The sequence below is a fragment of the Danio rerio genome, chromosome 13 (genome assembly GCF_049306965.1).
Source record: "Danio rerio strain Tuebingen ecotype United States chromosome 13, GRCz12tu, whole genome shotgun sequence".
Taxonomy (NCBI): Eukaryota; Metazoa; Chordata; class Actinopteri; order Cypriniformes; family Danionidae; genus Danio; species Danio rerio.
Genome location: NC_133188.1, coordinates 44,300,647 through 44,589,004, shown reverse-complemented (window position 1 = coordinate 44,589,004; position 288,358 = coordinate 44,300,647). Strand labels below are relative to the sequence as shown.

Genomic DNA, 288,358 nt, shown 5'->3' with positions numbered 1-288,358 from the left:
CTAATGGTAAAAATGTATTCATTTTATTTTTTATAATCACACTTCATAAGAGCTGGCGACGCAGTGGGTAGCACGTTCGCCTCACAGCAAGTAGATCGCTGGTTCGATCCTCGGCTCAGTTGGCGTTTCTGTGTGGAGTTTGCATGTTCTCACGGTGTTCGCGTGGGTTTCCTCCGGGTGCTCCGGTTTCCCCCACAGTCTAAAGACATGCGGTACAGGTGAATTGGGTAGACTAAATTGTCCATAGTGTATGAGTGTGTGTGTGAATATTTCCCAGAGATGGGTTGTGGCTGGAAGGGCATCCGCTGCGTAAAAACTTGCTGGATAAGTTAGCGGTTCATTCCGCTGTGGCGACCCCAGATTAATAAAGGGACTAAGCCGACAAGAAAATGAATGAATGAATACTTACTGTATGCTCACTTTTTTCTTTTCTTTAAATAAATGAACAAACAGAACACAACAAGTATGTCCCACACAGGTGAGTGGGTTTAACAAACCACCTGTAGAAAAGACCTCTCATCTCTCTGACTTATGCACCAGGTTGCACATTTGCACTATAGACATTTTCTTAACCACTCCATGTCTCTTGAAAACATTGTGCATTTCAATTGTGCTTCGTTCAGGTGAGTGGGCTCAACAAGCCACCTGTAGACACACTCTTCCCTCTAATGCACCTGACTTTTTTTTTAAACTCCATCTTACATTATTCAATAATGAAAACAATGTTTATTACAAATGTAAATGTACCACATTCATGTAGCGCTGATTCAGTAAATAACTCACACGCACAATATTAAACCTTAAATACCTCTCTTGCACAATATTCACTTTTAAAACCTCACAATATGCACAACATTGTTCAGTTTCATGTAAAAGTACTTGTATAGCCTGACTTGTGTGTAAGTTAAGCATCTTATAGTATATGTTAGTTATGATTAATTTATGTGGCACCGTGACCGTGTTCTGCGAGACACAACATTTTGGTCATCTGTATGTCCACACGTAATGACAGTAAAACTCGACTTGACATGACTTGATCATTTTACATAATAGCAAATGTATGTAAAAACAAAGCAGTTTCAAATAACTTTTGCAAAAATACAGTGTCAAAATGTTCTCGTAGTTGTGTCCCCCCAAAAAAATGTCTTGAACTTCATCATATAAAAGAAAGGGTTGATCAAACTAAATATTATTACACTAAATTATGACAATGGTAATGCTGGTGAATGGGTAAAACCTATTTATTATTATTATAAGGATAAAGACAAATTATAAAGAATTTAAGAGAAATATATAATTTATAGTAATATAAAATCTATAATATTCACATGTTATACAAAACGTCTAGATGTGTAATTAATACCTATATAAAAGGCTTTTTTTTGGTGATGGCAGCCTAAAGACGCCTCTTCATGGAGAATGAAGTCACATGAATTGCTCAAATGTGAGTTTTTCACATACTCAACAGTGTAAAAATCTTGATAGTTCTGTGGGTCTCGTCTATCAAATCTGATCTATATTTTGCATTTTATATTGGATTAAAGTCAGGTGATTGGCTGGCCCATTCTACAGCTTGATTTTCTTTCTCTGTAACCATTTGAGAGTTTAATTGTGTTTTGGATCATTGTCTTGCTAAAATGTCCATCCTGGTTTCACCTTCATCATCCTGCTAATGTAGATGTTGGACTCAAGCAGCGAATATTCATTTACAATGAGGAAGGGTAGAGGTTCAGCCGCTGTCCGGGCTTTCACTGCCTTTCTACACATCGCTTTCATTTTGTGTTCAGCACTTTTTTCCATTTCATTTTATTACTCATAACTTAATTTGTAAACTAATTAATTGTTTTCTTTGCATATATGGATTTCTTTCCCATTACCTTTAGAAATGTTTTCCGAGAAAATTGGTATATTGTGTGTGCGTGTGTGTGTGCGTGTGTGCGTGTGTGCGTGTGTGTGTGTGTGTGTGTGTGTGTGTGTGTGTGTGTGTGTGTGTGTGTGTGTGTGTGTGTGTGTGTGTGTGTGTGTACTGTATGTATGTATGTATGTATGTATATATATATATATATGTATATATCTATATATATCTATATATATATATATATATATATATATATATATATATATATATATATTCATTCATTTATTTTCTTGTCGGCTTAGGCCCTTTAATAATCCGGGGTCGCCACAGCGGAATGAACCGCCAGCTTATCCAGCAAGTTTTTACGCAGTGGATGCCCTTCCAGCAGCAACCCATCTCTGGGAAAGAATATATACAGTATATTGTGTATATATAGCACACTTACACACTAAAGAAAAATGACTTTTTTCACATTTCTGAGGTTATAATATTGTTCCAACATACATTTAAAATAATTAAGCTCATGGTGGCAATTTTACAGTACTTAAACATTATTTTTCTGATGCAAAATGTGCCCATTTTAAAACCCAATCCAATTCGTCACACCATTTCTGTTAATTTCTTCTGCTCAGCATCACGCTCTAAGTGAAAGTCTAAATACAGCGTATGTCAGATAAATGCCTCACTGCGTTACCACATTTGTAAATGCGTTCCAGAGTGCGGTTCTGGGAAAGGTCCACATCACACTGGTATGCTCGAAATTATCCTGGTAATTGGTGTGTGAAAATGAGAGGGGAGAAAAACGAGTGAGGGCAGGTCACACTCTGATTTCCAGAAATGCTGATTCCAAGCCCAGAGTGAAAACATTGACTTAGCAGTTTTCATAATGTCAGTTTACACACACACACACATGCACGCACACCGCATGGGGCCGAGGTAACAAATTTTAAGTGCATCAACTCAATTGTAAATCACGTAAAACACAATGGCAGAGCGCTGGCATTCACCATCATTTCAGAAAGCTGCTTTGTGGCTTTTTTGGATAACTAACAACTAAGTGTTCAGTAAAAAAAATTACTGCCCTGGTATTCAGACCCAAACAATTAGTGTTGAACTGGGGCATCTGTAGTGGTCTGGATAAATCCCAAGCAAGACGGCAGGAGAAATATTTGCTCCTCTTGGAAAAGTTAAGGAGTGTGTAAACATGTTTACGTGTGACACCTGTAAACAAATGATGCATATTTTAGTTTTTAATATCATAAATACTACACTGTAAAACCCAAAAAGTTAGGGTAACTCAAACCATTAAAGAAAAACTGTTGCTATAAACCATTTATGTTAATAAAACTAATCTATATGAGTACTGTGAACTTCACAGATTTTCGCAGATTTTAGCCCATCATTGAGTCTATGTATTAAATTGTGTAAATTTGTGTACATTTAAATTTCAGTTTTTAAATTCATTTCATAAATATTATTGTCATATAATAATAGTAATAGTAAAAATGTTCATATGATTAATTTACAGTACAGTTTGCAATGTAATATTTTCGGTCTTTCAGAAGATATATTATCAGATGAGACACTTGCTTTGTTTGGCAAATAAGTGGATCTAATTGGATTTGCATTGTAAAGGTTGAAAATATAAAGAATGTATATATAGCATGCATTTAGAAAATAGAGACTGACTTCATGGAATAAAAAAAAAAATACAACTAATGTTAAATTGATGTTTTTTCACCCAGCATTGGGCTTTAGTTTATTATTATTATTATTATTATTATTATTATTAATAATTTTTTTTTTTTTTTTTTTGAAGTGGTTAAAATAAAGTGGTTAACCCATGCATCTTACAATTAATATAGCTGGGGAAAAACATATTGTATGAATAAATAAATAAATAAATAAATATATATTAGGGGTGTAACGGTTCACAAAAATCACGGTTCAGTTCGATGCAATACAGTGGTGTCACAGTTCGGTACTTTTTCGATACAGCAAAAAAAGAAAAAAGCTTGAGGATTTTTCTGATTTAAATTTTAATATATTAAAACTAACATCATAAAAGTATGATCCTTTTTTTTATTTATTTATTTTTACTTCAAACAGTGATGGAGCTATACTTCCGTGGTTTCTGCTTAGCAGCAAATAAAACAAATCCTTCTTTATACTCAAAACCAAAAAGCTGCTTATATAAAAAAAAAATGTAATATTGCAGCAGTTAAATAAATAAAAACAAAAGAACAATTTAGTTTTTATATGGAACTCAGTTTCAATCAATTAGGTATTTTTTTATTTTTAGAAAGATGAGTGTCCACCTTTTCCTCAGACAGCACAGATCTGCTTGATTTGATCACCTGCCATTTTAGTGGATCTGAAAGCAGGAATTATCTGACTGAAATGGGCTTATGAAGGAATAATGTAACAGGGCTCTATTACATTTAACATTTTCTTAAAACCCTATTAAAAATCCCACTATAATAATAAAAAAATTGTAAAATGTAAATAATAATACAAAAGAAAATCACTAATAAAAGTTCTCAAATAAAATCTGCTCGTAGAAAATATAGACTTACAACATTATCAATATGGCTACAATATGCTTTGTTTACCAAAATAGTGAATCTAATTGGATTTGCATTGTAAACATTAAAAAAAAGTTCAAAATGTATTATTATTTAATATTATTATTTTTAGTTATGATAATCCTAAAATCATTCCACATAAATCTGCAGATTTTTTTCAAAATTCTCTGCAGAAATAGCAAAAAATGTCCACAGATTCTGTCTGGCTCTAGTAATGCGGTATTTAATTAACTCATTACCTTCAACACTGAGTTTAAAACTCTTTTCAATTGAGTAGAAGGAACTTTCAGTAAATTTTGAGTTAACCACACTCATTTCCTTTGATAAAGTTGACTGTTGGGTTTTACAGTGTATGAATAACTCTATCAATAATTTGCATGCTCAATATTGTGCAGTGGCTCTCTAAATAGGCAGTACCAGCTGTTTAATGTGAAAAGTTGTCCTCAGATCGTCTACAATCTCAATAGAGCAGCATTATTATTCATAACCCCCCTTTAAAAAAAAGAGCTATACGGTTCTCATATATATGGTTTCCATTAAAATATCCAAGATGCTTGTGGTGCACGAGCAAGAAGCTGAAAACCACTTAGCAGAGCAAAACAAATCCAGCATTTCTACCCAGACAGTTACTGGCAGCTGAGGGACCATCAGTGGCATATTAGTAATTACTCTCTGAAAGAATGGAGGACGTCGGGTGACCACACATCACAATTCTGTTCGCTCAGCTGCTGGACGATTACAGGAGCAAACCAACACTTTCACACCTCTCAACTGATTATTCTGTGCATTTCAGGGTGTATGAATAAACTTTATGATGATAGCCCCCAAAATTGCCTAAACCGCTCTTTGATTTATAGCAGAGCCTATATTACATTTAAATGTTTGGGGTCAGTAAGATTTTAGTTGTTGAGAGAAATCCACAGGTATTCTGCAAGGCTGCATTGTCATAAGTGTTATAAACGTTTTCTATTCTAAATAAATGCTGATCTTTTGAAATTTCTGTTTATTCCAAAAAACATTTTAAAGAAGACCTGTTATGCCCCTGTTTACAAGATAAGAGAAGTTTCAGCTCAAAATACCTCACAAATACAGTGCAGCCGCAAAGTGTTCATAGCGCTTTATTTTTTCCACATTTTTTTATGTTACAGCCTTATTCCAAAATGGATTAAATTTATTTATTGCCTTAAAATTATACACACAATACGACATAATCACAATGTAAAAAAAAAAAATATATATATATATATATATATATATATATATATATATATATATATATATATATATATATATATATATATATATATAATTGTTGCAAATTTATAAAAATAAAAAAAAAACTGAAAAATCACATGTACATGTATTCACAGTCTTTGCTCAATTACCTTTGGCAGCAATTACAGCCTTAAGTCTTTTTAAATATGATGCCACAAGCTTGGCACACCTGTCTTTAGGGACTTTTTGCCCATTCCTCTTTGCAGTACCTCTCAAGCTCTATCAGGTTGGATGGGAAGCGACAATGTTATAGCCATTTTCAGATCTCCCCAGAGATGCTTAATAGTATTTAGGTCTGGGCTCTGGCTGGGCCATTTAAGGACATTCACCAAGTTGTTGTGAAGCCACTCAATGAATATATCAGCAGTGTGCTTTGGGTCATTGTCCTGCTGGAAGATGAACCGTCGCCACAGTCTGAGGTCAAGAGCTCTCTGAAGCAGGTTTTCATTCAGGATGTCTCTGTACATTGCTGCATACATCTTTCCCATCCATCCTAGTCTTCCAGTTCCTGCTGGTGTAAAACTAGTACTGGTATTAGCCTGGTGATGAGCGCTGCCTGGTTTTCTCCAAACGTAATGCCTGGCATTCACTCCAAAGAGTACAATTTTACTCTCATCAGACCAGAGAGTTTTGTTTCTCATGGTCTGAGAGTGCTTCAGATGTCTTGTAGCAAATTCTAGGCGGGGAGTGGCTTGCGCCTAGCCACTCTACCATACAGGCCTGATTGGTGGATTGCTGCACAGATGGTTGTCCCTCTGTAAGATTCGCCTCTCTCCACAGAAGAATGCTGGAGTTCAGACCGAGTGACCATCGGGTTATTGATCACCTTCCTGACTAAGGCCCTTCTTCCTCGATTCCTCAGCTTAGATGGCCGGCCAGCTCCAGGATGAATACTGGTGGTTCCAAACATCTTCCACTTACTGATGATGTACGTTATGTGATAATATTTTAGGACAGAAAGGTCTGACTTTGCTTAGACAAAAGTCTTGTCACTTAACAGAAATAATGTTCAGTATAGAATATAAAGTCATGGTGCAGTGGAAACAGAATTAATATTGTGTATGACTCCCATGAGCTTGGAGGACTGCATCCATACATCTCTGCAATGGCTCACATACCTTATTAACAAAGTTATCTGGAATGGCAAAGAAAGCGTTCTTGCAGGACTCCCAGAGTTCATCAAGATTCTTTGAATTTATCTTTTTTCCTCCTTCTTCATCTTACCCCAGACATGTTCAATAATGTTCATGTCCGGTAACCCAATAATGGAGCACCTTGACCTTTGCTTTCATGAGCTATGATGTAGGTGCTAAAGCATGAGGAGCACTATCCTACTGAAGAATTTGCCCTCTCCTGTAGTTTTTAATGTAGTGGGCAGCACAAATATCTTGATACCTCAGGCTGTTGACGTTGTCATCCACTCTGCAGATGTCTTGCACGCCCCGATACTGAATGTAACCCTAAACTATGATTTTTCCTGAACTGATTTTTGTGAGAATCATGGGGTCATGGGGGTTCCAATAGGTCTTCTGCAGTATTTGTGATGATTAGGATGCAGTTCAACAGATGATTCATATAGGAAAAATCTACCTTCAGCCACTTTTCCAAATGATCAACTAGAAAGAAAGTTATTATTTGTTGCTCTTACAACTGGGATCGACGACAATACTTTTGTCAGGTAGTGTACAGCACAATCAGTCATGTCTGATGTTACAACGAAGAGCAAAAATCACAACCAGTCTTTCTGGCCACTGCTTCTACTTGTTTTGATGATATTTAATATACTTTATAGGATATGGGAATCTGTTAAGTCAAATATTGAGAATGAGATTACTCATGAATTTAATATTTCAACCTCTGCTTAGGACTGTTGGAAAAACATTTGAAATAAAGCTAATAATGTTGTAAAAAAAATTCCATTTCTTGCACAGACTAATCATTTAGCTTCATAAGACTTCAATGTATCATCAAGGCCCATTGGCACTCGTTGAAACTAGTAATGTCTGTATACGTTTTTAGACTCAAAAAACAATCGCTGTTGAGCTGGATCTCATGTATCAGTGAACAATCAAAAATCTTCATGTTCTACTAAAACAAAACCGTGAATTGGATCTTAGAGGGTGAGTTTTTGAAGTATGCCTCTAAGATGTTTCTCCAAAAGACCTTATTTTGAGCCTTTTAGCCGTATTTAACTCAGTGATTTTTCTCTAAAGCATCTCCTCCACGCTTATCACATTCTTCCCCTTAACGTTGCTCTATTCTGGACATGTACAGCGCGATCAGTCGTGTCTGATGCTCCAGGGAAGAGCACAAAAAACACAACCAAATCTGTCTGGCAAGTGTTTCCATATGGACACTGAGAGGGGCGCATTCCTGTGGAAATGAAGGCAGTTCCTTTCATCACAAAGACATGATCGATTCATGATAAGGATGCCAGGAGCACTACAAAGTGAGGGAAGAGAGAAAGAGAGAGAGATAAAGAAACAGAGGAAGGGAGGGATGAGGAAAGATTAAAAAAAGCGGGCTTGAAGTATGTAGACAGAGGGACAGTGAGAGGGAATAAGTGGAGGACTGAGGAGACACTTGAGGGAAGGATGCAGAGAGCGAGAGAACAGGAAGAGAGAAATTGGCAGCGTAAAAGAGAGGGCACACAGATGTGAATTAAAACATTATGCAGCAAGTTTCCCTCTAATCAGGAGATGCCATCAAGCCCTGAGGTCACTTCCTTTGAGGCCAGCTCTCTCTGTCCAGTGATCATCACTTTATCGGGCAGGAATGCAAATTGCAGTACAGATCTACAATGGCACTGCTGTGGTATGGTAATCACGGACAGCAGCGTGTCATGTGCGTTCCTCGCCATCAAGAGCGCTTTTGACCTCGACTACAAACACCACAGCCTCGCAGATGGAAACGGGTCCAGTCACGGCTGAATAAACTTTATTCACTGGAAGGCTTGGTTTTTGTTCTAAGAAAATAAACAAATTCTACATTTAAAATTTGTATTTTATGCAGGAACAAAATGTAAATGGACAGTTAAAGTCAGAAATATTAGCCCCCCTAAATTATTAGCCCCCCTGTTTATTTTTTCCCCAATTTCTGTTTAACGGAGAGAAGATTTTTTTTCAACGCATTTCTAAACATAATAATGACAGTAAATAATATTTGACTAGATATTTTTTAAGACACATCTATACAGCTTAAAGTGACTTTTAAAGCCTTAACTAGGTTAACTAGGCAGGAGAGGGTAATTAGGCAAGTTATTGTATAATAATGGTTTTTAGACTATTGAAGATATATAGCTTAAAGGGGCTTATAGTTTTAACCTTAAAATTATTTTTTAAAAATTAAAAACTGCTTTTATTCTAGCTAAAATAAAACATAAGGCTTTCTCCAAAGACAAATATTATCAGACTTACTGTGAAAATTTCCTTATTAAATAAAAATATATATATTAAATTAAAGCTAATAATTCTGACTTCAATGTGTTTTTGGTCAATCAATCAGTTTTTGCTCATCATTAGACTTGTTGCATATTTTTGTTTAATTTTCTGCTGTAGTAAATAAAGAACAGCATTTTATTAGAGTGATGGCAGTGTTTTTCAGTAGTGTTCAAAGGTTTGGACATTTTTTTTTTTTTTTGAGTTTTTTAAAGAAATGTATATTTTTATTCAGTGATGCACTGATCAATTATGGCAATAATAATGTTACAAAGATTTCAATTTCAAACAAATGCATTTTGGAACATAATTGCACATAATATTTGTTTATTTTTTTAATTCAGCAATACACCGATACAAAATACTCAGGGAGGCTGTGGTGTTGACATGATGCTCAATTTGTACTAATGGACCCAATGTGTGCCAAGAAAACATCCCCCACACCATTACACCACCAGTCTGAACCGTTGATATAAGGCAGCATGGATCCATGCTTTCATGTTGTTGATGCCAAATTCTAACCCAACCATCTGAATGTTACAGCTGAAATCGAGACTTTTCAGACCAAGCAATGTTTTTCCAATCTTCTATTGTCCAATTTCCTATTGCCTCAGTTTCCTGTTCTTAGCTGACGGGAGTGGCAAGCGGTGTGGTCTTCTGCTGCTGTAGCCCATCTGCCTCAATGTTTGACAGGTTGTGCGTTCAGAGATGCTCTTCTGCAGACCTCAGTTGTAGCAAGTGGATATTTGAGTTACTGTTGCCTTTCTATCAGCTTAAAGCCTGGCCATTCTCCTCTGAAATCTGGCATCAACAAGGCATTTGCACCCACAGAATTGCAGCTCACTGGATATTTTCTCTTTTTCTGACCATTCTCTGTAAACTCTAGAGATAGTTGTGCGTGAAAATCCCTGTAGATCAGCTTTTTCTGAAATGGTCAGACCAGCATGTCTGGCACCAACAACCATGCCACGTTCAAACAGCAGCAGATTGTATTGACCATGTTTGCATGCCTAAATGCAATGAGTTGCTGCCATGTGATTAGCTGGTTAGAAATTTGTTTACGAGTAGTTGCACAGGTGTTCCTAATAAAGTGGCCGGTGAGTGTATATTATCAATACACTGATCAAATAAAAATCAAGGATGTATTTTGATTTCAAATAATTACTGTTACTTAGAACTTTATTATTTATCCAGACATCCTGAATATAATCCATTTGGAAAATAAAATGTTAATGGAATATCATTACTGTGAAATATAATCACCTTTTGTCTTCAATAGTTTCATAATTTTAGATGGTGTGAAAAGTTACCACCACATAAAAAGTCCAGGTAATCATGTTATGCCATACAAACTGCACATGATAGTTTTCCGTTTTAAAATACTGTCTAAATAAATTAAGATGATATTACAAGAGACTGCTACATAAAACAGCTTAAGATTTTGTGCTTATAATTATGCAAAGTTAAATGAATATCACCTTCATTTAAAAGTGCCGCAGGGATTTTATGTAAACATTAAACATTCATTTGACTTGATATCTTCATGCTGGTCTTGTTCCTGACTAAATTGCAGTCAGAAGGTACATGTCATGTTTTAATTTTCTTTTTTATTAAACATGATGAGCTATCAGTATGCTAATGTGCATAGTCAGGAAACTTCCTTGAATATTTCATGATCGTATTCTCTGTCAAGTCTCAGTTTAACTCTTCTCTTAACACTTTTTATATTGCACTCATTGAAATACTTATCAGGATAACCCTGGAGTGTTACTGGGGGTTATTGGAAGACTTTTAAACTTTGAATAAATAATAATAAAAACATTGCAATCCATGTCAAATAAGTTACCATATATTCTGCTTCACGCAATAAAAAGTATAAAATAAAGGTTTTATTATTATTTTACTTCATACATAATAATGATTAATCTTTCATTACCAAAATAAGTACAGCAATATTTACTAACCAGTTATTTAAGAATAGTTTGTAGTTTTTAAGATTAGAATATGTATCTTGTATTAGAAAGTATATTGTTAATAAACTATTCAAGTGGACTTTTAAATATCTTTTTTTTTTCATGCATGGTAGTAATAGTTACTGCTAAATGCTTTACTAACAAAAATTCTATCTAAAATCCCCTACATTTGACAATTAAAGTCTCAGTTATAGAAAAAGCAAATGAATAATCATGATTCAAATGTCAAGATAGAAAACTAAAGTTGTGTCAAATGAAATACATATTTCCTCCTTAATGTACAGTTTAAACATGGCTGAATAACAGGAGAGTCAAAATGCAACATAATATTTGATAATATCAATATAATATTTTAACAATTTCTTAAAACATGTACATTTTATTAAGCAATTCATAACACTGTATTTATAAACTGCTTGCTAATGTCTGAGTTAATGCTTAACAAATGATGAACTAACTATTTATTGTGCAGTAATTCTAAAGTGTTCATGTTATTTCAGTGCATCCGGAAAGAATTCAGTTGCTTCAATTTGTCCAATTTTTTTTTTTTGTACACCCTTATTCCAAAATAGATTAAATTCATTTATTTCTTCAAAATTCTTCACACAATACCCCATAATAACAATGTGAACAAAGATTTTTTGAAATTCTTGCAAATTTCATTTAAAAAACCCTTTAAAAAAATCACATGTGCATAAGTATTCACACCCTTTGCTCAATACTTTGTTGATGCACCTTTGGCAGCAATTACAGCCTCAAGTCTTTTTGAATATGATGCCACTAGCTTGGCACACCTGTCTTTGGGAATTTTTGCCCATTTCTCTTTTTTGCAGTATATCTCAAATTTTATCAGGTTGAATAGGAAGCGACGGTGTACAGCCATTTTCAGATATCTCCAGAGATGTTCAATAAAATTTAGGTCTGGGCTCTGGCTGGGCCAGTTGTTGTGAAGCCACTCCCATGATATTTTGTGCTTTGGGTCATTGTCGATGTGGTCATTGTCATATTTTGCATTCATCTTTCCCTCTATCCTGACTAGCCTTCTGCTGAAAAACATCCCCTCAGCATGATGATGCCACCACCATGCTTCACTGTAGGGATGGTATTAGCCTGGTGATGAGCGGTGCTTGGTTTTCTTCAAACGTAATGCCTGGCATTCACTCCAAAGAGTTCAATTTTAGTCTCGTCAGACCAGATAGTTTTGTTTCTTATGGTCTGAGAGTTCTTCAGATGCCTTTTGGCAAAATCCAGGCAGGGAGTGGCTTCCATCTGACCACTCTACCATACAGGCCTGATTAGTGGATTGCTGCAGAGATGGTTGTCCTTCTGTAAGGTTCTACTCTCTCCACAGAAGAACGCTGGAGCTCAGACCGAGTGACCATCAGGTTATTGATCACCTCCCTGACTAAGGCCCTTCTCCCCCGATCACTCAGCTTAGATGGCCGGCCAGCTCCAGGAAGATTTCTGGTGGTTTCAAATATCTTCCACTTACAGATGATGGAGGCCACTGTGCTCATCGGAATTTTCAGAGTAGCAGAAATTTTTCTGTAACCTTCCACAGCCTTGTGCTTCAAGACAATCCTGTCTCAGAGGTCAATAGACAATTCCTTTGTCTTCATGCTTGTTTTGTGCTTTGACATGCTCTGTCAACCCTGGGACCTTATATAGACAGACGTATGCCTTTTCAAATCATGTCCAATCAACTAAATTTACCACAGCTGAACCCCAATTAAGCTGCTGGAACCTCTCAAGAATGATCAGTGGAAACAGAATGTACCTGTGCTTAATTTAGAGCTTCACGTCAAAGGCTGAGAATACTTATGTTGTTTTTTTCACATTATCATTATGGGGTATTGTGTGTAGAATTTTGAGGAAAATTTTATCCATTTTGGACTAAGGCAGTAACATAAAAAATGTGGAAAAAGTGAAGCGCTATGAATACTTTTAGGATGCACTGTAACTTCTGGCTTATTGTCTCATGATATTAACAGTTATTTAATAGTTATAAAGTGTGATTTTATTCTACATTCTTATTCCTATCCAGCCGTCACCTTACCAACTATTAATAAGCAGCTAAGTTGTAGTTTGTTAAGCTAATAATTTTTGTTAATCGTTTGTTAATTGCATGAATTGTGACTTCTATACAGAGATTTCAATATAGACACACAAATTGTAATAAAATATAATATATAATCTATTTATTAATTATAATGGTAACACTTTACAATAACAGTACATGAATAATGATGTATTAATATGTAAACTAAACATTACTTTATTATGAATTAATGATGAGTTAAGGTATGCACTAATTATGAATTAACTTTAACTACAACATGATTCACATGAGTTCATGTGTGAATAACGACTACCTTAATTACTTGTTAGTTCATGATTGTTTGTTAATTAATGTATTAATTACCACATTAGTTTATGCTTAATTTAACCATGATGAACTCATGATATGTTAATGTATAATTACGTTGTGACTTTACTTGGAGTGGCACATCATCATTAACCCATTCTTAACTACTCATGAATCCTTATGCACGTCCAACTAGTGAGTTTACACTGAATTACAATAGAAAAGTGTTCTGTCAACATCAACATGAAGAGGAGTTCATAAGTAGTTAAGGATGAGTTAATAGTCATGTGCCCCTCCAAGTAAAGTCATGACATAACTATACATTAACAGCTCATGAGTTCATGTTGGTTACATTTAGCCTAAACTTAAATGTTAATTAATACATTAATTAACAACATGTACTAACAAGTAATTAAGGTAGTCGTTATTTACACATGAACTCATGTGACTCATGTTGTACTTAAAGTTAATTCATGATTAGTGCATACCTTAACTCATCCTTAATTCATAATAAAGTAATGTTTAGTTTACATATTAATACATCATTATTCATGTACTGTTATTGTAAAGTGTTACCATTATAATATATAATAAATATAATCATTTCAAACCAAACAATATGAAAATAGTTCAGTGTTAATAAGCGACTTATAATACTTATTTATAAACTGCTCACTATTGTCTGTTAATGTTAATGCTTAAGAAATGATAAGCCAACCATTTGGTGTGAAGCTATTAAAAATTGTTACCATGTTTATCTAGCGTTAAACAAAAAAAAAAAAAAAAAAAACTTTTGTGCAATGGAAGTTCTGTGGATGTTTAAGTTTCTATATAGAAACATAAATTGCAATAAAGGCCCCTTATTTATCTAAATGAGTGAGATTTAGTCGATATGACATTATGAAGGGAAAAAGATGATGGATTTGGAATCAATACCACGGCCAAATTGGGTCCAAACGGCTGTAGTCTTCTCTGATTTGTGTGTTTGTCGTTCTGTAAATGTATGGGCCACACTTAACGTGTCACGAGAGATATACAATTCAGCCACCCAGGATGACAGAACACACACAGGCAACAAAACCTCAACACGGAGGGACACACACAGACCTCCGCCTCAACCCCGCAGAGCATTAGACATTTACCCCTAACATCAACTCATACTGTAAGATGCAGCCAGACACCAGCTGCTGCTCCTGGATCTCTGAGAAATTTCTCAAAGGATGTTCAGCCACATTTCTGCATTATTTACTGGGACTCATCTTGAGGCCAGTTCTGGGAATAAACATCCAACTGTACTTTCTGGGAAATCATATTTCTGCGTCTTCTCACACAGATTCCTCAGCGTTTGCCTTCAGGACATGCACATCTTTTCCATGGGCATTTATGACCATCTGATCCATATTTATCAAATATGACTGAAGTAAAATGCATCAGGCTCAGATTATGCCAGATGTTAAGGTGTGCTTTTGGCAATCTGATTACAAGTGGTTGACTCTAAATACAGGTGCAAACAGGGTCTGTAACATTTTGAGCATTCCACTTTTAAGCACAGAGATGCAATTGATTGGATTGCTTTCATAGAGTAAACACGGAGAGTTTGGAACCAATTGTTACAGAAATTTTAAGAAATGTCATTTTGAGCGCTGTTGAGAGTGTCTTAAACACTAATGATTGGCCATTGTGTTCACATGCTCATCATAAAGGATTGACTGTGAAGGCCATCAGTTCACCAAGTGAAAGCACAGATACAGGGACACTGGAGCGTTTCAAAGTCACATTGATCAGCTGGTCTGTCTATAAGCTAACATATGAGATACTTGCTAACGAAACGACTGATATACGCAGCTTTGAAACGCTTCATGTCTGCTGTGTTTCCATTTGTTGAACCAATGACCTTTATGGCCAATCACAGTCATTTCTGTTGAGAACATGAACACAATGGCCAATCAGCAGTCTTTAAGAACACTAAGCAGTGCTCAAATGTTAGTGGGAAATGAATGTTTTAAAAATTTCTCAATACTTTGATAACACTAAATTGAACAGCCTCAAAAGACCAGTGGCTGGTTGCACCAGCAGTGGCTAAGTTAAAATGTAGTCTAGTTTTGACTTAAAGGGACACCAATTCTGATTTATACTTCTGCATCAAGCGCATGCTGACACACACCTCCCTAGAAATTTAACTACACGTCGCAACGACGCATAGCGCAAGCCCTGTGATTGGTCAGTTTGGTAGCACTGATGAGTGTGGGGGGAGACGAGAGCCACACGAGCCCGATGCAGTGAATGTTTACAAGTGCGGAGTGCTGTGAATGAGCTCCGGATGGAAGCTGTTGTTTTATGTTTACCTTATGATTACAGTTGTTACACATGAGCTGATTCCAGCCTCAACATGAGTGAGTTTGAGCCACTTGTACATTAAGGTAGCGTTCAGAAAAAAAAACACCAGCGAAGAAACTTGACACAGAGGAACATTAACGCCTATAGCCAGCTAGTGTTTCTATAGTGTTATTGCAGAGCAACAGAACCAGTGCACAGATGTATAAATGCACGGCTACGCACACTGCATGCGCCGTGGGTCACGCCGATTACTTGATGCAGAAGTATAAACTAGGTTTTACATGCTACTAAATATTTTTGTGTTGCGTCACTGAACTAAGTTTAAACGTAACGCTACGTTCCAACTCAATATTTATGGCAGCCTCCTCCCATGTATAATGGTAGAAAAGATACGACAGCAAGATTAGTTTAGTTTACACTGAAGAGTTTACTCACAGCCTCAATTTCCTCCCAAATCTTGCATTTTTTTGGTTATTGAAAGACGTTCAATTTTCTTTCAAGGATTGTAAAGTTTATTGTATCCCTCAATTAAAATGAGAATTTTTTTCACGACTGAGTTTTTCTTCTTTTTCTTTCCTCTTTCATGAGTAGAATATAAAAAATGAAAGTTTTGATATCTGCATTGCGAGCCGTAAATGCACGCAAAGTTGTACGCATTGTATGTTAGTAGTATCTGGCTGTAATTAAATGTGCTATAAAAATTTTATTTTTCAATTTTCATAGGATAGTTATATATAGATGCATTAGTTGCAGAATTTTAAACCAGTTTAACAATTAAAATGCTTTTTTTTTTGGATATTACGTCTTTTGATGCAACTACTACACATGACTTTATGAAGAGCTTATGACCTACTAACTACAGTTTGCCTTAAGAACATGTGGTGCAACAAAAGTGGGAACAAATTTAGTTCCCAACTAGCTAGTAGTTACTAAGCCCCTAGTTCAACCCTGTTCCTGGAGAGTCACCTTCCTTCAGATTTCAGTTGCTACCCATGTCAAACACACCTGAAATTAATTAGGACCTGAACACCACATTATAATTACAGGCAGGTGTGTTTGATATGAGCTGCAACTGAAATCTGCTAGAAGGTGGCCCTCCAATAACAGGGTTGGCCACCCCTGCCCTAGACGATCTTAATCCTGCGTTTTTTACGATTCTGTCAATCATATTTTCAAGCTCAGGAGAGAAGCAATGGTGGTCGCACAAGTCTTCATATCGTATTACATACGTTGTTTAGCAACGTGGACACCTCCAAATGGTGTTGAAAGAGTAGCACGCTGTATTTATGAGATATAATTCACCCTAAAAATGTCATTTCTGTCTTCACGTAATAATGTATTTGCGACCGCAAAATCACACGTGACGTGAGCTGACCGTCAGCTGTTACCACAGAGAGGGAGGGTGGGTGTGCGCGCGCCACTGAATGAAGTCTACTTTAGTGAACAGAACCTGCATAGCCTAATAAAGTTGTAACAGGTAATAACAGGTAATAAAGTTGTAAATTGCATTTAGTTTGTGGCACAGAGTGATCGTTTGGGAGCCGCGCGGAAGTGAACCGCTCTTAGCTGTGAAAATGAAGCCGAAAGCGCAAAAAAAAAAAAATTTGCGATTCTCATTTTAGCCAGAATCGTGCAGCTTTACTACCCTGGTATTCCAGCCTGATCTCACGAGGAAATGTAACTACTTTACGTTTTGTCCATTTAGTGTTGTATGAGTTCGTATAGTGTTCGTATGAGTTCAGTCATACGAAAATGTGAAATTTTGAAAAGGAGGCGTGACACCAAACCCCACCCCTAAAGCCAACCATTGGGGGGATAAGCAAATCGTACTAAATTGTACAAATAACATTGTATGATTTCATATAAATTAGCCATTAAATCAAAAGATTACGAATTTTTGTAGGATAGTGTTAGGTATTCTTCACCTACTTATGAATGCTGATCTGTGATTGGTCAGGTTGGTAGTGTTGATGCGTGTTGGAGGGGCTGAGAGCTGTTGGAGTGGAGTGAGGCCGGTGGTGTAAGTGTTCAATAAATCTCTAGTCTCGTGAAGGTGTTGCTTCTGGATACTTCTGTGTATACTTTATGATCAAAGCTGTTGAACGTTCGCCAGTTCTTACATCTTTCTTCCCTAAATGACTGTGACTTGGATTTGCTAGCTTGATTTGACTGCATATCTCAGACACAATGCACTCAATGGAGGTAGCGATGTCACTGTGGGTGAGGTGGGGTGGGGTTAGGTGTACGTAATAAAAGCATTGCATGCAGCTCAGCTTGCAACTGCACACGATCTGCATCCAGACCCCTCTCTAGTGTACGGCAATCACTTGATTCAGAGTAAATGATTATAAATCAGGCTTCAGAGTTCAATGTCATTACAGCCTGTTACTTTGATTTAGATTAATTGGTGGAATGGAGGGAAAATCTACAATTTTTGTCTAAAGACTGCATGTTCATTTGATTAAAATGTACCCTTTTAACTACAGTATGACTAAAAGTTGACAAAAGTACAATAATTTTGTAATATTTAAATTTGCGAAGACTTAAATAATAGAAAAGTGACAGACTAATATGCATTTTTTTCTGAAAATAAAGACTAAATCAAAAATATCTGTCAAAATTGACTGCTATTGGATGAACGCATAATCACTTGTTGGAATTTGCAGCAAAACGTGTTGTGTACACAAAACGCGTACATTTTTCTGTAGGTTTTCAGAATTTTAGTCTCTAAATATTACACTTTAGTACTATTTAGGTACTTATATGTACTTTTGAATCATCAATATGGATCATTAAGGTACAAATGTGTATCTTTTAAAAAAGTACCACCTTAGTGATCACAGTACCATTTATTATTTGAGAGTGTACAGATTTTACTATAATAACAAATTACAGTTATATTACAGGTCACTGGTTCAAAGTTTACTCTATTGATTTATTCATTTGAAAAGAATGTTTTATTCGTTTTTTTTTAATTGATTTTATTGATTTATTTTTTTAAGAAAAGCACATTTCTAGACCTTATTTCAAAACAGAATGTGGTCAGAGGAGATGCATTTGTAGACATTAATATCAGATGGTTATGGTCTCTACTGCGCATTTGTGATGGTTATGCATTTTAACAGAAGGTGGAAAAACTTAGACTCCTAGGAACCTGTGGCACCTCAAGTGTCTGATCCTTCTTGACAGCGTCTGTTAGTCAGGTATTTCTAAAGCAGGTGTGAATGAGTACAATTTTTTTTCAGCTTGATGAGATGGCATTGGCCTTTCAGCAGATAAACACAGTTGTTTTAACCTCTGGCTTCACCTGCGGATGAGTGAAAGAAATCCAATCGTCTCCTGCTAGAGATCAAAGCCTGCTTTTGTCTGTCATGCTCTCTGCTGCTCAGGCTTGTCAAACAAAAGGCTGCTAATTTTGTGGATGAAGCTGAGCGTTATGATTTGATGAAGAGATTACATCTGATGACTGATGAGAGGGTGAAATGCTGCTAATTAAACTTCATCAGTTGACACAATGATTGCTTAACAAATCCAACCATGTCAGGTGAACAATTCAAACTATCGTTAAATTATGGGGAAAATGTGTTTTTACACTTTCTAAAGAACAGAGAGTGGTGTTGTATGTGGTTTGTCTAACAGTGATATTTCAGGAGGGTTTTGGGGAAGTGATTCAAAAATGTTTTAATAGTTTTTTTGTTAAAATTGTTTACATTTTTAGTCATTTTGTCGTGTTTTGTCTTTGAAACGTATTAAACTAATCTAACTGAACCAAGAAATATTTCTTTGGGAACTAGCTTAGGTTTTATTAATATTTGGTTGATTGGTTTTAATTGGTTGGTTGGTTGGTTGGTTGGTTGGTTGGTTGGTTTTAAGGTTGGTTGGTTGGTTTTATTTGGTTAGTTGCTTGGTGTTGGTTGGTTGGTTGATTTTAATTGGTTGGTTGGTTGGTTGGTTGGTTGGTTGGTTGGTTGGTTGGTTGGTTGGTTGGTTGGTTTGTTTGTTTGTTTGTTTGTTTGTTTTTGCTTAGTTGGTTGGTTTGTTTGTTTGTTTTAATTGGTTTGTGGTTGGTTATGATGTGTTGGTTAATTTTAAAGTAGTTGGTTGGTTGGTTTATTTGGTTTGTTTGGTTGGTTGGTTTGTTTGGTTGGTCAGTTTTAATTGTTTGATTGGTTTTTAATTGTTTGGTTAGTTTTTATTGGTTGGTTGGTTTGTTTTAAATGGTTGGTTGGTTGGTTGGTGGTTGTTTTTAATTGATTGGTTAGTTGATTTTAATTAATTTGTTGGTTGATTGGTTTGCTTTATTTGGTTGGTGATTGGTTGTAATTTGTTACTTAATTGGTTTTAAATTGGTTGGTTTGTTTTAATTGGAATGGTTTGTTTTAAATGGTTAGTTGGTTGGTTTTAATTAATTTGTTTGCTGGTTGATTTCAATCTATTGATTGATTGGTTTGTTTTATTTGGTTGGTGGTTGGTTGTAATTTGTTGGTTGGTTTTAGTTGGTTGGTTGGTTTTAAATGGTTGGTTAATTTTAAATTGTTGGTTGGTTAGTTGGTTGGTTGGTTTTAATTGGTTGGTGGTTGGTTGTAATTTGTTGGTTGGTTGGTTGGTTTTAAACTGGTTGGTTGGTTGGTTTAACAGAACTGGTTGGGTTTATTTCGTTGGTTGGTTGGTTGGTTAATTTTAATTTGTTGGTTGGTCAGTTGGTTTGTTGGTTTTAATTGTTTGGTGGTTGGTTTTAAACTGGTCGGTTGGTTTTAATTAACTGGTTTGTTTTATTTGGTTGGTTTGTCTTAAATGGTTGGTAGTTGGTTGTAATTTTTTGTTTGGTTGTTTTTAATTGGTTGGTTGGTTGATTTTAATTTGTTGGTTGGTTGATTGCTTTAATTGGTTGGTGGTTGGCTGTAATTTGTTGGTTGGTTGGTTTTAAATTGGTTGGTCGGTTTTATTTAGTTGGTTGGTTTTATATGGTTGGTTTGTTTTAAAAGGTTGGTTGGTTGGTTGGTTGGTTGGTTGGTTGTTTTTAATTGGTTGGTTTGTTGATTGGTTTTATTTGCTTCGTTGGTTGGTTGGTTGGTTTCTTTTTAACTGGTTGGTTTTTAATTGATTGGTTGGTTGGTTGGTTTTAACTGGTTGGTTGGTTGGTTGGTTGGTAGGTTGGTTAGTTGGTTTTAATTGGTTGGTTTGTTTAAATAGGTAGGTAGTAGGTTTTAATTGATGGGTTGGTTAGTTTTATTTATTTGTTTTTAATTAGTTGGTTAACTATGATTATCTGATGGTTACATTATTCTGTTGCCTCTGTCAATTAAAATGTATTTGTTTGTGCAGTTTTTACGGTACCATTTGATATGATTCGATTACGATTTGTTTTAAAGCAGCATGTGTTATCAGTAATAATGTTATAATCAAAAAGTTTATATAGTTATAAAGTTCTAAATATTAGTTATAGAGTTCTAAATGTGTTGTGTAGCTTTTAAGGCAGTGCAAAACAGATCTAATTGTCCTTACTGGTTATAGTCAAATGTTTAAATTGATAATTAAATGTTTTGTTTTGTTTTCCATTTGCCTCTCAGATAAATGCCATATGATTGCTTTAAAAATGTGCAAACAATTCCACAAAAAGCTGCATTTAAGCTGTATAATTTTTTCATTATCATTCACATCTATGAAATATGGAATTTGAAAACATGTATTCCATAATCATTCATATTATGTTGCTTATTCAGTAAAGTATAGATTGAATGTGAAATTTTCACATATTTTCATAACGGTTAAAATGATGCATATTTAAAGAGCTATTTTACTACATTTATTTTCACCATTTGTCTCTTTGTGCATTTATGTAAGATTTTGTCAGAGTAGACAAAGGGAATGAGTAGTATTCTTTTTCTAGATGTGATTACCATGATGCACATAAACGCACATACATAAACTAGCTCTGTTCTATAACCTAGTAAACTGGCCCACTAAATATCATAGTATATCATTTCAATATATGCATGCTCGTCAAAAGGTTCACAGCAGTATTATATTGCCTAAATGGTATAGTTAACCTAGAAAAGTTTATCTGTTGACAGTAGCAATTGAGTTCAGTGTTATTTTTTACTTCAGTAAATCTATGGCTACCCAACATTGTTCAAAATGTCTTCCGTTTAGCTTAACAGATACATATTGAGTCATTTTTGGATAAACTATCTTTTAAAGAAATTATTTTCAGCAAAATTAACGAGCAACATTGCAGTTAGAGCAGTAAAACTTTGAACTTCATGATGCTCAATAGAAAGAAAGAAAGAAATGTCCCAGCTGGATTATGATCAGGTTGGTCTACAGCTGATTTTGTTTCAGTAAACTTGTGATATACTGTATTGTTTATTAATGTTTTTCATTAGCCTTTCAAATCATATTACTAAATATAGTACAGTGTACTTAAAATATATAAATGTAGTGGTATGAAACAACTAAGATGAATAAAAAGTTTCTCATTTTAAATTCCTGCTCAATTATATTTTTTTTTTCACAGGAAGAAAGGGAGAGACAAAACGTTTAATATTGAATGCTGGCACAACTATCCTTGTAGTGTTGCAAAATTTAGCTTACTATGTTTAAGTACAATCATGATATTTTAAAATATAAAGTCATTTTGTCTACGTCATGAACCTACATCACTTAAACCCAACTGAAAACAGAATTATGTCAACGGTTATGGTGTTTCCTGTCATACATTGTGTATATTCCTATCACTACAGCATTTATCTTCATTATTTCCCTCAAACACTGTAAGGCAGGCCGGTGGTGTCGACAGCAGGGCAGCTCACCAGGTTTTGGAACAGAGCCGCTGTGTGAAATTGCGCTGAAGTTTGTGGGATTTTTAAAGCAGGGATGGGCTCTTAAAGCGCTAAATGTTGCCCTGGTCTCAGCCAAGACAAAACAAATGTGAAAGCAGGCTAATTCAGAACAGGCCCGGCTGCAGCGGACCCCAGGAGTTCTTCATTTGTTCTGTTTAGTCTGGCAGCCACTCCAGACGCAGAATATTGTTTTATGATTTTGGTAAACAATGGGCTGACTGTTGCAGGGGATAAAGAGGCCAACACAAGCGTAGGCCATGCACCAGACTCACCTGAGGACAGCAGGTGGGTCAACGGGTCTGTTAGAGCGATGAGAATCAAGGCTGTTTGTGTGTGTGTGTGTGTGTGTGTGCGTGTGTGTGTGCGTGTGTGTGTGTGTGTGTGTGCGTGTGCGTGTGTTTGTGTGTGTTTGTGTGTGTATTTATAGTGCTCAGCATGTACGAGTACACCCCACCAAATCAATGTTTTTAATTCATATTTTTAATAGGAAGCTATACAATACTATATTTGTGCATATACATTAGATTAGTAAGTACTGAAGCCAAATCCGGAGCTTATGTAGCAAAATAACTTGCGATAACTGTTCAAAAATTAGTACACCCAAATGTATATGTTATAGAAAAATATTACATACAAAATTAAATTGAGAAACAATCAAGAGAAGCAAAAAAATATAGATTTTGTTGACATTATTAGGTTGTAATTTATTTTTTGCAATATTTTGCTTAAAATGAAATTTAATTGTATTGTTATCTTTTAATTTCTAAATATTTTTGGTGACTAAAAGATTATTTTAATAAATATATTGGCTTAATAAATATGTTTTGTTTAAATGCGCCAAAATACATTGCCTATATTCCCTGAGAAATGGATATGGGGTGTACTTAATTATGCTGAGCATTGTATATAAACTATATATAAAACAATATATTTATTTATTAGTTTTTATATTTCAGATGTATTATTGAGTAATATACCATAAAATAAATTATTTTTTTATTTTTTAGTAGATGTATTATGACAGACTTGCTAATCAAGTGCTTCTAATTGGATGTGCATTCTAAACCTTAAATAAATTAAACATATGTTACTTTTATTTAATGTGGTAAGTTTTTAGTTAATATACTGTAAAAATCATTCCAAATAAATCCACAGATTTTGCACAAAGTTCTTACAGAGATAGCAAAAAATGACAGCAGATGTCTGCCTGGATATGTGCAATATTTGTATGTATTGTTGTGATCTGTATGTTTTGGTAAACAACACAGCACCTTTGTTTACCCTTTCTCACAACACTTCTCAAAATTATCACTTGTTCAGTCAGTAGGAGGAGATTAGGATTGATTGATCACATGAGCATTTACACTACAAAAGTAAATGTCATAGCACTTTAAGAAATTATATGCATACTCAAATTTTTCCAAAAGGTTCACACCAATATTATGCTGCTGTTTTTTCTTTGTCAATATTAGCCATTGGATTCAAAAGTGTTTTTGCAATATGATGTTTTTTTTATTTATTTAATTTATTTATTTTTTTAATCTGGTGAACAGAAAACAAGACATTTTGAAGAATGTTGGACACCATCAGCCATTTAAATCCATATAAAACAGAACAAAAATACTATTGTCAACGGCTGCTGCCTTCCAAGATCCATCAAAATGTCTTATTTTTGTGTTCAACAGAAGAAAGAAACTCAAACAGGTTTTGAACAAGTGGAGTGTAAGTAAATGATGGAGGAATGTTTTTTTTTGGGGTAAACTATCCCTTTAAAATCATACAATAAAGTCTTGTAGGCCTATAGCTTAAAAAATGTGTTGAAATTTTATTCATTTTAGTAAGTTATAAGTGTCACGGTGCCTCAGTGGTTAAAACTGTCACCTCACAGCAAGAAGGTGGATCATGTCCTGGCTGGGTCAATTGATATTTCTGTGTGGCATTGGCATGTTTTCACTGTGTTCACATGGATGTCCCCTGGGTGCTCCGGTTTTCCCCACAGTCCAAAGACATGCGCCATATTGGACAAACTAAATTAGCCGTAGTGTATGTGTGTGTGTGTGTGAATGTGAATGTGTAAAGGGGTTTCCCAGTACTGGGTTGCGGCTGGAAGGGCATCCGCTGCGTAAAACATGTGCCGCAATAGTTATTGGTTCATTCTAATGTGGCAACCCCTTATAAATGAGGGACTGACCTGAAAGAAAGTAAATAAATGAATAATATGTTATAGTAATATATGTTACTGTGACTGATTGATCATATTATTTTTTTTACAGTGTTCAAAGAAAAAGTCTTGTTTTGTTTTATAGTACATGGCAGGAAAGATGAGTAAGTGTGTGTGTGTGTCTATGTGTCTATCAGTCAGGGACACCGGCATGGATCAAACCATCAGTCGCTGTCGTCTCTGCAAGAGCTCTGCTGTCTGTCTGTCTGCCTGCTGGAGCCCACATGAAGCTCTCGAATCTCAGACGCCCTTCCAGACTCACATTCCACACAGCCAGGAGGGATGATTGGTAATAAGATTGACTTAAAACAACCAGCACACACCATCAGGACAGAAAACATCCCAAATGACATATCATTGATCACACTATTGTTTGCAGAGGGCTTACTTGTGGAAGCTTATATGCTTCATTGAATGCTTGATTCTGATTGGCTGAGAAACTTTCTAAGTGGCCATTCATACAGAATGGTTCTTTGAGTGTAAAAACGTGAGACACAGTCCTCATGAATCATTTCTTAAAAGCACAGAATAGGGCTGAGGTATCCAGAGCCTGTTAACAAACTCACAATGCTTTCCCCAGCTCCAAGTCCTTCTGATTGGTCTACTGCTTTGGAACTGACATTGATGAAATTCTTTAGTAAATGGAAAAATAGTTCATACGATGCCACATTGTGGGCCCTATCATACATCCGGCGCAATGTGGCACAAGGCGCGACGCAATTGTTGTTTCCTAGTTTCAGCTTGGCACCAGAGTGGTTTTGCATTTTTGTGCCACGCTGTTTAAATAGCAAATGCATTTGCGCTCATATGTGCGCCCTTAGGGGTTCTGATCTAAAAAAGGAGGTGTGTTGAGGCGCATTGCTATTTTGAGAAACTTTATTAGTCTATTCTATATAGCGTGTTAGTTGTGTGCCTCGCTTACACACTATATATATATATATATATATATATATATATATATATATATATATATATATATATATATATATATATATATATATAAATATAAAGGATTAAAATATAACAAAACATTATTTTCTAGCCTACATAAATATAAAAACCATACTTTCATGCCTTCTTCATCTCGGGAGGCTTTTTCAGTTTATTCATGACAATTTGCTTTTGTATAATGTTGTTATTATTTGCGGTATTATTTTTGTTTTATTAAAAACATGCTTAGATTTGCCCACCTTTCAGGTTTTAGACCACATAGGGCACAGCATGTGTATTAGGATATAACTCAGTTTTTTGCCCACACTTCGTTATTATTGTTCATTTATTCATTTGCTGGAAATTGGAACTGAATTTAGAAATCATTTTGAAACAAATCTTTGCACTTAACAAACGCAATTAATTATTTATAGGCTAATTGATGTCAGTGCATACGAGGTTTCCCTATCCATGAGAGCGAAAGTGAAAGTTAAAAATTTATCTCTCATTTTCGTGCTGCAGATGCTCTGTTTAACTGTTTTCTTGCTAGTGAAGTGCTCAGTTTTTCCACACACTTACTTTACTTTATGTTAACAGCAAATGCACTATGACACGACGCAACTGACTCTTAAAGGGAATGGGACTCTGATTGGTTTATTCTCAAAACACACTTATAACTCATTAAGAAAATAAGCTCAACCCTTTTAGACCATGCGCCACGGTGCAAAGCAGATTTTTCCGTCCTGATATTAGCAAAAGTGGATTCTGACATGCCCCTAATGCGTTTGCGCACTGCGATTTGCACTTTGCACATGAATCGTCAAAATAGAGCGCCGTGTCTCTTTTGGTTTTAATTTTCAGTACGATGTTAGCCAACATTATTATGTTAAATACTGTACTACTGCATCGATTGTAACTGGAGAAAACCAGACACTTAACCACCGCAGTGAAATGATCTCTGGGTCTCTCCCTGAATGAGTTTGAACTTTTCTCAAAGGTAATGGCCACAGTTCCATTAACACTACACTGAAAGATTCCACAGAATAAAACAGTCAAAAATCAAATCAAAACATTAGGCTTTGAATGAAATGTGCGAGAAGATAGTCACACAGACACAGCAGCTGTTTGATGACAAAAATCTGGCAAATGTCTTGAAATGCATCTTACACCGTAGAAAGGTAGTTGCTGTAGCACTCTCAGGGCCTACTCACACTATGCTATCCGTTCCGTGTCGAGGCCCGTCTCCTGGATCGTTTGAGAAGTGTGAGTGCGCTGAATCGGGCTCAGGCACTGGCCCTGGCCCGGTCGGAAGGGGAGTTGCCTGAGCACGGTTCACTTTGGCAAAACGCGCCAAAGCCCGAAACTGAAAGCGAGACGTGACTTTTAAGGGACAGTTTCACATAGATTTATTAATCATTCTTACTGTTCAGTGAACGCAAACTGCCGTAGTTTATTAAAGACGCAAAAATCTTACTGCACAACAGCTGAGAACCTTTAGCAAACCTCCTAATTCCTGCTGCACGAGGGCTTTATGATTGTTTATGAGCGTCAAAAGTGGCTGATCTGTTCAGCTAAATATCTGAATATGTCACCGCATCCCTTAGGACTAAAGAGATATAACTAGAGAAATATCCGCTGTGCTGAGCGAGAGCGCTTACTGAACTCGATGACGTAAGCGTGCCCAGGCCCGATTGTGATGTGAGTGCGGGCTGTCAGGGGAGACGGGAGGGGAGGCAACTGTACATAGTGTGAGTACGCCCTCAGAAATAAAGGTACAAAAGTTGTCAAAAGGTACATTTTTGTACCTTAAGGGTCCATAATGGTACCTCAAAGGTACTTTTTTAGGTACATTTAGGTACTAATATGCACCTTTAAGGTACCACTGTGGACCATTTGGGTACAAATATATATCTTTTAAAAAGTGATTGCCCCAGTGGCAGCTCCTGTACCTTTATTTCTGAGAGTGTACAGTACTACAGCAACAATCTTCCTACTGTATCAATGAGCAATTATTAAAATTTTACTTAGGATAAACTCATTTTAATCAAAGACTTTTGAATTTAAAACAACATATTGGTTGAACTGCAACTTTAAATGAATGAACTCAATTACGGCTCAGTGAAATGATTTCCTCAGACAACACATCTTTCCCAGGTCGATCAAGAGAATACCTGAGGCTGTGAGCTGTTTACTCTTCACTCAGAACAATAGCATTTTAATTGTTTGTTTTGATTAGCTAGCTCACAGAGCTGTGGAATGAAGAAGGTTTAATTAGCGATGCCAGTTTTCTCTTTGCGCAACCATTTCCTCAAAGCGTCATCGAGAGCACGGTGCACGATGAATGGAGCACATTGTTTAAGAGCAGATCTACAGGGTGTAAGGAATGACACCCGTTCTGAAACTGTTTAGATAAGCGTGGTAAAACACACTCGTGCCAGGTGAGAAGCGCCTTTTGAAGCCTGCAATGAACGCTGGGAACAAGGCTGGCTTCTTCTGTTCAACATTGTTTGTGTGGCACCTGTGCCAAAGAAATCAAGAGATGTGAGATGTTTGTTGCCACATTATCTCTAAAATCATCATCATCATCTTTGTAATTTCGCTATATTGAAATGACAAAAACAACCCACCCATGTTTTAGAGGTGATGCAATTCTGTTTTGCACTCCTACGCTTGTGCAAAATGCTCGCTGCACAGATGAATGAGATAATTGTCGTCGAATATGATGTTCCTGGCAGTCAGCGCTCTGCTTCAGCTCACTGTTTGAGTGTATTTGAGAGCGGTTCCTCCTCCTTATGCCATAAACATACACGTACACACACACACACATGCCTGTGGTCAGCAGAGGTTTGTGGTCTGCCCAATAACGAGCGGTTCAGCGTAAACACGCTTTCTAGACTGGCCCAAACCCCACAACCCTCTGCTGCTGAAATATTACTCACAAAGCTGTCACCGTCACTGTGTGTGTGTGTGTGTGTGTGTGTGTGTGTGTGTGTGTGTGTGTGTGTGTGTGTGTGTGTGTGTGTGTGTGTGTGTGTGTGTGTGTGTGTGTGTGTGTGTGTGTGTGTGCGTGTGTGTGCGTGTGTGTGTTCATACAGAGTAGTAGACGTGCTAATGGACACATGAAAATATTTAAAACTCAACACTGAGCAAAACCAGATTTCTCAGAAAGGCAGTTTTGTTTGTCAATCTTTTAAAGAAATGTCTTGAGTCAGCATGTTGCTGCACGTCTGATTTATTTGTTTGTTGTTGAACCTAAAGAAGTGTGTGTGAGGTCATCAGAAAACTCATTTAGTACAAAACGCCTACTGTACTTGGATCTTTTAAACATTTAGTGTTGTGTAACTTGTGTTTTTATTTACACATAAATATTATATAAGTGTGAAAATATATAATTATTATTATTATTATTATTATATCATTGCATAATGAATCGTTACATGTATTAATATATTGTTGCAATTACAGTTGAAGTGAAGTTTGTTTATAAACTAATTTCGAGAGGAGCACGCGCTTATGATTGATAGCACCTGGTCCACATTAGCTAACGCTGATTCACCAATCAGACGACTCCTTAACCATTATAAATAACCAGAGTATCTTACCTCAACCATCTTCGTCTTGAAGAATCCCCCCTTCCACCCCTACTCCTCCCATTTCCTAGTCAGGGCGGCATGAAGGCCTAGGGGTTAGCACCACAGTTGCACAGCAAGAATGCCACCGGCTCGGACTCTACCTGGCCAGGTCGGCGTTTCTGTGTGGAGTTCACATGTTGTTCTCGTGTTTGCGTGGGTTTTCACTGGGCTCTCCGGTTTCCTCCCACAGACCGAAAACATGTAACATAAGTAAATTGACAAATCTAAATTGACAGCATAGACACTTCTATTTCCAACAATATCAGCAGGGGAGTACTCGAGACCTACCTGAACTCGGACTTCCCTCTCGCCCTGCAACGGGGGGAGCCCCGGGCTCGAGGATCTCACGAGTTCAGGGCTCTCTCCCGGGACAGCATGCCAAACAAGCTTTATAATCAATCATCAGCTAAGGGCGAACTCTTGAAATAGATATTGAATTCAAATAAAAATAAAATATGCATTGTGTTATTTCCATTTAATTTTAAGAATTTGTTTTCATGTAATACACATTGCCTATACATATAAAAATGTTAATTAAAATTAGATTTAAAGGTCCATCATGCACATATATTCTGGCAGTGTTTAAGAATTCATAGTTTTTGGGAAACTGTATACTCCACTATCCATTATATTATTGATCTTCATATTCCTAGATTATTCTATGTACAGTACTTAATCTGATATTTCTATTAAACTTGAAAAGAAGTATAGATATCTATTTAAGATATTATTGGCAAAGAGTAAAAAAGCTATAACCCGGAAATGGTAAAAGGAAGACTCACCAACTAAAGACGAATGGTTCAAAATAACAGCAGAAGTTGAGGAAATGGAAAAAATGATTCTTGTAATATGATTACAAAAAGAGATCTTTGAAAAGAAATGTCTTTCTCCACAATGACAGTACAATTATCTATAATTTACATTAAATATTATGCATCATTGAGAGAATATGTTTGCCAACATTTTATTTATTTCTATTCAATGTATTTATTTTCTTGATGAGGTTAATTTAATATTTGGTAACACTTTATTTTAATGGTCCATTTGAGTATTATTAGACTGTCAGCTTAATATCTGCTGATCCTGCTCCTTTAACAGGCATTTAACTGACCATAAGAAACTTTGCAAGTACATGTCAACTTACACTAACCCTAACCTCAACCTAACTACTTATAATCTGATGAGAATTAGTTGGCATGTTGATGCAATGTAACTTAAATTCAACAAATGGACCATCAAAATATTTTTTAATTTGTATGTATATATGTATACATGTGTGGAATGGTTGTATTTGTGTATATATGTATGTGTTATTTTAAATTTTTTATTATTTTTATTTTGTTTGTTTGTTTTGTTCCCACTGGTTTTACGACCCTAAAAAAAACTAAGTACAAAAAAAAAAGATTTTAAATATCACCAAATTAGCAGTTTTCTGTGATTCTTGTATTTTTTTCATTTATTTATTATTTTGAATCGCATTATGGGACCTCGATCTTTTCTCTTAACAACTTTTGAGGTTGAAAACTTTTTAAAAAGTGACATTTGTTGACATTTTTTTTAAAAAATTTGAAGTGATATATAATCCTTATTGGTCAAACATCAAAAGTCAACAGAGGAGAAATCAAGGTCCTTTAATGCAATTCATAAACAAAAATAAAGGAAAAACATTCAGGAAACACAAAATGTGGAAACTGTTTATTAACGCCTATGCCTACAGTATACATACACTCACCAGCCACATTATTAGATGCACCTTACAAGTACCGGGTTGGACCCTTTTTTGCCTGGAAATATTCCTCAGAGATTTTGCTCTATATTGACATGATAACATCACGCAGTTGCTGAAGATTTGTCAGCTGCTCATCTATGATGTGAATCTCCAGTTCCACCACATCCACCACAAGATGCTCTATTGGATTGAGATCTGCTGACTGGAGGCCGTTTGAGTACAGTGAACTCATTGCCATGTTCAAAAAACCAGTCTGAGATGATTCACGCTTGATATCCTGCTGGAAGTAGCCATCAGAAGATGGGTGGTCTGGTCACGATGCTCAGTTGGTACTGATGAGCCCAAGGTGTGCAAAAATTTTGAATTGCAGCAGGTCATCTTGACCATGTCTACATGCGTAACTGATCACTGGCTGATCAGAAATTTGCCTTAACGAGCAGTTGGCGAGTGTACATAATAACATAATAAAGTGGCCAGAGAGTGTTGATTGACAGACAGACTGTAATAAATGCAGGGTTCCACACAATTCATTCAGGTTGTTCCAACACAAATCAATTACTTTGATTGTATAAATGGATGGAGGGACGGATGAATGGATGAACCACATGATGCTAAATTAAGAGCACATTTTTATTGTTCACTGTCCCTTTAAAAGGAGCGCGTCCAAATAGTAAAACTATATGGCACACAAACACCACACAAAGCTGTAGACACATGCACACAGAGCTGGCGAGCTGATCTGCAGTGTAACTGAACGCTCTTCTGCGGTTTTGTTTGGACTTGTTTCTGAGTAATTTGCTCATTTGGCTGAGATTGGAGGTGAGTAACTTTGACAGTTACTCAGAAGAACAGCTCAGAAAACCAAAACTACACACTGAGAGATGACACGATTTGTGCGTGTATGTGTGTGTGTGTGTGAGAGAGAGAAAGAGAGAGAGAGAGTGTGTGTGTGTGTGTGTGTGTGTGTTTCCTCCTCAAGGCTCCACGCGCACAGTTAAAATAGTCAGTTTTGGTGAGCTCTCGAATCTGTGACGCCTGACATCATTAAACTGATCTGGCTGTCTGTAATTTTCAGCCACAGTGTCTGTCAGTAGAGAGAGAGAGACAGACAGCAGGGTCAAGGGACAGAGAGAAAGGTTACATTTCGCGTAAAGAGCATGAAGGAGTGGAAAACTCACTCTTTTATGATCCTGTTAATGAAGAGCCTTGTTCTGACATTCACCAGCCGCTCCAGAGATGTGGACAGCACTGATCCTGTGATTCCAGTCATGAAAAGCGGGCCTAAAATCACACACTTAACCCTTTGATGCTCAGCATGAGTTTATAGTGACTGGCTGAGGGTTTTGTGTGTGTGTGTGTGTCTGTGTGTGTCTGTGTGTCTGTCTGTCTGTCTGTCTGTGTGAGTGTTTGTTTTTGCCATACCTTTGCAAGAAATTAATTCCATTGTTCAATATTCTCCAGAAACTTGTTTTTGATTATTGCATTCTTTGCTTTTTATATCTCTTTTCTAACATTTTAAACGGGACCTATTATGCCCTTTTTAACAAGATGTAATATAAGTCTCCGATGTCCCTAGAGTGTATATGAAGTTTCAGCTCAAAATAGCACACAAATAATTTTTCATAACTCATCGAAACAGGCAGCATGGTGGCGCTCACAGTAAGGTCGCTTGTTCAGGCTTCAGCTGGGTCAGTTGGCATTTCTGTGTGGAGTTTGCATGTTCTTCTCATGTTGGCATGGGTTTTATCCGAGTGCTCTGGTTTCCCCCACAGTCCAAAGAAATGTGCTACACGTGAATTGGGTAGGCTAAATTGTCTGTAGTATATGTGTGTGTGAATGAATGTGTATGGGTGTTTCCCAGTGATGAGTTGTAGCTGGAAGGGCCTCCGCTGCGTGAAACATATGCTGGATAAGTTGGCGGTTCATTTCGCTGCGGTGACACCAGATTAATAAAGGGACTGAGCCAATAAGAAATTAATGAATAAATTAATTTTACTAAAACTTTTAAACTCAAAATACAAAAAAGTCAACAAAAGTCAATTTTTTAATATATGAACACATGGGCTTCAGAGTAAATCGATTGTTATTCAAGGGAAGAAATACTGTTTACAATAGAATCCTAATTCTTTATTTTTGTTGTGTAGCTGAATCTCTGCTGTGGAGTGGATTTCTTTTAGTGCACATGCACTGGACTTATTTCACACAATGTACTTCTTGTGCTCAAATAAATCATTCATACTGTACTTTTCTGCTTATTATTTTAAAATTAAAGAGCTGGTGGTATGTGAAAAGACTAAAACAGTTGTGTTAGAAACCAAATGTGTGGTCTTCAGACTGCTTCTCCACAAACAATGCGAGGGAGAAAATCACAAGACATTGTCTCAGAAAAATAATTCCAGAAATTTCCTTTTGCATGATATTGGCATCAAATTTAAAACATCACTCAGGAGATGTTGACCTATTACTTTTCTGTGTTGCTCCAGGGGCCCGTTTTAGAAAGGAGGTTGTGAAGTGAAAACTCAGAGTATTTTAACCCTGAAATGAGAGAAACTCTAGGTTTTCTGTTTCAAAATGGCAGGCTTGTTAAACTCGAGAAAGCAGGGTAAGTCAAACCTGTTTCTAAAGAGAGGTAACTTTAACTCAGAGTCAGCTACTGTGGTAAATTACTCTGTTAACCTAACCTGGTCAGGAGCAGGTTTTATTCTCTAAACTCGGAGTTCTGTCGGTCTCCTCCCCTTTTTTTTTAAAGACGAAGCGGTATTTCTCGCCTTAGCCTTACGTTTCCACCCACCTATTTTAATAAGCATTATAGAGATGCGCATAAAAATTATTGATGGAAACGTCATGATTCACATAACTTTTGAAAATATGCATTGAAAAGATGCACATAAACTACGATGGAAGCACTTTTACTGAACAAATTACAGTATGTACATTAAAAAAAGGTTGGTTATAAGAGACCATATGATGATGAAAATGTGTGAATGGACAAACCAGCAGGCTGAGCACACTGTACACGTCTTAAATGGTGATTTGGTCATTCTAAAACGCTTCAACCGTTTCAGTATTAATGTTATTATATTATTAGTGACCTATAGAGCGTCTGGAGCGTGTAGGGCATCTGTTTACCGCGTGTCATGGCTTCAAACACCCCTATGCATTCATTGTGTGCCAGCAATGTCTTCTGAGGCGCAAGAACATTTGTTAAATAAAGAAAAGATTGACACAGCTTCTTCTACCACAGTAAATTCTGTTTTTACTGTTGATATTTGGCGCCTGTTTAATCAGGAAGTGACATTTTTGTTCTCTTTGACTCGTTGGGTGGAAACAATGCTTTATTCGCCCATCATTTATGCGTTATTCCAGTTTTGCACATACATTTAATTAGTATATTTGGATGGAAACAGCTATTGCCTACATTTCAGTCACACAAAGAACAAAGTCAGGTACGAGAATGGCTTGTCCATTTTTAATGAATAATTAGCTTAAATTCACTGACCTTCAACAGGGACATGTACTGTAACTAGATTAATTGGATTATTATTATTTCTGAAAACTATTGTTTAGTTCTGCTTAAATTCGAAATGTCATATCAGCCTCTGTCACTTGACCAAAAAAAGGCAGACACACAAGTGCACTTCTAAATCTATTAAAACTGATTAACATGTATAAAAGTGGAAAAATATGTAATAATTTGATAAACGTCACACATAATATTACTTATTTTGTTATACTTAAATATTTAAATGCTTTAAATGTAAAATTACACATTACCTTGAGCAACTGTTTTCCCACACTAACTATCTCTGTTTCACTGATGCTTTGGTGTTGCTTTTTTAAATATATGGTCATATTTGCTATAACTTTGCATGAGCACATCAAGTTCAGCAGGAGAAAGAAATGCTGATCTCTTTTTTAAGATGTTGCCATAGTCACTCGTAATGTCTGCGCTCCATTGATTATGCCTTTTTAGGGGTGTTGTGTGCGCGCTTTACTCTGAGTTGGTCTACTTGTAGTTGATTGACCTTGACCTGATCAGCTGTTCTGAAACCGAAAACTCTGAATTTTAAAATTCTGATTTTAAATTTCAAGTTTAAACTCTGTGTTGGTTGAACCTCCTTACTGAAGCAGGCCCCAGGAATGATTTCACATATTTGTTCATGAAATAATAAAATGTTTAGTGCGGTGCAATTTCTTTTTACATTACTTAAGCATCCATAACTTTTTTTCCATTTTGAGCATTAGAAACTGTAGATGATGGATAATAAAGCCGAGAGTGACTTCTTTCCAAAGACACATAAACTGTGAATGTAGACCAAATTATTCAGCAACTGTAAATGTTTTAGTTTGGGAGGGTCATTTTTGAGAAATTGCATTTGACGGTGAGGGAAAGACGGACACCGATATAGGGTGCTTTCACACGTACCTTATTTATTTTGATTAAATCGCAGTAGAGTTTGTTTTCCCTTTTGGTACGGTTCGTTTGGTGAGGTGAGAATGCAGCAATCGTACTCGAGTGCGTACCAAAAGTGGACCAAATAAGCGTACCGAGACCTGCTTGAAGAGGTGGTCTTGGTACTCTTTTAAACGAATCCTGGAGCGGTTCGTTTGTGGTGAGAATATGATTCATACTAAAACAGGTCCAACCATTAAATGTACTGTGCATTTTGTACTAATTCAGCTGCCGTAGGCCAATGCGCTGTGCATTATGGGATATGGAGGAAAAATATTTGTTGACAGCGCTTTACCAACAAAGAGAGAGAGGGGGGGGGATATTACCTGATGGATCGTTAGTAATATTTCCGCAAGATGACCATGTCGCAGTTTAGCTAGATTAATTCACGCATCCACCTGAAGTGACATGCGATGCATTGAAACACTGTTTCCCAGCCGCGGCCGCGCTTCATTCTCGAAATGTATAGTTTGTCTAAAGCAGGGATACAATCAGTCAGCGCAGTCGTCCATCCATAGTAAAAATGACATTTTGTTTTGTTTACTTTCGGGAGTTCACTGGCCTTTTCCCGCACGTGAATTCTGACCAATCAATAAGCAGTTTAGGAAATATGTTCAACAACATCTGGCCAATGAGAGATGTGGATTTTGTCAGATGACTGCATTTTGGTTCGTTTCAACTGGCCCGGACCAAAGCCAGCAGTGTGGTGTGAAAAATGACCCAAAGACGGCAGAAAATGCAACAATGTATCATTTATTACCCTTGGTCCGCACCAAATGAAGAGAACTACAGATGTGAAAGCACCCTTAGTCTCAGAAAAATTTTACAGAAATCTCATTTTGCATGCTATCGTCATCAAATTTAAAAATATAAACTCATAAGACACTTGGCTTTCAAGTCCTATTTTTCTAGGACATTAACGTTTTCCTGTGTTTGTATATGCAAAACAAATATTGAACACAATATTTTTTTTTCATAACTTCATGATGTATAACTTTTTATATTTTTCAACATGTAACTTCCTTTTACCACAGTAAAGCTCAAAGTGCCTTCTTTCCAGTGATACCCAGTTTGTGTTTGTAGCTTACTGGAGTCAGATACTGTTACTATTTAAAGTTAGCAAGGTGTAAATTCCCAAAATTGAGTGCTGGCTAAAACTGCAGAGTTGAATTTTCAACGTCAAAAGTCAACAGCAGTTATCCAGATCCCATAATGTATTTCATAGCCATAAATAAACAGAAAACACCTGTGAACCACGACGTGAAAAGGCAATCAAAGCTCAATTTTTGCAGCCATTGTATACTATTGATATCTGGAAGACAGTCCATAATCTGAAGCTGATTATAACAAACCTATAGTGTAGTCAAAGCTGGCGTTAATGAATCCAGAAGTTTGCCAATACTGCTCTATATGTGTATGCGTGCCAAACAGGCTACATAATAAAGTAATTAAAGGGTCAGATATCTCTATGATTAACCTGCAATTGGGGCCTGACTGCAGGACTAATTAGAAGTTAGCCAGACACACCAAAGGTTGTCGCAGCTGATCCTCTTGTACTTCCTCGGGATTCTCCTCGTTTGATATCCTCCTGTCGGCTTTGTACTTCCCTGCTGTTTGGGCCCATTGAGGCTTTCATGTGGTCAGGTGTTTTTCTGCAGACAGGGATAAAGAGACCCAGAGGATTACGGCTCTTTAGCAGAGCTCTGAGCTTGTTTGTTTGCTATGATAGCTTCCGCTAGGGGTCTCGCAAAACTGCATCAGAAATGAGATTTCTTTTTTTTTTATGTCAGGAATAATGCTTTCAGTTGTTTTTGTTTCCATAGATTACCTTAGATAATTCACTGCTCATCAGTTTATCCACATGCATGGATCAAAATGTTCAGTTTTAACAGTATGTTCACACAAACATATATTGTTTGGGCCGTTCCTTTACACAACTGCTTATTGGGGCCACCAAATTTTAACATCGGCTTTCATTTGAACACAGACCCACAGTTTTCTCTGTATATACACACAAATAAGTGTGATTTTGTGAAAATGGTGACTCATGTGATTGTGTATTATGCTTTCAGGTGTTGTGTTGTTCAAATCAAGAATGGTGGACTTAAAGCTCGGACTATAAGGCCAACTATTAGTATGTACAGTGATTTTAATCAATGTTTTGTGTATTGTTTTAAAAATTGTTGTCTGGATATTAAAACCTTTCCATTTGTAACTACACCATTAAACACATTTCACAATGTAAACATACTCTAAGGTCCTTGAATGAATTTCTTATTGTAAAAAGATTGAGAAAATCTAAATGAAAAATGATTTGACAAATATTCAATTATATTGAAAGTTTACCGTATGCAGGAGGTATGCATCAGTTACAACAAGACCTCAATTTTAAAATCATTGTAGCCCTTTTTTGTGAGTTTTCATATTTCAAAGTAGCAAATAGATATTTTAATGGCATTGAAACTTATGCAATTGCCATGGAAGCCTATAAAGAAAATGTACAGTGATTGCTCCGAGCATTTCCACTTGAAAGCTCCAAGTGCTCTTTCTGTTTAGTATTTTGTTTTTATAAACTAGAATAGAAGTGAAAATGCTCTGAAATGTATATTATTGTGATGGAAAGTTCACAGAATGTGTCAATTTTTCCCTTTTTAAACCGAGCTCTGTGCATTGAACTACTTCACATTTTTCACATTTACATTTATTCATTTAAGAAACTTTTTTTTTGTCCAAAGCAACTCCACTACACACAAAATATAGAATTTTTTTGCTATGTCAGGGTTTCTGAATGATGCTTTACCTGCTGAAAAAAGCAAACAGTGTATGTCATTAGACTGTGTATATATACAGTTGAAGTCTGAATTAATAACCCTCCTGAATTATTAGCCCCCCCTGTATATTTTTCCCCAATTTCTTTTTAACAGAGAGCAGATTTATTCAACACATTTCTAAACATAATAGTTTTAATAACTAATTTCTAATAACTGATTTATTTTTATCTTTGCCATGATGAAAGTAAATCATATTTGACTAGATATTTTTCAAGACACTTCTATACAGCTGAAAGTGACAATTAAAGGCTTAATTAGGACATTTCCTTGCTCTGTTAAACATAATTTGGGAAATATTAAAAAAACAAAAAAAAAAGGGGGGGGGGTATAATTTTGACTTTAACTTATCTATACATACACAGTAGGGCTGCACAAAATATCATTTTAGCATTGATAACGCAATGTGATCATTCGCAATAGTCACATCATGAGTATGCATTATTAAGTCTGGGTTATAATTTTTCATTTCGCAAGTGTTTTTTGAGGCCTTTGACTGTGTGGGGGTTTTAAAAACATTCAGGCCTAAGAAATTGTACCGTCAGAAACTTTTTTAATTTAAGAAATTATTAGTTTTATTCAATTGTTTATAAAACGAAGACTATGCAGTCTTGTTTTAAATTTTATTATTTTATACCTGTCAAACCTGCCAATTTTCCCAGGAGTCTTCCGTATTTCAGACCCAACTCCAAACACCCTCCCGTTTTGTTATTTGACTCTTGTAATTTCTCCCCTAGGTTGCCAACTTTGGTATAGTATCTGATCACAGCGGCCACCCGGAACCTTCTTCATAGTACAGTTACTAACACCACAGTACAGTTATTAACCTGCCCGCCTCGCAACAGTCCGCCCCACCACCAGTCTCCTGGAGTTTCAGAGACAAATGCTGGTAGGTATGGATTATTCAATTACTGTATACCTGAATACATAGGAATACAATTTGACTAATGGGAAAACAATAAGGGCTCTATTTTGACGGTCCATGCGCAAAGTGCAAAGCCCAGGGTGCAAACGCATTCAGGGCGAGTCAGAATCCACTTTTGCTAAAATAAGGAAGGAAGAATCCGCTTTGTGCCGTGGCGCATTGTCTTAAAGGGTTGAGCTTATTTTCTTAAGTTATAGGTGTGTTTTGAGAATAAACCAATCAGAGTCTCATCTCCCATTCCCTTTAAGAGTCAGTTGCATCGCACCATAGCGCATTTGCTATTTACATGACGTAAAGTAAGTGTAAGTGGAAAAACTGAGCACTTCACTAGCCAGAAAACAGTTAAACAGAGCATCTGCAGCGCGAAAATGAGAAATAAATTATTAACTTTCACTTTCGCTCTTGTGGATAGGGAAACCTTGTATGCACAGACATCAATTAGCCTATAAATAATTAATTTAGTTTGTTAAGCGCAAATATTTGTTTCAAGACTATTTCTAAATTCAGTTCTAATTTCCAAAAAACTAATAAATAAACAAAAATAACAAAGTGTGGTTAAAAAACTGTTATATTCTAATACACATGCTGTGCCCCATATGGTCTAAAACCTGACAGGTGGGCAACTCTAAGCTTGTTTTTAATAAAACAAATATAAATATGCATAAAATAAATAATACTGCTAATAATAATAACATTATACAAAAGCAAATTGTTATAAATTAACTAAAAAAGCCTCCTGAGATGAAGGCATGAAGGCAGTAGTTTTTATCTTTATGCAGGCTAGAAAATAATGTTTTGTAATATTTTAATCCTTTATATTTATAATCTATATATATATATATATTCTTATTATATCCTATATATATATCCTTAATATTTAAATTCTTTTTCATATGTAAAGATATTTGCGTATTGCTCTACATCTTGTGTGTATTAAGCAGTGTGTAAGCGAGACGCACAACTAACGTGCTCTGCGCTGGACAATAGACCGGCTTTGTTCTGGTCTAAATAGCAATGCGCCAGCAATACACCTTAACACGCCTCCCTTTTTAGACCAGAACACCTATGGGCACACATAGAAGCGCAAATGTATTTACTATTTAAACAGCGTAGCGCAAAACATCAAAACGACTTTTGCGCCAAGCTGAAACTAGCAATCAACAATTGCATTCCGCCACATTGCGCCAGGTGTACGATAGGGCCTTAAAACTCTGTTCATTTAATTTGTATCTTTTTCATTATTAAACTTTTATGTGCTTTTCTTTTTTCTTATTTACGTTTCTAATATTTTACGTATACGCACTCCCTTACAGAATCATCCCAATCAATCTAGAATTATACATTCTTTCCAAATAGAGATATTGGAATCATCTAGTGAAATTGTATTCCTATCGCAATATATATCGCAGAATAAAAAATATCGCAATGCTCAATTTTTCCAATATCGTGCAGCCCTAATATATAGAGTATATATAAACATCCTAAAGTGGTTTCTTTAGGTTGCAGTTGTGGCATTATGAATCGTAAAAATCCATTTATTGTTGTTATAGTCATTTCACTTATATATATATATATATATTTGAACCACACAAATATTTTTACAATATGTTCGAAATAAAAATCGAGTACTGATAACCATCTAAATCATATGGCTTGCACATTTACAATATTGATGTGTTTGAATCATGAAATGCTACGTTTACAGGATCCATATGCTCAGTGTTAAGTGCAATTTTTGACTACGTATTTACAATACAGTAATTTACTGCAAGAAGAATAAGAAGTTCCTTATAAAGGGAAACAAAAGCATTCTGCCTTTTGTGATGACCCGGGGAAAAAAGTCTTAAATAGCAGAGTGTACAACAAGAAACATCCGTACGGTGCAGTTTCTCTGCATCCGTCCGGGAAATACGATCAGTCCTTTCAATGGCGCATCCTTCCGTGGAATCAGTTTTCCTTTGCTGCATGTGTGTCTGCATGCGTGTTGTGTCTGTATGTGTGTGTGTTGAGCACAAAGCGAGTCTGCAGGGTCAGCGCGGTTGGCAGGTGTGGAGGTTTCGGCTTTCCGCTCCGGGTTTTTCTCTCTGGCCTCTGCAGGTCAGGCCGGAGCCGCAGTCGCAGCGCTGGAAGATCTCCAGACCGTGAGCTCCTTTCCTCCGGTGGCGCGTGCAAACTTGTCCCTCTGTCAGCACCGGCTTACAGATCCGTGACCAGAAGTGTCGAGCGCAGCAGAGCCCTTCCAGACAGTCTGAAGACCTCAGACACGTCTCACCCTCGCCTCCTGACAGAAAACAGACAGAGCAAACGTCAGATCTGCATTCAGAGACGTGCTGGAGAAGAGCAGCTTGAGAAGATCAGAAGATACTGTATGAGACCAGATGTGAAAGAGACTAGATGAGAAGAGACCAGAGTAAGAAAGATGAGAAAATTACGTCTAAAAAAGAGATAAGATATGATATAATATGATGTGAAAAATGTCTTTGTGAGGTGCATATAGAGAGAAGAAACAAAAAAGAAAATGAAGAAACAGTGAGACATGATGAAAAACATGAGGAAAAATAACAAGAACAGATAAATGAGAAGTTACAACTAGAGGAGATGAGATAATAAATTGAGAAGAAATTAGGACGGAACAAGAAACACATGGCAAAAGACAAAAGGAAGAAACAGTTGAGACATGTCGAGAAACAAGAGAAAAACAACAACAACAACAACAACAAGCAGATGAGAAGAAAGAACTAGAAGATATTAGACCAGATTTGGTGAGTTGTAAAGAAAAGAAAAGACACAAAGAAATGAAACAGTAAGGAAAAAATAATATGAGACAATAAGGAGGGAAGGAACTTAGAGGAAAAAATGAAGCAAGAGGAGAAATGAGAAAAGACGAGATGATTTGAGAAGAAAACAGAAAAAGAGATGAGAAACAATGTAAGGAGAAATAAGAATAGAAGAGAAAAGATGATAAAAAAAGAGAAGACAAGAATATAGAAGTAGATGTTTCACAAGAAGTCAAGAAATCAGGCGGTGAGACAAAAGGAGAAAAAATGAGACATGACAAGAATCATTAGATTAAATAACAAAACAGATGAGAAAAATGTCAACAAGGAAAGAAACTAAATAAGCTGGGAGAAAATATATGTGAGGAGGAGGAGACGAAGAAGTGAGACAATAAGGACAAAATAATATGAGACAATAAGGAGAAAAAGTGAGACATGACTAGAAATTAGATAAAATAATAAGAACGACAGATGAAAACTAGAAGAGACAGAAATTTGAGTAGAAATTATAAGAGGAAAGGAGCTTAGAGGAAAAAATGAGGAAGCAAGAGGAGAAATGAGAAGAAAAAACACGAGATGATTTGAGAAGAAAAAAATATGAGAAGAAATGAGATGCAAATTGAGGAGAAATGATAATAGAACAGACAAGATGAAAAGAAAAGAGACAAGAATATAGAACTATAGATGTTTCACAAAAAGTGGATAAATGAGAAAAGAAATGAGGTGAGACAAAAAGGAGAAACAGTGAGACATGAGAAGAATCATTAGATTAAAGAGCAAATCAGATGAGACGACGTGATAAAAAGGTAAGAAACTAAATGAGATATGACAAAATATAGGAGGAGATATGAAATGAGACAAAAAGAGAAATAATTGAGACAAGATGAATTGAAAACAGGAGAAAAGACAAGAAACTAAATATAAAAAAGTTGAGAAGAAATAAAAGACAAGAAACGAGTGAAGAAATGTGAAGAGATCGGAAGAGGAGCAAATATGAGACAATACAAGAAACAAGACAAGAAGAAAGAAGATCAGAAACTAGAAAAGAAGAGACAAGATGAGAAGAAATGAAAGACAACACAAGAAGAAAAGACAGAAGAGAAGAGACAAGATATGAAATGAAGAATCAGATCATGTGAAAAAACAAGATGAGACAAGGAGAATCGAGAAAAGAAATGTGAAGAAACAAAACCAAAGTAAAAAGAGAAGAACAGAGACAAAAGGTGAAGAAAGAAGTTTAGACAAGAGGAGATACGCAAGGAGAAACATGACAGAAATAACTTAAAAGAGACAAGATGAGGAGAGAAAGGTGTAATCAAGAAGAGAATAGACAGATTTGAGACCTTTCTGTGTCTGCTGTGGTTTTGACAGGACTGTGGTTCTCCTGGGATGTGTGAAGTTCTGCCCACGTGTTACAGCCACACCAGACACATCTGTGTTGCCACCCGGTGGACTGGCGTCAGCAGACCCGACAGCAGCTGCATCAGCAAGCTGACACACACCTGAGAAAGAAACACGATAGGAGAAATGAACCTTCATGCATGCTGTTGAATAAACTAGTTCCAAGACACAAAAAAAGATCCTGCGTTTGTACCGTTGATGCATCGGTTTCCAGCGCAGCACATTCCGTCACGAGCGCAGCGCTTCCTCCGCTTGCGGCACGACAGACAAACTCCACGCGAGCCGTTACAAAACTCACCGATGCTGCACTCCGAGTCAGCGGAGCAGTGCGGAGACTGTGGAAAAGCAAATCACACACACTTAATTTAACCCTTCAACAGGCATCATAACCACCTGGTTAACCCCTTTTTTAATAGAATGCACCCTAAAGTGATAGTTCACCCAAAAATTACAGTTCTGTCATCGCTTACTCACACTTTTACTTGCATCAAAACTTTGAGTTTCTTTCTTCTGCTGAGCACAAAAGAAGATATTTTGAAAAATGTTGTAATCGTTGACTTCCATAGTAGGCCTATTTGTTTTATAGATGTCAATAGTTACAGGTCTCCATTTTTCAAACAATCTTCTTTTGTGTTCAACAGAAGACAGAGACTCGTAAAGGTTTGGAACCACTTGAGGGAAAGTAAATAGTGAGTAAATATTCAACTATACCTTAAAATCCTTTAATGCGCTCATTTATAGCACTTAAAGTAGGCTGAAAAAATAAGATTAGATTTGCTAAAAAAAGAAAAAGAGTAAGTGGTTGCAAACAATTTATACGGGCTGATTTTAAACAAATTAAGTTGACCATTATTAAATTTAATTTGTTTTAATTCAGCTCATATACATTTTTTGTTACCACTTACTTTTAAAAATAGGTAAATCCATGAAAATTTAGAAAGAGTTAAGAACGATCTCTAAATAAGTCCTCTTTTAAATCCCCGTGGTTTTTTCATCATCCTGAGAGTGCACGTACCGGCGGAGCGTCGCTGTCTACGGTGCCGGTGACCCGCGGGCTCGCGCTCACCGCGTCACTCGGGCTGGATGCAGCGGGCAGATGCCTGATGGAGTTCCGTAACACAGATCCAACTTGAGCATCCACTGTGATTCCTCCCCAAACCGCGAGATACACAGTCAAAACGGCGAGCAGTGACAGCATGTTCCTCATGATCTCCTCTGCCAGTGTGTCACGCGTATTGTCCAAACTCCACAGCACTTCATGCGTTTCCAAGAGTTTTATACACGCGGGACTGTTTGTATATTCCCGCCCCTTTTAAATGACTGTCAAACACGCTCCCCAGAACACCACCTCCCCTCCCCTCCTCTCCCCTCCCCTCCCCTCCCCTCCTCGCCTGCGCAGACCTGCTGCTGGAGACACTTTCGTCTGCGCATACAAGAAAATTACTCCAGATCATACCTGGGCATTTTATCTTGAAGTAATTGGTTTATAAAAATCTAATACAAGTGACAATGCCCAGGTCTGATAGTCAACATAAGTCTACATTATTTTGCTGTTAGTCCGCATAAATGTCATAAATAACCTATAATACAATTGATTATGAATGTATATTCAATAGTGAATTTATTGAGTCTTCTACATTTTATTGTCTCATTGTAAAGTTTCATCTACTGTATAAATATATAATTTATCAAAATATAATATAATAATAATAAAAACAAATTGTTATTATTATATGATTATGATTATGATTATTATTACTATTATTATTATTATTATTATTGGTATTATCATCAGCAGCATCATTATTATTATTATTATTATTATGGTTGTTGTTATTGTTATTATTATGATTATTGTAATGATTATTATTAATAATAATAATAATAATAATAATAGTAGTAGTAGTAGTAGTAATAGTAGTAATAATAATAATTGTTGTTGTTGTTGTTATTATTGTTATTATTATTATTATTACTAATATAATTATTATTATTACTATTTTGACAGAATTGAGTTAACCGGTCTGTAAAAGCACCAAGTTTCTAAATGGCACCTTTTGGAAAATGAGTTACCCTTCCTTGCTCCTGATGCTTTGCAAACCAGGCTCATGAATATTAACCAACCACGCCGAATACAGTTGCGAAACCTCATGAATATTGCCAAGCCACGCCCATCTCGTAATTGGGATTGTTGAATTTCTGCTGCGTCTTTCGCAATAGCTGTGCGTAATTACCGTCGCGCCCCCTCAGAAACAGACTGACAACTTAAAGTGCTCAAAGTGGAATTTAAAGGATATCATTATACACGACTGTACCTGTCCGCAGACCTCCGTAAACTGGGTCTAGAGCTTAAACCTGATCGTTTTTCTGTCAGCACATAAAAATAATATGCACGTTAATGCATCACGTGTTTATCTAAATTACTGCAATAAAAAACACGCCTTCCTCTTCAATTAAATGAAATGCATCTTCTCCTATGGTAAAACAGCAGGGTTTATTAGCCCATTATAATATGAAGCTTGCATTTCAACACATTGTCTAAGTTCATACACTGTAAAACCCAATAAGTTAGGGTAACTCAAACCATTTCAAGAAACCCATTGCAACAAACCATTTGAGTTCGAAAACCAATTCTAATGAGTACCGTGAACTTAATCCGTTTGAGTAAACCGAGCAATTAGAGCACTGTACAACCCAGTGAATAAAGAGAACTTAAATCAACTGGGTACTGTAAAACCCAATAAGTTAAGGCAACTCAAACCGTTTGAGGAAACCGATTGCTACAAACCATTTGAGTTAAAAAAAAAAAAATAATAATCAATATGAGTGGTGTGAACTTACTCAATTTAAGTTGAAGTAAGGAGGTATTTAATTAACTCATTACCTTCAACACTGAGTTCAAAACTCTTTTTAAATGTGTAGAATTAACTTTCTGTAAATTTTGAGTTAACTACACTCATTTACTTTGATAAAGTTGACTGTTGGGTTTTACAGTGTATGACAATACTTGCTAATATTTGTCTGATTATTTATCTAAATTGGCCTTTTAAAGATTCTTTACAAGACTACTGCTTCTTTAAAAGTCATATAGTATCATTTCTGTTAGAAAAAAACTTTTTGTTTGTTTGTTTGTTTGTTTGTTTGCATTACTACAAAACACATTTTTGGAACTACCAGTTACTATGAGTAACTATTATATGAGTGAATTGTAGACTATTTTTGTCATTCATACACTGTAAAGAATTAATTAGTGTTAGGATTGGGAAAACATGAAGGGATTAAGTTAATTTATTAGTTTTACCATTTTAAGGATTGAACAGAAACAACTTGTGTTGTGTTGTGTTGTGTTGTGTTGTTTCAGTTCATTTTAAATAAGGAAGTGGGAACAAACATCATTTTTGAGTGTATTCTATACTAAATGTTTTGTAGAAAGCTCACATTAATGCTTTTCTGATCGTTTTACGTCCTTTAATTCAGCATTATTTATTTATTATTATTATTTTTATTTTCAACATTGTTTTTTTCAGTAGGCTACTGAGCAGTTTGTTATTAGATATAGATGATGATTAGAGATTACAGATATGTTGAACTTATTCAAAGCAATTAATTGGCTTTATTATTTTTTTTTTTTTAAGTGAGTACATTTAGCAGAAATATTAAAATCATGTTGTCAGCTTCCTAGTTACAACGGCTTCACTTTATTTTTTAAGTCATCTTGTTGCTTTTAAGGCAATGTGTTTACATACTTTTTGATATTGTGAGATGGTCTGAAGTTATTTTCGAGGTCTTCAGATGACTGCTGTTTGTTTTAATCTCAAATTAAACAGTGGACTGCTGCCCTCTACAGATCACCGGGCTTCATTGAAAAGTTTAAAATATTTAAACATGACGTTTCCTTATTTCAGCAGCTTGACGTTTAGTAGAGGCAATCCACATACTTCTTTGCCAAACATAAATCATATTTTTTTCATATGAATGATTAACAGACAGTTAATTTGTGTCACCACCTAGGAGGGAAAAAATAACAGACTGACAGGGTCATAACTGCAGCCATTTACCGCTGTGGCTGCAGTACACCCAGCTGCCACCAGGTAATGGCGAATCAACAATACATCAGAGACGCACCTGCGTTTTTAAACTACTGACAGATTGCAAGGGTGAAACTTCATACAGGAATATGGGCTCAAACTATTTAATTCCGCCAAAATATATAAAAATATCAATAGGACAAGAACACATAATTTGAAGGGCCTTGCATTTATTTAACCCTTGCAGACCTTGTACAAGTCTTGTAGATGTTTTTTTTTTTTTTTTGGCTGAAAATATTAGAGAAAATATTAGAGAAAAAACTTAAAAATAATGCTCTTTTTAAATTGATGAGTAAATAACTAATGTTCTCCACTGCTGCAGACATTATAAGTGCTCAGAGGAGTCTGGGCTCACCTTTCGGAGCATTCTGATCAGTTACTGTTCTTGAAGAAAATATATTAATCTAGTGGGAATGCAAGATTTTGCATGATTAAAAATAAACCAGGACTGAGCATAAAATACATCAAATAAGTTGGCCAAGTTGCAATAAGTGTCTTTAGTTTACCGAAAACTAGAAAGCAATAAATTGCTATTTTGACTGTTTTCTAACATACAGTTGAAGTCAGAATTATTAGCTCCCCTGTTTATTTTTTTCCCCAATTTCATTTTACCAGAGAGCAGATTTTTTCCAACACATTTCTAAACATAATAATTTTAATAACTCATCTCTAATAACTGATTTATTTTATCTTTGTCATGATGACAGTAAATAAAATTTTACTAGATATTTTCCAAGACTCTTCTATACAGCTTAAACTTAACTAGGTTATTTAGACAGGTTAGGGTAATTAGACAAGTTATTGTATAATGATGGTATCTGGAAGGATGGTATCTGTAGCCTATCGAACAAAGTATAGCTCAAGGGGGCTAATAACTTTGACCTTAAAATGTTTTTTTTTTTTAATTGAGATGCTGCTGCTCTGACTAATTTAGAGATGAACCCTTTCAGTCACAAACATATCTCTGCATTTTTCAGTTTGTTGGACAGCTGTGTGCTTGTTTTACAAAGCTGCAATAAACATGTGCTTCTATTGAAAGAAATGCATCTTATAACTTTTTGGTGCATTTTTTACCCTTCATTTACAAAATCTTTGATATATTCGATATCTCATGGTTGGTTTTCTTGTGATCAAATTTCTTATTACACAGCCATGTACTATGAGTCATTGACAGTTGGTAAATACACTGCAAAAATTATTTCCCTTTTTATTGTTTTTGTCTTGATTCTAGTCCAAATATGTAAAAATTCTTAAAGAATAAACATTTTGTAGACAGATTATCAGTCAAAATGATGTGGGCTTTTCATTAAAAACCTAAATAATCTGCAAATTTGAGTAAGTAAAAGAATATTGGTTTTAAATAAGATTATTTGACTTATCTCTCTATCAGATTAATTTGTTTGCTTTAGAGAAAAAAAAAATCACCTAATTCAGAATTATTTCTGAAAACTGAATTTCTTTTCTAGATATTTAGTAATATGCTAGATATGCAAATATGTCTAGAAAATGCTTCTTGATTTAATTTGATTTTGATTTAGATAGAGTTTTTTAGATATTTGAACTAGAAAATACAAAAAACTAAATGTAAGTAAAGCATTTCTTGCAGTGGTAAAATTTAAATCTATTTTAAAAATAGATCTGTGACTTTATTTCTGCTATTCATGACTGGTGGAATCTTGACTGAATGATAATAAGAAGAATGCTATTAGCTACTTCTAGCCATGTTTATTTTTGTCAACATTAATTACAGCTGAGATTAATGTTTTGTGTCTAAATGTGTGTCAAGTAGTCTTTTAAAAGGTGGGATCAATAGGCAGTGGTTTCTGCAGAATATCTAGAATTGTCTTAAAGGTCCAGTGAAATTAAAATAACATTATTTAGATATTAGTAGCAGTATGTTAGACTTCAAGGATATCTATACGCTAGTGTGGTACAAAACAATGACCATATTCACATTTAGAAAATGTAAAACCGATACAAAGATGTAAAACTTGCAGTTTGTCACTTTCGCCTAAATTAATCTTTTTTTTTTTACATCACCTCATACTTCAGTTTCTCATCAAATCTTCTGACCAATCAAATGCTCCCTAGTGTCTGACATGCACTGTGAAAAGTAAAGATGCTTCAAGTACCCTGTTGAGTACTCAAGGAACTTCAAAATGTATTTTAAGTGCCTCAAAAGCTCTCACAAAGGGGTTCCTTGAGGAACCACCACTGACAGTCTTTGCAGTACTTGCAGGACCCTTTTGCAGTAACTGGGATCCTAAAAGCACTTTTTGTCAATACTGAGGTTCTGGAGTTACTGTTTCCTTACACTAAGACCTCGAAGCATTTTGAAAGTTATTGGAGGAACTCAAATTTAAAAAAAGAGTTACTGTAAGATCTGTAAACTTATATAATGGTTCCTGGTAGATCTCTCTTCTAAAAGCTAGCACTTATAGGAACCAAGAGATTTTTTTGTCATAATTAAATAGGACAATTGTGGAGACCAGAAAATGAGATGGATGTTCATTTACTTAATATTTTCTTATTTATTTATGCCCCACCCCCTTCAGGACACTTCTCATTGGCTGTTCATTTGTTGAGCTCAACCACTCTCACTGGCAGAGCTGTAAGGAAACAAAACTCTATTGGCTCTTTTTAAAGGGAAGGAGCTTCTCTATACCCCTCTCTTCATGTTTCAGTTGAGATTACGTCAAACATTGAATATAAATGCACATTTCAACGCACTTCTTGGGTCCTTAAAACATATTTTTTGATGTAAGCAACACAGCTACAGCAAATAAAATTGATAGTGTGTGTTTTAAATTTAAAGTGTGCGAATAATCAAGGATTGACGATAGTTTGTCATATTGTTTGCACCAAGGGGGTCCAAAATAAAATTCTGCTTAGGGCCCCCTGAAGGCTTGGGCCGGCCCTGACTCACTGTAAATTATATTTAGAACTATTGCTGTAAACAAACAGGTGCCTGGCCAAAGTGATATTTTACATATAAATGTGCAGTTTACCACATAGCATTCTCACAGTATGGAAAGTATTAATTACTATACTGTTACTATGCTAATAATTATGTGAACATCCACATTCTGTCATTCTAAAATTACATTTTGTGATCCAACAGGAATAATGTTTTTGAAAATGACACAGTATTATGGTGACATTTGAATATGTATTTGATATAGGCTTAATATTGACATTGCTGTTTTATATTTTTAACATACAGGGCCATTGGAAAACCACACAGCTACAATGAAGATGGGAATCCTTGAAACAGAACGCAACAGCAGCAGCAGCATGAACTTTAGGAGCCCTGTCAACTGTGCTGAATGACCATTAAAAATGTGATTTCATAAGTTCAGATTATCTTTTGTAGAATGAAAGTATTCAGGTGACAACCATAAACAATGGTTAAAGTAACCTCACAAAAATACTCACATTTCATGCTGTTTTTTTATTTTTATTTTTTTATTTTTGCATATATTTGGGATATATATGAAGTACACTTCAGCTCTATGTATTGACCTTATTCCTCACGTAAGAGCAGGCGCAGCCATTTGAGTCTTTTTGGCTTGAGATTTCCGCTCTCATTCACTTCCATTGATTTTTAGACGTTAAAACAGCTTGTTATGATGCTTAATGTTGCAAACTGATATTTTCTTATTATATTATTCTGCTTTGTCTGTAGAGTCATAAACACACTAGTTTGTAGAGCAAGTAGTTTGTCTGTTTTCTGCTGTTTATTATTCCTAGTCATTTCTCCCATAGGGCACTTTCATGTACTATAATTGCATCTGTGACTTTAAGACGGAAAACAGGTGGCATGATGGGAAGTTTTGTAATGTTACGGAGTTCATACACACAAGAGAAGTAAAGAGTGGTGGTAAAATGTAATGTTATGTGCGATCTATAAATAAATATTTGATGATAAGACACACATACATAAGAGGCACTAAATCGAATGGTCTAAAACAAATCGCAAAGACGAGGGCACTTCCACCTTAAAGAATGAGGTCAATTTTAGGAGAAATAAACATGCTAGAATTTATACGGTACACTTTGTTGAAATGTGTAATGTATTTGTTATTCTAAAGTACTTTTACAACAGTGTCTCTTTAATAAAAAAGATAAATAAATGTGGCAGTGTTTAGTGTATTATGATTTTGTATATTCTATTATTCATTTTCTTTCGGGACAACGAGGAATAAACAATTCAGTAAAGTTGCTTTAGCAATGTTTACCAAAATACAATTTACCAATATACATTTTTGAATTAGGTGAAATCAAAAAAGCTTGCTACACACAATCTAAAATATTCAATTGGGCCAATAACATGATTGGGCAGACTTGATGGTTTTTTTAATTGGCTCAACATATTATTTCTCATTGAGCTAATGTTGACAGGCTGTTGCCACAATTGAATTTAGATGTGACCAGTCACTAGAAAATTTAGTTTGGGGAGTAAATTATATTTAAATTTATTTAAATCAATATTATATTTATTCATTTTTACAGCGTATAAATAATCAGATTTTTTATTTATAACATATTTTAACATCATGTAAATATTATACAATCAAAACATTTCTTAAATTATTTAAATATTTGTTTTATTTATTGTATGTTTTTGATTATTATGATTATTATTATTATGGCTTATATTACAGTTTTATTATAGTTTTCATAGTGCAATTTGTGGTGGATTGTTTTGAAAATCAGGTTAAAAGGGTAATAATAATTCCAGAATTGTTACTTTTATTTATAAATTATAACTTGATAAAAATCAACATAATAGAGGAAAAAGAAAAGAATTGCAGCCTCTTTTATATGTATTAAATAACAAATTTATTAATTGATTCATTTATTATGATGGTTGCTTCCACGAATCCTGCGACTTCCACATCTTCAGGTGATTCTGATGTACATCTGCTGTCCAGAATCAGCTGGTTTGTCTTAGTCGGGCATCTCCGCTGAGACCAGTCCACTATGGGTGACCCTACCGGTATCTGTGAAGTACCAGTGGCGAAGCTCTCAGCATCACTGATGCACACAAGCCCTCACAGCACGTCAAGCTGCAAACCACGTGAGGGACCCTAACCTAACCTACCCTACCCTAACAGACACCGCAAATCAGTAAACGCATCGAAACTCTCAGAAGAGTCCAGCGACCGACCAGCAACACGAGAACAACCGCGCAGAAAACCTCGACAACCACGCAGAAGACCACCTGAAACATCCTGAAGACCACCGAGCAAACCAAGAGCTTCAAGTCAACAACACCAAGAATCAATAAAAACAACCAATTGATGAAACAAAACATGCAAAAGGAAACTTACTGTGAACTTGCTCTACAACTATGTACACTATATACATACGCAGGCCTGCAGTGTGGTTCGGGACACTGTGAAGACTCAGCGTCTGGCCCTCTTTCTGCTGGGCTTCCTAGGCAGTGGCTCTCCACTGATGTCCACATGGACTCGAGGAGCCATGCTGTTCGGTCTGGATCCACATCTGTGTTCTGTAATGAGGATTCGTCCATCAGCCTGTACCGTCTCCTCCATTACAGGACACCTGAGTGCCTCCCACAGCCGCTGCTTGATCTCCAGGCCCAGCTGAAGGCTGTAGGGACGACTCTTGATCATGGGCTCCACCACAGAGCGGTAGATGTCCTGGTAGGCCTGAACGCTGTAGCCATGGATAGAGAGTGGCTCCTCCTGCTGTCCCACGTCCACTGAAGGCACCGAGGATGCTGGACGGATGTGGGGAAGGACAGCCGCGTTCTCCAGGTGACGCTCCTCCAGACCTGGGGAAGAGACACAGCTGTAAGTATGATCCAACCTGATCACAGCTGCAGGATCCTGAACAGACGGGACACCCTCCAGCAGGAAGTCCTTCAGGTGTGCTGGAAGACTCCTGGTTCGTCTGAGGCGCCGCTGCTCCATGAATATCAACTTTCCAAATCGGACAATCTGATGAAACTTGTCAAACTGGAGAGTTCAAAGAGCTCAAGTGATCAGATTCAGAGAGATGTGTTGATTTCAGTGTAAACTCAGGTTGCCGTGGTGACAGAATATTGGAGTCTTTTAAATGTAAACAACACTTGATCAGCAGAAAGTCAATCAGAGCAGTAGAGGAGTTCTTCTCTATTGCTTCTCTATTACACATTTTGTCATTTTTACACTAAAATAAGTAAATATAGTGTGAACTAAACTAAATGTGTAATACAGAAACATTAACACTTTTAGTTAAATTTGATTAAAATCAGTTGGGGTAAGCAGATATCCTGATAATTATTAATTATTATTATTTTATCATAACTAGGTCTAGATCCCAAAATAATAATAAAAACGAAAACATACATACAATTTTGTCTTTCTTTCTTTCTTTCTTTCTTTCTTTCTTTTCATAATTAATTTTTATCAAATTTTGTTGCAATCAAACTTTATTTAACCAAATTTCAAATACGTTTTTTTTATCTGATCATATTTTTGCATTAATTATTTCATTATTAGATTATATAAAACAAAATTACACTGTAAATAAAATAATTGTGGACACTGACAATTAAATATTGACTCAACAAATGACTTCAAAATAATAAGACCCAAACGAAAAAAAAAAATCCACTATTAATTTTAGCTGATGGTCTGAAGTAAAAATGAAAAATATTCTTTCACCAAACAAAACTGCTTTGGCAATTTATTAAACAGAAGTGAAACAGTATTTATGTTTGGCGAACAAACCTTGCAGCAAAAGCGCGTGTACGCATGCGCGTGAGAGTCGTTTGTTGGATCAGGTTTAAATTCCAGCGCAGCAATGGCAGAGCTCCTCCGACACATCATATTCAGGGGATTTTCCTTCATCAAAGTTATGGTAAGTAGTGAATTCTGTATTTATTGAATCGTTATTAAGTTTAGCCAAATGCAAGTCTCAGTAATTCTTGACATAAAACGAAAAGCATGGGTATTACGTTAGCCTGCCGCTCCATCATAATGTTGTACATTAGCACGTTAACGTTAATTACATACATTGCTCTGACTAATGTTACCTGTTGTCAGTTCTACCGTAGCCTTATTTATTTTCTATAAAACAAAATATTATGTAAAACACAAGTCTGCCTTATTGATTTCAACTGGAAAATATTAAACGTTGATTTGGAGTTGTTCTTAAAGGGATAGTTCACCCCCCAAATAAATTGTACTATTTACTCAGGCACATGTGGTTTCAAACTTTTGTAACTTTCTTTCTTCTGTTGAACACTAAGGAATATGTTTTGAAGAAAGCTGAAACCTGTAACCATTTATTTCCATAGTAGGAAAAACAAATACTATGGAAGTCAATGGTTACAGGTTTTCAGCTTTCTTTAAAATATATTATTTACAGAAGATAGAAAGAAAAACAGGTTTGGAATAAGTGAAGGGAGAATAAATTATGACAGAAGTTTCAATTTTGTGTGAAAGAAAACCTGTTTTTTGTCTTCTGCTGTTATTTACTCTCTGTAATTGGTAATTGGTATAATTGTAATTTGGCCTGGCCAAAGTGATATTTTAAATATAAATGTGCAGTTTACCACATAGCATTCTCACAGTATGAAAAGTATTAATTACTATACTGTTACTATGCTAATAATTATGTGAACATCCACTTTCTGTCATTCTAAAATTACATTTTGTGATCCAACAGGATTAGTGTTTTTGAAAATGACACAGTATTATGGTGACATTTGAATATGTATTTGATATAGGCTTAATATTGACATTGCTGTTTTATATTTTTAACATACAGGGCCATTGGAAAACCACACAGCCACAATGAAGATGGGAATCCTTGAAACAGAACGCAGCAGCAGCATGAACTTTAAGAGCCCTGTCAACTGTGCTGAATGTCTGCTGTCCTGGAAGAGGAGATGGTGCTCGACAATAGGAGACTTTATCAATGCATCTTTTATGCTTTTGGATTATAGTATCTACTCAACCTGGAATACAATGACTAAATAGGTTTACATGGTAAATATTTGAAACAGATGCAGCTTTATGTGCTTGAAGTTTCTTTTGATGATTTCTTTTTTCACTTTTCTTAAAACATTTGTGAGTTTTTTTCTGTTCTGGAATCATCTGTGTCAACTAGGTAAAGTAACCCATTGTTTAGATTTGATGGTGTTTTTGACATTTTAATATTCATTCATAAATTTTCCTTCAGCTTAGTCTCGTGTTTATCAGGGGGCGCCACAGCGGAATGAACCGTTCATTTTTATATGCAAATATATTAAATGTTTAATGTTAATGAATGGGTTTAACCATTAAAAATATGATTTCATAAGTTCAGATTATCTTTTGTAGAATGAAAGTATTTAGGTGACAACACTAAACAATGGTTAAAGTAACCTCACAAAAATACTCACATTTTATGCTGTTTTTTTTTTTTTTTTTGCATTTTTGCATATATTTGGGATATATATGAAGTACACTTCAGCTCTATGTATTGACCTTATTCCTCACGTAAGAGCAGGCGCAGCCATTTGAGTCTTTTTGGCTTGAGATTTCCGCTCTCATTCACTTCCATTGATTTTTAGACGTTAAAACAGCTTGTTATGATGCTTAATGTTGCAAACTGATATTTTCTTATTATATTATTCTGCTTTGTCTGTAGAGTCATAAACACACTAGTTTGTAGAGCAAGTAGTTTGTCTGTTTGCTGCTGTTTATTATTGTTAGTCATTTCTCCCATAGGGCTCTGAATCAGATGGTCTAAAACAAATCGCAAAGACGAGGGCACTTCCACCTTAAAGAATGAGGTCAATATTAGGAGAAATAAACATGCTAGAATTTACACGGTACACTTTGTTGAAATGTGTAACGTATTTGTTATTCTAAAGTACTTTTACAACAGTGTCTCTTTAATAAAAAAAGATAAATAAATGTGGCAGTGTTTAGTGTATTATGATTTTGTATATTCTATTATTCATTTTCTTTCAGGACAACGAGGAATAAACAATTCAGTAAAGTTGCTTTAGCATTGTTTACCAAAATACAATTTACCAATATACATTTTTGAATTAGGTGAAACCAAAAAAGCTTGCTACACACAATCTAAAATATTCAATTGGGCCAATAACATGATTGGGCAGACTTGATGGTTTTTTTAATTGGCTCAACATATTATTTCTCATTGAGCCAATGTTGACAGGCTGTTGCCACAATTGAATTTAGATGTGACCAGTCACTAGAAAATTTAGTTTGGGGAGTAAATTATATTTAAATTTATTTAAATCAATGTTATATTTATTCATTTTTACAGCGTATAAATAATTAGAATTTATATTTATAACATAATTGTAAATATTAATCAATCAAAAAATGTAATAAATTATTTAAATATTTGTTTTATTAATTGTATGTTTTTATTATTATGACTATTATTATTATGGCTTATATTACAGTTTTATTATAGTTTTCATAGTGCAATTTGTGGTGGATTGTTTTGAAAATCAGGTTAAAAGGGTAATAATAATTCCAGAATTGTTACTTTTATTTATAAATTATAACTTGATAAAAATCAACATAATAGAGGAAAAAAGAAAAGAATTGCAGCCTCTTTTATATGTATTAAATAACAAATTTATTAATTGATTCATTTATTATGATGGTTGCTTCCACGAATCCTGCGACTTCCACATCTTCAGGTGATTCTGATGTACATCTGCTGTCCAGAATCAGCTGGTTTGTCTTAGTCGGGCATCTCCGCTGAGACCAGTCCACTATGGGTGACCCTACCGGTATCTGTGAAGTACCAGTGGCGAAGCTCTCAGCATCACTGATGCACACAAGCCCTCACAGCACGTCAAGCTGCAAACCACGTGAGGGACCCTAACCTAACCTACCCTAACCCAACAGACACCGCAAATCACTAAACACATCGAAACTCTTAGAAGAGTCCAGCGACCGACCAGCAACACGAGAACAACCGCTCAGAAAACCTCGACAACCACGCAGAAGACCACCTGAAACATCCTGAAGACCACCGAGCAAACCAAGAGCTTCAAGTCAACAACACCAAGAATCAATAAAAACAACCAATTGATGAAACAAAACATGCAAAAGGAAACTTACTGTGAACTTGCTCTACAACTATGTACACTATATACATACGCAGGCCTGCAGTGTGGTTCGGGACACTGTGAAGACTCAGCGTCTGGCCCTCTTTCTGCTGGGCTTTTCAGGCAGTGGCTCTCCACTGATGTCCACATGGACTCGAGGAGCCATGCTGTTCGGTCTGGATCCACATCTGTGTTCTGTAATGAGGATTCGTCCATCAGCCTGTACCGTCTCCTCCATTACAGGACACCTGAGTGCCTCCCACAGCCGCTGCTTGATCTCCAGGCCCAGCTGAAGGCTGTAGGGACGACTCTTGATCATGGGCTCGACCACAGAGCGGTAGATGTCCTGGTAGGCCTGAACGCTGTAGCCATGGATAGAGAGTGGCTCCTCCTGCTGTCCCACGTCCACTGAAGGCACTGAGGATGCTGGACGGATGTGGGGAAGGACAGCCGCGTTCTCCAGGTGACGCTCCTCCAGACCTGGGGAAGAGACACAGCTGTAAGTATGATCCAACCTGATCACAGCTGCAGGATCCTGAACAGACGGGACACCCTCCAGCAGGAAGTCCTTCAGGTGTGCTGGAAGACTCCTGGTTCGTCTGAGGCGCCGCTGCTCCATGAATATCAACTTTCCAAATCGGACAATCTGATGAAACTTGTCAAACTGGAGAGTTCAAAGAGCTCAAGTGATCAGATTCAGAGAGATGTGTTGATTTCAGTGTAAACTCAGGTTGCCGTGGTGACAGAATATTGGAGTCTTTTAAATGTAAACAACACTTGATCAGCAGAAAGTCAATCAGAGCAGTAGAGGAGTTCTTCTCTATTGAGTCTCTATTACACATTTTGTCATTTTTACACTAAAATAAGTAAATATAGTGTGAACTAAACTAAATGTGTAAAACAGAAACATTAACACTTTCAGTTAAATTTGATTAAAATCAGTTGGGGTGAGCAGATATCCTGATAATTATTAATATTATTATTTTATCATAACTAGGTCTAGATCCCAAAATAATAATAAAAACGAAAACATACATAAAATTTTGTCTTTCTTTCTTTCTTTCTTTCTTTCTTTTCATAATTAATTTTTATCAAATTTTGTTGCAATCAAACTTTATTTAACCAAATTTCAAATACGTTTTTTTTATCTGATCATATTTTTGCATTAATTATTTCATTATTAGATTATATAAAACAAAATTACACTGTAAATAAAATAATTGTGGACACTGACAATTAAATATTGACTCAACAAATGACTTCAAAATAATAAGACCCAAACGAAAAAAAAAATCCACATTATTTATTTTAGCTGATGGTCTGAAGTAAAAATGAAAAATATTCTTTCACCAAACAAAACTGCTTTGGCAATTTATCAAACAGAAGTGAAATAGTATTTGTGTTTGGCGAACAAACCTTGCAGCAAAAGCGCGTGTACGCATGCGCGTGAGAGTCGTTTGTTGGATCAGGTTTAAATTCCATCGCAGCAATGGCAGAGCTCCTCCGACACATCATATTCAGGGGATTTTCCTTCATCAAAGTTATGGTGAGTAGTGAATTCTGTATTTATTGAATCGTTATTAAGTTTAGCCAAATGCAAGTCTCAGTAATTCTTGACATAAAACGAAAAGCATGGGTATTACGTTAGCCTGCCGCTCCATCATAATGTTGTACATTAGCACGTTAACGTTAATTACATACATTGCTCTGACTAATGTTACCGGTTGTCAGTTTTACCGTAGCCTTATTTATTTTCTATAAAACAAAATATTATGTAAAACACAAGTCTGCCTTGATTTCAACTGGAAAATATTAAACGTTGATTTGGAGTTGTTCTTAAAGGGATAGTTCACCCCCCAAATAAATTGTACTATTTACTCAGGCACATGTGGTTTCAAACTTTTGTAAGTTTCTTTGTTCTGTTGAACACTAAATGCCATATTTTGAAGAAAGCTGAAACCTGTAACCATTTATTTCCATAGTAGGAAAAACAAATACTATGGAAGTCAATGGTTACAGGTTTTCAGCTTTCTTTAAAATATATTATTTACAAAGATAGAAAGAAAAACAGGTTTGGAATAAGTGAAAGGAGAATAAATTATGACAGAAGTTTCAGTTTTGTGTGAAAGAAAACCTGTTTTTTGTCTTCTGCTGTTATTTACTCTCTGTAATTGGTAATTGGTATAATTGTAATTTGGCCTGGCCAAAGTGATATTTTAAATATAAATGTGCGGTTTACCACATAGCATTCTCACAGTATGGAAAGTATTAATTACTATACTGTTACTATGCTAATAATTATGTGAACATCCACATTCTGTCATTCTAAAATTACATTTTGTGATCCAACAGGATTAGTGTTTTTGAAAATGACACAGTATTATGGTGACATTTGAATATGTATTTGATATAGGCTTAATATTGACATTGCTGTTTTATATTTTTAACATACAGGGCCATTGGAAAACCACACAGCCACAATGAAGATGGGAATCCTTGAAACTGAACGCAACAGTAGCAGCATGAACTTTAGGAGCCCTGTCAACTGTGCTGAATGTCTGCTGTCCTGGAAGAGGAGATGGTGCTCGACAATAGGAGACTTTATCAATGCATCTTTTGTGCTTTTGGATTATAGTATCTACTCAACCTGGAATACAATGACTAAATAGGTTTACATGGTAAATATTTGAAACAGATGCAGCTTTATGTGCTTGAAGATTTCTTTTTTCACTTTTCTTGAAACATTTGTGAGTTTTTTTCTGTTCTGGAATCATCTGTCAACTAGGTAAAGTAACCCATTGTTTAGATTTGATGGTGTTTTTGACATTTTAATATTCATTTATTAATTTTCCTTCAGCTTAGTCTCGTGTTTATCAGGGGGCGCCACAGCGGAATGAACCGTTCATTTTTATATGCAAATATATTAAATGTTTAATGTTAATGAATGGGTTTAACCATTAAAAATGTGATTTCATAAGTTCAGATTATCTTTTGTAGAATGAAAGTATTCAGGTGACAACACTAAACAATGGTTAAAGTAACCTCACAAAAATACTCACATTTTATGCTGTTTTTGTTTTTTTTTATTTACATTTTTGCATATATTTGGGATATATATGAAGTACACTTCAGCTCTATGTATTGACCTTATTCCTCACGTAAGAGCAGGCGCAGCCATTTGAGTCTTTTTGGCTTGAGATTTCCGCTCTCATTCACTTCCATTGATTTTTAGACGTTAAAACAGCTTGTTATGATGCTTAATGTTGCAAACTGATATTTTCTTATTATATTATTCTGCTTTGTCTGTAGAGTCATAAACACACTAGTTTGTAGAGCAAGTAGTTTGTCTGTTTTCTGCTGTTTATTATTGCTAGTCATTTCTCCCATAGGGCTCTGAATCAGATGTTCTAAAACAAATCGCAAAGACGAGGGCACTTCCACCTTAAAGAATGAGGTCAATATTAGGAGAAATAAACATGCTAGAATTTATACGGTACACTTTGTTGAAATGTGTAATGTATTTGTTATTCTAAAGTACTTTTACAACAGTGTCTCTTTAATAAAAAAGATAAATAAATGTGGCAGTGTTTAGTGTATTATGATTTTGTATATTCTATTATTCATTTTCTTTCAGGACAACGAGGAATAAACAATTCAGTAAAGTTGCTTTAGCAATGTTTACCAAAATACAATTTACCAATATACATTTTTAAATTAGGTGAAACCAAAAAAGCTTGCTACACACTATCTAAAATATTCAATTGGGCCAATAACATGATTGGGCAGACTTGATGGTTTTTTTAATTGGCTCAACATATTATTTCTCATTGAGCCAATGTTGACAGGCTGTTGCCACAATTGAATTTAGATGTGACCAGTCACTAGAAAGTTTAGTTTGGGGAGTAAATTATATTTAAATTTATTTAAATCAATATTATCTTTATTCATTTTTTACAGCGTATAAATAATAAACATTTACATTTATAACATAATTGTAAATATTATTCAATCAAAACATTTATAAAATTATTTAAATATTTGTTTTATTAATCGTATGTTTTTTATTATTATGACTATTATTATTATGGCTTATTTTACAGTTTTATTATAGTTTTCATAGTGCAATTTGTGGTGGATTGTTTTGAAAATCAGGTTAAAAGGGTAATAATAATTTCAAAATTGTTACTTTTATTTATAAATTATAACTTGATAAAAATCAACATAATAGAGGAAAAAGAAAAGAATTGCAGCCTCTTTTATATGTATTAAATAACAAATTTATTAATTGATTCATTTATTATGATGGTTGCTTCCACGAATCATGCGACTTCCACATCTTCAGGTGATTCTGATGTACATCTGCTGTCCAGAATCAGCTGGTTTGTCTTAGTCGGGCATCTCCGCTGAGACCAGTCCACTATGGGTGACCCTACCGGTATCTGTGAAGTACCAGTGGCGAAGCTCTCAGCATCACTGATGCACACAAGCCCTCACAGCACGTCAAGCTGCAAACCACGTGAGGGACCCTAACCTAACCTACCCTACCCTAACAGACACCGCAAATCAGTAAACGCATCGAAACTCTCAGAAGAGTCCAGCGACCGACCAGCAACACGAGAACAACCGCTCAGAAAACCTCGACAACCGCGCAGACCACCTGAAACATCCTGAAGACCACCGAGCAAACCAAGAGCTTCAAGTCAACAACACCAAGAATCAATAAAAACAACCAATTGATGAAACAAAACATGCAAAAGGAAACTTACTGTGAACTTGCTCTACAACTATGTACACTATATACATACGCAGGCCTGCAGTGTGGTTCGGGACACTGTGAAGACTCAGCGTCTGGCCCTCTTTCTGCTGGGCTTCCTAGGCAGTGGCTCTCCACTGATGTCCACATGGACTCGAGGAGCCATGCTGTTCGGTCTGGATCCACATCTGTGTTCTGTAATGAGGATTCGTCCATCAGCCTGTACCGTCTCCTCCATTACAGGACACCTGAGTGCCTCCCACAGCCGCTGCTTGATCTCCAGGCCCAGCTGAAGGCTGTAGGGACGACTCTTGATCATGGGCTCGACCACAGAGCGGTAGATGTCCTGGTAGGCCTGAACGCTGTAGCCATGGATAGAGAGTGGCTCCTCCTGCTGTCCCACGTCCACTGAAGGCACTGAGGATGCTGGACGGATGTGGGGAAGGACAGCCGCGTTCTCCAGGTGACGCTCCTCCAGACCTGGGGAAGAGACACAGCTGTAAGTATGATCCAACCTGATCACAGCTGCAGGATCCTGAACAGACGGGACACCCTCCAGCAGGAAGTCCTTCAGGTGTGCTGGAAGACTCCTGGTTCGTCTGAGGCGCCGCTGCTCCATGAATATCAACTTTCCAAATCGGACAATCTGATGAAACTTGTCAAACTGGAGAGTTCAAAGAGCTCAAGTGATCAGATTCAGAGAGATGTGTTGATTTCAGTGTAAACTCAGGTTGCCGTGGTGACAGAATATTGGAGTCTTTTAAATGTAAACAACACTTGATCAGCAGAAAGTCAATCAGAGCAGTAGAGGAGTTCTTCTCTATTGAGTCTCTATTACACATTTTGTCATTTTTACACTAAAATAAGTAAATATAGTGTGAACTAAACTAAATGTGTAAAACAGAAACATTAACACTTTCAGTTAAATTTGATTAAAATCAGTTGGGGTGAGCAGATATCCTGATAATTATTAATATTATTATTTTATCATAACTATTTCTAGATCCCAAAATAATAATAAAAACGAAAACATACATACAATTTTGTCTTTCTTTCTTTCTTTCTTTCTTTTCATAATTAATTTTTATCAAATTTTGTTGCAATCAAACTTTATTTAACCAAATTTCAAATACGTTTTTTTTATCTGATCATATTTTTGCATTAATTATTTCATTATTAGATTATATAAAACAAAATTACACTGTAAATAAAATAATTGTGGACACTGACAATTAAATATTGACTCAACAAATGACTTCAAAATAATAAGACCCAAACGAAAAAAAAAATCCACATTATTTATTTTAGCTGATGGTCTGAAGTAAAAATGAAAAATATTCTTTCACCAAACAAAACTGCTTTGGCAATTTATCAAACAGAAGTGAAATAGTATTTGTGTTTGGCGAACAAACCTTGCAGCAAAAGCGCGTGTACGCATGCGCGTGAGAGTCGTTTGTTGGATCAGGTTTAAATTCCATCGCAGCAATGGCAGAGCTCCTCCGACACATCATATTCAGGGGATTTTCCTTCATCAAAGTTATGGTGAGTAGTGAATTCTGTATTTATTGAATCGTTATTAAGTTTAGCCAAATGCAAGTGTAACGGAGTAAATAAGTGTAAATTAAATAATGCCTAAATGGGGACAGCGCCCTCTAGAGTGTGCGTGATGTAATAAGTGCGTGGAGTAGGGACCGCCCACAGCAGAGTTAACGAAGCATTGCTGTGGGTAAGTTGCACATTTCTCCCGGGTGGAAAATGACCATTAATAAGTGTTTAAAACACATAAATATTAGCTTTAATGTGACTTAATGTTTCAATGAATATGTTGGGACACTGTTGAGTTGTGTTTGGCGTCGAGTGTGCTGCTCAATTTTGAGTTTATAACGTGTTTATATAACGAGGCCTGATTGAAATCAATTTGTCTTGTGTTTCATATAGAGGTGGTCATTTTCTTTGATCCAGCAACTATTTACACGCGCTGTCTGTCTCCATTGTACAGGTATGTGTTAAATGTTATAAATTAATTGTTTGTAATTATTTTTCTTCTTACTCAAAACGAGTTACTAAAAGTCTCCACTAGATGGGGAAGTTTCATTACTTTTGGAGTTGAATTGTATTGCTCTGTTACACTCAGTGATTGTACATTAAGAATTGTGATTCATTAATTTGTCATGTAAAATTCAAAGTGTGTTATGTTTTTCATATTCTGACTGTTAAAATTTACACTATACGATCACAAAGTTAAAAATAATTCATTGGCATATAAAAAATATATATAAAACTGTTTTAAATAAAACAGAGCAGAGTTAACGAAGCATTGCTGTGGAGGTGGTCATTTTCTTTGATCCAGCAACTATTTACACGCGCTGTCTGTCTCCATTGTACAGTGTACAGTAAGAAGACAGCCCAAGCAAGACCGTCACATTGGTGCCGTGAAGTTGTGATGCCGCTGTGTTGCTATGGGGTGTCTTCAAGCAAGCTGATCACTGCTTCTAAAGGACTGGAAGCATCTGACATCAGTTGAGCAGTTCGTCATCTACATACAGTGCTTTGCGAATAAAGGATCTCATAGACTTTTCACACATTTCACACTACAGGACTTTCTCACACTGCTTTTTGAAATCAAGTTTATTTATGGACAATTGGTGAATCACATTGATCAAAATGAGTAACATCAATAGATACTTAGCTGATAAACATACTTCTGTTCCGGTGGGTAGAGGCAGAGGGGTTTTAGGCCTCCCAATTCCATTTCCAATGGAAAGCCCCAGTGCTGATAATAATAATAATAATAGACCTGGTTATACTAATGGGGTGCACTCCACACAAGAGCGCAATGCAGCTGACATGCAGTTTAATGCCAGTCATAGATTTGCAGAGGCTAGCACCTCAACACCTCATGCTGGACCTGATATGCTAGGGCAGATGACTTCAATTGTTAATCAGATTGGCCAACAATTGGCAGACAATATCATGTCTCATCTTAGCCCCTATAGTTTGGACACTGTCACACCTATTAGACATAAATCTGATGATAACAAATTAGATAGCCCTTCAGGCTTGTTAAATGTGTCGCAAAACCAAGTGATTCAACACAGAAAAGTCAAGGAGCCGCCTTCCTTCAGAGGGGATAGTTCTGACACAATTGTGATTGAGGAATGGGAAGATCTCATGAGAACATTTGTTAAAAAGAGCAATATGAGTGCCAACGAACATGTGGAGGAAATCCTTACACACCTTCGTGGTAAAGCAAAAGATGTAGTCAAATTCTGGATCAGAAATTGTGATACTGCCACCACTGTTTGCCCAAATTCTGTCTACGGCCTTCTGCGCAAGCATTTCAGTTCTACTCATTACTCACCTGTCCCTCTTGCTGACTTTTACACTACTTTGCCTGAGGAAGGAGAAAACCCTTATGACTACTGGCTGAGACTTAACAAAGCTGCTGATGTCGCCTCTGAATGCCTGCGAGAACAAGGTAAAACACTTGACAAGCCTAGTGTGGAAATAGTTCACATGTTTATCAGACACTGCCCGAGTAAGGACTTGGCCTTAACCTTCAGATCCAAACCAATTGATAAATGGTCAGCTCATGAAGTTCAGGCTGTGCTTAATGACTATCAATCTGATTTATCATTCAAAGCCACCAGCACAGTGTACCGCAGACAAAGTGAGAAAGTTTCAGTTAACAAAATTGACATTAATACAGTTCCAACGCCTGCTCTTTCTGTTTGTGAGCAACAACAGAAAAGCGCAGATGCCTCTGCTCTAGAAAAAGTCATCGACATGCTTGAAAAAGTCCTGCTGACCAATACTAACAGAAATCGGCCTCGTCCTAAACCACAGCCTTACAGCAGACTTCCTAGGATTGAAGGTTTCGATGCTTTGCCATGTGCTATCTGCAATGATGCTGCTCACTCTGCTTTAACACATTGTCGTGAGCATCGGCTATGTTTTCAGTGTCAGTCTCCTGATCATTCCAGACGGTTCTGTCCCAGGTGGGGACAATCACCTCAGCCCAACCAGGAAAACTAATGGGTCTGTGCGCAAGGGAGGTTAGTACAGACCACAATGATAATCCTCCCATATTTGCTACACAAGATTACCAGTCTATTTTTGAGCAAAGTAAATCTAGTGTCTCACCTGAAAAAACGGCTGTTTTTCAAGGTATACAGCGAGTCCCTAGAAATGATTCTTTATTTTACACCACTGTTTCTGTTGAAAATGGACCATCTTTCGTTGCATTACTCGACAGTGGTTCTATGGCTTGCACTCTTAGTGAGGCAGCTGAAGCTAAGTTGTTGGTGAGTACTCCCACACTGTCAAAGCATTCTGCTGATGATGTTGTAATTATTGGATGTGGCGGTCATCGAGTGGCACCAACGGCGATGTATGATCTGTCCATGTGTGTTTATGGATGTAAAATGATAATACTGTGCTGGTTGTTCCAGGCCAAACAGATGAGATGATATTGGGCAGTAACGCCATCAAAAGCCTGCTCACTATCCTGAAAAATACAGATGAGTACTGGAGATTAATCTCACTGCCAAGCGGTAATGCAGAAAGCGAGAGTCTGGAGTTCATTTCTTTGCTTTCCAATACCCAGAGATGGAGAGGCAGTCACATACCTGACAAAGTGGGTACTGTTAAGCTCAAACATTGTGTGACACTTCAACCTCATTGTGAACATCTTGTGTGGGGCAAGCTTCCTGCTGGTTCTACAACATCTGTGGGGAGCACGGTGCTTGTGGAACCTACACAATCCAGATGTAGCCCTAAGCGGATCATGGTTGGTCGAGTCATTACACCTTTATGGGGTGATGGCTGGATACCTGTGAAAATTATCAACCCCACAGACAGTGTGTTAACACTGCGTAGAAATGCAAAGATTGCAGATGTTTCACCATGCACTGCTGTTGAGGATCTTCCAGAGAGTGACCCTATTAGCTCCCATGTCCAACATTTAAATAGTGACATTGTTTCCCAGGAATCTGAGGATGAGATGGCAAAGATCTTAAATGAAATGGGATTGAGTGACTTGGATCTGATGTCTTGTGAAGTTTCTGCTTCATGGAAAATTAAATTACTCCATCTCATCAAGAAATATGACTCCATATTCTCAAGGAATAAAATGGACTGTGGTGAAGCCAAAGACTTTGTACATCGGATTCGTCTAGTAGATGAGAAGCCCTTTCGTCTCCCCTATCGTCGTGTTCCTCCAAGCCATTATGAGAAACTGAGAGTAGCGCTGGATGAAATGGAAGAAAAGGGCATAATCAGAAAATCTAACAGTGAGTATGCTTCCCCCCTTGTCCTGGTGTGGAAGAAAAATGGAGATCTGAGGATCTGTACTGATTTTCGATGGCTAAATGCCAGAACTGTAAAAGATGCTCATCCTCTTCCACACCAGTCAGATGCTTTGGCTGCTCTTGGAGGGAATGCTTTCTTCTCAACTATGGATCTCACCTCAGGGTTCTATAATGTTCCGTTACATGAGGATGATAGAAAATATACTGCTTTCTCGTCACCATTTGGGCTGCATGAATATAACAGGATGCCGCAGGGCCTCTGCAATAGTCCAGCAACGTTCATGCGCATGATGATGTCAGTCTTTGGTGACAAGAACTTCACAAGTCTATTATGCTACCTTGACGATCTCATGGTCTTTGCTCCCAATGAGCAAGTTGCACTTGAAAGGCTAGAGATGGTGTTTTCAAGACTCAAGGCTCACAATCTCAAGCTTTCTCCAAGTAAATGTCATTTCTTGAGAAAATCTGTTAAGTTTCTTGGCCATGTCATTTGTGCAGATGGTGTCCAAACAGACCCTGGGAAAATAAAGGCCATCACAGATGTTAAAGCAGTTGATTTGATGGGTGCTGATGGTGTCACTCCATGTCATAAGAAAATCAGATCTTTCTTAGGTATGGTATTATATTACCAACATTTTATAGAGCGATGTTCTGCTAAAGCCAAACCTTTGTTTGATCTGATTTCAAAAACAGACACAAAAGGCTGTAGAGGCAGGAGGAAGAAACTTAACTTGAAAAATGTTATCAAGCTTACACCTACAGACTGGACTGACAAATGCCAGAATGCATTTGAGACATTGAAGGAGGACCTTCTTACAAGCGTAACGTTAGCACACCCTGACTTTAACCGTGAATTCATTCTAGCAATAGATGCCTCATTTGACGGTTTAGGTGCTGTTCTCTCACAAATTCCTGAGGGTAGCACTAGGGCCAGACCTGTGGCATTTGCTAGCAAGACATTGTCACGTTCTCAGATCAATTACCCAGCTCACAGACTAGAATTTCTTGCGCTTAAATGGGCGATATGTGACAAGTTCCATTATTGGTTGAAGGGCCGCCATTTTACAGCTTGGACGGATAATAATCCCCTCACCTACATACTTACCAAGCCAAGACTCGATGCCTGCGAGCAACGCTGGGTTGCTAAATTAGCCTCGTTCAGCTTTGACCTGAAATATGTGCCTGGCACAAAGAACATTGTTGCTGACGCGTTGAGCAGGGAGCCTTTTGTTCAGTCAAGTGTGACTCACCGTCTTGTAACGGAACCTTACCACTCTCTGCTAAATCAAGTGAATGGTGTTGTGGACCAAGTTGTGCAGGATTCTTTTCGACTTACCACTAATTATCAAGTGTTCAGTCCTGCTGATGTTCCTCCTGATGGGACTGGAGTTAGCAGCGACGACCAGATGATGGCAGGTACTTTGAGCTCACAAGATGTCACTGCAGTATTGGATGCTCATTGTTCTGGTGGTGTTGGAGAGATGATGGGCTTGGAATCCATTCCAGACATAATCAATGTAGATCAGACTACTGCACTCAATGCAAGCACTTTGTCAGCTGCACAAGAACATGATAATGTAGTGAGGAGAGCAATCTTTTATGTTCAGCGACATAAGCGTCCTAACAAACATGAACGTGCTAGTGAGTCTCGTCCTGTCTTAAGGCTGCTTAAGAACTGGAATAAACTTACCATCAGGGACGGCATGCTTTTCAGAGTCAAGAGAGACAATCACATGAACAAAAAGCTATATCAATTTATTGTCCCAGATTCCCTGAAAGGACAGGTTCTTCATGGTCTGCATGATGCGGCTGGCCATCAAGGTCGCTCCAGGACAGTTTCGTTGGCCAGACAAAGATTTTTCTGGACAGGAATGGAACGCGACATAGTGAATCATGTTAAGACCTGTATGCGATGTATCGTGGGAAAGACCCCTGAACCAAAAGATCGTGCCCCTCTTGAGAACATACACACCACGGAGCCATTAGAGCTCATCTGCATTGATTTCTGGACAGCAGAGCAGAGTGATAACAAGAGTGTGGATGTTTTGGTGGCAACGGACCATTTCACTAAATTAGCCTACGCTTTCCCTTGCAAGAACCAGTCTGCTAAGCAGGTTGCTTATCATTTGTGGAAGGGAATTTTCTGTGTGTATGGATTCCCTAAGCGTGTGCATTCAGATCAGGGTCCTAATTTTGAGAGCAAACTGATTAAGGAGCTACTAGAAATGGCAGGTGTCAAGAAATCACACACCACTCCTTACCACCCAATGGGGAACGGAATCACTGAACGCTTCAACAGGACATTAGGAAACATGATAAGAGCTTTACCTCCCCAGTCAAAAGCCAAGTGGCCACAGTCTCTTCAGATGCTAACATTCTGTTATAATTGCACTGTTCACGAGACCACAGGCTTTGCGCCTTTCTATTTGATGTTTGGGAGAGTCCCACGTCTTCCCATCGATGTGATGTTCCAACATGTTCTCCGAAATGACACTGTTGTTAAGTATTCTGATTTCGTATCTAGACTTAAATGTGACCTTAGTGAGGCTGCAAAAATTGCACAAAAGCACACTTCTACTGAGCAAGCTCGGCATGCAAGGATTTACAATCGGAAAGTGAAGGGATCGCCCTTGATTGTTGGTGACAGAGTCCTTTTGGCGAATCGTGGTGAGCGTGGCAAACGGAAAGTTGCAGACAAGTGGGAGTCCAATCTCTACGAAGTGATGTCAGTAAGGTCACCAATCAATGTATATCGGATAAGAGACACTGAAACAAACAGAGAAAAGACTGTCCACCGAAATCTTTTGCTCCCTGTTAACTTTCTGTACAATGATGATGAGTCAGATTTACCATCTCAGTCTCCCTCAGTTGAATCAACCTCAGACTTACCTGATGATCCTGACAGTATTTCAAGGACCGCTCACTGGATTGTGCAGTCTGATCAGCATAGCTGCCCTGACATTGACTCTGACTCAATAATTTTGTCTGAACCTCAGTGTTCTTTAGTCGTTCAGCATTCTGATTCAAAGGCAGATTCTGATACCTGTGATAGCTCAGTATCCGCTCAACAGGACTGTGAAATGATAAGTAACATTCCACATTTGTTGGATGAAGTACTAGTTCCAGATGTAGACTTAGACCAGAGTCCCTCACAGCACTCTTTGACTAGGCCAATTTCACCTCTTTCAAAAGTAGTCAATAACCCTGTTCCGGATACAGTTAGCCCTGTAATTTGCACTCAACCAGAACACATTCAAACAGACATGATTAGAACGAGGGCTGGTAGGACCGTTAAACCTCCACAAAGATTGATCTGTGAGATGAACAATCAGTTTGTACTTGATTCATCACCATCTGTGATTTCTCTTCTTGATGTAGTGAAAAATCTCTTTCGTGGGTAAATGAGTTGGTTTCATTTTGAGCTGGAATTTTCTCTTTAGTATAGTCTGAATTTAATTCAATCCTTGAATTGCGTATCTAAAGGGAGGTGTTTAAGGCATCTCTTTAGTCTGTGTTTAGTCTGGATTTTGGTACCGGTCCATTCTTGCATACCTCTAATGGAGGAATTTTGTAATTGATATTTACGATAAAAAGTGTCAAGGATATTCCCGTTTTTTTGTTTATTTTTTTCTAGTTCTTGTGTTGTTAAGCTTTATTACTGTACAGGCACTGCCCCAGTTTAGCATAATTTAAGGGGGGTGTATGTAACGGAGTAAATAAGTGTGTTAAATAATGCCTAAATGGGGACAGCGCCCTCTAGAGTGTGCGTGATGTAATAAGTGCGTGGAGTAGGGACCGCCCACAGCAGAGTTAACGAAGCATTGCTGTGGGTAAGTTGCACATTTCTCCCGGGTGGAAAATGACCATTAATAAGTGTTTAAAACACATAAATATTAGCTTTAATGTGACTTAATGTTTCAATGAATATGTTGGGACACTGTTGAGTTGTGTTTGGCGTCGAGTGTGCTGCTCAATTTTGAGTTTATAACGTGTTTATATAACGAGGCCTGATTGAAATCAATTTGTCTTGTGTTTCATATAGAGGTGGTCATTTTCTTTGATCCAGCAACTATTTACACGCGCTGTCTGTCTCCATTGTACAGGTATGTGTTAAATGTTATAAATTAATTGTTTGTAATTATTTTTCTTCTTACTCAAAACGAGTTACTAAAAGTCTCCACTAGATGGGGAAGTTTCATTACTTTTGGAGTTGAATTGTATTGCTCTGTTACACTCAGTGATTGTACATTAAGAATTGTGATTCATTAATTTGTCATGTAAAATTCAAAGTGTGTTATGTTTTTCATATTCTGACTGTTAAAATTTACACTATACGATCACAAAGTTAAAAATAATTCATTGGCATATAAAAAATATATATAAAACTGTTTTAAATAAAACAGAGCAGAGTTAACGAAGCATTGCTGTGGAGGTGGTCATTTTCTTTGATCCAGCAACTATTTACACGCGCTGTCTGTCTCCATTGTACAGTGTACAGTAAGAAGACAGCCCAAGCAAGACCGTCACACAAGTCTCAGTAATTCTTGACATAAAACGAAAAGCATGGGTATTACGTTAGCCTGCCGCTCCATCATAATGTTGTACATTAGCACGTTAACGTTAATTACATACATTGCTCTGACTAATGTTACCGGTTGTCAGTTTTACCGTAGCCTTATTTATTTTCTATAAAACAAAATATTATGTAAAACACAAGTCTGCCTTGATTTCAACTGGAAAATATTAAACGTTGATTTGGAGTTGTTCTTAAAGGGATAGTTCACCCCCCAAATAAATTGTACTATTTACTCAGGCACATGTGGTTTCAAACTTTTGTAAGTTTCTTTGTTCTGTTGAACACTAAATGCCATATTTTGAAGAAAGCTGAAACCTGTAACCATTTATTTCCATAGTAGGAAAAACAAATACTATGGAAGTCAATGGTTACAGGTTTTCAGCTTTCTTTAAAATATATTATTTACAGAAGATAGAAAGAAAAACAGGTTTGGAATAAGTGAAAGGAGAATAAATTATGACAGAAGTTTCAGTTTTGTGTGAAAGAAAACCTGTTTTTTGTCTTCTGCTGTTATTTACTCTCTGTAATTGGTAATTGGTATAATTGTAATTTGGCCTGGCCAAAGTGATATTTTAAATATAAATGTGCAGTTTACCACATAGCATTCTCACAGTATGGAAAGTATTAATTACTATACTGTTACTATGCTAATAATTATGTGAACATCCACATTCTGTCATTCTAAAATTACATTTTGTGATCCAACAGGATTAGTGTTTTTGAAAATGACACAGTATTATGGTGACATTTGAATATGTATTTGATATAGGCTTAATATTGACATTGCTGTTTTATATTTTTAACATACAGGGCCATTGGAAAACCACACAGCCACAATGAAGATGGGAATCCTTGAAACAGAACGCAGCAGCAGCAGCATGAACTTTAAGAGCCCTGTCAACTGTGCTGAATGTCTGCTGTCCTGGAAGAGGAGATGGTGCTCGACAATAGGAGACTTTATCAATGCATCTTTTGTGCTTTTGGATTATAGTATCTACTCAACCTGGAATACAATGACTAAATAGGTTTACATGGTAAATATTTGAAACAGATGCAGCTTTATGTGCTTGAAGATTTCTTTTTTCACTTTTCTTGAAACATTTGTGAGTTTTTTTCTGTTCTGGAATCATCTGTCAACTAGGTAAAGTAACCCATTGTTTAGATTTGATGGTGTTTTTGACATTTTAATATTCATTTATTAATTTTCCTTCAGCTTAGTCTCGTGTTTATCAGGGGGCGCCACAGCGGAATGAACCGTTCATTTTTATATGCAAATATATTAAATGTTTAATGTTAATGAATGGGTTTAACCATTAAAAATGTGATTTCATAAGTTCAGATTATCTTTTGTAGAATGAAAGTATTCAGGTGACAACACTAAACAATGGTTAAAGTAACCTCACAAAAATACTCACATTTTATGCTGTTTTTGTTTTTTTTTATTTACATTTTTGCATATATTTGGGATATATATGAAGTACACTTCAGCTCTATGTATTGACCTTATTCCTCACGTAAGAGCAGGCGCAGCCATTTGAGTCTTTTTGGCTTGAGATTTCCGCTCTCATTCACTTCCATTGATTTTTAGACGTTAAAACAGCTTGTTATGATGCTTAATGTTGCAAACTGATATTTTCTTATTATATTATTCTGCTTTGTCTGTAGAGTCATGAACACACTAGTTTGTAGAGCAAGTAGTTTGTCTGTTTTCTGCTGTTTATTATTGTTAGTCATTTCTCCCATAGGGCTCTGAATCAGATGTTCTAAAACAAATCGCAAAGACGAGGGCACTTCCACCTTAAAGAATGAGGTCAATATTAGGAGAAATAAACATGCTAGAATTTATACGGTACACTTTGTTGAAATGTGTAATGTATTTGTTATTCTAAAGTACTTTTACAACAGTGTCTCTTTAATAAAAAAGATAAATAAATGTGGCAGTGTTTAGTGTATTATGATTTTGTATATTCTATTATTCATTTTCTTTCAGGACAACGAGGAATAAACAATTCAGTAAAGTTGCTTTAGCAATGTTTACCAAAATACAATTTACCAATATACATTTTTGAATTAGGTGAAACCAAAAAAGCTTGCTACACACAATCTAAAATATTCAATTGGGCCAATAACATGATTGGGCAGACTTGATGGTTTTTTTAATTGGCTCAACATATTATTTCTCATTGAGCTAATGTTGACAGGCTGTTGCCACAATTGAATTTAGATGTGACCAGTCACTAGAAAGTTTAGTTTGGGGAGTAAATTATATTTAAATTTATTTAAATCAATATTATCTTTATTCATTTTTTACAGCGTATAAATAATAAACATTTACATTTATAACATAATTGTAAATATTATTCAATCAAAACATTTATAAAATTATTTAAATATTTGTTTTATTAATCGTATGTTTTTTATTATTATGACTATTATTATTATGGCTTATTTTACAGTTTTATTATAGTTTTCATAGTGCAATTTGTGGTGGATTGTTTTGAAAATCAGGTTAAAAGGGTAATAATAATTTCAAAATTGTTACTTTTATTTATAAATTATAACTTGATAAAAATCAACATAATAGAGGAAAAAGAAAAGAATTGCAGCCTCTTTTATATGTATTAAATAACAAATTTATTAATTGATTCATTTATTATGATGGTTGCTTCCACGAATCATGCGACTTCCACATCTTCAGGTGATTCTGATGTACATCTGCTGTCCAGAATCAGCTGGTTTGTCTTAGTCGGGCATCTCCGCTGAGACCAGTCCACTATGGGTGACCCTACCGGTATCTGTGAAGTACCAGTGGCGAAGCTCTCAGCATCACTGATGCACACAAGCCCTCACAGCACGTCAAGCTGCAAACCACGTGAGGGACCCTAACCTAACCTACCCTACCCTAACAGACACCGCAAATCAGTAAACGCATCGAAACTCTCAGAAGAGTCCAGCGACCGACCAGCAACACGAGAACAACCGCTCAGAAAACCTCGACAACCGCGCAGACCACCTGAAACATCCTGAAGACCACCGAGCAAACCAAGAGCTTCAAGTCAACAACACCAAGAATCAATAAAAACAACCAATTGATGAAACAAAACATGCAAAAGGAAACTTACTGTGAACTTGCTCTACAACTATGTACACTATATACATACGCAGGCCTGCAGTGTGGTTCGGGACACTGTGAAGACTCAGCGTCTGGCCCTCTTTCTGCTGGGCTTCCTAGGCAGTGGCTCTCCACTGATGTCCACATGGACTCGAGGAGCCATGCTGTTCGGTCTGGATCCACATCTGTGTTCTGTAATGAGGATTCGTCCATCAGCCTGTACCGTCTCCTCCATTACAGGACACCTGAGTGCCTCCCACAGCCGCTGCTTGATCTCCAGGCCCAGCTGAAGGCTGTAGGGACGACTCTTGATCATGGGCTCGACCACAGAGCGGTAGATGTCCTGGTAGGCCTGAACGCTGTAGCCATGGATAGAGAGTGGCTCCTCCTGCTGTCCCACGTCCACTGAAGGCACCGAGGATGCTGGACGGATGTGGGGAAGGACAGCCGCGTTCTCCAGGTGACGCTCCTCCAGACCTGGGGAAGAGACACAGCTGTAAGTATGATCCAACCTGATCACAGCTGCAGGATCCTGAACAGACGGGACACCCTCCAGCAGGAAGTCCTTCAGGTGTGCTGGAAGACTCCTGGTTCGTCTGAGGCGCCGCTGCTCAATGAATATCAACTTTCCAAATCAGAACAATCTGATGAAACTTGTCAAACTGGAGAGTTCAAAGAGCTCAAGTGATCAGATTCAGAGAGATGTGTTGATTTCAGTGTAAACTCAGGTTGCCGTGGTGACAGAATATTGGAGTCATTTAAATGTAAACAACACTTGATCAGCAGAAAGTCAATCAGAGCAGTAGAGGAGTTCTTCTCTATTGCTTCTCTATTACACATTTTGTCATTTTTACACTAAAATAAGTAAATATAGTGTGAACTAAACTAAATGTGTAAAACAGAAACATTAACACTTTCAGTTAAATTTGATTAAAATCAGTTGGGGTGAGCAGATATCCTGATATTTATTAATATTATTATTTTATCATAACTAGGTCTAGATCCCAAAACAATAATAAAAACGAAAACATACATAAAATTTTGTCTTTATTTATTAATTAATTAATTTATTTTCATAATAAATTTTTATCAAATTTTGTTGCAATCAAACTTTATTTAACCAAATTTCAAATACGTTTTTTTATCTGATCATATTTTTGCATTAATTATTTCATTATTAGATTATATAAAACAAAATTACACTGTAAATAAAATAATTGTGGACACTGACAATTAAATATTGACTTAACAAATGACTTCACAATAATAAGCCCCAAACGGAAAAAAACAACACATTATTAATTTTAGCTGATGGTCTGAAGTTAAAATTACAAATATATATTCACAAAAACATATTAAATTGTGCTTTGTCAATTTATTAAACAGAAGTGAAATAGTATTTGTGTTTGGCGAACAAACCTTGCAGCAAAAGCGCGTGTACGCATGCGCGTGAGAGTCGATTGTTGGATCAGGTTTAAATTCCAGCGCAGCAATGGCAGAGCTCCTCCGACACACCATATTCAGGGGATTTTCCTTCATCAAAGTTATGGTGAGTAGTGAATTCTGTATTTATTGAATCGTTTTTAAGTTTAGCTAAATGCAAGTCTCAGTAATTCCTGACATAAAACGAAAAGCATGGGTATTACGTTAGCCTGCCGCTCCATCATAATGTTGTACATTAGCACGTTAACGTTAATTACATACATTGCTCTGGCTAATGTTACCGGTTGTCAGTTCTACCGTAGCCTTATTTATTTTCTATAAAACAAAATATTATGTAAAACACAAGTCTGCCTTATTGATTTCAACTGGAAAATATTAAACGTTGATTCGGAGTTGTTCTTAAAGGGATAGTTCACCCCCCAAATAAATTGTACTATTCAGGCACATGTGGTTTCAAACTTTATGAAGTTTCTTTCTTCTGTTGAACACTTAAATAACATATTTTGAAGAAAGCTGAAACCTGTAACCATTTATTTCCATAGTACACTGTAAAAATCTTACGTGCTATTTACAAAAAAAAAATAGTGGTAACACTATTGCACGTATTATTTTTAAGTAAATTTCAACTTGATTTTTTAAAGCAAAAACCACTTGAATGAATCATGTGAAAATTATAAAAAATTTTAAGTGATAGATGAAGATTTTAATATTATTAGCGGAATGTGCTTTTATAATTTAAGCAAATCCACCACCATTTACTCATATCTATTTTTTCTAACAAAAACCACTTGAATGAATCATGTGAAATTTACTAGTTGTTTTGAGTGATAGATGTTGAATTAAATATTATTAGCGGAATGTGCTTTTATAATATATGCAAATAAATCACCATTTACTTAAATGTATTAATAAAATTTACTCATTCATAAAATGTAAAATATATAATGTATAATGAAATACATACACAATACATTTTTGCCAAATATCATTTTATTACTCGTTCCACTGATTTAAAAAAAAATTGTACAATGTTAAACAAACCAAGTTTACAGCAATGTTAATCTCAGATAAAAATTTCTTTATCCATGCCATAGAAAAAAATGTTTGTCAACTTTCTTTTGTAGGAATATTCACATTTTAGACAAAATCTGACATAATGTGTATATTGCATAACATATAAAACCAGTATAAAAGCTGCATCTCAAATATTAGCAACACAATCAATCAATCAATGCAGTGAATTTCCCCAAAAGGTTGTAGCAGTGAATTTGTCTCAGAAATATACGTTTCTTTGTAAGTGATTTTAATTTGGGGAATATTTGCATAAATCCAGTTCAGCAATTCTAGATTTTCTAAGCTAGCCATGAGTCCTGACTCACTCATCCTCCAAGACAAGGCAGAAGTCCTCATGGTTGGTCATTCCTCTGGCAGACAGCAATTCTTTGTGCAATCCCACACTGTAAAATAAACATTAAGTTTATTATTATGAAATTATGCAGTTGTACATTTCAAATGTTTAAGGTTTACAAAAACACATTAAGGAAATATATTAAGGAAACAAACCATTTCTTTGTATCTCTGTGAACAGTAATTCTTCAAAATGTTTGAGTAGACCTTGCTGACTGATACAAGTGCACAAGTATTTTGACTTATAATGGACAGGGTCTTTTTAAAATGTATACTAGTGTACAAAGATATACATTTATAAAAACAAACCATGTTTATACAAGGAATAGTGCATTCAACAATGTAGTGCTTGAGCTATATTTTGTTTTTTGTAAACATGCAAAAATATAAAAAGCAGTTTTCTGAAGACCATTAATATGTTAAAAAGTTTGAGACACTTACTTTGCACTCCTGGATGAGCTCTTTCTCTTAATTATAGATAGACCAGCAACAGAGGACGACATCTCTCATCTCCTCCTTGATTTAATGTGAGGTCTGATGCAAAAAAAGTGTAGAAATTAGTAATATTGTCTAATAATAATAATAATAATAATACACAAATAACATTATTAAAAATACCTGCTGTTTGGCACCCATTCTTTTTATCAAAATCTGCCCGAATAAACCGCTCCTCTTCAGTGGGAAAATACAGTGAACATTTTCTTCATTAATCTGAAAAATTAAGCAAACACATGTTAGTATTTATATACAGTATTATATATAAACACAGTTCATTACATCATCAATGCTGTAAAAGGAAAACCCCATGAATAGCTATAGCTAACTTAGCTTAGCTTAGACCAGGGGTTTTCAAAGTGTGAGGCCCGCCTTCCCTGGGGGGCGCCAGAGCATGTCAGGGAAGGCGCGGGAAAAAATATTATATAATAAAATATAATTATTAAGTTTAATTATTATATGTATTTTTTATTATATTTAAACGTTTTAATTAAACAAAGCTAAAAAATTAATACGTCAAATATAAGAAAACCTTTTTTACCCAGAAGGCCATAGCTTTGAATTTGCTTCTGTTTGGCAAGCCCGCCAATACAGGTATATGCCTGCTAATACAATGGATCAGTTTCCGAGATCCCCCGATTCAAAGCCTTCAAGTTCAGGGCTTAAACCCAAAAGACGACGATATGATGATCAGTATTTGAGTTTAGGATTTAAGTGGACAGGACAAGCTGATGAACCACGACCTTTATGTGTGGTTTGTCAAGATATTTTGGCTAATGACAGCATGAGACCTGCTAAACTTCAACTGTTTTGACTGGGATGAACAGTTCTTGGATCTGTTCTATTCTTATTGAACCGTCATCCTAGTTTTAAAAACGTTATATTAAAATACTTGTTATTTACTGTAAATAATTGCACTTTTATGCAAATGATGATAAAAGTGAGTTAACAGTATGACATCTGTCTGTGTCTTTATATATACTGTATATATATATATATATATATATATATATATATATGTATGTATGTATGTGTGTGTGTGTGTGTGTGTGTGTGTGTGTGTGTGTGTGTGTGTGTGTGTGTGTGTGTGTGTGTGCGTGCGTGCGTGTGTGTGTGTGCGTGTGTGCATGCGTGTTTGGGAGGAGGGGGGCGTCAATGGATAAGTTGTGTCAAAAGGGAGGCCCATTGTCTTAGACTTTGAAAAACCCTGGCTTAGACTTACCACTTAACAAGCTCACTGTTGTTCGTCCACCCTGCTTAACTGTTGCCTGATCATTTCTGTTAAATATTACAATGAAAATAATTTGTTCAATTTCATTATATAATTCAGAATGAACATTAAAGCAAATCGATTTCAAATAGGAATGGGTGGTTAAAAATACCTGTGTATCCCTTTACACATCATATGGCAAAAACTAAGCTCCTGAACAAGCATGTGTCTTTCTTGAAAGAGCTTAGGCTATTTAAGACAATAAAATGATAAAATGTTAATGCTTACCTCTTAACATGCTCGCTCTTCATCTGCTCCTTCAAAATGTCATCTGATCACTGCCGTTGTTGAGATTCAAATGCAAACATCTCAATTAAATCAACATAATTGAGTAAATTTTCTTATAATAAAGGTGAAGCCATCTTTCCTCAATTTTATTAGCTTAATTGGTTTCTCAAAGTAAGCCTAATAATTGCACTGGTTTGCTTAAAAAAATAAGTGAAATTTAAATCTTAGTTATATTAGCGACATCCTCTCAATATTTTATAATAAATCCAGAATATCGATTTTTTAAAGAAAATATGCACATTATTTTTAATGACCACATCAATTTTTTTAATGAAAATTACAAGCCTCAAGATTATTTTTTTACAGTGTAGGAAAAACAAATACTATGGAAGTCAATGGTTACAGGTTTCCATCTTTCTTTAAAATATATTATTTACAGAAGATAGAAAGAAAAACAGGTTTGGAATAAGTGAAGGGAGAGTAAATTATGACAGAAGTTTCAATTTTGTGTGAAAGAAAACCTGTTTTTTGTCTTCTGCTGTTATTTACTCTCTGTAATTGGTAATTGGTATAATTGTAATTTGGCCTGGCCAAAGTGATATTTTAAATATAAATGTGCAGTTTACCACATAGCATTCTCACAGTATGGAAAGTATTAATTACTATACTGTTACTATGCTAATAATTATGTGAACATCCACATTCTGTCATTCTAAAATTACATTTTGTGATCCAACAGGATTAGTGTTTTTGAAAATGACACAGTATTATGGTGACATTTGAATATGTATTTGATATAGGCTTAATATTGACATTGCTGTTTTATATTTTTAACATACAGGGCCATTGGAAAACCACACAGCCACAATGAAGATGGGAATCCTTGAAACAGAACGCAGCAGCAGCAGCATGAACTTTAAGAGCCCTGTCAACTGTGCTGAATGACCATTAAAAATGTGATTTCATAAGTTCAGATTATCTTTTGTAGAATGAAAGTATTCAGGTGACAACACTAAACAATGGTTAAAGTAACCTCACAAAAATACTCACATTTTATGCTGTTTTTTTATTTTTATTTTTTACATTTTTGCATATATTTGGGATATATATTAAGTACACTTCAGCTCTATGTATTGACCTTATTCCTCACGTAAGAGCAGGCGCAGCCATTTGAGTCTTTTTGCTCGAGATTTCCGCTCTCATTCACTTCCATTGATTTTTAGACGTTAAAACAGCTTGTTATGATGCTTAATGTTGCAAACTGATATTTTCTTATTATATTATTCTGCTTTTTCTGTAGAGTCATAAACACACTAGTTTGTGGAGCAAGTAGTTTGTCTGTTTTCTGCTGTTTATTATTCCTAGTCATTTCTCCCATAGGGCTCTGAATCAGATGGTCTAAAACAAATCGCAAAGACGAGGGCACTTCCACCTTAAAGAATGAGGTCAATATTAGGAGAAATAAACATGCTAGAATTTATACGGTACACTTTGTTGAAATGTGTAATGTATTTGTTATTCTAAAGTACTTTTACAATAGTGTCTCTTTAATAAAAAAAAGATAAATAAATGTGGCAGTGTTTAGTGTATTATGATTTTGTATATTCTATTATTCATTTTCTTTCGGGACAACGAGGAATAAACAATTCAGTAAAGTTGCTTTAGCATTGTTTACCAAAATACAATTTACCAATATACATTTTTAAATTAGGTGAAACCAAAAAAGCTTGCTACACACAATCTAAAATATTCAATTGGGCCAATAACATGATTGGGCAGACTTGATGGTTTTTTTAATTGGCTCAACATATTATTTCTCATTGAGCCAATGTTGACAGGCTGTTGCCACAATTGAATTTAGATGTGACCAGTCACTAGAAAGTTTAGTTTGGGGAGTAAATTATATTTAAATTTATTTAAATCAATATTATATTTATTCATTTTACAGCGTATAAATAATTAGAATTTATATTTATAACATAATTGTAAATATTAATCAATCAAAAAATGTAATAAATTATTTAAATATTTTTTTTATTTATTGTATGTTTTTATTATTATGACTATTATTATTATGGCTTATATTACAGTTTTATTATAGTTTTCATAGTGCAATTTGTGGTGGATTGTTTTGAAAATCAGGTTAAAAGGGTAATAATAATTCCAGAATTGTTACTTTTATTTATAAATTATAACTTGATAAAAATCAACATAATAGAGGAAAAAGAAAAGAATTGCAGCCTCTTTTATATGTATTAAATAACAAATTTATTAATTGATTCATTTATTATGATGGTTGCTTCCACGAATACTGCGACTTCCACATCTTCAGGTGATTCTGATGTACATCTGCTGTCCAGAATCAGCTGGTTTGTCTTAGTCGGGCATCTCCGCTGAGACCAGTCCACTATGGGTGACCCTACCGGTATCTGTGAAGTACCAGTGGCGAAGCTCTCAGCATCACTGATGCACACAAGCCCTCACAGCACGTCAAGCTGCAAACCACGTGAGGGACCCTAACCTAACCTACCCTAACCTAACAGACACCGCAAATCACTAAACACATCGAAACTCTCAGAAGAGTCCAGCGACCGACCAGCAACACGAGAACAACCGCGCAGAAAACCTCGACAACCGCGCAGACCACCTGAAACATCCTGAAGACCACCGAGCAAACCAAGAGCTTCAAGTCAACAACACCAAGAATCAATAAAAACAACCAATTGATGAAACAAAACATGCAAAAGGAAACTTACTGTGAACTTGCTCTACAACTATGTACACTATATACATACGCAGGCCTGCAGTGTGGTTCGGGACACTGTGAAGACTCAGCGTCTGGCCCTCTTTCTGCTGGGCTTCCTAGGCAGTGGCTCTCCACTGATGTCCACATGGACTCGAGGAGCCATGCTGTTCGGTCTGGATCCACATCTGTGTTCTGTAATGAGGATTCGTCCATCAGCCTGTACCGTCTCCTCCATTACAGGACACCTGAGTGCCTCCCACAGCCGCTGCTTGATCTCCAGGCCCAGCTGAAGGCTGTAGGGACGACTCTTGATCATGGGCTCCACCACAGAGCGGTAGATGTCCTGGTAGGCCTGAACGCTGTAGCCATGGATAGAGAGTGGCTCCTCCTGCTGTCCCACGTCCACTGAAGGCACCGAGGATGCTGGACGGATGTGGGGAAGGACAGCCGCGTTCTCCAGGTGACGCTCCTCCAGACCTGGGGAAGAGACACAGCTGTAAGTATGATCCAACCTGATCACAGCTGCAGGATCCTGAACAGACGGGACACCCTCCAGCAGGAAGTCCTTCAGGTGTGCTGGAAGACTCCTGGTTCGTCTGAGGCGCCGCTGCTCCATGAATATTAACTTTCCAAATCAGACAATCTGATGAAACTTGACAAACTGGAGAGTTCAAAGAGCTCAAGTGATCAGATTCAGAGAGATGTGTTGATTTCAGTGTAAACTCAGGTTGCCGTGGTGACAGAATATTGGAGTCTTTTAAATGTAAACAACACTTGATCAGCAGAAAGTCAATCAGAGCAGTAGAGGAGTTTTTCTCTATTGCTTCTCTATTACACATTTTGTCATTTTTACACTAAAATAAGTAAATATAGTGTGAACTAAACTAAATGTGTAATACAGAATCATTAACACTTTCAGTTTAATTTGATTAAAATCAGTTGGGGTAAGCAGATATCCTGATATTTATTAATATTATTATTTTATCATAACTAGGTCTAGATCCCAAAACAATAATAAAAACGAAAACATACATACAATTTTGTCTTTATTTATTAATTAATTTATTTATTTTCATAATAAATTTTTATCAAATTTTGTTGCAATCAAACTTTATTTAACCAAATTTCAAATACGTTTTTTTTATCTGATCATATTTTTGCATTAATTATTTCATTATTAGATTATATAAAACAAAATTACACTGTGAATAAAATAATTGTGGACACTGACAAATAAATATTGACTCAACAAATGACTTCACAATAATAAGCCCCAACAGTGCTTTGGGGGCTTAAGCCCCTGATGTATTGTCAAAAGCCCCTGATCTCTTGGAATATGTTGCACTTAAGTAAAAACATGTTGTATAACATTTATTTTGTTATCTAAGTGCTGAAAATTACCACATACATCACGAACACTCCACTTAACGCAGCGTTTGTGTCGGGTAATTAAATCGTCAGCTGTTCAGCACTACCTATTTCTACCGGCAGGTGGGAGTGGCTCTGTTGTCACATGGTGTTAAAAAAATCCCGCCACTGCACTTCATTCATTCATTATTTTGAGGAGCTGAAGCTAATGAGGTAATAATACAACTCTTTCGTGAAACTGAATAGTTTGAAGCTTATTTGTTTCCACAGTATAAAATGTGTGGAGTTTTGGTAAAATAAAATAACTATAATCAGTAAAATGTGCGTCATATCAATGTAAATACATGCCAGTTAGTAAAAAAAAACTTTTTAACGGAGAGAAGATTGTTTTCAGCACATTTCTAATCATAATAGTTTTAATAACTCATCTCTTATAAGACACTTCTTTGGAGCAACTTCTTTGGGGCTAAGCCCCTTATCCCTTTCGACCCTAGCAACGCCCCTGAGCCCCAAACGAAAAAAAAATCCACATTATTAATTTTAGCTGATGGTCTGAAGTAAAAATTAAAAATAATCATTCACCAAATATAAAACTGTGCTTTGGCAATTTATCAAACAGAAGTGAAATAGTATTTGTGTTTGGCGAACAAACCTTGCAGCAAAAGCGCGTGTACGCATGCGCGTGACAGTCGTTTGTTGGCTCAGGTTAAAATTCCAGCGCAGCAATGGCAGAGCTCCTCCGACACATCATATCCAGGCGATTTTCCTTCATCAAAGTTATGGTGAGTAGTGAATTCTGCATTTATTGAATCGTTTTTAAGTTTAGCTAAATGCAAGTCTCAGTAATTCCTGACATAAAACGAAAAGCATGGGTATTACGTTAGCCTGCCGCTCCATCATAATGTTGTACATTAGCACGTTAACGTTAATTACATACATTGCTCTGGCTAATGTTACCGGTTGTCAGCTCTACCGTAGCCTTATTTATTTTCTATAAAACAAAATATTATGTAAAACACAAGTCTGCCTTATTGATTTCAACTGGAAAATATTAAACATTGATTTGGAGTTGTTCTTAAAGGGATAGTTCACCCCCAAAATAAATTGTAAGTTTCTTTCTTCTGTTGAACACTAAATGCCATATTTTGAAGAAAGCTGAAACCTGTAACCATTTATTTCCATAGTAGAAAAAACAAATACTATGGAAGTCAATGGTTACAGGTTTTCAGCTTTCTTTAAAATATATTATTTACAGAAGATAGAAAGAAAAACAGGTTTGGAATAAGTGAAGGGAGAATAAATTATGACAGAAGTTTCAGTTTTGTGTGAAAGAAAACCTGTTTTTTGTCTTCTACTGTTATTTACTCTCTGTAATTGGTAATTGGTATAATTGTAATTTGGCCTGGCCAAAGTGATATTTTACATATAAATGTGCGGTTTACCACATAGCATTCTCACAGTATGGAAAGTATTAATTACTATACTGTTACTATGCTAATAATTATGTGAACATCCACTTTCTGTCATTCTAAAATTACATTTTGTGATCCAACAGGATTAGTGTTTTTGAAAATGACACAGTATTATGGTGACATTTGAATATGTATTTGATATAGGCTTAATATTGACATTGCTGTTTTATATTTTTAACATACAGGGCCATTGGAAAACCACACAGCCACAATGAAGATGGGAATCCTTGAAACAGAACGCAGCAGCAGCAGCATGAACTTTAAGAGCCCTGTCAACTGTGCTGAATGTCTGCTGTCCTGGAAGAGGAGATGGTGCTCGACAATAGGAGACTTTATCAATGCATCTTTTATGCTTTTGGATTATAGTATCTACTCAACCTGGAATACAATGACTAAATAGGTTTACATGGTAAATATTTGAAACAGATGCAGCTTTATGTGCTTAAAGTTTCTTTTGATGATTTCTTTTTTCACTTTTCTTGAAATATTTGTGAGTTTTTTTTTTCTGTTCTGGAATCATCTGTGTCAACTAGGTAAAGTAACCCATTGTTTAGATTTGATGGTGTTTTTGACATTTTAATATTCATTTATTAATTTTCCTTCAGCTTAGTCTCGTGTTTATCAGGGGGCGCCACAGCGGAATGAACCGTTCATTTTTATATGCAAATATATTAGTTGTTTAATGTTAATGAATGGGTTTAACCATTAAAAATATGATTTCATAAGTTCAGATTATCTTTTGTAGAATGAAAGTATTCAGGTGCCGACACTAAACAATGGTTAAAGTAACCTCACAAAAATACTCACATTTTATGCTGTTTTTGTTTTTTTTATTTACATTTTTGCATATATTTGGGATATATATTAAGTACACTTCAGCTCTATGTATTGACCTTATTCCTCACGTAAGAGCAGGCGCAGCCATTTGAGTCTTTTTGGCTCGAGATTTCCGCTCTCATTCACTTCCATTGATTTTTAGACGTTAAAACAGCTTGTTATGATGCTTAATGTTGCAAACTGATATTTTCTTATTATATTATTCTGCTTTGTCTGTAGAGTCATAAACACACTTTGTAGAGCAAGTAGTTTGTCTGTTTTCTGCTGTTTATTATTGCTAGTCATTTCTCCCACAGGGCTCTGAATCAGATGTTCTAAAACAAATCGCAAAGACGAGGGCACTTCCACCTTAAAGAATGAGGTCAATATTAGGAGAAATAAACATGCTAGAATTTATACGGTACACTTTGTTGAAATGTGTAATGTATTTGTTATTCTAATGTACTTTTACAATAGTGTCTCTTTAATAAAAAAAGATAAATAAATGTGGCAGTGTTTAGTGTATTATGATTTTGTATATTCTATTATTCATTTTCTTTCAGGACAACGAGGAATAAACAATTCAGTAAAGTTGCTTTAGCATTGTTTACCAAAATACAATTTACCAATATACATTTTTAAATTAGGTGAAACCAAAAAAGCTTGCTACACACTATCTAAAATATTCAATTGGGCCAATAACATGATTGGGCAGACTTGATGGTTTATTTAATTGGCTCAACATATTATTTCTCATTGAGCCAATGTTGACAGGCTGTTGCCACAATTGAATTTAGATGTGACCAGTCACTAGAAAGTTTAGTTTGGGGAGTAAATTATATTTAAATTTATTTAAATCAATATTATCTTTATTCATTTTTTACAGCGTATAAATAATTAGAATTTATATTTATAACATAATTGTAAATATTAATCAATCAAAAAATGTAATAAATTATTTAAATATTTGTTTTATTAATTGTATGTTTTTATTATTATGACTATTATTATTATGGCTTATATTACAGTTTTATTATAGTTTTCATAGTGCAATTTGTGGTGGATTGTTTTGAAAATCAGGTTAAAAGGGTAATAATAATTCCAGAATTGTTACTTTTATTTATAAATTATAACTTGATAAAAATCAACATAATAGAGGAAAAAGAAAAGAATTGCAGCCTCTTTTATATGTATTAAATAACAAATTTATTAATTGATTCATTTATTATGATGGTTGCTTCCACGAATCCTGCGACTTCCACATCTTCAGGTGATTCTGTTGTACATCTGCTGTCCAGAATCAGCTGGTTTGTCTTAGTCGGGCATCTCCGCTGAGACCAGTCCACTATGGGTGACCCTACCGGTATCTGTGAAGTACCAGTGGCGAAGCTCTCAGCATCACTGATGCACACAAGCCCTCACAGCACGTCAAGCTGCAAACCACGTGAGGGACCCTAACCTAACCTACCCTAACCTAACAGACACCGCAAATCACTAAACACATCGAAACTCTCAGAAGAGTCCAGCGACCGACCAGCAACACGAGAACAACCGCGCAGAAAACCTCGACAACCACGCAGAAGACCACCTGAAACATCCTGAAGACCACCGAGCAAACCAAGAGCTTCAAGTCAACAACACCAAGAATCAATAAAAACAACCAATTGATGAAACAAAACATGCAAAAGGAAACTTACTGTGAACTTGCTCTACAACTATGTACACTATATACATACGCAGGCCTGCAGTGTGGTTCGGGACACTGTGAAGACTCAGCGTCTGGCCCTCTTTCTGCTGGGCTTCCTAGGCAGTGGCTCTCCACTGATGTCCACATGGACTCGAGGAGCCATGCTGTTCGGTCTGGATCCACATCTGTGTTCTGTAATGAGGATTCGTCCATCAGCCTGTACCGTCTCCTCCATTACAGGACACCTGAGTGCCTCCCACAGCCGCTGCTTGATCTCCAGGCCCAGCTGAAGGCTGTAGGGACGACTCTTGATCATGGGCTCGACCACAGAGCGGTAGATGTCCTGGTAGGCCTGAACGCTGTAGCCATGGATAGAGAGTGGCTCCTCCTGCTGTCCCACGTCCACTGAAGGCACTGAGGATGCTGGACGGATGTGGGGAAGGACAGCCGCGTTCTCCAGGTGACGCTCCTCCAGACCTGGGGAAGAGACACAGCTGTAAGTATGATCCAACCTGATCACAGCTGCAGGATCCTGAACAGACGGGACACCCTCCAGCAGGAAGTCCTTCAGGTGTGCTGGAAGACTCCTGGTTCGTCTGAGGCGCCGCTGCTCCATGAATATCAACTTTCCAAATCAGACAATCTGATGAAACTTGTCAAACTGGAGAGTTCAAAGAGCTCAAGTGATCAGATTCAGAGAGATGTGTTGATTTCAGTGTAAACTCAGGTTGCCGTGGTGACAGAATATTGGAGTCTTTTAAATGTAAACAACACTTGATCAGCAGAAAGTCAATCAGAGCAGTAGAGGAGTTCTTCTCTATTGAGTCTCTATTACACATTTTGTCATTTTTACACTATAAATAAGTAAATATAGTGTGAACTAAACTAAATGTGTAATACAGAAACATTAACACTTTCAGTTAAATTTGATTAAAATCAGTTGGGGTAAGCAGATATCCTAATATTTATTAATATTATTATTTTATCATAACTAGGTCTAGATCCCAAAACAATAATAAAAACGAAAACATACATACAATTTTGTCTTTATTTATTTATTTATTTTCATAATAAATTCGTATCAAATTTTGTTGCAATCAAACTTTATTTAACCAAATTTCAAATACGTTTTTTTTATCTGATCATATTTTTGCATTAATTATTTCATTATTAGATTATATAAAACAAAATTACACTGTAAATAAAATAATTGTGGACAATGACAAATAAATATTGACTCAACAAATGACTTCACAATAATAAGCCCCAAACGAAAAAAAAAATCCACATTATTTATTTTAGCTGATGGTCTAAAGTAAAAATAAAAAAATAATCATTCACCAAACATAAAACTGTGCTTTGGCAATTTATCAAACAGAAGTGAAATAGTATTTGTGTTTGGCGAACAAATCTTGCAGCAAAAGCGCGTGTACGCATGCGCGTGAGCGTCGTTTGTTGAATGAGGTTTAAATTCCAGCGCAGCAATGGCAGAGCTCCTCCGACACATCATATTCAGGCGATTTTCCTTCATCAAAGTTATGGTGAGTAGTGAATTCTGTATTTATTGAATCGTTATTAAGTTTAGCCAAATGCAAGTCTCAGTAATTCCTGACATAAAACAAAAAGAATGGGTATTACGATAGCCTGCCGCTCCATCATAATGTTGTACATTAGCATGTTAACGTTAATTACATTGCTCTGGCTAGTTATATGTTACCGGTTCTCAGCTCTACTGTAGCCTTATTTATTTTCTATAAAACAAAATATTATGTAAAACACAAGTCTGCCTTATTGATTTCAACTGGAAAATATTAAACATTGATTTGGAGTTGTTCTTAAAGGGATAGTTCACCCCCAAAATAAATTGTACTATTTACTCAGGCACATGTGGTTTCAAACTTTTGTAAGTTTCTTTCTTCTGTTGAACACTAATTGCCATATTTTGAAGAAAGCTAAAACCTGTAACTATTTCCATAGTAGGAAAAACAAATACTATGGAAGTCAATGGTTACAGGTTTTCAGCTTTCTTTAAAATATATTATTTACAGAAGATAGAAAGAAAAACAGGTTTGGAATAAGTGAAGGGAGAGTAAATTATGACAGAAGTTTCAATTTTGTGTGAAAGAAAACCTGTTTTTTTTTTTGTCTTCTGCTGTTATTTACTCACTGTAATTGATATTTAGAACTATTGCTGTAAACACTCAGGTGCCTGGCCAGAGTGATATTTTACATATAAATGTGCAGTTTACCACATAGCATTCTCACAGTATGGAAAGTATTAATTACTATACTGTTACTATGCTAATAATTATGTGAACGTCCACATTCTGTCATTCTAAAATTACATTTTGTGATCCAACAGGAATAGTGTTTTTGAAAATGACACAGTATTATGGTGACATTTGAATATGTATTTGATATAGGCTTAATATTGACATTGCTGTTTTATATTTTTAACATACAGGGCTATTGGAAAACCACACAGCTACAATGAAGATGGGAATCCTTGAAACAGAACGCAGCAGCAGCAGCATGAACTTTAAGAGCCCTGTCAACTGTGCTGAATGACCATTAAAAATGTGATTTCATAAGTTCAGATTATCTTTTGTAGAATGAAAGTATTCAGGTGACAACACTAAACAATGGTTAATGTAACCTCACAAAAATACTCACATTTTATGCTGTTTTTGTTTTTTTTATTTACATTTTTGCATATATTTGGGATATATATTAAGTACACTTCAGCTCTATGTATTGACCTTATTCCTCACGTAAGAGCAGGCGCAGCCATTTGAGTCTTTTTGGCTCGAGATTTCCGCTCTCATTCACTTCCATTGATTTTTAGACGTTAAAACAGCTTGTTATGATGCTTAATGTTGCAAATTGATATTTTCTTATTATATTATTCTGCTTTGTCTGTAGAGTCATAAACACACTAGTTTGTAGAGCAAGTAGTTTGTCTGTTTTCTGCTGTTTATTATTCCTAGTCATTTCTCCCATAGGGCACTTTCATGTACTATAATTGCATCTGTGACTTTAAGACGGAAAACAGGTGGCATGATGGGAAGTTTTGTAATGTTACGGAGTTCATACACACAAGAGAAGTAAAGAGTGGTGGTAAAATGTAATGTTATGTGCGATCTATAAATAAATATTTGATGATAAGACACACACATAAGAGGCACTAAATCGAATGGTCTAAAACAAATCGCAAAGACGAGGGCACTTCCACCTTAAAGAATGAGGTCAATTTTAGGAGAAATGAACATGCTAGAATTTATACGGTACACTTTGTTGAAATGTGTAATGTATTTGTTATTCTAAAGTACTTTTACAATAGTGTCTCTTTAATAAAAAAGATAAATAAATGTGGCAGTGTTTAGTGTATTATGATTTTGTATATTCTATTATTCATTTTCTTTCGGGACAACGAGGAATAAACAATTCAGTAAAGTTGCTTTAGCATTGTTTACCAAAATACAATTTACCAATATACATTTTTAAATTAGGTGAAACCAAAAAAGCTTGCTACACACAATCTAAAATATTCAATTGGGCCAATAACATGATTGGGCAGACTTGATGGTTTTTTTAATTGGCTCAACATATTATTTCTCATTGAGCCAATGTTGACAGGCTGTTGCCACAATTGAATTTAGATGTGACCAGTCACTAGAAAGTTTAGTTTGGGGAGTAAATTATATTTAAATTTATTTAAATCAATATTATATTTATTCATTTTTTACAGTGTATAAATAATTAGAATTTATATTTATAACATAATTGTAAATATTAATCAATCAAAAAATTATTAAATTATTTAAATATTTGTTTTATTAATTGAATGTTTTTATTATTATGACTATTATTATTATTATGGCTTATATTACAGTTTTATTATAGTTTTCATAGTGCAATTTGTGGTGGATTGTTTTGAAAATCAGGTTAAAAGGGTAATAATAATTCCAGAATTGTTACTTTTATTTATAAATTATAACTTGATAAAAATCAACATAATAGAGGAAAAAGAAAAGAATTGCAGCCTCTTTTATATGTATTAAATAACAAATTTATTAATTGATTCATTTATTATGATGGTTGCTTCCACGAATCCTGCGACTTCCACATCTTCAGGTGATTCTGTTGTACATCTGCTGTCCAGAATCAGCTGGTTTGTCTTAGTCGGGCATCTCCGCTGAGACCAGTCCACTATGGGTGACCCTACCGGTATCTGTGAAGTACCAGTGGCGAAGCTCTCAGCATCACTGATGCACACAAGCCCTCACAGCACGTCAAGCTGCAAACCACGTGAGGGACCCTAACCTACCCTACCCTAACCTAACAGACACCGCAAATCACTAAACACATCGAAACTCTCAGAAGAGTCCAGCGACCGACCAGCAACACGAGAACAACCGCTCAGAAAACCTCGACAACCGCGCAGAAGACCACCTGAAACATCCTGAAGACCACCGAGCAAACCAAGAGCTTCAAGTCAACAACACCAAGAATCAATAAAAACAACCAATTGATGAAACAAAACATGCAAAAGGAAACTTACTGTGAACTTGCTCTACAACTATGTACACTATATACATACGCAGGCCTGCAGTGTGGTTCGGGACACTGTGAAGACTCAGCGTCTGGCCCTCTTTCTGCTGGGCTTCTCAGGCAGTGGCTCTCCACTGATGTCCACATGGACTCGAGGAGCCATGCTGTTCAGTCTGGATCCACATCTGTGTTCTGTAATGAGGATTCGTCCATCAGCCTGTACCGTCTCCTCCATTACAGGACACCTGAGTGCCTCCCACAGCCGCTGCTTGATCTCCAGGCCCAGCTGAAGGCTGTAGGGACGACTCTTGATCATGGGCTCAACCACAGAGCGGTAGATGTCCTGGTAGGCCTGAACGCTGTAGCCATGGATAGAGAGTGGCTCCTCCTGCTGTCCCACGTCCACTGAAGGCACCGAGGATGCTGGACGGATGTGGGGAAGGACAGCCGCGTTCTCCAGGTGACGCTCCTCCAGACCTGGGGAAGAGACACAGCTGTAAGTATGATCCAACCTGATCACAGCTGCAGGATCCTGAACAGACGGGACACCCTCCAGCAGGAAGTCCTTCAGGTGTGCTGGAAGACTCCTGGTTCGTCTGAGGCGCCGCTGCTCCATGAATATCAACTTTCCAAATCAGACAATCTGATGAAACTTGTCAAACTGGAGAGTTCAAAGAGCTCAAGTGATCAGATTCAGAGAGATGTGTTGATTTCAGTGTAAACTCAGGTTGCCGTGGTGACAGAATATTGGAGTCTTTTAAATGTAAACAACACTTGATCAGCAGAAAGTCAATCAGAGCAGTAGAGGAGTTCTTCTCTATTGAGTCTCTATTACACATTTTGTCATTTTTACACTATAAATAAGTAAATATAGTGTGAACTAAACTAAATGTGTAAAACAGAAACATTAACACTTTCAGTTAAATTTGATTAAAATCAGTTGGGGTAAGCAGATATCCTGATATTTATTAATATTATTATTTTATCCTAACTAGGTCTAGATCCCAAAACAATAATAAAAATGAAAACATACATACAATTTTGTCTTTCTTTCTTTCTTTCTTTCTTTTCATAATTAATTTTTATCAAATTTTGTTGCAATCAAACTTTATTTAACCAAATTTCAAATACGTTTTTTTTATCTGATCATATTTTTGCATTAATTATTTCATTATTAGATTATATAAAACAAAATTACACTGTAAATAAAATAATTGTGGACAATGACAATTAAATATTGACTCAACAAATGACTTCACAATAATAAGCCCCAAACGAAAAAAAAATCCACATTATTTATTTTAGCTGATGGTCTGAAGTAAAAATGAAAAATATCCTTTCACCAAACAAAACTGCTTTGGCAATTTATCAAACAGAAGTGAAATAGTATTTGTGTTTGGCGAACAAACCTTGCAGCAAAAGCGCGTGTACGCATGCGCGTGAGAGTCGTTTGTTGGATCAGGTTTAAATTCCATCGCAGCAATGGCAGAGCTCCTCCGACACATCATATTCAGGGGATTTTCCTTCTTCAAAGTTATGGTGAGTAGTGAATTCTGTATTTATTGAATCGTTATTAAGTTTAGCCAAATGCAAGTCTCAGTAATTCTTGACATAAAACGAAAAGCATTGGTATTACGTTAGCCTGCCGCTCCATCATAATGTTGTACATTAGCACGTTAACGTTAATTACATACATTGCTCTGACTAATGTTACCGGTTGTCAGTTCTACCGTAGCCTTATTTATTTTCTATAAAACAAAATATTATGTAAAACACAAGTCTGCCTTATTGATTTCAACTGGAAAATATTAAACGTTGATTTGGAGTTGTTCTTAAAGGGATAGTTCACCCCCCCAAAAAATTGTACTATTTACTCAGGCACATGTGGTTTCAAACTTTTGTAAGTTTCTTTCTTCTGTTGAACACTAAATGCCATATTTTGAAGAAAGCTGAAACCTGTAACCATTTATTTCCATAGTAGGAAAAACAAATACTATGGAAGTCAATGGTTACAGGTTTTCAGCTTTCTTTAAAATATATTATTTACAGAAGATAGAAAGAAAAACAGGTTTGGAATAAGTGAAGGGAGAGTAAATTATGACAGAAGTTTCAATTTTGTGTGAAAGAAAACCTGTTTTTTGTCTTCTGCTGTTATTTACTCTCTGTAATTGGTAATTGGTATAATTGTAATTTGGCCTGGCCAAAGTGATATTTTAAATATAAATGTGCAGTTTACCACATAGCATTCTCACAGTATGAAAAAGTATTAATTACTATACTGTTACTATGCTAATAATTATGTGAACATCCACTTTCTGTCATTCTAAAATTACATTTTGTGATCCAACAGGATTAGTGTTTTTGAAAATGACACAGTATTATGGTGACATTTGAATATGTATTTGATATAGGCTTAATATTGACATTGCTGTTTTATATTTTTAACATACAGGGCCATTGGAAAACCACACAGCCACAATGAAGATGGGAATCCTTGAAACAGAACGCAGCAGCAGCAGCATGAACTTTAAGAGCCCTGTCAACTGTGCTGAATGTCTGCTGTCCTGGAAGAGGAGATGGTGCTCGACAATAGGAGACTTTATCAATGCATCTTTTGTGCTTTTGGATTATAGTATCTACTCAACCTGGAATACAATGACTAAATAGGTTTACATGGTAAATATTTGAAACAGATGCAGCTTTATGTGCTTGAAGTTCCTCTTGAAGATTTCTTTTTCACTTTTCTTGAAACTTTTGTGAGTTTTTTTTTCTGTTCTGGAATCATCTGTCAACTAGGTAAAGTAACCCATTGTTTAGATTTGATGGTGTTTTTGACATTTTAATATTCATTTATTAATTTTCCTTCAGCTTAGTCTCGTGTTTATCAGGGGGCGCCACAGCGGAATGAACCGTTCATTTTTATATGCAAATATATTAAATGTTTAATGTTAATGAATGGGTTTAACCATTAAAAATGTGATTTCATAAGTTCAGATTATCATTTGTAGAATGAAAGTATTTAGGTGACAACACTAAACAATGGTTAAAGTAACCTCACAAAAATACTCACATTTTATGCTGTTTTTTTTTTTTTTTTTTTTTTTTGCATTTTTGCATTTATTTGGGATATATATTAAGTACACTTCAGCTCTATGTATTGACCTTATTCCTCACGTAAGAGCAGGCGCAGCCATTTGAGTCTTTTTGGCTCGAGATTTCCGCTCTCATTCACTTCCATTGATTTTTAGACGTTAAAACAGCTTGTTATGATGCTTAATGTTGCAAACTGATATTTTCTTATTATATTATTCTGCTTTTTCTGTAGAGTCATAAACACACTAGTTTGTAGAGCAAGTAGTTTGTCTGTTTTCTGCTGTTTATTATTGCTAGTCATTTCTCCCACAGGGCTCTGAATCAGATGTTCTAAAACAAATCGCAAAGACGAGGGCACTTCCACCTTAAAGAATGAGGTCAATATTAGGAGAAATAAACATGCTAGAATTTATACGGTACACTTTGTTGAAATGTGTAATGTATTTGTTATTCTAAAGTACTTTTACAACAGTGTCTCTTTAATAAAAAAGATAAATAAATGTGGCAGTGTTTAGTGTATTATGATTTTGTATATTCTATTATTCATTTTCTTTCAGGACAACGAGGAATAAACAATTCAGTAAAGTTGCTTTAGCAATGTTTACCAAAATACAATTTACCAATATACATTTTTAAATTAGGTGAAACCAAAAAAGCTTGCTACACACTATCTAAAATATTCAATTGGGCCAATAACATGATTGGGCAGACTTGATGGTTTTTTTAATTGGCTCAACATATTATTTCTCATTGAGCCAATGTTGACAGGCTGTTGCCACAATTGAATTTAGATGTGACCAGTCACTAGAAAATTTAGTTTGGGGAGTAAATTATATTTAAATTTATTTAAATCAATATTATATTTATTCATTTTTTACAGCGTATAAATAATAAACATCTACATTTATAACATAATTGTAAATATTATTCAATCAAAACATTTATACAATTATTTAAATATTTGTTTTATTAATCGTATGTTTTTTATTATTATGACTATTATTATTATGGCTTATTTTACAGTTTTATTATAGTTTTCATAGTGCAATTTGTGGTGGATTGTTTTGAAAATCAGGTTAAAAGGGTAATAATAATTTCAAAATTGTTACTTTTATTTATAAATTATAACTTGATAAAAATCAACATAATAGAGGAAAAAGAAAAGAATTGCAGCCTCTTTTATATGTATTAAATAACAAATTTATTAATTGATTCATTTATTATGATGGTTGCTTCCACGAATCCTGCGACTTCCACATCTTCAGGTGATTCTGATGTACATCTGCTGTCCAGAATCAGCTGGTTTGTCTTAGTCGGGCATCTCCGCTGAGACCAGTCCACTATGGGTGACCCTACCGGTATCTGTGAAGTACCAGTGGCGAAGCTCTCAGCATCACTGATGCACACAAGCCCTCACAGCACGTCAAGCTGCAAACCACGTGAGGGACCCTAACCTAACCTACCCTACCCTAACAGACACCACAAATCACTAAACGCATCGAAACTCTCAGAAGAGTCCAGCGACCGACCAGCAACACGAGAACAACCGCGCAGAAAACCTCGACGACCACCTGAAACATCCTGAAGACCACCGAGCAAACCAAGAGCTTCAAGTCAACAACACCAAGAATCAATATAAACAACCAATTGATGAAACAAAACATGCAAAAGGAAACTTACTGTGAACTTGCTCTACAACTATGTACACTATATACATACGCAGGCCTGCAGTGTGGTTCGGGACACTGTGAAGACTCAGCGTCTGGCCCTCTTTCTGCTGGGCTTCCTAGGCAGTGGCTCTCCACTGATGTCCACATGGACTCGAGGAGCCATGCTGTTCGGTCTGGATCCACATCTGTGTTCTGTAATGAGGATTCGTCCATCAGCCTGTACCGTCTCCTCCATTACAGGACACCTGAGTGCCTCCCACAGCCGCTGCTTGATCTCCAGGCCCAGCTGAAGGCTGTAGGGACGACTCTTGATCATGGGCTCGACCACAGAGCGGTAGATGTCCTGGTAGGCCTGAACGCTGTAGCCATGGATAGAGAGTGGCTCCTCCTGCTGTCCCACGTCCACTGAAGGCACCGAGGATGCTGGACGGATGTGGGGAAGGACAGCCGCGTTCTCCAGGTGACGCTCCTCCAGACCTGGGGAAGAGACACAGCTGTAAGTATGATCCAACCTGATCACAGCTGCAGGATCCTGAACAGACGGGACACCCTCCAGCAGGAAGTCCTTCAGGTGTGCTGGAAGACTCCTGGTTCGTCTGAGGCGCCGCTGCTCCATGAATATCAACTTTCCAAATCAGACAATCTGATGAAACTTGTCAAACTGGAGAGTTCAAAGAGCTCAAGTGATCAGATTCAGAGAGATGTGTTGATTTCAGTGTAAACTCAGGTTGCCGTGGTGACAGAATATTGGAGTCTTTTAAATGTAAACAACACTTGATCAGCAGAAAGTCAATCAGAGCAGTAGAGGAGTTCTTCTCTATTGCTTCTCTATTACACATTTTGTCATTTTTACACTAAAATAAGTAAATATAGTGTGAACTAAACTAAATGTGTAAAACAGAAACATTAACACTTTCAGTTAAATTTGATTAAAATCAGTTGGGGTAAGCAGATATCCTGATATTTATTAATATTATTATTTTATCCTAACTAGGTCTAGATCCCAAAACAATAATAAAAATGAAAACATACATACAATTTTGTCTTTCTTTCTTTCTTTCTTTCTTTTCATAATTAATTTTTATCAAATTTTGTTGCAATCAAACTTTATTTAACCAAATTTCAAATACGTTTTTTTTTTATCTGATCATATTTTTGCATTAATGATTTCATTATTAGATTATATAAAACAAAATTACACTGTAAATAAAATAATTGTGGACACTGACAATTAAATATTGACTCAACAAATGACTTCACAATAATAAGCCCCAAACGAAAAAAAAATCCACATTATTTATTTTAGCTGATGGTCTGAAGTAAAAATGAAAAATATTCTTTCACCAAACAAAACTGCTTTGGCAATTTATTAAACAGAAGTGAAACAGTATTTATGTTTGGCGAACAAACCTTGCAGCAAAAGCGCGTGTACGCATGCGCGTGAGAGTCGTTTGTTGGATCAGGTTTAAATTCCATCGCAGCAATGGCAGAGCTCCTCCGACACATCATATTCAGGGGATTTTCCTTCATCAAAGTTATGGTGAGTAGTGAATTCTGCATTTATTGAATCGTTTTTAAGTTTAGCCAAATGCAAGTCTCAGTAATTCCTGACATAAAACGAAAAGCATGGGTATTACGTTAGCCTGCCGCTCCATCATAATGTTGTACATTAGCACGTTAACGTTAATTACATACATTGCTCTGACTAATGTTACCGGTTGTCAGTTCTACCGTAGCCTTATTTATTTTCTATAAAACAAAATATTATGTAAAACACAAGTCTGCCTTATTGATTTCAACTGGAAAATATTAAACGTTGATTTGGAGTTGTTCTTAAAGGGATAGTTCACCCCCCAAATAAATTGTACTATTTACTCAGGCACATGTGGTTTCAAACTTTTGTAAGTTTCTTTCTTCTGTTGAACACTAAGGAATATGTTTTGAAGAAAGCTGAAACCTGTAACCATTTATTTCCATAGTAGGAAAAACAAATACTATGGAAGTCAATGGTTACAGGTTTTCAGCTTTCTTTAAAATATATTATTTACAAAGATAGAAAGAAAAACAGGTTTGGAATAAGTGAAGGGAGAGTAAATTATGACAGAAGTTTCAATTTTGTGTGAAAGAAAACCTGTTTTTTGTCTTCTGCTGTTATTTACTCTCTGTAATTGGTAATTGATATAATTGTAATTTGGCCTGGCCAAAGTGATATTTTACATATAAATGTGCGGTTTACCACATAGCATTCTCACAGTATGGAAAGTATTAATTACTATACTGTTACTATGCTAATAATTATGTGAACATCCACATTCTGTCATTCTAAAATTACATTTTGTGATCCAACAGGATTAGTGTTTTTGAAAATGACACAGTATTATGGTGACATTTGAATATGTATTTGATATAGGCTTAATATTGACATTGCTGTTTTATATTTTTAACATACAGGGCCATTGGAAAACCACACAGCCACAATGAAGATGGGAATCCTTGAAACAGAACGCAGCAGCAGCAGCATGAACTTTAAGAGCCCTGTCAACTGTGCTGAATGTCTGCTGTCCTGGAAGAGGAGATGGTGCTCGACAATAGGAGACTTTATCAATGCATCTTTTGTGCTTTTGGATTATAGTATCTACTCAACCTGGAATACAATGACTAAATAGGTTTACATGGTAAATATTTGAAACAGATGCAGCTTTATGTGCTTGAAGTTCCTCTTGAAGATTTCTTTTTCACTTTTCTTGAAACTTTTGTGAGTTTTTTTTTTCTGTTCTGGAATCATCTGTCAACTAGGTAAAGTAACCCATTGTTTAGATTTGATGGTGTTTTTGACATTTTAATATTCATTTATTAATTTTCCTTCAGCTTAGTCTCGTGTTTATCAGGGGGCGCCACAGCGGAATGAACCGTTCATTTTTATATGCAAATATATTAAATGTTTAATGTTAATGAATGGGTTTAACCATTAAAAATGTGATTTCATAAGTTCAGATTATCTTTTGTAGAATGAAAGTATTCAGGTGACAACACTAAACAATGGTTAAAGTAACCTCACAAAAATACTCACATTTTATGCTGTTTTTTTATTTTATTTACATTTTTGCATATATTTGGGATATATATTAAGTACACTTCAGCTCTATGTATTGACCTTATTCCTCACGTAAGAGCAGGCGCAGCCATTTGAGTCTTTTTGGCTTGAGATTTCCGCTCTCATTCACTTCCATTGATTTTTAGACGTTAAAACAGCTTGTTATGATGCTTAATGTTGCAAACTGATATTTTCTTATTATATTATTCTGCTTTGTCTGTAGAGTCATAAACACACTAGTTTGTAGAGCAAGTAGTTTGTCTGTTTTCTGCTGTTTATTATTGTTAGTCATTTCTCCCATAGGGCTCTGAATCAGATGTTCTAAAACAAATCGCAAAGACGAGGGCACTTCCACCTTAAAGAATGAGGTCAATATCAGGAGAAATGAACATGCTAGAATTTATACGGTACACTTTGTTGAAATGTGTAATGTATTTGTTATTCTAATGTACTTTTACAATAGTGTCTCTTTAATAAAAAAGATAAATAAATGTGGCAGTGTTTAGTGTATTATGATTTTGTATATTCTATTATTCATTTTCTTTCAGGACAACGAGGAATAAACAATTCAGTAAAGTTGCTTTAGCAATGTTTACCAAAATACAATTTACCAATATACATTTTTAAATTAGGTGAAACCAAAAAAGCTTGCTACACACAATCTAAAATATTCAATTGGGCCAATAACATGATTGGGCAGACTTGATGATTTTTTTAATTGGCTCAACATATTATTTCTCATTGAGCCAATGTTGACAGGCTGTTGCCACAATTGAATTTAGATGTGACCAGTCACTAGAAAGTTTAGTTTGGGGAGTAAATTATATTTAAATTTATTTAAATCAATATTATATTTATTCATTTTTTACAGTGTATAAATAATTAGAATTTATATTTATAACATAATTGTAAATATTAATCAATCAAAAAATTATTAAATTATTTAAATATTTGTTTTATTAATTGAATGTTTTTATTATTATGACTATTATTATTATTATGGCTTATATTACAGTTTTATTATAGTTTTCATAGTGCAATTTGTGGTGGATTGTTTTGAAAATCAGGTTAAAAGGGTAATAATAATTCCAGAATTGTTACTTTTATTTATAAATTATAACTTGATAAAAATCAACATAATAGAGGAAAAAGAAAAGAATTGCAGCCTCTTTTATATGTATTAAATAACAAATTTATTAATTGATTCATTTATTATGATGGTTGCTTCCACGAATCCTGCGACTTCCACATCTTCAGGTGATTCTGATGTACATCTGCTGTCCAGAATCAGCTGGTTTGTCTTAGTCGGGCATCTCCGCTGAGACCAGTCCACTATGGGTGACCCTACCGGTATCTGTGAAGTACCAGTGGCGAAGCTCTCAGCATCACTGATGCACACAAGCCCTCACAGCACGTCAAGCTGCAAACCACGTGAGGGACCCTAACCTAACCTACCCTAACCTAACAGACACCGCAAATCACTAAACACATCGAAACTCTCAGAAGAGTCCAGCGACCGACCAGCAACACGAGAACAACCGCTCAGAAAACCTCGACAACCACGCAGAAGACCACCTGAAACATCCTGAAGACCACCGAGCAAACCAAGAGCTTCAAGTCAACAACACCAAGAATCAATAAAAACAACCAATTGATGAAACAAAACATGCAAAAGGAAACTTACTGTGAACTTGCTCTACAACTATGTACACTATATACATACGCAGGCCTGCAGTGTGGTTCGGGACACTGTGAAGACTCAGCGTCTGGCCCTCTTTCTGCTGGGCTTCCTAGGCAGTGGCTCTCCACTGATGTCCACATGGACTCGAGGAGCCATGCTGTTCGGTCTGGATCCACATCTGTGTTCTGTAATGAGGATTCGTCCATCAGCCTGTACCGTCTCCTCCATTACAGGACACCTGAGTGCCTCCCACAGCCGCTGCTTGATCTCCAGGCCCAGCTGAAGGCTGTAGGGACGACTCTTGATCATGGGCTCAACCACAGAGCGGTAGATGTCCTGGTAGGCCTGAACGCTGTAGCCATGGATAGAGAGTGGCTCCTCCTGCTGTCCCACGTCCACTGAAGGCACTGAGGATGCTGGACGGATGTGGGGAAGGACAGCCGCGTTCTCCAGGTGACGCTCCTCCAGACCTGGGGAAGAGACACAGCTGTAAGTATGATCCAACCTGATCACAGCTGCAGGATCCTGAACAGACGGGACACCCTCCAGCAGGAAGTCCTTCAGGTGTGCTGGAAGACTCCTGGTTCGTCTGAGGCGCCGCTGCTCCATGAATATCAACTTTCCAAATCAGACAATCTGATGAAACTTGTCAAACTGGAGAGTTCAAAGAGCTCAAGTGATCAGATTCAGAGAGATGTGTTGATTTCAGTGTAAACTCAGGTTGCCGTGGTGACAGAATATTGGAGTCTTTTAAATGTAAACAACACTTGATCAGCAGAAAGTCAATCAGAGCAGTAGAGGAGTTCTTCTCTATTGCTTCTCTATTACACATTTTGTCATTTTTACACTATAAATAAGTAAATATAGTGTGAACTAAACTAAATGTGTAAAACAGAAACATTAACACTTTCAGTTAAATTTGATTAAAATCAGTTGGGGTAAGCAGATATCCTGATATTTATTAATATTATTATTTTATCATAACTAGGTCTAGATCCCAAAACAATAATAAAAAAAAAACGAAAACATACATAAAATTTTGTCTTTCTTTCTTTCTTTCTTTTTTTATTTATTTTCATTATAAATTTTTATCAAATTTTGTTGCAATCAAACTTTATTTAACCAAATTTCAAATACGTTTTTTTTTATCTGATCATATTTTTGCATTAATTATTTCATTATTAGATTATATAAAACAAGAATTACACTGTAAATAAAATAATTGTGGACACTGACAATTAAATATTGACCCAACAAATGACTTCACAATATAATAATCCCTAAACGAAAAAAAAAAAACACTATTAATTTTAGCTGATGGTCTGAAGTAAAAATTACAAATATATATTCACCAAAAATAAAACTGTGCTTTGGCAATTTATCAAACAGAAGTGAAATAGTATTTGTGTTTGGCGAACAAACCTTGCAGCAAAAGCGCGTGTACGCATGCGCGTGAGAGTCGTTTGTTGGATCAGGTTTAAATTCCAGCGCAGCAATGGCAGAGGCCTCCGACACATCATATTCAGGCGATTTTCCTTCATCAAAGTTATGGTGAGTAGTGAATTCTGCATTTATTGAATCGTTTTTAAGTTTAGCCAAATGCAAGTCTCAGTAATTCCTGACATACAACGAAAAGCATGGGTATTACGTTAGCCTGCCGCTCCATCATAATGTTGTACATTAGCACGTTAACGTTAATTACATACATTGCTCTGGCTAATGTTACCGGTTGTCAGTTCTACCGTAGCCTTATTTATTTTCTATAAAACAAAATATTATGTAAAACACAAGTCTGCCTTATTGATTTCAACTGGAAAATATTAAACATTGATTTGGAGCTGTTCTTAAAGGGATAGTTCACCCCCAAAATAAATTGTACTATTTACTCAGGCACATGTGGTTTCAAACTTTTGTAAGTTTCTTTGTTCTGTTGAACACTAAATGCCATATTTTGAAGAAAGCTGAAACCTGTATCCATTTATTTCCATAGTAGGAAAAACAAATACTATGGAAGTCAATGGTTACAGGTTTCCAGCTTTCTTTAAAATATATTATTTACAGAAGATAGAAAGAAAAACAGGTTTGGAATAAGTGAAAGGAGAGTAAATTATGACAGAATTTTCAGTTTTGTGTGACAGAAAACCTGTTTTTTGTCTTCTGCTGCAACTCGGGGAAGCGAACACAAATTGAGGAGCGGGGAAGGGAGGTGGGGTGGAGCGACAACGCGGGGAAGCTTTCACAAAATGAGGAGCCATCACAAACCGAAAGCGGCGAGAGCGTCAAAGCAGCCAGAAGTCATTCATTTTCAATGAGAACCGGTGGCGAGAAACAGCGTGGCGCATCTTCTCCAGTGTGAGCGAGCGTCGAGGAGAGTTGAAATCAAGTTAACTTTATGGTATGAGCTATGATGCGGTTCGGCGACAAGCAATCAGAATGAAGTACTCCACCGCTTGAGAGGAGTTCAGAGAACACAGACCTGTGAACTTTGGTTCCGACCACAGTTGTTCCCAAGAGTTTGATTATTGCGGTTGCCGGATTTTCAATTATGCAAACCGCGTCGACGCAGGCCCCCTAATCACGCGGGGCCCCCCCGCGGTGCTGCCAGTGGGTCTTCCTTTTCAAATGGTTTAGGTGAGATTAATATTGCATGCTAATGTGCCGCTGCATTGTACTATTTCTGAATTTCTCTATCTGACTGCAGATGGAACTTATTTCCCATTCTTATATATCTGATGCATGAGGGTGATTTGTCCATGGGTCAGCACTTTTCTTCTGGGTGCTCTTTTGAGTGTGATGCTCCTCTGGTAAAGCTGGATGGTTTTTACATTAATGGAGGTAAATAATAATGTATTGGCCTTGAGGTGTTTCCTGTGCTCTCTTGTTAAAGAGAATTGGGGGTGAAGTTCATTACACCTCTAGAATATGCAGGTCATATTTCTTAAAATTGTTTTTTTTTTTTTTTTTTTTTTTTTACTTTTAATTACATTTTATAAGTTAACACTTTAAATGTCACATCAACTGGTGGACATTTTGTACATATAGTTTATCATTAAATGAGAGTCAAAAGGTTAATGACTAAAAATGTGTTGTTATTTGTATCATGTAGTCTCATGTTCTACTGATTGAAAAACGCTTGCATTACAGCATTTTAACTATATTATATCTGTAATATAGTACATATAGCAAATGTAATGCAGTATATAGTGTGCACTATACTGTAACTTAACACCCAATGATATGCCTTATTATGTTCAATGCTAGTAACAGTTGTTTTTGTGAAATTTGTGGTCCACATTTTGATCATTTGATGATTGGAAAATTAAAGCACTTCATTAGAAAAATAAATAAACAAACAAATAAATAAAACATCTTTCTAACATTTTAGTCTGTCTTACTGGATTTCCTGGAATAAATTCAGCCTAGGTGAGCATAAAAGACTAATACAAATACATAAAAAAATATCTGGAAGAATTATTCCACAGATGGAGAATAATTAGTTACTAATAAGTAAATAAAACATTAATCAGATAAAAAATCCATATCGGTATCCGGTTTGGACTTTTGTACTGTCAAATTGTTATAAGAAAGAAAAAGAAATGTATATATTAAAGAATTTTTAAATCTATATTTGTTTGTTATAAAATATAACCAGTGTTTTTAATTTAATTTATTCTTTGAATGACATTTAATCTTTGTAGTCCAGAATAAAGTGTTTGAGTTTAATAAAATGAACTGATTATGTCTAGTCCAATAAATAATAAAATATATCCCCAAAGACAAAACATCCTTATTTTGTGTCTGTGTTTAAAATGTTTCAAAAATACAGGTGAAATAATTTTCCATTATGAATTTTATATATGCAGTAAAACAAACAAAAAATAGCATGCACATTTTGATCTGTACTATATAAAATACAGAAATTGATCATTTGTGAAATAAATAAATAAATTCCTGCTGACAAGTGAATAAAATCTAGCTGTTTGAAGGATAGTGACAAAGTATAACGCAGAAAGTGACAATTAATTGGTATTTAGATGCTTACATTTTTCAAAAATGTCTTTAAAAAGTCTTTAAATATTAAATTGTTTTGAATACTTCTAGTTCATAAACTTTTCAGTCGTTGTGTAGTGTACAGTTTATTCTAATTTATATATTGTATATTCTGATGTTTGGCTCATATCCTGGTTACATGTTTCTATATATAATGAAAGTTATTGGTGATCAGATTTCAAGGTGTGCTCAAGCTCCAAACTGAATAAAATATTTAATAGAAGGAAAATGATCAATCAGCACAACTGCACTGAAAAAAAAAAAACATTGATCAAGTTATCTATTAACAATTAAGTGGATTGATCATAAAACAATAAAGTTGTTGCCCCAAAATATCTTAAGAATTGTGTTTCAGCTCATTTTAAATGTCATTTGAACAAGCAGCAAAAATATTGTGTGTCTGTGTGTCATTTTGTTTTTATCACTAAGAAAAGCGAAAAACAAATTCTTAGTTACTGAAAAATTAGATTTAAGACTAGAGTAAGGATGCTGATGTTTCAGCTTTTCCTGCAGGAATAAATTACATTATTACATTTTATATTAGTTACATTTCACATTTTTGATCAAATAAATACAGCTTTTGGTGAACAAGTTTTTTTTTTTCTTAAAGACATTTAAACACCATCTAAAAATTCAGTCTCTAATCTCTAATTTTGAGCCTACTGTAACACCATTTTGAAATTTGAAGCTTCCTAACTGTTGGAAGTATTAGAAAGAATCAGATTTAAGATTATAGAGCACTGTGCTGAATGAGCTGAATGAGCACTGTGCTGCGTCCGACAGATTGCACTATTATGTTTGTCTCTTTTTCATTCTTTTATCACATTTTACCTGTTTTTTTTTTTTACTCATTTTTATTATTTGTTTTTATTTTTATTTTACTTGTTCCTTTTATTCTTGTTTATGTAAAGCACTTTGAATTGCCACTGTGTATGAAATGTGCTATATAAATAAACTTGCCTTGCCTAGAGTAATGATGCTGATCAGCTTTTCCATCACTTGAATAAATGACATTTTGAATGAGATCTATTACGCAATAATTACGATTTATGGTATTTTGATCAAATCAATACAGCTATGTTGAACAAGCCCCCCACCCCCCGCCATATCATTTAAATATTGTGACATTTTATTTTGTAATTTTTAAGTTAACAGCAATTTTCGCTCAGCAGAAAATAGTCCCATAAGTTCATCATCATGAGTGTAAATAAACACAATTTCCATTTCAAGATCAAAACAAAGCATTTCACGGCGAGTGTCTAAAACAGTTGCTTTATTGTGTAAAAAAACAAAACAAAACAAAAACCAGCGCGTCTGATGAGCAGCAGCAGGCTGAAGGATCCGATTCTGACATGCAGCATGAGGAGAAACACACAATGCCGTTGATTTAAGGCACTAATTCAGTTCATGATCTGATACGGCTGAATCGCTGGAGGAAATCAGAAGGATGTTTACCTGTATTCCAATTAGCCGGCTTTAAGAAATGACCAAAAACTGTTCGTACAACGCTCCGTTTCCCTTTAAAACCCGGCCGTTCACAGTGGTCAGTACTTTCCTCATTATTATATATCCCAGATAATAAATACAGTACACTATTAATAGAGCGATGGATTGAGGCACATCATAGAGTCTGAGAAGACCAGCGTTGGGCTCAGAACATCAGAAACCGTGGCTGTTAGCCAATAAATTAACAGCAAAGACAGGCGAGAAGATGCACATATGAGCTGTGTGTGTTTGAAGACTGATACACATGAGAGAGAAACAGATACATGTGAGGAACGCCAGCGTACTTGTGATGCTATGCTATTATGTACATGTGCTATATTTACAATCGTGGTCTTAACTATTGGTGCACTTGGTAAATATGAGCAAAATAATTGGGGAAAATTAATTACTTTTTTAAATTTAGCACTTAATGGCTTTTCTTTTGGGTCGCTTTAGACTAAAGAGTCTGGTTACGAAATAAGTGGTTTCTCCAATACACAGTGGCCAATATAAAAATTCTCATGAGTGAAATATCTTGATCATTTCAATGATTTTTTTTCTTTGCATGCATTAAACGACTCTTCTTGTTGGCAGGAAAAGGCGGTTCTGCATCACCCTTCAATTGAGCTGTTCTTTGTGAAGAATATGCCGGATTGTGGAACCATGTAGGATGACATTATTAGCAGCAAGGTGTTCCTGGAGCTCTTTGGAGGTGGTCTGTGGTTTGTCTGTGACCATGCTAATCATTTTTTGCCTTTCAGACATTTTTCTTGGTCTAGCACATCTTTCCTCTACAAGAACTGTTCCTGTGGCCTTCCATTTACTTACTATATTTCTGAATGTGGAGATACTTTAAACCTTTGTGATAGCTTTTTGTATCCTTCTCCTAATTCATGTTGGTAAATTATCCTAGTTTTAGGTCATCAGAAAGATATTTTGAAGTTCCCATGTTGCTACTTTCAGGTTAACAATAAGGAGAAGCACAACTAGCAATCAGCTATTTTAAATATCCCTTTTCATGACTGGTTGCACTTGCAATGTGGTTGTTAAGGTTCACTGAGTCTCTCAAATCAGTTTTGTGTTGCAATCAATCAGCATTAAGTGACTACAGGTTTTGAAATCCAAACAAAAGAAAGGGTGCCCAAACTTCTACACAGCCTATTTTTCAGTTTCAATTTTTCACACATCTCAATACTGCTACACTACGTATTTCTGTCTGAAAAACATGACACTATCTAGCTTTCTGTTAAAACCGAATGGCAGTTCACTGCAATCGTCTCTTGTAAAGAACGAACACATTAATATTCAGCCACAGAGGGGTGTCCAAATTTTTGCATAAGACTCTATATATAAACTGGGGAAGCAGTTAAAGTTCCCACAGCACAGGGTAACAACATCACTCCGACCAGATGTAATTAGCATTTCTGAGGCGACAAGACAATTGATTCTGCTTGAACTCACATCACCCTGGGAAGAGCGAATGGAGGAGGGAAATGAAAGGAAATGCTCAAAGTACCAGGATCTAGTAGAGAAGTGCCAAGAAGGGGGCTAGAAGACCCTCTGTGAGCCAATAAATGTGGGCTGCAGAGGGTTTGCAGGGTGTTCACTCTGTAAAGTCTTCACCCAACCAGGCCTAGCAGTAGCAGCTGAGAAGAGGGCCATTAGGGCCGTTTGTGAAGCTGCAAAGAAAGCCACAAGATGGCTATTGATAAAAGGGCTGATCTGTGGGTGATGGTTATGGGGTCTGATCAACCTCAGCTGGGTCACCTGGGTGAGGGTGTCTGATGTTGAAAGACCTGAAACACCTAATGACCCGATGCATCTAGATCACAGGTGTCAAACTCAGTTCCTGGAGGGTGGCAGCTCTGCACAGTTAAAGGTGCAGTAGGTGATTTGCTAAAATGCTAACCGCTTAACATATTATCGTTGGTTGGCGGGGAATGACTGTGATTAAAATAGTGACTAAAATAGTTTTAAAACAGAACATTACCTGTCTAACAGTAATACTTTGGCTATGGTGTTGTCCTTCCAACGTGCAAAAGTAACTCAAATATTGATTTTGAGTTTCAAATCAGCATTTGACAATCTGTGATTGTCTCGTGAACGCGTGGCGCTCATGCAGATGGGCACGCGCGGATCTGCGTGAACAGATGCGCAGAAGTCCAAATCAACATTTGCTGACAGACAGTTTTAGCTACATATCGGAATTATGGGAGATGTCTGCCCGACAATATTTAATTGGATGAACATTTGTCAGTTTAATGCCTTATCCTGAATATAAAAATACATATACATATATTCAGATCATTTACTTTAAACATTACTATTGGACTGTGAAGAGACTTTAAACCAGCACGACAAAAAATGCTTCTGAAGACAATCACCTACTGCTCCTTTAAGTTCCAACCCTAATTAAACACATCAAACTAATTAAGTCCTTTAGGCTTGTTTGAAACCTACAGGTAAGTGAGTTGGAGCAGGGTTGGAACAAAACTGTGCAGGGCTGCGGAGTCTGACACCCCTGATCTAGATGATCATCTTGGACACTGTTGCAGGCTTATTTTTCTGAACATGTTGTTTAGATACCTAACTGCCTATGATAGACATCTTATGGTCTATGGTCATCTTCCATAATGACAATAATCCAAACAGTCATCATAAATGCTTCACTGAGAGTCAAAGTTAGGTTCTAACTATGGCCATCCCAGTGTCCTGACCTGAACCCTGTAGAAATATAAATAAATAATATAAATAAAATAAATGGATGAACTGATGATGAAAGAAACTCAGCCCATGTACCAGAGAACCTGAAGGATCTGGAGACTTATTGAGGATGTTTTTGTGCCTTTCCAGGTTTCCCCCAAGCTCACCAGGCATTATGAGAAGATTTAGATTAGCTTTATGTATTGAAAGCTTAGAAAAAGTATTAAATAAGTAAAGTTTATTCATAAACTAATTTCGAGAGGAGCATGTGATTATGATTGAACATGGCTGGTTAACCAATGCATGATTCACCAATCAAATGATTCCTAACTCACTATAAATAGCCAGGGTTTCTTACTACAGTTATCTTCACCTTGAAGAATCCTCCACCTTTCTGTTTATAGGGTGGCACGGTTGCCTAGTGGTCAACACTGTTGCCTCACAGCAAGAACATCACTGGTTTAAATCCTTAACAAGCCAGCTGTCGTTTCTGTGCAGTTTAAATGTTCTTCCAGTGCTCGTGTGGGTTTCCCCCGGGTTCTCCAGTTTCCTCCCACAATCCAAAAATGTGTTATAAGTAAATTGATCAATCTAAATCAGCAATATAGTTAAGCGCTTAGCCAGCATAATATCTCTACATAGCCATTTTAATCTGGCATCAGCTTTTAACAAAGGGGGAAGTTATCAAAACCTACCTGAGCTCAAACTCCCCTCTCGCCCTGCAAATGGGAGGGAGCCCCGGGCTCAAGGATCTTATGAGCTCAGGCCTCTCTTCCGGGATAGCATGCCAAACACGCATTATAATCAATAATCAGCTAAGTGTGAACTCTTGAAAAGGTTGCCAACAATGAATTTTTTCACTGTGTATTGGAGAAAAACATGGTCACACCTTACAATATGGGACATATAGTTAATGTTAGAATCATGAACTCATAATGAACAATACTTGCACAGCATTTATTAATCAGAGCTAAATATTTACTAATGCATTATTAAAATCCAACACTTAACATGTCAACTCTATTTTCATAAACTAACCGTAACAGAGATGAATAAAGACTGTTATAAATGTATTGGTCATTATTGGTTCATGTTAGTAAATAAATGAACTATGTGTCTATTGTTTAAACTATTGTAAAGTGTTACCAAACACATGTATTTCCTAATGATTTGTTGCACAGATTTTGATTGATTGGTTTTAGCTCAAGGACCTATTTCTGTTACTAAAAAGAGTTTAAAAATGCAGGTAGTTTTGCTCATATTTTCCAAGAGTGCCACTAATTTTGACCACAACCGTATTACGTGAAGAGCGACATTCAGGTCTGTCTGGCCTCCTGGTCTTCTTTAGAGTAGTCTGCACACGGATTGGTGAATGAAGAGTTCGCAGCCAATCAGGGAGAAGAACAAGTCATTGAGGTCACATCCTTTTCCGTAATTGGACTGTCGTCTCTGTTATCTCACAGTAAAGGTGGTTATTATAGGTCAGATGTGAACACACACACATACATGCTCACTTGATAGTTTTTCGTGTGTCTGGATCTCCTTCACAGTCACGATAGACTCAAACCTTTTGCTTTTTCCACATTTCTCCTGCAGTCCATACAGTAGTGCAGCATGTTGGTTTATCCAGTCTGGCGTGAGCAGCGTTGTGTGTTTGTGCACATGAGTTTTTAGAAGTCTATATCCCAGCCTGAGTTATCATCAGGCGGTGGGTCTTCGTTGTCCTCTGGAAAGCTGTCGAAGTTACTGGTGTCTGTGGATGAGGTTACCTGAATGTGCACAAAAAATAAAATCACGATTTTCTCATGATTCTGTAGCTGTAAAATAAAGGTTAATATGAGCGGGCTATTATTATTGCTATTTCCCAAACATAAAAACAACAATATTAAAGGGTCACGAAACACCAAAACACATTTATTGAGCTGTTGACAGTCGTATATGTGTCCCACACTGCTAAAAACACTATTAGGACACCTATATTTCACTAAAAAGTGTAAATTGGTAGTTTTTGCGTTATTTCAAGTAAATTCGTACTTCCTGTTTGAAACGAATTTTTGAAGCTGCGTCACGGCCATGACATAATAGCGTTGTATTCCAGCGTGCAGACTGGACGTCTGTGCCAGAGTGAGTCTTATTACGTCTTACAGTGTGATGCATTAATGCATGAGTAAGGCTTGGTTCAAACCAATCAGCGCGCTCTATTGTGCAACTTCATTAATATTCATTACTGTGTTTACACGACATAGACGCCACGTTGTGTTGGCAAAACAAGCGTGAAGTGTTGCTTTAATAGTTTGCTGCCGTTATGTTTCGTTTTCATTTTCTCTCTGTGAGAGCTCAGCTGGATCACGTGTGGATTAACAGTGTATGCGACGCTCGACAACAATAACTTACGTGTCTAAGGAGGATTATTGTTTACCTGAGAGCTGTACTCATCTGCAAACGCTGAGATCGGATTCGCTTGTAGTCTCCTCTTAATAAAGACGCGGCTCTAGTTGCTGGTGATTGTCCTGTCTCTACAGATTTGGTAAGTGAGCGACCAACGCTCTTTGTTTATTCAGTTTGATCGTATCGAACTAAGTTAACTATTGCACCGAGTGTAAACATGTTAGGACCACAACCAAACTTTAACCTCGTGTAGGATTTTCACCGCATTTTGTGACCGGAATAACACACACGGCTTTCTGACGATACCTGCTGTGTGCATCTAAGTTTCCGGAAAATGCTGAGGGTTTTTTTCTCTCATTCGCCGTGCGGTATCAAACATTGCATAAAAAATACACGCTTAGAGCAGTTCCTCGAATCAAATATCTCGTTTGTCGCGAGGGGCATGAATGAATTCCCTAAATGAAAGAGCCAAACTGCAGTTAAAGTCCACCATTTAATAATGGCACTTCCCCCTAAACAGAGCTGGACACGCCCACTTTTCTGACTTTTTCCAAAGTAGAGGTGTGAAAACACCCTGCTGAAACGAGGGGGTTTCATGGCCCTTTAATAGTAAATGTAGGTCTACTGTTGGTAAAATGCTCAATTTTGTATAGACTTTGAATGGTGGACTTGAACAGGCTTAAAATTTGTCCTGGTTTTTCATTGACAGTAAAGTGATTAGGTCAGAATGTAACTATTGATAATTCTGAAGTTGAATTATTATAATTTTTTCACTGGTAAAATGAGAGATTTGTCATTATCAGATTCCCTCTCGCATTATATTCAGCATTATATAGGCCAGAGTAGTTATACTGACACTGTTAAACATTTATTTTTATGCACACTTTTGCGTTCGCTATGAAAGATAAAACATATCAAATGCTTGTCATAATCATAACTTTACAATGTTATATGATCATTTAAAGGAGGTGCGTGCCGGTCATGTCATGACTGCCGTCACTCTGAGGGAAAAAAAAAAAAAACATACATGCAAATCATACTTCCGGTGCAACTCCCAAATTATCACTCTGTGCAAGAAACTGAACGTTATTTATCTCTTCATTACCTGTTATTCACAGCCTATGCAGGTTCTGTTCACTAAAGTAGACATCATTTGCGGGCACGCGCGCATCCTCTCAGGCCCCGTTTACACTAATGCGTTTTCGTTTTAAAACGCATAAGTTTTGCTACGGTTACGCCATCCATCCACACTACGCCGGAGTTCTCGAGCGCCGAAAATGGAGCGTTTTGGAAACGCTGGAGAGGCCGTTTTCATTCTAAAACGCTGCTGCTCTGACATCTGAAAACGGAGGCGGGGCTGCCGACGTTCGCCTATCTGATTGGGGCTTTTCCTCAATATTAAGTAGCCCACACACAGTTCAGTCTCGCATCCTCTTCTTGTAAGTTCAGACTTCTCAAGTTTGATCAAGGCTGCAGTCTCCCCCTTCTCAGTTTAATATGGAAAACATACCGAGGACACGGGTAAATCTTCAAAGGGAACAGTGTACTTTATAACTTCATTCACATCACCTTGGCTACGTTGTTTCACTTTCTCAACAATAAAATGTAAACATGATTTAAGGAACTGCCTATTTTGATTTTAATATCAGCAACTTAACAGACAGCAGAAATGTTGAGGCGTCGTGCTGTATAATATGAGCGTCATCTTCACTGTGTGGATATTTATAACAAAACGGAGCCTACTACTGCCTCTTTTCAATTTCAGTGAAAATACGAAACACACCCTCTCTTTTGCTGAATATCAGTTTTAATCATCGATAATGGCCATTATAAAAGTATAACATACAATAAGTTTATACATTGTAGGAAATAAAGGCAAGCAATCAGTCAATTTACCTGGATTAATCATTAACTTATCTTTGCGCTTAACCAAAACACGTTACCTGTGAACAAGTAATAGATTCCAATGACCAAAGTCAGGGAATAGGCCTATGTCGTTAGATAAAGACAACAACATGAATGAAATATCACGTTTAGCAAATATAGCGAGATTAGATCCAGCGGGAGATGCTTGATGAGCAGTCCGACAAGCAGAGCTCTCATCTGGGTAGAAGTGCTGCAGCGCTTGCCCGAGAGTGTGTGTGTGGTCACGTGATGTGCGTTTTCAGCGTTTTGGTGTGTACTGAGAGCAGTTCAGAAACGCTGGGTAAAACGTAAGTGTGGACGCGGATCGCTTTCATTCTAAAACGCCGTTTTAAAACTAAAACACACTAGTGTAAATGGGGCCTGCAGAAGTAAACAGCTCACATGTGATTTTGCGGCCGCGAATACTTCATTACATTAAGACAGAAATTAGTGGGTGAATTATACCGGACAGAATCTGCAGGCATTTTTTGCTATTTCTGCAGAGAATTTTGTTAAAAATCTGCAGATTTATGCGTAATTATTTTTGGAGAATCAAAACTAAAAACTTAATTTATAAAATAAAAAATAATACATTTTAAACTTTTTTTCAAATGTTTACAATGCAAATCCAATTAGATCCACTTTATTTGGTAAACAAAGCAAGTCTCTCGTATAATATACCCACTAAAAGACAGAAAATATGTGTTGTGAAAAAAATGTATAGTGCATAAATCATCTGAATATTTTCATATTAGTCAATAATATTACTAAATTAATTTAAAAACTGAATAAATATACATTTACACACATTTACACAAGTAAATAAACAAAATCAACGATGGGCTAAAAATCTGCGGAATTCTCCGCGCGCAGTTTCCGTGTGGGCCTACTTATGACTGAGTCACTCAGTTTCAACAAGAAGAGGCAATGCACACAGGAAGTTCTAGCTATACAAAGCAACTGTTAGTGCTCAGAGAATTAAGTGCTAGAGTTTTGAGGGGGGATATAAAGAGAGAAGAGTGTTTCTAAAGGTGGTTTGTCAAGCCCACTCACCTGTGTGAAGCACACTTCTAATCCATTAACACTCCTAAAGCTTGCACAATCAAAATGGCTATCTAGATCGGTTGTTTGTTTGTTTGTTTGTTTGTATAAATGCAATTAAAAGTCTGATGATTGATCTGGTTAGTCTACAGTTTACAGAGCACTTACATTAGGGATGATGGGGGGCATCAGCGTCCCCTTCCTCAGTCCGTCCCAGTTAAACCCTTCAAACCATCTGCAGACACGTTCATTACACAGGATTAAAACAGGAGCATGAATAATGAACTGATATCTGTATGACTAAAGTGAATATCAGGCTCACTTGTGCTTTTGGATGTCTTTGACACCGTTTTTCAAGTTTCCTAATCTTTCAGAAGGAGTGTCTCTGGGAAGAAGAAGAAATAAAGCACAAATCTGCATTGGCAATCGCTGCTGACAGACAGAAATGTGTTTCTACAGCACAGCTGATTTACCTGCATAGCTTTTTGATGAGATTGGCAGCATTTTTGGTTATTTTCTTGGGGAATTCAATCATATCGATGCCTCTAAGGATGATGTTGTATGTTTTCATTGGATCTGGTCCTGAAAAAGGAGGACTGAGGGGAAAACAGAGGTATTGTTTATTCTTTAGTAATATTGAGTAAGTGTTATAATCTGTGAAGTGCTGTGTTTCACCTGCCGGTCAACAGCTCATACATGAGGATACCGAGAGACCAGTAATCCGCAGAGATGTCGTGTCCTTTATTCAGGATGATCTCTGGAGCCACATACTCTGGAGTACCACAGAATGTCCATGTCTTCTTCCCAAAGCCGATCTTTTTAGCAAAGCCAAAATCCACCTTTAAAAGATTTAAGATTGTGATAGTTGAGTGAGCAGACAGTGATTCTTTAAAGTGGTCGTGCACACCACGGTTCCAATCCCATGCTACTAACCTGTTTTATACAATCCCATTTTACAAAAATTAGTTTTATTTTTTTACAAAACAAAGAAAAAAGAAAGGTGATATTTCTCTAATCTTTTTTTTTATTCCACAGAAGAAAATCATATCACTTTGAAACAATAAATATATTCTCATTTTTGGGTGAATGTTTAAATAGAAAAGCATGAAGTTTCCCTAGTCATGAAAGCAGACTTTTGGTTTACATTCACACATACACTACCTGACAAAAGTCTTGTCGCCTGTCCAAGTTTTACAAACAACAAATAATAACTTGACTTCTAGTGCATCATTTGGTATCAGAAGTGGCTTATATGAAAGACAAAGGCCTCTAGATTACACTTATTTTACCAAAAGAAAATATGATCATGCCTTGATTTTTAATTATTCAATTAGGACAGGAAGGTCTGACTTTGCTTAGACTAAAGTCTTGTCAATAAACAGAAATAATGTACAGTGTAGAATATAAAGTCATGGTACAGTGGAAGAAGAATTAAAATTGTATGACTCCCATGAGCTTCTACAGTAACTCAAATAACTTATTAATAAAGTCATCTGGAATGGCAAAGAAAGCGTTCTTGCAGGACTCCCAGAGTTCATCAAGATTGTTTGAATTCATTTTTAATGCCTCCTCTTTCATCTTACCCCAGACATGCTCAATAATGTTCATGTCTGGTGACTGGGCTGGCCAATCCTAAAGCACCGTGACCTTCTTTGCTTTCAGAAACTTTGATGTGGAGGCTGAGCTATGAGGAGCTCTATCCTGCTGAAGAATTTGCCCTCTCCTGTGGTTTGTAATGTAATGGGCAGCACACTTGTCTTGATACCGCAGGCTGTTGATGTTGCCATCCCTTCTGCAGATCTCTCGCACACCCCCCATACTGAATGTATCCCCAAACCATGGTTTTTCCTTCACCAAACTTGACTGATTTCTGTAAGAATCTTGGGTCCATGCGGGTTCCAAAAGGTCTTCTGCAGTGATGATTGGGATGCAGTTCAACAGATGATTCATCGGAAAAATCTACCTTCTGCCACCTTTCCATATGATCATCTAGAAGTCTCTAAGAAGCTCTGTCAGTGCCAGTAATGTAGTGGTTAGTGCATCATCACATGCACTTTGGTGCTCAAGGCAACCTGTGTTTGATTCCCGCCTTGTAGTTTTTATGCCGATCTTTCCCATCTTTCTGCTCCACATGCTTTCCTGTCAACTTAATTAACAAAAAACTGCACATATCTCCTATTTTTCTTCTAAAAATATTCTTCAATTTTCATAAAAGACCCTGATATTTTAATATTTTATAATACATTCACATTCATACTCCTTAAAATGTATCTTCAGTCTCAAACTATATTAAGAAGCATCAGAGAAGCACAGTGTTCTGGGTTATTTTTGTCTTTCCACTGTCCTGAGTGTGTGTCAGTATTGGATGTTTTGGGTTGTTCTGTCCTCACCAGCTTGGCGTATCCTCTGTGGTCCAGTATCAGGTTCTCTGGTTTGAGGTCTCTGTATATGATGCCTTTGGAATGTAGATAAGCGAAGGCCTCCACCACACACGCTGTGTAAAATCGCGTTGTTGAATCGTCAAAGTTTCCCCTTTATTAGGAAACACACATATGTTATGTTGCGGAAATATCAAGTGTATGAGAAAACAAAAATAATAAAAAAAACGTATATAATCCTCACCGGTCTCTCAGGATTGTCCATAGTTCTCCACCTAAACAGGCCTCCATCAGCATATAGAGGTATTTACTGTCCTTAAATGTGCGGTAGAGTCTAGAATGAACAAAAGAAACACAGTTTGAATCAAGTTTTCCGATGCCAAAGCAAAAGCTTCACACTTGATAAAAACAGTCTGCAGAAACACTTTGATTGACATTGGCACTTTGATATATGTGTCATCAAAGTGGGAAAGCCCTGTCCATTAGTGACAATCTCTCCCTCATAAGCATAGACAGCCCTAAGTGAGAAGCAACCATTTTGACTCTGCTGCTATCATAATAGACATTTGAAGCTCTAACCTATTTTTAAAAGACAATCTCATTTGAATTTAAAGCGACAGTCACCAAAATGGCACAATAAGGATCAAAGCCTAAAAGGGTCAATTTCAAAGAGCTATAAAACATTATTTGTTGGGTAGTTTGAGATGAAACGTCAGATACACACTTTAGGGACATCAGAGACTTATTTTACATCTTGTAAAAAGGGGCAAAAAAGGTCCCCTTTGACTAGTTCTTCATTAATTAATAGGGCTAAATCTAGTACCATTGATGCATGGCAATGTTTTTCTTCCAACATTTTAGACTATACAAAGGAATGACCATATAAAGATTTTCTCCCTCTCTTCTTTCAGATTGAAAATTTGTGGAAATGTCTGTTGCTCCTCCTTTGCTGTTTGTTGGTCTATGTTAATCTAAAGACAATGAAACATTGATCAAATAACAAAATGAGTTCTTCATGAATTCTAAAATGTTAATAAATTGTTAATCCTAAAATTAATTCTGTTTCATTACTTGATATGAGCAAGTCAATGTTAGTTTTCTTTTTCTTCTTCTTCTTTAAGAATTATTAAAACTTCTTATAACAAAAGTAACACTTAATTATACAATTCCATTCCATGTTATGTTAATATTTTTTGTTTGTAGCCTTTTAAGTTATTGTTCATTTTAACAGATTTTTGTGATCATTATTTATTCATTCATTCATTCACTTTCTTGTCGACTTAGTCCCTTTATTAATCCGGGGTTGCCACAGCCGAATGAACCGCCAACTTATCGAGCAAGTTTTTACCCAGCGTATGCCCTTCCAGCCGCAACCCATCTCTGGGAAACATCCACACACACATTCACACACTCATACACTACGGACAATCTAGCCTACCCAATTCATCTGTACCGCATGTCATTGGACTATGGGGGAAACTGGAGCACCCGGAGGAAACCCACACGAATGCAGGGAGAACATGCAAACTCCACACAGAAACGTCAACTGAGCCGAGGCTCGAACCAGCAACCTTCCTGCTGTGAGGCAACAGCACTACCTACTGCGCCACTGCTTTGCCCATTATTATTTATAATTTCGTTATTTCTGTAAATATTATTTGAAGGACCTGAACTAACATTGATAATCTAATATTTAGCTAACAACTAACATTTGTATTTTTCATTCATTCATTCATCCATTCATTCATCCTCCTTTAGCTTAGTCCCTTATTTATCAAGGGCTGCCACAGCGGAATGAACTGCCAACTTTTCCTGCATTTGTTTCATGCAGCAGACCTTCCAGCCCAAAACCCAGTACTACGAAAAATCGATACACTCTCACATTCACACACACACAAACACTACAGCCAATTTAGTTAATCTAATTCACCTATACCTCATGTCTTTGCCAACATGGAGAGAACATGCAAACTCCACACAGAAATGCCAACTGACCCAGCTGGAACTCGACCCAGCGACCTTGCTGTGAGGCAACAGTGATAACCACTGAACCACCGTGTCACCCGTTTGTATTTTTATTATTTACAAAATATTGTTCACACTTTCACAATAAGGTTTTATAAGTTCATGCATTTACTAACTAATTATGAACCATACTTGTAAAGCATTTATTAATCATAGTTTAATGTAAAGTGTTAATCAAAATATTTGAATAAAGAATGATTTACTTCAGTGGAATGGTATGAAACTTGATGAATTAGATATTTGGTTCTACAAAATATAATGGAAATTAATGAGAAAATTGTTTTATCTAGAGGAAATATTTAGCACTGTATTTATACAAACTAGAAAAATTAAAATTAAAATAGAGAATTTTAAAATCAAAAACTTTTAAAAATAACTAAATTAGTAAATTGCATATTAACAAAATGAAATAAAAAACGTAATTCAAACTGTAGTAGTACTGTCTATAAATGCTGTGAAAATAAAGAGTGTAGTTTACGCCACCTGACTATAAAATCTGAATGTGCCTCCTGCATGATGAGCTTCTCGGAGCGGATGTGCTCCTGCTGTCTCGTGTCCACAATGTGACGCTTCTTCAGGATCTTCATCGCAAACGTCTTCATTTCATCACTCTTCAGCTGAACCTGACAACAAAAGATTAAACTTATTGAATAGTTTAAGATTTTAGAGTCACAATAAAATCAAAGTATTTAATGCAATTTACATGATGAAGAAGTATTGCACTGAAAATAAAATGTTACCAGTTCCACACGTCCAAATCCTCCAACTCCAAGAGTGTCGATGATGTTAAAGTCAGACAGGTTCAGATTGGAGAAAAAGGCATTTTCTGCCTCGTATCTGCATTTCACAAAACAGAAAAACCCACAGAAATGATTCCCTTTACTTTCTAGTGGGACAGATTGATTGTTCATTAAAAAACATTAAGGTCCCTATCATACACCCAGTGCATTAAGGCACAAGATGTGTAAGTCACGATTTGTTGCTATTTTCAGACCATTATCGTTATTTGGATTATTTATTAAAATTAGAACTAAATTTAGAAATAGTTTTGAAACAAATCTTTGTGCTTAACAAACTAAATTAAATATGTAGGCTTATGGATGTCTTCAGTGGAGTGCATACAACACTGTTTCCTTATCTATGAAAGTAAAGAGTAAAAGTAAAGAGGCCGAATGGAGGAGGCTCGTTCTTTATCCTCGCGCTGCAGATGGTCTGTTTAACTGTTTTCTCACTAGTGAAGCTTTCAATTTTGACACTTAGAAACTCTGCCATGTAAATAGCAAATGCGCCATGACAAGATGCAACTGACTCTTAAAGGGAATGAGAGATGATACTCTGGTTTAATGCATGTTATGCTTAAAACACACCCATAACTCATTGCGAGAATAAGCACAAACCTGAGCGTATTTTTCCTGTTCTAAAAAAAAAAAAAATCACAGTTTCACATTAGTATGATAACTGCTCTAAAAAAGTTCTTTTTACATGTCTGAGTAAAAAAAAAAAAAAAAACTAAAATTTTTTTTTTTAGAAAGATTTCAAATATTTTGGAGCAGTAAACATGTCAGGCTAAATATTTCAGACTTCTGCTGTCTTCATTAGTTTCAAAAACACAGATTTTAAAAAAAAAGTACCTTAGAATCTTACACGTACCTTAGGAACGGTTTTACAGAAAATGTTGGCAGTTTTACAACTTTGACTTTTCCAAAACGCGGTATACCTTAAAAACAGTTATTGTCTCATGGCTATGCCTGTCTCTTGATCGTGTGTAATCACTCTTTATTTTAATTTCAGTTTGATAATAAATTTAAGATTTTAATCTCATTATCAAAACAAAATAAATAAAATTAAAAAGCATCATTTATTTTTGTACTAATTGAGAAAGTGTAAAAAAAAAAAACATGAAATTCCTTGATGTTTTTTTATTTGGAGGTACACAATTTTTTGTGAAAGTGGGAATTAATGAATGTACAGGAGAGAAAAAAGGCAAATCATAAATTAGTATTTAAAAATAAAACCATCTTCAGATTAAAGTCCATTATATGATTTAAGATTAATGAAACTAAATGTTACTAAACACACGCCTGTAAAAATAAATGGAAAATTCCCAAGTGGTCTATTTTTCATTGTGCAATATAGTTTTAATGTTAATTACCGTATTTAAAATTACTTATTTATGTATCCTTAAGTTAAATTGTTCAAAGTGAATGTAATTCAGGTATATTTGAACTTAAAGAAACTCCAAAACTGAAAATACAAAAGGCCTAAAGCTCAACATTTTGCTAAATTTGTAGAATAAAATCATTAAATTATAGACTGAAGTCCTTATTATGGAAAAAAAAAATTATGGTTATTAATTTTTAATGGTTACTAAGTAATAATAATAATAATAATAGTGGTTTCTTTTATTATTATAGTTTTGCCCCAATCCTCCTCTGTATGAATGCCACATGTGATTATTTAGATAAATATGTTGAAGATCCTGATACATTTTTGGGTGGGCCAATTCAGCTTATTCAATTCACCTATACCACACATATTTGGACCATGGGGGAAACCCACGCAAACACAGGGAAAACTGCAAACTCATGGGGAGACCCAACAACCTTGCTAACCACTGAGCCATCGTGTCGCCAGGGGGTTTCAATTACATTAAATAAAAGTCGGTGAACATAAACCTCCTCCTGACTGTTAAAAGAAAGTTGATACTGAGCACAGCTCCTTCATTAGAGGTCAGAATACCACAGCAGCACAGTAACACTGCTAATAAAATGCTGCTCGTTGTCTGTTTGTAACCTGTGATACAGTCATCTTTTCCTCCAGTCAGAAAGCTTATTAAGACCTGTGATGACAAACTAGCCAATCGCATCCCTTCTCTTGTGCCGTGGCCAATGACACGACAGAGCAGTTATTTGTCTTGGCTCAGGCCGCTCTGCAGTGTCAGACAGAGGTGAAGGTTTTCCATGCACACTGCCAGAGCTCCTAAAAACCAGTACAGCTCACTTATTGCTCAATCCCTTTCACATTATCAGTTATTAGGCTGGCAGGGGCAGAGATGCCATGTTCAGCAGAGAAACAGAGGAATGCACAAACAACAGTTACACTTCACCCCTCTGTAGGGAAGGAGGTATGGATGCAAGCCAGAACTCAAGGATGAAGAGATGTTTAATGTCTCACGCTGGCTTCATAGCTGCTAGCTTCTACAGTAAATGCAAATCTAATAACATGCCGTTGCTATTTGAATAATATTAAAGGGATAGTTCACCCAAACAACAATAAATCCTATTAATATTATTCAAATAAAACCTAATCAAATAACCTAACATTGCTACTAGAATAATATTAAAGGGACAGTTCAGCCAAAAACAAAAATGCATTCACTGTGTAGTGTAACTAAGTGGTTACACATTTTTATGAGTTTCTTTCTTGCATTGAACGCTAAATATGAAATTTAAACCACACTGAACTAAACTAATCTGAAATCTGGACTTTACATGAACTTCTATGTTAGGCAGCTTTGACACAATTTACATTGTAAAGGTGCTGTATAAATAAACTTGAATTAAACTGAAAAAAAGAAGATATTTTGAAGAAAGCTGAAAACCTGTAACCATTGACTTCCATAATAGGAAAAATATCTACTATGGAAGTCAATGGTTACAGGTTTTCAACTTTTTTCAAATGATCTTCTTTTAAAAGAAGAAATAAATACATAAAGGTTTGAAACAAGTGAAGGATGAGTAAATCATGACAATAATGGTATTTGTGTGACTATCATAAGTAACTTATATTCAGTATTTATAAAACAAATAAACATTGCTGCATACAGTAATATGTTTATTTTATTATTATTATATTTTTTCAGGTTGCACTGTGCTGAATTTTTATTGCCAATCTTAAGCCAATTGTAATTGTTTGTTTTGGTTCAATTTGGAATTTCCCAAACCAATGCAGAGCGCTCTGACCTGGCCCCTCGATCCGTTATTATGTTTATACTAATTTTACATTCATTCATTTTCTTTTCCGGGGTCGCCACAGCGGAATGACCTGCCAATTTATCCAGCATATTTTTTTTACACAGCGGATGCCCTTTCAGCTGCAACCCATCTCTGGGAAACATCCAGAAACACTCATTCACACTCATACACTACGGACAATTTAGCCTACCCAATTCACCTGTACCACATGTCTTTGAACTGTGGGGGAAACCAGAGCAGCTGGAGGAAACCCACGTGAATGCGGGGAGAATATGCAACCTCCACACATAAACGCCAACTAACCCACCCGAGGCTCGAACCAGCGACCTTCTTGCCACTATCGTGTCACCTATACTAAATATATTCAAAAATAATAATAATAAAAAAAAAAATATATATATATATATATATATGTATATATATATACAGTTAAAGTCAGAATTATTAGCGCCCCTAAATTATTACCCCCCTGTTTATTTTTTTCCCCAATTTATGTTTAACTGAGAGCAGATTTTTCAGCACATTTCTAAACAATAGTTTTAATAACTAATTTCTAATAACTGATTTATTTTATTTTTGCCATGATGACAGTAATTAATATTTTTCTAGATAATTTTTCAAGACACTTCTATACAGCTTAAAGTGACATTTAAAGGCTTAACTAGGTTAATTAGTTTAACTAGGCAGGTTAGGGTAATTAGGCAAGTTATTGTATAACGATGGCTTGTTCAGTAGACTATCGAAAAAAAATATAGCTTAAAGGGGCTGAAAATTGTGTCCTTAAAATGTTTTTTAAAAAATTAAAAAGTATTTTATTCTAGCTGAAATAAAACAAATAAGACTTTCTCCAGAAAAAAAAAAATATTAACAGACATACTGTAGAAATGTCCTTGCTCTGTTAAACATTGTTTGGGAAATATTTAAAAGAAAAAAAATCAAAGGGGAGCTAATAACTCTGACTTCAACAGTATATATTTTTATATAACCGAATATTTATCTAACTCTCTCTCTCTCTCTCTCTCTCTCTCTCTCTCTCTCTCTCTCTCTATATATATATATATGTATGTAGGTATATATTATATTTTATTATATTAGTACATAACTCATTAGTACATCTCTTCAACAAAGACTCCAGTAGGACTGTCAAAATAAGGATTGTTTTGTTGTGCAATATATTGTCACAGAAAATGTTGCAATAAGTGATATTATTGTCATTTTGAGATCATTTTATACCACTGATTATATAATTATATAACAGCATAATAATGCAAATAGCCATAAACACTTTAAATATATATATTTTTATTTTTAATGTTATTTAGATTCTGTAATTTGATGTGAAAAGACTTCCTTCTTTGTGCTCATGCATACTGACACTAATGTGGGAAGCAAACAATATCCACAAATTTGACAATTCTGCAGGACAGTCAACTGATAATTTGCACCCCAGGGATGAGCAATATCATCTAAAAACTGTCAAATTACACCCTGCAGACTGTTGTTAAAGCATGTGTGACGTTCCTTCAGGCTCACAGTTCCTCTCAATTTATTCAAAGTGAACTGCAAAGGGAATCTGACAAACACAAGAGGGCAGTGTGGATCTTTAGGCGTTCTCGACCAGTTTTAAAGTTGCTTTGACTTCGGGTATACAGTGCTCCGCATTATTAAGTACACCCCATTATCCATTTCTCAGTGAATTTAGGCAATGTATTTTGGTGCATTTAAACAAAACAGATTTATTAAAAAGATATATTTATTAAAATGATATTTTATTCACCAAACCTTAGAAATCGAAAAATAATAAAATAAAAATAAATAAATAAAAAAACTTATAAACTTTTTTTTTCCATTTTGTGCTTCTCTTGAATTTTGCTCTTTTTAATTTTGTGTTTAATATTTTTCTATAACATATACATTTGGGTGTACTAGTTATTGGACCGTTATCCTAAGTAATTTTGCTAGATAGGTTCCAGATTTGGCTTCAGTACTGACTAATCGAATGTATTTGTACAAATATAATATTGTATAGCGTTCTATTAAAAATAATAATTTAAAAGATTGATATGTGAGGGGTGTACTTATATATGCCGAGCACTGTACCTGAATTAGTTTAACTGAAAATTGTTTAACTTAAGTATAAGTAAATAAGTCATTTTAAATATAGTAACTAATATTTAAAGTATATACCACAATGAAAAAGGAGACCACTTGGAAATTGTCTAAATAGTTTTACTGGTGTGTGTTTGGTAACATTTACTGTATGTATTAGTTTAATTCTATTTCTTCTTGTAGAAAAGTACAATATTGCTATTTAGAAAATTTACTTTCCTTTAAAAAATTTTAATTTTAATTTATTTTTTTATTTGATTTTTTACAAAAAAAATAACAATTAGCCAAAAAATAATGTTTTTAATAATTGCAATTAAATATCAGGGTTATTCTACAGTTGAAGTCAGAATTATTAGCCCCCCTAAATTATTAGCCCCCTGTTTATTTTTTCTCCCCAATTTCTGTTTAACAGAGAGAGGATTTTTTTCAACACATTGTTAATCCTAGTAGTTTTAATAACTCATTTCTAATAACTGCTTATTTTATCTTTGTCATGATGACAGTAAATAATATTTGACTAGATATTTTTCAAGACACTTCTACACAGCTTAAAGCGACATTTAAAGGCTTAACTAGGTTAATTAGGATAACTAGGCAGGTTAGGGAAATTAGGCAAGTTATTGTATAACGATGGTTTGTTCTGTAGACTATTGAAAAAATATCTAGCTTAAAGGGGCTAATAATTTTGTCTGTAAATGGTTTTTAAAAATTTTTGCTTTTATTCTAGCCGAAATAAAACAAATAAGACTGTCTCCAGAAGAAAAAACTCTATCAGACATACTGGGAAAATGTCCTTGCTCTGTTAAACATTGTTTGGGAAATATTTAAAAAAGAAAAAAAAAAAAAAAAGAAAAATCAAAGGGGAACTAAAAATTCTGACTTTATCGGTATCTACTGTTAAATGTTGTGAAGTTTTATCTACTGTAAACAAACAGAACTATGATGTTTTCACATTATTTATATCTTTTATATATTTATTTTCTTCTGAAGAAAGTCTTATTTATTTGACTTTTCTTTCAACTAAAATAAAAATATTTTTTTAAATATTTTTTAAGGTCAATATTATTAGCCCCCTTGAGAAATATATTTTTTTTAATTTACGATTTTATTCAATGATTTATCAAATAAATCTGCTCAGTTAACCTAATTAATCTAGTTAAGCCTTTAAATAGCACGTATACTAGTATCTTGCAAAACATTATGTACTGTCATCAAGATAAAGACAAAAGAAAAATGTTATAAGTGTCATGTTTAAAAAATGTGTTGAACAAAAATTCTCTCCATTACAGCTTACTTGGGAAATCGTTTTAAAAGAATAACAATTTCACAGGAGAGCTAATCATTTCCACTTTAACTGTATATATATATATATATATATATATATATATATATATAYACACACACACACACACACACACACACACACACACACACACACACACACACACACACATATATATATATATATATATATATATATATATATATATATATATATATATATATATATATATATATATATATAAACAAATAACTTACTATTCAGTAATTATTTCTAATGGAATAATTACAAAATGTTAACTGCAGTAAATTATATTCAGTATACTGTATATAAACATATGGAATTATACATGATATATATGAATTCGGATTCTATCAGACTGAAGTGTGGTCTCATTAGTGTTGAGCTGGAAGATTCTGCACAGGTTTGTGGTTTGGATCATGAGAGACTCTGACAGCTGGAGATGTGTCTTAATAAGCTTTAATCTCTGACAGACACACACACACACCTCTTCATTATTCATCAGCACTCATTTACAATGCAGATCAGCAGATAAGAGCAGAAAAACTTTCTATTTGGGTTGTGATGTGACAGATGGGACTTTTGAAGCTATCCCAGAATCCTCCTCTCTCTCTCTGTGAAATGTGATAAGGTTTCACATTTCTATGAGCGGATTAGTTTCTCGTGGCAGCACAATGATTGCATCGCTTTCTTATCATATTTCTTCTGATTATGAACTGGTTCTTATGTAACGTCTTCTGTATGCTTTCCTATTTTACAGTTCTAGAGTTACAGTAAACATCCTTGGCTTGTCCTTTGACAACAGTAATTGTTGCCATACTTCTTGTGGCTACTGTAAGTGTGTGTTTAAATAAGCACATTTTTCATTTTCATTTAGTTTTAAAATAACATCATTCACCATATTAATAAAAAACATTGTTGCAACATTGTTACAACAATGCCTCATTTGTTAACATGTTAGTTTGTTAGAGTTGAAACCAGAAGTTTACATACACTGTATAAAAAGGCACATAACCATTTAAAAAAAGTCAGATGTGACTAAACTTTTTCTCTTTTAGGTAAGTTAGGATTATCACGTGTTTGTTTCTGTTATGCTTAATAGCAGAATAATGAGAGAGATATTTTATGAGAAATTGGTACGACTTTTCTTGAAAGTCAAGTTTACATCCAATAAGATTATTATCCCTCTGAAAAAGCTCATATGATGGCGTCAAGGTTTCTTATTGGCTTATTGGCATTCAAGTTAATTGGAGGCACAACTGTAGAATAGTATTTAAGGAAAACCTCAAACACACTGCTCCCTTGTGTGACAACATGGGGAAATCAACAAGCCAGAATGGGGGCAGCAGCATGTGGGGCTGTTTTGTTGCAGGAGGGACTGGTCCACTTCACAGCATAGATGGCATCATGAAGAAAAAACATTATGCAGACATACTGAAGCAACTTCTCAAGACATCAGCCAGGAAACTTGGCCACAAATGGGTCTTCCAAACAGACCATGACCCTTAGCATACTGCCAAATTAGTTAAAATGTGATTTAAGGACAACAGAGTTAATGTTTTGGAGTGGCCATCACAAAGCCCTGATCTCAATCCTATAGAAAATTTAAGGGCAGAGTTGAAAAAGCTTGTGCGAGTAAGACAGCCTACAAATCTGACTCAGTTACACCAATTCTGTCAGGAGAAATAAGCCATAATTCCTGCAAACTATTGTGAGAAGCTCGTGGAAGGACACCCAAAACATTTGACCAAAGTAATACAGTTTAAAAGCAAAGCTAAAAAATTCCAAGGAAATGTATGTAAACTTTTGACTGTCTAGAAATTAATAAACTATAAAAATTAAATAAAAGAAAAATAAAATAATTCTCTCATTATTCTGGCATTTAACAAATGTAAATCATTTAGGTAATTCTAACGAACCCAACGTTTAGTTAAACGTTTAGTATAATTTAACATCAGACATTTAAAAAAAAAAATGGTTATGTTCCTTTTCTTAGCGTGTATGTAAACGTCTGTTTTTAACTGTATATAAGAGATTAAATTGCCACGATATTTCTCCTCGAGGTGAAAAGTTGTCTCGTGAGTTGATATTAGCATGATGGAGCTGGAAGGTGAAATTAGCATTGAAGATTAGAAGTATTATTGAATTTGAACCGCAAATCAAGTGCTTTGCACACACCTGGCAAGGATGGCATTTGTGTTGCCTGTCACATGGTTCAAGTGACCCAAGTCTACACAAGGACTAAAAAAAGCTTTTATATTGTCATGTAGCATAAGCATGTTCACGTGAAAGAAGGAGAGCACAACATTCGCCACGTAACCAACATAATATAATAATGTTGCACACATCATGTGCAGAAATCAGGCCATGGACATTACATTAAGATGCCTACTGGTTTAAAAAAAAGCCTAGATTAAGAGAATATGGCAAAATGAGAGTGTTTCTGTCATAAACTATAGCAAAACAACTTGTCAAAAATAAAATAAAATAAGTAACCATGCGAACAGAATAAATACAGGAATGGAGAAATGAGCGCTCTTTTATTATCAGCTGTCAGTCAGCGCCCGCTCTTTTTTTTCCTGGTAATTGCCCTTTTGCCGTGTGCTGTGTAAAAGCAGACCATCGGATACAAGTCACCTTTAAAGAATGACAAATGTATGCAGGCCATCAAAAATAAATAAATAAATAAATAAAATAATCGGATACTGTCACAAAATCCGAATTGACCATCAAGATCTGCAATGAAATTCTTTAGGGGAAAAGCCACTCAGTAGAGTTTGCTATTTTTCATTTAAATATTAACAAATATTTTGCAATGTTTGCTTGTTCATTGAGTAGAATTCAATATAAACTAATATAAAACTATTACATACATACAATTATGGGAATGATTATGGGAATTACATACATTAAAAAAAGGGAAGTAAGTTCATTACAAGTTAATTTAAATAAACACTTGTTTTGCATTTTGTGATTTTTTTTACAATAAAAATCTATTTTCCATTTATATTTTAGCAAAATATTTGAATTCTAAGACTATTTATTCATAGGTTTTATCATTAAGTATTTCTTTAAAAGAGTGTATTTCTCATCTCATTCTTGTGGACCCAATCTATTGTCTTGTATGGTTCTGTATACATATATATACAGTTGAGGTCAGATTTTTTTTTCTTTTTCAAATATTTCCCAAATGATGTTTAATAGAGCAAGAACATTTTCACAGTATGTCTGATAACATTTCTTCTTTTGGAGAAAGTTTTATTTGTTTTATTTCAGCTATAATAAAAGCAGTTTTAAATTTTTTCAAAAAACATTTCAAGCTTAAAATTAGTAGCCCTTATAAGCTATTTCTTTCGATATTCAACAGAACAAACCATCGTTATCCAATAACTTGCCTAATTACCCTAACCTGCCTAGTTAACCTAATGAACCTAGTTAAGCCTTTAAATGTCACTTTAAGCTGTATAGAAGTGTCTTGAAAAATATCTAGTCAAATATTATTTACTGTCATCATGACAAAGATAAAATAAATCATTTATTAGAAATGAGTTATTAAAATTATTATGTTTAGAAATGTGTTGAAAAAATCATCTCTCCGTTAAACAGATATATATATATATATATATATATATATATATATATATATATATATATATATATATATATATATATATATRTGTGTGTGTGTGTGTGTGTGTGTGTGTGTGTGTGTGTGTTTTGTTTAAAAATGTATTAATAACTATTTAAATAATGATAAAAATTTGTAATTAAAAACAAACCAGCATGAGAATATCAATGAAACCTACTTTGCTTTTGCTTCAGCATCTTCACAGCCTTTGTTGGAAACATCTTCCAGACCTCCGATCAGATGTTTGTAAGAGCTGGAGAAAAAATAAAAATAGCTTAATGAGAAATAAACTGACATTCAACCTGTGAACCTGCTTTGACACAATCTACATTGTAAAAGCGCTGTAGAAATAAAGATAAACTGAATTTAATTAAATTGAGCTTTTTATTGGGGGAGGGGGGTATTCTTTTATTTATTTTACTTCTGGAGTAAGTCTTATTCGTTTTATTTCGGCTAAAATAAAAGCAGTTTTATTTTTTTTAAAACCTTATAAGATCAATTAACCCTCTTAAGCAATTTGTTTTATTGATTGTCTAGAGCAGTGGTTCTCAAACTGTGGTACGTATACCACTAGTTGTGCGCAGGCCTCCTTCTAGCGGTACGCAGAGGAATCGCTAAAAATTAAAGTAACAAAATAAACACTTTTAACCCTTTGATGTGCACAAAAACACCGATGTGATCAGTAAATCGATCTTAATAGGCTAAACCTTTTACTTTATTTTAAATTTTCTCACGTTTGTTAGGTATTCTATTGTTTGAAGCTAATCACCTCCCTATATTTGTAACTGTTGTTGGACGCGTATCCCGTATTTTTATATGCCAATGTTGACAGGTATGGTTTTACTTGCTTTTCTGACACGCAAAGCCTTCTCTAACAAGCAGTAAGATCTCATTTCTAATTTAAAATGTCAATCCAATTCTTATATATAAAATATTAAGATGTATAAATAAGTAATACGTACATGCAATATATGTTTCAAAATGTATCAAAAAGAGTTTTTGAATGAATATGATAACATATAGACTTTATTTATGAGATCCAAGGAACATTTCCAGGTTTTGATGAATAGCTTACTATATGTTAGTACTTTACATTTAGGTACAGCAGTTTTCTTTTGACTTTATAAGAACAGTGCCATTTTTAATTAACTTTTAGAAGCATTTATTTATTTTTTTGCTATTTTTTTACGAGCACAGTACAGTGTTAATGTTGAAACTATTTATAATGTTTAAAGTGTCTGACAATAATAAATATTCATAATAATAGGAATTAATCTACCATGTTTTTGAATTGTGCAGAGCTGTAGCTGCTTAATTAGGCTCACCACACTTCTGTATTTCAATACCAGAGAGATTATGGTGGTACTTTAACCATTTTTTTTATTTTGAGGTAGTACTTGGTGAAAAAAGTTTAAGAACCAAACTTTTCAAACTGTGGGGTGCGAGACATTGAGCTGTGCACTCGAGTAAATTATGATGACGATATCTATGTGTTCACTAGAGGGAATAATATGATTAACTTTAGCTCCACAGCTCATTACCAGGCACCTGTAGAGTTTATGCATTGCATTCCAGTAAAATATATACAAATAAAATGGACCAGGTGCTTTTTAAAACTAATGATGGTGAATGAATGAAAGTAAAAGCGGTGAGCTGTCTGACGAAAAAGTGCTCTTCTGAATCAAATCAGCCGGATGCCCATCAGGATCTTTCACTTACTTTGAAGACAGTACTGACTACGTTTACATGGACATCAGTAATAGTTATTTGTCTTAATCTGAATAAGACAATAATATAATTACAAAAAGTGCTTTTTGAATGTTGTATCACCAGGCTATTCACGTTTCCTGCAGAGTCTCGTGTAATTTTGGGTGTTTCAACATCAATTTCTCAACTTCAACGGCAGTTTAACTTTCACTCATGAACATTCCATTCATGCCCCTGTGACAAACTGGGGTATTTGATGCGAATATGAAGCACTGGTGGAGGAGTGTTGTTTTTATTGATACCGCACATATAATGGTAAGAAAAAACTACCGCATTTCGTTATGAGTGTGTGTGCGTGTGCGGTCCTTTAATGACAGCAGCGTGTGTGGATCTTGTCACAAAATACGGCAAAATGTCCTACATGATAGTAATAGTTTGATATAGTTTCAATATTGCCACTAATATATGCATACTCCACGTCTTAAATCCATTTTTGTTTAGTTCAGTTATGACTTTAGCTGGATTAAGGTAATTAAAAATCGCTGTTTACATAGTGACTCTGAATCAGAGTATTGTCTTAATCGTATTAAAAAATTGTTGCCCACGTGAACATAAGCAATGTTCGACTCAACCACACCGTCAAGGCTCTGCAAACGCATTTTCTGTATGTATGTACATCAAAAGCAGGTATGCTACGGCTCATGCTTATTGACAGTGGAAGACGATTTCCGGTTAGTCGTGTCAGGAATCCGACCAAAGATTAGCATGTTGTCCTCAGAAACAGCCTCAGCCATCACACTGAATCAGGTAAGCTGTATATTTATATTTCAATGTTATTAATTCTATGCACTTTAAATGCAGCAAGTAATATGTTGATGATGTTTGCACATGCATTAAGGCTCAATGGAGGGGTGCCTGTGGGGGCGCAAGTGAAATTGGACTAACTTTGTTGGGGGGGGACAAACAAAACAAACCATTGTTATACAATTACTTGCGTATTAACTTAACTTGCCTAATTAACCTAGTTAAGCCTTTAAATGTCACTTTAATCTAAATACTAGTAGCTAAAAAAATATCTAGTAAAATATCATGTACTGTCATCATGTCAAAGATAAAATAAATCAGTTATTAAAACTATTATGTTTAGAAATGTGTTGAAAAAATCTCTACGCTAAAAAACAATTGGAGAAAAAAAATATACATGGGGGCTATTACTGTAATTCATGACGGCTTATAAATCTGACTTCTACTGTACCTCATATGATTGTTAATAAATATTTCAAATCTCTTTTGTGAATTCAGGAAGTGTATGTAAAAGAAGCGGTGCTCAATGAGTCAGCTGTCAGGCAGAAACGAGAGCTACATTTGTTCTCTCTCCAGCTTATGGACACACGTGATGCTTCAGCTATTTAGGTTGAGCTTGATTTATAGACTTCTATAAGCACTTCAAACCCACAGATTCTGTGTGTCCCTCACACACACACACAAATAGAGTGATCAGTGTAAAATCCTCAGACGTTCAATGAAATGGAAAACCTGGACTGAATGACATCTGCTGGAATGTCAATGGCACTTGGCGTATCTAAAGAAAGGGCAGTAGAGTATAAATGCAATATAAACTCACTCTCTGTCTATCACAAGACAGGTGACGGTCTCTGCTGCGATGACGTTTGCCGTTCTGATGTCCTCCCTGTTTAAAACACAAACACACACACACACACACACACACACACACACACACACACACACACACACACACACACACACACACACACACATACACAGATACAGAGATATCATCAGATAAACATCATATTCATCAAGATTGCACGATCAATAAACTGCTTTAATTCATGTTCTGATGATAATAATCACAGGTAAAAAGATCAACAGGTATAGTAAAATTAAATGAAATAACTGATTTTAACAGTGTTCTGATATGTTCAAACTGACAGAATTAAAGGATATAACATTAATATTAAAAACTGAAATTATTGACAATTTATAATAAATTCACAGACAGCTCAACAAATTATATATCTACATCACCTTAAATGAAAGTGTTAGGTTAAATATTGATGTATATCACACAGGGTTTTGCAGATTTCATCAAGTTAAATTTAAGACTTTTTTAAGACCTTTTGAATGAAATTTTAGACTTCTTCAGGGCTAAACGCTAAGAATTTTTCAAATATCCAAATTTTCACTTGCCCTATCAAAAAATGATTATAATTTAATGCAGTTAACAATACAACAATAATTACAATTTAATAATAAAAATGTATAGGTCAGGTCAGCATCCTCAGCAGTAAATAAATGCACTCTCAGAAATAAAGGTACACGAGCTGTTACTTGGGTGGTACCTTTTCAAAAGTTACAAATTTGTACCTTAAAGGTCCACATTAATACCTCAAGGGTACATATTCGTACTTAAAAAGTACAAAAGTGTTCCTCTTAAATTTTTTAGGTAATAATATACACTTTTGGTGTATCAATATGGACCATTTAAGTACAAAAGTGTACCTATTGAAAAGGTACCACCCCAGTGACAGCTCGTGTACCTTTATATTTTAAAAAACAAATGTTACACACATACTGTACTGTTTGCTATGGAATGAAAAAACTTTGAAGCTCAATATTTTAAAATCATTCAGAATGCAGATAGAACCTTATAATTCCAAGGTGACGTTATTGTAAGGAAAATAATTAAACCAATATTGTAAATAGAGCTCAAAATTAAAATGGTTTTAAAAATAAAAAGGTATATTGAATTAGATTGTTGGTGATTGTATTGGTGTTATTGGGGCCTAAGTTTAAAGACTTTTTAAGAACTCAAATGTAGCTTTTGAGATTTAAGACATTTTCAGACTATTTCAGACCCTGCAAACACACTGTTACAGTAGGGAATGTTAAAAACTGTTCATGAAAGATGATCTTTACTTAATTGATTATCAATGACCCATACAATGTAGATTTGGCAGTTGTCAACTATTATTTCAAATATAGCAATATTAAAATATTCAGATCAGTTAAAAAAAATGAATGTTCATAACTGATTATTTAATATTATGTTTTGATCTATTAAAATCATAATAGTATAGGGGACAAAACATAAAAAATAATTATTAAATTAATATAATAAACAGAAATCACTGATAATTTATAACAAATTCACAGAAAGCTAAACAAACATGTGCTAAATTGCTAAAATAATAAAATAAAAAAATAAAAACAAACGATATAACTAATTATTTAAGTAATGTAATGCTTTTGATCAATTCAAAATCACAGAATTATATGGGGAAAACATAGTAAAATGTATTATTATATTAATATTAGAAACTAAAAAATTATAATACCTGTACACAGAATTCACATAACAATATAAAAATATTAAAATAAAAAAACATATAAAAAAATTATTTATAAATTATAAATAAAAATAACAGACAATTAATTATACATTCTCAGACAGCTCTTCAAGTAAATAAAACAATGTTAAAATATTACAATCAATTAAAAAATGTATGTAAAGAACTAGTTATTTTAAATGATGTTAACATTAAAATAATTATATTATTATTATAAACATAAATTATTGCCAATTTATACAAAAAAAAAATGGATTGACAAACACATATAGCAATGTTAAAATATTACAAGCTGTTTTAAAATAATAATTGAATTACATTTGAATAATTTCATCAATTATTCAAAATGTTTTAATATATTCAAAATCACACAATTATAGATAAACAGACATATTAATAACATTTAGTGACTACAATAAATGTATTATTTTAAAATAAGCAAAAATAAAGAAATCAATTTAAATATAACCTGATATTCACAGACAGATAAATCAATAAAAATATCATACATGATAATGATTTATAAATATACAACTTGTGGATAATTCTGATGCACAAAAATCACAAATAGGACACCTTTACGAGGTAAATATTTGGATTTTTAAATGTTTACAAAGCTCACATGCATTCTCGACACTTGCTGACAGCTTGATCTTTACAATCGGCAACATATTATAAAATAATAATAACAAAATGTAGTCTACAAATTCAAGTGGGAGTTTGCGATTTTTAAACAATAAAGTTAACACACTTTACATGCATTCTCAAAACTTGCTGACAGCTTTATCTTTTGAATTTGGCAACATATAAAAAAAAATACAAATAAAATGTATTTTACAATTTCAAGTGGTCATGCCTCAGAATTTGCGGATTGTCCTCTTCTTCACTGTCGCCCCAATCGCAGTCATCCGAGTCTGAATCCCACTCTGACCTCATGATGCTGTTCACTGACCGTCAGCTAAACTCACACATATACCACTTTACAGCGCGATACACGCACACATAACCCACTACAGCACAATACACTCCTGCTAAAACCACAACCAGCGCTCTGTGACATCTATCCCATCACTGGCAGATCTTCCCCAAACTGAGAAGAGCTGGACGCTGGACACCGAACACACACCTAAACACACACATGTGCCGGCAAATACTGCCACACACACAGCCGGATCCATTTCCAGCGATGCACACTTGTACTTGCGGAGGTGAGAATTCTTCACAACATGTCGGCTCTAAAGCTGTCAGCACACCAATACACAATAACGCTACTGCAAAGGTCACAGCTGCTCCGCCATATTATTGAACACAGATCTGTCAGCATTCACTCAATACAGACGAGCTGCCTCCTTACAGGAAACACCCAGATAAATGTGTAGATTGTTGACATTTGTTTTGGTTTGCTTTTTCCCTTAAAGCAGGGGTGTCAAACTCAATTCCTGGATTGCTGAAGCCCTGCACAGTTTAGTTCCGACCCTGCTCCAACACACTTACCTGTAGGTTTCAAACAAGCCTGAAGGACTCAATTAGTTTGATCAGGTGTGTTTAATTAGGGTTGGAACTAAACTGTGCAGAGCTGCGGCCCTTTTGGAACTGAGTTTGACACCTGTGCCTTAAAGGGACTGTTCACCCAAAAATTTTTATTTAGTCACTTACTGTACTATTCCTATTGTTGGTCCAATCAAGGGCGTAGTGGATATTTTAAAAGTGTGTGTGTGTGTGGGGGGGGGAAGAAACTCAAAAGTTCACATTCTTAATCACCTGTTTCTAAATGATCCGTCTCTAAAATTGAAGAGGATGTATCCCCCCGTCCCCCCTAGTTGCTACACCCCGGGTCCAATCCTATATGGTCTCCTTTTGTTTCATTATAAGTAAATATCATTTTTTAAGTCTTGAATGTGGTTTATTGTGTGATTCTGGACCACAAACCCCATCATAAGTGTTATTTTTATTTTAAATACATAATTTGCATTGATGTATGGTTTGTTGTAGGACAATACCTGGCTGAGATATGACTATTTGAACACCTGAAAACAAATTAAGTTCTTAATGCACATTACTACGTAAAAATGGAGTTTGGTTACACTTTATTTTAAAGTGACGTAGTTACAGGGTCACTATTTATTTAGCTACTGAGTAATATTCATTAATTACATGTACTTACTATATGGTTGGGGTTAGAATTTGGGTTAGGGTTAGAGTTAGTTACATGTAATTATGAATAATTCATACAGTAATAAATAGTAAGTGTATAGATGTGTAACTGTCACCTAACATTAAGTACATGTACATTGTACAAGTGTAACTGTTACCTTGAGTTTTGAACATTCATTCATTTTCTTGTTGGCTTAGTCCCTTTAATAATCCGGGGTCGCCACAGCGGAATGAACTGCTAACTTATCCAGCTAGTTTTTAGGCAGCGGATGCCTTTCCAACTGATCTCTGGGAAACATCCACACACACATTCACACACACACACACACTCATACACTACGGACAATTTAGCCAACCCAATTCACCTGTACCGCATGTCTTTGGACTGTGGGGGAAACGAGAGCACCCGGAGGAAACCCACACGAAGGCAGGGAGAACATGCAAACTCCACACAGAAACGCCAACTGAGCCGAGGTTCGAACCAGCGACCTTCTTGCTGTGAGGCGACAGCACTACCTACTGCGCCACTGCCTCGCCTGAGTTTTGAACAATAGGAGGAAATTAAAAATATATATTCATAGAAGATGAATATGAATATGCTTCTATTCACTGCTAGGGCACTATTGGGTAAATTGTCATCTTATATTCGTAACGTTTTATTGTATTACACAAGTACACAAAATTCTTATTAATGACATTGAACTGTTCCAAGAGTCTGTATATGGAGTTTGGTAAAACAGCGTTTTCCTCCTTTGGCCCTATGTACATTAGTGAATGAAATGCAGTGTGTTATTATTATGCTAGAAACATCACAACTCTGAATATTTTTGAAAGTCTTATCTGGAAGAATCATGTGAATGTTTTGTGTAAATTTTAATACGTGACATTTTAAGTGTGGCTAATTTTGTTTCTAAAAACTTTTTGTGCTGCCATTTTGGCCAGAACCCCCTGGTACACTGAAAAAAATTATTCAGAGATGATTTCTTGGATTTACTCAATTTGTTTTTTTAAGCGGCTGTAAACAATTTATTTGTGTTGAGTTTAAACAAACAAATTAAGTTGAACATTATTAAACTTAATTTGTTTGTTGAAATTGAACACAATTAATTTGTTTGCAACAGTTTTTCATGCAACACTTTTTTCAGTGTAGAAGAGATGCATATCTTGGGAAATTCCTGGTAAAATAAAGGATAAATAAATGAAAAAAGGAAATCTTTATGTAATTTTCGAATGATTTTTTGACCCATACAACGTATATTTAGCTATTGTCAACTATTATTTCACATAAATTTGCACATAAAGCAGTTTGATTAATCAAGATAAAAAAATAAATAAGAAACTTGAAACACTTTAAGTTTTCCCAGTACTGGGTTGTGGCTGGAAGAGCATCCGCTGTGTACAATATATGCCAGAGCAGTTGGCGGATCATTCTGCTGTAGCGACGCCTGATAAATCAGGGACTAAGCTGAAGGAAAATGAATGAATAAATGAATGTATGAATGATTGAATGAAACGCTTTAAGTCAGATTTTTTTTTTTTCAAAATTAAAGAAAGGTGTAGTTCCTATACTGAACTGATTTGTGTGTTTAGGTGTTTTTTTTTTTTATGCCGTTTTTTTTTTTTTGCCGTTTTTAATTATTTTATATTTCTCACTATTTGTGTGCTTTTCCTGGGAGAGAAGGGGATGAAGCATTAGAACAATGGGCTGACCAAATGATGACTTTTTCATTTTTGGGTGCACCATGGCCTTACGTTTTATAATATCAAATGCACTTTTAAATTTGGTTATACTGTAGCTCTGTGTAGTACAATAAACACACAAACTATTAAAGCTTCTTTGTGTTTCCCTGTCCTCTTTAAAACCAAATGTGTCATATAATTTCGTTAGATTTTTAAAACATTTGCGACAACGCAAGCATGTAAGTCAACAAATATATCTATATATTTACACTCACCGGCCACTTTATTAGGCACACCTGTCCAAATGTTTGTTCATGCTAATTTCTAATCAGCCAATCACAAGTCAGGAACTCAATGCATTTAGGCATGGTCTGGACAATTTGCTGCAGTTCAAACCGAGCATCAGAATGGGGAAGAAAGGTGATTTAAGTGACTTTGAATGTGTCATGGTTGTTGGTGCCGGACGGGCTGGTCTGAGTATTTCAGAAACTGCTGATCAACTGGGATTTTCACGCACAACCATCTTTAGGGTTTACAGAGAACGGTTTGAAAAAGAGAAAATATCCAGTGAGCTGCAGTTCTGTGGACGCAAATGCCTTGTTGATGCCAGAGGTCAGAGGAGAATGGCCAGACTGGTTTGAGATGATAGAAAGGCAACAGTAACTCAAATAACCACTCAATACAACAGAGGTCTGCAGAAGAGCATCTCTGAACACATCCAACCTTGAGGCAGATGGGCTACAGCAGCAGAAGACCATGCCAGGTGCCACTCCTTTCAGCTAAGAACAGGAAACTGAGGCTCCGGTTCACCAAATTAGACAATAGAAGATTGGAAAAACATTGTCTGGTCTCATGAGTCTCAATTTCTGCTGCAACATTCAGATGGTAGGTCAGAATGTGGCATCAACAACATAAAAACATGAACCCATCCTGCCTTGTATCATTGGTTCAGGTTGTTGTTGTTGGTGTAATGGTGTGGGGGATGTTTTCTTGGAACACTTTGGGCCCATTAGTACCAATTGAGCATCATTTCAATGTTACAGCCCATTATGACCACAGTGTACTCATCTTCTGTTGGCTACTTTCAGCAGGATAATGTGCCATGTCATAAAGTTTGAATCATCTCATACTGGTTTCTTGAACATGACAATGAGTTCACTGTCCTCAAATGGCCTCCACAGTCATCAGTTCTCAATCCAATAGAGCAGGGGTTCTCAAACTTTTCAGCCCGCGACCCCCAAAATAACAATGTCAGTGACTCGCGAACCCCAATATCCTCTGAGGTGGTTATAAATACAGAAACCTTGCATGCAATGACGCAGACACACCAATTAAATTTGTGTCAGTGCTTTAAATGTGCCAGAAAGTATAACCTGATGTTATAAAATCAAAATGCATCTGACGCTATTGCTGCTTTTAATATAATGTAATTACCCAGGGGTCGCAATCCAATAGAACTAGTAACTATAAGCTACTATAGTAACTATACAGTATATAGTAACTATAAACGACTATTTTTATTTTCAGTATAGTTATGGATAAAATATGTTAATTCTTATGGTTTAATAAAAATAAATAGATTTTTGGAAATCACCAGGCGACCCCCCTTCATTGCCCCGCGACCCCTCGGGGGGTCCCGACCCCCACTTTGAGAACCACTGCAATAGAGCACCTTTAGGATGTGGTGAAACGGGAGATTCGCATCATGGATGTGCACCAACAAATTTGCAGCAACTGTGTGATGCCATCATTTTAATATGGACTGAAATCTCGAAGAAATATTCCCAGTACCTAGTTGAATCTATGCCATGAAGGATTAAGGCAGCTCTGAAGGCAAAAAGGGGTCCCACCTGGTACTAATAAGGTGTACCTAATAAAGTGGCCAGTGAGTGTATATAACAATATTCTGTTTTTTTATGGATAATTTAAGAAAACAATTATGTGCCTTTACATTGCTACACAAAAAGATAAAAAAACACCTTTTACTTAACTACTAGGGTGCTTTTTATTTTCAACATTGGCCCCTGTTTATGTCCCATGTTTACTGCTACACTTCTTTTTTAATGAAAAGTGATATGAGTCTGGAACGACACTAGAGTATAAATAACACGAACAATAAAGACAGAATTTTTATTTACGGATGAACTATTCTTTAATTAGGGGTCAATGAGCCTCAAGTGGGACGCGTCCACCTGCTTGAAGAAAAACCGACACCAACCTCATTGCTGCCAAAAGGGTCTGAGAATCAACCAGGTGTCAAATGTTTGTGAATGCACATACACACACGCATGAATGTCAATCCCGGGATTAAGAGATTCCTTTATGAACGTCTAGATGCTGTTAATGATCTCGGTAAAGCGTGTGTTTTTTTTTTTCTCTGCTGTACACAAGGGCACAGCGTGAGCTATTAATTGATCTCGGAGGAACCGCAGTGACCGTGTGCAATGTTCTGGCCTACATTTCACCTCCATCACACTTCTGGAGCTCACATCAGAAGACTGGACATCTGATACACAGCGGAGCATATCAACACGCTTTCCGGATCACCGTTCCCTAGTGACACGGCCAAACGCGGGATTACAGTCACGGGTAAACAGTTCCCTCAAAACAGACACCACAATAGAGGAGAGTACAACACAACATGACTAGCATGAATAGAACACAATGGAACAAAAAGCGCAATGAAATAGAAAAACACCACGATTAAGATAATGGAATAAAACACAATAGAATAGAATTTAATAGAATAGAATAGAAAATATTTAAGAGTGGGGTTAAAATGAATTCAAGATAATGGAAAGAAAAATGTAAACACAATGCATGACAAAAATACAGGAGAGCATGATTTGCATGAATAGAATAGAATAGAATAGAATAGAATAGCAATTATTTAAGAGTGGGATTAACATAAATTCAAGACAATGTAAAGAAAAATGGAAACACAGTGGATAACAAAAATAGAGTAGTACCTGATTTGCATGATTAGAATAGAGTAGAATAGAAAAGAACATACTACAGAGTGGAATTAACATTTATTTAGGACAATGGATTAAAACGCACTGAAAAAGAGAAATATAGCAGAGCATAATTTGCATGAATAGAATAGAATAGAAAATACTACAGAGAGGGATTAACATGAATACAAGACAATAGCCCCTTTTACACATACAGACAGAAACAGAAAGGTTGTATGTGTGAACAGGTCCTTTTTGAAAATACCGGTAAATTCGTTCTGGCTATTTTCCGGAAAGAGAAGTTGTAACATTACCGGCAATTTGCCGGAATGCTGCGCTGTGTGAATGCAGATGGAAGATTGCAGTATTAAGCGCGTGCACGTCTAGAATGTGCTGACGTGAGACGTCTGCTTTAGCCAATCACAAGTCAGACGCATTTACGTCCGCGCGGTTTATGAGAATAAAAGCCTTTGAATATTTTTCCAGACACATTTAGCTGCTAGAAGTTAGTCAGATCACGTTTATATGTTCTTCTTAATGCCAACTGTGTAAATAATCATCGATGAGATGCTTATGATAAGCCGTTGTTTGTTTACCTTCAAGCTTTGCGTGTGCCTGTGAAACAGCCTGTGAGCGCCTGCACACGCACATATTATGAACATCTCGACATGAGAAAGTGATCCTGCGAAAGTTGTTCACAATATTGATCATCCACAGAGTCTGTAATTTAGTCAAATGCTTACAAACACAAGCGCAGCCGTTTAAAGCTCATTTGTGGTGAATGATGTCAGAATTTACCGGTATTTTGGAATGGATGTGTAAATGCTCTTTTCCGGAAAAATCCTCGCCTGTGTGAACAGCGCTTTTTTGAATATACCGGTAAAGTCGTTCCGGAAATTTTCCAGATATTTACCGGTATCACTGTGTGAAAGGGGCTTATGGAGTAAAAATACAATGAACAAGAAAAACAGAACAGAACATGATTTCATGAATAGAATAGAATAGAATAGAAAAAAATACTACAGAGTGAAATTAACAAGAATTGAAGACAATGGAATAAAAAACAACAGAAAAAATAGCATGGCTTGCATGAATAGAATAGACTCGATAAGAATAGAATAGAATAGAATAGAATAGAATAGAATAGAATAGAATAGAATAGAATAGAATAGAATAGAAATTACTCAAGAGCAAGCTTAACATGAATTCAAGACAATGGAATAAAACACTATGGAAGAGAAATAACAGAGCAGAGCATGATTTGCAAGAATAGAATAGAATAGAATAGAATAGAATAGAATAAAATAGAATAGAAAATACTACAAAGAGGTATTAACATGAATTCAAGACAATGGAATATACACAATGAAAGAGAAAAAAATAGAACAGAACATGATTTCATGAATAGAATAGAATAGAATACAAAAAAATACTATAGAGTGGAATTAACATGAATTGAAGACAATGGAATAAAAAACAACAGAAAAAATATAGAAGAGCATGGCTTGCATAAATAGAATAGAACAGATAAGTAAATATAAAGTATGGCAGAATAAAGAAAACTGAATAGAACAAATCACAATTGGCACTGATAGAAAATAAAGGAAAAGGTATAAATATAAACATGTAAATCTAATAATAACAAACGCTTCCTGGAAAACGAGATTTAGCTTAATATACAGTAACTCCAGAATAAAGCAGGTTTTACAGTACCAGATCATATGAGTGTGAGTGAAGAGTGTATTTAAACAATATGGGAATGTGACTGTCAAATTAACAGTGAACGGTTTTAGGACTTTTTGCAATTCCATGAGAGTTTATATCAGCAGCCACAAGATGGCGCCACATACTTTACAAAACTAATGAGGTAAATCTCATAAACAAAGCAAAGGTCACATTTGACTGCATGATCAGGGGTGGGGGGATGTATTTGCGTGATATTTAAAATTATAAATGTCATCTAAATATCAAAACAATAAAAACAAATAATAATTAAATGATGCCCATTATTCTCACTGGTGACTTCACAAATCCATTTGTAGTCATCACAGTACTTATTTAAAATGATCTATAAATTATGCTTATGGAAAAGAATTAAGAGTGAACTACTACAGATATTTTAGCAGCACTTTACAAAAAGGTAATGTATTAATGGTGAGGTGAACTATACATTTATTACAATATTTATTCATCTTTGTTAACGCTAGCTAATGTTAATATATTTGCTCGTTAGTTCATGCTAACTCAGTGCGTACGCTAATGTTAACAAGCATGAATTGGGATTTTAATAATGTAATTAGTTCATATTGAACTATGATGAATAAATGCTGTGCAAGTATTGGTCATTATTAGTTCATATTAGTAAATATATGAACTAACATTAACTAATGAAACTTTTGTAAAATATGACAGACATTATAAAAATAAAAACTCAATTTAAAGCATTTGCATTCTTAAAAACAAAAGGTGCTGTGTTTTCAAACATGTTCATGTATAGCAAAGTATCAAAATGAGTATCAAAGGTTGCACTGTGATCCTTATTATTATTACGTTTTCTGATGACTCGTTCTAATGTTCTAATGACATAAATGAGATATGAGATACTTCAGTTTTGGTGCAAAAAAATCACATTCTTGAAATGTTGTCTGATATACCCTCATCGGTCACTTTATTAGGTACACCTGTCCAACTGCTCCTTTACGTAAATTCACACATGGCAGAAAATCAATGCATTTAGGCATGTAGACATGGTCAAGACGATCTGCTGCAGTTCAAACTGAGCATCAGAATGGGGAAGAAAGGTGATTTAAGTGACTTTGAATATGGCATGGTTGTTGGTGTCAGACAGGCTGGTCTGAGTATTTCAGAAACTGCTGATCTACTGGGATTTTCACGCACAACAGTATCTAGGGTTCACAGAGAATGGTCAAAAAGGAAAATATCGAGTGAACCGCAGTTCTGTGGGCACAAATGCCTTTTTGATGCCAGAGGTCAGAAGAAAATGGCCAAACTGGTTCCAGCTGATAGAAAGGCAACAGTAACTCAAATAACCACTCGTTACAACCGAGGTCTGCAGATTAGCATCTCAAAATGCACAACACATAAAACCTTGATGCAGATGGGCTACAGCAGCAGAAGACCACACTGGGTGCCACTCCTGTCAGCTCAGAGCAGGAAACTGAGGCTACAATTTGCACAGGCTCACCAAAATTAGACAGAAGAAGATTGGAAAAATGTTGCCTGGTCTGATGAGTCTCCATTTCTGCTGCAAAATTCTGAAGGTAGGGTCAGAGTTTGGCATCAAACAAAAGCATAGATCCATCTTGCCTTCTATCAATAGATCAGGCTGGTGGTGGTGGTGTAATGGAGTGGGCTCATTGGCACCAACTGAACCTTGTGTCAATGCCACAGCCTACAGGAGTATTGTTGCTGACCATGTCTATCCCTTTATGATCACAGTGTACCCATCTTCTGATGGTTACTTCCAGCAGGATAATGCGCCATTTCATAAAGCATAAATCATCTCAGACTGGTTTCTTGAACATGACAATGAGTTTACAGTACTCAAATGGCATCCAAAGTCCCCAGAACTAAATCCAATAGAGCACCTTAAGGATGTGATAAAATGGGAGCCGGCAAATCTCCATTGATGGTATCATATCAGTATGGATAAAAATCTATGAGGAATATTTCCAGTACCTTGTTGAAGCATGGTGGAATAAGGCAGTTCTGAAGGTAAAAGGGGGTCCAACCGGGTACTAGTAAGTGTACCTAATATAGTGGCAGGTGAGTTTAAATCTTGCTTTGATTTCAGTTTCTTTGTGGTAAACAGTCTGACTTGCATATCATGCCTTTAAATCGCTGCAAAAGGGACAAAAAGCACACTTTTTCTTCATTTTAGGGTATTTTCTATGTCTACTTTATGTTTATGTAATGTAAAACTGCTAAACTTCTCTTTTTATGAAAAGCACAATCCAACAATCCAACCTGCATGTCTGTCTTTGGCAGTAGTAAAAAAGAAATTCTCACCCTTGCAAAGCTTTTTCCCCAAATGAATCTCCTCTCCCCATTGACCGCAGGTAAACAGGCTCCTGACCGGGACAGTCCTCTCTCGTCATCGTCACCTGGACAGAAAAGATGAAGAAAAAGTCAATTACAGTTGAAGTCAAAATTATGTGCCCTCCTGTGAATTTATTTATTTTTTTGTCTTATTTAAATATTTACCGAATGATGTTTAACAGATTAAGGTATATTTCACAGTATTTCCTACAATATATTTTCTTCAGGAGAAAGTCTTTTAGTTGGGCTATGTTGCACCCAATGTATATGCCTGTGTGTTTTGCTTGTGCTCTCCCTCTCTCGATCTCACACTTTTCTTAGAATCGCCCACTCCAATTTTCCATTCGTCCGTGAAGACGTCAATCTTCATTACTCCCTGTGACATCATCACCTTCGCTGCTAATAATGTAGGAAGCCCAAAGTTTAAAGGGATGCGAGCAGGGAAGCCTGTTCTCTTCCTTCTGTCTTGCTTTCCTTTTGCTCTGTGTGTGTTTGTGTTATGGCTTGTGATGTGTGCTACTATGTTGATGTGACTTTAGAGTTTGAATTGTGTTCTCTTTTCAGTTTTGGTACACTGTTACAGTCTTGTATGTGCATATTTCATGATCCCTGATCTTTGGTGTCCGAATTTTCTGAGACACTGTTCGCTGCAGAGCCATTTGAGCAGAGCTGAGCTCCAGCGAGGGGGAGCATGAGCTCTCGCTCCTCCTCCTAAGCTGTTTTAATGCGTGCACCAACCCCACCCATAACCCTACCCCCAGTGATATCACTCGTAGAAGATGTGCAAGAAAGGAGGAACGAGAGCTCAAGCTCCCCCTCGCTGGAGCTCAGCTCTGCCCAAATGGCTGTGCAGTGGGAATCGAGAAGTTTAGATGTCACCTGTAGGCATGGGCTGGAATAAGATTCTGTCGGTACGATAACCTTGGATAAAAATATTGCACTTTCACAGTATTGTGATTACTGCTCTAAAATATATTCTTCTTAAATGTCTGGGTAAAAAGCAAAAACTTTTTTTTTAATCTTTTAAACACAGTTTATTTTATTTTGAGAAACATTTAGGGCTCTATTTTGACGATACATGCGCAAAGTGCAAAGTGCAGGGAGCAAACGCATACAGGGCGTATCAGAATCCACTTTTGCTAATAAAAAGAAGGAAAAATCCACTTTGAGCCGTGGCGCATGGTCTAAAAGGGTTGAGCTTATTTTCTTAATGAATTATAGGTGTGTTTTGAGAATAAACCAATCAGAGTCTCATCTCCCATTCCTATTAAGAGTCAATTGCGTCGCGCCAGGGTGCATTTGCTATTTACATGACAATAACGAAGTGTGCTCAAAAAAGTTATATTGAAAAAAAAAAGAGTTATATCCAAATACACATATGGTCTAAAATCTGACAAGTGGGCAAATCTAAGCATGATTTTAATAAAACAATTATAAATATGCATATTATAAATAATACTGCTAATAATAAAAACATTACATAAAAGCAAATTGTTATAAATGAACTGAAAAAGCCTCCCGAGATGAAGGCATGAAGGCAGTGTTTTTTATTTTTATGTAGGCTAGAAAATAATGGGTTTTGTAATATTTTAATCCTTTATATTTATATCCTATATATATTCTTATTATATCCTATGTATATATATATATATATATATATATATATATATATATATATATATATATATATATATATATATATATATATATTTAATATATATATTTAATATTTAATATTTTTATTCTTTTTCATATGTAAAGATATTTGCGTATTGCTCTACATCTTATGTGTATTAAGCAGTGTGTAAGCGAGGCGCACAACTAACACGCTCTAAGCTTGACAATAGACCGGCTTTGTTCTGGTCTATTGAAAAATCTATTATAGTTTCCCAAAATAGCAACGTGCCAGCAATGCGCCTTAACACGCCTCCCTTTTTAGACCAGAACACCTACAGTATGGGCGCACATATGAGCGCAAATGCACTTTCTATTTAAACAGCTTAAAACGACTCTTACGCCAAGCTGAAACTAGCAAACAACAATTGTGTCGCGCCCTGCGCCACATTGCACCAGGTGTATGATAGGGCCCTTAAATTTTTTTGGAGAAGAAAAAAATGTCAGGCTAAATACTTCAAATAAATCATTGACTTCTGCTGTCTTCATTTGTTTCAATTTTTTTTTTTTTACAATCCAAAAGATGTCTTTTTGCTGGAGATACTGTTGTCCTAAAAAGCAAAAAAAATAAAAAGTAGATAAAAAAATCTTACACATACCTTAGGAACGATATTGCAGAATATGCTGATGGTTTTAAAACCTTGACTTTTTCAAACCGCGGTATACCTTGAAAACGGTTATCATCCCATGCCTTGTCACGTGACACACCTCGCAACATGCAGGAAACTCCATTGTCTATACACACTAGTTTAGAAGTGAACACATCTCACTGTACGTTTTCTATGATATTTTTGTTAGAAGTGTAGTATTAGATATAGCGTGCAAATGCTGAAGATGTTTATTTACTATTAGGTAGTTCAGAGGGTAATTTTTAGCTAGTTTTGGTGTTTATGTTATGTTGCTTTCTTTAATATGGCGCCACTTGAAATTCTCTTTTCCCCTTTAATAACATACAATCATTAATGTATATTTTTGCTGTTTGACTTCTCACTTTTGTACATAAGTTCACTTATTTTTGTATTATTTGCTTGTCGTTTTGCTATTTTGTAATGTGATGCAATGTGTATTTTTACATAGCATATTTATTGTGTATGGCCATACACAAGAGGGGGTCACATCATTCACAATCAAGAGGGGGTCTCTCCAAACCACCACCACCAGTGTGCAGCATCCACTTAAATGATATTATGACAGACACAGGACAACAGTGCCAGTGCGCTCACCACACTGGAGAGGAGAGAAAGTGATAGAGCCATTACGGTGGATGTGGATGATTGGGAGGCCATGATGGGTAAGGGGCGATAGAGAGAATTTGGCCAGGACACCAGGGCTAGACCCCTACTCTTTTACAAGAAGTGCCATGGGATTTTTTTTTGACCAAAAAAGGTCAGGACCTCGATATATAATGTCTTAATGACTCATCCGAAAGACGGCGCTCACTGACAGTATAAGCCCCTTTCACACAGTGATACCTGTAAATATTGGAAAAAATTTCCAGAGGGACTTTACCGGTAAATTAAAAAAAAGTGCTATTTACACAGGAGAGCATGTTACGGAATTTTTTCAGAAAAAAACGTTTACACATCAATTCCAAAATATCAGTAAATTCTGACATCATTAACCAGAAATGAGCTCTAAATAGCTGCGCTTGTATTTGTAAACATTTGACTAAATTACAAACTCTGTGGATGGATCAGTATTGTGACCAACTTTGATGAAAACATATAGAGAAACACTTTCGCATGTCGAGATGTACATGATATGTGTGTGTGCTGGCGCTCACAGGCTGTTTCACGGGCACACGCGACGCGCAATGCAACTGAAGGAAGCAGAGCTTGAATGTAAACAAACAACTGCTGATCATATATCTTATCGGTAATTATTTACACAGTTGGCATTAAGAAGGAACATATAAATGTTATCTGACTAACACCTAGCAGCTAAATGTGTCTGGAAAAATATTCAGAGGCTTTTATTATCATAAATCGCGCGGACGTGAATGCGTCTGAGTGTTCTGATTGGCTAAAGCAGATGTCTCAGGTCAGCACGTTCTAGATGTGCACGCGCTCTTTCTGGCAATCTTCCTTCTGGGTTCACACAGCGCAGCATTCCAGCAAATTACCAGTAATGTTACAACTTCTCTTACCGGAAAATAGCCAGAACGAATTTACCAGTATTTTCAAAAAGGACCTGTTCACACATACAGACCTTTCCCGAAAATTGACGGTTATTTTCTGGAAAGGTCTGCTTGTGTGTAAGGGGGTAATGTGTCCCCTTCACTTTTTGCCACCAACTCACTACAAACTGAGTCACATCAAATGTTACCTCTTTAACCCCTAGAGCTAAACATTAAAGTTGTAACAGGCTAGAATAAAAGCAGTGTTTTTAAACCATTTTATGATCAATATTATTACCCCCCTTAAGCAATATTTTACTTTTGATTTTCTCTAAAACAAACCAGCATTATACAGTGATTTTCCTAATTACCCTCACTTATCTATTCAACTTAGTTAAGCCTTAAAATTGCACTGCAAGCTGACTATCTTGAAAAATATCTAGTCAAATATTATTTACTGTCATCATGTCAAAAATAAAAGAAATCAGTTATTAGACATGAGTTATTAAAACTGTTATGTTTAGAAATGTGTTGAAAAAACTTTCCATTTAACAGAAATTGTTGGAAAAAAAATACACAGGGGGTTAAAAAATCATAAAGGCTAATAATTCTGACTTCAACTGTATGTGCACTGAGCAGACATACTGTACCTTTCCTTTGCTGATAATGAAGAAAGTGTCTCCTCTTGCCCCCTGGCGAATGATGTAGTTGCCGTCCTCATAGTGGGTCTGGAAGAGAAAGAAAATTGCTTTGAGGATGCGAAGATGATATGGAAAAAGATGATGATGGAGAAAAACACAGGTGGCAGAGGGTCTGAATAGCAGATGTGCAGAACATCTCTGTGAGCCTTGGTGTGCTATGAAAAAAAGCGTGACCTCCAGACACATTCGTCTGAAATCTGATACCAGCAGCAGAAAGGAGAGACTCTGACACAAGCAAACACTTTGTTCCAGCTTCACCTCCAGTTTGACCTCCAGCAAATAACACACACACATGCATTCAGTGACGGGATATAGCTTTCTGTATAGTGTATGAAAAATGTAAGTAAAATCACAATGACAAAATGCAAATGAACTGGTCTATTTTAAACTAAACTAAACATGTTATTTAATTAATTTGATTGATTTTTATTTCAATTTAAATTGAGTATTTCATTGGTTAATTTTCCTTAAGCTTAGTCCATACCTGTCAACACTGGTGAACAATGTGAAAATAAGCTACAAAATATGTTAATCTCGAGCTGTTTCACTGTAAAAACGGTCAGTAATATGTTTTATTATTTACATAGGATAGAATAAATAGTATGCATTAGAAAAAGCTGCAAATAAATTAGTAAGCTATTCAAATGAATAACTATTATAAAGAAATAGAATCAAGTTATCAAATCTCATTAACTTTTTCTGTATAATTTATATATTCTGATTAAAGAGCAACAAATGAATCTCTCATCTAGGTTTTTCATTTGATTACATTAAACTACAGAGGTGTCACTTTAAAAACACACACATCTAATGAAAGCATTCGATTGCTTTCCTAACTGTTTATGCTCATTTAAGACTAAAATTGTTGTGTTTAAAAGAAAACCCAGCAGGGTCGACATGTTTTATTATTATTATTATTATTATTATTATTATTATTATTATTATTATTATTATTATTATCATTATTATTATTATTATTATTATTATTATTATGTGTATATGTCTGTTCAAACATAAACCCAAAATCCAGAGTTTCCCCTTTTGCTTCGCTTCAAATCGTGTGTACAGAATCCGTTTGGGAAACAGCATCTATTTATCGCTATTCATCGGCACCTGTAATGGAAAGGAAGGGAATCCCATCGTTTTTTATATTTATTTTAAAGTGTTTTCATTTCTAAATAAAATAAATTCGCATTTAAAAGGTATGGGTTGTGTAAAGGGAGGATCAGCTTTTTAAAGTTTATTGCCCCCCTTCATAGAAAGATAGAAAATACAGGAGAAATACAGGAATATACCTTTACGGGATGATAGTGGGATAGACTTGTAAAATACGGGACATTTCTGGGAAAAATGGGAGGTTTGACAGGTATGGATTAGTCCCTTATTTATCAGGGGTCGCCACAGTGGAATGAACCGTCAACTATTCCAACATATGTTTTATGCAGTGGATGACCTTCTAGCCAACGCCTAGCACTGGAAACACCCATACATTCTCACATTCACACATTCACATTAGGCTTGGTGGGTAATACGGTAATATGGTGTACCACGGGATCTAAAAATAGCAATGGTATCAGTTTTAATACTGTTATACCGTCATAAAAAATCAATGCACTTACATAGGAGACAAGTATTAAATATTACAATTATTTATTTAATGCCTACAAATGCGTATGTGTGATTATCATCACGGGACAGTGTGGAGGAGAGAGAGAGAGAGAGAGGTAAGGAGGTGAGTCACGCACCAAATGACCTGCAGTTTGGCAGTATTTCCGGTTTCGACCAAACGAGAAGGAAGACGTGGTAAATACGAACTAAAGGTCTGCATTTCAGCTGCTGTACCGCGGGAGCTGACCAGATTTCTTGCGGTGCGGGAATGAGTTTCCGAATAAACGGGGGGGAGCAGTCGGTAACTGGTGTAATTTGAAAGGGAGCTCCTAAACGAGCGAGCACACTTGCATCTGCGTGGATGATGTTTTTTTGGTGTGTGTGTGTGTGTGTTTGTGTGTGTGTGTGTGTGTGTGTGTGTGTGTGTGTGTGTGTGTGTGTGTGTGTGTGTGTGTGTGTGTGTGTGGGAGAAGGTTTGACGGTATCAAAATTTGGATACAGCCCAAGGCTAATACACACACTCTCATCCACTACGGCCATTTTAGTTTAATTAATTCACCTATGTCTTTGGACAGTGAAGGAAACCAGAACATGAGGAAGAAACTCATGCCAACACCGGAAGAACATGCACACAGAAATGCCTAGATTTGATTCGAGCAACCGACCTTCTTGCTGCGTGGTGACAGTGCTAACACTGAGCCACCGCCCGTGCCACAAAATTAAGTATTTATTGCAGTATTGGATAGATGGATAGACAGACAGACAGACAGACAGACACACAGAAAGACAGATAGACAGATAGACAGATAGATGGATAGATAGATAGATAGATAGATAGATAGATAGATAGATAGATAGATAGATAGATAGATAGATAGATAGATAGATAGATAGATAGATAGATAGATAGATAGATAGATAGATAGACGGATGGACGGACGGACAGACAGACAGATAGATAGATAGATAGATAGATAGATAGATAGATAGATAGATAGGTAGATATATTATTTGAATTAAAGATTACAGCTGTATCTACACTTTGATTGTAGTTTTTTATTATCTTATTTATAATAAAATAAGCTAATTTATAACCTTATGGCTTATGCTTTGATTTTAATAATAATAAAAAAAAAATAACAACAAAAACAAATGCAACTATGACTTTATAAAAGCTAATTTTGATGCATTAATGCAGTTTTAGTTCTCCTTTATGACATCTTAAATTGCAGTACACACTGGTCCTAAATGTTCCATTGTAAGTATACCCACTCTTTAAACTTCATGAAACATGAAACAGTCAATTCTGAGCTCCAGAAAGTGTCCAATACTTATTTGACTTTTTTCTTTGTCTTTAGAGTATTTGTGTTTTTTCATATAAATGCAATTCAGTAAAACCTTCCTTGATTGTAAGAATATTTCAAGTGCATATTCATTCATTCATTTTCTTTCAGCTTAGTCCCTGTATTCGTCAGGGGTCGCCACAGTCGAATGAAGCCAACACTTATCCAGCATACGTTGTAGCTGCAACCCAGTACTGGGAAATTAGGTGCATATTTTTATTTATTTACTTATTTTTTTTAAGTGAGACATCTTAAAAGTGAGAAATTCTGAATACGGTTCCTCAATATGTTCAATAAATGGAGGATTGCATTAAAATTAAGTGACCACATGGACCACAGCAATGAGAGAGATTCGTCAATGAGTCCAGACTTTCATTCCCCAGGGAATAATTACATTCCCTCTGACAAAATGACATATGCAAAATTGACATTTAAGATCAAAAAGCCTGAGCAAATTTCAGTTCCTTATTTAAGGTCAATCACTGGCTGAAGACACTCGCTCCACTCTCTGCACATTCAAAACATTTATTTAGCACACCACGTCACAGAATTATCGAGGACAGAACTGAGTGAGAGATTGACCTGTATTTGAATATCGACTGACAGACACATTTAATGAAAGTAAATACACTCATTACTTTAAAACGATGCCCTCGTATTTGCTCATCTGAGACTGATTTGTTAATAAACATCACCAGTTACATTTGTTAAACGTTTAAATGGAAATAATATTTTAGCAATTGCTACAAATAAGTCACTAACTTACAAGAAAATGTAAATAAAGCTTAACAGAAATATATTTACAAAAACAATCACGGGTTATTATTAGTAAATGTTAAATTGATAATATTTTATTACTTACTAAAACAGAATAAAAAAAAAACTTATTATATACTGTGATAAATAAAATTAAATAAAATCTAAAATTATCTTTTTAAAATCAAGAAACAAGCTATATAAAAACACTGAAATGCACAACAATATTATGTATTTAGTTTTTTTTTTATATAAAATGTTAAATAAAATATTAGCAAAATTTTAATTAATGCCAAAGTCAGAAAATATTTCTATAGTAATTATTTTTGTTAGAGTGACCAATAATAATAATAATGATAATAAATAATTCAATATAATAATGATAATAATAATAATAATAATAATAATAATAATAATAATAATAATAATAATAAAGCAAATAATAAATAAATAAAGCAAATAATAAATAAACAAATAAATAATAATAATAATAATAATAATTATTATTATTATTATTATTTATGTATTTATCTTTACTACTACTAATAGTAATAACAATTATAAAGTTAATAATATTAATGATAAATCAAATAATAATAATAATAATAATAAAAAGCAAATAAAATAATAAATAAATAATAATTATTATTATTACTACTACTACTTCTACTACTACTTCTAATAACAATAGTAAAGCAAACAATAATAAAAATAATAAAAGGCAAAAAATAAGTAATAGTAATAATAATAATAATAATAATAATTATTATTATTATTATTATTATTATTATTATTATTATTATTAACTTAAAACTTTTTTATCCATAAGCAAAAACATCACAGTCATAGTCATCTAAACAGTTTAAATCTGATATTATTTGTATTAGATATACTGTAATACACCTAATTAACTACAAGAGCAAACTCAATTTCTCTTTTTTAAGTTACTAAAAAGAGGTTGAATCATGTATTATTACAAAGGTGAAGAACAGCCACTGCAATATTATCACCAAGACCACAGCGAATGGAAAACAGAAACCTTTGGCCCCTAAACACAAAAAACAGTGTCTTTCCATCACTCACTCTGTTAGAAATTCTGAGCTTTACAAGATATCCACCATGTCTACGACTCATCTTCTCATGCTATTCTTAGATTAAAAAACATTGATTTTTGCCGCTTTGATGCTTTGTGAACAGTGAGGGCTGGTGATTCTCCATCTAACACAGAAAGAGTGATTCATGGTTTACTTCAGCGCACTGAACCATGTGCATTAAACTAAAGGACAAGAAAGTCTAAAAATATGTAAATAATGAGCTTTAATAACTCACTGACCTCAAAAAAACAGTCACTGATGGAATCTGTTGACTTCATTCATGTGTCTGACTGACTGACTGACTTATTCATGTATGTTTGGATGTATGGATGAATAAATGGACAGATGGATGGATTCATTCATTCATTCATTCATTCATTCATTCATTCATTCATTCATTCATTCATTCATTCATTCATTCATGCCTATACACATTGATTGATCGCTTCATTCTTTAATTAATTAATTAATTCATGTCTTTATGCATTGATTGATTGCTTAATTCATTCATTCATGTCTTTATGCATTAATTGCTTTATTCATTCATTCATTCATTCATTCATTCATTCATTCATTCATTCATTCATTCATTCATTCATGTCTTTATGTATTGATTGATTGCTTCATTAATTCATTCATGCCTTTATGTATTAATTGACTGCACTGTTCATTCATTCATTTAGTCATCTTTATTGATTCATTGCTTCGTTCTTTCATTCTTTCATTCATGTCTTTATTTATTGACTGCTCCATTCATTCGTTCATTCATTTATATATTGATGTATTGATTGCCGCGTTCATTCATTCAATCATTCATTCATGTATTTATGTATTAATTGACTGCTCAGTTCATTCATTAATTCATATATTTATGTACTGATTGATTTCTTCATTCATGCATTCGCTCATTCGTTCCTTCATTCATGTCTTTATGTAATAATTGACTGCTTCATTCATTCATTCATTCATTCACCCGTGTATTTATTTATTGATTTACTAATTTACTTTAATTCATTCATTCATTCGTGTATTGATTGATTGATTGATTGATTGATTGATTGATTGATTGATTGATTGATTGATTCATTCATTCAATCCATGTATTTATTTATTTATTTACTAATTTGTTCATTTGTTCATTTATTAATTTATTTATTCATTCATTCATTCATTCATTTATTCATTAATTTGTGTATTTATTTATTGATTTACCAATTCACTCTTTTGAATGAATAAATTCATTCATTCATTTAGTTTAAAACAGTCACAATGTGACTGAACAAATCAGCAAATTTTTGTATAACAACATTTAGGTTTTCTTGTCAGGTGTGTAAATGTGAAATGTACTTCTAGTAATAAATCCTTTAACCAAAAACATTTATCTTAATTTCTGCAAAAAATAAATAAATTAATTAAATGGACATTTAAAATCTGTCACATTTAAAATAATAATAATATTAATATTAATAATAATAATAATATTTATAATAATAATAATAATAATAATAATATGGTTGGTTTCTTCAAAACGGTAAATAAATAAGCTAGAGCGCTGCTTATAGAGAGTGAATGTTGAGCGATCAGTGCTTTGATTTAATGCTGTTTGTGTTTGAAGATCTCTCACCTCCTCCAGGACATCAGCCAGTTTGCTCAATATTTCCTCTGGAAGACCCCGGAACGTCAGCACACTGTTAATGAAGGACAACACAAGTCAATATTATTGGTAACAATGACAAATAACTACCTTTTAAAATGGACATAAACATATAATCATGCCCTGCTTCCAGATATGCCTACTTTTATGAAGAGGGCATGAAGTAGACAAGCAAAATGCATTCATCAAAAGTCTTAAAAGGAAAAAAAATCAAGGAGAAAGCGTAATCAATTTTTATTATTTTAAGAAAAAAAATCTATTCCTACATTTTTTTTCTTGGAATGTAAAATGATCAAAACAGCAAGTCACAATCACATATTGAAATGAATCCAGAGCTGCTCTTTTGACCATCAAAATAAAAATAATATCCCTAAATCCCGCGAGTGCAACCAACAAGAGTTGTGCTCATGCAGTGGGTAATGGCTGAAAGGTTTGCATCCGGCTAGTTGGTATACGCTGAGCCAATTAGCCAGAAAAGCAAGGCATTATCTAGATTATGTAATAAAAGCTGTAATTGATCTTAATGAATCATGTTTAGGATGATCCCAGATGAGATCTGAGCATTAGCAAACACAAACATACGCACACACACACACACACACACACACACACACACACACACACACACACACACACACACACACACACGTTTAAAAAGACGGCCAGAGTCTCTGTTTCACTGCCGTGTGTCATGAGATGATCATACATCAATAACAGCTTCTGCATAAATATTTTACATGCCATAAAAAATTCAAAGCTCCATTAAAGTCTCCTGTTACCGTTTAGTATTAGACTGAAGCAGAGAATAGTGTTATGGAGACACACTGAGCAAATATTTGTGTCTAAAAATGACTGTGTTATTTTTTTATCATCTTGTTTGAAAAGGTTGCTGATGAATGCATGACAAGAAATCCTATTTCATCATTTGAGTTTCAAAGAAGCAGTTCTGGAGATGGGCGTTTTCACTCAGTATAATAGTACTGTGACTAAGCCTTGCAAAAGTATTACAAACCGGCAAATATTTTTACTTCATCCATGCTATTTATGTACTGTAATATGAGTAGAGCCTGATGGTGTTCATCATTATTTATAAATGCAGATTTTCAGAAGCAAAAACCTGAAAATGTCTCCTAAAATGAGCATTTTTCTCTGCCTCCTGAACGTAGATTCATTTATTTCACTTTTATGGCGCAGAATATGTTTCCTTTATTAACTTTAAATGGAAATAACTGAACAAAAACACAGGAGCCTGAGAAAAATGCTCATTTTAAAAGAAAATATTAGACGGCACTTAGAGGTTTTTGCATCCAATCTCTTCAAATACTTTAATAACCCATGAAATTTTTCTTTCAAAACACGTTTCGTGCCAGTCCTGTTAAAATGTTGAGAGGCTGAAGGTCAGTAAAAAAATGGATAATAACAGCCGTAGTTGGCAAGCAGTTTCACACCATATTCACAATTATGCCTGAGCTTTGTGCCAAGAGCAAATTGTCAGAGAAAAAACTAAATTAATTGCTCCATTTTTTCAGTTAAATGAATACAAATAAATGGATAACGTTTTTTTTTTGTTTGATTAAACGCTACATGAAAATGATCAAACAATTATAAAAAACAATTATTATTACTAATTTAAATTTAAAAGCTTTTTTAAAAAACTATTTGATTTTTAATAGTATTTTTATTATATTTCTATACTTTTAATATATAATTATATCTTTTACAGATTCATTTATCATTCAAATATATATAAAAAATAATAATAATAATAAAAATAATAACAATAATAATTATTATTAATTAATTCGGTTCATTCCGCGGTGGCGACCCCGGATTAATATAGGGACTAAGCCAACAAGAAAATGAATGAATGAATGAATGAATGAATAACAACAACAACAACATTGTTACATTATTATCATGTATTATTATAATTGTGGTATAATTTTTAATAATAATAATAATAATAATAATAATAATAACAATAATAATAATAATAATAATAATAATGTTAACAATATTTTATTGTTATTATTATTAATATTATTATTATTATTGATTTTTAAATATTTTAACAGATAATGATGATGATGATGATGATGATGACTATTATTGTTATTATTATTATTATTATTATTATTACAATATTTTATTAATATTTAATAAACTATTATTATTTTTATTATTATATTGTTAAATAATTATTAATAATAATAATAATAATAATAATAAAATTACAAATAATAGTAAAATTAATAATAATATAATAATAATCATGATAATAATAGTAATAATAATAATCATATTTTCTTGAAACATATTTACAGCATCTATAAAGCATTGAATCTTTTTTCCTACTGCACTCAAGTATCTACCTTCAATTTCTTAGTTATGTTTTATTTTATTTTACTTTATTTTTTGTTTGTTGTTGTAAAAAAATAAAAATATACATGTGTGTAGTGTTTTGTACAAGCCAAGATGATTTGTTTTACACACATCTGAAAATAAAATTGTGAAAAAAATATATAGAGAGAAAGAGACGGGGCAGAAACATGCAAATAAGCAGACATTTCAATAAATATGTGTATCCAAAGTATTCATATGACTTTGTATTATACATTGTTTCTCTAGAAGTAAAGATTAACTCAGAGCTCAGAATATGAAAGCTAAATACCAAATCCGTCTATAGACCAGATCAGTAAATGTGCAAATTCAGTGTGTCTAATGCATCCACACACATAATTCACTCTACTTTTGTTTGTGAACGGCTGTTAGTTCAAAGCATCATTGACAAAATTAGCTCTAATTATCCAAATAATAAGTAACAGCACATTAACTGCATTAGATGAATCATTAAAACGAAGGCTCTACATTTCTCATGCAATAAAATAGAGAGAGAAAGAGAGATGGCGAAAGCAAAGGAGGAAGAATATATAGTGAGCAATAGTCAGTTTCTGAGGCTTTGAATTGTAGAAGCTTCCAAGAAATTTGTCTGTTCTGCCTGGATGTCTTTAAAGTCTTTGATGAAGACTTCTTTCATCCAGTGTGGCTCAGTAGCCCAACAATGCCGGATTCTGTCTTTAATATGTAAAATATGCAGCACCGTGCTCTCTTCTCAGGGTGCCATTATGCAAATGAAGATGTCAGATGATAAAGAAAGAGATGTGCTTGCTCACCTCTTCAATAACTCCATGTACTCTGCATGTTTGATTAGGCCCGTCCTCATCATGATGGTCTGGAAACACTGTCTGTCGATGGCCCATAACTTCACACTGGACACCGCTGAAATCACAAAAAACACTTATTTAGTTTGGGAACAAAGTATTTCATATTGTGATGTTTTGATGTATTTTCATACTGATGATTGTGATTCTTTTTTATGTTTCTTGTATGTTCTCATACAGTTGAAGTCATACAGTGATTTAATCCCCCCCCCCCCCCCGTATATTTTTTCACCCCAATTTCTGTTTAACAGGAAGAATTTTTGAACACATTTCTAAACATAATAGTTTTAATAACTCATTTCAAAAATCTGATTTATTTTATTTTTGACATGATAACATAAAATTTAATTAGATATTTTTTCAAGACATTTAGCTTAAAGTGCATTTTAAAGGCTTAACTAGTTTAATTAGGCAGGTAAGGGTAATTAGGCAAGATTGACTGTTCTGTAGACAATCAAGAAAAATATAGCTTAAAAGGGCTAACAATATTGAACATTTGTTAACTTGTTGTTGTTGTTTTTTTTTTTTTTAAATAAAACTGTTTTTCTAGCCGTAAATTTAAACAAATAAGACTTTCTCCAGAAGAAAAAAAATATTATCGGAATTAATGTAAAAAAAAAAAAAAAATCCTTGCTCTGTTAATCATTGTTTGGTAAATAATTAAAAAAAAAGAAAAAAAAATCAAAGGAGGGCTAATCATTTTGACTTTAAATGTAAGTCAAGGCATGGCAAGCAAAGTTGGTGCGAGGGTGCAAAAAACATTTAGTTGACAAGATCTTTCTAAATCACAGTTCAAGAGTTCACACTTAGCTGATGGTTGATTAAAGAAGCTTGTTTGGCATGCTGTCCTGGGAGAGAGCCCTGAGCTCATGAGATCCTCGAGCCCAGGGTTCCGGGAGAGGAGTTTGAGCTCAGGTAGATCTCGAGAACTCCCCTGCTGTATTAACCTATGAACATTAAATGATTGCTCTTGGAGATAACTACATACTAGAAGCATGCCTATGGTGCCGATTTGGATTAGTCAATTAACTTAATTTGCATGTTTTTGGACGGTGGGAGGAAACCGGGGAAAAAGTGCAAACTCCACACAGAAATGTCTGCTGGTTTGGTAAAGCCATAAAAAGGGGACTCTTCAAAACGAAGATAGCAGTGAAATGAAACCCAGGGTATTTATAGTAGTTTAGGAGTCATCTGATTGGAGCATAGTGAATTGGATGATGCGGATCCAGCCGCTAGCAATCATAAGCACGTGATCCTCTCGAAATTAGTTTATACATAAACTTCAGTTATTTGAACATTTTAAATGACTATTTGTGATTCATACTATTCATTGCTTCACTGGAATGCGTAGAATGATATATAAGTATTTTAGATGTTGAAATATAAATTATATCTAAATTAACTATTAGGGATGCATAGATACTTCATTTTTGATTTTAAAACACTTACAATTTGACGAATGGTAGCCAATATGTAGGCCAATAAATATAAACTCTTTATTATTTTAATTTTATTTTAAAACCTCATATTAACAACTCATTCATTCATTTTCATTCGGCTTTGTCCCTTTGTTAATCAGGGGTCACCACAGTGGAATGAACTGCCAACTATTCCAGCAACCCAGTAATGGGAAACATCCATACACAGTCACACACATAGACAACGGACAATTTAACCTACCCAATTCACCTACAGTATACCACATGTTTTTGGACAGTGAGGGAAACCGGAGCACACAGACGAAACCCACGCCAACACGGGGAGAACATGCAAACTCCACACAGAAATGCCAACTGACCCAGCCAGGGCTTGAACGGGTGACCTTCTTACTGTGAGGTGACAGTGGTAACAACTGAGCAACCATGTCGCCCTTATTTTAGTAACTTTCATAGTTAAATAATATTTATGGTCAAATATATTTTATATAAATCCACTGCCTGAAAAAAATAAAATGAAAATTTGCAACAGATAATAAAAGAGGTTTCTTCTGAAACGTCATGAATTTGTATGAATTTTTAACATGAAGCCAACTAGAAATGTCACAATATATTATGCATTCATAATAATAATGGAATAAATAGTCTCTCACAGTCCATTTAAAATGCTGTCGCTGAGTTCTGACATTATTATTATAATTACATTTGCTTTTACAATTTTACAAAATGCTCTAACACATTTTACACTTCTCTGTAAAACTAAAGTTATTTCTTTCATTCATTAATCTTTCTTTGGCTCAGTGCCTTTATACATCAGGGGTCGCCACAGCGGAATGAACCACCAACTTTTTCAGCATACAGTTGAAGTCAGAATTATTAGCCACCCTTTTGATTTTTTTTCTTTTTTAAATATTTCTCAAATGATGTTTAACAGAACTTCACAGTATGTCTGATCATATTTCCTTCTGGAGAAAGTCTTATTTGTTTTATTTAGCTAGAATAAAAGCAGTTTTTAATTTTCATGAACCATTTTAAGGTCAAAATTATTTGCCCCTTTAAGCTATTTTTTTTGACTCTACAGAACAAACCATCGTTATACAATAACTTGCTTAATTACCCTAACCTGCCTAGTTAACCTAATTAACCTAGTTAATTAAGCCTTTAAAGCTGTTAAGAAGTGTCTTAAAAATATCTAGTAAAATATTATGTGCTGTCATCATGGCAATAACAAAATAAATCAGTTATTAGAGAGGAGTTATTGAAACTATTATGTTTAGAAAAGTGTTGAAAAAATTTGCTCTCTGTTAAACAGAAATTGGGAAAAAAAATAAACAGGGGGGCTAATAATTCAGGGGTGCTAATAAATCTGACTTCAACTGTATGTTTTACTCTGCGGATACCCTCAAGCCACAACACAGTGCTGGGAAACACCTACACACACTCTCTTTTACACACATATTTCTTAACTACAGCCAGTTTAGTTCATCCAATTCAACAATACAGTAGCTCATGTCTCTGGACTGTGGAGGAAACTCGAGCACCCAGAGGAAACCCACGCCAACACGGGGAGGACATGCAAACTCCAAACAGAAATTCCAACTGACCCTAGCTGTCTTTTATATAAATAAAATCTATTGCCTGAAAAACACAAGATTAATGCAAAATTGGCAATAAAATAAGTTTCTTCTGATACCGCATGACTTTTTAACAGAAAGGACAACTAGAAAAATGCCACAATATACTGTGCATCTGTAATATTTATTGCAATATCTGTAATGTGTTTTGTAACAGTCTATTTGAAAAGCTGTTCTAAAAGTTCTGCCATTTTTATTATTACAAGACCTTGTTTTACAATTTTACAAAATACTCCAACTCATTTGACAGTTCTCTATAAAACTAAAGCCATTTCTGTTTCTCAAGAAATAAATCTTAACTGAAATAACATGAAAACTAATTAAAACTATTAATAAAAACTACAACGACATCTCAATTACATATATAAAAAACACACTGATCTCTACTGCACCAAAAAAAATTGCAGTTACATAAATTTTATCTCATTATGCATTGAATGCAACACTTTACAATGCAATTGCTATGCATTGTAAAGTAATCTGTGCTGTATTCATTTGGCTCAATGGCATCCAGACACGCGTTTAAAAAGTACACAGAATGCATAAAAGCTCAATAAAGGAACATCACTGGCACACAATACCTCCAAAAATACTGCAGAAACATTTACAGAGCATGTTCATATAAACCCACACATAAAAATTACATTTTGAGTTACGAGTCTCTTCAATAGCAACAAGGACCTCAATTATGGCAACAAGCACAAACTTATCCACATATTTACACTAAACACATCTAATAAAGCATGTTTTAACTGCTGTATCCAAACCATAATGACAAACAGCAGTTATATGACTAAATATTTACAGATATTGCAGCATTGACTGCTGGGTATTTCATCATCAAAGTGCAGACGAGGAGAAGGAATGCGAGGAGTGAAGACGACATTGCAGAAATAGAGGCGACGTTCTAGGAAAGTGTTTTATTATTGCCTTTCCTACGGTCTACTGAACTCTGACTCAAGCAGATCTGTCCACAGCTTAGAGAAACTCGCTGTCAACAACTGTCAATGAAACACAAACAGCCGAATGACGTATCAAAACTACATCGATGCTCTCACTTCTTTATGTTCTCAGTTACAAATGATGTTTTTTATTTATTTGTTACAAGCTATCAATGGAGAGTTGCACTGTAAAAATATCCATTATTATTAAATATCCCCATGTTTTGTGTTTCACTGTTTTATTTGAGTATTATGAGTATGACCTTTAGGTCTGCTCTCATGACTTCTACATTTACATTTAGTCATTTAGCAGACACTTTTGTCCAAAGAGACTTGAGCAATTGAGGAAGAACAATTGAGGAGGCATTCAGCGATTCAACAAGAACAGGCAATACACACAAGAAGTGCTAATTATACAAAGGAATTGTTAGTGCTCAGAGAATTAAGGGGTCACGAAACACCAAAACACATTTTTTGAGCTGTTGACAGTCGTATACGTGTCTCACACAGCTAAAAACACTATTAGGACACATATATTTCATTAAAGTGAAAATTGGTTGTTTTTGCGTTATTTCGAGCTAATTCGTTCTTCCGGTTTGAAACAAATTTTTGAAGCTTTTTCTTAGCATGTATTCCAGCATGCAGACTGGACGTCTGTACCTGGGAGCACCCTATTACGTCTCCGAGTGTGCTGCATTTATTCATGAGTAAGGCTTGGTTCAAACCAATCAGTGCGCTGTATTGTGCAACTTCATTAATATTCATTAATGTTACAGTGTTTAGACGGCAAACAAGCGCGCAATGCTGCTTTTATAATTTGTGATAAGTTAATGTGCATTAAACCAATCAGAGTCTCATCTCCCATTCCCTTTTAGAGTCAGTTGCATTACGCCATGGCGCATTCGTTATTTACACGGCGGACTTTGTAAGAGGAAACAGTTAAACAGACCATCTGCGGCCTCTTTACCTTTCTTAACTTTTGTGGATAAGGAAACGGTGTTCTACACACTGCACTGAAGACATTCATTAGCCTACATATCTTATTTAGCTTGTTAAGCGCAAAGATTTGTTTCAAAACTATTTCTAAATTCAGTTCTAATTACCAGCAAATAAATAAATGAGCAATAATAGTTATATCCAAACACACATCCTATTCTTGTGCCCTGTACGGTGATGCATACGTCTCCAAAACCTGACAGGTGGACAAATCTAAGCTTGTTTTTATTAAAACAAATATAAATACACCACATTAGAAAGTGTCTGTTGCAATTGTGCAAAACTGGGGCATATGCTGGTCAGAGAGATGAAAAAGTGTGCTTGTTACAGGTGGTTTGTCAAGCCCACTCACCTGTGTGAGGCACACTCAGAATTGTATACTATTTTGAGGTTGTCATGTGGTGTGGTGGGGGAGAGGAGGTCCTGGTTTTGTTCACAGTGGTTTAGGTGAGGGAGGAAGAGATGGGGTTTTAGTAGTCTTTTGAACGATACTAATCATCAGTCCATGTGGGAATGGGTTGAATATGCTTTGAATGATGTTGAATATTTAACATGACTTGTATTGACATTTAGTAGTTTGAAACAATATATTGTATGAAATAATATATAGAGAATTAAGTCCATAACAGAAAAAGTACTGGTAGTTTATTATCAATAGGGGTGTCAAAATTAATTGTTTCTTCGGTGCACCGCGATGCAGACAATTGTGTATTGGTTGAGTAATAATCATAACCGGTTATTATGTACTGACGTCATTTATCTCCTATGCGCTCTGTCGCGAGGGAGGTGAGCGCGAGTATTTACAACACTCGGGCAACTCATGGCCTGCCCGTGGCATAGGCACAATAGGCATATGCTAAGGGCGCTGTACATCCAGGGGGGGTGCCAGAAATGAGCGCGGTTCAGTTGGTTTTGTTTTCGATTTTCCTGACACACATTCAGTTATAGACGGCAATAACTCAAAAACCTCTTACCCTAAAAAGATCTAAAGTGTGTTTCCTACAAAAATGCAAAGCTGGTAATGTTTCACAGCTGTCTTTCTTTTTTTTTTTTCGCTCGACATTACGATCACTGCTCCGTTTAAGCCCTCGCAATATGTGTTTAGCCGGGAGAGCTCGCACTGAGATGAGCTTTCAGCAAGGGACGGTCGGAAAAGTGCTTCTTTTTTTTCTGTTTTTTTTTTCGTTTTCTGCTCCGCTCAGCGCAAGCTCTCCCTGTTGCGAGGGCTTAAGTTTGTGTGTGTGTGTGTGTTTGTTTGTTTGGTGCTGTCTATGTTTGTGTATGTGTTTAAATGAGAGACAGTGTGGTGCTGTGTGTCTGTGTGTTTATACTGATAGCTTGTTATAGCCTCCCCCCTAAAATATAACACTGTATATAGAAAGCATCATCCATGCACCGTGATGCACCGAGATATCGAATTGAACCGAATCGAAGGCATGATAATCGTAACCGAACCGAACCATGAGACCAGTATAGGTTCACACCTCTAATTATCAAGTTATTTGATTGAAAGAAGTGTGCATACCGTGCCTTTAATATTAAATAAACAACAACACTACAAAGACTACAATGATTTGTTGAAGTGAAAATTGATTTATTCAAAGTGAAAACAGGTTTTGTGGATATAACAGGCATCGCAAATCGTAGAGCAACAAAAGCAAGGTGACATTGATGTATGTGGAAGTGGAATGAATTGGTAAACGATGCCTTCTTTTGTCAAAATGTGTTTGTCATTGAAAGAAAAGTTCCTGAAGTGCTGAAGAATAATCAGAAAACACTGAAGCGTGAATAAACAGTGAGCCACTGACTCAGCTCAGGCAAGGGAATTCATCTGAATTCATGATGCCCTTAAATCTTTTAATAGTCTCTGATAACAAAAGTAAACAGCCTTTCAAATACATACCTACTGTACTTGGGTTAAATGTAAACACATTTGTTATTTATTACATCAAGACACACACACTTTCAGTGCTTGCCTACTTACAGTATAACCAATTTGTTAAAAAGATTAGAAATGTATTTGGTCATTTTGCATTTGTATGCTCATGTGGTCAAGCGTGTTTGAATGCGTGTATTCTCATCATAAAGATTAAAGATGTGATCGTTATAGGATGTCTTGCATAAAAGTGCACCAAAACAATTTGATTTATGGTGTTTATGCAAGCAACTTATACAGTACAACCCCAAATCAGAAAATGTTGGGACAGTATGGAAAATGCAAAAACAATAGTAAGTAGAGACTTCCAAATTTACTTTGACTTGTATTTCATTGTAGACAATATGAACACAAAATATTTTATGTTTTGTCTGGTCAACTTCATTTAATTTGTCATTATTCATCCTTTCTTGTCTTTCAGACTTGCGATACATTTAAAAAAAAAGTTGTGACAGAAGCACTTTAGGGCTAATAATCAGGTAAAGTGAATATATAATGATGTGATTTGAAACAGGTGATGTCAACAGGGCCTGGTTTTTCAAAAGTAATCCACTAGGATTTTGGATAACAAATTGGATCAAATCTTGAAAATCGTTTTTTCAAAAGAAAAAAACGATTACATAATTGGATTAGATGACAAAATTCAATCTTGGTTTTGATTTGGATCAAACCTTTAGTTTGGGTTTTTCAGACCTTTTTTGTAGGATTTGGATCACTTTGATCCAAAAAAATCTGGATTAAACTGATCCCATCAGAAGGGTGAATTCACCGTGGATTTCATGTCCAAAATGTAACGAAAACTTTAAAAATGCATTAAATAATACTATATTTGGATCATGCCGTCTCTTACTAGATACCCTATTTATTTATAAGGTTTTATTTTTATTTCTTAATCCATCAGGCTACAGTGATTATGTAGGCTTTAACTTATTCAGCCTTTCAGTATAGGCCTACAGCAAAGTAGAAAAAGTTTGGCCTCCTAATCTCCTAAGCAGCTGTAAAAATTGACCAAAAACAATACATTTTATTCTGTCACTAATTGATTGATATATATATATATATATATATATATATATATATATATATATATATATATATATATATATATATATATATATATATATATATATATACACACACATCACAATGGAAAATATTTTTCTTTTTAGAATATTAGTGATGCATGCAATGATTACAGAATAACCAAAAAAAAATGCAAAGAATGGCAATCACTGATTTTTGAAATCACTTTCAACAATTGTAAAAAGAGAGTGAAAGGGCAGAAACACAGCTTTGTCTGGCAGAGGAGCAACTGACCAAACTGCAGCAAACCAAGGCCAGACTTGAGATCCGAGTTTTTGACATTAAGTCTTTTTTCATTTATTTAATACGTCTATATTTTAAAACTTGTTATGAATATCCTCAATGTACAGTGTATGTGTTGTAGGTCTCAGACGAGCAGACTGCTGGAGGAGGATGGGGTGGTTTTTTTTTTTTTTTTTTTTTTTTTAAACGTGTGTGTTTTCATATCAAATAAAAATAAAGTTATAATGACCCCACACTGGCTATTCTACTTGTTGCTCTTTACATATCTATAGTTCTTCTTTGTCATTTCCTATGCTGTTTGAGCACTGAATATCCAGATTTAGTGATCTTGAAAAGTTTCTATCCGGATCAGATTGATCCAATCCGATGTTGCTTTAAAAAACTGGCTCAAAAAGTAAGCTGGATTACGTGATCACGGATCGCAAAAAAAAGATGACTAAATCCGGATCAATTTTTATCAGGATTAAACCTTTTGAAAAACCGGGCGCAGGTGATTAAGATTATAATTTACTACAAAAGCAGCATCCAAGAAAGATCTAATCCTTAAGGAGCAAATAAGGGCCAAGGATCACCAGTTTTCCAACAAATACATGAGAAAACTATTGAAATGTTTAAAAACAATGTTCCTCAAAAAAAGATAGCAATCCATTTGGATATTTCACCTACAACAGTGCATAACATCTGTAACCATGGGATGTGTGACACTGACAACAGAGATGAGGATCCACATGCAGGTTTTTTAGAATGGTCGGGCAAGCAGCGATCAATACAGGGGAAAACAGATGTATGAGGGCAATCCAGAGTTGAAGTCAACAGGCAGATGGTCACAAGGCAGGCAGTAAACAGGATGAAACAAATAAACGAGGCAAAGAATCAAAACCAGCAAGGCAGACAAAGGAAACGCGTTGTAGTGTCACTGTATCAGATAACAAGACTTAGTCATGAGTGTCTCAATGTGAGCTGTATGTATGTGTGTGTAATCAGTACTAGAGCAGCATCAGCTGTGTGTATGGAATCAGTCAGGTTCAGGAACCGATTGCATGTGTGTGTGTGTGTTGCATGACTGAATATGTAGCCCATTTACAAGCAGATTTGTAGTCTTAAGTGTGTGTTTACCAGCGACCTCTGGTGGGTAGATTGCTAGTGATCATGACAACATCATGAAAAGATTTAAGGAATCTGGAGGAATTTTAGTGCATAAAGGACAAGGGCGCACGCCTAAGCTTACCAACTTTGTCATTCAACTACAAGTGAATTGTCATTCAACTAACAAGTGAAATTGCTTCATGGGCTCGGGACTACTTTGGCAAACTCTTGTCAAGTACCACAATACATAGCTACATGAAAAAATGCCAGTTTAGAGTGCACTGTGCCAATAGGAAGCCCTATGTTAACAGTGTCCAGAAGCGCTGTCGACTTCTCTGGGCTCGGAGGCATCTGGGATGTGCCAAAAACAACAACAAATTCAACAACAACAGCAACAACAACAATTAATTTAAGGCCACATTTTCTTTAAAAAATTGCCACATCTTTAGTAAAGAACTATATCACCCATAATCCTACAGACAATTAATTCAATATGCCAATGTTATCATACATACAAAATTGCCCCAGATGAACTCAGCAATGTCCTGTTATACTTTCATTATGCATTGTGAATTTAGTTAATATTTGGAATTAGATGTATCTGAATCAATAAAACATAAATAAGAAATATATCAAATGTATCAACTGCAAGCCCATACATTCATATAGCATATTTTCAAGCTCGCTGAACATTGTCCACCATACAAAACTACAGTAGTTTGATTAAACCAGCACATTTTTGCAAGATGACAAATGTTGTCTGTGGTGACAATGCTTATTCTATTTTCACATTGATTTGCTGCCAGAAATGTTGTAATACATGGCATGCATCAGTGTGAAATGTCACAGCCAGTCGATTATGTGATCATTCGTCTTTCATTATTAAGCAGTGAATGTCACAGACACACATTCAGTACTGTGCCATGAGCAATGTGTTTGAACAGAGATTTCTAACAGGATAGTTACAAAACATGTGAGCGATGTGAAAATCAGCAATGGGTTCCTGTTATCTGACAATGGTTGAAACCTAATGAAAAACAAAAGCTCTGTTGGATCGTCATCTTCTCTTTCTAAATCTATTCAGAGCAAGACAGCTTTTTTTTTTACTACCCTGTAATTCACAACAGAACATTCAGGAAAACTATCAATCCTGCTGCAATTTGACAAGATGATAGAGAGTAACTGATCTTTAAAGAAGAATTGTATCTGATTTATAATGAATGTGTTTGCTTTGTCAAGGAGAGATTTTCTTACAACTACATCAGTGTGATTGTGCATTTTGATGAAGCACAGAAAAATACTAAAATAAAGTCTGTGCACTCTTGATTTTAAATAAAGCCGAATTGTATTCTCAGCTGCACAAATGCGGTGTTCAGAGCAGAATGCCTGTTGTTGTTTCTGAGGAATGCCAAAGATATCCTAGAAGCTGAAGCCGTGTGTGTACTTTTCACACTTTTCATTTGATGTTTTTATTTACAACATAAACATTATTCACATTTCTGACCATGTCTTATTTATTGAGCACATCAGCATAAGTATAATTACAAGTATTCAGGAGTAGCGTGAGAGTAAAACATGACAAGATGAACTAAATGTTCGTTTTTTTTATTTTTATTAATGCTTAGCATTAGTTGTTATTTTTATATTTCTGATGAATGTCAAACAGTTAATCACATTAAAAGTTTATTTGCAGGGCTCGAAATTAACTTTCTATTTTACCCAACCTGAAATATTTAGGAGCACCAGAAAAAAATTAGGAGCACCCACCAAAAATGAGTGATATATTTGACAAGTTGTATATTAAGGGATTTATTATATTAGAAAACAACATCAATTGGGACTAACAAAACCCAGAAACAACTATCTAACTAATGCTGTGATGACTTAATAATTGTGCAATAATTCCAAAATGAATGTTGAATAATTATAAAATATTAACGATGATGACAATAATACTAATAATGAATTATATTTCTCATCATCATGCTGCCTTGAATGTGCTTTAATGCAAGTTATCTGCTATATAAAGTCCTACTGTTACTTTATGAAAAATAAAATGAAGATTTGCATCAAACACAAATGAAGCATTGAAGTAAGAAATATTTATTTTGTACTATTGTTTTTATATGCATGTCAATTTAATAAATAATAGTTCTGCTACAAAACAAACAAAATAATCTAATAAATCATTCAATTCAATGCTGAAAGCTGCAAAGCAGTCATTAGTAATTAAATAGAAAAACAATAAACACCTCAAGAAAGAACGGACAAAAGAAAGGAAGAAAAGACTCACTTTTAAAAGTTTTGGTTTCGGTTTGTGTCGTTTTAATGCTCAGTCTCATTACTTGCTGAATTACATTTTTCTGCGTTTGCGGAAAAGCTTGTGAGTCAGCCGGCCCAATATGATGGGGGCAGAGCAGGATTCTCCTGATGACCATAAGCGCAATCCTAGTCAGTGTTATGAATATAACTCGCATCTGTTTAAACTCAGTAAAGGCAAGCTTCTTTGGCGATGGTGTTTTAGCGGACATTGGCGCTGTTGCAGCCTGATCTCACAAGGAAACATACAAAAATGTTACGAATTGTCATGAGATTGTGTTGGCTGAACACGCAGTGCATGCAACGCATCAAGAGTCAGTGTACTTTTCACTCTTAAGCCGTTTGCATTCCCCGTGGTCACAAAAGCTCCCTCCCTGTCGACTGACAGCGGAAAATCTTGAGTGAGTGACAGCTAATATGAACCAATATTGCGGTAGGGAAGACCGATTTTACCACGTTTTTAGAAAAAGAAAAAAAAAAAAAACAGGTTGCACTACAACCATTTTATGCAGTCGCATGAATGCTCCCAATATATATTATGAGGTCGCATAGCTTAAATTTTGGGCGCATATGCGACCAAAATGGTCGCAATTTCGAGCCCTGATTTGTATTTACATATACATATCTAATGTGTGTATATATGAAGAATATCACATAAGTAGCAGTGCGATATTGCTCTATATCGGCAGTAGTGGGAGGTGTGCATTGGCTCGAGGCTGTAGACTGAGTGCCTTAGTGAAGCTGACAATATACAGGCATAACGCACTGCTACAAGTGTGATATTGCATTTATACAGCAGTTCGATGGCATAATCGTGTATATAAAAAAGGAAATTAAACATAAGGAGTCTCAAAAATCCTTTTGTATGAGGAACTACTTTCTTCCGCCATTCATTCACATCTACAGCTGACGCCAGAACAGCAAAAGCCACTACTAATTCACCAACGTCACTTTAGAGCTAGTGTTTGAACGATTCTCTAGCGTAATGTCAAAAGTGATGACAAAACAGGTGATTTTGCAAACATTTTAAGATTATAAGGCTGAACGGCATAAAAATCCATCAGTATAAAGAGATTTCCTAATATTTCTCTGTTGCAATTGGGAGATCACAATAATTAACCCCGAAAAAGCCAAAGCAAAGCAAACACTACCAGAAACACCACTAGAATATAACATAACATAAAAATTAGAGAAATCAACTTCAAATGTCAATTACCAATTTTATAATGATTTGATCAGCTGATCAGAGTTTTTCTCCCCTAAGGAATTATTATGTGCTCTCTGTCACCGTCTTGTGGCACAACAGTCATTGGTCTGCTTAGTTTGACAAGCTGATGGCTGCTGACACGCAGAATCTAGTTTTAAAAATAGGCAATATCCTTATAAATAAACCCCATAGTTCTAAACAACTACATTCACACCTAAAAAAGCCTCAAAAGTATATGATGTTGTCCAACAGCTGCAGTATTTGTATTATATATACATATCATGCATTATATATATATATATATATATATATATATATATATATATATATATATATATATATATATATWAATATATATATATATATATATATATATATATATATATATATATATATATATACACCTATCGTACCTATAAAATAAATATACGTACATATATTTTTTGTTTATACATATCAATTTGTATTTGATAAAATCGTTTGACTACACAAAAAAAATGTCAATATGTGTGTTTTTTTTTTTGCTATTAGTTACTGAAATAAGATAAATATTTCCTTGTCAACTATCATTCGGTAAATATGTTTTTATATATTATAATAGTTATTTGCAAATAGCTATGGGAAAAAAGTAAACAAACACTTGGAAATAGTTGTTTTTTTCTGTATTTACAATTAATGTGTTTGAGTAAAACGTCATTTTTGTTTTGATTATGATGACTTTTCTTCTGATTTAAAATAAAAATGTATGCATTAAATAGATACAAAATACAAAAACAAAATAACAATTGGTAAAAATAACAAAAAATGTGTCATATATTTAGACTTGTTTATATTTAATTTTAAACAACACTACATCAATGTATAAACTTTAAATAAGTTATGAAATATATATTTGGTAATATAATCCTCATTTCAATTCAATTATAATGAAAACATTTGACATTTTGACCTATAAATCAAAAAATACAAAAATTGTAACTCCAGATTCTTACCGATGAATCATCTGTTGAACTGCATCCCAATCATCACATATACTGCAGAAGATTTATTGGAACCTGCATGGACGTAAGATTCTCACAGAAATCAACCAAGTTTGGTGAAGGAAAAAATCCTGGTTTGGGGTTACATTCAGTATGGGGCGTGTGAGAGATCTGCAGAGTGGATGGCAACATCAACAGCCTGAGGTATCAAAACATTTGTGCTACCCATTACATTGCAAACTACAGAAGAGGACAAATTCTTCAGCAGGATTCAAGCAAAGATGGTCAAGGTACTCCAGGATTGGCCAGCCCAGTCACAAGATATGAAAATATTTGAGCATGTCTAGGGTATTAGGCATTGAAGATGAATCCAAAAAATCTTTATGAACTCTGGGAGTCCTGCAAGAACACTTTCTTTGCCATTCCAGATGACTTTATTAATAAGTTATTTGAGTCATTGCAGACATGTATGGATGCAGTCCTCCAAGCTCATGGGAGTCATACACAATATTCATTCTGTTTCCACTGATCCATGACTTTATTTTCTATACTGAACATTATTTCTGTTAAGTGACAAGACTTTTGTCTAAGTCAAACCTTACTGTTCTAATTAAATAATTAAAAATCAAGACATGATCGTATTTTATTTTGGTAAATTAAGCGTAATCTAGAGGCCTTTGCCTTTCATATAAGCCAGTTCGGATACCAAATGATCAACTAGAAGACAAGTTATTATTTGTGGTCACTAAAACTTGGACAGGCGACTATCCTTTTATTAGGTAGCGTATGTTGGTCCAAATTCACTAGCCTAATAATACACAAACAGAAGTCTCTCTCTCTACCATTTCTATCACCTGATATACTGCAAAGACTTTTGTGCCTGACCGAGTCTCAGCTAAACACTTCACACTTTCATCTTACACCTGTACTTCTTCTGCCTGGAGGGACAGGAAGAGAATAGGAGTGAAAGTGAATAACAAAATGAGAAGTACGAGAAACAGACAGACAGACAGACAGTCCTGGCAGATTTATAATGTTTCAAAACAGCCGTTCGTTCCTGTTTCAAACACCCACTCTCTGCTGTGTATTAAAGAGCGAGCGCAAAAATCAGCTCCTGTTTGCACCCGTAATGACATTCAGCCCTGTGGCAGATCACAATTCATCAGATACACACAACAACTTAACAGCATCCGCCTACACAACCACCAACATATGTTCATGAAGACAAACATCACTTGTGCTTCACGGTGAATTTACTCAATGTTTACCTGGATAGACATGTAAAATGTAATAAAACATACTCCGGTGAATGCGAGCGAGGAAACTGATCGCTACACCTGTGTGAGGATCTCATATCTGATGGGGTCTGGGGGAATGAGTATTCATGAGGTATTTACAATGATTTCCGAAAAACATAAGTAATAAATTGAATTTATCAAGTAGTCAATAACAGATGCAAAACATTATATGCTTCAAGAGTTTTGGATAACATGGTGTGCATATATAATACATAAGGGTTTTAAATCAACATAAAATACATAAAAAAATAACTGTTATATAAAATAGAAAATATTATGAGTATTGTTATTATTAATAATATTCAATTATTCCTTGTCTTTTTGGCTTAGTCCCTTTATTAGTCTGGGGTCGCCACAGCGGAATAAACTACCAACTTATCCAGAATATGTTTAACCCAGCGGATGCCTTTCCAACTGTAACCCATCTCTAGGAAACATCTATGCACACTCAACCACTATGGACAATTTAGCCAACCTAATTCACCTGTACCGCATATCCTAGGACTGTGGGGGAAACCGAAGCTCCCGGAATAAACTCACGCGAACACGGGGAGAACATGCAAACTCCACACAGAAAAGCCAACTGACCCAGCCGAGGCTCGAACCAGCGACCTTCTTACTTTGAGGCTACAGCACTACCTACTGCGCCACCGCATCACCTATTAATATTATTATTATTAATATTATTGATATTTATTATTATTATTATTATTATTATTATTATTGCTGATATTTTATCATTATTATTGCTGATATTTCATTATTGTTATTATTATTATTACTGCTGATATTTTATTTTTATTATTATTATCATTATTATAGTTGCTATTTGTAGTGGTAGTGGTGTTATCGCTGTTATTGTTTTATTATTGTTATTATTTATTTTTATTATTAGTAGTAGTAGTATAGTCGCTACTTTATTATTATTATTATTATTATTTATTTTATTTTTTACTACTACTATTATAGTTGAAATTTTATTATTATTGCTGTTGTTATTATTATTATAGTTGCTATTTTATTATAATTATCATTAGCATTATTATTATTATTAGAATTACTGCTGTTACTAATATTATTATCATTATTAATATTATTATTATTATTATTTGTAGTAGTACTAATGCATTTTATCATTAAATAAAAATTTAAAAAACTTTAAACAATACATTTTAACAAATTTAAAGATTTTAACAAAACAATATTCAATACTCTGAAACAATAACAATCATTATTATCATCATCATCATCATATTATTATTATTATTATTATTCACAGAGAAGTCATACTTAATTTGTAGCGCCTGTTAAACAATTTGCACTAAAGCAAGCTTCAAAATTTACATAACGATTTGCAGATTGTTGTTACTATTATCAGTATTATTACTATTAATATTATTAGTATTGTAGTTGCTGTTGTTGCAACAAACAAAAAGTATCTGTTAAACAACAAGAAAAAAAATTCAACCAAACTATAATCAGGATAATAACTTCATAACAGCAAAAACAATTATTTATTGTTTCTGTTGTTGTTAATATTATTATTTAATTATATTTTCCCATCTTATAATAATAATAATAATAATAATAATAATAATAATAACAATAATGTTGTCACAAACCAGGCTCACTCACAGATGTTCAAGACCCAGGAGATATCCAAAACTATGTATTTGTTTACAAATCGCACTTACTACATAAACAGCAACATTAAACAGATTAAAAACAGGGGTGAGACAACAGGTGGAACTAATGAACATTAACACACAGTGGAAAACAGAATAAAGGAGTCATATGACATCAACACAAGCAAATGGGACATCACATGGCATAACACAACAAAGACACCAGACTGGGACAAATATGTTATATTATATTATATTATATTATATTATATTATATTATATTATATTATATTATATTATATTATATTATATTATATTATATTATATTATATATTGAAGTTGTTTTCTACATACTATTACTACTTACTTTTAGTATTGTCTAGGGTCTAGAATCTTTATCATTGGTTGCTCCTTGCTTATTCTTCTGTATTTTAAAGTGATTTAAAAATCAATTGAATTACATTTTCTTATTACATTATAAGTAGCTTTACAGTTATAGCCCATTTTCAAGTGTTTACATACACATTTCTCAGTTGAAAATAAATGTCTGTTGATCAAAGGGAGAAGCGTACCCAAACTAGACATCATAAAAATACTTATAACTGGGTGCAATTCTACCAATATATGTTTGTAAATATGATCAAATATCTTCCGCTAAATCACCCATCTGTATGTATGATATGGGACGGCTCTGAGCGGCACAGTTTCCCCAGCAGGCCATCAACACTCTTCCCAGCAGTGCTGATAAAAAACCATGTTCTCAATTAACATGGAGATAGAGCTGTGTGGTCAGAGGCAGCACACGTCCCAGCATGCTCTCTGATAGCACACCAGTTCATAATATTCATGAGGGACAGGAAGCGTATCATTGCCGAACCTGCCCTGACATGACCTGTTCTCCAACAGCAAACTCCATACCGACAGATTCATCTCATATCCATGAAGCCAGATACGCCAGCATGATTCACCTGCAGATTTTAAAGGTGACAAACACTGCATTCTCATTTAAGGAGAAATCAAGGACAATCCCACGTGCACAAGCAACCAACACAGCCATAGTGGAAAAAACATAGCCCTAACCTTAACCTGAACAATTCACTGCTGATTTCAGCTTCACAGTAACATATTACTTTAAAAATATTATTAATAATAATAGTAAATATGTAAAAATAAATATTTGTAACATTAAAAAAAATATAATAAATAAAATGTATTTTTGCATTACAAATCTACAGTATTAATGTAAGTGGTAGAGTTACTTAAGTAAATATACACTTACCGGCCACTTTATTAGGTACACCTTACTAGTACCAGGTTGGACCCTGTGTTCAGAACTGCCTTAATCGTTCATGGCATAGATTCAACAAGGTACTGGAAATATTCCTCAGAGATTTTGGTCCATAATGACAAAATAGCATCATGCAGTTGCTGCAGATTTGTCAGCTGCACATCCATGATGCGAATCTCCCATTCCACCACATCCCAAAGGTGCTCTATTGGATTCGGTTCTGGTGATTATAGAGGCCATTTGAGTACAGTGAACTTATTGTCATGTTCAAGAAACCAGTCTGAGATGATTCACACTTTAAGACATGGTGCGTTATCCTGCTGGAAGTAACCATCAGAAGATGGGTACACTGTGGTCATAAAGGGATGGACATGGTCAGCATCAATACTCAGGGTAGGCTGGGTGGGTCCAAAGTGTGCCAAGAAAATATCCCCCACACCATTACACCACCAGCAGCAGCCTGAACCGTTGATACAAGGCAGGATGGATCCATGCTTTCATGTTGTTGATGTCAAATTCTGACTCGACCATCCCAATGTCACAGCAGAAATTAAGACTCATCAGACTAGGCAACATTTTTCCATCTTCTATTGTCCAATTTGGGTGAGCCTGTGCAAATTGTAGCCTCAGTTTCCTGTACTTAGCTGACAGGAGGTGCACCCAGTGTGCTCTTCTGCTGCTGTAGCCATTCCGCCTCAAGGTTCGACATGTTGTGCATTCAGAGATGCTCTTCTGCAGACCGCGGTTATAACCGGTGGTTATTTGAGTTACTGTTGCCTTATTATCAGCTCGAACCAGTCTGGCCATTCTCCTCTGACCTCTGGGATCAACAAGAAATCCCAGTAAATCAGCAGTTTCTGAAATTCTCAGACCAGCCCATTAGGCACCATTAACCATGCCACGTTCAAAGTCATTTAAAATCACCTTTCTTCCCCATTTTGATGCTCGGTTTGTGCTGCAGCAGATCATTGTAGAGATGGGGGCATTTCGCTGACGTAAGTAATGAGCAGGGCTAACTAATCCCCCACTTAAGGCGCCCCTGATCTACCATAAACTATTTTCAGTGTGGGGTTCTGTAGGAGGAGTTTGAAAAAAACAATAGCCTTATGAAAATGGTGGAGTAGATTTACAACAGAAAAAAGTAGAAGAACAAGAAGAAGAAGACGAAAAAAAAGAAAAGGAAAAAGACGGAGACGAAGAAGAAGAAAAGACGAAGATGAAGACAAAGAAGCTCAAAACTTCCCTGATTCTGTAGCATATCACTTTATACAGAGAGTTTGTGTTTGTTTTATAGCAAGATTCCACTTTTTTCTTCTCAGATGTTTTTCACATTTTCCCATTTGGTCATCTGATTTGCACATAATACCATCTTGCTTATATGTTTCTGAGAAAAATCAACACATTTTAAGTGCTAGCTACTGAGGATTTGGATTCGAATCTGCTGCAAACTGTTGAATTTTTTCAAACATCTTCTGACAGACACATATCACATCACAGCTTGGGTTAAAAATATTTTAACACTTTTCCTGAAGTGCAAGGTGTTAGATTTGTATGCTAAATAACTGACATTGGTAAGGAGCGTTCCTCTCTTTTGTCTCTCCTCTTTCTCAGATTTCCACACCTACCCTTTAAAAAAAGATTGTAAATAAAAAATCTAATTTAATAAAGTTTTTGAAACTAATTAATTTCCAATAATGCAAAAGAATTAGATGGAATTAACCAGAATGTCCAGAAAGCTTGGTCTTGTGGTCCAGAAAAGACCATTGTTCATTCAGCTCTGCATGATGGAGCCACACAGGTTTCATGCTTTTAGCAGCATGTGTTCCTCAAGTGCTTTCTGCCTCAGTGAATCATCCCTGAAGGATGACAGACAATATATAAAAAAAAACTCAGAAAGAGAGAGACAGAGAGAGTGAATACAACTGAAAACATGGATGCACTGCAACTAATATAAACAGCAGTATCCAGGAAACAGAGATTTCCATTTCTGCTCTATCTCTGGAGAAATTGTGCCATCACTTTTACACCACTTCTATTCTCAAAGACCAGAGTCTTGTGTGTTGAACTCATTTCAACGATGAGAAGAAAAACAAATAGATGGTGCCTAAATCTGGAAATGAAAGGGAGACGGCGAGTATAACAAATGCTTAAAAAACAGAAAGACAGGCAGGTGAACACATTAAAGGCTGCTTTCTTATTTTTGGCCTCTGAAAAATATTGTGTACTATTAATATCTCCAAACGTGTTCTTTTCATAACTAAAGAGAATGATTAAAAATAGCTGCAAGCAGAAAGTAAGCCAGTCAACTCAAGGGCATGTAAGACTGAACAGATCTGTTTCAATAACATCAATGACAAATTCATGACAAGTAGTAAAAGCTATAAATACATTCTTCATTATTAAAAACTGTTCCTCTTGTGACCTTCATAACCAGTAGTTATACTGCAATGCAATGTGGCAATTCATTTTTTTTTCTTTAGGTATTTTTAGTACATTAAATCTAATCTAAATGAAAATGAGAATTTTTTCCTTGGCACCTGGCTGAAAAATAAAGTTGAAGTCAGAATTATTAGCCCCCCTGAACTATTAGCCCTTCTGTATATTTTTCCCAAATATCTGTTTAACGGAAAGATTTTTTTCAACACATTTCTAAACATAAAGGGCCCTATCATACACCCGGCGCAGTGTGGCGCAAGACGCGGCGCAATAATCTTTTGGTAGTTTCAGCTTGGCGCAAGAGTCATTTTGAGGCATTGCGCTGTGCTGTTTAAATAGCAAATGCATTAGCGCTCATTTGTGCGCCCATAGGTGTTCTGGTCTAAAAAGGAAGGTGTTCTGAGGCGGACCGCTGGCGCGTTGCTATTATGAGAAACTATAATAGATTTTTCATTAGACCAAAACTAACCCGGTCTAAACTCTCAAAACACACCTATAACTCATTATGAAAATTAACTCAACCCTTTTAGACCGTGCGCCTTGGCGCAAAGCGCATTTTCCTGTCCGTAAATTAGCAAAAATGCGTTCTGACACGCCCTGAAAGCGTTTGCGCCCTGCGTTTTGCGCTCTGCGCATGGACCGTCAAAATAGAGCCCAAAGGTTTTAATAACTGATTTCTAATAACTGATTTCTTTTATTTTTGCATTGATGACAGCACATTTGACTAAATATTTTTCAAGACAGCTTAAAGTAATCAGCTTAAAGTGACATTTTAAGGCTTAACTATGTTAAATAGGATGATTAAAAAAGTTAGGGCAATAAGGCAAATCATTGTATAACATTGTATAATTTTTAACTCAGGCTCATTATGGAAATGTTTCTATATTTCTGGAAATGTCATATACATTTCTGGAGAGCGCCAAATATGTCACAGCAGCTACATTTTTTTGCAGTTTTTGTTTTTCGCAAATACATCAGAGGCCGGTGATTACAATTTTTGAGATCTCAAATTTTTCTTGTTAGTGCCATTTGTGCCTGCTGTTTTTGCCAATGTTGACTGACTGAATGACTGACTGACAGATCAATTGCCCCACCTTCTTCCTTCCCTAAACCCAACCGACAGTGTTTTCAAAATAACCGATTGACCTGCCTACCCACTTGCCTAAACCCAACTGATAGTGTTTTCAAAATAACCAATTGACCTGAAAAAACCTGGAAAAGTGTGAAAAGAAACGGCGTCATACTGCCCTGTAGCTTTTGTTTTAAAGGCGAAATGCAGCCATATTTTCCTTTGGCTACATAATTTACAATCTCCAGAAATGTATATAGGGGTACTTTTTCAGAATGAGCATATGTTGATAATTTTTCACCTTGAGAATTATTTAGCAAAATCCAATATTACAATCTATTTTTACTGCTTTATGTTAATATTTAGTCAATTTTAAAGATTTCATAAGAACTGTAGGAAGAAATAACAATAACAAAAACATTACATGTAAAGCATTTAGGCCAGTAGGTACATGCTATTTTAATCTACAGGGTCTAAAAATGATTTGACCCAGACCAAATTTCATTAAAAGGCTGAAGGAAAAGTTTGAAAGCAAAAGTGCAATCAGGCTGCAATGAAATTAGTATGATGACATAAGAAATAAGAAAAGAATGTAAACTGCCCATTTACACAGAAAACAACCTTCTAGTCTGCGCTCACCAGTTAAAAAATGCAAAAACAATCAATTGCATCAAAACAAAGCTCATAAATATTGCAAAAGCAAATTAACAATTTAACCATTCATCGTGCACCAAACAAATAAAAATGTGTCTCTAGAAAATTGTTAGATCCCAGCTAGTCATGCTAGAACCTGTGAATTCGAAAGCAGCTTGTGCCATTTCCGTGTGCAACACGCAATAGACAGTAAATTGAAATGGCACTATGGGCTGCTGGATCATTAGGTAAAGGATTTTTTGGCAAACAAAACAGCTCCAATGTTTATATCTCAGTTGCATGGCTGCACAGTAAATGCCTCAAAAAATAACCTTGGTTGTGATATTTTTTGTTCCTCACTGCAAAATTTTTGGGGTCAAAGCAAATTGCTTCAGAAAAGCAAACTGATCGCTGCTGGGCTTGTTTTCCACAATCAGAAAACAACAAAAACCCATATCAGAACACAAAATCCAGCTGTTTTATTGAATTTTCATCAGACTGCTGCAGGGCCACAGTTTGACATATCTAATGCATGCGCATCAAGTCCTCATCATGATTATCAAGCATCTTCAAATGAAAGTAAACACACGTTATATCTATGCAAGAAAAGCAGCAAATGGGGTTGTCTAGTAAAAATGCCATTTCTGGCTTCTACCTGCTGTGAATCAGAAACAATAACCATACACACACACACACACACACACACACACAAAACAGCCCAGGTATATTGGAAATATGGCTACATTTTTGAAAAACTTAATATTTTATTGCTTCAGGTTTATTTCGTTGCACATTTTAGATGACAAATCTACTAGAGCAGGGGTGGCCAACCCTGTTCCTGGAGAGCCACCTTCCTGCAGATTTCAGTTGCTACCCATATCAAACACACCTGCCTGTACTAGAGGGCACTGTCTTTATTTTTGCAAATCTAAAATACATTACTCAGTGTATATTTGCTGTACATTTCAGATACATGTGATCCATGCACACGTCCAGGAGAAGGTTGGCCTTGTCGTAGAGATTACCTAGTGAATCACTGGTATAAACCCCTCTCTAAAAGCAACCAATAGTGTTTTCAAAAGTGTAAGGATGGCTAAATCTCTCCAGAATATCAGACCCTAAGAACTGTTATGGAATTTCATGAGACAAGACCACAAGAATTGCTATGCAATACAACAATAGACTTTATGATCTGAAAAGAAGATCAGGAAACCAGCTGTTCCGCTGTTCAATTCAAATCACTGTGGACAATACGAGAATAGGCTGGAAACACAGAGCTACACCTCTCCAGGGGGGAATTCGAGAAAGTTCACCCTTCTCCTTTCACCTCAAGCCCCCATTCTTGACCTTAAGTTACCTTCACATTTCACATAAAATGTCCAAGGTTTTAATATGGTGTATCTTGTAGCCTTATATTCATGTTTGATATCATTTTAAATGTCTCTGTGTGATTAGTAAAGTGGTCTTACTTTTACTGTAATATTTCACTTGTATATGTTGATTTGGTTTTTGGCTTTGATAAAATCCCCATCCGCCCCCACGATAGAGATGGTTAACTCTTTTAAATTCACCAGGCACGGGTCTCGGCGACGCTTCTATTGTCTTGAAATCATGGCTGTTTGTTCTGAGTTGAGTATTTAAGGAAAATTGTCACAAATATTATTGGGATCTTGTGACCAAGACACCCCGTTGCAGCATCTCTGACACTTATGCTGCAACATACTTCTCTGGTCAGGTATGCATCGCTAACTCTTTGATTTATCTTTATCTCTGAACTGGCTTTCTGATTGTTTTATTATGTAATTGGCATAATACAATTTGACCTGACTAATAAAATGTTAAGTTGATTTATTCTGAGTTCTCCTGAAATTGTTTACATCCAGTAGATTAAGTGGAGTCTGCGCTAACTTTATAATTTGACATAATGAGATTTGATTCTAAGACACATTTGACTGTAATAAGCTGCTTTGGCACGACAGCATGGAGATTTTTAATCATATAATCGCTGTAATTAGCAAGTTGTATGGAAGTGGCTAAATCTACTACTTTTTAGGATGAGTGAGCAGTTGGCAACCAGACTATTTAAGTATTAGCTAACACTACATCCTCTGACTAACTTCAGTATTTAACAACTGCATTTAACCTTTGACCATGTTGTTAGTTTTGTCATTGGGCTAATAGATGGACTTCTACAAAAGCTTAAAAGAAAAGTGTACTGCAACCACAGAGTTTACGTTGATTTCATATTTCTTTTATCACTTAAACCGTACTTCACCGAACTCAAGACACAAGTACAACACTATAAAAAGTGAGAGGCAAACGTTTCATTACAAATCATACACTCTTAAAAGAAACGGTTCTATATAGAACCAAAAATGGCTCTATCAAGTGCTTCATATATGGAACCCCAAAAAGGTTCTAAAAAGAACCATTTTAAGGGTTAATTAAATAGAACCCCAAATGTTTCTTCGAATTCAAGTTAGATGGTTTAGGGTTAAGGGTTAAGGGTTAGATAAGTTTAAGGTTTTTTTATTATATATATATATATATATATATATATATATATATATATATATATATATATATATATATATATATATATATATATATATTGTGTGAATGATGAAGCTGTGGTGGACTTCTCCTTTCAAAAAATTAACCGTCACTCTCAAGGCTCTTCACCACCTGTCCACAACAATGATTATTAGTTTTAAATAAATTATTAAATCATAAAAACATGGTACTGCACAGTCTAAATAAATAAACTGGTTATTTTATTTATTTCACAAACTAATTTTCTAAAAATTTTAAATATTAAGTATATATAAAATATAAGTTATATGCTAATGTGTAAACCTGAATGAAAAAAATCCCATCATACTGTACACTGATAAAGATTTTGACCACAGCATTCATTTTATTAGGTTTTGATAATTATGTTATGAATAATTATGTTATGAATCAAAAATTATAGAACCATTTTAATCAAAAAGGTTCTTTGCACTCAAAGGGTTCTAAATGGAACTATTTTTTTGGGTAAAAGGTTCTACTTACCAAGTATAGAACCCCAAGGTTCTATATAGAACCTCTTGGAACCTTTTTTTTTTTTAGAGTGTACACATGATCATCATGATTGTGGAATTTATTTGGTCTTGTGCAAAGAACTGTATGAAAATAATTATTTTTTTTCATTTACAATTATGTCAGTGTAAATATCAGTGTGAAAGTAGTGACAAACACACAGACATGGCTGAGTCTTGTGTCACTGACATTAACAATGGAGTTGTAGTTTATTACAAGATTAGTCAGGCAGGTAAAAGTTAATCAAAGGAGCAAACGTGTACATGCAGAGCAATCTAAAGTTGTTGTCAAAGAACAGGCAAATGTTCGGTACAGGCAGCAATGAATCAAAACAATAACACGAGGCAAGGCTCAAAACACAACTAGGCTAGACAATGGAAAACATGTCATAATGTAACAAAACAGCTAACAAGACTCAACCATGTCTGTGTGTTTGTGTGCCGTAAATATGGTCCATGTAATCAGTCCTTGCGCAGCTCCAAGCTATGTGTGTGTAATCAAAGAAGAACTGGAGCAGATGTGTGTGTGCTGTGCATGACAGGATTTTTAGTTTCTATGGAGACAGGATTGTAGTCTGTGTGACATTGAATGTTCTCCAGCAATATAAAAGGTTTAGATCGCTTGTGATCGTGACAGTGCCGTTCAGCTGGAGCCCATCAGGGTGTACACTGTATTTTTAGGCTGAAGCTAAAACCGTCAGAAATATTACGCATGTAAATAAATACACAAAACAAGCCCTGTATCCTAGGATGGCAGAGATGTCAAGTTAACAGAGACACCAAATAGAATAAAAACATGCACATTTATTAAACTCTGGGGTCGATAAGATATTATTTTCTAATTCTCTCTCCAAGTGTGAACATGTTTGGTAACACATTAGTTTAAGTAACAATTGACACTATTTACTACTTGGTTGTTACCTGTCTATTATCAAAAAATTAACTGTTTATTAGCACTTATAAAGTATGATCTTATTCCACTTCCCTAATCCTATACACCTAAATCCAACTACTACCCTACTAACAATTCATAAGCAGCTAATGATTGGTTTATTTAGGTAAAAGGCTTAGCTAAAGGTTTGTAAATAGCATGAACTGTACATTAAAACAAAGTGACCAAATTCTTATATTTAAACAAATCATGGCAAAGCTGAATTTTGAGCATCATTACTCCAGTCTTTATAATTAATGTAAAAGACATAGCCGACTGTATTTTTGAGAATACTCATCAAGAAATTAAAACTTATTTAGTTTGCATTTGTCTGTCCAAGCCCCCCAAATGGCTTGGCCAAAGGCAAATGCAAAAGATAAAATACTAAATAAATAACAATAAATACAATTTAGTATTTGAATGAGTGTTAAATTATGTATTGTGGTGTGTTAATGGTTTCGAATGGTGTGTAATATTAATAATTATGCAGTAATGTTTGAACTTCAGGGCTCTGCTCTTAAATGGTTTAGATCAGGGGTGGCCAACCCTGTTCCTGGAGATCTACCTTCCTGCAGATTTCAGTTGCAACCCTTATCAAACACGCCTGTCTGTAATTATCAAGTGGATTTCAGGTCCTAATTAATTGGTTCAGGTGGGTTTAATCAGGGTAGGAGCTAAACTGTACAGGAAGGTAGATCTCCAGGAACAGGATTGAGCACCCCTGGTTTAGATCTTATTTGTCAAACAGCAGCTTTTGTGTTAATGTTGGTCAGACCTTTTCATCCTCCAGACCCCTGACATGTGGAGTTCCACAAGGGTCTATCCCTGGACCTATTTTATATGTAAATATGGGGTGGCTTTTCATTTTTATGCTGATGACACTCAGATTTATGTTGCTTTTAAAAGTAATGATACAAATGGGCTTGACTCCCTTATGAGATGTCTAATCGAGGTTAAGACCTGGCGGTCAACAAATTTTTTACATTTCAATGAAGAAAAAACTGAGCTGGTCTGGTTTGGCAATCATAACCCTCTGCATTTATTGGGTTTTGGTGAGCTATCAACTTATTAAAAACCTGTTGTTAGAAACCTTGGGTTTCATATCGATAGTGATCTGAAATTTAACAAACAAGTAAATTCAGTTGTTAAATCCAGTTTTTACCATCTATGACTTGTGGCAAAATAAGTCATTTCTCTCTTTTAATGACACTGAGAAGGTGATCTATGCTTTTATTTTGGGAAGACTTGACTATTGCAATTCTCTATATGTGGGTATTAGTCAAAATGCCCTGAATAGATTGCAATTAGTACAAAATGCAGCTGCGAGACTTCTGACAGGGACTCGCAAGTATGAGCACATATCCCAGGTTCTTTCCTCTCTGGGCTGGCTGCCTGTTAGGTCACGGATTGACTTTAAACTATTCATTTTTGTTTTTAAATCCCTAAATGATCTGGCTCCACCCTACTTATCAGACCTCTCACATGTGTATATTCCTGGTAGGGCAGTAAGGTCTCCTGAACAGTTTATTCTTTCTGTACCAAGGTGTAAGCGAAGTGGGGACCGAGCTTTTGAACTTATCGCACCAAAAATCTGGAACGGGATTCAACCCCACATCAGACATGCTCCAACTCTATCTGTTTTTAAAAAGGTTTAAAACTCCATCTTTGTTCTTTAGCATTTGCGCCTTTTTAATGTTGAGGGGTTTGCCTTATGTTTTAATTGTTATGTTTGTGATGTAGGTTTTATTTTAATTTAGTATTGATTGTGTTCAGCACTTTGGGCAATGTTGTGTTGTAAAAAATGTGCTTTATTAAAAAAAAAAAAAACTTTAACACATTAAGAATTTAAATTTTGACATGGTTACGAATCACTGATCAACAATGATCTTCTACACTCCTAATATTCTGCAAATCAATAAACAGAAATATCATAATAAAAGTTTAATTTAATAATGTTGTCATATATGGTGACACGGTGGCTCAGTGGTTAGCACTGTCACCTCACAGCAAGAAGGTTGGTGGTTCGAGTCCCGGCTCGACGTGTTCGCATACGTTTCCTGTGGATGCTCCGGTTTCCCTCACAGTCCAAAGACATGCGCTATAGGTGACTTGAATAAACTAAAATGTCCGTAGTGTATGTGTGAATGAGTGTTAATGGATGCTTCCTAGTACGAGGTTGCAGTTGGAAGGGCATTCACTGTGTAAAACATATCCTGGAATAGTTGGTTCATTCCACTGTGGCAACCCCTGATGAATAAAGGGATTAAGCCGAAGAAAAATGAATGAATGTTCTTATAATGTGCTTGCTCTGTTCGAGTTTCTCTCATAATATCTGTTGAGCATTACCTTGTGCTCAGTAATTACATTAGAGCACTGTGATAAATAGCCTCCATTCTGCATGGTTTGTGAAGCGCTGGGCCTGATCTCTCTCTCTTTTGTTTACAGCTGTTAAAGGACAGGGCAGCTGCAGGGTGGGTAAGACCACAGCAGGTCAAAACCACTTTAAGCGCTGACATATCAGTGCTGTTTCCCCTGTGAATTCTAATACACTAAGCCACGGCTTCTCCTGAAGTCTCATTTACATGCAGACACAACTGGGAAGCAACTATGACAAAAGATGTGTGTTGGAAAGAAAGATACAGGAGAGAGAGAGAGAGAGAGAGAGAGAGCAATGAATAACTGCTGCACGTGTTGCTATGCAAACACTCGGATGACAATGTAGTGAGTCAACGTATCATTCCAGAACCGAACAAGTCACAGACTATATTTTTCTTAAAAGATTGGTTGGTGCCTACATGTCTGAGCTTGATTTAATTTTCAAAGCAATCCACAGGCACCCAGCAAAAGGCAATCCACAGGATAACTAGCCAGTCAACATCACAGTTGCGTGTTAATTAACTTTACACCTTAAAACAATAAGAGGCTCTACAATCAAAAACCCACCAAACCGGTTTTTGAGAAGTACCTTTTGGTTCGCTTGTCCTTTGGCGTCTGCAAGGAATACACATTCTCAGGCAGACACAGAAGCGATCAGAAACGCTTGCAAAGTTTAATGGACATACAGTAAAACTGTGTTTATTTGAGTAATGTATGTTTGCTTTATGTTTCTGTAGGTTTTTGTGTGTACATGTTCCATGTGTTTAACAAAACTGTTATGGATAGTTATTGAGTAATAGCCCTCAGTGACAAATGAAATCTACAGAATGTTTGTGAAATACTTCATGTTTGGTATCGATTAAAAGCTAGGAACATTTCAAATGCATTGGTTTATATGAAGAAACCATACTATGAAAAGTGTTGATGTTATAAGACTTTATTTTAACCACTATGCTATCAAAGCAGCACCCACACCAGGTGTCAATCCGGCCTCCTAGAGGGCAGAATTGGGGTGTGACTCCACCCCGCACCTTATCTGATTGGACAAGTATTGTGTAGACCCAGCCTCTACCAAAGCCTATAAAACTTTGAACAAAGGAATTTCATTGTCGTCTTTTGCCGGTCATCTTTGCCAGTCGTCACCGCCGTCGCTGCCCGGACGTCGCTCTTCTCGTGCTGTGGCCGTTACATCGCCTCGCCGGAAGCCTCGTTACATCACGGAGCAGACCGCGACCTTCACTTGCTGCCGGCTCGACCCCCGATCTGCTTGTGCAACCGCTTCAACAACAAGCCATCGGGTCAACACATCCAAACTCTGAAACTCATCCTAACTACAGGAACCCAGGAAGGACTTCGAACGCCGCCTTGTCCAACATCCGTATCCCTAGCAACAGACTAAGGAAACCCCTCTTCACCGACAAGGGAATTCCATCACGTCACTGAAGTTGCTACGCTGACCAATCAGCTTCGCCGGGATTTCCCTTTGGACCAGTCAAGGAAACCAAAATTACATCAGAACGCAAGTAGCACAAACAAGGTTTCTACCCATTACTGAATCTGGTGTGAATTATGTTTAAGTAGTAAAGAATAGCAAAATTCTCTGCTTTTATGGTTTCTCTCAGGTTGCAATGCTAAGAACATAGAAAAGGCTAGAAGTTGAATCCACTCAGTCATAACTCTCCTCAAACTGTTTGTGCGTGTGTGTATGTATGTGCATTTGTTTGTTTTACGTAGATTAGTACTTTGTGTTATAGAGTAGCAATAAACTTTTGTTTCGTTTTAAGATCCGTGTTGGTGTGTTGTGTGCTTTATAAGTTAATGCCTCAGCTTCAGATACTGCTACCTTGCTTATTAAATAATTAGATACTGTTTTTATATTGTTATTGTTGGCCACGTAATAATATAATACAGAATTGCTTTACACTAAACGTTCTATTTGCTGGACAAATACTAAAGTTAAGTGTAAGCTTTAAATAATTCTATGTGAATCATGTTCGAATCTTTGATTCGAATCCCCAAAGTTTAAACATGATTTAAACCAAAGAGCTGATTCTTACAACAATAAAAATACCTGTATTTTTAACATTTTCTAGGGAAAAGTGGTCGCTGCCTCTGTAAAAATAAGTTGTTGCAGGTTTGAAAATTGATCGCTTAGAAAAGAAACAGCACAGCTCTCCTCAAACCCCGCAATTTAAGCTGTCACTCGTGTCTGCATAACACAAACAATTCTAGGTAAGTAACATTCTGAATTTTAACTGGTTGTGTGGTTTTAAACATTTATGAGATTCTTTGTTATGTTTAACACAAAAGAAGATATTTAGAAGAATGCTGGTTGCCCCATTGATTTCCATATTAGGAAAAATACTAGGGAAATAAATGGGTGTTAGCTACTAGTGTCACGATACCAGCGATCGTACTCCGTAAGATCGCTGGATTTCACTACCAATAACTTATGGACTACAAATCCGCCATTTCTGGACTACATTTTCATACATGCACTCGGGTCACACTTACACATGCTTCCTCATTTAGACTGATTACTCGCACCACCTGAGGATTGTCAGAGACTGATTGCACACACTATTTAAGCAGCACACTCACTCACTCACTCCCAAGGCCGAGTCTTGTGTATCTGTAGATGACATTACAACATGTTATTCCTTGTCTTGTTTCCCCGTGTTTTACCAAGCCTTGTATTCTTGTTCTCCCTGCCTGCCTTTTGACCTCTCGCCTGTTTACTGATTACGATTCTGGACTGTCGCCATATACCTGTTTGCTCCAGTGTTGACCTTTGCTTGCCTGACCACTGATTAAACTTGCATTTTGGATCCTACCTCAGTTGTATGTGTCACTCCCCATGGTTACAACTAGAGGTGTGAACCTACACTGGCCTCAAGGTTTCGCTTTGATTAAGGTTATCATGCCAGCGATTCGGTTCAATTTGATATCACGGTGCATTGACGATGCTTTCCATCCACAATTTTATATTTTACTCCACAGCACAAGAATTTTTGTATTACAATGTATAATTTATTAACGCATTCTCTGTGTATTTGTAATACAATTTTGTCCCTTAATACAGCAGTAATATATATGAAGTGTAAATTTGATTTTACCTACTCAAAGAAATCCCTCTTTTTGAATGTATCACACAAAACTCAAGTACATGGACAGAACAACCAGAAAAGGTTTACCTCAGAAGTCCTAAGACATGCGGTATAGGTGAACTGGGTAAGTTAAAATTGTCCGTAGTGTATGTGTATGAATGCTAGAGTGTATAGGTGTTTCCCAGTTATAGGTTGCAGCTGGAAGGGCATCCGCTGCGTAAAACATGTGCTGGATAAGTTGACGATTCATTCCGCTGTGGCGACCCCAGATTAATAAAGGGACTAAGCCGAAAAGAAAATAAATGGATGAGTTGTTATCTTTTGGATTACTTCAGTCTTCATAATAAATGTAAAAAACATAACCGACTGTGTTCTTAAGGATGCTCATCAAAACACTAGAAATTATTTAGTGTGCATTTGTTTGTCCAAGCCCCCCAAAATGCAAAAAATAAATAAATAAATAAAAACAAAACAAATTATATTAAATGCATTTTAGTATTTAAATGAGTGTTAAATTATGCTCTATTGTTTGTACCACCTCAGACAAATGGCTAAAGTCAAGCCATTTTTATGCCAGAAAAATTTTCAAACGGTGATTCATGCCCTCATAACATTACTGTAACGCTCTTTATTTTGGTATTTCTCAGTCTTTTCTCTCTCGTCTGCAGCTGGTTCAAAATGCAGCAGCTAGACTACTCTTTGGCACCTGCAAGTATGAGTCGGTAACTCCAATCTTAGCTGCACTTCACTGGTTACCCATTAAATACAGAATTGATTTAAAAATTTTATTATTCGTCTACAAAGCCATCAATAATCTTGCTCCTCAGTACATTACTGACTTGCTTTGTCCATATACCCCCTCTCGATCATTGAGATCTCAATTTACTCACCGTGCCCAGAACACGCCTTAAAAAAACGAGGTGATCGAGCGTTTGCTGTTGCTGGTCCTAAACTCTGGAACAGTCTACCAATTCACATTAGACTTTCCCCCTCCATCTCTGTGTTTAAGTCTGTTTTAAAGACCTATCTATTTTCTCTCGCTTTTGATACTCCTTGATCACTGTTTTATTGCTTTTATCTGTTAAAGGTTTCTTTTATATTCTGCTTCTCTGTTTTTAGCACTCCTATGTACAGCACTTTTGTCAAACTTGGTTGTTTTTAAATGCGCTCTATAAATACATATTGTATTGTATTGTATTGTATTGTATTGTATTGTATTGTATTGTATTTGACAGTGTGTGTAAGAAACCAAAAGCAGGTTGCCAAATATGAAGTTTAGCTATATAGGCTTCCTCAGCGCTTCTATACAAAGAGATATGAGCAATACTGATAGCATCAGTATGCTGTATGAATTTAAGCATGAGTTGTCATTGTTTGGAAGTGAATGCAAAGTGGATCTGCTTTCACAGCACAGAAAACTTCTTTTCTAGACATGCTGACAACCCGAACACAGACTCTTTCATGCCTCAACTATAACTACAGTGTTGGAGAGTCAAAATAGGTATTGTTTGTGCGCTGAACACTGGATTAGGCAAATTTGTTACAAACTTATGCGGTTTTATGAGGAAGTAACACTGGAGTTACTGGCAAGCTACTCATTTCAGGCCATTCAGGATACAGTATATTCCTTCTATTGATAGAGAATAACTTATCTTTGAAATGTGGCAGAATTTATGTGTAAATGCATGCAGAGGCACTTTGAATTCTGTCATACTTTACATAAAGAATATTGGTTTGTCTCTCAGGTTAAAACAAACCTTGATTACATAAGATGTTAATATTAGGTTAGATTTAGGTCACCAGCATTAAAGGACGATGTTATTTTGATGTCCAATAACAACACGAAATTATGTCGATATTTGGTTGATTATAGAAAGTGACGTCAAGCCAATATCTTAAACTAACATCATATTGACATCAAATACTGACATTAATTCATCAGTTAAGCATCAGCGACAGATGCTTAACATGACGAATACTCCTTTAATCTGACACAAACTGAACTGAACAGAACTGGACTCTCTTCTGAGTGCAATTAAAGTTCAGTTTGCTAGTGGCAGTAGGGCATAAGGGACATGTGTCGCATTTGGCCGTGCATGGAGAGATCAGACACACGCATGTCCCTTAATCCCAGTCCAGCTCACTTCCTTTCCCAGACACTATCCAGAAAAGCAGAGATAGAGAAGCGCAAGAATGCCACAAACACAGCCGGAGGATGGAGAAACAGAGCCAAGCGGAGGAGAATATGCATGAAGCAGAACAATGGCACAGACAGAAGAGAAGAATGAGGAGAAGAATGGAATAATAAATGAGAGAAAGGTCAGCACACAAGCCTGTGCATATGGGACGATCTGGTTAAATGGGGAAAAACAAGAATTACAGATATTAATTATGCCTGTGTAAACTGGCTGCTAATCAAACAACCTGATCTTGACTTGAAAGCAGCTTGGGGCTTTTTATAAATGTGGAAAAGCCTAATGAGAATGGGTAAGGTGGAAGAAAGGCAAGTTATCCACCATTTTCCAACAGTTTTCTGTATATATATATATATATATATATATATATATATATATATATATATATATATATATATATATATATATATATATATATATATATATATATATATTTTTTTTTTTTTTTTTTTTTTACCCATTTAATTATATTTTTGAATTGCATTATGGGACCTTGAGACTTGAAAGTGACTTTTATTTACATTTATTTATTTATTTTATTTTATTACATTTTTTTTTAGGGGTTTTCACCTTTATTGATAGGACAGTGGAGATATAGAGACAGGAAAGTGTGGGGAGCAGAGATAGGGGAAGGATCAGCAAAGGACTTCGAGACGGAAATCGAACTCGGGTCGCTGCGAGCACCTCAGTGCTATGTGTCGACGCACTAACCACTAGGCTATTGGCGCCGACTTTTATTTACATTAATAGTTTAAAATTATATATTCTGATATTTTACAGACTTAGGGACCGTTTACATTTCAATTCTAAAAGCATATGGAAAGCTTCTTTCACAATTTTCAACACACTTTGCGCACCTTTGTCCTTGCTAGGCGACCATCAACCAATTTCTCAGAGGATGGAAAAAAAAAGGTGTACAAACTATAAGGCTGATTGGTGAGTCAGTTCTTGTCATGTGACTGGCGGTGCGCTTGTGGCATTCTGAAAAGTTGAGATGTTTTTAACTTGGTGTGCCTGGAAAGCGTGAGCATTTCACGCCAGTCATGTGCCGCATCGCTCCCAATATGCGTGCACAAGCTACTTGTCTCCATTGGAAATAACAATCTTGCAAGAGGCTGTGATATAAAATATATATGTACTACTTAATTTCCCCCGTCCAGAGCAAATGCATAACTGTTGTCTGTGTGTGACCGTCTTACTAGCCAATTAAGTGAGCACACTTTTGTTCTGCCCAATCAGAATAGCGCAACCAAACTATGCAGAACTACCACAATAAAAAAAAAAAACAAAAGAAAACAAACAGGATATCGCGGGAAAGTGGGATAATGGGATCTGCTGCTTCAGAAGCATTAATAGACAAATTCATATCATAGAAAAACAGCATTGGTAATTTGGGAATATTTTGGTATTTAAGTCACAGACATAGAACAAAAACAGGTCATTTTTAAAGGCTGTCACAGAATTGTTGCCATGACTTAAAGATTATTAAGCTAAATTTTGACTACAAAGTTAAAATCGCAAATCAAATCGCAATTGCAATATCTGTCCATCAAAATCACAGTTACATATTTTCCCACAAATCGCACAACCCTAGTGTACATGATAATTGCATGAATTATAAATTCTGGTCAGTGCCTAATTTTTAAATTGCGAGGTCCCGGAACAGATCGGAGTAACAAATGCGGCATGTTAGCAGAGGAGGAGGAGGTGTCACGGACCAAGGTGATGAAAGGGGGAGAAGAAGATGTTGCCGATGAAAGTGAAGAGGGTCGGGGAGTTATGTAAGAAAGTGATGAGTGGAAGAGCGGGGCAGGGCAGGGGTGCGTGTAAGGATGGGGATCTGTAAAATGAGGTGCTGAATCAGATTTTAGAGATGGCGCATCCGGCTTGTTCCTGCACAAATTAAGCACTGCTTCTGTTAAACTATCAGTAACATTTTGCTTTTGTTAAACTGGGTACAATGAGGTGTCATTATTCTCCTCACAGTTCATCCATTTAATATTAAAAGGAAAATTTCCTAACAAATTACTTTCAGCAGAGCATGAATAACCCCCAAAACTCAAAACAAGTCTTTCTCAATATTATGTGTTAAATGTCACAGCACTGTAGGGAACATAACAGAAAATAGGAAAACACGGTGAACTTTAGCCACAGATATGCTTGCTATAGTAAGGTCACATTAAAATATCAAGCATCATTTTATTTGCATGATGGATGAATATAAAGCACAAAGCCAAACGTACCTTTGACTCACTTTGTGTATGGATTTTTGTAATGCATCTGTTAGGATGTACTGGGGTGCAGATGTACAAAACCAGTGACGAGGAATAAATTCAGTCCAAAGTGTTTGTTTAGTGCAAAAATGTGAACATTCCCAGAAAAAATATATATACAAAATTTACAGAATCAAGGTGTGTTCTGGCTATGCCAACAGTTAGGCCCAAACACACAACTATCCACACAGGAAAAAAAAAAAAAACTTCCTAAAATGGCCGTCATGCAGGAGCCATTTTATAGAGTTTGGCTCCACCCATTTTGTTAGAACATACCACATGAAAACATATACAACTTCTAAAGCAAGTCAAAAATATTTTATGAGACAACACATATGGTAGTAACATGCAACATATACTGTACGTCTCAGAATGACCTAAAAAAGTGTCTGATTAATATGTTCCATCAAAATCAATGGTTTCTTTGATTTATCCCCCTATGACATCATCTAACATGGTAGAACCCTAATCATTGGGGAAATGGAAACCTTAAAATGGCTGCCTTTCCTGCATACATATTTGGCTGTTTGGAATTGACCCAGAATGTAAGTAGGACAATATTATTTGTTTGTTAGTTTTAACCATGGAAAATAAACTATTATGATTGCAACAAAGTCTGGTGTGATTTATTTTAAATGTTAAACCAAAATATGAAATGTTAAGCTGAATAACATAAATAAACAAACAGCAAAAATGATTTTTCAGAAATAAAAGGAGCATTTCTAAATCACACAAAACAGTCAGGTATCCACACACACAGTACATTTGATGTTTGTTTGTTTTTTCAGCCGGCATCTAAATTGCGTGTATAGTGGAAATGGTTTGTGTGATTTAGTGCATGCTTACTAGCTTGCCTACATAAAAGTCAGTCACAGCCTATCTGTGACAGCAACCTTATTATCTGAAATGATTTGTTTAGGAAGTGTAACCCATAATTAGAAATGCAAAAGTCAAAATGTGGGCACATTACATAGGGTTCCATTGTTTTTATACAGTACAAACTGTATTTTCTATTGCCCAACCCCACCCTACCCCTAAACCCAACCCTCACAGGAAATTATGTACTGTTTTACTTTCTGAAAAAACTCATTCTGTGTGATTTATAAGCTTTATGAGAAATTAGGACATCAGCAATTTCACCACCTTCTTATAATACCTGTTTCATACACATGCCATTATTCAGATGTGTCATAATATGTCACAAAAACAAGTACACACACACAAACACACACTTATCATATCCTAAAACCTCCAAACAAAACTTTCTACTAATTTTTTTTACCTCAAATATTAAGTCAACCCACATATCTCTCTCAGTCTGGCCTCCGGTCTATTGATAAAATCGCAGATTATCATCACAGATGGAGCGATTGGTTGAATTCAGTCATACTAAGCATTATAATCCCACAGTGGCAGATCGGGAAATGTGGCCTTAAATAAATAAAGCTGTGCTAATCTATGTATGTTGAGGGGGAAAAAAAATCTAAAATGTCCCTTGCTTTATTTATGATGGCAATGTGTGTGTGTGTGTGTGTGTGTGTGTGTGTGTGTGTGTGTGTGTGTGTGTGTGTGTGTGTGTGTGTGTGTGTGTGTGTGTGTGTGTGTGTGTGTGTTTCGGTTGGTGTGTACTTACTTCTCACAGTGGCCGTTCTGGTGCAGTTATAAAGGATGGCAAGCTCTCCAAACACTTTTCCTGGTCCCATGGTGCACAGCTTCAGTCCTTCTTTAGTCACTTCAACCTTACCATCTAAAATAAAAACACAGCGCTACTGTAAATATCCCAGGGAAAATAAATATCTACTTAGTTAAATTAATTAAAGGCACAATTCATCGTGAGTTCAGTTTAAACAACATTAATATCTATTAGTGCTTCGTAGGGATGAGAGATAGTTCACCCAAATATGTACATTTCCTCATTTACCTTTTGCTTAAACCATGACTTATTACTTCTGTTAAACACAAAGGAAGATATTCTGAAGAATGTAAATGGGAAAAGCAGCCATCAATATCCATAGTATAAACAAAACAAACTATGAAAGTCGATGGCTGTTTTTTCCTCCAACAATTCAAGAGTTCACACTTAGATATTGCTTGACAACTGTAAGCAGGTTTGGCATGCTGTCCCGGGAGAGAACCCTGAGCTCGGAGATAGTTGAGCCCAGGGCTCCCGCCAGGTCCATAGAGCATGTGAGGGGAGTACGAGATCAGGTGGTTCTCGAGAGCTCCCCTTTTTTGTAAAGGAGAAAAGGAGTGGATGGGGGGTTTCTTCGGAAATTGAAGATAAGGGAGTAATATCTAGCTAGGCTACTTATAGTGAGTTAGGATAGATCTGATTGGCTAACTAATGAGTGTAGATAGGTGGCCAGCTGCAGTCAATTATATCACATGCTCCTTTCGAAATTAGTTTAAAAACTTCACTTATAGTATATTTTCCTAAGAAGTATAACAAGTAGAGGGAGAGTAATGAGTATAATGGCAAACTTTAATATTTTTAGGTGAACTATTGCTTAAATGGTCAACAAGACATTTGGAAAGAAATGTGAGACATGTTGTACTCTCGAAATCATAATGTAGCTATGTTTACATCCCAGTATTTTTATGCGCATTTTAGATATGGACATATAAAACGGTTGATGGAAACACCAAGATGCGCATACATTTTGAAAATGTGCATAATAAAATATGCGCATAACAGAGTAGGATAAACTCTTTATTAGGTAAGAAAAGATGTGCATTATGATTGGAAACACTTTTACTGAACAAAATGCAGGATGTGCATTAAAAAAAGTCATGTGATTTTGTTATGAGATCAAGTGGTGATGAAAATGTGTGCCAGCAGGCTGAGCACATTGTAAAACATCTGAAATATTGTTTTGGTCATTCTAAAATGCTGTAACCATTTCAGTATTAGTGTTATTATACTATAAATTACCTCCAGAATAGTCAAGAGCATCTGCGCTCTGCATCCTTTAAACGCCACCATCTGTTCTTTGCGTGTCGCTATTGTCTTCTGAGGCGGAAGTCATTTATTAAATAAGGAAAAGATTCATACTGCTTCTCCTACTGCAGTAAATTACGTACATTTTAATACTTCAAATACAAAAAAAGTATAACAAAATACACTAATAAGAATGTCTGTGAAGAATCTGTGAAGAGTCTTAATCAAATTCACTATAAAGAACTGAATTTTAATTTTAAGAATAGCCTTTGTGCTCTTGCATCCAGTATGCATATTTTAATACTAATTAAGCAAAAAGTTGTTCATTTAATATAAAATAAAAGAAATAAAATAAATAATTCATTCACTTTCGTTTAGCTCACTCTTTGATTATCAGAAGTCGCCACAGTGGAATGAACCACCAACTATTCCAGCAAAAGTTTTACACAGTGGATGCCAATCAAGCCACAACCCAGTACTGGGAAACACCCATATACTCTTGCATTCACACATTCACACATTCTTACACATTTTAGTTCCTTCAATTCACTTATACCGCATGTCTTTGGACAATGGGGGAAACCAGAACATCCATAGGAAAACCCACGCCAACACATGGAGAACATGCAAACTCCAAAATAATATCACTACAATAAAAAAAAACAGAAAATCACAATGAATTATAAGTATATAATCTCTTGAAAATTCATATATACATAAGCAACTGGCAGGGGATGACAAGTGCTGTGCCAACTGCTGCCATATCATGAACAAAAATCACATCAGCCTTCAACAGCTTTAGTGAGACTGCTCATTAAAATACACCTGTTGCTCTCTCTCTCTCTCTCTCTCTCTCTCTCTCTCTCTCTCTCTCTCTCTCTCTCTCAGAGGTGTCAGCTGCAGATGAGCTGATATGATACATTACTAGCAGAATAACAGGAAGTCGAGCATCTCTTCTCACTTTTCAACGGCAGATCACACAGGCAGGTGAAGACACGGGAGAATGAGACAGAGCCGCGCGCAGATATATTGAAAAGGTGTGAAGGACATATCAAGGTTTTACAGAGCAGAGACAGTGGGATGTGAGAACATAAGAGAGCGAGAGAAAAGAGAGAGAGTTGATGACCCTTCCCTTGATGGACTATTTAATTTATCATTAAAATTCAACTCTGGCAGAACTGGATTATGGGGCAGAATGCCTTTCAATCGGCCTTGACCTAATCAAACTTTCCCCTGCATCCATTATTATTATTATTGTTTAAAATGAACTTTAAGTGAATTAATTGAGGACATTTCTAAAAATAAAAATAAATCAACATTTGTGGACAATGGATTTATTCATTCATTCATTTGCTTTGCGGCTTAGTCCCTTTGTTAATCTGGGGTCGCCACAGCAGAATGAACTGCCAACTTATCCAAAACATGTTTTATGCAGCGGATGCCCTTCCAGCTGCAACCCAGCACAGGGAAACATCCATAAACTCTAATTCACACTCATACACTACGGACGTTTTTAGCTTATCCAATTCACCTTTACCACATATATTTGGACTTGTAGGTGAAACAGACGCACTCGGAGGGAAACCCACGCGAGCATGCAACATGCAAACTCCACACAGAGATGCTAACTGACCCAGCCGGGGCTCAAACCAGCGACCTTTTTGCAGTGAGGTGACATCGCTACCCATTGCACAACCACGCTGCCCCACAATAGAATTATTATTACAGGTTTTTTTGCATACTTGGTACAGACAGCACAGATCATTGTGTGTGCATTATTTGCTCCATCTGCCCACAATATTTCTGTGTTTATTTGCTTAATGCGTGAATATGTGTCACCACATGGAGTTCTTTGGGAAAATATAATTAGCTATTTCTATATAAACTTCTCATAATTTCCACTGAAGAGAAAGTGGCAACAGATGTTATCCTGAGTAGACACTCTTTGATTTGAATAACACACATCATTTACATCAGAGAGAGTCTGCCACCATTCACACAGTCTGACTTAATGTTGTAGTTCCCAATAATGGCAGGCTATTCTGCTTTATTTATTCACCAAAGCAAAATTTCAAATGTTCACGCATTCTGCGCTTGGTTGAGTTTTAATTTCGTCCTGGTTATGACTTCCTCAAATGATAAATCAAATGAGAACGAGTACCACATAATAGCTATGTTTCCATATGCGCATTTTGAAATATCACATACAAAATGGAAACACCAAGATGCACATACATTTTGAAAACGCACATGAAAGACTTAGGCCCAATCCCAATTCTACCCCTTAGCCCTTTCCCTTACCCCTACCCCTCATTTTGCACGTTCATGTGAAGAGGTAGGGGTGTCCCATTTCTCTTTAGCTTGAAGGCTAGGGAGAAGGGGTAAATACCCCTTCAAATGAAAATTTTTAGGACCACACTTGAAATCAAGGGGTAAGAAAATTTCCCAGAATACACCAACCGCAACGGCAGAATTGCTACACCCAGAAAAAGGGAGATCCACAAATTAGTATTTTTTGTCATTATATGTTTTAATATATTTACAACCGTGTACGTGTTTTACCATCATGCTTTAAAAAAATAAATGAAAACCTCTACATTTCGCAATCTATAATCCCTAATAATAACTCCTATATGGTCGTCCCACAACATTCTGACACTTGATGACACTTAAATACCCTATCAGAAAAGTCTACTGGCTGGGAATGGGTTTTTTACAGTGTCTGCTATAATGTTAATGTTGTTTTTGTTGTGTTTACATAGATGAACAGTGTAAATACACAGTATAGTTATGATCTTATTGCCACACTATATATGTATATATGTATATGTATGTATATGCTCTTCCCCTTCACCCTCGGTTGCAAGGGCCAAGGAAAAGGGAAGGGGTAGGGGTACAAAAATAGAATTGGGATTGGGCCAAAGTAGGATTAACTTTTCCTTTAAAGGGCACCTATGATGAAAATGATCTTTTGTAAGCAATTTGGACAGAACTGTGTGTATAGTGTGCCCACAGTCATATTGGAGTGATATACACCCAACATTAATATTTTATTTTTATAGTCTCGATTTCTGCTGCAACATTCGGATGGTAGGGACAGAATTTGGCGTCAACAACACGAAAGCATGGATCCATCCATTGTACCAACATTTCAGTCTGAAGGTTGGTGGTGTAATGGTGTGTATTTTCTTGGTCCACTTTGGGCCCATTAGTTCTAATTGAGCATCGGGTCAACGCCAAAGCCTACCTAAGAATTGATGCTGACCATGTCCATCCTTTCATGAACACAGTGTACTCATCTTCTGATGGCTTCATCCAGCAGGATAATGCACCATGTCATAAAGCGTGAATCATCTCAGACTGGTTTCTTGAACATGACAATGAGTTCACTGTACTCAAATGGCCTCCACAGTCATTAGATCTCAATCCAATACAGCATCTTTGGGATGTGGTGGAACGGGAGATTCGCATCATGGATGTGCAGCCGACAAATCTGCAGCAACTGAGTGATGCCATCATGTCAATATGAAGCAAAATCTCTGAGGAATATTTCTAGTACCTTGTTAAATCTATGAGACAACGGATTAGGGCAGTTCTGAAGGGGTCCAACCCAGTTCTAGTAAGGTGTACCTAATAAAGTGGCCTGTGACGGCTACTTTTAGCAGGAACAACACAGACACATTCTAAAGACGCAAGAGACTTTCATCTCATTAAAAAGCATAAATCATTAAGTAAATATTGTCATTAATGTGGTGCAAATACAAATTAATGAAATGGAAACAAAAGGGATCGAGAAGACTCGAGCATGAACGGGGTCAAAGTCATAAAGTTCAGCCTAGAGCTTGATCACACTGAAAAGTCATTTCAAACATGTTTTTCCCAAAGCTACAACACCCACTATCCACCACAGGAAGTAATAATGTCCAAAAGCGTGGCCTCCAGTTCCTCCTCTGACAGACACAGGAAGTTATGACCTTCGGGGTCAAAGACATTGTTGTGAACAACCGATTACATTTCCCAACACGCACTAGTGTGTTTCGTTTAGTAAAGCATGGAAAATCTCTCGTGATCCGTGACATGTTAAAAACTGACAAGTAACCCTCTATTATGGTTGCTCTGACATGGTTATTAAGCACTATTGTTCAGAGCAGCTCCTATTAATGCCCTGCAGCCAATCTTCTATTAGCCGTGATGATTCACAGAGATAAGAAGAGGAAGAGCGCGAGAGACAGAGATGTTGTTCTTACATGGGCTCTACTAAACAAACATTAATAACTTAGAGACAGATGCTAAGTGATCAAGCCGGCAGGAATGAAATAAAGCATGAAATGAAATAAAGAGAGCGGACTGTAGATAAGGCCACTGAAGACAGATATTAAATGATGGGAGATTGTCTTGTGTTTACTCTCCAGGCTCAAATGGACTCTGAATGTTGTACATCGGAGTAAAACTAAACACACCGCGGGAAATAATGCTAGGCGGGACCTGGAATTGGACTGGGAAAAGTAAAACATGCTGTATTATGATTTTAATGGGTCATTTTATTTGTGGCTTTGATTACTTAAGCAGAGGCAAGAATTTTAGATTGGTGGCAGACTAAAATAATGAGGCAGGCTGTTGGTTATACACTAACTGGCCACTTTATTAGGTACACCTGATCAATTACTTGTTAATGCAAATTTCTAATCAGCCAATCACATGGCAGCAACTGAATGCATTTAGGCATGTAGAATAAATATGGCAAGGTTTTTTGGTGCCAGACAGGCTGGTCTGAGTATTTCAGAAACTACTGATCTACTGGGATTTTCACGCACAACCATCTCTAGGGTTTACAGACAATGGTCCGAACAAGAGAAAATATCCAGTGAGCGGCAGTTCTGTAGGCACAAATGCCTTGACACACAACACGTCAAACATTGAGGCAGATGGGCTACAGCAGCAGAAGACCAGACCGGGAGCCCCTCCAACATTAGACAATAGAAGACGGAAAAACGTTGCCTGGTCTGATGCGTCTCCATTTCAGCTGCAACATTCGGATGGTAGGGTTAGAATTTGGCATCAACAACATGAAAGCATGGATTCATCCATTGTATGAACAGTTCAGATGGTGGTGATGTAATAGTCTGTATTTTCTTGGCACACTTTGGTCCTATTAGTATCAACTGAGCATCGTGTCAACGCCACAGCCTACCTGAGTATTGTTGCTGACCATGTCCCTTTCTTTATGACCATGGTGTTCCCATTTTCCGATGGCATCATCCAGCAGGATAATGTGCGATGTCATAAAGCGCGAATCATCTCAGACTGGTTTCTTGAACATGACAATGACTTTACTGGACTCAAATGGCCTCCACAGTCATCAAATCTCCCTCCAATAGAGCACCTTTGGGATGTGGTGGAACAGGAGATTCGCATGATGGATGCGCAGCTGACAAATCTGCAGCAACTGCATGATCCTATCATGTCAATATGGAGCAAAATCTCTTGTTTAATCTATGCCACAAAGGATTAAGGCAGTTCTAAAGTCAAAAGGGGGTCTAACTCAGTATTAGTAAGGCGTACCTAATAAAGAGGCCAGTGAGTGGGAAAAAATAAATAAATTAAATTAAATTATAAATGTATATTTATATATATATATTTTTACATTTATTTAATTAATTTTAATGAATTATATATATATATATATATATATATATATATATATATATATATATATATATATATATATATATATATATATATATACACACACACACAAATTATTTTTACAAAATAAAGACACTAAAAATATAAAATATATATTTAATTTTAACTAATTTAAGTTGTATAACATTTTATTTATTTATTAACAATCCATACAATCCATTTGGTTTAAAAAAAAATGACATATTATACATTATGCATACTCCCCAACTTAAGCATGATAAAGATAAATAAGATTGTAAAAAGTATTTTTAAAAAGAAAGAAAATAAAACCATAGAAGAGGAAAGAAAGACGTGACTGAGATGATGGGAACAGAACAAGTGCAAACCTGTAGACCAGTGGAATAATTCATGGGAAATTTTTTATTAAATTCAGTTGCCAATTTGCAAGACTCTGCATTTGTTATCAGTCACATTGAGTGAGCAGAATAAAAAGAAGCCAAGAGCCTACAGTAGCACCAGATAATACTAAAAGCAAAGGTCCAGTGATATCAGTGTCAAATAAAAACCAGACGTTACAATATTTACCGACATACAAATCAAAAGATATGGTTTGAAGTGCATCAAAGTGACAGATAATCACTCTCACTGCCATATTCAGTCCTGGTCTCATGGTTGTAAAGCAACTGAAGATTTAAAAACATTGCGAGAATTCAACTTTCACCCATCGACAGATTGCATTCAGGATTTTTGTATCTTTTAAAAACTGAATATATGAAGAGATTAATCTGTTTAGATGTTTGAAATGAGTCACTGCTGGAAATATGGGTTACAGCTTGAGGCTCCCTTGGACTTAGCAGTGCAAGGGTTCGGTGGTCAATCCGCACAGCTCATTCATCATCATTAAATCAGCCTGAAATATAAATTGCCATATATATGACTTGCTCAGTCTCTATAATGGTTTTCCTTTACGGTTCACATCATGAATCATTCTTACCCCGCTCTTTCAGTCATATACTCTAGAACCATTTGATTACACACTGCCAACTTCTTTTCAAATTCTAACAGTCTACAGTTTCTCTCATTGAATATAAACAGTATGACAGATTACAGAAATTAAAACACACTTACTGGTCACTTTATACAGTACCAGTTTGGATATCCTTTGGCCTTCAGAAGTGGCTTGATTTATTATAGCATCCTGCAGATTGAATAAAGTCCTGGGAATATTCCTTGGAGATTCTGGTCCTTATATACAAGATAGCATCATGCACTTGCTTCAGAGGTGTCATGATGTGAATCTCCCTCTCCACCACATCCTAAAGGTGCTCTGTTGTTTTGAGCTCTGGTGACTGTGGAGGCCATTTTTATAGTGAACTCCCCGCCATGTACAAGAAACCAATTTGAGATGATCTGAGATGTGTGACATGGCGTGTTATCCTGCTGAAAGTAGCCATTACAAGATGGGCACACTGTGTTCATAAGGAGATAGACATGGTCAGCAGAAATAACCAGGTATGCTGTAAACTGTTTTATTTATACTTAGGGCCCAAAGTGTGCTGTGAAAAATCTCCCCTCACACCATTACACCACCAGCAGCCTGTCCTGTTGATGCATGGCAAGATGGATCCATGCTTTCATGTTGTTTACGCCATATTCAAACCCAACGCTTTCAAATGCTGCAGCAGAAATTGAGACTCATGAGAGTAAGCAAGCTTCCTCCAATTGCCCAATTTGATGCACCGTGTGAACTGTAGCCTCAGTTTGCTGTGCTTAGCTGACAGAAGTGGCACTAGTGTGCTCTTCTGCTGCTGGAGCTTCAAAGTTTGACATGTAGTGCAATCAAAGATGTTGTTCTTCAGATCTCAGTAATAAGAAGTGGTTTTAGTCACTGATGCTTTTCCACGGCGTAAAAAGTGATTAGTTGACTTTAATTTTTAAAACAAACAGAGCAAACAAGTTGCTTTTAAAGCAATTAGTTGACTTGAGTAACAGTGAGTAACCTTATTGCCTTTAATTTATGAAGTTGGGATAGATATAAAAAACTTTTTTAAATAATAATAATAATAATAATAATTATTATTATTATTATTAATAATAATAATAAGTAGGATATTGTTTATTCATTTTTTTATATTTTGAAAAGTCTACTTTTACAATTTGACACATGAAAATCACTGCAGAAATGAACTAACCAGCAGGCCCATGTCATATTCAGTACAGATACTTAAAGGTTCAGGACACCACGGAGAACTTTTTTTTTTTTATATTAACAGATTTGTGTGTGTTGAGCATCAGTTAAGACAATGTTAGCACCTGTCAGCTTTAATTGTGGAGGAAACTGTATAATTTTGAGCTTTTGTCAGCTAATTTCAGCTTCCGGGTTTAAAATGATTTTTGGGGCGGGATCAAAATCGGCGACGTAGCGCAGTACTGCAAGTGCAATGATGACGCGTCGGTTTCTCATTATTGTTCATAGCGGAGTTTTCCTATCCTATGAGAAGAGCCGGCTGCTTAATTATTCATGAGACCTGCCAGACCTGCCAGTGTCAAGCCCGAGCTGAGAGACACGGAAACCACAGCACAGTATTTAGCCGTTCATGAAGGCTCATTGCATTGCATTTTTGTCGGGAGAGCAGCACGAGAATTAAAGAATGGCGGACGTTGACTTTTATCAGGAGTTTGTTCACATTCAGACACATCACTGTGCTGCCGTGTTTGCCTAAATCCTCCAGATTACCAGCAGGGTTAATGGTTAAAATAGACAGGTCAGGAGACCTGCTGCACTGAGTTTGCTGGATACGGGGATTGAGGGAGAAGTCCTCATTTATAGGGTTTACCTGAACACACATCTTAATAATGATATAAATTGTGGTTATGTGTATATGAAATTACGAATAACAAATGTAGCAGGGCATTAAATCACTGTTCATTTCTTTGCATTTTAACTTTGTAAACTATAAACTTATGTGTCTCCTCGCGGTTTGTGTCTCATTTTGTGAGCTAACTGACAACAACAGTTGTTCGCTCACATTCTCCCCTGCTGGATACGCCCACTCCTGCCCGATGCTCGCGGAGCTCCACGCCCATTAATCATGCATCTTTTGAAAAAATTCTGAAGTAGACTTTAACCGAAAGTGGGGGGTGTCATGGCCCTTTAATAAACAACCCACTATAAATTAAAAGCATTAATGTATGCTATGTTTTTGCTTTCACAAGCATTGGAGGTGTAACATAAATTCCGCTTTTAAATAATAGGTCACCTATAGCTTTCGTCATGAGCCACGGCTGTGTTCAAAATGACATTGATGTTTTCAAAGTGCACTGCGAGGGAACGTAATTGTAAACATGAAGATCGCTAAAACAGAACTGTAATGCTTTGAAACACATAAGAGAGATGACTTTAATGCTTTTTTTTAATAATTCCATGTTTAAATGTTGGAATGCTCTAAAGGAACAGGGCATAGGAGTGATAACTGGGAATAGAACACAGCCAGAAACTGTTTCTAACTACAGCTCCAGATGTGTAGCTGCAAGCGCAGAAATTTGCGACACAGTTTGCGAATGTTCATCGGAACGATAGATTTGGGAAATGGCAAATCAAAGAAGTATGTTTGTAACACCGCAACTTGCAACCTTAGTTGGCTAGCAATGGTTTTCGGAAATGCACCCCTGAATGCCTAAATGAGTTGATGCAATGTTATTGGCTGATTAGATATTTGTATAGAAAAGCAGTTGAACGAGTGCACGAAAATAAAGAAGCACTGACTATTGAAAACATAATAACACATTGGATAAGCAGTATTTAAAAAACAGAATAAATTTTGAAGAAACATTTTGTTTCATGCCATGATGAGTAATGCATGGGGCTGGTTTGGATTTCACGATGTCTTTAAATAGCAACACTTTCCAGAAAGAGTTTATATGGTCCACTTCTCCTCATAGTCAACCACTAAATGACTTTTGGAATAGTATGAAATCATGGATCAGATGCACAAGCTGCAATTTTAGAACTGACATTATCTACAGTCATTAAGCATGTCTTTATTTATTCAGATTGGGGCTAATTAGCATGGCGACTTCGGCACACAGGCTAATATGACATTCAAGGCACAATAATAGCATGGCATCATTTCCTGTCTAGGCTCTCCTATCATGAGGCCCAACTAATTATCTTAGCTGAAATGTCCCTCTTGTGTGACTGAGAGCTTAAATACTTTTTCCAGCCTCTGATATATCTCATCAACAAAAGCTTCTTATAGACAGAACAAAAACACAGACTTGCTTAATGTGATTTTGGGCTTCAAACAGAAATGCTGATCAAGTTTAGTTTGGATCTCTATTATCGATCCTCTCTGACCTTTTACTCTGAAATGGAGACCTCGGTTTTGATAAATAGATGATCTGAATGGAGGATTCCCTCAACATTAAAGGCTGAATCTCACCATCACATCACTGCTCTGCCTGTGCAGTCGATATCGTTTATTTGAGCCAGTCTCACAAGTAAATAATTCATCTTGGTAGACAGAAAGCCTGCTATGAGAAGTTTGTTTCCCTTTCTAATAGAAAATCCCAAAGGAACAGTCCTCATTCTTTCTCATCCTCTCTCTCTCTCTCTCTCTCTCTCTCTCTCTCTGTTCTTTCTGAATCCTTTTCTCTTCTCGATTAACTGCTGTTTTCTAGATTTAATTCAATTAATTTTTATTTAAAATTATTAGTGATCAAAGCCAAATTCTCTATACCAGCGGTTCCCAACAGGGGGGTTCCGGCTCAACAAGCTCTGTGGGGTGTTGCGTCATATTTGTACAATTTTTTGGCAGTTCATTTTATCCCCTGGCTGACCAAAAAAGTTGACAAATTTGTAATTCGTCCTCCACAAATACATCCGAGTCTCACTGTTTCGCCTTCAGCAGCTAATAGTAATGGCCCAAGCATACTTGACCCAGGTGATGAAGCTCCAAACATTTCAGGTCAGCGCTAGCAATACTGAAAATGCAGGAAATACCAAGATAGTTACCTGAACAATGATTTCATTTCTTTTTCTCAAAGCAAAGTGTCCCTGACCCAGCCACATGCATTTTTGTCATTCTTACTGCAAACTTATATGTGGAGGGGCCTTACAATATTTTCCATGGGCAAAAAAAAGGGGTCTCGGGCAAAAAAGGCTGGGAACCACTACTCTATACAGAATATAAGCTAATGTCCTCGAGTACCAGCCTGTAATTGAAATATGTATACATTTTCATTACATTTTATTGTAATATTAGTTATTAGCATTATTTCCTATAGTTATTTTATGTATTTTTGTGGGGAAGGTGTTGGTGTTTTGTGGAATGTTTTCATGTCATTGATGATATATTATTAGTTGTCTTGTCACTAGACTGTTCACTCAAAAAAGAGTTGCTTTAGCTGTTCTTTGAGATATAGATTATTTTGGTGCTATATATGGCTAATCTGCTCTCTTGATTGCACAATAAAAAAAAGATAAATAGAACAATAGACAGACAAAAGGATGGATAGATGGATGGATGGATAAAAAAATATATATAGAAAATGATGGGTGGATGGTTATATAGATAGACAGACAAAAAATAATGATGGATGGATGGATGGATAGACAGACAAAAAATATATAAATGATGGATGGATGGATGGTTAGTTATATAGATAAATAAAACAAGAGACAGACAAAAAATATATAGAAAATGATTGATGGATGGATGGATGGATGGATGAATGGATGGATGGATGGATGGACAGACAAAAAAATATATAGAAAATGATTGATGGATGGATGGATGGATGGATGGACAGACAAAAAATATATAGAAAATGATGGATGGATGGATGGTTATATAGATAGACAGACAAAAAATATATAAAGGATGGATGGATGGATGGATGGATGGATGGATGGATGGATGGACAGACAGACAGACAAAAAATATATAGAAAATGATGGATGGATGGATGGATGGATGATGAATGGATGATGGATGGATGATGGATGGATGATGGATGAATGGATGGATGGACAGTTATATATATTTAAGAACAGATAATAGACAGACGGAAAAATAAAAAAAAGATTGTGTCAAATCATCTTGGATCAGAGGAATATGTTAGATATTGATATATAGTAGAATGCCGGAGTAGTTCTGCATGAAAATAAACTGATTCAGTTCAGTTTAGTCTATCTGTCACTGTTGAAGTTCAGTTCAGTTTAATTCAGTTCAGTGGAAATAATGTTTAACTTAGTTGTATATGAAAATAATTGAATGTGGCAGATTTAATGCAGAGAGAAAACATTTATTTGATTAACAATAATGTTTTTATCTATAGTTTTTATTTCATCTATTGTAATATTATTGTAAACAAACATCGTAATTTTTTTACAGGAGTGTAAGCAGCCAATATCCCCTCAGATACTCGTTCTAATTGGCTTGTGCTGGGATACGGTGTGTTGGGCAAGTGCCCAATTTGTACCACAAAAGCATCAACTCTCTGGAGCATGACTAACAAAATCCCTTAATTCAAAACCAAGTGTTGCTCCTGTGAAAATCCTGTGATCCTATAAGAAAGCACAAAAGCTCCTTTCTCTCATTAAACCGACAGATGTGTTGACAGATGTAAAGACATCAGAAACAGGTGGCCGAACTGGTGTCCAAACTGCCTATTGAAGGAGTCATTAAAACAACAACAAATATTTAATGAGATTATATTAAATTTATCTAATCTTAAATGTAATAAACCTGAAACTCAAAAGGCCAAAATGTAAAGAAATTTCAAGTATTAATCACTTTTTATTTTCTATGTAGGGACAATTTTGATGCCTCCTTACCTAGCCTGAACACAATGTAATGTACAATTTTACAATTTCTAAAACGTTCAAGACCAACTTTAAACTATAATCTCATTATTATCTCATTACATCTACATCTGCCAGCATGAATTGAACTGCTTTAGCAAACATATCTACATAAGTGAAGTTTATTCATAACTAATTTCGAGAGGATCACGTGCTTATGATTTATCACGTCCAGTCTCGCATTTGCTAATCACTAATCTTCCAATCATATGAGCCCTAAGGCACCATAAATAGTCTAAGTTTTCAGTTCACTTTATCTTCGTTTGGAAGAAACCCCCCTCCTCCCCTATTCTCCTCCTTTACCTGTAATTGGGTGGCACGGCGGTCCAGTGGTTAGCACTGTGAACCACACAGCAAGAATACTGCCGGTCCTAGTTCGATAGGACCGGTGAGTGTTTCTGTGGGGAGTTTGTATGTCCTTCCCGTGTCCGCGTGGGTTTTCCCCGGGCTCTCCGGTTTCCTCCCACCATCCAAAGACATTCAACATACTTAACAATCAAGCTGGTCTAATTCCTTACGTTCCCTTAGCTACAGCGGCAGGGGAGTTCTGAGATCCACCGAGCTCAGGCTCCCTTCTTGCTCTGCCAACGGGAGGAAGCCCCGGGCTCGAGGAGCCCTTGAGCTCGGGGCTCTCTCCCGGGACAGCATGCCAAATAAGCTTTGTAAATCATCAGCTAAGTGTGAACTCTTGAATTATTATCAGATGTTTTTTAAACTGCTGTCCGCTGACTGCTGTCATTTTTGTTGTATGTTTATTTTATGATTGAGTCTAGAGCACTGCACATATTTACACATTCATCAAAATGTGCAAGACATGAAAAATATGTAATGTGTGAAATAGTAAGTGCAGTATGCCTTTTGAGTAAGATGTTTAATCTGTATATTATCATTTAGAGCAGAGAAGGCCATACTAGAGCCTGTGGGCCAGAGTTGGCCCATTATAACCTTTTGGCCCATTATAACCCTTTTGGGGTTAATGGTTTTACTAAACATTGTCCTTTCTAATTAAACACAACCTTCCATTTATTAGTTTTATTTTTAAGCTACAAAAAAACTTGATTTAAATGTTACAATTCAATGTTGTAAATTAATCCTTTTTTTCCAGAGGATAGAGCACAATTCTGAAGCCCTCAGTGAGCAAATCTAAGTAGGTGCAGCTTGATAAATAATAAAGCTTGATATATTTACCTTCGGTCCTGGCCCTAAATCTAAAACTCTTTTTTTTTTGCCCTTTATAAGAAAAAGTTTGGGCACACTTGATTTAGACTATTTATTTTCATGCAATGATAAGTAAGTAAATATAAAATATTCCATAATATTTGGGAAAAAAAAAATGTACAGTTGAAGTCAGAATGATTAGCCCTGCTGTATATATTTTTCCCTCAAATTTTATTTAACGGAAAGAAGATTCAACACAATTCTAAAGATGATAGTTCAAATAATTTCTAATGACAGATTTATTTTATCTTCACCATGATGACAGTACATAATATTTTACTAGATATTTTTTTAAGGATGCAACGTTTCTCAGTAAAAAACCTATTGTCCCGTTGTCCTCCCATGGTTCGGTGTACCCTGTGATCCGCTGTTCAAAATATGCATTATTAATATCTATTTGTTAATAAAATCCAACAGCAAAAACAACTGCAACAAAGCATTTCCTCCTTTGTACGCCTCCGATTACCTTTCACGCTCATTTCACATGGAAAGACCTGTCTAATAATCACCTCTTAATAATTAAATCTGTTGACATCACGTTTCCTCACGTGTCAGTGTGTGTGTGGAGTTTCTGTGGGTTTTAGCATGGCAAGTGAAGGAGATACAGCACAAATGCAGGTGAGATCAAACCACAATGCATTGCACTCAGGGTTTTAACAGACACAAAAAACATAACAAATGCCTTTTTTGTTGTTGTTGCAAAGATAGCCTAGATCAGTGATCACTAACAGCCAGATCGAGGTTTGTGTCCAGACCCAGAAGCGCCCCATATGGACCCGGACATACAGCAGGTCTGTTTCTTCTGCTGGGTGTTCTTCCTCACCCAATCACTCCCGCTATTCACTCCATTTACCCGCTGTCTGCTAAGAACAGTTTTCTTCTCGACTGACTGTTCCCGCTGAATTAAGAGAGAAGAGCCGAACACTCTCTCTTTGCTTAAGGTTCATTCACAATGATGGTGCTAATAAATGAAACAGAGCTCTCTTGAATCATAATAAAATCATATAGAAATCATAAATAAAAATGCGTTGTTGCCTTGGTAATGCACGCATAACGTAAACAGAAGTAATCAATACTTTAAAAGTGCTCAATTATTAAGATGTGTTGACATAACTATTATCTGCATAATTTGTCGAGACTGTTGAGTCGAGATGTAAAAAAGAAAAAGGGTAAATTTATGCGATTTCTCTTTTTTTAAGCATTTTATTAGCACATACAATTTTCAAAATGCCCCACTTTTATTTAATTATGCGAAAACATGCAAATCCATAAGTGTGTGTGTGAAGCTGTTGCATTATCAGGTGTTTGTTAACCAATAAATATTTTTATTGTTCTTTAAATTATTCTGTAGGCATTTTTTTCTAAGCACAAACCTTACCGTATATACCGAAACCGTGACCTTAAAACCGTGATACATACCGAACCGTGAGTAGATTGAACCATTGCACCCCTACTATTTTTTAAGATACTGATATTCAGCTTAAAGTGCAATCAAAAGGTTTTACTAGGTTAATTAGACAGGTTAGGCAAGTCATTGTACCACAGTGGGTTTGTTCTATAGACAATTGAAAAAAATATTGCTTAAGAGGGCTAATAATATTGAACCTAAAATGGTTAAGAAAATGAAAAACTGCTTTTATCCAAGTCAAAATAAAACAAATAAGACTTTCTCCACAAGATAAAAATATTATAGGAAATACTGTGAAAATGTCCTTGCTCTGTTAAACATCACTTAGAAATATTTAAAAAAGAAAAGAAAAAACAATCACAAGAGGGCTTCTACTGTATGTATTAATATCTGATGTGAGTGTTAATTATTCTTAAAAACAGTGTGGGTGCCCTTAATTTGCATAATCTGGTTCTCAGTAACAAAATAGCTAAAAAATCTAATAGTACACATCAAACTTTATATGTAGGGATTAAAGCTAAGCTGATTTAATTTTTATATACCGTATCACCATCAGTTTTAACAGCTGAAAAGTCCATGTCAGTAACACACTCAGGTCTAACAGCCCTCAGAGGATTTGGTTGCTCTGACTGGATCAATTTAACAAGCATCTAATCAATACAACCTAATGACTGTGTCAGTATTGTGGATCCACTCAGAGGATCTGCAGCAGAAACCCAAATGTGACTCAGTCTGGCCTTTGGGGCTGAAGGTTGACAGTGGAATAGTTGACTTCAATCCACACAGAAAATGAAATATATCTTATTAACTTTCGGCCTCTGCTCAACATGAAATATTAAGGCTGCACGATATTGGAATAATCTGGCATTGCAATATTTTGTTTTGCTTTGATATGGATGTCATTTCACAAGATGAGTTGAATAGATCTATTTGGAAATATTCAAATCATTTGGATTGACTAGGATAATCAAGTCTTTTTCTATGCAGTGGATCTACATAAATCATAATAAATTACAAGCAAAAAATAAATGAATAAACAGTGCTTCATGTTTTTTTTTTCTGTAGAGTCTAACAGTATTTAAACAGATATTGAACAATCAAATGTAAAATTACATGATAGCCATGCAATATTCTGCAATATGAGAACTCGTATAGCCTCCTCACCCTTGTGTATTACTCCGCCCACATAGAGTGACGGCAGATTAATAAACTCGCATGTATGTATGTATGGATGTATATATTTTGTGTTGGCCACTCTTTGTATAACCCCGAGTTACTTTTTAGTTGGTCATCTGTTTGTTTCTACTGTGTCTCCTGTTTTCAATACTGCTGACTAGTCCAGTAAAAAGAAAGAAAGAACAAATGCCTGCATGTGTTTAACGTTTTTCCTTATCGCAAACACAACAGTAATCTGGTAGTGCATACGCTGCTTTGGCTTTTTCTGGGTTAATTATTTTGATCTCCCGATTGCAACAGAGAAATACTGGGAAATCTCTGTAGACTGATGGCATTTCATGCCGTTCAGCCTTATAATCTTAAAGTTTCAGCAAAATCAGCTGTTTTGTCATCACTTTAGACATTACACTAGAGATTAATTTAAACACTAGCTCTAAAGTGACGTTGGAGAAGTAGTATTGTAATGTGTGTATTTGCATTAGTCACATCACATTATTCAATTATTTATTAAAGATATATATATTTATTTATTTAATAAATAATTGAATAATGTGATGTGACTATTGCAAATACACACATTGCGATATGGATGCTCTATATTGTTCAGCTTAACAAATGATCATATTATATGGTTTTGAGGACAGCTCATAATTAATTAATAGTTTTATTGGACTGTTGAAGAAAAAAAAAGCACTGAATTAAACATAAGCTCAAATATTCAGCAAAATTTCTCCTTTTGTGGAACCTTTCAGTGTTCAAAGACTTCACAGTAAGCAAATGATGATAGGATTCTCATTGACAAACTCTACTAAACATATTTAAAACACAAATGCTTGCTCTCCCTCTTTAAAAAGAAGGCTTTCTGTTCCCGTCTCTCACCTTCCATGACGTAGACGAGGGAGCCCACATCGCCTTCTTTAATAATACAGCTGTTTTTGTCATAGTCCACTGGATACATACAGTCCACGATCTCCTGGATTTGAGACATTTCCAGATTCTTCATGAAGTCATTGTCCAGGATAGCTGACTTGATCAGATCCTTTGACCTGTACAGTGTGGAGAAAAAAATGATGTTTTTTAAAGCAGTTAAAAAAAGCCGTAATGAAAAAAAATTGAATACTGTACACAGCTCGGTATACACTAGATCAGTGGTGTCAAAGTCAATTCCTGGAGGGCCGGAGCCCTGCAGAGTTTAGTTAAAACCCTGCTTCAACACACCTATCTGTAGGTATCAAACATGCCTGAAGTCAATCAGATCAAATCAAATAAATTCAAATCACTTTTATTGTCACATCATTAGCAGCACGTGTGCTATGATGAGTGAAAAGCTTAGGTGCTGGCTCCAGACAGTACAAAATACAGTGCAAATAAAAATGGCAGTGCAAAATACAGACAGTGCAAAATACAGACAGTGCAAATACAACCACAGTGCAAATACAACAGCATACTCCCCAAAAAATAAAACAGGACAATGTAAAATTGACAACGATATGTACAATTAGTTTGATCAGGTGTGTTTAATTAGGGTAGGAACTACACTATGCAGAGCTGCGGCCCTCTAGGAACTAGCTTTGACACTTGTGCACTAGATCGACTGAAGATCGATGGGTTGGTTCAGGCTTAATTTCTATTAATTTCTATCATTTTGGACGGGGTCGAGCCGGGCTTGCACAGTAAATGAAGTCATGTGATGCATTTCAATTAGCGTGAGAAAGTAATCAAATTATTTGTTACAACATTAAAATCCATCGCTGCAAAGGTGACGAAGAAGTTAAAAAGATCGAGCTTTGACTCCGGTCAGGCCAGCCACCAGTTAAAAAGGAACGGTCGATTCTAGCCGCCAAGGTATTTCAGCGGTCGCTCATACACTGCATATTACAGTAAAGCGCTAAACAGCAATGTATAGAAAGCTGACAGGGAAAATGACTAGGTCACTCGCTACATTGAAACCGCTGTCATGGAAAATGAAATGGATGTTGGCTGGTGGGAGATGAAAAACCCTACCCAAAACTTGCTAAATTAACCAGATCAGTACTATGCATCCCGGCCTGTAGCAGCAGCAGTAGTGAAAGGGTGTAAAGCCATTTATTGGATTTAATAATGTTTCTACACAAATTTATTTGTATTTAATTAGTTAAGACAGACTTATTTTTATTGTTGGCCAATTTAAAGGCTAACTGTATGTAGCTAAGCCTATTTAGGGTGCTGAGATGTTAAGATGTTACAGAGGACTTATTTTATTCCCTTGTTCCAACTTCCAAGCTGCCTATAGCCTACATCTGTTATGAATAACTTATGTTAAAACATGTATAAACGACTCATTCTTGAAAAAAGGCAAAAGGGCTGTGTGCATGTGCACATTTGAATAATGTCAGGCTGTAAACAGGTTCAGGCTTTTAAAAAGCTGTCAATCGAAATGTACTTGTCGAGCTCGGGTCGAATTCTGCTAACTTTTATGGCCCGATTACAGCTCTACAGTGCACTAAATACTGACAACTATTTACAACAAAAAAAAAAGAAAAACAATGAACATTAGTAAACTTCTACATTATTATCAAATGACCTCATAACTATATGGAAATTTCCACTGAGTGGTACAGTTCGGTATAGTATGGTATATGATACGCTTTTTTGTCCATTTTTAAGATATCAAAAAGGCTAATAACCTTTTGGGTACCCTTTCTAAAGGGTATCTAGCATAAATGTCCACTTATTAGATTTAATCTTTACATTTGGCAGGAAAATCAAACTATGAGTAAATAAAAAAGATCATATTTACTGATACTAAAATAGCTGATACCATTATAAATATTACTATGCACAATAATATACACTACAGATATACTAACAGCTGGATGAAAGTATGGTAATCCGAACAAAGCCAATTAGACAATTCAAGAAAAAATCCACATGGAGAGTGTGTTAAGAAAGGATTAAATGAAGAGGTTATTTACAATTAAAATAAACAGACAAAGTCTCTTAGTCTAGCTGTACGTCACAGAAAAAAAGAAAAAAAAGAAAAATATATAATAATAATCAGAACACTGAGAAAATAAGGATTTCAGAGGTTTGTCCTGCACACACACACACATGCACACACAAATAAACAAAGTAACTGAAAGTCAATGTAACCTCCCACACAGGGACTCGGTAATGAACACTGTCTGAATCCCACCTCAGAGCAAGATATTTTCAAAGATTATTCTATGAGATATCAGATATCCCTCAGTTCTTTTTCATAAAAAATATCTCACTAATGTGCAGAGGCTGCCTCGTGAAAAACAGAAACACTAGGGCTCTGGAATAAAACACCTTTGAGCAGCCAAGCAGAACTTCTTTAGAGTGGGATCGATTTGATAAAAAAAAAAAATAGTGGACGGAGCGTTCTGGAAACTTGTTAGGCAAAGTCATTATGTAATTCAGTTCATTATTTATGCAAATCCATTTAGTTCCGCAAATGACATTTAATTACTTAAGTGATGGTGGATGGAAAAACCTGGTTTGATGTGATGGAGTGTGGTCTTTAAATCTCATTATCACTGTTTATATGACACTTCCGAGCACTCCTCAACAAAAAGCCTATCATTTTGACAGCAGCTCCTCTGTTTTTGTGGACCTGGACTTATGCCAGACAGCTGATTTAGTTGCTAAAACCCACAAACGCTCACCTATGAACCACAGCGTGTTTACATTTCACAGACATACTCCATCGTGAGCAGAAACAGAGCTTTTTTTCTTTTTAAAGATGTCTGCAGCACTTTACGAAGAGCTTCTTTCATCTGGCTCAAACACACATAGACAGTCTAAGTATTGACTTTAACTAAAGAAGCAAAAGTCTTCATTTGTTTTTAGTTTAATCTCATTGAAGTTTTAGGACAAACAACTACTGTAAGATCTCCTGCTAACAGTTTATTTCATTGCAACAGCCTGACAGTAAGTGCATACTTAAAATCCGCCGGCGAATAAACAGCAGCCATATCACTTACATGAAGCCATTAAAAACGCCATCAGACCCCAGAAATGTAAACAATGAATGAATTAGTCTGTGCATTTGCATGACATTTGAATGTACAAGATATTTGCATGTCATGTACGCGTTTTGTTATTCAGTTTCACAACAAATATGGGTAATATGTGCCCAGGGCTACATATTTGAGAATAGTGAAATATGTACTCTGGACTACGTCTGCTTGCAGTTTTTGTTTTTACAAACTATTAGTGACTGCCGTGTACATGTTAAGCAATATCAAATACAATACTAGGGCACGTTTTCTCATAAGTGCAATTTCCTGCAAATCTAGCAGGTTCCTCTGTTTACATTTCTGCCTTTCTGGAATGCATCTGTGAGAGAAACTGGTAATATATGCATAATATATCAGCTTGATACCACCTGCCCCTTCTCTAATACCAACCAATAGTGTTTTCAAAAGCAAACTAGAAGACAAAAAGCTACGATATCACACTGCTTTTCTGGAGGGTTTGTTTTATTTGGTTTTAGTTTCACTTTGGTTCCAAGTCTGGCGCCATTATTTGTGAGTTACAGAGCAAAGCAATCACACCTGAAAAGCCATCCATACATTTATTGGTTCTCAAAAATGTAGCCCTGAGCACATTCTCAACGAGACTGTGTTGAATATCTTGCAAATGTTCTCAAATAATATAAAGGTGTTTTTACATTTATTAGATTTAATTTAAACTCTGGTGCAACTGTTTTTTAGCATGGTTCTTTTTAAAAAGAATGAACCTTCTGCAAATCTAATGCATACCAAACAAGCAGACTAAGAGCAAAGAAAAAGAGTTTAACTATTTTTTTAATTTATTCTGCTCCCATTTGACTGAAACATAAATGGCAACATGTAGAGCTTAATTTGTAAATTACGAGGTACCGGATCCGGCATGTTACCAGAAGAGGGAGAGGTAACACGGACGAAAATGAAAAACGGAGGGGGGTTGTGTCGTGGACGAAAGTGAAGAGCGGGGGGGTGGGGCATGGTAGGGGGGTCGCAGATGAAGTGAAGAGGGTTGGGGAGTCGCAGAAGAAAATGAAGAGCAGGCTGACGGGTTGGGGGTGCGTGTAAGGAGTGGGATCTGTAAATTGAGGTGCCGGGTCAGATTTCAGCGGTGCCGGATGCGCTACAAATTACGCCCAGGCAACATATACAAAAAACAAGTAATCAAACTGATAAAATAAAACTTGTCAGAAGATATGACCCCAGCTAACAATTGTATGTTATAACAACATTCCCGTAATGTTTCCATTAAGTTTTAAAAACAGTTTGTTTGAACATTATTAGAATGTCCAAACGTTGTATTGACATTATTGTTTGATTATAAGAACTTTATTTTCTTGTTTGACCAGGACGCCGGGGTTAAACTCCTCTCTTTTTTCCGAAGAACATCCTGGGATTTTTAATGACCACAGATAGTCAAGACCTCGGTTTGTCTCATCCTAAAGACAGCGCTCACTAAGCAGTATAGAGCCCCCGTCTCTAAGTATACTGGGATAATAGGACCCACACAGACCGCAGGTTGGGCGCCCCCTGCTGGCTTCACTATCACCACTTCTGGCAGCAACCTAGCTTTCCTATGTGTTATCCCATCTAGGTACTAACCACTGCTTAGCTTCAGTGGACGACCATTTGAGAGTTGCAGAAAGCTAGCTCCCGGCTTTCAGAACTTTTATTAATCACGAATAACGTTAAGAAAACTTTCTACAGACATTACGCAAAAACGTTTTTAACAACTTTGAGAGAACCTTTAGAGAGCATCAGCCAAACTTATGGAAACTTTACCTGTTAGCTAGGACCATACAATACACAGAATCCAAATGTTTTCTATTGCACTTCTGCTGCATTGTTTTGTAAGTTCTTTAAACTAAAAAGACTCAAACATACATAATTTTTTGCTATTATTTTAAAGTTGGTCACAGAATAGCAGTGTGAACACAAGGTAAACCATGAGCTCTTAAAGCACTAACATGAATTTTCCAGAAAATAAGTATGCTTTGACCCTAAAGTCTGAATAATCCTTTTAAGGTTGGATTACTTTTCTAGGTGGATGGGCATCAGAATACAGTTAACAGATAAGTGTTACAAATATAACTCTTGCGGGTTTAATTTGATACCTACAAAAGTCACCATGTTAACCATAAATATATATTATCTCTGTGCTCGTCTTGTGTGGTATTGTTGCTCGCCAGTCTGTGTTCATCTAAGGAAGAGTCAGAGGAGATATTTTACATCCAGTAAAAGCCCAGAGATCACTGGCCTCATTTACAGCAGAAGACCCCTGGATCACCCTGCTGCCAGTCTCTGTTTGACTCACTCACTGCCTTTTTCAGGAGGACATTCGCATCGCACAGGTCGACAGACTGTCTCCCTTAAAAGGACAAAGTATGCTGAGACACAAAGAAGAGAAAACTGGAGAAAGCCGTGGACATGGAGCTAAACATCTGCAATTAATGTCTTGTTTGTAGGGCTTTTGCTCGTCTCAAAAAAATTTAGAGAGAGTAACTTTACATAATGGATAATATAACCGTCTGCATATCAGAGTCTGCTGAAAAAAAATGCTCATTTTTAAAATGCTATATGATGGTCTCATGAGGAAATAAAAAATAAAAAAAAAAGTCACCTGATAAATTATGCAGTATTTTTTGACTGGTGCATGCAACATTTATTAAGAGCTTGTTTGCAAGTGGTACTAAAAGATAAATTGTTGACAGTTCAAAAGGGAAACGACTATTTATTGTTTGCACTTTGGTTTTGAAATCAGACTAAATAATTTTGGGCTCTATTTTACTGATCTAGGCGCAAAGTCTAAAGCGCAGAGCGCAAAAGCATTAAGGGTGAGTCAGAATCCACTTTTGCTATTTTAAGGACAGAAAAATATGGTTTGCGCCATGATGCATTGTCTGACAGGGTTGTTCTTATTCTCTTAATGAGTTGTGTGCGTGTGTTTTGAACATAAAATTCATTAAACCAATCAGAGTCTCATCTCTCATTCTCTTTAAGAGTCAGTTGCATCACCCCATGGCACATTTGCTATTTACATGGTGGACTTTGCAAGTGGAAAACTGAGCACTTCACTAGCGAGAAAATAGTTAAACACACCCATCTGTAGCAATGATAAAAAAACGATCCTCCTCCATTCAGCATACCACTTATAATTACAAATTATAAGGAATACAGCCCACACACATTGGGAAGGAAACTCCTCATCCACCTGGATAATGCGACGGCAGCCATTTCAAGAGTTCACACTTAGCTGATGATTGATTATAAGCAAGTTTGGCATGCTGTTCCGGGAGAGAGCCCTGAGTGCAAAAGGTCTTTGAGCCCTGGGCTCCCTCCCTTTTGCAGGGTGAGAGGGCAGCCTTGAGCTCAGCTAGATCTCGACAACTCCCCCCTTGATAAAAGCTGATGACTAAAATGAATGCTATGAAGAGAAATGCTGCAGGATGAAAGATTGACTGTAGTGCTAAATTTAGATTGATCAATTCACTTGTTGTGCATGTTTTTGGAATGTGGGAGGAAACCCGAGGACCCGGGGAAAACCCACGCGAGAAAAGATGCAAACTACGCCCAGAAACGACCACCGGTCTGTTAAAGGACTAGAACCGGTGACATTCTTGCTGTGAGGCAACAGTGCTAACCACTGGGCCACCGTGCCGCCCTTTGGAGGGAAAGGTGAAGAGGTAGGGGTGGATGGGGGGATTCTTCAAATTGAAGATGACTGTAGTGAAAAACCCTGGCTCTTTATAGTGGGTTAAGAATGACCAGATTGATGGATCATACATGCTGATGCAGAACCAGCCATGTTCAATCATAATCACGTGATCCTCTCGAAATTAGTTTATGAATAAACTTTACTTTTGCGCCAGACCACACACCAGCTGATTGGTGAAGAGGAGAAAGAGTGATGAAGCCAATTAGGATATGGGGATGGTTAGGAGGTCATGATAGACAGAGGCCAGCGGGCAAATTTGGCCAGGATGACCAAAGCTAAAAAATGACCAGCTAAAACCAACTTGACCAGCCTGGTTTAAGCAGGACATAGCTAGTTTTGGCTGGTCAAGCTGGTTTTAGCTGGTCATTTCCCTGCCTGACCAGCTAAGACCAGGCTGGAAATGGCTGGAAACCAGCCTGGAAATGGCCAAAACCCCTCTAAAACCAGGCTGGTCAACCAGCTAAAACCAGCCAACAATCCTAGGCTGGTTTAAGCTGGATTTTTAAGCAGGGACGTCACGGCTCCTGAAATATTTTAATTATATCTAAACAGCGAAAATAGGTAAAGTGTTGATTTTAATGGCACAAATCAGGCACAAACAAATGACACCAGTTTGGCACAATTTAGAGGAAATGGGGTGGAGAGTGACGTCACGGCTCCCGAAATATTTTGCCTATATCTAAACGAGGAAAACCGATACCGTGTTTATTTAAATGACACAAACCAGCACAAATCCAGCACAAACAACCTGTGCTGATTTGAAGTCATTTGAGCCACATGGGGTGGAAAGTGATGTCACACGGTCAAAAAAATACTGCTTAATATCTCAAACCACAAACGTTATTTTTTGCGACACAAATCAGCACAAACGAAGCACAAACGAATGACATCGTTTGGGGGATTATTTGTTTTTATGGCGTTCCAACTTTAAGGAGGTTAGTTGTGCTTAAAGGTCCTGTGAAATTAAAATAAATTTTAATAATATTTTTTTTTAAATATATTTTAGTATCAATATTGTTAGTTTTAAAGATATCTATAAGCTAGTGTGCTGCGAAACAATTTATGTCAAAATGTCAAAAAATTGACATTTAAAAGATATATGATATAACAATATCAACTTGTAAAGCTTGTAGTTTGTCTTTTCTGCTCAAGTGGATCAATGGTTTTATTCATGTCACCTCACACTACAGTCTCTCATCACACCATAACCAATCAAATGCTCTTTAGTATCAGACATGCCCCGCCCTCTACAAGATGCTTCTCATTTGATGTGCTTGATCTCAACCACTCTCACTGGCAGAGCTGTGAAGAAACAAAACACGATTGGCTATTTTTTTTAAAGGGGAGAAGAAGCTACATTATGTCCCTCCCTCTCATCATGGTTCAGTTGAGATTATGTCAAACATCAAATGAAAATGCACATTTCGAAGCATTTCAAGGGACCTTTAAACACGAATGAAACTAGAGAATGATTATGTATTCGCAGCATGAAATATGATTCTGAGGATCTGTATTGATTCACATAATCTGCCCTCACTGCATGAGCGCTCATTGAAAAAAGCCCTGAGCAGCTCTGTGGTCATCTGTAGATGCGTGTGTGTTAATGAGTTAATGGCCATATCTTCATCCTTTGTTTATTATGTCCGCTTTCTTGGCAGAATGATAAAACAGGAAGCAAAGCCCGACTGCAGATAAGAGCTCTTTCCACACATGCAAAAACAACTTGGTCAGAAAAACGTATGGACCAGTTTATTTTTTGCATTCACCTTATTCTCTGTGGAAGAGCAGGCGCAGCCATTTGAATTATTTTCCCTCAAGACTTCCAGTCTCATTCGCTTCCATTCATTTTAGGGTGCTTTCACATCTGTAGTTCGCTTAATTTGGTCCGGACCAAGCGCAATAAAGGATACATTGTTGCATCTTCTGCCATCTTTGGGTCATTTTCACACCACACTGCTGGCTTTGGTCCGAACTAGTTGAAACGAACCAAAATGCAGTCATCTGACAAAATCCACATCTCTCATTGGCCAGATGTTGTTAAACATATTTCCTAAACTGCTTATTGATTGGTCAGAATTCACGTGCGGGAAAATGCCAGTGAACTCCCGCAGGTAAACAAAACCTTTTACTCTGGAGGGACGACTGCGCTGGCTGATTGTATCCCTGCTTTAGACAAACTATACATTTTGAGAATGAAGTGCGGCCGCGGCTGGAAAAAAGTGTTTAATGCATCACTCGTCACTTCAGGAGGAGCCGTGAATTAATTTAGCTAAACTGCGAAATGGTCATCTTCCGGAAATATTACCAACGATCCATCAGATAATGTTTTCCCCTCTCTCTGTTGGTAAAGCGCTGTCAACAAATGTTTTTCCTCTATATCCCATAATGCACAGCGCATCGGCCTACGGCAGCTGAATTAGTTCAAAACGTGTAGTACTTTTTGCGCTTGGACCTGTTTTAGTACGGATCATATTCTCACCACAAACAAACCGCTCCAGGGTTCATTTGAAAGCGTACCGAGACCACCTCTTCAAGCAGGTCTCAGTACGTTTATTTGGTCCGCTTTTGGTGCGTACTCGAGTACGATTGCTGCATTCTCACCTGCCCAAACGAACCGTACCAAAAAGGGAAACGAACTCTAGTGCGATTCAATCGAACTAAATAAGGCAGGTGTGAACGCACCCTTAGACGGTAAAAACTGCTCGTTTTGCAGCTTGATGTTGCAAACTGATATTTGCTTATTGTCTTATTCTGTTTTGTGTGTATAGTAGGGTTAGGCATCTAAGCTATAATGCCGATACGATACGCATCTCGATACAAAGAATACGATCCGATATATTAGCGATACATTTGTGACATATTGCGATGCAACATGATATGATTCACATCCATATCACGATACAATGCGATAATTCAGCACTAACTAATTAGATCAAGTTTATGAGATTATGTGAAAGAGGATGCTGTGCCATTGAATGAGTTTGATTATTTATTAACCAAGCAAAACCAAGACTTTTTTACAAACTGGTTGTTCTCTCAGAGCCAGGGTGTCAGTTTACAGTAGAGGGCCATTTTAGAACCTATAGCACATATTATTTAAGTATTTTCAAGATAAACAGAATGTATAAGTGCAATATATATTAAAATATATATATTTGCACTCTTTCAACATAAAGGTTTAGCATTGCACAACAAGAATTGTGATTTAACTTTTCAACTATGAAAACAAGTTTTACAAAGATATATTTTGCCACTGATTATTCAAAACTTAAGGTTGTGAACTAGCAGTGTTATGCTGCTTTGAAACATCACTGTCACTGTAAACAACAGGCTAATAAAAATATAACAAACCAGCAATCTTCTTGCTGTGAGGTGGTCAAACTACCCACTGTGCCACCGTGACACCCATTATTTTTATCATTATTATTATTAATATTATTATTATTATTATTATTATTATTATTAAATAAAATTAACAGGAGGAGGTGTTTAAAACCGCCTAGGGCGGCATTATAGAGAGGGCGGCGTCCTCAGTTATATCCGCGCATAGGGCGGCAGAATAGAGGTCCGCGACACCTGCGCGTCCTCAGTTATATCCGCTCATAGGGCGGCAGAATAGAGGTCCGCGACCCCCGCGCGTCCTCAGTTATATCCGCTCATAGGGCGGCAGAATAGAGGTCCGCGACACCCGCGCGTCCTCAGTTATATCCGCTCATAGGGCGGCAGAATAGAGGTCCGCGACCCCCGCGCGTCCTCAGTTATATCCGCTCATAGGGCGGCAGAATAGAGGTCCGCGACACCCGCGCGTCCTCAGTTATATCCGCTCATAGGGCGGCAGAATAGAGGTCCGCGACACGTCACTTCATTTTCATAACCGGTCACTTTCGTTTTCACATTGGGGTTGAGGGCGGCGTGATCGTCCTCTGCCTAGAGTGGCAGTTCAGCTTGCTCCGGCCCTGCAGAGGATGAACAATGCAATAACATCCGTTATTGGCGTAGAGCTCACAAAACTTTCGCGATTGTAAAAAAATTTTGCAATGCTTTTCTCACCACTTTTGGAGCTGGTAGCTACAGTTGAAGCAGTGCGAAAGCCGGGGATGCAGAAACACTGGAAGATGCTTTCACAACAACACCGTGGCGCCGCTTCAAGTGAGATTTCAGATTAGTCGTACTGCCCGCGTATTTTATAGATGCGCGGCACATTTTGCAAATTGCATCTGTCCTGTCATGTCGTCCATCCTTAAATCCATAATGTTGCCATACTTTAGATTTAAAACTCAGTGGGGAATAAAATGTTTGTTTTGCTTCTCGCGCTTTCTGAGGGCGCACCACTAGCTTCATCCGCACACCTGATACACTGAGTTGTAGCGTAAGTGTACACATCCGCAAATCCGTTAGGCTTACTTTATGTAGGTCGATTAAATTATGCGCCAAAAACAGGTTGACAACACTTGTTAATAAATAAAAAATACATTCTATATTAAAAATATAAGCTGTATCTCGGAAAAACCGATGCATCTCGCAAAAACCGATGCATCTCGATTTGCTTCCAAAATTTCATTCATCCTCTGCTGCTCTACCGATGCACTCGCATCGTGCACGCGCATGACCGCGTATCGATACATATCGATTGATCTTCCCATCCCTAGTGTATAGTCATGAAAACACTTGTTTGAAGAGCAAGTACACAGCAAAATCCTCAGAGTAAAACTTTCTCAGTTCAGAGAGTATTTGGTCCCTACTACCAAACTGGCTGGTAATAAGTAAAGCTGCTGTTTGTGAAGTTGCTTAAAGATCCTCTGCTGAGATTTTGAGAGATTCAATGGATTATGTTTCAGTTAATTTCATCTAAGGTTGTGACTGAAGTCAGTTATAGTTCTGTTCTTCTGTATATTAATATCAATCATCATATAATTTATCCTTTCATTGTTTCATTAACTTGAGTAACTTTAACTCAATTTAGAGAAGGATCAAATACTGTCTAAACTGACTAAATTTTACTCAGTGGATTTTGCTGTGTTTTCTGTCATTCATTATTCCTAGTCATTTCTTTTAGGCAGATGAATTGGAAGCTTCAAAACAATTACAAATACATGCACACTTTCGCATTGAAGAATAAAGTCAATAGGTTTCAGTTTCCTCTGCCCAATGATATCTCTTCCCTTCATAGTTTGTATTTAAAGCAACTGCTCGCTAATATAAAAAAATAATAATAATTTAAGCGAATAATTTATCTTGCTGTGTATGTATTTACAGTATTGTGAATATTTACTGTAGAATATACAGCAATATTTTTTTTACAGTGCAACTTTAAAATAGAGTAACATACTGCATAACTGTTCTATAAAATACAGATCATATTACAGTTAAATACTGTGTAATTTGTAGGGGTGTAACAGATCATGGATCACAACCCACAGTTCGGAACGCATGTGACCCATGGATTAATACCTTTTTTTTAAACTTGTGGGTTAATGCAACATTTATAACAATCGCAGAGAGAGTGATCCTCCCGCGTCATTAAAATCACGTTTGAAACCATTTTGGCCACAAATATAAAGATGACAGAAAAGGTTGTGGTGAGAGATTGTGATTGTAAGATTGTAAGAGATTGTAAACTTAATTCAAACCCGCACAACATGAATGATAAATTATATTGATTTGCATATGTTTAATTATCCTTCGAAGCGCTGCATTCAAATCTGTGACTGATTGAGAGAGATTTAGTTTTTACACTTTTTTAGTTCGTTACAAACAATCAAATAACACAGAAGTACTGGGAGAACAGTTGATAGTTCAGATATAAACGCTGATGTTTATGGTAAAGATTAAAATCACTGTTTAATGGAACTTAATGCTGGTGGATGTTGTAGCAATTACATTGTGTAACCAACAGGTGGGGACAAACAACCATCAAAGTTATGTCACTGAATAGACTGATTTCACGCGGCTGCCATTTTTAAAAGCGAAATCGAGGCTGCGGTGGGAAGAAACCCGTAGGTATCATTAGGAGTTACATAGGAACGTTGTGTAACTGGCTGCGTATCTTATCAGCGAACATAAAGTGACACAAATGTATAATTTCACAACCTTCCAATTAACCTGATGGTCCGTTCTAAATGAATGGTGAAAATAAAAAGGGATATCAGAGCTCATTTTCACCTAAGTTAAGGAAAATGACACTGGTTAGCTAACGTTTTCTTTCCTAAACACACATTTTAGATGCCATTTATCAAACTCGAGTTAATGAACTGATTCTTTCACTATATTAGACTTGTCACAATACTGAATTTAAAGAAAAAACGTCAATTAATGTTGGTCTAGATATTACACTCAAGAGCACAAAGCAAATATTTAGTTTGGTTCACTTGACTGAATAAAATGTAAAGACTTTTGTTTCATACAAGCTCATGGCTCACTCCTTGTGGAGATAAATCTGATACCTTTCATTAATTCATCTTCCTTTGGCTAAGTCTCTATTTCAGAGGTCACCACCGCGGAATGAACCGCCAACTATTCCAGCATATGTCCGCGAAACACCTATACACTCTCACATTTACACACACTCTCATACACTATGGCCAATTTTGTTTACCCAATTCAACTTTAGTGCATGTTTTTGGACTGTGGGGCAAACCAGAGCACCAAGAGGAAACCCTCATTGACACGGGTAAACATGCAAACTCCACATAGAAATGCCAACTGAAACAGTCAGGAGCTTATTGCTGTGAGCCACCATGCCACCTCTTCAACTAAATACATTGCAGTTTTAACTAAGAAACACGACAAAGTTTCAGTCTTATGTAAAGAAATCTAAAATCCAGAGGTCAAAATGTCCAATGCAGACATTCCTATTTCGGTGCAAAACGTGTGATCTCTGAGATCTCCAAAGACTTCAGAAAGTCCAAGTGTCAGAGAGGAACAAGTTCAGAGGAGACATTTCAATGAAGACTTCAAAAAAACGTTGAGTCTTTCATCAAAGGTAAATGCAAAAAAAAGAATAGAAAGAAACAAGATTCAATTATAAGACACCGTGAATGACATTCAAACGGCAAAAAGCAGTATGCTGAAAGAAATGTAATGGGTTTTGTCATTTACTTGTGACATTTAGTCAAAGCAGAGTTTTCTATTTACATCTATTTCTACAGAAAAAAATGAAAGTAATAAGACAGTGGATATAATGCTGGATTGATGAACGCTTCAGCTAAGAAAGACATGAAATAAAGATGAATGGATTCCTTATAGAAAAATACAGTGCACAGCATAAATGAGTACACCTGATTTGAAAATTTATATTTGTATCCATTTCTCAGTGATATAGTTTGCTGCCTCTAAACTAAATAATTTTCTTATTAAACAGCTACATTCTTTCAAATAAGAATGTGGTCACCTAACATCTTTAGAAATAGAAAGATAATACATATACTCACCGGCCACTTTATTAGGTACACATTACTAGTTCTGGTTTGGAACTAGTAAGGTGCTGCTTCAGAACTGTCTTAATCATTCGTGGCATAGATTCAACAAGGTACTGGAAATATTCCTCAGAGATTTTGGTCCATAATGACATGATAGTATCACGCAGTTGCTGCAGATTTGTTGGCTGCACATCCATGATGCAAATTTCCCGTTTAACCACATCTAAAATTTGCTCTTTTGGATTGAGACATGGTGACTGTGGAGGCCATTTGAGTACAGTGAACTAATTGTCATGTTCAAGATACCATTCTGAGATGATTTGCGCTTTATGACATGTCATCCAGCTAGAAGTAGCCATCAGAAGATCGGAACACTGTGGTGATGAAGAGATAGACATGGTCAGCATCAATACTCATATAGGCTGTAGGGTTGACATGATGCTCAACTGGTACTAGTAGACCCAAAGTGTGCCAAGAAAATATCCACCACCCCATTACAACACCACCACCTGCCTGAACCATTTATACAAAGCAGGATGGATCCATGCTTTCATGTTGTTGATGGCAAATTCTGACGAATTCGAATATCACAGCAGAAATCGCAACTCATCAGACCAGGCAACATTTTTCCAATCTTCTATTATCCAATTTGGGTGAGCCTGTGTGAATTGTAGCTTCACTTTCCTGTTCTTAACTGACAGGACTGACACCTGGTCTGGTCTTCTACTGCTGTAGCATATCCATCTCAAGGTTTGACGTGTTGTGCGCTTAGAGATGCTCTTTTGCAGACCTCGATTGTAACGAATGGTTATTTGAGTTACTGTTGCCTTTCTACAAGCTGGAACCAGTCTGGCCATTCTCCTTTGAACTCTGACATCAACGAGGCATTTCTGCCCACAGAACTGCCGCTCACTAGATATTTTCTCTATAATTTCAGACCATTCGCTGTAATCCCTAGAGATGGTTGTGCGTGAAAATCCCAGTAGATCAACAGTTTCTGAAATACTCAGACCAGTCCGTCTGGCACCAGCAACCATGCCTCGTTCGAGGTCAATAAATTAGCTTTCTTCCCTATTCTGATGCTCTGTTTGGACTGAGGCAGATCATCTTGACCATGTCTACATGCCTAAATGCATTGAGTTGCTGCCATGTGATTGGCTGATTACAAATTTCCATTTAAAAGCAGTTGGACGGATGTACCTAATAAAGTGGCCGGTGAGTGTATAAATTCAAATAGGGTGTTGCAAAACATTAGAAACAAAAAAAAAATTACATTTAATATTACAAATTTAATTTAATCATTTTTTTATTTATTAAAAAATTACTAAATTTACTAAACAATGTAATATTTTTATGATAATCATGATTTGGTTCTTCCTCATTTTTCCACAACATTTATTGGGGTGTACTCATTTTTGCACTATGATCTTAATTTATTTTTAGAGATTAAATGTAGTTTTGGCTTTGGTACTGACTAATGTAATATACACAAATATGTTATAGTATAGCATCCCATTGTATGCATTAATTTAAGAGAAAAATCTGAAAGTAGCTCAACATTCTAAAATATATATTACTTTTATTTCAATATCAATAAATATCACACTCGTAACAGTGCGATATGGGTGTATATCAGCACTGGTGGGCCGCTGGCCGAGTGCCTTAGTGCCCCAACCAGTGCCGATATACAGCCATATCGCACTGTTATGAGTGTGATATTGCGTTTATACAACAGTTTGATGGCATAATTGTGTATATAAAAACAAAATCAAACATGGAGAGTCTCAAAAACACTTTTGTATGAGGAACTACTTTCTTCCGCGTTAGATTCAAATCATAAGCCCCTTTCACACATACAGACCTTTCTGGAAAATTAAACCTTTCCGGAAAGGTTGTATGTGTGAACAGGTCCTTTTTGAAAATACCGGTAAATTCGTTCTGGCTATTTTCCGGAAAGAGAAGTTGTAACATTACTGGTAATTTGCCGGAATGCTGCGCTGTGTGAATGCAGAAGGAAGATTGCTGGAAAGAGCACGTGCACGTCTAGAACGTGCTGACGTGAGACGTCTGCTTTAGCCAATTAGAACAGTCAGACGCGTTTACGTCCGCGCGGTTTATGAGAATAAAAGCCTTTGAATATTTTCCCAGACGCATTTAGCGGCTAGAAGTTAGTGAGATAACGTTTATATGTTCTTCTTAATGTCAACTGTGTAAATAAAAATCCATAAGATGCTAATGAAAAGCCGCTGTTTGTTTACCTTCAAGCTTTGCGTGTGCCTGTGAAACAGCCGGTGAGCGCCAGCACACACACATATCATGAACATCTCGACATGTGAAAGTGTTCCTCTATATGTTTTCATCGAAGTTGTTCACAACACTGATCATCCACAGAGTTTGTAATAGTCAAATGTTTACAAATACAAGCGCAGCCGTTTAAGGCTCATTTGTGGTGAATAATGTCAGAATTTACCGGTATTTTGGAATGGATGTGTGAACGGTCTTTTCCGGAAAAATTCCGTAACGTCCTCGCCTGTGTGAACAGCGCTTTTTTGAATATACCGGTAAAGTCGTTCCAGAAATTTTCCAGATATTTACCGGTATCACTGTGTGAAAGGGGCTATAAGCTGACAATTAAACAGCTGAGCAAGCATCTTTTAAACTTTAGATCTGTAGTGTCTGCTTTTTGCTGGCAGTATGTGGGCAGAGTAATACACAAAGGGTAAAAAGGCTGTACGGGTGTTGATATTACTTAAATATATCACGGCTATCAGCCAATCAAATTCGAGAACCAGACAGAACTGTTGTATGTATATATATATATTTAGAGATGCGCGGATGGGCTATTATTTCATCCGCAACCGCATCACAAAACTCATCATCCGTCCGCCATCCATCCGCACTAACATTTTTTACCAAATTTTAAAACCGCACCCGCCCGCCATCTGCTGACTGAGCTCTTTATTTGAATGGCTTATACCTTTTTACTATTAAATGAATGTTTCTTTATTGATTATTAGAAAATAGAGAATGTGCAAGTCAAATCCAGCATTAATTGATGCTTTGAAGTGACGCTAAACAATACGAGGACGTGTCGTTTCACTTGATTCAATTTCTCGGTCCTTGAGTCTTTTCCTTGCGTCCTTCCCTCGCATCCTATAGGGGTGGAAAGAAGAGGAAAGAAAGCAAGGAAAGGAAACGAGGATACACAAATAAGAAATGAGAAGCACCCTATAACGCTATCAGAATATCAGCAGTGAACTCCGTCTCCAATTGGCGCACAGGGACAAAAATAAATAAATAGCCTAAATTAAATGCACTGTACTGTACAATTTTTTTATTATTATTGTAGCCTAATAGAAAACGCATTTTGACACATCATTTCAACATTCAGACGAGAGCGCCTGGCCTCAATGCGCCCTGGTGCGCTGAAGGAGCGCTCGCTCGCAGCACTTGTTGCTGGAATGCATAGAATTCTCTTGGCAAGGTGCTGTAGTCGTGAGAATGACTGGCCTTGTTTCTCCTAAAAGGAAAGTAGATTTTCCTCTGCTGATCCATCTATACGGAAGTTTGTAAAGGAATACTTCTGTACTTCATCCAGAATTAGTGTATCCGATTCCTCCTCTCATTCTGTGAAGTCAGTTCTAGGCTTTTTCGTTGGTGCGCCAGCTATGTGTACAAAAACAGTACAACCGCCCGCCACCCGCCCGAATTTAATTAAAATATTATTTTTCGTCACGTCATCCGCCCGATCCGCGGTTTATCCGCGGATTCCACGGCTGTAACCGCCATCCGCGCATCTCTAAAATATATATATATATATATATATATATATATATATATATATTTACATAATATATTATGTATTATATTATATATAATATATATAATGTTTTTTATATATATATATATATATATATATATATATATATATATATATATATATATATATATATATATATATATTTTTTTTTTACATAATATATTATGTATTATATAATATATAATATATATAATGTTATATATATATATATATATATATATATATTTTTTTTTTAACAATATATTATGTATTATATTATATTTATATATAATATTATATATATATAACATTATCTTTGAAAACATTATAAGCTTTCCAAAAGTGAAGCAATATTATTGCCAGTTAGTTCCCATCTGGCAGGCAAACACAAGCTGTTATGAAGTTTTTTCGTCTTTAAAATCTGTATAATCGTTCCTTGAAGCGCTCATCAGTTCAAGATACATGCTGATTTAAAAAAGAAAAGGCAAAACATGCTCCAGTGCGATGAGGTTCAAAGGGTCATTCAGTACAAAACAAGGTTGTGTTGTAAATTAGTACAGTGTTGAGCTGTCAGATGCACAGCAGATGGGGAGGCCAAGCTGCTCACAACACAAGAATAATGTTCCTCTGCTGCTAAACCACTAGATGCTAATTAATTAAGAGTGTGTGTGTGTGTTTATGACAGCAGGTTGAAACATGAAGATCCTTCACTTCCAAGGGAACTGTTTAGGTCCTCTAATCGTGCCAGTGTCTATTTCAATTAAAGCGCATCAAGACACACAACTGTGCGCATAATAACAGCTGATCATGTAAATAGTGTCCGCGATCCACCTGCTGAATGACATCATGCTGCTTTGATAAGCAAATGATCAGGCCGTTAAACAAAGCAGTAATTATTATAGGCCAGACTTCGGGTATTTCCCACATCGCTGCTCCTGTATGCGCAGCACAGACATTTTATTCCTGGTTCATCTGCTTCCCTGCGCAGAATCAAACTTTCTTGAGGTGTCATCAATGAGATGCTTCTGCAAATGTCAATGAATGGCATTTTGAACAGAACATAATGAGCTTGCTTTGTGAGGGAGTTTTCAGATCACAATGATTTCAATTGTGCAACCTGAAAACCCCATGATATGGTCCTCTCTTTCAAAAGCATGACTATTATCTTTTCAAAACTTTACTCTAGTAACCATAGCCAACATACTTAATTGGTGTCACTGTAAACTGTTGTAATTTGGTTTTTGCAGCTAAAAAGGACATAGGTTGTGTACAGCTTTATATATTAAGCAAAAACTAAGATATTTATAGGAGGTTTTCTGATGAACAACAGGTTAGTTTAATGAACACAAAAGTACATGCCTGCTTTCCTAGTAGCTTTGCAAAAAGCCACATGCCTAAATCCACATCTTTTTTGAAGCTTCTAAAGCTAACCACAGGTCAAGGTTAAAATAGTTTTGGACTTTTCATTAGTTCTATTTCGTTTTGACTTTTTGTTTTCAAATTCAGTTAGTTTTAATTAGTTTTTAGAGGCAGCTTTACTAGTTTATATTAGTTTCTATATTTTGAAATTATTTCATTTTCTTGTCGGCTTAGTCCCTTTATTAATCCGGAGTCGCCACAGCGGAATGAACCACTAACTTATCCAGCAAGTTTTTACGCAGTGGATGCCCTTCCAGCCGCAACCCATCTCTGGGAAACATCCACACACATATTCACACACACACACTCATACACTTCAGACAATTTAGTCTACCCAATTCACCTGTACAGCATGTCTTTGGACTGTGGGGGAAACCTACCCATCCTCAAATTAAAATACAGCAGCCCACAAGATAGCAGCCTTATGCCGAGTTCAGACTGCATGATTTTCAAACTAGTCATGTCACAGATGTTTTCACACTGCATGACTATCTGGGCTAGCGTTTCGTCGCTGCTTTATTTACACTGCAAGATGGTTCGGCGACATGGACATTCACATTGCATGACTTTACTATAGGGAGAATCGCCGACAACTTCTTCCAAACTACGTCTCACAGCCAAAAACATGTAGTATATCTTTTGTTATTAACTACATAATGTGAAAGAAGCCTTTAATGGGGTAGAACATGTACATGTTTGCTCACCTGGGTTTAAAGGGAATTAGCCATTTCTCCTCAACGTTGATAATAAACTAATTTCTTTCTGTATGAAACGTCAAACAGACACGGTTGGTCCTGAGTCCTGTCAAACCTCCACTAGTTTTTCCTCCATTTCGTGGGTCCAAATAAAGCGAAAATTAGTGCTTTTAACTTCTCCCCCAGCCTCCCGCTGGCCTGCAGCAGGTACACACACACAAGTGAAAGCTGCTCTCTCATTGGCTGTAGGCGATGGCTGATGTTATTTTCAGTCAAAACTCAATTCACACGGCATGATTTGAATCGCCGACAGCTCCAGATATTCAGCACGCCAAATATCTCACAGGCATCGTCGACTCATCTGCGATTCACTCAGATCGTGTCTTTGATCGTTCATACTGTGTGATTGTCACTCACGTGCACGAGCAGCGATTTGCCTGTGATATCAGGCATTTGTCGGCGATTTCTCAAAACCTGTCTGCGAGCCAAAATCGGGGCTAAAATCACGCAGTCTGAACTAGGCATTAAGTACAATATCAGTGCAAGGCTGCTTCTGAGGTTAGATACACAGTAGTGATGGAACTTCAGTGTTCAGATATTTAACACAGATGTTAGGACTCAACATTATGTAGTCAGCAATAGTAATTCCAGTCAGTTAAAACATCACCATGGTCTGAAAAATGTCTTACAGTAAAGCTTTGCAACCTAACTGAAGCATGATTCCATCACGACCTTCTGTTATGAAATAAACTTACATTTTTTTCACCAGATCCTCACATTTAAGCCCTCGGTTTACCTGCGCTGCAGTTGTTCAAGTTTAGTTCACTCACTGCAGGCTGTCATGTACTGTTTGTGTTTGGTTCACTGAATCATGCGGTTAACCGCTTCTCAAATTTGATCTCAGTGTAACGTTACTGTTCTAATAACTAAATAAGAGTATATATTGAATTATTTCGAGTCAAATGGGGGGTATTAGGCTTGTTAAAAAGTAAGTAGGTTCTTTTTAGTAGTAGTGGATAAGTGCTTACTGGACACGTGAATCATTTCAAATGATTCAGTTCGATTTAGTGAACTAGTTCAACTGGTTTACTTAGAACATCCGGTTAAAAAGATTTGTTTGCGATCACGATACAGAAAAAAAAAACATTATTGGACACAAATGTGTTAAATTATTAGTTTAAAGTGTCTGTATTTAATGCTGTCATTGTGCTGTTGTCATGTACACTCCTTTTTTTTTGTCGCAGGAACAACAATTTTCAGTTTTGTCATGCACCATGATAGAGAAGCTGATTCTCACGGTGTCCAAACTAAAGAACTGCAAAAGTGCTTTTGTTCTCTGTGTGTTCACCATGGTTGAATGAATGAATGAATGAATGAATGAATGAATGAATGAATGAATGAATGAATACTAGAAAGTCATAGACCGCTATAAATACTGAAGGGAATGAGGATACGACATTGAAAAGTATTTTTTATAGCTCATTTATGAATAGAAATGTTTTTTAATATACACTTTTTTTTCTTTTTTAAAAATAACGGAAAAAACTACTCATCTCACGAGCAAGAACCTGTTTGGACAACACTGGAATACATCACATCCAGTCGGCCGGTCACATAAAGTCTAGTTAGAGGAGTTCAAATATTTTAATGCATCCGCATCACAAATTGCGTCAGAATTTTCTTCATACGAAGATGATCGGATGATTGGATCAGCTTCTGCATAGACATGGGCCGGATAAGTTGCTGATGGTGTGATAACCTTGGATAATAACACCACAGTTTCACGGTATCACAGTACTGTGATTACTGCTCTAAAATACGTGTTTTTAAATGTCTAGGTGAAAATTGAGCCCCCCCCCCCATTGAGCACAATTTAATTTATTTTAAGAAACATTTATAATATTCTGTAACAGTAAACATGTCAGGCTAAATAGTTTAAATAAATCATTGACCTCTGCTCTCTTCGTTAGTTTCAAAAACACAGATTTCTTTACAACACATAAAAAATACATTAAAAAAACCCATACATATAGGGAACGGTAAAACAGGACATTTGACTTTTCCAAACTGCAGTAAACCTAGAAACTGGTTATCATCCCATGCCTACTTCCAGACTACTCTTCATTGGAAATAATTGACTTCCGGTCTGTCGCTTATTATGTGCAGTGGAAAGGCGGGTTTAGGGAATGTTTTGTTGTACGTTTCAGATGCACCTCCTTCTTTTACACATTCATGAGAAGGTGGGGCTTGTCGTACAGATTACCCAGCACACCACTGACCTATTACCCTGCCATAAACCCAACCAATAGTGTTTTCAAAGGCAGGCGTTAGAGAAAAGTGCACTGCAGCCACATAAATCATCATTAATATCATCAGTGTGAAAATGAGAAAAAGTTGTTGGCATTATATAATGCTCTGCGGCATTCATTTTAACTAGAAACCGCAGTCAAATATCTGCCTATTGAGTGTGACGTCATGCGAAGCGGCTTCTGGGTCCAGGCGCTCTTTAAAAGGCCATGAAACCCCCCACTTTCGGTTAAAGTCTACTTCAGAATTTTTTCAAAAGATGCATAATTAATGGGCGTGGAGCTCCGCGAGCATCGGGCAGGAGTGGGCGTGGCCAGCAGGGGAGAAGGGGAGCGAATAACTGCTGTTGTCAGTTAGCTCACAAAATGAGACACAAAGAGGAGACGCATGAGTTTATAGTTTACGAAGTTAAAATGCAAAGAAATGAACAGTGATTTAATGCCCTGCTACATTTGTTATTCGTAATTCCATATACAGACAACCACAATTTATATCATTATAAAGATGTGTGTTCATGTAAACACTGTAAATGAGGACTTCTCCCTCAATCCCCGTATCCAGCAGACTCAGTGCAGCAGGTCTCTTGACCTGTCTATTTTAACCATTAGCCCTGCTGGTAATCTAGAGGATTTAGGCAAAAACAGCAGCACAGTGATGTGTCTGAATGTGAACCAACTCCTGATAAAAGACAGCGTCTCGTGCTGCTCTCCCGACAAAAATGCTAGCAGCACACACACAGCTTTGCTGTATGATCGGCCCTGACAAGATCGCGGGGGAAAACATGCAACAAACCCCGTGGATGATGAAAACAAACGCATATGAGCCTTCATGAACGGCTAAATACTGTGCCGTGGTTTCCGTGTCTCACAGCTCGGGCTTGACACTGGCAGGTCTGGCAGGTCTCATGAATAATTAAGCAGCCGGCTCTTCTCATAGGATAGGAAAACTCCGCTATGAACAATAATGAGAAACAGACGCATCATCATTGCACTTGCAGTACTGCGCTACATCGCCGATTTTGATCCCGCCCCAAAAATCATTTTAAACCCGGAAGCTGAAATTAGCTGACAAAAGCTCAAAATTATCCAGTTTCCTCCACAATTAAAGCTGACAGGTGCTAACATTGTCTTAACTGATGCTCAACACACACAAATCTGTTAATATAAAAAAAAAAGTTCTCCAGGGTGTTCTGAACCTTTAAAAGTGTATGAGGATACTCTTAAAATGATAATAATAAATGTTTACAAAGCGATGCATTACTTTCAAATATCACAATCGCAATATATATATATATATATATATATATATATATATATATATATATATATATATATATATATATATATATATATATATATATATATCATGCCTATAATGCGATCGTCAGAAAGTGATACAATTTTTTTTTTTAAATTGTTAACATTTTGATACTTGTGATGCAGCAAGTCTAGATCCCAATGTGTACACCATGATTTTATAGAAAATTCACTTTAATGTGTGATATGACTAAAACGTGGCCATAAACAAATATTTTCTCAATTCAACAGTATTGCATATGTCATCGATACGTCACGACTTTACAAGCGAATACTGAGCATTAAAGTACATCTTTCTCAAAGCATGTATTTCCAATGAGCCCGTGTTAGTAAACACTGTTACACTTCAGTTTATTTTGACCTTGTTACAGTGTTACAATACAGTTAATTACTGAGCAATATTATTTTAATGTGTACCTAAGGTTAGGATAAATGTTAAGTTTAGTGTTAGTTGCATGTAAATATGCATCATTTATTCATATTTTTCTGGAAGCACATGGATCACATGCAACACTGTAAAATATTATAAGACACCAAAAAATTGCTAATCAGGTTTACACTAGTTATCTGGTAGGCTAGTTATAATTCATGCTAGTTTAAATACTGTATTTTGTTTTATAGAGCTTTATATGTGTTTGATTACTTAAAACTTCAACATTAAAGTCATCAAATAAATCATTAAACTCAATAATCTCAGCATCAGCTGGCATGTGATGGGTTTACTGCTGAGATATAGTTTAAAGTTAAATTCAAGTTAGTATTTGATGCAGTTAATCGACTGTTAAAATGCACTAGTTGATGATATTTAAGCCCTATCGATTGACAATGTTTAAGTCTGTCAGATTAACCTACTTGGCGCTTTTGGGGACGTTGGGCAGCGTCACGTGACTCAGCTGCTGGATGTTTGCGGGTTCGGCGCTGATCGCCTGCCGTTTGGTGCGCTGATGCTCCGGCAGCTCCGAGCGCGTCTGGACCTGTTGGGTCGCCGGACGGATCACGGATCGGTACTTGTCCAGCTCGTTCTGCAGCTTCTGAATGAGTTCATCCTTCTGGTCCAGTTCGAGCTCCAGTTCGTCAATGAGCGCGTCTCTCTGCCTGAGTTCTTCGATTTTCTCCTGAAGCGCGTACTGGAGGTCGCGTAAAGTCCCCATCATCATCCTTTCCAAGCCGAATAAAACCGAGCCGAACCGAATGAAAGCTGCCAGAACTGCACTTTTAGTAACTTTAGCCTACTGTGAGGGGAGAAAATACAGTGTTGCGCCAAATCCGCTTCTATAGTGAAATGAACTACAGAGCGCGAAGAACCTGTTGGTTAAAACTCTCTCTCTGTGTATCCGTGAAAAAAAAGGAAAAAGGAAGCGCTCAAAGCCACACAAATCCTCACAGCACTGACAGCAGCGTCGCTCGTGGGCAGTGACGTGATCAATGAGTGGAGCTCGAGTCTGCTCTGAACACTGGTGCGCGTCACAGAAGCGCGCGGGATTCCTGGACACTCAGTAAACGGATGTTGTTCAGAACAGCAGATTATATAAATTATCTCAAATTTCCATAAATGTATACGAGTCTGGGTCGTAGCCAGCCCGTTGAAAGGGTGGTTCTTCTTTTTTTTTCTTTTCTTAAAAAGTGGAGCTTTTTTTTTGCAATTAAACGCCTTTTTTTCTATTTGATTATGAGACCTAATACATTTTAAGTACTGATTGTAGCTAAATTAGCTTGTCGGATGGTCATAATACTTTTGATGTCCCAAAAAATATTTACTAAAGATATATATATCTATATCTATATATATATATATCTATATATATATATATATATATATATATATATATATATATATATATATATATATATATATATATATATATATATATATATATAGTTGAAGTCAGAATTATTAGCCCCCCAGAATTTTTGGCCCCTTGTTTATTTTTCCCAAACTTCTGTTTGACAGGGAGAACATTTTTGCAACACATTTCTAAAAATAATAGTTTCAGTAACTCCCTCTAGTAACTAATTTATTTTATCTTTGCCATGATGACAGTAAATAATATTTGACTAGATATTTTTCAAGACACTTCTATACAGCTTAAAGTGACATTTAAAGGCATAACTAGGTTAATTAGGTTAACCAGGTAGGTTAGGGTAATTAGGCAAGTTATTGTATAACGATGGTTTGTTCTGTAGACTCTCGAAAAAAGAAATAGCTTAAAAGGGTTAACAATTTTGACCATAAAATGGTTTAAAAAAAATTAAAAACTGCTTTTATTCTAGCCGAAATAAAACGTATATATATATATATATATATATATATATATATATATATATATATATATATATATATATATATATATATATATATAATTAAAAACAAGCCTAAAAAACATCTAAATAATAACAATAATAATCATAATAATAATAATAATAATAATGCAGAACTTTATAATTTTTCTAGCCTCTCTTGTAAAAAATGCATAAGAAAAGTCATAGACAACAGCATTCACCAAATTAGTATTCAAACTGATTTTAATATGAGCTGCTTTTTTATTGTTGTTGCTTTACACCTTTTTATTGCTCAAGAGTAAGGTCCAAGATTTAGAATAAAACCTGATTTCTCTATTAAACCTGTTTTCTCTATTTAACAACAATACAGTATTGAAAGATGACTTGACTTATGACAGATTGTATGTTTTCCAGCAGCTGGATGGCGGACTGATGAAAAATAGTGTAAAAAATAAACTGATCAGGTGATGTCACGACAGCCAACAGAGAATTACGCTCGGCCTTATTTTCACTCATCATGATGGCATAGCAGTTAAATAGGACAAATGACAAATATTTGGGACAAATTCTGGGCCTTTGTCAGTGAGGGGTGGGTCTGCGTGTAGTACCAAAGCTATAGTTAACTGCAGATCTAGATGAAGTTGTCATAATGTCTGTCTCCCAATACAGTTTTCAGAGCAAAGTCCAATTATATAAATGCTCGTTTTGCATGTAAAAGTGGCACGGAAAAAATGGTTCACTAGATTTGCTTAATTTTTTTAAGGTAAGTGGCTGCAAACTATTTATATTGGGTGAATTTAAATGAACAAATAAAATTTAGCAATGTTCAACTTCATTTGTTGAAATTCAGCCCAAATACATTGTTTGCAACCGCTTACCTAAAAAATCAATCAAATTAATCTTTTTTTTTTTTCAGTGTACCATGGTTTTACTACAAAATACATTGTAAAATTATCAGTCATTGTTTAGCTAAAGCATTACTAGTTCAAAGTTATTTGTAATAAAAATATATATGTATACAAATGGTTATCAATAAGCCAGAAACACAGTTACTATGCTTTCACTATTATCACTAAAACTATGGTTTAAGGGTTGTTTTTACAAGTGTAATTAGAATACATAATAAGAATAAGAATTAGAATGTTTCAGTGGAAAACATGAGGCCATTGAAGTCATAGAAATTCCAGATCATAACATTTTTCCTACAATAACAAACGAAGAAGACAATAACATAAGTACTGTAAATATTAGTACAAAAGGTAACAGTGCACAATAATAAAGTAGAGAACCTTATCTGAGTCTGGCATAAGATGCAACATGTTGTCACATGCATTTTATATGTTGTCATTTAACATAATTTAATAACTAGTTTGTCACAGTGAGGAAGGAATTGTGCTGAAATGCGACTACAGTAACATTTAATGCATAAATGAGACATTCCACCAGAAACGTACATTATCTGTCCCTGAAATAAAAACATGAATACAGTTAATAGTATTTCAACTCAAGCATTTCAAAAATGGACTGGTTGACTTCTGTGAGTTGTTCCATAAAGAAATGTGTCATTGATTTGGTTCTCTGATGTGTTTTCTTCATTAAAAACACTTTACAAATGTACAAACTCTGTAAATGTCCTTCTCCCCAGCCCAAATGAACCAACAGCTTTAATTGTTTTATGCTAAAAACTGTTGTTTAGAAGAAAAAACTTCAGAAATAGCAAGTTTAAGTTGGTATCATTCACATCAGCTGATTAAAAAATAAAATACTACAAATAAATACTACAAATATAATACAAATAAATCTACAGATGTCCCCATGTTTCTGTCAGTCGTGTCACATTTGCATTAAACATAGAGTGCGTGCAATACACATCTATGGCTGACTCGGAAGTGACATCATAATGGAGAAGAATGCGTTTTATCATTGAATTGTATGATTTCATGCTTGTTTTGTATGATTTTTTGACGACGACAAGCTTAAGTCAGGCCCTGCCACATTTATTATAACTGAAAATGTACGTTTCTGGTAGAATGTCCTAAATTCTTCTTGGGTAATAGATTAATGTAGTGATCAACAGCCAAGATGTTTGCATACACACAGATACTGCCTTCAAATTAAAACCTATGAAACATTCACTGAAGTAAAATGTGGGTCAGATGCTAAACTGTCAACTCTAAACGGCTTGTCTCAACTTCAATGTGGAGAACTAGTAGGGATGCAACATGTTTGATTTGTTTGCAAGTTTATAAAAGGACATAAAGCGCCCTCTGGTGTCAGACAATGACAGGCACACAGGAGAAAGGAAGAAAAGGGAGGAAAGCAATAATATGGTCAAAAGCAATCCCCAAAACAGAATGAAGCTCATTTTCACAACCCAGAGAACTGATATATGATAATGGAGACTGTATCTATCCTTAAATTTAAACCAAGTGAGAATAAGTAACAGCAGAGCACTTTGGGGCTTCTGTTCTGGTTAGGAGGAATATTCTAGGCCTGCAGAGTTCTCCATGAAAGCTTTAGTTTAACTAATAAATCAGACAGACTTCAAAAAGATGAAGAGCATGTAAAAACAAATGAGACAAACCTCATCTTTGAAATCTGAAACTGAAACCGTTCGTCAAAAGACCTCAAAGGCCCACAACAGCACCCAGATGTCTACCATTCTTTGGATAGCATTAGAAGTCAAAAATAACATACAAACAACAACTCATCTAAACAATGTGAAAACAACAAACGTTATTAATCCTTCTTTCTGCCTCTCGCTGCTGTCCCTCAATCTCTTTCGCACAGTCACTGCCCTTGAAAGGACCTCTCCCAGAAAAACAGGCTTTAAATTTCACCTATAAACTCTTCCTGCAGGGTTCTTCCTCTGTGGATCGATGGAAAGAGGATCTGTTGTAACATGACTATTGTGGCTGCTCTTTTCTGCCACAGACTCACATCTGCTGCCATTTTATCTCTTTGGGACCCTTACCAGTGCACCACATCTTTTTATAGACGACACCAAGATCTCACTTTCAACTATAATTCTAGTCTTGACCACTCCTTAATTAATAACACTAAATTCCCCAGAGCTGTTTACTGTCTGTCTGTTATCGTAAATAGTTCACACCCACTCGCATAGAAATCTGACAGCAATATGCAAATTACATATGTTACATACAAGTTAATAATCAGATTTTACATGTACAATTTGTCATATATGCATATATTTTAACATTTATTCATTCAGTTATTTTCTTTTCGGCTTAGTCCCTTTATTAATCTACGGTCGCCACAGAAGAATGAACCGCCAACTTATCCAGCACATGTTTTATGCAGTGGATGCCCTTCCAGCTGCAACCCAGTACTGGGAAACATTCATACACACTCATTCACTAAACAATTTTAGCTTACCCAATTCACCTATACCGCATGTGCATCTTGCTGTGAGGTGATCGTGCTACCCACTGCGCCACCGTGACGCCCATATTTCAACATATTTTTCCGAATACTGTTTATTATATAATAATATATACAAAATCTATGTTTACAATTAGGTTTTTTTTACCCACTGGAATTGTCATATATACTATTTGAACATACAGTATATGTGCATTTTTGTGATTTCAATAGTTATATATATATATATATATATATATATATATATATATATATATATATATATATATATATATATATATATATATATATATAATATATGACATTTTATGTATGTAAAATCTGAAAATTGTGTCATATACATTCACCGGCCACTTTATTTGGTACACCTGTCAAACTGCTTGTTAATGCAAATTTCTAAACAGCCAATCACAGGGCAGCAACTCAGTGCATTTAGGCATGTAGACATGGTCGAGACGATCTTCTGCAGTTCAAACTGAGCATCAGAATGGGGAAGAAAGGTGATTTAGGTGACTTTGAAAGTGGTGTGGTTGTTGGTGCCAGACTGACTGGTCTGAGTATTTCAGAAGCTGCTGATCTACCGGGGTTTTCATGCACAACCATCTCTAGGGCTTACTGAGAATAATCCAAAAAGGAGAAAATATCCAGTGAGCGGCAGTTCTGTTGGCACAAATGCCTTGTTTATGTCAGAGGTCAGAGGAGAATGGTCAGACTGGTTCAAGCTTATAGAAAGGCAACAGTAACTCAAATAACCACTCATTACAACTGAGGTATGCAGAAGAGCATTTCTGAACATGTCAAACCTTGAGGCGGATGGGCTACAGCAGCAGAAGACCAGACAAACTGCCACTCCTGTCAGCTAAGACCAGGAAACTGAGGTTACAATTCATAGTTTCAATAGAAGATTGGTTAAATGTTGCCTGGTCTGATGAGTCTCAATTTCTGCTGCGACATTTAGATGGTAGGGTCAGAATTTGACGCCAACAACATGAAAGCATGGATCCATCCTGCCTTGTATCAGTGGTTCAAGCTGGTGGTGTTGTCATGGTGTGGGGGATATTTTTTAGCAGACTTTGGGCCCATTAGAACCAGTTGAGCATCATGTCAACGCCATAACCTGAGTATGGCTGCTGACCATGTCCATCCCATTATGACCACAGTGTACCCATCTTCTGATGGCTACTTCCAGCAGGATAATGCATCAAGTCATAAAGCGCAATCCATCTCAGACTGGTTTTTTGAATATGACAATGAGTTCACTATACTCAAATGGCCTCCACAGTCACCAGATCTAAATCCAATAGAGCACCTTTGGGATGTGGTGGAATGGATCATCATGGATGTGCAGCCTACAAATCTGCAGCAACTGCGTAATGCTATCATGTCAATATGGACCAAAATCTCTGCAATTTTCTAGTTCCTTGTTGAATCTATGCCACGAAGCATTAAGGCAGTTCTTAAGGCAAAAGGGGGTCCAACCCAGTACTAGTAAGGTGTACCTAAAAAAAGAGCCGGTGTATGTAATTTGCATAGATTTCCATGTATTATTTTCTACATGAGCAATACAGTACATGTCTCTTTTATTGATAATAACATTCAGTGAATTATGATTATTGTGTGACATTTCATCTTCATCCCTAACGGGGCTAAAACTAGTATCTTCAATTGCAATTATCATAATTAGCGAAAAGCTGAGGGACAGATGAAGCTTCATGAAGTAAGGTTTGTTTACCAGCATATGGTCTCAATGCTCATTAAGCTACAAACAGCTTTTATCCCTCTGCTTCTTCCATAATGAAATCATTAAGGTCGGAGTCATTAGAGCAGCACATCTGTCTTCACACAACTTCACACTGTCACAAAAAACAGAATTTCACATACTGTGCTCCAAGGGTGAACATCCCTAAAAATGTAATTATAAAGACTATTAGAGATTTAGGTTGTTAGTGATGTAATGGCCCTTAAGTGCTGAGGGAAAACAACAACAACAACAACAACAAAAGCTTCTGCCCTCTTGTGGGCATTGCTGCATGTAAATAAAAACTGAGGTGAGGCTCAAAATTTGTAATCATCTTTGTTAAAAGTATCATCTTTTGTGAATAAACAACTAATAAAAGTTTGGAATCAATCGATTAAGTAAAATGTGTGTATATTTTTATTTTTGAGAAAATTATTTCTTTTACAGTACACATTTCAGATATTTTTAACAATAATCTAAAAGACAGAACTGTTGTGAACTCTGATTACCCTTGTTGATTGTAGTGTACATATACGGTTGAAGTCAGAATTATTAGCCCCCCTTTTAATTATTTTTCCTTTTTAAATATTTCCCAAATGATGTTTAACAGAGCAAGGACATTTTCACAGTATGTCTGATAATATTTTTTCTTCTGGAGAAAGACTTTTGTTTCATTTCGGCTAGAATAAAAGCAGTTTTTAATTTTTTAAAGCCATTTTAGGGTCAATATTATTTGCCCCTTCAAGCTATATTTTTTCTTTAAGCTATATTTACAGAGCAAACCACTGTTGTAACTTGCCTAATTATCCTAACCTGCCTAGTTAACCTAATTAACCTAGTTAAGCCTTTAAATGTCACTTTTAGCTATATAGAAGTGTCTTAAAAAAATGTAGTCAAATATTATGTGCTGTCATCATGGCAAAGATAAAATAAATCAGTTATTAGAAATGAGTTATTAAAACTATTATGTTTAGAAATGTGCTGAAAAAAATCTTTGTGTTCAACAGAAATTGGGGAAAAAAATAAACAGGGGGCGAATAATTCAGGGGAGCTCATAATTCTGACTTCAACTGTACATGTTGAACCCAACTGTTGACATTTTGACAGTTTGTACAGTCCCAGTCTGGACTGTCGAGTATGGATTGAACTTTTACTCCAAGCTGTAAATGCTGAAGCATCAATATTTAAAGAAATAAATGGCACAAATAAAAACAGATTAAAACTACATACTACGACACTATGGCTCAGTGGTTAGCACTGTCGCCTCACAGCAAGAAGGTTGCTGGTTCGAGCTCCAGCTGCGTTAGTTGGCTTTTCTGTGTGGAGTTGGCATGTTCTCCATCTTGTTCTCATGGGTTTCTTCCGGATGCTCCGGTTTTGCCCACAGTCCAAAAAGATGAGCTCTAAGTGAATTGAATAAGCTAAATTGACCGTAGTGTATGTGTGTGAGTGCAAGAGTGCATTGGTGTTTTCCAGAGGTGGGCTGCGGCTGAAAGGTCATCTGCTATGTAAAACATTTGCTGGATAAGTTGGCAGTTCATTCTACTGTGGCCATCCCTGATTAATAAAGGGACTAAGCTGAAGAAAAAATAATGAACTACATACCCAAAACTAGTTTTGCGCATTTTGGAGATTATTTAAATACACTTAAATTTCTCTACAGTTTTTTTTCCTTCACTTTCGTCAATTGGTGAAGTTTGTTCCTCGCCACTGTCGCCACTGGCTTGCATGGTTCGGGACTTGTGGAGCTGTGCATCGATGGATTTGCTCTTCAGTGTTTGGACTTTCAGCATTGAAATTTAAACCACGCTAAACTGACCCAAACTGATCCTAAACTCTGAAAACTGACCTGACACTGTTTCAAGTTACTATAATCTTCTATTTTAAGCTTTGACACAATCTACATTGTAAAAGCGCTTTAGAAACAAAGTTGAATTGAATTAAATTAAAAATAATAATAATTAAATTTAAAAAGTCAAAAGACAAAGTAATTAATATTCTAATTAATATTCTGCAACCCTATAAAGTTCTGCAGAATCTTATACACAAAGATGCTCAAAGAATCAGATGGATGGGGCTGATAGGAGGGGAAGCATATGGTCAAACAAAGCACTTTCTAATGGCGTATTAAATATCCTCAGACAGGCTCTTGGGCGCTACACGTTCAACCCTAAAAGCCGATAATGCACGAAGCTTCCTGTGCACAGAGCCCTCTGGGAGCTGATGATGATGATGATGATGGTTTAGATCAATGATACACTCTATCTCCCCCACCACCACCACCACCCCATCTCTCAGTCTCTCTCTCTCTGAAGCTTCACAAAGATGCTCTGTCATCATGAGAGTTTCTTCATTCATGTCCTGCTCAGCCCCGTATACTTAATCAAATGAAATAATGCAAGCAAACTATACAAAGTCATTATGATCCAAGACGTGCATTACAGTTGCATAAACAGAAGTGAATTCTCTCACCTGTCCGATTTGGCAACTCGTCTAAAGCTTTGGTTTGATAAATCCTGGTGCGTTTGCGGTTCTGCTGATATTCCCTGCGCGCGGTGTGTCCGCGGGCCGATCTGCGCGCTCGGTAAAACGGACTGACATTTGTGCAGCTTTCTCTTCAGCTCGCTGATTTCGTCTTCTCGCTCCAGCAAACGCCTCTCAAGATCTCGTATCCTCTCCTCCTTCAGCATTAAAATCTTCGCGAAGTCTTCGTCTAGGTCACTCATTCTGAGGTAGTTAAAAAAAACTTTAATCCCGTTGAAATCAACCAGGCGCGCTCTCAAACTCTGTCACGCGCCCAGGCGAGCTCTGTTTGTGAAGCTCCAGTGTAAAAACAGCTGATCTACACACGTGTTTACAGTTGAAACCGGGATTCGGCGTCGCTCCCGCTGTCGGTCACTCCTGTTCCAAACATCCCTGTGTGCAGTGTCCAAAAACACATAAACCATACCGGGTACGACTGTCTCCTCATCCACACGGGGTCTTCAGTATAGGCGGAGTTTCCCTTTTGTGCTGGGGAGGAGGGAGAGAAAGTGAGCTATGAAAAGTCGCATCAGAAACTCTAGTATGATTTACAGATATAGGCAACATGAGGTTTGTTGACGCGCACATTTTGAAGGCAAAACTGGTGTTAAATGCACTTACACTGGAGTCAAATTCGCCTGAAACCAGATTGTGAACTGTACTGTCAAGAAACTGCACGCGTAGCTTCCTGCCGTGTCGAATTCACGAGAGTCATTTTGCTAAAAGAGTCGAATCTACTTAATAAATCAGTTGAACATGAAACGGATCTGTTTATGAATCGGTTGAACCTTGCTTTAAATGTGAACTGAATCGAACTGATTCCTTTAAAGCAGGGGTGTCAAACTCAATTCCTTGAGGGCCGAAGCCCTGCTCAGTTTAGTTCCAACCCTGCTCCAACACACTTACCTGTAGGTTTCAAACAAGCCTGAAGGACTCAATTAGTTTGATCAGGTGTGTTTAATTAGAGTTGGAACTAAACTGTGCAGAGCTGCGGCCCTTTTGGAACTGAGTTTGACACCTGTGACTTAAAGGGTGCGTGGTGGAAATAAGCCTGTATAGTGGAATAAATTAAGGCATTCATGGTCTAATAGCCTAGTGTGCAAAATATTTTGTTCACTTGTTTTACTAAATCGCAATAATTTGTTTACTTGCAGTGACATCAAATTAAGGGAACAAATTAGTGACCTTTAAAAAAATTAAACAATAATAAATAATATGCCAGTATGCCACTTTAGTCAAATTTGTAATCCTGCAATCACATGTTGACTGAGACAAACGCACTTATACTGAACATATTCCAAAATATAAATTATGATTCACTCCAATGAGCAAACTCACATTTATTACATTATTTTGTCATATGAACTAAAATTGTTTTTGATAGCATGACAATAGCAGCGTTATTGCTTTCTACAAGCACTTTGAGAGACATACAGTAGACTTATTGTGCATTCATGACCATCCAGACATAATATGAAAGCATCATCTTTCTTCACATTCATGAGAGAGAGGCTGCAAATCAGATGCAGAAAGAGAGAGAGAATGAAGTATAATGATTTTCTTTGACCAAAAAACTTTGTCATCATTTCCTCATATTTCACTTGTCAGAAACCTGTTTGGTTTTCGTTTTTTCTGTTGATCATGAAAACGTATCTTGAAGAAAGTTGAAAACTGGTAAAGATTGACTTCCACAGTATTTGTTTTTACCTACTATGGTAGACAAGAGTTGGCAGTGTTCATCTTTCTTTAAAATATCGTCTTTTTTGTTCAACAGAATAAAAAAAAACTCATTAAAGTTTGAAATCACTTGAAATTAGACATTTTTGAGAGGACACATTTCAGTGCAACAGAAGAAAAACTTGGCATCAAATATATTTGCAACAATTACCTAAAAGACAGAGATCTGAGGTTCTTGATTGTATATAACTGAATCTAACTGTTGACATTAACTTTGAAACTATTGTGTTTAGCAGTGGAATTAGTTTCTTGCTGTAAAAATGTCACTAATAAAAACCACAGTGTGCTCCCAAACATCTGAAACATTCTCTCTAAACTGTCATAAATAAAAATATATATAGGCGCAGTGGTGCAATAGGAAGCACTGATGCCTCAAAGCAAGAAGGTCGCTGGTTAGTGCCTCAACTGGGTCAGTTGGCATTTCTGTGTGGAGTTTGCATGTTCTCCCCATGTTGGCACGTTTCCCCCGGTTTCCCCTACAGTTCAAAGACATGCAGTATAGGTGAATTGGGTTAGGTGAATTGAATGTATGAATGCTAGAGTCTATGGGCGTTTCCCAGTGATGGGTTGCAGTTGCAGTCTGCTGTGTAAAACACATGTTGGATAAGTTGGTGGTTCATTCCGCTGTGGTGACCCCTGATTAATAAAGGGACTAAGCCGAAAAGAAAATGAATGAATATGTATTGCAACAAATATAGAAACTTTAGATTGACAGTTTTATATTTCTCTGTAGGGCAACACGGTGGCTCAGTGGTTAGCACTGCCGCCTTATAGCAAGAAGGTCACAGGTGCGTCCCAGATGCGTCAGTTGGCATTTCTGTATGGAGTTTGCATGTTCTCCCCATGTTTCGCAAGGGTGCTCCGACAAAGACATGCGCTATACAATAGGTGAATTGAATTAAGTAATTGGCAGTAGGGCAACACGTAGGGCACAGTAGGTTGTCGCCTCACAACAAGAAGGTGGCTGGTTTGAGCTTCGGCTGGGTCAGTTTGCGTTTTTGTGTGGAGTCTGCATGTTCACCCCGCGTTCGCGTGGGTTTCCTCCGGGTGCTCCGGTTTCCCCCACAGTCCAAAGACATGCGGTACAGGTGAATTAGGTAGGCTAAATTGTCTCTAGTGTATGAGTGTGAATGAGTGTGTATGGATGTTTCCCAGAGATGGGTTGCAGCTTGAAGGGCATCTGCTGTGTAAAACATATGCTGAATAAGTTGGCGCTTCTTTCGCTGTGGCGACCCCGGATTAATAAAAAGACTAAGCTGAAAAAAAAAATGAATCAATGAAAAATTGGCAATAGATGTGTGTAAATGAGTGTGTATGGATGTTTCTCAGTACTGGGTTGCAGCTGGACGGGCATGCACTGTGTAAAACATATGCTGGAATAGTTGGCAGTTCATTCCACTGAGACTAAGCCAAAGAAAAATGAATGAATGAATATTTCTCTGTTGTTTTTCATAATTTGTTATTATGCTCATCTAAGACTTTTTAAAATTCGAATGCAAAACATACTTCTGGAGCTAGCAGTGCTGAAAAAAGAAATGAAATAGGCAGCCAGTAATGCTACAAAACATCAAACCACTCAAATCTACATGTTTACAAAGCTCGGTCTTAGTTAATGAGGTTTTACTTTTTATCCATCATAAACTATGTAATACAAAATCCAAACATGGCTTATCACATTTACAGCCTGTCAGACTAAACATCAAAGTGGGATCTTGACAAGATTATATGGCTGTAGTTGCACCTTATTTTAAAAGCAGTTGCTACAGTAATTTATTTTTATACGTTTATGTTTGTTTGTCTTTATGAGATGAGCAGGACTCAGCATCTACGCTATGTTTGTTGTGACGACACACTAAAAAATATCCATACTTGAGCAGTTTTCTGTATTTTGTGAATCATGTTTTTAAAATTTTTCCCATTTATGCCTTTGAATTACATTATGTAATCTTGAGCTTTTTCAAACAATGTTTAACCTTGAAAAGTTTGACAAAGTATGAACATTTAAGTAGCTTAAAGTGATACTGTCTGTTTCTTAAAGAGCCCCCTTATTGGTTTTTGAAAATGACCTTCCATGCAGTGTGTAATACAGCACTAAGGCCTCGTTTACACTGCCAGTTAAATGTGACCCAATTCCGATGTTCTGCTCATATGTGACACAGATCGGATCTGTTCTAAGACCATGTAAACATAAAAAAACTCATGCATTCAGATATTCAAAGATCGGTTTCAGGCCTCCTTTATATGTGGAAATAAATCAGATAAAAATTGGATATGTGACAATGCGAATATCATGTAAACTGGCAGATCCGATTTATTGAGGCATTCCATTTTGTAGGTCATTAAACTTGCGACATTGTGGTATATCTCCGCGGTTTAATAACGTAGAAGGAAGAGCATGTGTGGAGACAGTGGCTGCGTCCGAAACCGCCTACTACTCAGTAGGTACTGCATTTGAATTTAAACGTACTACTCGGCCGTTAGAAAAGTACAGTCTATACAGTATGAATATGAAAAGTATGAATGGAATTCAGACGTACTACATCCGCCATTTTGTCATGGTCACATGACCTACCTGCGTCAGTTGCGTCCCCTCACTTCCATTCATGAATTCTCTCACGGGGCATTATGGGATAGCGCAGCGTGCATGGGATGCGCACTTCAGAATCTCGCCAGAAGTAGTAAGTCATCCGGGTACTTCTCGCCTACTGATTTTCAAATTCTATGAATTCGGATATACTACTAGGCTCACATACTGATTTTAGCGTACTATATAGTATGGAAGTATGCGGTTTTGGACACAGCCAGTGACGTAGTAAACAACAACAACAGAGGAAACATGGAAAAGGAAAGAGGTCAGTCGCCACAATTTGCTCCCACCAGAACTGAGATCTCTCTCGTACCCACAAATTCCTCTGAATGGTGGAGGACACCATAAATAAAGCATAGGTGCAAGCTGGATGACAGCCCTTTCCCCTCCTCCTCAGCCTAAAAATCATAGCATATTTCGCAGAGCTAAAAACAAGACAATTTCTTCGATCATGGCTAGTGTGGCGCAGATGCTAGAACCCTCCTTTTCGTATGTGCGACGTCATACATTGTATGGCAAGTGTAAGCATAAATCTGATATAGTTCACAATTAAAAGAATGTGTAAATGGACAGGCAAAAAAAATTAGATATAGGCAACAAATAGGAATTAGGCATCAAGACCTGATAGTGTAAACGAGGCCTTAGAGAATGAAAACATCCAGCTGAGGTTTAAATCTGAAAGTGCTCCATGTTTAAAACTATTGATACTTTAATGAAACTTTTAGTCGAATCAATGAATCATGTTTGATTCAAGATCTTTTGCTTTTTACGTTTGGTAAAAAGCATTCAGCGGAGCGCGGGGGATCACGAGACTGATCATGACGCTAAGATGGAGATCACTGACGGATGAAGATTCAGTTGTGGGGAATAAAGGGTTAAAATTCATTTTCACAACAACACCACAGTATAGCCACCCTAGTGCTGTTTGTTCCTGTCATTTTTCACATTTTTGATACAATAACCTATGCTTCAGCGCAGGATTCGCCAGCTGTTTGCTATTGATGGAGCAGCAGAAACTACATGTGTGGGACTTTGTCAGTAACTGTAACAGTTCATATGGACCAGTTTCTTCTTCCTCCGGATCATAACATGCAAGTATAATTAAAATTGTGGCCTCTCTGTAATTTGCAAAATATGTTTTTAATTGGGTTGTAATTGTAATCGCTCCGTGCGGCTTGTAATCACTTATCTATTATAGATCAGTGTTTGCACTGTATCTCTCAGGTTAAATCTGTACGGGTCTGTTCACACATTGCGTTCAAAACTACATTGAAAACACAACATGTGCTTCTTCCTTTAATGATTTAAATGCGTTTCTAAACTCACAATCCTCTTTGCTATGGCCATCATGAGCTGTTCCTCGCATGCGGCTCGGCCAATTTTCAAAATAGTTGCTTTTTGCCGCTGTGTGGTTTAATACTGAATGTGTGGCATTGTTATTACTTGGGGTTAGGGTTAAGAGTAGAGTACTATCCTGGTGTTTAAATCAGTAAAGGAAGAAGCACACGTTGTGTTTTCAATGTAGTTTTGAATGCAATATGTGAACAGCCCAGTACAGATTTAACCTGAGAGATACAGCTTTATTGCCTTCCTGCATTGGGCTCTCACATACTATGTGTGCTACTTCATAGCCTTGGTGGAAGTTTCTCTCTGTCTCTCACTGAACCCGGTTGACCAATCACAACAGACTGGGTCATCAAACCATACCTGTCAACCCTCCCATTTTTCCCGGGATTCTCCCGTATTTAACAGTTCTATCCCGCTATCACCCGCTATTAAAGGTATATTCCCGTATTTCTCTGATATTTTCAGTCTTTCTCTGAAGGGTAGAAAGAAACATTAAAGAGTCAAGCCTACCTGTACGCAACCCATACCACCGAACCACTAGGGGCTGCAACTTGCTCCTAAATGTAAGTCTGCTCTGTGCTTTCGCTTTTTTTAAGCACAAAAACACTTTGAAATAAATATATAAAAAGCAGCGCAATTCCCTGCCGTCACCCCTCCTATGCAATCCTCAAAACTGTCATATAATGGTGCATGACTGTCAGCTGACGCGCTCCATAGTGATAAATAGACACTGTTTCCCAAATGGACTCTGTACACGCGATTTAAAGCGGAGCGAAAGTGGCTTTCGGGTGCGTGTTTAAACAGACATATACACATAATTAATAATAATATCTAAAAATGTTGATGTTGGTGTTTTTTTTTTTCAAATACACCTAATTTCTTCTTAAATGAGTCGAATGCCTTCATTATATTGTTAGATGTGTGCATTTTTAAAGAGACACCTGTTATTTAATGTAATCAAACGAAAAAATCTAAATAAATGAGAAATTTATTAGTTGCTCTTTAATCAGAATGTGTACGTTATACAGTGAAGAAACGCATTATGAGATTTGATAACTTGATTCAATTTCATTATAATAGCTATTATTTAATAAGCTGCGCTGGTTGTTAATGTATTTGTTGCTAATTTATATATTTATTTTTTCATTTGTAGATAATAATAATAAAACATATTACTGACCATTTAACTGTTTATTTAAGGGGAATCCCTTATTATGGTGGGCATATCCCTTTTTTTCACATCCCAATGTTGACAGGTAGGCATCAAACCAATCAGCGCAGACTAGCTTTGTGCTAAGGAGGAATTTGGGATCAAATCGGGTGGGAGTTGTTGGGGTAATTAGGTAAAATAAATGCATATTATGAGACAATGAAAGTGTTTTTTCTCCTTGCAAATCAGCCTGTTGTTGGAGACCCCCAAAACCATAATATGACCCTTTATAATGCAAATCAGAGGCTCTTTAAAAATTATATTATTTCAACGTCAATAAAATTGACTTTGTTAAACTGCAGAGCTGAATTTTCAACATCAAAAGCCAACAGAGCAGAGATCAAGCTCCCATAATGCAATTCACAACTGTAAATAAACAGTAAACACTTGTGAATCACAAAATACAAAAACAGACTTTTTTTATTTACAGTACAGAGGAGCTGATCCTGCAGTGGGAATGATGACACAGTGATTAGCGGAGGAGCGATGCGCACCTGAGGGAGCGATTAGATTTCAGGCTGGGTGAGGTGGAGCTGGTGGGTGGTGCTGCTGCAGACATTACTCATCCCATTCCTGTTATACAGTCTCTCTGCCTCTCTTCTTGCTGAAACCCAATCGGATGTCTCTGAGCTCCAGGGCCAGAGGACGTTCTGTCAGTCATTGATCAGTTCTGCCGCTGAGCATTGAAATCTGGGAGACAGGAAGTCCGAAAGGAGATATGGTCAATACGACTGACTTGATCAAGAGTTCATTTATTGTTGGTGGTGGTGCTTGCTAAGGCATATTATTGCATACACAGTACATACAGTTGAAGTCAGAATTATTCGCCCCCTGTATATTTTTCTCACAATTTCTGTTTAATGGAGAGATTTTTTTTCTACACATTTATAAACATAATAGTTTTACATTTACATTTTACATTTAGTCATTTAGCAGACGCTTTTATCCAAAGCGACTTACAAATGAGGACAAGGAAGCAATTTACACAACTAAGAGCAACAATGAATAAGTACTAAAGGCAAGTTTCAGGTCTGTAAGGTCTAAGAAGGGAAGTATTAGTAGTATTAGTTTTCTTCTTTTTTTTTGTACAGTTAGTGTGATATTCAAAGAGGCAATTGCAGATTAGGAAGTGAAGTGGAGACTAAATAGTTGAGTTTTTAGTCGTTTCTTGAAAGTAGCGAGTGACTCTGCTGTTCTGATGCAGTTAGGGAGTTCATTCCACCAACTGGGCAGATTGAGCGTGAGCGTTCGCGAAAGTGATTTCTTCCCTCTTTGGGATGGAACCACGAGGCGACGTTCATTCACAGAACGCAAGTTTCTGGAGGGCACATAGATCTGCAGAAGTGAGAGCAGATAAGAAGGAGCTAGGCCAGAAGTCACTTTGTAGGCAAACATCAGAGCTTTGAATTTGATGCGAGCAGCAACTGGCAGCCAGTGCAAACGGACTAGCAGCGGAGTGACATGTGCTCGTTTAGGTTCATTGAAGACCACTCGTGCTGCTGCATTCTGGAGCAGTTGAAGAGGCTTGATAGAGTTAGCTGGAAGCCCGCTAGTAGAGAGTTGCAGTAATCCAGTTTGGAGAGAACAAGAGCTTAAACAAGGAGTTGAGCTGCATGTTCAGATAAGAAGGGTCGGATCTTTCTGATGTTATAGAGTGCGAATCTGCACGATCGAGCAGTTCTAGAAATGTGGTCAGAGAAGTTTAGTTGGTCATCAATCGTTACTCCAAGGCTTTTCACCATTTTGGATGCAGTAATGTTTGCCCCATCCATCTGGATTGAAAAGTTATGGTGTAGAGTCGAGTTGGCAGAAACTACAAGCATTTCCGTTTTTGCGAGGTTCAGCTGAAGATGATGATCTTTCATCCAGTGTGAAATATACAACAGGCAGGCTGAGATACGAGCTGGAACCGAGGGATCATCAACCGTTCTAATAGGGACCGTTTTAATAGCTAATTAAACTGAATTAAGATATTTTTTAAGATACTAGAATTCAGCTTAAAGTGACATTTAGGGTGCTTTCACACCTAGACTTTTGTATCGTTTGCTTAGTTAGCGCGGTTTGTTTGGCATATGAAGAATCCAGCAATCGCACTCGGATCTGCGCCAAAACAATCGCTCAGAGATCGCTTGGACGAGGTGGTCTCGGCTCGATTAAAAGGAACTCTGGAGCGGATCAATTGTAGTGAGAAAGCGATACTATCCGAGCCTGGTTATATCACAGTGTTTAATGGGTATGTAATAGGCATACGGCCATACGAAGAGAGAATTATGAGTAGGGCGGGAGGTCATTCCAGACATTCCAAGTCTCCCGGAAGTTTCGAGAGTCTCCCGCAAATGCACAAAGACTCCCGGATGCTCGCAAACGAGTGATAATCTCCTGGAAATTGCCCGTCTCCCTCCCGGTCCTCAAATATGTCGCGCACCCTTCTCACCCCTCCTTACCACATCCCTTCTCGCTCTTCAGACACGTCCCGCGCACCTTGTCAAACACCAGCAAACCACCCTGACAGCTAAGTGGGTGTAAATAAACCGTGAAACTCACCAATGGGAGGAGAGTTTACTCACACGTGACTTGTTTTAGCTTTTTTGGTCCGTTTAGAAACGTTGCCGTGTGAAAGCGAACTGCACCAAGAGCAAAGAGCAAAAATGTAACAATTGTAATCTGTTTCGGAACAAATGAATCGATTTACAGGTGTGAAAGCACCCCCAATCTAACCTAATATTAGCGTCTTATGACATTGTGTGCCTGCTGGGCAATAACAAGATGCACTACAGAATGTTACGTTTACACTTTAGCTTTTGTCAGCCTAATACTCACTACTCACTAATCTTGAGAACTTTTAAAAGTCTTTTTACTCATATTTTGAGCAATATTTACTACAGATACTTGCACAAATTTTAGGCTGAGTATGATTTTCAGTACTCTTTCCACCACTAGAGATATAACACCATATTTTCTTTAATCTGAAACATCAAAAAAGTATTTTCCTTAAAAAAAAATAATTTGTAGTCACTTCAAAAACATTAAAATGCAGGGTTCCACATATGTTGTCCCAACACAAATTGATTGTTAACTTAACACTTTTAACAAATTTTAGTGGATTGAACTTAATAGGTTGTCCCAATGAAATCTCAAGAATTGTGTTGTTTCAGCTTATTTTAAATAAGTAGTTTGAACAAGCAAAAAATGTATATTTTTGAGTGTAGGTTATTTAGGCAAGTTGTTGCGTAACAGTGGTTTGTTCTGTTGACAATCAGAAAAAACAAGTGCTTAATGGAGCTAATAATATTGACCTTAAATTGGTTTAAAGATAAAAAACTGCTTAAATCCAGCTGTAATAAAACAATTAGGACTTTCTCTAGAAGTAAAAATATTATAGGAAATACTGTAAAAAAAAAAATCCTTGCTTTGTCAAACATCATTTAATAAATTTTTGACAGAACAAAAAATCACAGGAGGGCTAATAATTTTGACATTTGTGCTGCAAACAATGATAACTGAATTCTTGCAATTCAGCTTATTGAAGCAATCCCACTTATGAATTTATAAGTCAAAATAGACAATATAATGTACTATGAAGGATTTAGGTTTCTCAGTAGCAGAAGTCTTCAGTTGGAAAAGCGTATAGCGCAGTGAATGAGAGAATACAAAGTTTGACCTAGTGCCATAATATCAATCTGCTGTACTGACACTATTGCTGTGTCTTTAATATAATGTAATCACCCCAGTTGTCACAATACAATGGAAAAAATCAAATAAAAGGCTGTTTTTTTAATGCAACTAATAAAGGTACAGTTGGTTGGGGGTTCTCAAACTTTTCAGCCTGCGACCCCCAAAATAACAACACCAGTGACTCGCAACCCCCTCTAAGCTTGGAGATTAGACAAATATTGCACACAATGGTGCACACACACCAATAGAAACTGTTTAACAAGCTTATTGATGACAAAAAGTGCAAAAGGCTATTTTATATAACCATTATTCATTTGTTTAATTTAATATTATTCCAATAAAACTATTCAAAGCACAAAACTATTCTTGGTTTAATTTTGGAGACTTGGAGCCACTTGGAGATCATCCTCATTGTTCAGTTGTGGCCTTTTTTAAGTTTGTGATTGCCATAAAGGTGTCAAAGTTTAACATTGTACCGTAAAATCAATCTGCTATTGAGGGCTATAGCTGTGATATTAATCTAGCATAATAACCCCAGGGGTCATAACCCAATGGATAAAAAATAAACAAATTGAAAGGCTGATGACTTTTTATTTGCATTTTTTTTAATGTAACTATTAAATATTAAGTATAAATTAAATATATTATAAGTTAAAAATAATTAGCCCTAGTTTTTTATATTCTGCAGGTTATGGATAAAATATGATGGTCCTAATAGTTTAATAAAATATATGAGATTTTTGGAAATCACCAAGCGACCCCTCCTCATTATCTCGCGAATTTGAGAACCACAGCAGTAGGTGATTGTCTTCAGAAACTTTTTTTTGTTATGCTGGTTAAAAGTCTCTTCACATTCCAGAAGTAATGATTCAAGTAAATGGTCTAAATGTATTCGTATGTATATAAAACGCCCTACTAAAATTATAATTAATATTAATTAATTTTACTAATTAAATTTCTTTGTGGTTATTTAAGTTAAATATTAAAAAAAAACAACCAAGTGAAAAATTCCTTCATCATTAAGTTTTCTTAGTGTGTTCTGTCTACCCTTTCAAAATATTAATTTAATTTTTAAACTCATAAGAATCACTTAGGTTAAGAAAAATGACAGTAAATAAGACTATTATGCAGTCCATATTTGATAAGTCTGATGCCACATAAAGAAAAAATATAAACCGAGGAGTTTTAGATCAATCCTTGAGAGGATGAACGCAGCGGGAGTTTCCTAAAATAGTTTCGAATAATATTAAATCCCTAAAGACCTTAAAGGCTTTATATTTACTATTGCCACCAGTGGCTGTGCTTACAAGCATGACTGAAGGCTATAAAAGCGGATTGACTTCAAATATCAGTCCATACAGACCGATGCATTTCTGTCTGCTGCAGCATACACAGAACAACTTGAGAGGAGCAGCTGTTAGTAAACACAAGCCACAATGTCTAACAGTGTGTGAATGTGAGACTTAGAAAGCATTCAGACTGACAATGAATTAGCAAACACTCTCAGCGAACACATTTTCTTCAGACAAAATGTACAAACAGTTTATGCTATTATGACTACCAAATCAAATGTTGATTTAAATATGTAAACATTTCAGTTTCTACACCAAGCAGCCAATTTTTCCGAGCTCAGAGGTGGAGACGTCCTTCTCAGCAGCTTCCAGATGCATCATTACAAAACAAGGCTGGAGAAATGTCACAACATAGCAGTCGACTCTGAGCTTGTGTGTGTGAGTGTATGTGTGTGAGAGAGAGAGAAAGAGCGAGAGTCGAGTTTGCACTAATTACTGTCTCTCTGTCTGCTTATATTTTATCGACTGTCACTTCACAAGGCCCGTGCTCACATTCTCTAAATGAGGAGATTCAAGTTGATATAAGCTGAACTGACTCCTGCTTTCATCTCTCTCTGTGTACATGAGTGTGTGTGTGTGTGTGTGTGCGCGCATGCGTTTGTGTGTGTGAGACAGCTTCACACTTATTTTCAGTTTCTCACACAGTTGTCTCCCTCAGGTTAGGTATGTTATATTTTTAGAGGAGTGTTTTTACACACTATTTCTCAAAGGTGAGTTATTTTCACACACTTGGGTGTCTTGTAGGCATCTTTTAGACCTCATTCTTCTAGAATAGTTGGTGATCAGATTTCATACAATTGACTATTGGACTATACAATAGATACATTGTAAGACATAATGTCCAACAATGCTGAGTTCCACACAAGTCATTCATGCTGTCCCAACACAAATCGGTTCACCTCTTTGGACACTGTCCATATCAATGGACATCGCATGTGAGCCCATGTTTTTTGTGTATCCTGAGCATCTGATCACATTTAAAGCCTGCAGTCAATAGCTATGTTTCCATCCAAAAATGCAAATGAACTTTATGCGCAAAACTGCATTATCGCATAAAAGTTGTGCGAATGAAGCAGCGTTTCTATCCAACGAGTCAAAACGAAAAAAATCGTCACTTCCCGATTAACTGGCACCAAATATCAAAAGTAAAAACTGCATTTGCTGCATTAGGAGAAGCTGCATCATTCTTTTCTAAATCAATGCGCCTCAGAATACAATCCTGACATGCAGTGAGCGCGCAGTGGCGTTTGAAGGTGTCAGACGCGGAGCACAGGCGCTCTTGATTCTGGAAGTCATTAATAATATAATAACACTAATACTGAAATGGTAAGGCGTTTTATAATGACCAAAACAACATTTCAGATGTTTTATAATGTGCTCAGCCTGACGTTTTGTCCATTCACACATTTTAAGCATCACATGATCTCTTTTAACAAAATCACATGACCTTTTTTAATGCGCAATGCTGGAGCTTGTGCGGTAAAAGTGTTTCCATCGTAGTTTATGCGCATCTTTTCTTATCGAATAAAAAGTTTATCCTACCCAGTTAGGCGCATACGTTTTTTATGCGCATTTTCAAAATTTATGCGCATCATGGCGTTTCCATCAACTGTTTTTTTTATGCGCATTTGCAAAACATAGCTAATGAGAGTGGACGGTTGTCTTCCAATCAAATGGCGGTAAAACTCGAAATGTTGTAATTTGAAAAAAATCCACTACACTGAAAACCAGCATGGCATCACTTCACTCCAGACACAGACGTAATCCACATTTACAATGTTTTAATCAGATGTATTGATATGTTTGACAATTCAGTGAATCCGGAAAGTATTAATAGCGCTTCACTTTTTCCACATTTGTTTATGTTACAGCCTTATTCCAAAATGAATTCAATTAATTAACTTCCTCAAAATTCTACAAACAATACCCCATAATGACAAAGTGAAAAAAAAGTTTTTGAAATTGTTGCAAATTTATTAAAAGTAAAAAAATCACATGTACAGAAGTATTCTCAGCCTTTGCTGTGAAGCTCTAAATTGAGATCAGGTAAATTCTGTTTCCACTGATTATTCTTGAGGTGTTTCAGCAGCTTAGTTGGAGTTCAGCTGTGGTCAATTCAGTTTCATGATTAGAAAAGGCATACGCCTGTCTATATAAGGTCCCAGGGTTGACAGTGCATGTCAAAGCACAAACCAAGCATGAAGACAAAAGAATTGTCTGTAGACCTCCGAGACAGGATTGTCTCGAGGCACAAGGCTGGGGAAGGTTACAGGTTATATTAACCATTGAAATTGGTAATATGTACATTTTCAGACATACTACCTTTAAGTTATATATACACTGCATAAATCCGCATAAATGAGTACGCTTCCCTCCCTTTTAAATGAATATTTTCTACAGAATGCTTTACAATATTATATTTGTGCATATACATTAGATTAGCCAGTAAAGCCGAAAGTGGTACTAATCAACCGAGAGAAAAAAAAAAACATAACTTAAGATCGCAGTCCAAAAATAACTACACTCAAATTAATAACTTGGTGTAAATATATTAAATTCCATTTTAATATATAGAAATATAATCAATTTACAATTTATTTGAAATAACAATGCTTGAATTTAAATGTATTACTTTTCTATTAATAAAGATTAGAAAAATTCCTGTTAGTTGACCAAACTATCTTATTTTTTTTATTGGATATAACTGTTTAATAAATCTTTTGTTTAAATGCACCAACATAAATTGGATATGTTCACTGTAAAAATAGATTAAATATATATTTAAATAAAAAAGAGTTTACTCCTTTATGCTGAGCCCTGTATGTTCATATATGGCCATATATCAGATTTCTGTATGGGATTATCAAGCTGTTGCCCCACTCATTTATTTTTGGCCTTTTAGGAAAACTATTTGGTGACCATATTAAGTGTGACACATTTATGTACTCTCAGTGCAGTCATGGCCATCAGCATGCAGAGACAACAGCTAAATACCTTCTGCTGTGTTGAAGCGTCAGCTTTCCTCTCCCAGACTGCCCACATCTGGTGGAATTTATGGGTCTCAGCTTTGGAGGCCTTTCCCCGTGTCAAACATGGCCTTTCATTCCTGACCTGCTCCTCCAGAGTCCAACAAAAACCTTCTCTGATGGCAGGCATAAAGTATGTGCTGGTGCTCCTTTTTTATCTCAGGTCAGACCTGGTAAAACACAAAAGACCACTCACTAGATCCTTTAAACCACAGACAGACTAGATAGACAGACTAGACAGACGGACAGACAGACAGACAGACAGACAGACAAACAGACAGACATGTATGGATAGATGGATGGATGGATGGATGGATGGATAGATAGATTGATAGACAGATAGAGGGATGGATAGATGCATAGATGGATAGATAGAAAGACTGATGGATGGATGGATGGATGGATGGATGGATGGATGGATGGATGGATGGATGGATGGATGGATAGATAGATAGATAGATAGATAGATAGATAGATAGATAGATAGATGGATAGATGGATAGATGGATAGATAGATAGATAGATAGATAGATAGATAGATAGATAGATAGATAGATAGATAGATGGACAGACGGACGGACAGACAGACAGACAGACAGACAGACAGACAGACAGACAGACAGACAGACAGACAGACAGACAGACAGACAGACAGATAGATAGATAGATAGATAGATAGATAGATAGATAGATAGATAGATAGATAGATAGATAGATAGATAGATAGATAGATAGATAGAAAGGTGTATGGATGGATGGATAGATGGATAGATGGATAGATAGATAGATAGATAGATAGATAGATAGATAGATAGATAGATAGATAGATAGATAGATAGATAGATAGATAGATAGATAGATAGATAGATAGATAGATAGAAAGGTGTATGGATGGATGGATAGATGGATAGATGGATAGATAGATAGATAGATAGATAGATAGATAGATAGATAGATAGATAGATAGATAGATAGATAGATAGATAGATAGATAGATAGATAGATAGATACATGTATTATGAGCTTGTTAACATTGGGATTTGATTTGCACTGTAAGACCAGTGTATGATGTATGGGGTGCAGAGTGGTCTGTGTGTGTGTGTGTTTGCACATGTGTGAGTGAAGCGTAACAGCCCTTAAATGGTCTGCCTGTGTACTATATTGCCACGGTGGACCCTCATCCTGCCAGCAACCTAAAGACAGCAAACAGATCCTCAGCCCTGCAGAGCAAACCCACAGTCACAGTCACAGTCACAGCGCTTCCTCAGATAACCTGATCTAATTGTAGCCGCAGTGGAAAAACAGAATATCTGTCTACATCGCTGCCCCTTCCTGTCTGTGTGGGCGCTCCGGTGTTTATGACAAATGTCTATGTGTGTGTGTGTGTGTGTGTGTGTGGGGGCGCTCCGGTGTTTGTCGAATGTGTATGTATATGTGGCCTCTACGGTGTTTGTCGGATGTATGTGTGTGTGTATGTGTGTCTATCACTCAAGTGGGAAAGGATTGGTTGAAGAAAGGTCAGCAGGCAGATGTCTAGTTAGCAGACAGACGCAGGGAAGCTGTCAGTGAACATAGTTGCAGAGTATTTTTCAAGGGTAGAAAGACACGTGGAAGTAAACGAAGGCTCAATCCTGACTGAGGACATCCTGCACAGGCACTGCACTGGATAAGACCTGATTTATCACAAACTCCACTCCTTATTCTGCAAAATAAAGAAAGCTCTCTCTAGATAGTAACTACTCATGCACTGGTCTCGTTACTCACATGTTTGAAGCATTTTGTATCAGGGATCACATCCTTATAGGCTAAAATGCTTATGTACTGCACTGCAAAAAAAGTGGTTAGTTAGTTTACTTATAAAAGTGTGTAAATGTGTGCCTTAAAAGAAACTTAAAAGTTCACTTTACTTAAAAACTGCATTCCACTCAGTAAATAGTAAGGTTTATAATCTAATTAATACATTATTTAACATTATTATATGTAGATGCTGAATGACTGATATTTGTTTTGTAACTTGGTCACACTTCTAAAGTTCAATTTCACATGGTTTATTTTATTTTCAAGCTCTGAGGTGAATCTGTCTGCTGTAGTATGGCATTAACGTCATGTAAAATGCCATTCAAACTCACATCATTAGCATTTACACTGAATAAAGCACATGAGGTGTATATGAGGTGATCAGAGTTTATCCTGTTGTTCAGCTGTGAGAAACAGATGCCGTTTCTAAAATATAAATTTCAGGTGTTAGTTAGGACAAAAACTCCTCTTAGTATGAAATAAATATTTCTTCTATCTTGTACTGTTGCTATTGAAAATGGTTCAAATAAGCTTTTAGGCTTGATATTCAGGTACACTGTTAGGGTGCTTCCACACCTGCCTTATTTAGTTCGATTGAATCGCACTAAAGTTCGTTTCCCCTTTTGGTACGGTTCGTTTGGGCAGGTGAGAATGCAGCAATCGTACTCGAGTGCGCACCAAAAGCGGACCAAATAAGCGTACCGAGACCTGCTTGAAGAGGTGGTCTCGGTACACTTTCAAACGAACCCTGGAGCGATTCGTTTGTGGTGAGAATATGATCCGTACCAAAACAGGTCCAACCGCAAAAAGTACTGCACCTTTTGGACAAATCCAGCTGCCGTAGGCCGATGCGCTGTGCATTATGGGATATGGAGGAAAAATATTTGTTGACAGCGCTTTACCAACAGAGAGAGAGAGGGGAAAACATTACATGATGGATCGTTGGTAATATTTCCGCAAGATGACCATGTCACAGTTTAGCTAAATTAATTCACGTCTCCTCCTGAATTGATGTGCGATGCATTAAAACACTGTTTTCGAGCCGCATCCGCCCTTCATTCTCAAAATGTATAGTTTGTCTAAAGCAGGCATACATTCCATCAGCGCAGTCGTCCCTCCAGAGTAAAAACGACATTTTGTTTTGTTTACTTTCGGGAGTTCATTGGCATTTTCCTACACGTGAATTCTGACCAATCAATAAGCAGTTTAGGAAATATGTTCAACAACATCTGGCCAATGAGAGATGTGGATTTTTTCAGATGACTGCATTTTAATTCTTTTCAACTGGTTCGGACCAAAGCCAGCAGTGTGGTGTGAAAACGACCCAAAGACGGCAGAAAATGCAACAATGTATCATTTATTGCCCTTGGTCTGGACTAAATGAAGCGAACTACACATGTGAAAGCACCCTTAGACCTTACCAGGCATTTTACAGTAGAATACTGGCAACACTTACAGTGAGTAGCTGGCAACAGTGTTGCCAGTAAATTACTGTAAAAGAGCAGTAGTGGTAATTAACTGGAAACTCCTTACAGTTAATTACTGTACTGTAGTGTTACAACTCACAGCATTTTACTGCATACACATGAATGGTTTGTCATTTAGAGATATTGTAGTGTTACTAAAATGAATCAGTATTCTTAAGTGTTATTAAACTAGAAAGCATATAAATTCTTCAGACAAATGTGTTTTATTGTTTTGGCAGCAAACAAATATACAACAGAAAATGTACAAATAAATTAAAGACATCAGCAGATATCAATTCATTTTCTAGTTACAATATACAACACATGCAGTGTATATAGCACAGGTGTCAAACATTAAAATATCATCTGACATATGACAGAGGGCCACAGGTCTGCACAGTTTAGCGTTAACTCTAATTTAACACACCTGTTCAAACTAATTGAGGCTTATTAGAAGTCTACAGGTAATGTTGAGGCAAGGTGGGAACTAAACTCTGCTGGCTGCAGCCCTCCAGGAACCGAGTTTGACAATATTTAGGCAACTGCCAACATTTTTCACAATCACATATCAAATAACAATAAAATATACCAAAAAAAAACACAAAAAAACTATATAAATTAATCAACAAACTCCATCCTAAGCAAAACAAGAAAAAGAAAAAAATGTTCAGCATGTTGTTCCAAACCTGTAATAATAAGCAAAACAAATAACCTAATTTATGCATTTATTTAAGAAACCCTTTATTCTACAAACACCACTTTTACTTACTTTATTTGAAGTTTTCCAGTCAACTTTATTGGGCCTCTGATGTCACCCATACGTTTCTAAGGATCACAAAGAAGCTATCAGTAGGCGTGGCCAACTGTTGCCATTTTGTTTACGCATTATCGCAGACCAGGGGATTACCAAAAAAGAGGCGGAGCATGAGCGGAGCTACAGACGCCTGCTAGCATTTTGCTTAGACAGACTTTTCTTTGGGAGAAACGCTTTATACTTCATTACCTTTGACTCGTTTGTATTCTGAATACATGTTTGGGTGTGTACTAATCAATAAAGTGTTTTTCTACAGGAGGAAAGTGCAAATGACTTCCAAATACTTCAGATGTCTGTGTTAGTAAATGCAAGGCTATTTATGAAATCCAGGCATAACACTGTATGACAGTGTTTCAGATGACTGTTCTAGAGCTTACAGCTAATCAATCTGTTAGATTCTGGAGTGCATTACAGATCTAAAGAAAAATATCAATGATAAATGATCTTAAAACAAAAACATTTATAGCATGGTATAAGTATATAATTTCACTCACCTGGGAAACGGAGGCCACATGAATGGTTTGTGAGCACTATTAAGTTCACACAGCATGCCATATTATCTGATAGTTGAAGGAAATAATATCAAAGGCAACTGAATGTGTAAAGCCACATAAAACAACACAAAAAAATGCCGAGTTCAGCAGGTAATCAGCCAGAATCAACTAAGGTGATGTGATGGCAACCAGCGAGACCTAGCTGTCACTCAAATTGCCACGCCCTTAATTATGCAGACTTAATATAACTTGATATAAATTAAACAGATGAGTTATGAAAAATTCACCCCCTCACAGTTGTCATGAAGGGTAATATTAGCTGTATTAACCAAAATCGTTCTATGTACCAGGCTGTAAACACTTTTTTCTGCTGTAAAGTTGGCCACTTTAACATTGGGGTCATTAGAAATGTGCTCTGTTATGAAGCCAGGACTAGTGGAATTTTGATGAATTGCAGTTTCAGTTACTTCTGTATTTGCTTCATGAGGAACAGCAGGAAGTTGCCAGTCTTGGTTTTGCTCAAGAAATACCTAGTTCAACAAATAGGTGTCAAACTCACATACTGTACCTTTAAAGTCCACATGAACCGGAAGCTGCAACCTTTTTTCATTTTCATATTGTGACACAGTTCCTACAAAAACGGAACCTTAAATGAGTAAACAGTGGGCGTGGCTTGTTTTTTCAACTGTGGGCTGATTGGGTGTGCAAAGTAGACATTTTATTCAGATAGATCTGGAAAAGGCTTTTAGAAGAGGTATTACAACCTAACACAGTGGTTCTCAAACTGTGGTAGGCTTCCTCCTAGTGGTACGTGGAGGAACCGCTGAATAATGAAAGAAACAACTAACACTTTTAATCCTTTAATGCGTAAAATAACATCGATGTGATCAGCATTGGCTGTTTTGTGAAGCGTACGATCACAACGCTGTGCTTAGAATGTTTATTTTAGTACATTGAGTCATAAGCTGCTATAAATCATTTTCCGAAGTTTAAGAATTGATTCTGAAGCGTGATTTGACTGACATGAAAAGTAGCCAATCACAGTCGACCTTTTCTAGTTGCCTGAAACGTAAAGGCGGGACAAATGCTTTCTGTGTTGCAGAGACAGAAAAAACAACTTAAAAACAAATGTTTTCTTGGAATAATGCTTCTCTGATGTTTTCACTATAGAGATGTGTAGCAGAGTAATTAAACCGCGGACATATTTCCTGCCTTTTTGATGATCTACAAACACATTTCGCTCTCCGACAGCCAGTCTCTCGCCTCTGACCTGTCACTCCTCTAAATACAGTCTGAATGGCGGCGCGGGAATGGAGGTATTGCGCAATAACTCATTTCTGCAAATGTGGCGAGTGCTTTATTTTAACACGAGAGCGCATTAATGTACACAAATCGCTAAAACAGATATGTGAGCTCTTAAATAGGCTTTTTTTTTCAAATGAACTGCAAGTCCTCTCAGGATTGCCCGTGTGCTCAGATTGAATACAATCGCGATCTCTCCACTATTAAAGTAGACATTATTTATCTTTGCTCCTTGACTAAATTTAGTCAAAAGTATTCAAAGTTATTAAGTATTTAAAAATAGATTGATACATGATCGATGACAATGCTAATGGTCTTCTTATTTGGCTGTGTTGTGAAGTGAAACTTACTTTTAGCAAAGGTGTATTTTTTTCTTTTTTTTTTCTTTACGACAAAAGAATTATGCTGGAAATGTTTCTGGATGAGGTATTTGTGTGATTTATACATTTAGCTGTATTCTGATCTGTCTTAAAGCATTACAGGTCAAAGCAATCCGTTGTTACTTATTGTTTATTTATCAAAATTAACAATAAGTCTCTTAAAGCACTGCTTTGATAAATGTAGTGTCGTCATATTTCAAATACCTCAAGTAAAATGAAGTCATTTGTTTTATAAATTTTTTTTTTTTACTGACAGTGTACTTGTATTTTTTTAAAGTTTCTATTTTAGACTAGGTTAAATGTAAAATAAAATCTAGATGTGATGTACAGCTTTTTAAGAAACAAATTTGCCATATTGTAAAGAAAAATAGTGTAAAATATGTAAATAAAAGGCTAATTTAAATATTTTTACCATATACTTCAATTAAACCTTTCAAAGCTTGTAAATATCGTTTTAAAAAATGGGCAAAAAGTGTCTCTATGGCCTTAAAGATTATTTGGTAGTTTTACCAGTGCTATTGAAAAAGATTAATTGTCATGAAAGGAAAAATTGACTATACTTTCTTTGTTAGTGCAATTTCCTATACATTTAGCTTTGGATTTAAGCAATTAAACCATTCAATCAGGTTTCCATGTAAAAAAAGTGATTTCATAATAAAAATCTGATTTTTTTTTTCAAAAGTAACCAACTAGTACTTTTTAAAAGAGTAATTTGTATTTTTACCTAATATTAGTATTATTTACTAAAATTTGTGTTATTTTAGCAGTGTAATAGTATTTTTACTTGAGTACAAAAAAGATTTCACAAGCATTTAGTGCAGGTTTATTATATTATGAATATATGATTAATAAATATTATTTTTAATGTTTTTTATTTGTATCTATTCCTATGCAATGTTTTATGGTTTGCTGAGAATACTTTTCAGGTCTTCAATACATAGCATGTCAGTCTTGAGAAAAAAAATAGATGCTGGAATTGATTTTCATTAGGCTGTGCCTGTATGAACCCTGTCATATGTACATTTAACATTTATTTCAAGATTTGTCTGAAAGTGTAGGAATATGACATATAGCCTATATTTATAAGGTCCAAGCAACATCTCCAGCTTTTGATGAATAGGCTACTATGAATACTTTAGATTTAAGTACAGCAGTTTTCTTTTTACTTTTTAAGAACAACGCCATTTTTTAATGAACTTTTAAAAGCACATTTTAACAAAAACTTTTCTTTTTAATCTGCAAGCACAGTTAATGTTCAGACTATTTCAAATGTTTAAAGTGACTGATAATAATACATATTCTTAATAATAGGAATTAGTCTGCATCGTTTTTAAACTGTGCACACCTGTAGCTGCTTAATTAGGCCTACAACGCTATTTTTTAATACTGGTTAAAAAATAGCGTCGTAAGGTGGTACTTGGAGAGACAATTTTTTTCTAAGGTGGTACTTGGTGAAAAAAGTTTGAGAACCACTGACCTAACAGACACCTACTCCTCGCCATTTCTGTTTGTTGTCAAAACTGACAGCTGGAAGGACATGGTTAAGTATGTTAGACACGCCCCAATACCTCAGACATGCATAATCTGACAATTTAACTAAAAAAATGTGTTTTTTCAGATTTTAAAAGATTAACATAAAATTTGCTGATTTTCCATTATGTATTCTGGTTCTGTCATCTGTAATAAATCAATGTATAGCGATGTCGAAACACTGTTTTAAAAAAAAGCCCTTCAGATGGGATCTGGGCAAACTGGTCTAAAGCAGATCTCTTGAATCATACATTCCTTGAGGAGTATGCTTGAAGTTTGGAAATCAGAAGTTATTTTCTTAAGCGTTTCTGTTCTGAACAGCGTTCCTACACAGTGTGAGTCCTCAAAATGAGTGGGCTCTTGGGTACATTTCAGCTGGACTCAACCTGTACCAGCATGCTTTTCTGGAGATGCTTGTGTCAGGATTGTTCCTTTGCCGTAAGTGAAGCACTAAAACACTGTAAAAACTAGTTTTAATAATTCACTGTTATACATTTTATTATATTTTGCTGTAACTAAATGGCAGCAATGTTTCCAGCAATTTACCACAACTGCCCCTTTACAGGAACTTACCTGTAAATGTGCCCCTACTGCAATTACTCTTTACAGTAAAATAACCTTACCGCAAGTTCATGGGTGGTTGCTAGGATATTGTTATGTAGTTTGTAAGGTATTTGGGTGGTAACTGGAAGGGTATTCGCTGTGTAAAACATGCTGGATAAGTTGGCGATTCATTCCACTGTAATGACCACTGATGAATTAAAGGACTAAGCCGAAGGAAAATGAATGAATGGTATTAGAGCCTTACTAATAACAACAGATAGATATTAGAGATGGATGGATGGATATACTGTAACAATAGATAAACAAAACAGACAAACAGCAAAAAAAAATGGATAGAATGACAGAACCATGGATGGACGAACAGACAGCGGGATGATAGAATGGCAGAAACATTGATATATGAATGGATGAATGGGTTGATGGATGGGTAGAGTGACATAACCATGGATGAATGATGGATGCATGGATGGATGGAAGGATGGATGCATGGATGGATGGAAGGATGGATGGAATGGAATGACAGAACCATGGATGGATGAATGGATGGATGGATGGATGGAATGAGAGAATCATTGATATAAAGATGGACAGATAGATGGGTTGATGGATGGACAAAATGACAGAACCATGGATGGATGGATGGGTAGAATGACAAAACCATGGATGGATGAGTGGATGGATGTATGGATGGAATGACAGAACCATGGATGGATGGATAGATTGAATGACTGAACCATGGATGGATGAGTGGATGGATGGACGGAATGACAGAACCATAGATGGACGAATGGATGGATAAATGGATGGATGGATGGATGGAATGACAAAACCATGGATGGATGGATGGATGGAATGACAGAACCATAGATGGATGGATAGAATGACTGATCCATGGATGGGCGAATGGATGGATGGATGGATGGATGGATGGAAGGATGGAATGACAGAACCGTGGATGGATGGATGAATGGATGGATGGAATGACAGAATCTTGGATGAATGAATGGATAGATGGATGGATGGATGGAATGACAGAACCATGGATAGACAAATGGATGGATGGATGGATGGATGGATGGATGGATGGAATAAGAGAATCATTTATATAAAGACGGACAGATAGATGGGTTGATGGATGGATAGACAAAATGACAGAACTATGGATGGATGGATGGATGGATGGATGGGTAGAATGACAAAACCATGGATGGATGAGTGGGTGGATGGATGGATGGATGGATGGATGGAATGACAGAACCATGGATGGATGGATAGATAGAATGACTAAACCATGGATGGACGAATGGATGGATGGGTAGAATGACAGAACCATGGATGGATGAGTGGATGGATGGATGGATGGAATGACAGAACCATGGATGGATGAGTGGATGGATGGATGGATGGATGGATGGAATGACAGAACCATAGATGGATGGATAGAATGACTGATCCATGGATGGACGAATGGATGGATGGATGGAATGACAGAACCACTGATATATGGATGGATAGATAGATGGGTTGATGGATGGATAAAATGACAGAACCATGGATGGATGGATGGATGGATGGAGTGACAGAATCATGGATGAATGGATGGAAGGATGGATGGATGGATGGATGGATGGATGGATGGATGGATGGATAGATGGATGGATTGATGGATGGATGGATGGATGGAATGACAGATACATGGATGGGTGGATAGATGGATGATGGATGGAATGACTGAACCATGGATGGACAAACAGACAGCGGGATGTATAGAATGACAGAACCATTGATATATGAATGGATGGATTGGTTGATGGATGGATAGAATGACAGAACCATGGATGAATGATGGAAGGATGGATGGATTGATGGGTAGAATGACAGAACCATGGATGGATGGATGGATGAATGGATGGAATGACAGATACATGGATGGGTGGATGGATGGATGGATGATGGATGGAATGACTGAACCATGGATGGACGAACGGACAGCGGGATGGATAGAATGACAGAACCATTGATAAATGGATGGAATAGATGGATGGATGGATGGATGGATGGATGGATGGATGGGTGGATGGATGGATGGAATGATAGATACATTGATGGGTGGATGGATGGATGGATGGATGGATGATGGATGGAATGACTGAACCATGGATGGACGAACGGACAGCGGGATGGATAGAATGACAGAACCATTGATGGATAGATGGATGGATAGATAGATAGATAGATAGATAGATAGATAGATAGATAGATAGATAGATAGATAGATAGATAGATAGATAGATAGATAGATAGATAGATAGATAGATAGATAGATAGATAGAACCATTGTTACAATCAGTTATACTCAAACAAATCCAGTAAGACACATTATCAGTAGTTTTGCAAAACAAGCCCCCATTAAAAGCAAATCTAGGGTCAGAGACCAGATAACAGCTTTGAAGTGGCCTCTTAATTTGTCCAGAGTGTGTGTGTGTGTGTGGATGTCAAGCAGGTATGTCAGGCATGACACTTTGCAGTTATGGACAGTCAGAGTGTGAGCAATAGGTCAGTTGAGGTCAGCTGTCCCACTAAAATAATGATTCCCTCAAACAAAATCGTTCCCGTAAATGCTCAGCTTCCTAAAGATAGACGTAGAGCTGCTACACAACTGACCATAAATCACTGCATGACAGGCCCTGTTAAAACAAGCCTTAAACCTTGACTCACCAACAACATCACCTCCTCTGAAGCTCAAGCCCACATGGTCAAGACTGCGTTCATAAATATACCCCAAACACAACAAACCAACCCTACGCCCAATATAGCCCTGTTATGTCATGTAGGAAATGTTTTTGATGATTTTTTTTGAGTGTTTCTGATGTCTTGCTGACCGTGAGTAAACAGGCAGTGGTGGACGTGTCTGTGCCTCAGGTGTTTTAGTGTTCAGGAGGGCCTCTGACCTCTGACCACTGCTGAGTTTGATCTACTACAGCCTGAAGATGTACTGACGCTTCTTTTCACACATTCCAGACGCTCAACACCTGCTGAACATGCCAGGAGCTCAGAAAGAAAACAAACAGATGACTGAGAGACATTAGTCTGATCAGTTTATAGACTGTGCATACCTGAGGACAATATATATATATATATATATATATATATATATATATATATATATATATATATATATATATATATATATATATATATATATATAGCTGAAGTCAGAATTTTTAGCCGGCCCTGAATATTTATTCCCCAATTTCTGTTTAACGAAAATAAGTTTGTTTTTTTTCAACACAATATTTATACAACAGTTCTGTCTGGTTCTTGAATCTGATTGGCTGATAGCCGTGTGATATCCTGCAATAACAGCACTGGTCCAGCCTCTTAAAGCCTGGTTTATACTCGACGCGTCAGCTAGTTCGCTTAAGTGTGCGCGACGAATGGGATGCCATAGCGGAGTTTGTGGAGGTTTGCTTTGGGTGAACATGTGCGACATGATTTCGACCGGCGGAGCGCATGGGTTGTTTTTGAGACTCGAGCAAACTGTGCGCGGCACCGCAACTGATTTGAGTTGAATATAAAACACCCTGAAGAGATTTTGTCTGAAACAGGTACACCTGTACAGACATCTTTATGATCCGAGAGTCGTGACCATAGGCATGGATTCCTCTACATTCATTCTTCCATGGCGGGGCACCACGCCAAAATTGATCCCACCACGACTGCATTACAGCTTCTCACTCAAAACATTCAGTCGTGGTTTTTTTTTTTTTTTTTTTTTTAATAGGAAGTGATAATCGCACCAAAACATATTAAAAGGTAAGTGAATTATGACAGTGTGAACTTTTCTGTAACCCTAGTAGTGCTGTGCGTTATTTGTTGCGTAATGAGTGAGGCCAGCAAACAGGACGTATAGCCGTTTCACTTTACTTCAGAACACATTAATACTGATCTGTATTGGTCTAATGAAGACATTCATAAATATTCTAGCAAATCTAATAATTATTGGAGACATACAGTTGAAGTCAGAATTATTAGCCCCCTTGAATTATTATGATCGCTTGTTTATTTTTTCCCCAATTTGTGTTTAACGGAGAGAAGATTTTTTCAACATGTCTAAACATAATAGTTTTAATAACTCATTTCTAATAATGGATTCATTTTATCTTTGCCATGATGACAGTCAATAATATTTTACTAGATCTTGTTTAAGACACTTCTATACAGCTTAAAGTGACATTTAAAGGCTTAACTAGGATAACTAGGTTAAGTAGGCAGGTTAGGGTAATTAGGCAAGTTATTGTATAATGATGGTTTGTTCTGTAGACTATAGAGAAAAAAAATTAGCTTAAAGGGGCTAATAATTTTGTCCCTAAAATAGTGTTTAAAAAATGCAGTGTTTAAAACTGCTTTTATTCTAGCCGAAAAAAAAAAAACAATCAGACTTTCTCCAGAAGAAAAAATATTATCAGACACACTGTGAAAATGTCCTTGCTCTGTTAAACATCATTTAGGAAATATTTAAAAAAGAAAAAAATTCAAAGGGGGCTAATAATTCTGACTTCAACTGTACACACTAAATAAACGCCCTAAATCGCACTTCAGCAGTGTTTATTTGAGAGCGCACAAGAAGATCTGCGCTTGAACAGCGTATATTTGAGGGGTCGTGCAAGAAGTTTTGTGCACAAGCAGAGGAAAGAGATGAAATAATGCCACAGGTAAGTCAGTAGATCTGTGTAAGAAAGGCCTGCCACCACAGCTGGAAAAAAATCCTAGAGGAAACACTGATAGGGATAACTAGATGATCAATAATTCTTGGATAGAAATTGCAGCCGTGGTAAAGGAAGAAAGACTTTGTTAAAATGTTTTAAAAAAGAGGCCATGGCAAAAGTGGAGACCCAGGAACAAAATTACAGAATACGTTTTCAGAATTCGTAGGTTTTTCACTGATGTATATATTACAATTTTGAATTTAAAAGCAATTTAATAGTTACAAAACTAAAATTAAAAAACAAATTGTTTCTTTGATAACTGGAAAGGAATATTTGAACCTATTGGTTTACTATATACTGAGACCCTGTTTTTCTAGCCTTTATTGCCTTTTTAGCATATAAGTAGAGGACAGAAACTAAGCAGACAGTAATGTGTGAATTGTGGAGTGAGCTAAATCTTAAAAAAACATTTGTTTTTTTAGTAAGTGTATTCTTTTTGCTTTTGTTCTTGCCATAATAAAAAATATATTTGTAGAGCAACTCATGTTCTGTTGTCATTAATATTTTAATAAACTATAATAGGTAGAACTGTCTGAGATATCAAGTGATGCATCAAATGTAGATTTAAAAAATCTTGAATGTTATAAAAATCTTTATATTCATTGAAATAATTTATAAAAATAATAAAAATAATTAGTTTAAAATATTGAATGATATTAATGATATGACATAGTTTAGGAAACTTTCTACTTCTCTGTTTATCCGTCTGACTTTACAGTGGATTTCTTTTGACCACCCATAGTCATTTTAAAGAATATGACAATGGCGAACGCGGCTTTGTCTGTATCGCGAGGTGCACGTGCAGTCAGCAGAGGTACACAATGCGGCGCCAGGAGAAAGTATAAATCCAGCTTAACCCCTATGTATTACTCCGCCCACATACAGCAACAAGCAGAGGACACTTTACAGTTAGACAAATATTGCTGCTGTTGGACAACATAATGTACTTTTGAGGCTTTTTTATTCGAGAATGTATTTTTTTAGAATGTAACTATGCAGTTTAAACTAAGCAAGTCTTTAATGTTATTCTACAACATGCACCAATAAGTAAATCTCATCTGATATCATCTCTTTTACTAGCCAAGAACTGCATTATTATTAGAAAACTTTACAGCTGGATGAATGTTATGTCATTGCAATAAAACTACTTTGCCATAACAACCAATGTCTGCAGGGCATAAATTAAATGTATAAAAGAAACAAACATTAGTCTGCTGCAAAATAATACACACTTAAAACATGAAAAACACTTAAAGCCTTTTGTGGTTCCTGTAAAGCATTAAGCACAACGGAGTTCATGAAAACATCTCATGCTCAGTGTAATCCTGTAGATAATTTTAACTGTTGCCTCAGGAACTGCTCTAACAGTCAAATAAACACAGATAAAATAATTCCAAACATTTCCAAAAACCTGTCATTCCCACATTTTGCCTTTAAAGAACACGATGTTACTGAAACCCAACATTTAGTACAGTACATCACTTGTCCCCCATTGTTTGTGTTACAGTACATTTACCTGAATGCAACTGCAACTTGTTGAAGAACAATAGTAGTACCCAGACAATACAATGGAAGAGACGTACAATAAACATATAGTCCATCATATTGTCTTCCTCCACTTGATCCAAATCTTTATATGTTTAGTTTTTGTACTCAACACAAATGAAGAAATTCTGTAGAATGTTTGAAACAGGTAGTCATTGACTTCCATTGTGTTTTTTACTCATTGGAAATGTGCCTCAGCCTATACTTTAGCAAAACATAAAATAAACTCCAGGTACATTTCATTACATGTTTCAGATGCCAAATTCACTACCTTTGTATTTGTGGGTGAACTATTCTTTTAAGAAAGGGACTCAAGTCATATCCTAAGAGATCATAGACTGACGTTTTGTAGCCTGATTTACCGTTCACATATTGCCAACAGAAAATTATTTTAAAAGAGATATTCATGGATAAAAAAATTTAACTAATCTTTCAGCATGTGCAGTACTCTTATACTTTCTTTTCTCTCTCAGCAGCCACCAAGCAGTGTCTTGTTTCATAACAAGAAATAGACCCAATCAAGAGATCTGACTCTCTGTGGGATTCCCAACAGTCAGAGGTTTTCAATCAGCGTTCATTCAGAGAATCATCAACACACACAACAGTAAGTCCCGCAACGCAGTGCATGAGGACGAATCATTTACCAGATATCTCACGCAGGATCAGTTAATCTCATACAAAGTTAATTTACGGAAGGCAATTCATGAGGCATCAAGGCAAGAGGCCTCATCAACGTGAAGGATCCTAGAGTTTCTTTCATCACAGCGGTTAGTGTGACATGCTCACCGACAGTCAATAATTACATTTATACAATGAATTTTAGCCTGAAACAAAGTTCTAATACTGTCAGAAATTTTGCATTGCACACTGCAACAGATGTATTAATCTGCCATGAACAGATTTAATGAAATATGTCAATTTACTCACCCTCAAGTGCTTCAAAAGCTTGTTTTTTTCCTCGTTGGGAAATATTTAAAAAAGAAAAAAAAAATGAAATGGGGGCTAATAATTCTGACTTCAACTGTATATATATATATATATATATATATATATATATATATATATATATATATATGTGTGTGTGTGTGTGTGTGTGTTTGTGTGTGTGTGTGCCTGTGTGTGTGTACCTGTGTGTGTGTACCTGTGTGTGTGTGTGTGTGTGTGCGTATAAACGTGCTGGATAAGTTGGCGATTCACTCCGCTGTGTTGACCCTGGATTAATAAAGAGACTAAGCCGACAAGAAAAAGAATGAATGAATATGTATATATATATATATATATATATATATATATATATATATATATATATATATATATATATATATATATATATATATATAGGTTTTATTTCGGCTGGAATACAAGCAGTTTTACATTTTTCAAAAAACATTTTAGATCAAAATTTATTAGCCCCTTTGGGCTGATTTTTTTTTTCGATGGTCTACAAAACAAACCAGCATTATACAATGACTTGCCTAATAACCCTAACCTGCCTAGTTAACTTAATTACCCTAGTTAAGCCTTTAAATGTCACTTTAAGCTGCATAGAAGTGTCTTGAAAAAAATCTAGTCAAATATTATTTACTGTCATCATGGCAAAGAATTGAAAAATCAGTTATTAGAGATGAGTTATTAAAACTATTATGATTAGAAATGTGTTGAAAAAAATGTCTCACCATTAAACAGAAATTGGAGAAAACTTCAACTACAGTTGAAGTCAGAATTACTGCCCCCCAGAATTATTCGCCCCCGTTTAATTTTGCCTCCGGAATGAACTGCCAACTTTTCCAGCACGTTTTAATGCAGTGGATGCCCTTCCAGCCACAACCCATCTCTGGGAAAGGAAATATATTGATGCAATTAAATTATATATAATATGAATTGATGTTTACTTTAAACTTTAATTATATTGTTTTATTTAAATGAATCTTTTAAAGATTTTGTCAAATAAAAGATTTTTCTAAAGTCATCCACCATAATTTTGTGGCTAAAAAGTATCGGTTCAGGCACTGTTTTGGCACCAGGACCGTTTTAAAAGTATCAAATTTAGCACCGATATCGAAATAACCCCAAACGAAACCCAACCCTATAGTTAAAATTGCACAAAATGGGTGTCTTGAACCTTTAAAGAAACGTTAACCAATCAGTGCAAATATGGGCAATTAGATTTTTTTTTAAAACTGTGTAGGATTGTACAGGAGAAAAGACTGGAATTTCCGACTAGTTTCAGGCATTTTGGAAACAATTCTTCTGAGAAACAATAACTCCATTATTTGACCTTTGAAGCTTTTCAGAATGTTTCCATTCATAAACCACCATATTACACCCTACACAAAAGCTAATATCCAAAAAAGCATAATAGAGCCATGCACTTTAACTGCGAATAATCGCCATTCTGACAAAAGACATTGCACAGTCTATCTTGGCTTTTACCCAAGATGCCACAGCACTCACATCATACAATCTGAAAAGCAACCATCAGAAAGGCCCAGCTTAAGTTATTACCGAGGTGAGCAGAAACAGAACAAAAAGAAAGACCAGTAGAATAACACACACGCATGCAGGGAGACTTTCATATTTTGTGTTTAATGGTCCTCTTACTGTTCCCCACTGTGACAGACTGTGTAGTCGTTCGCAATGAGAGTTCACACAAACAAAAAAAAAACAAATGTGCGAGACAGACATGAGAGCAAACACTGCCCTAGGACAGAAGACCAAAATAAAAGCATGATTTAATGTACAACGATCTCCTCAGACAAAACAAAAAGCGGCGATCTCCTCCTGAGAGCCTGCGTCTCATCATGTTTGTGTAAGAGCCTCTACATTAAGTGCTGCTTCTTTTGTTTAAAGATGGATCCGAATGGAATGCAATGCACAACTCACATTTTAGCCGATTGGAAGAGGTTGCTTTGAATTTTTGTGCATGATTGCATTGCCCCACATTAGGCCACGCGTATCCCAGCATTCCATGAAACAAAAGGGAGAGGAACAGGGTGATTGGAGAAGCTCTTGGCATACACTCACCAGCCATTCCTTGACCAAAACACTCCACTGTTTTCCCAGCTGCACCAAAAATAGTGTGCACTGTAAATCTCCCACCGAGCCATCTCTCTCAGAGTATTCACTAGCCTATATGCTCTCTCTCTCTCTCTCTATCTCTCTCTTTCTCTCTCATTTTCACATTTTCGGTGCTTTATTGGCATGACAAATAACTGTATATTCATATTGCCAAAGCAGTGCAGCGTGATTGCGTACAAACAAGAAAAAAAGGGGCAGTAGTACAAACAAATATGAATATAAAATATAATAGAGAAACAATGAAATAAAGAAATAAAAAATAAAAAATATATGAAAATATGAAAATATATGAATAAAATAAAAATAGATTAATAAAAAATAAAATAGATTAATAAAAATAAAAAATAGATAAAAAAAATAAAAAAATAGATCTTACACAATAAAAATCTCTTACACACACACACATGCACACACGCACGTGCACGTACACGCACGTACACACACACACACACACACACACACACAACACAAACTTTAGACACATTAGAATATAAAATAAATCAAATAAAAAAATGTAAAAAAATGTTAATAAGTATATATATAATTAATAAAGAGAAAGACAGCATCCACATTCATCTGCCTAATCTGTCTATATTATTCGACGTGTCAACTAACTAATGGAATAACTAACTAACTAATTATTTAACTAACTACCAACTGACAACGTAGGGAAGTTGGGAAAAGCATTATATTACAGTATTAAGTATTTTTTTTTAAATATGTGTTACTTTTTAAGGAAATAATGTGAAAATATGTGCCATTTTTAAAAAGAGTCAGGCTTAACATTTGAATATATTACTTTTTACACTGTATCTGACTAGCTAACTAGATCTGTCAAAGACAAAAGTAAATAAAGCAGTTTTTTAATAAGTATGCTGTTTCATTCATACATATATTGTTGCATTGTGTTTTTTTATTTGTGTTTATTTTTTTGGCTAATTTAAATGGCATCTGTGTAGATTAAAAATAAAATTCTTCATAACAGTGTAGTTACATGCTCTTCCAGCAGAGGCTGGCTGCTAAATAGCAAGTCAAATCTTGAATTGTAATATAACCCCTACTAAACAATCAATAATAAGACAAATTCATTATTTAAAAGTAACAATGTAGACATATTAACATGTTAAGGTTCAGATGAGCACCTTGCTACTTTATTGTGAATCACAGAACTTGAGGAGTATCAAAATATTGTCTTATCTTTTGAATTAAAAAAAACATGATTTTTTCTTCAACTAAGAAGAGTAAACAGGGCTCAATGCTATCAATGTTTGACTGTCCAAAATCCACATTTAGGCAGCTTCAATGTAATCCACTTGACAAATAAAGGTTTTTCACTTCAAGTCACTTTCAGAAACTAAACTAAATGACTACACTACCTGACAAAAGACTTGTTGTTGATCCCAGTTGGAACAAATAATAACTCAACATCTAGTTGATCATTTGGAAATGTGGCAGAAGGTAGATTTTTCAAATGAATCATCTATTGAACTATATCACAATCATGAAATACTGCAGAAGACCAATTGGAACCCGCATTGACACAAAATTCTCACAGAAGAAGTTTGGTGTAGGAAAAAACCTGGTTTGGGGTTACATTCAGTATGGAGGCGTGTGACAGATCTGCAGAGTGGATGGCAACATCAACAGCCTGAGGTATAAAGACATTTATGCTGCCCATTACATTACAAACCACAGGAGAGGGCAAACTCTTCAACAAGATGGCGCTCCTTCATATCCACCAAATCAAAGTTCCTAAAAGCAAAGAAGGTCAAGGTGTTCCAAGACTGGCCAACCCAGTCACCAGATATGAACATTATTGAGCGTGTCTGGGGTATGGAGAAGTAGACATTGAAGATGAATTTAAAGAATCTTGATGAACTATGAGCATCCTTACTGTCTTAATTAAATATTTAAAAATCAAGGCATGATCATATTTGATTTTGGTAAAATGAGGGTAATCTAGAGGCATTTGCCTTTTGTATAAGCCTCTTCTGATACCAACAATTAACTAGAAGTCAAGTTATTAATTGTTGTTGCTAAAATGTGAATAGGCGACAAGATTTTGTCAGGTAGTGTATATTTTTTACTAGGCCTTGGTCCAACTATTCAATAAAAGTCCACTAGCTGGTTTACATCATGACCTCTAACCTATGCATGTTGGGAAACTTTGCACTCAGCCCAAATAACCTCCTGCATTACTTGGAGAAAAATCCTGAAATCTTAACCTCTGCTCAGCTAAAGAAAAGTCAAAGACATCTTGGACTGTACATAATGTTTTGGGCGAACTACTCTCTTGTTTAAAGTCAACTGAAAAGAATGTAAAAAATAAAAAAATAGAAGTGAAATGAAATCTCAGGAGGTGGTGAAGATCTACAGGGTTCCAGATTGGAGAACAGGCTGATGAAACCAGAGCCAGGACAATACAGAACGTCCCTCAGCCAGAGAAACACACACAGGCCATAAGGGCTGGACTGAGCTCCTACTCCTACACACAAACACAAACACACACACACACACACACACACACACACACACACACACACACACACACACACACACACACACACACACGAAATCACACTAGCAAAAATATAATAAACTTGGGACAAAAAAAAGTTGTGTTTGCTGGCTCTAAAAGTCTGAAAGAACGTCTGATCAATGTTATTTTGTCTCTGCTGAAAAACACATGATTTGAAGAATGACTTAAATAGTTTTCATGACAAAACATTATTGACCGAAGAAAAAAATGTTGAATAAAAAGCTTTTATGTACCTGCCAATTATGAGATTTGGGACTTTTTGTAAAGCACTCAAAAATGATTTTTGCTGTGTATACTTTTAAATTTAAAATGAGCTGAAACAACACAATTCTTTAGTTTTTTCGGGGAGACAACTTTACTGTTTTATATTCAATCCAATTAAATATGTAAAAACTATTAAGTTAAAATTGATTAGTGTTGGGACCACATGAAGGAATTGTGTGGAAGCCAGCATTTTTGACAGTGAGTGTTGGGTTTATCTCAGTGTAATCTTAAGACGAGATCCAAAATACAATTTCACACAAGTTTCTTTTGTCACAATTTGTCAATGTCTCTTTTTTATGTCTAAATCTCCACTTAAGCAGCACTTACATATATACGCTAGACTTTATTCATATGTTCATTGCAAAGATTTTAATGCAGGGAACTTATTAAAACTGATTATTCATTGTATAAAAAATATCCATATTTCATGATTCAGTTTTTTTCAATTTATGGTTGTGAACTGGGATCTTGATCTCTGCTCTGTTGACTTTCGATGTTGAAAATTCAACTCTGCAATTTAATAAACTGACTTTTATTGACATTTTAGCTGTTTGAAAAAATATATTGAATAAGAAATAATATAAATGTAACCCTAGCGGTCCAACACCACCCAACCCGCTTGGAGGTTTGGGGTATTTGTTACACTACATAGATTTTTTTCCTCTGCTGTTTGCAGAATTTCCTGATTTATGGAATAATAAAAAGAGACTCCTAATCCATCCCATGAAAAAAAACCAAAAAACATTTGATGATAAATATTGAAACAAACTAACAATAAATACATTTAAAAAATACAAAAGAAAGAGAAAAGATCCCTGACCTAATGTTCAGATTTATGCTAGAATGGTATGCAAACGAACACATAGTCTACACTGATATACCTTACATGTGAATATTTAAATATACAGTTTTTGTAAACTTATAATACAAAAACAAAAAAATAGCATTTGCAGTCGTCAATGTCCACTGTTTTACCTCTATCGCCTGCAGTGTCTTACATTATGCTGAATGTGTTTTTAGTACAATACCACTTAATTATTTAAACTTCAGTTGCTGATGTCAGACCTTTCGAGAAATAAAAACACTGACGTCCCAGGAGCAGTAAATGCTAATCATTGCTGGCCTCTAGTGGCCGTATTATGTTATTGCTCTGCTTTAGCTGTTGCCTGCAGTGCCGCTCAGATCAATATTTCCCAGGCCCTCTTGATCTCAAACACTTTAAAGCTGTTATTCATG

At 36.0% G+C, this 288,358-nt stretch overlaps 2 protein-coding genes and 3 long non-coding RNA genes across 9 annotated transcripts in view; 3 read left to right on the top strand and 2 right to left on the bottom strand.

Moving 5' to 3' along the window:
* The window catches only part of LOC141377057 (uncharacterized), a 98,793-nt gene extending 46,987 nt beyond the window's left edge, over positions 1–51,806 (top strand). Inside the window, exons 3-6 of one of the 2 annotated variants that reach the window (XR_012388913.1) lie at positions 25,031–25,182; positions 37,710–37,771; positions 39,203–39,354; positions 50,880–51,806. This is a non-coding gene — a long non-coding RNA (uncharacterized lncRNA). The remainder of the gene's footprint in view (positions 1–25,030; positions 25,183–37,709; positions 37,772–39,202; positions 39,355–50,879) is intronic. The other variant, XR_012388912.1, reaches the window with a different exon arrangement.
* dkk1a (dickkopf WNT signaling pathway inhibitor 1a) lies at positions 40,905–53,197 on the bottom strand. 2 transcript variants are annotated; one of them, XM_073920025.1, is made up of 4 exons: positions 53,029–53,197; positions 43,762–43,903; positions 43,511–43,669; positions 40,905–41,671 (listed from the first exon to the last, which is right to left on the bottom strand). In XM_073920025.1, the coding sequence occupies exons 2-4, from the start codon at positions 43,790–43,792 to the stop codon at positions 41,421–41,423; spliced, it is 441 nt and encodes a 146-aa protein (XP_073776126.1). In that variant the 5' UTR covers positions 43,793–43,903; positions 53,029–53,197; the 3' UTR covers positions 40,905–41,420. The 2 variants fall into 2 exon arrangements, with proteins under 2 accessions (XP_073776126.1, NP_001268729.2); NM_001281800.2 differs by lacking the exon at positions 53,029–53,197 and adding an exon at positions 44,584–44,801.
* An 11,603-nt stretch (positions 53,198–64,800) lies between these two features.
* LOC141377061 (uncharacterized) lies at positions 64,801–74,301 on the top strand. The gene is made up of 3 exons (XR_012388920.1): positions 64,801–65,021; positions 71,854–71,914; positions 73,198–74,301. It is a non-coding gene; the product is annotated as an uncharacterized lncRNA (long non-coding RNA).
* A 10,843-nt stretch (positions 74,302–85,144) lies between these two features.
* Positions 85,145–87,272, top strand: LOC141377010 (uncharacterized). The gene is made up of 2 exons (XR_012388758.1): positions 85,145–85,238; positions 86,114–87,272. It is a non-coding gene; the product is annotated as an uncharacterized lncRNA (long non-coding RNA).
* Positions 87,273–111,575: 24,303 nt separating this feature from the next.
* prkg1a (protein kinase cGMP-dependent 1a) lies at positions 111,576–252,359 on the bottom strand. 3 transcript variants are annotated; one of them, XM_073919444.1, is made up of 20 exons: positions 252,268–252,359; positions 251,974–252,135; positions 251,596–251,850; positions 217,904–218,070; positions 199,407–199,520; positions 161,554–161,659; positions 158,351–158,414; positions 151,875–151,952; positions 147,405–147,499; positions 134,841–134,906; positions 131,688–131,762; positions 121,236–121,332; positions 120,979–121,118; positions 118,715–118,804; positions 118,483–118,624; positions 116,768–116,931; positions 116,566–116,688; positions 116,415–116,477; positions 116,261–116,327; positions 111,576–112,527 (listed from the first exon to the last, which is right to left on the bottom strand). In XM_073919444.1, the coding sequence occupies exons 2-20, from the start codon at positions 252,069–252,071 to the stop codon at positions 112,429–112,431; spliced, it is 2,103 nt and encodes a 700-aa protein (XP_073775545.1). In that variant the 5' UTR covers positions 252,072–252,135; positions 252,268–252,359; the 3' UTR covers positions 111,576–112,428.
* Positions 252,360–288,358: the final 35,999 nt, after the last annotated feature.

What these genes read in the sequence shown, in the direction of transcription:
- prkg1a (XM_073919444.1), bottom strand. Translation starts at nt 252,071, where the DNA reads ATGGTTTATGTGTTTTTGGACACTGCACACAGGGATGTTTGGAACAGG. An exon ending in CCGGTTTCAACTGTAAACAC is followed by an intron (nt 251,851 to 251,973) that starts GTGTGTAGATCA and finishes TAACTACCTCAG; the next exon opens with AATGAGTGACCTAGACGAAG. An exon ending in CGAGTTGCCAAATCGGACAG is followed by an intron (nt 218,071 to 251,595) that starts GTGAGAGAATTC and finishes CACACTGTACAG; the next exon opens with GTCAAAGGATCTGATCAAGT.
- dkk1a (NM_001281800.2), bottom strand. Translation starts at nt 44,775, where the DNA reads ATGAGGAACATGCTGTCACTGCTCGCCGTTTTGACTGTGTATCTCGCG. An exon ending in TAGACAGCGACGCTCCGCCG is followed by an intron (nt 43,904 to 44,583) that starts GTACGTGCACTC and finishes GCTTTTCCACAG; the next exon opens with TCTCCGCACTGCTCCGCTGA. An exon ending in TGGAAACCGATGCATCAACG is followed by an intron (nt 43,670 to 43,761) that starts GTACAAACGCAG and finishes TTTCTTTCTCAG; the next exon opens with GTGTGTGTCAGCTTGCTGAT.